Consider the following 288,358-nt stretch of genomic DNA (forward strand, 5'->3'; position numbering starts at 1 on the left):
CGGACTAAGCGAGGGATCCCACGTCTACCGCCTCAAGGGCAGTGTCCTGGATCTTCAGACTCTGGGTCGGGGATACAACTGGGTAGGATGGCCAGTACCTCTTCCAGGCGGCCTCACCTGCTATGCTGAACAGGGGCCTTGGTGGGGGATGGGAAGATTGGAAGGGTTAGACAAGGAAGAGGGAAGGAAGTGGCCGTGGCCTCACGGAAAACCACTTCCAGGAAAACCTCCCGAGGCTGAGTAGACCCCGTTCCAGTCCTCGTACCACTCTTCAAATTTCGTGGCAGAGCCTGGAATCGAACCCGAGCCTCCGGAGGTGGCAGCTAAGCACACTAACTACTAAATCACAGAGGCGGACCGAATAACTTTTAAATATTAAAAAAAAGTCTAGGAAGTAATTTTTAATATGGTGGTTTAGTACGAACTTTACAATGATGTTTTGGAGAATCTAGGGATAAAAATGTTGAAAAAATAAATACCTTTGAAGTTTGAAGAACAATTTTCAATTATAAGGTGCAATAAATTTCTTTGTGATAAGGATTCGAAGACTGGAAGAAGAATATATATAAAATGGTCTAATTTTTAATGGTGGAAGGTGTACCTGCTGACATAAAAACAATACTCTAAAATGGTCTCATGTGGATTGTATCTTCTTTCAGTGTATTTGGTTTTTGATAGTTCAGTTGCTTTCTGACTGGTATATCTCCTTCCAGAAGGCCATTCGGTCTCCAAAGAGGTTCGTCTTCAAACTGAGCTCCTCGTCAATGTTGAGATAGCAAGGGTTGGAGGCTGTGTGAGGCTTCCAAATGACTGGCACCAGGTCTGTCACTTCAGGAGTAGGATTACTGGAACATGAAAGAGTAACATTCTGACATAAGAATTAGAACATAGTCAACTTCAGTGATACTTGGTCAGAAAATGCTATTGCAACACAATTGTAACATCTTTCATAACAGTGTGATGGGTTACTCGTGTCCCGAATACCATTACTCAGCACCATTCATACCTCAACAGCTTCTGTACTGTTACAGCCATAAATGAGACTACACTTCGGTGGAAGCTCAATTTGTTTACATTTACAAGTTGCTTTACGTCGCACCGTCGCAGATCGGTCTTATGGCGACGATGAAATTGGAAAAAGCTAGGAGTGGGAAGGAAGCAGCCGTTGTGGCCTTAATGAAGTGTGCCTCCACGAACCTGCTACGCTGGCGTAGCAAGGGGAGATGTGATACTCCCACGTGGTGCGTCCCAGGTGGCAGATAGCGGGGAAGGGGGGGGGGGGTCCTAACCAGCTTGCCGGCGGACTTGAGGGAAATAAAATACCTCTCGCGGACCAAACACACAACCCCCTGTGGGTGGGGTACGCAGACGAAGAATACACCCACGGTATCCCCTGTCTGTAGTAAGAGGCGACTAGAAGGGGCGACCAAGCTATGATTGTCTTGGAACCATGAAACTACTTGTGATTAATACCCACTATATGAGGAACACCACAGGATAGTGCAGGTCCCTGCGGTGATGAACATCGTAGGTTTGCGTTGCCTGTAAATGGCGCCGCAATGTGAGAAAAACCATGTGTCTGTATGCTATGTCGAATTTCATAACCTGTGAGTGGTACCATAATGTATGAAATACCGCGAGTCTCTGCTACTTTTGATTAGTACCGCAACATGACAAATACCATGGTTCTACATTCCTAGCGATAAGTACCGTTATGAGGGGCCGATAGCTTAGATTTTGGACCCCCTTTAGACTGCAAGCATCATCGATTCAGTGTTATGCTATAGCAGCTGTCCCTTGGTTAGTGATACTATTGTATGTCAGTTTGTGTGAATGTACAGCATTGCGGGTCGCATCCACTGATTGTTTTAAATTCATATCCATCCATTCATTCTTTGTCCTCATGTTTTGAATTCTGGGCAGTGGAGAATTTCGGACTTTTAATTTGTCATTCCATTTCGTCTCATTAGGGGCCGATGACCTCGATGACCCCTTTAAACAACAAGCATCATCGAAAGCGACTTTTAACCTATTAGGTCGTGTTACGTACATTTAGTACGTGATGAAGAGATGTTAAGTACAGAACAAAAATGGCCAACCAGACACCAGTGGGATCCGAACCCACAACCTCCCGATTTCGCGTCGGTTGCTCTACCAATTGAGCTATGGTGGCCTACGCCATTTTTGTTCTGTTGGAAAGGATCTAAGCTACAGGTCTGGTACTACTGATGTTCTGTACTTATCATCTCTTCATCACGTACTAAATGTACGTAATACGACCTCATCATCATCATCATCTGTTTACCCTCCAGGTTCGGCTTTTCCCTCGGACACAGCGAGGGATCCCACCTCTACCGCCTCAAGGGCAGTGTCCTGGAGCTTCAGACTCTTGGTCGGGGGATACACCTGGGGAGTATGACCAGTACCTCGCCCAGGCGGCCTCACCTGCTATGCTGAACAGGGGCCTTGTGGAGGGATGGGAAGATTGGAACGGATAGACAAGGAAGAGGGAAGGAAGCGGCCGTGGCCTTAAGTTAGGTACCATCCCGGCATTCGCCTGGAGGAGAAGTGGGAAACCACGGAAAACCACTTCGAGGATGGCTGAGGTGGGAATCGAACCCACCTCTACTCAATTGACCTCCCGAGGCTGAGTGGACCCCGTTCCAGCCCTCGTACCACTTTTCAAATTTTCGTGGCAGAGCCGGGAATCGAACCCGGACCTCCGGGGGTGGCAGCTAATCACGCTAACCACTACACCACAGAGGCGGACCGTAATACGACCTAATAGTTGAAAGTCGCTTTCGATTACAATGTGGTCGTGAAAATTCAATATTCATTAACAAGCATCATCATCAATAAGGTGTGCCTGGTGTAAAAATGAGAAACCACGGAAAACCATCTCCAGTGGTGCCGACAGTGGGGTCCGAACCCACTATTTCCAGATTGCAAGTTCACAGCTCCGCACCTCTATCCGCACGGCCAACTTGCTCGGTAAGCTACATTTTTCTCTGGCCTCTGTCAAGAGACGTGCAAATATACTGCGCTCCGGGTAGTGATATTGGATCAAAATTTAACCTGAAGCGTACCTTAGCTGGCTTGCCCCACGGTGTAGGGGGAGCGTGCTTGCATGTTACCCGGAGGCTCTGGGTTCAATTCCCGGCCAGGTTAGGGATTTTTACCTGCATCTGAAGGCTGATTCGAGGTCCACTCAGCCTACGTGATTCCAATTGAGGAGCTATCTGACGGTGAGATAGCGGCCCCGGTCTAGAAAGCCAAGAATAAAAGCCGAGAGGATCCGTCGTGCTGACCACACGACACCTCGCAATCTGTAGGCCTTCGGGCTGAGCAGCGGTCGCTTGGTAGGCCATGGCCGTTCGGGGCTGTTGCGCCATGACGGGGGGGGGGGGGAGGGATACCTTACCTATATACAAAGGTAATTATTACTTATTTACTCCAAATAATGTCCGGCTCCATTGCTAAATGGTTAGCGTGCTGGCCTTTGGACAGAGGATACCGGGTTCGATTCCCGGCCGGGTCGGGGATTTTAGCCTTCATTGGTTAATTTCGATGGCTCGGGGGATGTGTATGCGTCGTCTTCATCATTCCAATTCATCACAGGTAGGGCTCCGTCCTCATAGAAGCTCAGGTCACCAATACGGTGTCAACTCGAAAGACCTGCACCAGGTCTCTTCGGAGGCCACACGCCATTAATTAATTAATTAACTCCAAATAATTTATAGGAGTGAACAAATTAGTCGGTTCTGAAACAAAAGGATATGTCTCATAATATACAGAAGAAACGAAAGTAGGTCGGTTGCGTGGTTAGACACTGTCCTTCTGTACTGTGGACATTTCACTGGCTTCTAACAAGGCAGCTATCTGGGGCCAGACAGCCACTTGGGTGAAGGATCAATTAAATTATCCAGAATTTAATACTAATAATCATGTTGCCGTGAACTTACCGGTAGTGATATACCGTATTTACGCGAATAATCCCCGCCACCGAATAATCCCTGCACCCTAACTTTAGGTAGGCTTATTTTGAAAAACAGAAATATCAACTTTGACGCATAAAACCGCATCCCAATTTCGTGCCTCAAATTTTTAAAAAAATGTGCGGGTGTTATTCGCGTAAATACGGTAATTAATTGTTCAAAAATAGCTGAGTGGCTCGGAGCAGTTAACTAATGACGACGTAGAATGACCTTGTGGTTGTAGTATAGAAATAATTATAACAGTAGCCTACTGATAGTTCTATATCAAAGTTACTTTATACCGAAAATGAGATTATGACAACACGAACAAAGTTTCGCGGTCTAGAAAGCCATTCTACCAACGCGTACACGATATGAATATACCAAAATATTAAGGTTTTCTTAGCTAATATACAAATAGTATGGAGTCTTGGTCATTTTATTAATAAACATGCGTGCTAGCAATCTGCGAACAACCTTCGTAAGATCAGCAGCCGCACAGTGACGTTCTGATGGGTTTATTCGTATACCTAATCTTACCAAGTTTCCTTCAAACGGTGCCTGCGGTACACCATGTCCCATTTGAAACTGTAGCAACATCTTACAGTCTTTTAAAGGAAGTAAACATTATTCCGCTGTAAAATGACTTTTACCATTGATTTCATGATGTCTTAATTGATTATCCTACCAACTTTGATGGCAAACGGTCAGGTCAAACCCAAACAGTTACCTTACGGCTCTCTAGTTTAGGTAGTCAAGGTGAGGCCACTGCACCTTTAAGCATATGGGTTCTTTTCCCACCAGGAACTCTACTCTAGAAATGAATTCCAAGTTAATTCTGTTGTGTGTGTCCTCTGCATCGCAAGCTCTGCGCCTACAAGCTCCGCAACCCGCCGTAGCACCGAAGTTTCTAGCAGCTACGAGATGTCCTCACTGCGCCTGGCACGCTCACCGATGACGTCAGCCAGCGATATATAAGGAGCTTCGTTCCGAGCCTCTCCAGGACTACCCCAATGTTCGACGACCAGACCACACCGCAAGTCAGACACGGAGGCATTCCTCTTAAAAACGTGTTTTGAACAGGTGGACAAATTGCTGGCCGTGAGGTTTCGCCTCTGAACATTGCCTCATTATCCTGATCCCCGTAGCCACGTTGAGCCCCGAGTATAGCATTCTGCTACTCCCTTTAGTCCTCACCAGTGCTCCGACGTCCACCTTAGCATTCTGCTTTTTGAATAAATTAATACAAGTTCCTTGCAAGTATAAACCTAGTACCAGCATTCTGCCTCTCTCTACAAGTTACGCTTGTAATTTCACAGAAGTTTTCGATTATCAGGACAATTTATTAGTGAAACGGACTATCTCCTCAAGATAGAATTAAGTGTATATAGAACTCTCGTATTGTATAATTGTACATATGCAACAGACATTCAATTTAAGATTTAAATTTCAACTTTAACTGCGTGCATTCAAACAAGTTTCAAGAAGAATTGTTTTATTTCTTATATATTGTATCAAATCATTGAAACAAACTTTATGTTGTGTCACTGTATACCAAGTTCCTTGTATACCACAAATTCCTCGGGAACAGAGTATACGTAAAGTTAACCACTGTATCTCACTTTGTGCCGAAGTTACGGATAATGAAATACTTTACCTTCTACTTTTCCGAGAGTCTTCATGGTTTATACCGAGAAGACTTTGATTTGAAATAGGAGAAATGCGGATAACAAGCAAGGAAATCAATATTAGCGGGAGGATTTTTTTTAACAATCTTGCTGGGTAGTGGATAGACTCTTATTTTCCTTTCGGTCTTTTCCTCCTCCTTAATTTACCCCATGCCAGTCGCTGGAAGCCAGCGTATGGTAACATATGAACAACTAGGTAGGTCAAGTCGCTGGACAAACCACTAATCCAGCAGCTGTCCAGTGTTTTGAAATCAAACATGTTCGAATCTGAACCAGTGGCGCCTCTTCACTTTTATGAAATCCTTCAAAACGTCGTTAATGGCATCACACGCAGCGAAAATGGCATTTTATTTTGAGGATTTAGAGACATTCATACAATAACATTCGAAAATTCGTTTCTGTAGCTAGAAAAGATAGTTTAATCTCTAAACATCACTCTTGCTAGCAGCCCATCATGCTTCACAGTATGAGAATATGCAATAACTGGCCTCGATAAAAGCAATAATTCCTCAAACTGGGCTAGAGTAAGCCTCATCCCATCTTCGTAATTCTGAGAATGTTGATAATATAGCAATTTTACAATATACACTGAAGCTCTCAAAGTATCCTTTTTACGCATCCATTCTAGTACCCATATTATTAGATCTTTTCTCTTTCTGTCCTTAGACATTGTGACAAGATTCAGCTACGTGCCAGCCAGCTCGCTCACTTTCGATTGTCTTTGCTGTCGCTGGCACCAAGTGAACGACAATCGACCGTCTAACTGCCTTTCCAGTCACTGGACACCAGTCGTATATCAAACTATACTGTGGAACTGCATAGCAGTTCCTGGAATTAGAGCCTCCGTGGCTGAGGCGGCAGCGCGCCGGCCTCTCACCGCTGGGTTCCGTGGTTCAAATCCCGGTTACTCAATGTGAGATTTGTGTTGGACAAATCGAAGGCGGGACAGGTTTTTCTCCGGGTACTCCGGTTTTCCCTGTCGTATTTCATTCCAGCAACACTCTCCATTATCATTTCATTTCATCTTTCATTCATTAATCATTGCCCCAGAGGAGTGCGACAGGCTTCGGCAGCCGTCACAATTCCTACCCTCGCCGCTATATGGGGGCGTCGCTCATTCCATTCCTGACTCGGTCGAATGACTGGAAACAGGCTGTGGATTTATACATATATATAATGCAAATTACACCTTACTTACAGAGTTATCTTACTGATTCCTTCTACATGCAAACATATACAATGTTGTCCTTACCCTGTCTTGGCGAAGTCACTGTACATCTTCAACATGCGGGCCCGAGTAATTGCGTCTGGAGAATCAGGAGGCACCACGGGATCCATGTAATCACACACAATCATATGAAAGAAGTCGTCTCCATGGGTGGCTCCTAAATGACAAAGAAAGACAAGTTCCAAACCAATCATAATGCAAAACAGCCATTTCCCAACCCGTTACACTTGTATAGGTGTTGGACATTTTGCATTACATCCTCTTGTACCAATGCGTAGGAATCTTGTCTGGTGAATTTTATTTTACTCGAACTTGAGAAACCTTAAGTCTCAAGGTATCCCTGTTATGATACGTTTCTTTATGGCCAGACTGGTTAATTCAATAAAATTGTAAACCATCGTAGCTTATCTTTTAAATGAGTTCTCCCTTTATTGGAAGTATTTTCCTCAGCCCAATGACTAGCTAGTACCTTAGTCTCCCAGTCCGTAATGTCCGACTTTTACCTACTGCAACCGATTGACAGAAATTATTATTATTATTATTATTATTATTATTATTATTATTATTACGGAATTTCCGTGACTCACAGGAAGCACCTGGGTTGAATGGCTGGACAAGGAATTACTTAGAGCAGCATTTAACATAACAAGTTTGGAAATTTTATTTCTTTCCTTTTTTAAAATTGAGAGATAGAAAATCTGAATGAATGAAAACAATAGAACAGGTTATTAATGAGCTGGTCAGCTCTAACAATATCGGAGACTCAGAAGTCCGAACATCAGGTACCAGAACTTGCGATAATTACGTGTTAAATTTACGTAGAGAAGAGCATAATTGCTCTGGACGGGTTCAATATTTTACAAGAGAAAAATTTGCTTCTAGCAGTTACATTACGCAGGAGTCTGAGCTCCAAAATGCCATAGTCTAGCCTCGCATAGGCAATCAGTTTCTTTTGATGCATTGCAATTAAACTAGGCAACCCATCGGGTGACTCGACCTTAAAGTGGTCATCAATTGCTCCACCATAACAATAACATTAAGCACTGTTCCTAAAGAGAACCAAAACGCGGGAACAGTTACAGAATAAACAGTGGTTGCCCATACTACATGGCTTTAATAGTAAAGCGAAGGGCTGCATATAACCGGCCATAAACAAAAGGCAAGGAGGCGAAACACCTGCACTCCTTATAGAAATTGCTAAAATCTAAGTGGGCTTATGGCCCAATGATATAGAGCCTAATCCTATACTACTAGGTGCGACTAAAGGAGGAACATTTAAAGCCGAGACAATTTACACAATTTTGAGGTTGAAAGCTTTAGTCACCCAATGAAAGGTTGAATGGGATACGGCAGAGGGTCATCATTCTTTGTTCCCTTACATTACATATTTCCCAGTGGGAAACAGAAATAGAGTCCTCAGACTTCACCAATAATCCTACATTAAAACCACCAGTTTACAAAATTATATTAAAAGAAAAACGGCTGTAACCTCCCCCCCTCAAACTACCCGCAGGTGCTATCTCTGGATGGTTCTTTAAGCAGGTCTCGCCCCTGCCTCCCGGGTTTTCCGTCAAGTCACATTCCCGAGCACTGAAACAATTCAGACAAGACGGCCCTAAAGAGTCCTGCTTTTATACTTCCGTAAGGGGAAGGTTCCACAACACTTTACTGGAAGACTGGATTCCTGTACACACCTCCGGTTTTAATTGGCTAGGGAACATATTTACAAGCCTCTGATATGTAGATTAAAATCGAAGAGGAACCATTTGAAGTGTTGACAACTTCGGTATATTAAAAAAAAAAAAAAGATATCCCCAGAAAAAGGTTTACCAGCTCCTAAAATAAGATTACTCTATCAAGTACAGTAGTTAGTTTTTAGTCCGGTGGAGGGAGCAAACAAATCGATGGTAGAGCAATCTAACTGTATAGAAGACGAAATTCTTTGGTAGCTTGCAAGTTCAAGTCCGTTGTCATAGATGGCCGTAAAGAAGGCATGCAGTTTAAATAGCCGAGGAAGATGTACCCCTGGTATTATTATTATTATTATTATTATTATTAAACCGTTACAGGTATTGCATTAGTACTCTGAGATACAGTGTGTCTCATATAAACTCAGACCGAACGCACGGTGTTTGTACTCTGCGCTACGGCAGCTGCCTCAGCCCAGCTTACGTCGCGCGCGGTCGCCCTGCTTTAAGCGTGTGTACCATCTTATATGAAATCTTATCTTATGACAGATGTTAGAAGTGTCGTCCTTCCTGGATCATAGAGGCATTGTATTTGGTAACTACATTATGGCTGTCGCGAGTGAGTTCCGCCACTGTAATGTCTCTAGTTTCATTCGTAATGTTTTCTTTCAGATCCTCCAATGTGTGAGGATTTGTTCGATACACTTTTACTTTCAGTTTACTCCACAAGTAAAAGTCACACACATGGGGCCGATGACCTAGATGTTAGGCCCCTTTAAACAACAAGCATCATCGTCAAGCAAAATGGAATCTTCTGCTGTATGAGCAGGGGCTGAAGCTTGTTGAAACCACCCACGCGATTCTTCTCCTTCCGTTAACTGATGTGAGAAGGGCGTCAAAATGTCATCTTGGTACCTGCGTGCGTTCGGTCTATATTTATATGACAGACCCTGTATTTCATGACATCGCGCAACTTTACGGGTTATATGGCACCTGGGGTTTTTGAAATCGCGACAGTAAGGTTCCAGGACAAGAGGCAGTACAAGGGAGAGCATGTGAAGCTAAGGGATGATGTCAGAAGGGAATTTCCCTTAAAGGAGCTAGAATTGGATAGTGGTGGGCGAAACTCTCGTTCGAGATACTCGAGACTGACGTCACCATTCTCGATGCATCTTCGAGATCTACGTAGAGATGGGCATAACTCTCCTTTGAGATACTCGAGCCTGACGTCACTTTCTCGATACATCTCGAGGCACGCTCCAATTGAACCTCAGCCAGGACGAATATAGCAGAAACAGAAATGATTAGTAAACATTAAACTCGAGCTGTTAGCGTGCCTCAGTTGGCTAAATATCATCGTTAGGCATTATCCTCCGCTACGTTTTGTAGTGGTTCGAATCTTATCTTAAAATATTTTTGTTTGTTCTTAATTTGCAATCAGAGTTTCGGCTACCAAACACACACCTGTTCGTGTAGAAACAACCAGATCGCTAATTGAAGAAATTGTAACGTTACTGAATATACAAAATAACTAATAGATAATAAAATCTCTTCCACTTCAACACATGCAATATAAACCAATCATAATGTAAACAAACCTGATTACCTCGTGGCCATGTCATCAGATCAGTTAGCTTTGTATCTGTATTGCACTGAAAATAGTACTCATAATATTGTTATTTGTGTTACGTCCGTCCTAAATGCTAGTTCTTGACAGACGCTTGGGTGTGGGAATTTTGTCCCACAGGAGTTCATTAACGCGCTGGAAGCCAACGACATGAAATTGTTACCTTTAAAACAGTAGGTACACTGACAGAACATATTGAACACACTGGGATAAAAATGTACGTGTTTCGACAGAGGGTTATCGCACTACTCTGTGTTCTGTATTGTACGTTTTGGTTATTACATATTGCAGGCTTTGCTTCTCTCGGTTTTGTGTTGTACGTTTTGGTTATTGAATATTGCAGGCCTTTTCTCTGTTGTCAAGGTATTTTAACAGAAATAAGTTTGTTTGCGGTAATAAAACCGAATAAATCATCATTTAATTACCGGTGTCCGCCTCTGTGGTGTAGTGGTTAGCGTGATTAGCTGCCACCCCCGGAGGCCCGGGTTCGATTCCCGGTTCTGCCACGAAATTTGAAAAGTGGTACGAGGGCTGGAACGGGGTCCACTCAGCCTCGGGAGGTCAACTGAGTAGAGGTAGGTTCGATTCCCACCTCAGCCATCCTGGAAGTGGTTTTCCGTGGTTTCCCACTTCTCCTCCAGGCGAATGCCGGGATGGTACCTAACTTAAGGCCACGGCCGCTTCCTTCCCTCTTCCTTGCCTATCCCTTCCAATCTTCCCATCCCTCCACAAGGCCCCTGTTCAGCATAGCAGGTGAGGCCGCCTGGGCGAGGTACTGGTCATACTCCCCAGTCGTATCCCCCGACCAAGAGTCTGAAGCTCCAGGACACTGCCCTTGAGGCGGTAGAGGTGGGATCCCTCGCTCAGTCCGAGGGAAAAACCGAACCTGGAGGGTAAACAGATGATGATGATGATGAATTACCGGTTCTACTCTATAACGAACCACCGGAGACCACGGCTACCTTATACCAATATACACAGAAGGTTTCCCTGAACAATTTCCGAAAATTTGTCGATGAAGTTCGGCTTCATCCTGTATATGTGCCTTCAGGTCCGATAATATCGTGGCTGGTCTTGAATGATTCTTTTCATGGAAACGATCTATTTGTTACCATACTTACATAACAGTATCGATAGTCCAGAAGGAGACTTAACCCAAGAACGAGTCCCTCATCGGATACATGCACACATATAGCAGTATATGCCATTACCGGTATATTTTACTTTCTGTTCAAATTATTACACAATTCGATGCGTCGTAAAAGACATCGTTTCAATAAAATGTTAAAAATATGTCACACTCTTCATTACTATTTATTTCACATACCCAGTCCCCGAACCATAGGAACTAATCAATGAAGGATAAAATATCTTACCTAGCCAAGAATCGAACCCAGAGTCCCTTGGACGAAACGCCAGTACGCTAACCATTTCGCCACGGAAGCGGACAGTCGTTAAGTAAAATGCAGGAAGTAGAGGTAGGTAAGTTGACTGCGAGTAGATTATATAAAGTAGTTGGCGTATCGTCATTAGTTGTTATAATGATGTTATTTGCTTTACGTCCCACTAACTTATTAAGGTTTTCGGAGACGTCAGTAGTTGATCAACAGGCGAAATAGGCTATAGTCGAGGGATAACATACCGCATGCGCATGATGTCCCGATTTAAACTTTGAGATAGGCTTACGAGTCATGGACTGCATCAGTTGCTCGAAATGCATCGAGAGCTCTCGATACGTTTCCCAGCACTGCCTCGAGACAAAGAGCTCATGCGCCTGACGTCACTATACGACATCGAGATAGCATTATGAGGCACGTACTGCATCGCTTGCTCAGAATGCATCGAGAGCTTTGCATCACGCGACCCATCACTAGAATTGGATATCGGCAGTCTCAGAGAGGGAGTGTAAAATTCTTCTTAGCCACGCCTCCCAGGACACCAATTCAGGAGGCCGACATCGAAATACAGCCGAATATTAATGTTATTTCGGAAAGTCTTACATCTCGTATGAATGTAAAAGTTCGTAATGGCAACACCTGAATTTAGCACAAATTTAATATCATGTTCAGTAATGTTAATTTGGCCACAGTGAAACTACGCGTAGTTGCGAGTGAAGTTTTCAAGAAACCAGACGCTAACCTCGTACCCAGGCACCTCGAGGCGGGGAATCCCTCTGAGGGCAAAGGACGCGATAGCTCTGTTTGATTAATTGACGATCGAATTACATTCCTCCAGGTACTAACAGTCATTGGGGACCGTGGGCTATATCCTTATATCACCTGGGTCGTAATATCCCGGGATCAGTGGCGTGCGGTGCCTTCTGCAACAGGGTAGGTTGTTCATGTATCCGTGCTACTTAGCAACCGTTAAAATGTTACCTAAGCATATTTGCAGTATTTTATAAACTCCCCCACCCCTCTTCCTAGTCCTGTAAGCAAGAGTAAGCCTTTGGACCCATGAACCGTTCGTGCTTACGTAAAATTTATCTAATTTATTTACGTTACATCACAATATTTAAATTCATAGTCCACTCTGAAGTAGAAACGTCTTCTTCTTCTTCTACTACTTCTTCTACTACTGCTTTTCCCACACCTGTGGGGTCGCGGGTTCAAACTGCACATGTGGATTTGGCCATGTTTTACGTCCGGATGTCCTTCCTGACGTCAACCTTATATGGAGGGAAGGAATCACTATTGCTTATTTCTGTGGTGGTTGGTAGTGTAGTATGTTGTCTGAATATGAAGAGGAAAGTTTTGGGACAAACATAAACACCCAGTCCCCGGGCCAGAACAATTAATCAAAGGCGATTAAAATCCCCGACCTGGTCAGGAAGCGAACCCGGGACCCTCTGAACGAAGGCCTCAACGCTGACCATTCAGCCAATAAGTCGGGCCATCTGTTAGAAGTGTTTGGGTAAAATGTGTATGTATGTTGGGTATTCAGCTCGAAGGCTGGTTTGATCCTCTACAGCTCCACCAACAGCTGTCACAGATAGTCTAGGTGTCACTGAAGAGGCATACTAGGAAAGTGAGGAGTGAGGTAGTTTCCCGTTGCTTTCCTACTGAGCCAGAAGTTGCTATTACATATCAGTCTGCCAAGCCCACTGAAATGCATGCACCAACCGACCCTATGAGCGATATTTTCACACCATTCATAACAGGGACTGGCTGCATAAGGAATGGTATTACTAGCATCGCTCATACCTCGGTCACTTTCATATTGTCAAAGTCAAGGATGAGAGTGAGACAGGTCAATGAAAGTAAGAAATTTATTCTTGTCCATACCAGAAGACGTAGTGCACTGTAAACACTACATCTCGCCAGCAAAGGCATAGGTATTAAAATAATAACAGTAAACACAAATGAAAAATAAATGAAGACAACAAAAATTATATCAAAGAGTTGAACAAGTTTGCATTCTTTGTTTAATAATAGGAAATTTTCAGTTTTGTCTGCCTTTAATATGCATTGCTCTGTTCTTTCCTCCCACTTGCCAACAGAATAAGCTAAGTTTGATCCGTAAATATTTACGTAATTCTCCATCGGTCACTTACACTATCCTGAACACATTGGTAGGTAACTTAATATAATTTATGGCTTCTGACATCAAAACCAGGGCCATGCCGATTTTGATAACAAATGAGTAAAATAAAGTTACCTTCTTTACTTGAAGGAGAACTCCATTCTGCGTTCTTGTTTGGAAAACGCCTCAATGACATCGCTGTGGAATGTCGATTTTTGGATTTCTCTCAACTTCTTCCGCTCAATGGACAATAGTGCAAGGTTGCTCAATTTTTGTTGTCCTTGTGTTGACCTTTGGAACGATGTGATCCATTTAAGTGCAGAAAACGATTTTTCATCCGATGCAGATGTGCTCGGTATGGTCAAAGCAAGTAATGTCAATTTATATAATTCAGCAAATATCCTGTAGAGTTGTTTCGATTTCAAATCTGTTGCCAGTGCGCGAGGATATTTGCCGCAAAACTTTCCCCCATGGAATATAAGACTGTCAGTTCATTTATGAGTCGATGAATATCAAACATTGAATTGTGTTTCATTTTCAGCGCTTCTAGAGCGGGATTAGGAAAGTTTAATTTGTACACTTCAAATTTGATTAGCTCTAGTAATGAAAGAAACTCCAGTTGGGGCAAGTTTCCAAATCTGTCCGCAATGTTTATTATTTCAAAATATAATCTCCTGTATTTCACGATATCATTAACCAGACGTTTTCTCTTTCGTAGCACTTCTTCGAATTCGACACCCTCACAAACATCATTCCACCCTACTTCAAATCTTTTTCATTCTGAATAATACACTTTGTTTCGTTCACCTTTTCTGCACAATGGAGTATGTCCAAATGCTGTCTGAAGAATGTCGTATAGAATGTCAGCATATGAATAGATGTTTGATAAAATATAAAGAAGGAATTTGGTTTCAAATTCTGAAAGGAAAGACAAATATGCATGTGCACGGGCTTCAGTTTCATTTTACCAGTTTGATGGGTTGTCTATATACTTTGAAAGAAGTCCACTAGCAATTTACGTTCCTCTTTGAGAACATTTACAGCTCTGGAAGAGAAATTCCATCTTGTTGGTGAATTTCGTGTAATTTTCTTCTTGGTATAATCAGTAAGAGCATGAGTACGTTTTATAGAGAGAAGAAACTACTTAGTCCATTGAGAGTTTGGAAAAAGGTATGGCACTTCTTAATACTCATAGTTGACTGAGATAAGGCTAGATTTAAAACGTGATTGAAACAGTAAACAAAGAGAGCTCTAGGGCACATTTCTTGAACTTTGATTTTTAGTCCATTTATTTCACCAGCCATCACTGCAGCACCGTCGTATGTCTGGGCAACCAATTTTTCTCTGATGTCATAGGAAGTCATTATGTCCATTGCATGATTAAATAAGCCATTAGCGGATCTATCTGCACTCACGTCAACGAAGGAAATGAACGTTTCTTGAACCTGAGCTGTCTGGTAATGAACATATCTGAGGATGGTGGACAGTTGTGGTTTTTGCTAACATCGGAAGTTTCATCTGAAATAATTGCTACATGCTAGGCCATGGAAATCTCATTCCTTGCGGTTTCCATCAACACACTACTGATAGCAGCAATCAAGTCGTCTTGTTCGATGTGCCCTTAAAAGTTGAAGACGACTCTAGATGTTCTCTTAGAGTACAGTAGTGTCATAGCTGCTCAACAGATTTAAAAATACTACATAATTACCTTTGTTGAATGATCCTTCACTGTCGTTGTATCCTCTGAACGTAAATTCTTGCATGGATAAGAAGCATGCTGCGTCGATTCGGCGCTTTAATATTTCTCTGTTCTTGACCATTTCAATATGACGCACCACATCAGCTTTCAGTTGTTGATCCAGTTTGGTATCAATGCGAACACTTCCGAAGCACGTAAGCTGAACAAACGAACGTAACTGACTTTGCGATCGTTCGTGTTCGACAATGGAATTACTGAGATTATTTTAATTGCTATAACCCCCCTTGTTCCAAACAGTTTGTTCATTAAAAAACAATAAGCATGACCAGCAAATAGTACATTATGCAACAAGCTGATAATGGCAATAATTAAGACACGAGCTTATAAAACGAGCGAAGCGAGTTTTATAATTTCCATACGAGTGTCTTAATTACTATTATAGGCGAGTTGCATACGACTGTTACGCTCGACGATAATTATAACTCTATTTTTTAAATATTCATAAATTTCTGTCGAGATGTCGCTTGACAGTTGAGTTTACTGAACAGAGCGCAGAGCGCATGCGTTGGGTTATTGATTTTCCATGAATGGATCTGAGACCTTGACAATGTCATATGTTTTCAAAGCTTTGACAGAAGGTTGTCATAACCTAACTTTATTTAAAATACAAATTGTTTATTGTACAGTTGGTGAAGTGAATTTGCGGGAATGTGCCGTGTGGTTGTGAAATATCGGAAGTAGAAGGTGCATTGATGTTAATATGTGTGTCCGACATGTTTGATTTTGGAAACAAGTGCGAAGCTAGTGCGTTGAGTGCAGGTGCGATGCTATCCTTATTTAATTGGTCAAATAGTTGTAGGCCTATCATCATGAAAATATGAACTCTAATTGGTGTAGTACCTGTATCATAATGCAAATATCAACTCTGATTGGTGGAGAACCTGTATCATAATGAAAATTGAATTGTAATGAACCTCCTGAAGATTCAGTTTTCTGGTATATAATATTTATGTTTCTGCATCGTCGAGCATAAATAATGTATTAAAATGACAACTTCCAGCGAGCCAATTAGTTTTCTCGTATTGATTCACATTAAAATTACGTAAATATTCTCTACCCTTTTTACTTATGAAGAGATGTTAATTTTGGAATCGCCGGCACTGGTCATCACACTGTTATAATGTCACTCTTTTCACTAAATGATCGAGAACCAAAAGGCTTTTTTTAATGTCTTTGATTATGGAACGATTTTCTGCCATGATGCAGCAATATCATCCTATTTTTTTTCCACTCACTTGAAATAAACACCATTAACCATAGTTACTTCACCACCAAAGACGCTTCCAAAGACCTACCAAAGAATGTTCGACGGCAAGCTGCTACATACACAAATCACAGTGTATGCACCAGCCTATGTAATAGACTGGCTGTTACAAGGTCACTGTTTTCACCAAATGAACGGCAGCCGAAATATTTGTGAAAAGAATAGTCTGTGATATGCTACATCGATATTTTGTCATAATCCAGCAATATCGACTTAATTATTCTTCACTCTGTTGAAATAAACGCTGTAACCACAGTCAATTTGCCACCAAAAGCGCTTCTAATAGCGCCTATCAGGGAATGTCTTACGACAAGCTGCTACGTACACAAGTCACAGCGCATGCGCCGACCTATGTATGTACTGGCTATGAAGGGGAACACTATGCTAGTTGTGGGGCCCATATGCGGCGCCTACAGCACCAAAGAAGTAGCACAACTCACAACCTCACAAACGAACGGGAAGGATTGTATGACTCATGGGCGCTCGTATGACAGTTTGTAGGAGGGGGGGGGGGGGGGCACACCTGGGGGTACGTAGTATTTTAACATTTTGGAAGATAAATGGCGACTTGTATTCTGCGGTAGAATAACCCACGGTATCCCCTGTCTGTTGGTGGAGGACGGTACTACCGTTTCTACGTAATACTGACTTTTAAATAATTTTCTTGAAAGGAAAACACTTGACTACACTAGATTTTTGCCTTTCCCTGAGAGCTAGTGGGGGCCGCGGCCCCACCGTGCGCCCCGGGTATGGGCGCCCATGGGATGACTGACTACACCGACTCTTTATTCTGCGCACCACGCAGTTGAAAACAGCCATGCGAAATCGACACATAACACTGGCCAAAACGAAATAAAATTAAGATTTCTACGTCCATTGAAACTGGCAAATATTATTTGAGGATTTTATTAAGTAATGTTACTTTTCATACAAATTTAATTAGATTCAATGTATTCCTTTGCTGGGTAGGCGCCGAATACCTAGCCTACCAGCAATGCTCGCTACTGCCCGAGATGAAGGATTGCACCAATTTGGGCGAGGACGAACGGAGCTGCCACGCACTCCCCCCTCTATTCCAAGAGGAATTCACCAAATTGCGCTCCAACTGTTCGGACGTACGGTCGTGTTGCACGGCGTACGAATTTATTGTCTTTGTGTGGTAGTGAAAGTAACTGTAAAACGCAATTACCGCAGAGTATATCAAGAAATCTGCTTTTTGATTTAATCTGAGGACGCATAAACTTCCCGTACTGAAATTGCGCGTATCGCGAGTGAACTTTGAAGATTCTTCGAGACAGCTGTACAGATTATTATTACTAGGAACTCTGCGATGTGACCGGTAAGTCTGAATAAAATATGAAGCGTGTACCGTGTACCTACCTACGCCTCTACGCGCACGGCCAACTCGCCCGGTACGGAAAATGTTACGCCGTGGCTTAAGAACAAAGGGGAGTAAGACGAGTAGCTCCAATAAAATAGACAGGCTAGATCCGAGAGGTGCGGGAGTTTTCCAAACTACGAACAATGCCATAATTCAATGCCGAAAAACGTATACCACATCTGTGGGTGCCAGTGGATTGACGAAGTGTTAATGTCCAACAGCTATTACCATTGGGAGGCAGCCTAGCAGCATGAATCAGCAGATAATGATCGAACCCAGCAGCTTGGACATCCCAGTGACCAGCCCAGCCGATATGGAGATTTAAATCACCATATGAACCTCTCGATGTTCGAATGAACGGTTGAATCGATTGACATCGTAAAGTACTTTGACAAAAGCTCTTGGCCTGTAGATTTTAATACTGTCTTTAAAAGCATAAACATTTCTTGCCGTATATTTTTAGATTATTAAAGAAAAATGTAGCAATCTGATTCGCTAAGGCGCTCGCCAGTACTTCAAGGCCACCGGAACCGTAAGAGCGCTGAGCAGGAGGCACGATAAGGGAGGTGGAAGGGGGTAAGCCCGCATGCGCAGTCAGACGTCATTCTTTAACAGTGCACATTTCATTCAAAATTCCTTGAAATTTAAATGAAAGTTCGGTGTCTTGGTTAAAATTAAATTACAAAGCAGCTGACGATATTCGATTAGTACAGCTCACTATGAGATAAAGCCCCAATGCCAAATAATTATTCATTAGTGTGTGAATCGTCTTCTAAAATATATCATAGGTAACGGTATTCCATTCCTTCTGTTGGGAAAATTTCATAAAGGTTTTGCCTGTTTTGCCACACGTTTATCGCCAAACGATTATTTATGTTTAAATGAATCAAATACTCCTCTTTGAAAATGCTTCAAAACACGTCGCATACATAAATCTATGCGGGAAAGACCACAAAAACTGGAATTCGCTGATTTTTTTGTTTTTGCAAGAAATCGTTAGTGGCGACTGCCTCTCTCTAGGTGGTGTCAGCTCAAATGCTATTGAACTATCAGCCAGTACTTGAGCACATGATGATATCGTGAATGAAATTTACAGCAAAACGTTCACTTCTGCGAAAGAGATCATCATTTTCTCAAAAGATGCCATTCTTAATATCAATTTGATAGTCATTGGGCTTATACCTGGTAGTTCAAAACCATCCACCAGCATCACAGGTTAATACTGAAGATGAAAGATAACTACCTACTTCAATTTCCTACATAATTCTTGAATTCCTTGGAATTAATGGTTTGCCTCCATATATTCTTATTCTAAAAATTGGAGCCATAGTTATGCTCCTTAGAAATCGGAACGTTTCCCAACGGCTCCTAAACGGAACCAAATTAGGGCCTAATTCTAAGAAGTATGAACGAAATTTGTTTAGATTTGGGAATAATAAGTGGAGATTAACCTGGACAGAGGGCTCTAATCCATCTAATTGACTTAACATTCGATAAAACACTTCCATTTTCTTTCAAGAGGCAGCAATTTCCAATACGTTCGGTATTCTGTATCACGATCAATAAACCTTAAGGGACGTGAAGGTCTGTGTTCGCCTCAGCTAGTTTTCAGCCATGGCCAGATAAATGTTGCAATGTCACGAGAGCGATATTTTAAACTTGTACAAGGAATGCATCGAGCAAGTAGCTGCGTTCCGTAGCTCTCAGCTTGCATTCGGGATATAGTGGGTTTGAACCCCAATGTTGGCAGCCCTGACGATGGTTTTCCGTGGTTTCCCATTTTCACACGAGGCTATACCTTAATTAAGGCCACGGTCGCTTCCTTGAACTTCTAGCCATTTCCTATCCCATCGTCGCCCACCTGTAAAATTGTAAAAAAAAAAAAAAAAGTAAAAGGAATATCGTATATAAGGAAATCCTTCAATAAATATTTATCCCATCGACCGTCATGTCTTGGCGGGTTTCAGTTAGTAAATTATTATGTAGCCAGCGAATGTGGGACCTTGTAAATACTATAATTAAGATTTAGTACTGGCCAGATCAAGGATCATTAGGACAGGAAGCAATTTTCAGTGCGTTTTGTTCATTTGAGGAGTAGTTTCTTGGGATTTTACCATGTTTAATTTTATTAATCCTCAATTTTTTCATCTGGGAGTAGGATCATATATCTCTAAAGTTAGAGACGTATTAAAGTTGAGAGTGCTTCAGATGGGGAGAATGGAATTAGCTTTGTAAATATCGTGTCACTAGAGGGTTACCATTGCATGATGAATAGTGTCTTCACTAAATACACGTGCAGAATTGGGGCAATAGGAAGTCACTCGGTCTTAAAGTTATTTGCATGTTTAGTTACGTGCACTTTGTTGTATGATGACTGGCGTAATGTGTGACATGCCTGTACCTGAATCCCGTCCTCCCAGTTAGCTAGCGTTCCCGTAAGTGAACGATGTTTTTGATCCCCTGTTATAGTAGGGTCTTCAGTAAAAGTAAATAATAATAATAATAATAATAATAATAATAATAATAATAATAATAATAATAATAATGATAATAATAATAATAATAATAATAATAATAATGTGTTCTGGAAATTAAAGGAAAGTTACTCATCTTAAGCGTTCATCAGATGTGAAGTCAGGACTGAAAATAAGGGAACACAGTGGATATAGTCGGGCTTAAAAGATAATGCCTTGACAGAGATGTGTGATCGTGCATGAGGAAATAGTACGAACATTTAATGTGGTCTATCAATGTCCTAAATTATAGTGATATACGAGAAATGACCGTCCTGTGACTGATAATTGAGAGAGTTACATAAAAGAGGCTTTTAAATAAAGAAGGAATGTGACAATCCGCAGTCTGGCCTTGAAGGGCGTATCGGTATTATGCTAGTCTGGTATCAGCTGATTGAGATGAAGACGAAATGTTGTTACTCTCTCTGAGAAGATCGAGCGAATAAATAAGCTAGGTCGTCCACCAATAAGTGTTCTGGTATTTCTTTGGAGACAGAATGTAAACCTTTCAATTATTCCGAGTGTTTATGCATGCTTTATTGCAATGTGATTTAACAAATTAATGAACGCCACTTGATAGGAGCCCTTTTCCTTTTTTTTGTAAATTAAATGATATAGGGATTTCAGCATCCTTATTCGTTATAGCAGAAGGCTGTCTAGTTGAGTTCAAGGCAATCCAGAACACACTCAGTTTTTCCTGCGGAACAGTTATGCTTGTTTTTATTTACAGCCAAGGTTTTGTGTGTTTGTGCTTTGTTTTATATTCCCGTCTTCGTGTTTTTAATGCAGGTTATGCCCTGCTATGTTTGTCTTATATATCATGGGTTCGATTTCCGGCCCAGTATTTTGTTTGTCTTGACTTCTGTTTGGTTGATTTCGCATTTTTTTTTTTTTTGTCAGCCTTGTTGGACTGAATGTTAAGTTAGTTATAACCACTCAAATTTCGCTTTATTTTCGTGTGTAATATCTCCCTGTGTCGGAGGGAGACTTGGTAATTACTCGTTGCATTCACGATTGCTATATTAAATTTAACTTTACTAGCTGTAGTGTCTGGCTCTGCCCGGGTACTTTTCGTGAATGTTTAATTTTAGGATTTGTATTACCTGTTTGAAGCGACTTTTTGTATATTTCTTTACTGTGACGTTGATAGATAGTTTACGAACTACCAAGCGAGTTGGTCGTGCAGTTAGGGTCACGCAGCTTTGAGCTTGCATTCTGGAGATAGCCTAGTGGGTTCGAACCCCACTGTTGGCAGCCCTGAAAATGGTTTTCCGTGGTTTCCCATTTTCACACTAGGCAAATTCTGGGGCTGTATCTTAATTAAGGCCACGACCGCTTCCTTCCCCACTCCATAAGACCTGTTTGTGTCGGTGCGACGTGAAAGAAATTTGTAATAAAAGGTTCCACGAACTCTTTTGTAGATTTTGAAATATTGTTATATGTAGCCTATAGTTTTGAGTTTTAATTTGAGATTATTTAGTTTCATGTTGAACTATTTCCTTGTGGCACCCCAGATTGTTTGGTGAATAGCTGGTCCTTACAAACAATTAATAAAAGTAAGTTCTTTTACCTACCAGTAAATCTACCGACACGAGGCTGACTTATTTGAGCATCTTCAAATACCGTCGGACTGAGCCAGGATCGAACCAGCCAAGTTGGGCTCAGAAGGCCAGTGTCTCAACCGCCTGAGCCACTCAGTGCGGCTGTCATGAAGAATGCTTCTGTATTGTGAGAAGGATTTCTCGGTATCACATGAAGTAATGGGACAAAACTTCAATGAAGCCTGTTCATCTGGACTTAGGTCTACCGCTTCACCTACCTCTCATCGTAGCACTTGGCTACTTTTACTAACACTTTCCACAATGGATTTGTTGCAGGACTCGATCAAACTTTTTCCTGATAGCGGCTACCTTCTTAGATGTTTGCACAAAAATTCCCGTAAATTCTTCCACAATCCTAATGGACTCCACAAGGGCATGGCACTCCTCGTCAGCTCTATGATCGCTCCCAGCAGCTTGCTGAAGTTGCCTTCAGAAACGCCAAATCTGATCGAGCCGATGGGTGGAACAAGGCTTTCTTGGCTTCTCTTATACAGACAGCATCTCCATCGTCCATGACCTGAATTAAATAGCTTTGCAACAAACAACTTGTCACAATACATAAATGAATAGACCTATAAATGCTGCAACAAAATGCGATTATAGTCCTCAATCACTAAAAGAAAAAACGGGACAAATGATCTTGTCTGTTACTGCAAGCTTGGCAGAAGACTACCTTTCCATCGGTAGTGAAGCTGGGATCTCCAGTGTTCCACTGCTTCAGCTGGTAGGACTTGGAAGACTTATTTAGGCAGTGCCGAACACACTTCTTTAAAGTTATTTGCTTTACGTCCCACTGACTACTTTTTTACGCTTTTCGGAGCTCCTTTAAAGTAGATCGCAGCACGTTCTCAAAAGAAAGTGTCCAACAGTTTGCAGCGAGAGAGAGGTAGAGGATATGGACATGTACAACATAGTTTGACGTGGATTGGTTCTCGCATATCATCTTAGGAGGTGGGAGGGGTACAAGCCTTGGAGGTCAAATCGTTCCTTGTTAGTTCCTTGTCTGTTCTGAAGTAAATTTCCCAAATGCTATTTCTGAAGACTTCAGATAACTTTCCTTTTCCCCTGTGAGTGGAATTGGTAGAATACAGTATCCCCTGCCTATCGTAATAGGTGACAAAATGGGGGTCTAGAGGCTGTCAAGTGGGAGCGTGGACCACGGGGTCCTTAGCTCAGTCCTGGCATTGCTTCTACTGACTTGTGTCAGGCTGCTCACTTTCACCTATCTTATCCGACCTCTCTTGGTCAACTCTTGCTCTTTTCCGACCCCGACGGTATTAGATTTGCGAATCCTAGGGAGTCTTCTATTTTCATGCCATTCGTGGCCCGTATCTTTCTTTGACCGATACCTTAGGCCTAATATTTCGAAGTGTCGGGCACCTTCCATTTTTTCCCCTCTGATTAGCAGGGGCGGTGCGTGGTATTGTTGCAGTGTTCCACAACTCACGATAATTTTGCACTTCATTCGCCGTCTTTTCTTCTAATGTTTAACTTTAATAAAGCTGACATATATTCGAAAACATGTTAAAATCAATCATCTTTGGTTTTCGCTGTACTAATGCTTCGTAACGGACCAATGAACGCTGTTGGCTTCAAATCAAACTGACGGGGTTTGCTTTCCTACGGCAACTCCCTAGCGGACAACGCGGCGCAATGTACCTCAGCAGTGACGACTCTATAGCCTGTATAGCATCAGGTAACAAGCTCGCCAGTATCCGTCTCAGAGAGTTGCACGAGACTAGCAAGTCCCCTACCGAGAAGCAGTTCCAAATGTCCTCGTTAGATTGCGCTACTCTGCGGAGATTACTTCATTCCTATTTTCTCCCCTCTGGCAGAGGTAATTTCATTTCTACTTTTTTTAAATTTACAATTTTTGCTTTACGTCGCACCGACGCAGGGACGATGGGATAGGAAAGGGCTAGGAGTTGGAAGGAAGCGACCGTGGCTTTAATTAAGGCACAGCCATAGCATATGCCTGGTATGAAAATGGGAAAGAGTGGAAAATCATCTTCAGGGCTTTCGACAGTGGTGTTCGAACCGACTACCCCCCGAATGCAAGCTCACAGCTATGCGACCGTAACCGCGCGGCTAACTTGTCGGGTAATTTATTTCCCACGCCATACCAGATCACCCACAATATTACCAACATCTAGCTTCAATGAAAAACAGGACGGCAAATTTTCAATTCAAGTGAGGCAAAAGTAACGGTGCCAGGCTGAGTGGCTCACATAGTTGAGGCGCTGGCCTTCTGACCCCAACGTGGCAGGTTCGATCCTGGCTCAGTCCGGTGGTATTTGAAGGTGCTCAAACACGTCAGCCTCGTGTCAGTAGATTTACTGGCATGTAAAAGAACTCCTGTAGGACTAAATTCCGGCACCTCGGCGTCTCCGAAAACCCTCAAAAGTTGATAGTGGGATGTAAAGCCAATAACATAATTATTAATAGTAAGTGTAGTTACAGTGTATAATTAGCCTCTTATTTCCTGGGTTGTAATTGCCAGATATATTACAGTTTTAGTAGGAATGTAGTTCATTACTTAACGATAATACAGTTACTTAATACTTCTGTAAGGTATAAAAATGTGACACTGAAACTTTTGGTCCAACACCCAGCTTCAGATACCACCAGCCGCTACTGCTGATTAGTGTTAAGAGGATGGTTGTCCAGGTGTACTTCCTGATAAAACAATAATTACCACCACCAACACCACCAGAATTCTCTTGGTGGAGTAAGCAGCTGTTGAGTAACGAGAAAATAATTTTGTCGACCATACCAGCTAAAATACAATGCATTGGAAGAATATAGACTTTTTTAAAATACTGTGAAAGGGCATCAAATAGGCAGTTACACACCAAATAGGCACGAACCTCGGAAATAGGCATTTGTAGGCAAAATAAAACCAACAAATCTTGCTGAAAAGAGCCTAAAACGGATTTATATCTCAAAAGCCTACGTTTCCGAGCACAGGAATAAAATAGGCAAATAGGCCAAATCTCATCCCTAATTATGTCAGTTGGAGGATATGATCTAAAACAATGAAAAGAATGGGAGAGTTGAACAGAAGACTGATTTATCGATTAAGAAGAGTATAAAAACTGGAAGAATGGGTCAAATATGTTGAGGAGAGGGACCTGGCAACGATGAAGACTGAAAAGTTATAATTCACAGATAAGAAGTAGCCCTGTAATAATAATAATAATAATAATAATAATAATAATAATAATAATAATAATAATAATAATAATAATAATCCATATAAATAAAATCGTAACGACCGCGTGTCTGCACAATGGATATTTTGGCGAAATTTCCGTACAGTTATCCGTTTCAGGTGTAATAATGACCATCTACATAATTTTTAGCTTTGATGTCTGTCGGTTTGTCTCAGTTCTTATAACTTGAAAACTACTGGATATATTTCTACCAAACTTCATATTTAGAATCCACCTGTCCTTGGGTAGGTTTAAGGGCCAATATTATTCCTGAATACCTAAATTTACTGGGGGTTTATCCGAAACCGAAACAATGATTTTGCATTCCCACAAAATATGCACATCCAAAATTAAGGGAAATCTACCATCCTTAACGGAAATCAATTTCTAAAACATTTCTCTCATGTGCATCATTTCGATAGGAGGATTAATAAGGTGTTTTCAACACAAGTCCCAATGGACTTAACTGAAAAGCGGGTCCGTATAAAGCGCATTTCTTATAACTTTAAAACTACTGAAGATATTTCAGCCAAACTTTCTATTTAGCATCCACCTGTCCAAAGGTAGGTTTTAACGCCCATATCATTTCAAATTGCCGGAATGGACTGAGGGTTAGGGAACCTAAACAGTGATTTTAATCTCCCAACCTGACTGGAAATCGACCAACCTTGATGGAAATCTGGTTCTGAAACTTTTTCTCATGTGCATTTTTCGAGGTGAGGATTAATAAGGGAGATATCAAGAACGGTCGGTTTTGCAGGCTAAGTCCAGCGGACAATGCCCAAAAGGTGTTGTACAGTATGTGTAGCAGATTCCTTATCTATCTACATAAATGAGATCGTAACGACCGTGTGTCTGTACATTGACTATTTTTGCGAAATTTTCGTACATCTATCCGTTCAAGGGGTGATAATGACCACCGGCATATTTTTAGCTTTAGTCTCCTGAAAGTCCTAATGTTTACCCCCCTCCCCCCAAATCAATATTGTAGCACAATCTCCTAAACAAGCTAAAAGATTGAAATTTGACAAAATTTGACGTTTTAGCCTGTAATCGACAGAAAACTTCCAAGATCTTTAAATATTTCATTTTTTTATACCCGAAGAATATCGAAATATGGAGGCAATTTTAATGACGTGCAGACCTTCGTTTCGACGCATTTCGTGGCTAAATAGTAAGTCCTATCATAAAACGGATGGCACAATCTCAGTTCAATTTGGAGTGATCTACAATTTTGGTCCTACGACGTTTCGTTGTATCTCTATGTCCCTTATACGTTAAATTTGTCTCTATTTCTCGACTGTAAGTAAATTTTGCAATTTTTACACACATAATTCATACATTGAATAGCTTATGGGAAAGATAAAACCATCACATTCAACATGAACACTTGCCCATCCAGTAGCCATATGTGAACCAAATGCTATGTTTGTAGCTGTCACATGATTATCCGAAAAGTAATGCACTGTGAGACAATATTACCCAAATTTCACCCTATTCAACGTTTCTAACTCAATCTGACCCATGAATAGATGAGATACAAGAAAATATCATAGGACCAGCCATTTAGACCGCCAAATACGGTGTCTTATGGTGCAATCCGTTTACAATATAGAATACCGTAGCGAAGCAGGATTACATTTGCAAGTAATAATAATAATAATAATAATAATAATAATAATAATAATAATAATAATAATAATAATAATAATAATAATAATAATAAACTCTGAGGATTGGGTAAAGTAGTTCAAAGCTGAAAGTCAGACGCTGTTATGACATGATGGGGGACTAAGAATAATAAGAATAAGATATGTACTTAGGTATCATATAGCAACGTACGCACCAGGGTAGTCTACTTTAAAAATGTTTTTCCCAGTGAGTTTTCCGTCCAGTGCGAAGAGGTACTGATAGACTGGAGCTTTGCCGTGCTGTGCTAGCTTCTTCACAGTGAAATTGACGCCCATGTTGAAGAAGACGTCGGATAACAGCTGAAACAATCGTGTATGCACATAACTCTCACACTCTTATAAACAAAATTAAGTCAATCAAATGTTATATTTATAGTCAACTGAACACAGAACACTTGTTTCTGAGAAAAAAAAAACATCACTTGAAAGATTATAAAATTTATAGACTACGTATAAATAAAAATAATTTTATCCCTAAACTTGAAACTTTTACCTCATAGGTAGTTTTTAGATTAGGTATACGACAGTTGAAGCTGGGTTCAATTCAATTTTTGTTTGTTTCAACATCTTGGGTGAATGATAAAATCGAATTTCTGGAAACTCGGTATTTACAGTAAGTTCAGGGATAGCACTAGGCGGTTAGTATGATTAGCTGCTATCCCCGGAGGCTCGGGTTCGATTCCCGGATCTGCCAAGAAATTTGAAAAGTGGTACGAGGGCTGGAAAGGGGTTCACTCAGCCTCGGGAGATCAGCTGAAGATAGGGGGGGGGGGTTCGATTCCCCCCTCAGCCATCCTTGAAGTAGTTTTCCGTGGTTTGCCACTCCTCCAGGCAAATGGCGGGATGGTACCTAACTTAACACCACGGCCGCTTCCGTCCCTCTTCCTTATCCATCCCCTCCAATCTTCCCATCTCCTACAATGCCCCTGTTCAGCATAACAGGTGAGGCCGCCTAGGTGATGTACTGGTCCTCTGAATCTATATAAAACAGCAATATAATTCTCTCCTCCTACAGAGGACTAACACCAACGTAAACTATTTGGCTTGGTACCAGATAATATCCGAACAATAACACTGGGCTGAAATCTCGTTCACCAATTTCTTCGAATAAATAATACATCTAAAAGTTAATATGAAGTTGAGAACCCATTAAATTACAGTTCCAAGCGAAACACATCGCTTCTCAATCTGAACGCCCAGAACATTCTGGCACTTTACATTTCATTCTCTTGAGCCAATTCTTTAGCTCCTACCGTGACTACAAGGCAAAACATCGATAACTAAGGCTCAAGTGCCCACCAACAACTAATGATAGCCTTAAGACAAGACATCGAATTTAAAAAAAATACACTTAGTTTCAAATTTGATAGCTCAAGACCAAGCTTGCTGTTATCAACACACATACCAAAGATGCCAGATACCTGGCTTTACATTACCATTTCTTAGTTCCTCCCATCATCCTAGCAACTTTTGAAAACCTTAATATCTTACCTCCCATGCCCCCTCACGGTCTTTGGTTCGATGAAAGACAAGTGATCTGCTCAAAGTGCAGCAGCTGAGTGAGTCCACCGCCCAGCGAGGCGAACAGTTTCGGCGGGAGAGGAATGACCCAGGTTTACTCAGCGCGCCCCCTCTCTCGGAGAACCGGGAGAGGGTGAGCGCAGTCGTGCGGGGCATGAAAGAAAGACAGAAAATGGAACGGGCGAGAAGGGCGCCCCAGAATGGAAAGAATTCCTTACTCTGGAGCTATAAGTTAGGAACAGGGAGAGAACACAACACACCGACGGGCGTGATGGAAAAGATGCAAGCATAATTAAAGATACCAACGAGCTAAATAGCACAGCAACATACATCAAGTTCTTTAAAGGGGGGGGGGGGGGTTGGATAAAATTCACGGCTCAGGAAGCAAGACAAGAAATGTCAAATAAAATCAGTCTTGAATGTTTACGGAAGTGAGCACGCAGAGTAGTCCTAATGAATGTTCCTAAATCACGAATTAATGGAATGTCTTCAATCACGTTGATTAACACTGCACTGAAGCGTTCGCCATGTGTTTCCATCATATATTGAGGTAGCATCCGAAAGGTCGTCCAATAAGAGAAGGGTTTTGACATTTTAACGCTGCGATCGCTCCGTCAGCTGTTATTTACACGTGCTTCAGTCGCTTTTCTGGTACTAATGCAGGCGTACATTGAGTTACCTGCGTCCTTTGCTTAAAATTTGCAATGAAATTCGAAACTGCTTCGTCTAAACTTGGTGGCTCAGAAACGGACGTGGGCATTTTTGAAAACGTCTTATAAACTGGGAATTAAGTTAAGTTACATATATTTAGAACAACCAGATCTTACATAAATAAATGCATGCGACTTACGGTGACGAGTCCAGAAAACGTCTCTTTCTTGAGTGGTTTGTCCTTGAAGAAGAAGTTCCTGAGTTTTGAAATAATCTTGTCTGGATTGCAGTTCCCGGGAAGACGAAGTTCTGGGAGTATGGTTTTATCGAAGAGATGATCAATTTTTGACAGAATTTCTGGGTTCGGTAAATCCACAACTGAAACAATGAATCATTACAACGGAGATTAAACACAAAATCAGATTATTCTGTTTCTTATTTAGAAACTAGCATTTGCACCCGTTCTGCGCACGGGAATTTGCAGTGGATTACATGTTACCTTCAGGAATTTATGCGAAGTAACATGGCTCTGTTCACACGTTTAATGCAACGCGTTAAAATTTATTATATTTTTGTACGTAAGCGCGTGGCAGTACGTGGAATATGATGAAGCCGAACAAAGTCAAGAGAGAATGATCCGAAGTTGTGCGAAATTCTCCATGGTTCTCAGGTTGCATATTGTATTCCTGACTACTGGCGTGGCACTTTGACACTGATGTTACCTCCCTTAATATCTGTCCTATCGGAAAGAGTAAAATGTCTCTTTAGTTTTTCCTGTTGCCCACCTTGAAGTGACATGCACATGTCCTACGGGTATTGGACTAAAAATCCAATTTTTGTAATCATCTGCATTATTACCCGTCGTACGATAAATACGTACAGTACATGGCATAAAGGAACGGAAATAACATATTCCTAAACGATTGTTGTATACTGCCTTTCTATTATTATTATTATTATTATTATTATTATTATTAACAAATCCATCGCAAATGGCAAATATCCCGGTGCCAATGGTCACTTACAGTAGTGTAATAATAAATAATAATTTAATATAATTACCCAGGTACGTAGCAAACAACAAGAGTACAACAAGCAATTCCATGGAAGGAAAATATTACAAGAAGTACTACTAGTTTAACATTCTAAATCCAGCATCATATCCTTCCAATAAATGTTGGATTGAAGTCTGTGGAAACATTGGAAGTTTATGGTGGAAATAAAAGTTAATGAAATCGTACGTCCGATTACTACACGTCCAAGTATGCTAGAAACTCAAAATAACTCACTCAACTATATGAACAACAGGCAACGAATTGAAGGTATCGACAAAATGACAAGCTTAGAACCCCGTGGTATCTCGTTAAGTTATGGTGGATAATAGTATGTCGTAGCACGAAATACAGAATTAAGTAAATATCGCAGTTTATTCAAGAAAATATTGATAAATGTAAATAAATGGCTAAATATCAATGATAGAAATGTATCGGAGGCCTGTGGGTGGGGGCGTTAGAATAACACCCGCGGAAGCCCCTGCCTGTCGTAAGAGGCGACTAAAAGGGGCCCCAGGGGCTCTGAACTTTGGAGCGTGGGTTGGCGACCACGGGGCCCTCAGCTGAGTCCTGGCATTGCTTCCACTTACTTGTGTCAGGCTCCTCACTTTCATCTATCCTATCCGACCTCTCTTGGTCAACCATTGTTCTTTTCCGACCCCGACGCTATTAGGTTTGCAAGGGCTAGGGAGTCTTTCATTTTCACGCCCTTCGTGGCCCTTGTCTTCCTTTGGCCGATATCTTCATTTTTCGAAGTGTCGGACCCCTTCCATTTTTCCGTCTGATTAGTGTTATATAGAGGATGGTTGCCTAGTTGTACTTCCTCTTAAAACAATAATCAAGTGCGGCCAGTGCGGCCAGTATCCAGTATTCGGGAGATAGTAGGTTCGAGCCCCACTGTCGGCAGTCCTGAAGATGGTTTTCCGTGGTTTCGCATTTTCACACCAGGCAAATACTGGGACTGTACCTTAATTAAGGCCACGGCCGCTTCCCCCCCCACTCCTAGCCATTTCCTATCCCATCGTCGCCGTAAGACCTATATGTGTCGGTGCGACGTAAAGCCAATTGTAAAAAAAAATCACCACCACCACCACCACCACCACCATGGAATGAGTTGGATTAAATGGGCCAAGTTCAATCTGCATATGAGGGCCATACCTTGCTTATCTAATCCGATACGATTCGATAATCGAGATTGGTGATGAAATTGTCGATTGGTAAATTAAAATATTATGCGATGGATGGTTAAGTGAATTCCTTTGCCGTCGTAAATGATTATGTAGGAGTACTCTGTATCAAGAAGTCAGGTGTTGGTTTTGTTTTCCTTGGCAACCGTGAGAGGTGTTGTTTGAACTTCAGCAAATAGTTTGAAGTTTATTTACTGGTATATTTTGAAGAACTTTGTGCCTCCAGTCGCTACCTAATACTTACACATTACGATACGCTTAGTCGTGTGCTACGTGTTTTCAGTATTTGGTTGTGAGGATTCTTTTTTCTTGTTTAAGTGCTAGTGCCGTGTGTTATTATGGCTGCCTCCAGTGGAGGTGAAAGCCTTTTGTTAGGAGATAAGTTAGTTGTTGCGCAGGAGGAAGAAGTTCGGATGCAAGACGAATCTTCTGGAAACCTGGCAACTCAATCAATTTTGACAGACTCACAATTATCACAAAATTCTAATTCTAATGGTGTCAATGTACTGCCGCCTATGGAACGTGAACAGTATTCCCATTCACACCTTGGACCTTATATTGTGTACGTTGAATCTCTGGAAAACAAAAATTTAGGGCAACTCCATCCTATGGCCCTTGGGAGACATTTTTATGAACGTAATATTCCCGTCCAGTCTATCTCCCGTAAAGGTCGTAATCGCCTACAAATAATTTTTAATAATGCGGGCCAAGCCAACGATTTTCTGTGCCACCCTCTGCTCACATCTCTACATCTTAAGGCATACATCCCGTCATCTAATATTTTTCGTGTGGGGATTATTCGAGATGTGGATAAGAACCTTTCTGAAGACGACATTCGACTTTATCTTACTTCAACCGTACCGGTTAAAGCAGTACAACGTCTCAATCGTCGCATTGTTTCCAATGATGGTGTTGGTTATGTCCCCACTGGGTCAATTAAAATTACTTTTCGAGCCCAAAAGTTGCCTACACAAGTGTCTCTTTTCCAAGTCTACTTGCATGTTGAGCCTTTCATTTTTTCCCCTGTTCTTTGCAGAAAATGCCTCCGATATGGTCATACACAGGCCCAATGTCGTGCACAGGTAGCACGCTGCGGAAAGTGCTCAATGGAGCACGCCACCGATCATTGTACATCTCAAATTGCAAAATGTGTGTATTGCAAAGGCCCACATCCAACGGGAGCAATAACTTGTCCGGAACACAAATACCAACAAGAGATAAAGAAGGTCATGAGCACGGAACATATCTCATTTCAAGATGCTAAGAACAAGACTTCCCTCCCTCATTATCATCCGTCTCAACACCCCCAGGATTTTCCCCCCCTGGTACCAGAACAAGTCTCTTCTTCCCCTGTTCAAGATTTTTCTAGAAAACGTAAATTTACACAAGTAATCCAGAAATCTGCCCCTCCGCCTTTGACTCCGGGTTATGATAGAACTGGTTATCTTGCCTTGGTACGCCCTGACCCTGGTTCTACGGGCCGGGTTCCATTTTCTTCTCCTCCGCCTGCTACAACACCATCTTCTCTTCCCACAGCATCACCTCCCTCTACTTCGGGTCCTAGTTACCCGCCCCGATCCCACGACTCTCAACTGTTAATACAAAGAAACCAAGTACATCAAGAAATCCAACAAATCTTATTCTTGCTTCTTCAGAATGTGGGAGGAGAGTCTCCCATTTCACCGGTAATTTATCAACTACGAGATCGCATCGCTCATATCCTTACCCTATATGATACGCGTTTTGCAGTGGAACGCTAGAAGTCTTTTTCATAAAAAACATGAACTTCAACTGTTAATTCAGGAAACATGTGCTAACATCATTATAATACAAGAAACGTGGTTTTATGCAAACACCCTTTTTCATCTTCCTGATTTTCGAGTCGAACGCCTTGATACTAATGGAAGTGAAGGCCTTGCCATTTTTATTCATAAGTCTATTCCATATGTCCCCTTTCCTCTGACGCATTGCATTCCAAATACTCTTGCTTTAGGTATTATCGTGCGAAATATATATTTCATCAATGTGTATTGTCCTCCTGATGTTTATATCTCTACCTCTCACTGGTCCCACTTCCTTACCCAATTTGATTCCATAGACAATGTTTTTCTCTTTGGTGATTTTAATTGTTCCCATACTGCCTGGGGTAGTTCTAAAGATACATCTAAAGGGACAAATTTTCTTACGGCAACTCAATCCCATCACTTTACCCTTTTAAATGACGGGTCCCCAACTCGACTCACCCCTCCAGGTTCACCCCCTAGTTCTGTTGATCTTTCGCTCTGCCATGACCACATGACTCCTAATACCGTGTGGCATATACTCAGTGACACTCATCTGAGTGATCATTTCCCTATTATGATTTCTTTTGGTGTTTGTAAACCACCCTTTTCCTCATCCCCACCCTCTCAGCTCAGTAATATTCGCTCTTTCCGAAATTTTGATAAACAATCGTATTGTAGTTTCCTTCACACCCATTTCCTTCAATACACGCCCAATACCTTAGACTATCCTACCCTTCTACGCATTCTCTCCTCATATGTTGAGACTTTCCATCCATTCAAATTTATCCCCTCCCTCTGCCCCCGTCCTTATCAGAAAATACATTGGTGGGACGACGAATGTCACAAGTTAATACTGCGGCGAACAGCTTTATTTAAATTGTATCGTAAGAATATGACACTAGCTAATTATTTAACATTGAAGCGTCATAATGCATGTATCAAACGCATATTTAATGCAAAGAGACGCGAGTCTTGGAAGGCCTTCATCTCCTCTCTTAATCATCGCGTATCTGCAACATCCCTTTGGAACGCCATTCGCGCACTTACCCGTGTTACTTCTGTACACCCTGCGCATTCGATTATTCTGCCTAATGTCCTTCTTTCTTTTCTATATACTATAACACCTGACTTCACAATTCCGCCTCCCTTTTCTTCTTTCCGTCCCATATCCCCCCAATTTTCTGTTTTACTTCAACCCATCCAACTGTCCGAATTACAGTCCGTTTTACAAGTAGTTCGTAGTTCATCTCCTGGTCCTGATAGTATCACTTACACTATGCTCCGACTTTTACCCCATACCGGTCTTCTTGTCTTGCTTTCTCTTTTTAATAATATCCTTCTCACCTTACAGGTACCGGCACAGTGGAACAACTTTCATTTAGTCCCAATTCTTAAACCTGGAAAAGATCCCTCTTCTCCTTTAAGTTATCGTGGCATTGTTTTAAGTTCCTGTGTTAGGAAACTCTTTCAAAAAATTCTACTACGGCGTCTTCTCTGGGTTATGGAGAAACATCAGATCCTTCCTAAATATCAGTATGCCTTTTTTAAAGGACGTAGCACACAAGATCCACTCAATATTTTGTTGACTGATCTCCTACTAGCTAGACATCGTAAACATAGCACTATTACTGTTTTTCTTGATATTCAAGGCGCTTATGATTCCGTTCCTTTACATCTATTATGGTCGTGCCTTGATTCGCTTGGCTTTCCCTCTGCTTTTATTTCTCTATTAGAACGCCTATATACTTCTCGCACTCTCATTCTCAAATCCCCCTTCCCCCCGTTTCCAGGAAGACACGTTTCGCATGGAGTCCCACAGGGTGATATACTAAGCGGTATCCTCTTTGCGCTTTATATGCGAGATTTAGAACGTATAATTACAAAGAACGCACGAGTTTTAGCTTACGCAGACGACTATGTTTTATACGTATCACATGATAGTGTTGATGTGTGTAGGAGAAAAATAGAATGTGTCCTTCATGAGGTTGCTCTCTGGTTACATGAACATGGTTTCTCACTCTCGCCTTCCAAATGTGCTGCAATCCTATTTACCCATACTCGCGCACCTAACCGTTCTCCTCTCCTTCTTGATCGTCTTACTATCCCCTTTGTTAATCAGCATCCCTACCTTGGAGTCATATTGGACCACAAATTATCATGGTCTCCTTATGTGGTCTCTCTTCAACGTAAAACTGATCGTTTTATTTCTATTTTACGTACGATCACCCGTCGAAGTTGGGGCGCTGACCCCGTTACAGCTATTCTCCTTTACAGAGCAACTATTCGATCCTTGCTAGATTATTGTGCTCTTTTTATCGACACCGCTTCTGCTACTACCCTTGCACGTTTAAATACAATACAATACCGCGCACTACGTGTCTGTTTAGGAGCACTTAAAACTACACCAACCAATGCCTTATTAATAGAAGCCGGTGAACAGCCTTTAAAGATTCGGCGACAGACTATAGCCGCTAAGTATGTCCTCAAACATTTTACTGTCACCCGGTCTCAGCTTATCCCCAAGCTACGACTTTTACATTCTTATTATTCTTCCAAATCTCCCCGTGGAAACCGTGTCCCTGCTTTATATACCGCATTTCGTTCTCTTATACCAAGAGAAGATGAGCTCCTCCGTTTACCCACATTGCCTTTATACTCTATCCCTTATGACAGTCAGTCCTTTTGTCCTCAAGTAATTATATCTTCTTCTGAATCATTTTCTTGTCTAACACATTCTACTCCTCTTTCCCCTCTTGCAACTAAACGTATTCGACTTTCCCTCTACATAAAGGAAGTAAGCATTTTTACTGACGGATCAAAATCAGCACACGGCGTTGGAGCAGCCTTTTATATCCCCCAACCATATACTCTCACTGAGTTTTCCCTCCCTTCTGCCTTTTCTGTTTTTACCGCCGAATTGTTTGCTATTCGACAAGCCCTCATTACCATCAGGTCACATGCTTATGATAAGGTTACGATTTTCACGGATGCACAAAATGTTCTGCATGCCTTATGCTCGCCTCTCTCTTCCCCTAATTGGTACTTATATAGCGTTAAGTATCTCTTATATATCCTTACTCGTTCTGGTGTTTATATAACTCTAGTTTGGGTTCCCAGTCACTCTGGTATCATGGGGAATGAGACTGCTGATCAGGCAGCTAAACGAGCATCACAACAATCCCCCTCTCTTTTTCTTGCGATCCCCCCTTCTGATCTCATTCATGAAGTGCGGGATATAGCATATCAACATTGGCAGTCCGATTGGAATGAAACGTCACGAGAAAAGGGATGTTTTTATCATCAATTACAACCTGTTATTCCTCTTAAACCGTGGTTTTATTATGGTACGTACTCTCGACGCCATATCACATCTATTATACGTCTACGTTTTAATCATGCCCTTACTCCCCAATATAAAAATCGTTTTCATCTTCCTCCCCCAACTTCCTGTGCTTGTGGCTTGTCTGATACTGACAGTAATCATCTTCTGTTACAATGTCCTGCTTTTGATGTTCCCCGCCAGCGCTTCCTATCCTCTTTGCTTAACATGGGCATCCCCTTCCCCACAAGTATTTCGTGTTTATTATCCTCTCTAACTCCTACTCTTGTGAACAGCATAAATCAGTTTCTTGATGAAGCACATATTATATTATAATCCTCTGACAGTCTCTTTATGCTCTCTCTTCCATTGCAAAATGTTTATCATAATTTTGGTAGGATATAAATCTCTTTACCCTCTGTCTATATGTTATCATCGTTTCTTGTGTGACTCCTATAGAAATTTTTTTTTCCTTTTTTTTTTCTATCAATTACTTTTTAAAGTACAATACGAGTGATACATGTGTCAGTGTTAAGTAATTAATGTTTTCGTGACTGGACGATAACACATGAGTCCAACCACACCTTTCAAGAAGAAGAAGAAGAAGAAGAAGAAGAAGAAGTCAGGTGTTTAATTGTCAAAAACATATGGGAAGGTACAAAATATGGAGAAGTCTTTTAAAAGCAAACCGTCTGTTATTATTGTAATCTAGTATTAGATTTCGTTTTCAATAAGAGAAGATTGCAGTTTTTGTTGAGAGACTCAGAAGGCATTAGAAGTGTTGTACACGTCGCGGAAGGAAATTAGACGAGAAGCTAGACTATATTACGATATTGTCAACTGTAGGCTAATAAGGAATAACCTTTGTAAAGAGGCGAGATACGTATCTGGTTCTCTCAAAATATTAAGGCAAGTGTTGTATAAGAATATTGTGAATGATATTAATGTGTGTAACTTTATTCTAGTATCATGTTACGAGTTTCAGGTATCATGAAGCCAAGTACCATTGGAGATGTTTATGAGATGGTTATGAATCACAGCATGGCTTACTAAACTATATAACGGTCTCAAAAGATCTGATAAGAACTGGGATGGACACCAGTGGTTAGAGTACCAATACCGGAGGATGAGAGGTGTCTTCTGTCTGTAGCCAACGAATGATAAATACTCAAAGTCAATGTCTTATTATCCTGCTATGTAGCTGCTTTTTAAGTAGAGTAGTATATTTTACTATGTCAAAAATGTGACATGTTCAGTTATACAACTTGAAGGCAACCGTTTTATTCGTCAATCATTGCCTTACGATGGATATGAATGTTGTGAATTGTGACGTGAATGATCCTAAATTATGATATACTGTACGCTATGTCGTGTGAATCCAAGTGGACGCTAGTAAGTGTTATGCAGATAAATTTAGGCATGATTAATACATGTGTTAAGATAGTGTCATTAAGAAGAAATCTCAGTTAAATTTATGGTTCAACTATATATTTGAAGGAATCGGGAAGTAAATATGTGCGTGATTTAGAGTCATCTGCGATCTTATTTTACGTTAAGTGTTGTATTTGAGAGTGTAATTGTGATGTTGTCATGATGATATTGTGTTAATAATCGTGTTTAGATGAATATCCTTCGTAATGTGAGTGCCTGAGTATATCTTAAATGAAATGAGAATTCGTTGAGCATGACATGTATATGATATGATGAGAGGTTTGTTGTGATAGAGTCGTCGAAATATGTGAATGATTAATGTTATATGGATCGTCAAAGGATATTTCATTAGGATTAAGCATTTAATAGAATGATGCGGTGTAGAGGTCATAGTGATATTTATTGTAATTGAGATTGATTTAGTCATGCGTATGAATTTGATTTGCAGTAGTAATGGTGATTACTTAGGTATAAAGGCGATATTTACGATGATATTTCGAGGCTTATCGAAGACATTGGTAGGATGATCGTCCAAGATATCTTAATTATATAAAGTTAGGTATTTGCGCACAATATTGGAGAATGATGTAAGATCTTCATGAGTTAATGACACTATGTATTTGAGAACCATGTCACAGATGGGACGTATAACCTTCATTTATATGGTGAGTAGATTGATTTTTCTTGCTAGCTGAATTTCTCCTCATAGACCATTGAGTTGACGCTTAGAGCTGATATATTTTACAGGTTGATTTCACGAAGAACACCTGAGCTGCAGAAGCATCGTAGTTTTGAAATCATTGTAGTTGGTGATGATTATGTTTTAGATGCTCATTATTTAGGTGCAGATGCTGATGGAGCTCAGAAGAGATCAATTTCATTTCTTATTTGTCCAATGTTACTGTTTGAAGGATTTCAATGATGTCGTATGTTCTTTGATCATTTTCTGACCTGAATGATAATGATAAGCTTAGGTTACCGGTGGATTCCCAAGTTTTTAGCTAAATTTTTAATGAATTAAGCGATGATTCAGACATAATAACGGGATGTTGAGACATTTATTTGAGACTAGTGAATAGGTGTGCCAAGCCAACAAGAATTTATGATTTAACCATCAGTTTGACGATCAATGTGATGAATGATGGACTTATTTAAAATTTAAGCCTTCAGCATTGCGAGATTTGTTTTCTTTTGATTTTTCTGATTCATTTTGAAAGTTATCATTGATGATGTGAAACGAAATATTGACAAGAGTCAGAAGTTAAGATTGTTTTCTTTTAATTAACGTAATGTTCAATAACTTCTAACATCCATTTGTGTTTTTTTTAAATTTTCTTAACATCATAGTTGTTATAATGAATATTTTTAGTCATTAAACGGTTCGGTGTTCTCATTTAATAGTGTAAGGTACGTCATGATGATTTTAGGGTTAAGATATTCCCATATGTCAGTCAAACCAACTTAGAGCCAGCGATACGATTCTGTGACCCAACTCAATGAACTTTCACGTCCCTAGAGTGGATTCTTTTGCATCTCCGCATGACACCAGCCGAAGCATAACTTTATCATCAAGAACCCCTGACCCAGCCGGGAATTGAACCCGGAGCCGCCGGGTGACAGGCGGACGCGTCGCCCCCTACACCGCGGGGACTACTAGCTTAACATTACAAGTGATGATAAAGTAAAGTTAAAAACATAATCGCCAAACAACTACTACTATACAAGAGTAAAACAAGCAATTCCATGGAGAGAAAATACTAGAAGAAATGCTACTAGTTTAACATTCCAAATCCAGCAGAAAATCACAAATTCAGTGTCCGTCGTTTACAGCTTTTATTTTCACTTTTAACTAGCACTAATCATATTCTTAAACGATTTGATACCGGAAGGGAATATATAAATGACTGCTGCAGGTAATTTATTCCAATACCTTATGGTCCTGTTTACGAAGGAAAACTTACCCCACATCAGTATACTGGTTTCTGGGCCTAATTTTATGTTTGTGATCATTTCTCGATAAGTACGAGGGAGGTTCAAACCTATGCCTTATACTACCTCAGGCAGCCCTTAGAATGAACACACAGCGTGCTCAAATTCTTCTAGATTCAAGACTTTCCCAATTATTGGTATTTACTATTCCGTTTACGAAACGCATCGCTCTTCTTTGAAGTTTTTTTAGGGAATTTATTAAACCTACCCTGTACGGATCCTAGCACGCAGAAGCATATTCGAGAATCAGTCTTACCAATATTGATAAGATTTACTTTTGGCACCAGAATTAGCTTTCTTGAGATTCCTCATAATAAAATGTAACGATATCCAGGATTTCTTAACTATATTTTCCACTTGCTCTGACCAGTTTAAGTCTTCCCTAATAGTAACACCTAAGTACTTACAGCTATCAACTTCAACAACACTCCCCCCACCCCCAAGTTCGTAAACCCTCTTTTCTGTAATTTTTATTTTACTGAAACACATTTTCTTGCTTTGTCCGCTGTGGATTTTCATTCGATTTTCACGCGCCCATTTTTCAGTCGTATCTAAATCCTGCTAAAGCAATTGTTCATCCTCCTGTCTTTATCTCCCAGTATATGACGCAATCATCAGCAAAGAAGCGCACTTCCGATTTTATCGAATCAGTTGTATCATTCATGAAAATTTTAAAAAGAATTGGTCCAATAACGCTACCCTGAGCTACATCAGACGTAACGTTTACTGGAGAAAATAGCGTTTTCCTCATACGCAACCTCTAAGATCTTCCATTGAGGAGTTCTCGTATCCATTTCACCACTCTGATGCCAATGATAGACCTAATGTTAACGAAAATATTTGAGAATAATCTCCCTTTAAATACCAGCTCCATGTGATTACCATGACATCATATGTACCTGATAGCACTATTCTGAGTGAGTAGAATTCAAATACGTAGCTTGGTAAAGTCCAACAGTTTTCCACTTTTAGGAATATACAGACAAACAGACAGACAGATAGACAGACATACCGAATGATAGACAGACAGACAGACACCAGAGAGAACAATTCTACCTCATGTTACCTCTGCGTTCAGATATGCTGTATTAGGTGGGGTTAATTTTGAAGCCGAGATAAATATGATGCATCCTCTGATTTTCTCCTGTTATGGATCCTTCGAATAAGTCTCTGCGAGGGTGTTCGTCACTGGCTGCAGAGCATGAAACCCATAGAAAATAGTAATTTTCTCCGTCATTTGAAGAATAAGCGAAATTATGTACATAACAAAAATTATTTAAAATGAAGGGGCATTTCATATGTAGTATACAGATTTTATATATAATAAGTAGTGCAAGAGAAAATTAAAAGTAACTCTTCTGGTCTTCCTATAAACTCCCAGTCTATTCAGTTATCAGTAAATAATGTGCTTATAAAAACCTGACCCTGGATGAGTAGACTCGAGATATGAAATTTGGCCGATATATAATCAATAGTGTAAAAGAAAACTGAAAACAACTCTTTTGCTCTTCCCGTAAACTCCCAGTCTATTTAGTGATTTTTAAATGATATTGTAACTTTTTGATGATAATAATAAATAAAATCACGAATAAAAATATATAAATAAAATTACTCAAAAACTTAATAAAATTAATAAGCATAATTAACCGAAATGTCCGTAGTACGGGCGCCAGAGTTCACCAGAGTGGATCCATCAAATTTAGATAAGAGCATGATAAACTGTATATCCCAGGGCGTGTACATAATGCTGCGTACTGGTACATCTGCTGCAGGCCTTACCTAACCTCCTGAAAACGACTAATTAGGTAGCAACTGCAACTAGGTTCATCAATAACACTGATTCTAAAATAGCTAACTATATTCTTAACAAATTCCGTGCATGAGCACCTCATCAACATACAACATTATACATATAATACACACATAAAATATTGCTGGAAGACTCCATATTTACAACAACAACAATAATAATGAAAATCGTGGGAAAACGAAAGCGAGAACTAAGCTACCATTTGTAGATAGTCCGATGAACAATGTACATGTATGAAGATAAATACCCTTCACTGTCTCTATATCAATTCTACTTACCGATTCTCATAATCGGCAGTTATCACATCACACAGATACTGTATCTTGTACTATTGTGTTCACATATTTTAACACTTGTAAAGATATATACACACGTCTGTCGATCCTCAACATAAATTATGGAAAGTCTGAGATAGCTTTCACCAACATATAATGCTAAGCCGCCACAAGTGCTACAATACTTAATGCACAAGCACTCTCCACAATCAGCCACTTTCCACGAACATAGCAAGACTACGCTCCACGAACGTTTGAAGTCCAGTCCATTGCAGCCGTCTCACTCCAGTACCGTGTATCAGCACTACTTCCTTCTCGTACAGTGCGTCAGTTGTAGTTCTCTTATACAGTGTCACTGGTTGTAGTTATCTTCCTTCTCGTTCCTTTACAATCACCCTTACAATGTCCCCGGTTGCCGCCGTATGATCAACCTGTATAGACATCAACATCCCCCTCCTCTCAGATGATACGTCTGGATTGGTGCTTGCCAGCCAATCATGAGTGAACCTCTTGTCAAGACCTTGCTCCCAAGAGATAAACAAACTCTGGGGTTTGCCTCGGATGAGTCAACGAACTTCCCTAATACAACAACAAGCTCATCTCATCAGGCTGGGATATATACATGACTCATTGAATATCCCGACACAAGTACATCACAACAAACACTGGGGTATCCATATGACTCAACCAAATTACCAGAGTTATTAAAGCAATGTTTTCCCACTCGTGCAAAACAAATTACTCATACCTACATATGTGGATATCTTCCAGCTTACCAATATAAATGGCAAAATATACAAATGAAATACTGATAATAATAATGATAATAATAATAAATCGAATACTGACAATAATATCCCTAACTTCTACATATATTTCGGGTGTGTGATATATATACTATCACAATATGCATATTGAAACCTGTTCCTGGATGAGTAGACTCTAAATGTGAAGTTCAATCGAAATATAATCAAGAGAAAATGAAAAAAATATTTTGGTCTTCGTACAAACCCCCAGTCTATTCAATGATATTTAAATGATTTGTATATTGAAACCAGATTCTGGATGAGTAGACTGTAATTATGAAGTTTGGTGGAGATATAATCAATAGTGTAAGAGAAAATAAAAAAACCTCTTCTGGTCTTCGTATAAACCACCAGTATATTCAGCGATTTTTAAGTTATATGCATATCGAAAACTGCTCCTGGATGAGTAGACTCTAAATATGAAGTTTCGTCGAGATCTATTCGGACGTTTACCCGTGATGGTAAATCAAACAAACAAACAAACAAACATATAAGCAGACATGAAAGCTAAATACTACTGATACGATCTTGAACTGACCTGAAACGGATAAATATATCAAAAACTTGACGAAATAAATGACATTACAGACAGCGGATCTCGTAGAATTGTATTTATAAGATTCCCCGGAAACCGTAAAAGTAGTTAGTGGGATGTAAGATCATTATTACTACGTATTATTATTATTATTATTATTATTATTATTATTATTATTATTATTATTATTATTATTATTATCATTATTATTATTATTATTATTATTATTATTATTATCATTATTATTCGCTCCGAGACAGATAGGTATTATGGCGACGATGGGATAGAAATGGCTAGGAGTAGGAAGGAAGCGGCCGTGGCTTTAATTAAGGTACAGTATGGTGTGAAAATGGGAAACCACGACAAAACCACGGCTTCCGACAGTGGGGTTCGAGCCAACTATCTCCCGAATGAAACTTCACAGCTGCGCGACCCTAACAGCACGTCCACTTGCTTGGTATTATTATTATTATTATTATTATTATTATTATTATTATTATTATTATTATTATTATTATTTTCTTTCTTTCTTTCTTTCTTTCTTTCTTTCTTTCTTTCTTTCTTTCTTTCTTTCTTAATCCGTTTACCGTCCATGGTTAGCATTTCTCTCCACCTCTATCGCCTCAAGGGCAATGTTCTGGAGCGCGAGACTTTGGGTCGGGGATACAACTGGGAAGGACGACCAGTACTTCGCGTGCTATGCTGAACAGGGGCCTTGTGCGGTGGGGAGGGGATCGGAAGGCATAGGCAAGGAAGAGGGAAGGAAGCGATCGTGGCCTTAAGTTTGGTACCATCCGGCATTTGTCTGGAGGAGGAGTAGGAAACCACGGAAAACCACTTCGAGGATGGCTGAGGTGAGAATCGAACCCCACCTCTACTCACTTGACCTCCTGAGTCTGAGTGGACCCCGTCCCAGCCCTCGTACCAATTTTAAAATTTCGTGGCAGAGGTGGGAATCGAACTCGGGCCCCCGGGGGTGGCAGCTTATCTTACTAATCACTGCACCACAGAGGCGGTCATTATTATTATTATTATTATTATTATTATTATTATTATTATTATTATTATTATTATTATTATTATTATTTAGAACATATTTTTTGCAAAGTAAGCAATGTGACCAAAATTCGATAGCCGTACATACCGTAGTTCATACTGTAACCCATCTTGATAATTGTACAACGTTTGTATGGTAATCCGTAGTCATACTGAACATGGAATGTAAGACGGTTATAGAGAGTGCTGTATGGAATTTAGCATTCATCGATAGTTGTACAGAACTCGAAATGTAACACTCTACGATAGTCGAACTGAGCTTGGAATATACCACACCTCGACATTCTTACAGAACTTGGAGTGTAACGTTGCATGATAGCCATGTAGAGCTTGCAACTCGGTACTGCTTCATAACTTTAAATGCAACAGTTCTGGATAATCGCACAGAGGTTGCAATGTAACATTCTTCGACAGTCTTACAGGGCTTGTAATGCATACATTCTCGATAGTTCTAAAGAACTTTGAATCGAACATTTCTCGATAATCGTATAGAGCTCGGAATGTAATATCACTCGATAGTCATACATTGGTGTTCTGAGTCACACAGAGCTGTTATTTTTTCCTTTACACATAACTGTCGGCTTAGCTTGGATCTGTGGTTCGGAGATACTGCAATTGCGACTTTTACAATGATGCTCATAATGCTGGTGTGTTTTCCATAGGCCTACCGGATAACCAATTATTGAAGCGTCAAATGTATCTGACAATTTAATTTTTTTTTTTTTTTTTTTTTTTTTGCTAGTTGCTTTACGTCGCACCGACACAGATAGGTCTGATGGCGACGATGGGATGGGAAAGGCCTAGGAGTTGGAAGGAAGCGGCCGTGGCCTTAATTAAGGTACAGCCCCAGCATTTGCCTGGTGTGAAAATGGGAAACCACGGAAAACCATCTTCAGGGCTGCCGACAGTGGGGCTCGAACCCACGATCTCCCGGATGCAAGCTCACAGCCGCGCGCCTCTACGCGCACGGCCAACTCGCCCGGTAATTTAACATATATAATATTATCATGAAATGACGTCAAAAGTCTGAGCTTGGAAAGAACGTGTTGGAATGTTTCCAGTCTGCCGTGAGAATGCTTTTTGTGTGGTACAGATGAATTTGCGTTATCTTGGTCGCTGAAATATCTAATCAGAACGTTTTAGACTTTTGAACTTTTAGATAATGCTGTCGCTCGCCAATAAACAAAGAAACAATCAGCTCTCGCATGTGTTGTATAAGTGATGATTAATATATTTTGTTGTATTTTCACCGTTGCTGTTTGGATCATCATCCCGTAGACTGGTATAACGCAGCCTTTCCATGCCAATGTATCGCGACATTTCCCTCATAGGTTGCTAGTATGGAGCGACTGGTGGTCCGGAGAAAATATAAGATGATTTGGAAATGGAATATTAATACCATTACGACTACATGACTTCAGTATTATTCAAATTGGTTATTATATTAATGATGTTGGTATATTCTGGGGAAACAGAGTAATTAAATGGACAGTATAATTTCATATTTAAATTATTTAAAGGCATGGTCACATAATAATACCATATTCACCTTGAGCAGGAATAAATAAGACCGGAACGACCGACGTAGCATGAAGGGCAAGACAGATGGAACGTTATTAATGGTTGATTTGAATTGTTCATTAAGCCTAAGAAAACGTCAGGTAGGAACAACACCACTTTGGTGAAGCATCGATTATACACTGTACCGCATCATTCGTCGGGAAGAAGAGCAATCTCGCAGATCGGAAAGGACAGGCAGAAGCGCAAACAATAGGGCGCATTGTTAAACCATACAATTTTTAATTCTTAATTATAGGGTATTAGCTCTTTCAGCTTTAGTGAATATACATTCAGAACAGTGTTTTAAAGTAATTACGGTCTAATAGATATCTGAATATCGTGTTTATTCCTGTGAGGGAAGTATAATTTACTTGATGAGTGAAGTAGCGATACTCGTCTTTTGAAAAGTGCACCAGAAGAGAATTTCAAGGGATACCGATGGTGTATACTACGTCCGAAACTATCAAGAGGGAGTAGATTTCCGAGAAGCAGGCCGTTACGATGAGGGGACGTGATTATGCATCCAACCCGGCGGACGAACGGCAGAACGATAAGTCATAAATTCATCATATTTGTAGCTAGTTTTTCTTTTAGGATGTAGTGTAGCAATTTGTGTGTGTGTTTTCCTTTAGTATGATTTACTGCAGAAAATGACACTTTAGGGAATGTGATAATAGACTACTGTAGGTTCATCCAGAATCATAGCCGACTACAGTTACAAGCCGGAGTCATGTAAGTTTGGCAACGTCCAGTGGAGGCCAAGGTGAAAGCGCGGGATCTCTCCGTGTATGTTGATGCAAATACAGTAGAGACAATACGCGACACTTACGGATTTAGCCTTGTTGAAATGGGAGACAATTCGACAGTGGCGCTCCTAGTGACTTGACCTGAAAAGTTGCGCTAAATTCAAATATCAATGGAAATGCATATACGAAAATGGATAAATCAATTACGTCTAGAAAGAAAGTGTTATTGAGATATTAACTTCGAAGTTTTTAAAGCAATTCTGGATAAATAAATGAAGAATTACTTAAAAGGTTATTATTCAAAGACTGAAATTAGACATATAAACAAGATGTGAAATGGACTGCTGTGAAATGGATTGATCTTTCATTTATGCATTACTTTTTTGCTTTAGCATTCCTTCCTGAACTTTTACGGTTAGATTTGTCTTTTTTCTCATTTAAAAAACATTTTATCATCACATTAAGACACTTGTCAATAAAAATATCGGCACATTCCTTACACACATGATGCAATGAATTAACATTTAAAAGCTGGACAATTTTCCTCTTAACATGAAGCCTACTAACAGAAGGAAAATCTACAAAATCCCGGCTTTAATCTGAGAAGAGGGATAAAAGAAAGAAAAATATGAAAATGTTGTCGATAGTGATGCTTTGGGGAATATTTACGTACAGTTAGAGTAAAAATGTAATATACCCTTGGTAGTATAGTCGAGGATTTCTAAAGTCGCTGGCCTCGAAATGATCTGAACAGATCTTATAATTCTTATATAAGCGTAACGTCCCTTCTTTCTTGTACACCTTATCAAAATCACTTCTGTGACATTTCAAAACCCACAGATCACACCTACAACAACACATCGGTATTGAAGGTTAACTGCTGCACTATACAATAAAATATGCGTATTATATTTTAAGCCAGTTAAAATATGGGTCGAGCAGGTCAGAAGATTATGAAGGACTCTAAACATCTCTTTGTCACTGGATGAATATATATTCAAAAACAATATTACTTACATTTTCTTGTCACGAGGAAACCGGAAGAAAGACAGCGCATTCTTCTCTACTTCATAGTTACTGCAGCCAAACACAGCACATACCTTTCCCCTTATGTTGAGAGGAGATATCAAGGAATGACACACGCTACTATTTAATTATGTCAACTCACTGAAAACGCATAAATAACACCAAAAACTTCACACACAAATAACGTGCTCTTATGACAGAATCAGTAGTTCTCAGGTCAATCCGCTAGAGAGAGCTCTAATAGCTGTCCCTCGATATCTCGCTGAGTGTCGCGTATTGTCTCTACTGTATTTGGTTGATGTCTAGTGAACTTCGTCTCGTGTTTCGTTTATTTTTTTTACGAATATGTTCGAGTACCTATGAGCCTATTATCGAAATAATGTGAAGGCTAACCAGGACTGAGTAGCTTGGACTGTAGAGCTGGCTTTCTAAGCCCAGTTCAGTCCGGTGGTGTTTGAAGGTGCTCAAATACGTCAGCCTCGTGCCGGTAAATTTACTGGCACGTTAAAGAACTCCTCCGGGACAAAATCCGGCATCTCGGGGTCTCCAAAAATCCGTAAAAGTAGTTAGTGGGACGTTAAATCGATAACGTTATTATTTGTGATGATGCGGACTGAATTTAGCTTATTAATAAAATGTTTCGTGTATTTGCAGATGCCCAGAAAATGTTGTGTTCCCATGTATCGTAACAACTGTAGCATTAAAAAGTGTTTTGTTACCTAGTTTAGTTTTTCTTCAGACTAGGAATTAAAACAAGAATGGATTTGACATTTTAAACGGGATAATTGGGAACCTGGAAAGGATTCAGTCGTATGCATAAAACATGTCACACACGAAAGTGTTTCAACAGGAGATAAAATTTGTGATAGTAAAGTCAACGTAACTATACTACCACCTAAAACTATGAACTTCTCCCTGATGCATGTCCAATTATTTACCCAAATTTGCCAAAATATTTATCATCGAAAAGCGTTAAAAGAAAAGATCCTGAAAGTAGACGCCTGGAAATGTAGAGTAGGGTAATGGATGATATGCCAAATGTAACCCATTTACTCAAAATTCACCAAGTTATGAATGTCACTGTATATGTTAGCAGGTGTTGGTAAAAGAAATGGCATGTAGCAAATGGTTAAAATATCAAAGTGGTCTCAGCTAAATGCATATTTATTAAATTATATAGGGGCCACTTCTTGTAGTGTTAATGTTAAACGTGTACAAATAAATCTATTAAAATCCTTCACAATCTCATAGAGTATCGTGAGGTAAACAGTGAAAGCACACTCTTTGTCTTGCCTCATATGTTTAAGGGAACAGTTCGAACTTTGCATTAAAAGGGCCGAGCTGAGTGGCTCAGACGGTTGAGGCGCTGGGCTTCTGACCCCAACTTGGCAGGTTCCATCCTGGCTCAGTCCGGTAGTATTTGAAGGTGCTCAAATACGTCAGCCTCGTGTCGGTAGATTTACTGGCACGTAAAAGAACTCCTGATGGGCTAAATTCCGGCACCTTGGCGTCTCCAGAAACCGTAAAAGTAGTTAGTGGGACGTAAAGCTAATAACATTATTATTATTATTATTATTATTAATATTATTATTATTATTGTTATTATTATTTGCACTAAAATGAAAAAGACTTAGACAAATGACTGTTGAGGAAAGAAGGAAAATCTTGAGTAACAAACACTGTTTTAATCCTTTAAAGACCGAGCTCGATAGCTGCAGTCGCTTAAGTGCGGCCAGTATCCAGTATTCGGGAGATAGTGGGTTCGAACCCCACTGTCGGCAGCCCTGAAGATGGTTTTCCGTGTTTTCCCATTTTCACACCAGGCAAATGCTGGGGGTGTACCTTAATTAAGGCCACGGCCGCTTCCTTCCTATTAGAAGGCCGTTCCTATCCCATCGTCGCCATAAGACCTATCTGTGTCGGTGCGACGTAAAACAAATAGCACAAAACAATTGTTTAAAGAGAAGTCATCAAAGTAAAGCTTGTAAATCCTTTATCAGATGTATTGTTTGTGGTGGGAAACATGTGGTATTAATGTGTTATAAACTTGGTAAAAAAGACAAAGGAAGTGTTTCAAAAAATAATTTTGAGAGAGATAGAAACTCTTTATTAATTGTAAATAAATCAGCCATATAAATTTCGTTTATTTACTAATTGATATCATTTATAGCTATTATCCTTTCTGATCCTCTCATATAAATTAGAATATATTATATCTTGACTTTGCACGAGACACCTGTCTGTCTCAGGCATTAGGTTAGGGAATTTTAGTCGTCGTAGAACCTACAGTACCTAGAGATAGGAGTCATCTGACTAGCTGGAGCCGTCGGGGGAAACTCAATGCCGATATGCTATTTATTATGCGCATAATTTATAATTGATCTGTATTAAGGTGATGTGATAACGATATACCCATGTTACTGTAGCCTATATACAGTAGTTCTTATGAGGCAAATATTCGATATTTTATATACAGTATCCTGTACTTACCTCTTCATTAGTACCTAATTATCGACCCTAGATTGCTTTGAGGTTATTTCTGTAATAATGACGTATCATCCTAACTTACAATCTCGGATAACAATGGAAAGTTTTACGTTTATCTTTCTGCAGGATCAGTAATCCCAAGAATATCTAAGTCCCAAAGATCAGAAATTTTTGTTTGTTTAGTAAACAACGATGACACCAACAGTAAAGCTCCATCCCTTCTACGTTTATAATTTTTCCCATTAGTGTCCACCCTAGAATAGTCTCAAGTAGAACTAGACCACATTATAGTTGATGTGTTGTGTAAGTAATTCATCTGCGACATCTGCATCCAGTAGAATGTGTATGGTTCCTCGGTGTTGTACATCTGTTAAACAAATCTGTAGATCCTTTATCTCATCACTCCAAGTACCATTCCTAACATATTATTTCTTGGATCAAAACTTGCAGTTCCTTGGAATAATTTCCCTCTAATTGTGTGCTAAGAATCTGCGTCTTCTCTCGATCAAATCCTCCTACTCTTGTGGACTTCATTCACCTTGTGAATTGTGACCCGATCTATCCATCTTACCTTCAACAATGTTCTGTAACACCAAATTTCAAAACCTTCTAATCCAAATCTGTCTCCTTCAGTTATTGTCCATTTTTCAGGTTCTAATTTTTTGGTCAGGATGGTTCATAGAACAGAATGATATTTGAGGTTATGTATTGTTAAACGTTTCGAATATTTGTTAAAAGAAAGTCTATTCCCTGATAGGTGTCTCTCTGTGCTTTTGCAGGCTATTCTCGAGAGCCACCGAACATATTTTGCTGGTGTCTTCATCACGAGCAAGGTTTAGGCGTATGGAACATTGACTTTTTATAAAAGGGATTTTTATCAGTGCCAATTTTAGTCAAGGAATCAAACAAAAAGCGACCATCGGAGCGTTTCTTGACTTACGCTGCCTAAGCATAAATAATGATCAATGACTAGTGATAGACCTGCAATAGGCATGAGAGAACTGATGAGCAAAGAAAGCTCTACCAAAAAGTTCGTGATGGAATATACTATCTGTAAAAGGCAGGGATAAATATGAGTTTCTATTTTATGCTTTATAGTAAAATAAAATCAACCTTAATATCAGAAACAATGTGTTGAGATTAATAATGAAACACAGAACATATTAATGTAAATAGTTTAGTCACCTCAATAAATCTTATGAAGGAAAAATACACCTTAGAGCAGGGGCTCCCAGGGTGCATGCGCTGTGCACGGTGCAAAAGACGACCTCGCTTGGTTGACCAGAGTGCAAACCCTCACTCCTCGATTTGGAGCAATAGCGCTGTCTCTCTCTTTCCCCACGCCTGTCTCACTCGCTCCCCCTGTCTCCCTCTTCCTCACTTGCTCCGTAGCGCTCCAAATCCGATCTGAGTTGAGTCGAGCTTAGCCGAGTAGCCCAGAGACCAAGCGTTGGTCCGAGCCGAGTGGAACCGATGCACAGTGCACGGAGCTCTTGCACCTCGATTTTCACGGATGAGATATTGGGCGTTTGAGAGACTAAGGCTTAGAGTATATAATTTGCATGAACGGTCTAGCAGTTATTGTTGTTTTAATAATAATAATAATAATTAATAATAATAATAATAATAATAATCGTATGATTTCAGCAACCGTGGGGCAGACCTTTTGAAGTGGTGCCATCTAGGTGGCCTGCCAAACAGTTTCGACATTTCGATTGTGCTGCTATCTAGCAATGAACGCGGAATTCCATTGTAACGGTTACTTGGCCAACGAGTGAGTTCGTTTTATCAGATGACACCGAGAGATCTTTAATATGCCAACAACAAAGACATGGAGTACCAAGATTGTTGACTGCCCTTCAAAAATTCGAATACCTCAATCGGTATTAAACCTGCAAACTTGGGAGGATGGTTGCCTAGTTGTACTTCCTCTTAAAACAATAATCACCACCACCACCACCACCACCTGCAAACTTGGGATTATGAATCGAACACTCTTATCACTGATCCATTGAGGCAGCTGTCGTTTTAGTGTAAGCACAGGAATAGTGTAAATACACTGACTGACAGAGCAAATGCAACACCAAGAAGGAGTGGTTCGAAAGGGATGAAAGTTGGGGAAAAAACAGAGACGGCACGGACGAATAATTGATGTTTATTTCAAACCGATATGCAGGTTACACAATGCGCACGGCATCGACTCAGTAGGATGTAGGACCACCGCGAGCGGCGATGCACGCAGAAACACGTCGAGGTACAGAGTCAATAAGAGTGCGGATGGTGTCCTGAGGGATGGTTCTCCATTCTCTGTCAACCATTTGCCACAGTTGGTCGTCCGTACGAGGCTGGGGCAGAGTTTGCAAACGGCGTCCAATGAGATCCCACACGTGTTCGATTGGTGAGAGATCCGGAGAGTACGCTGGCCACGGAAGCATCTGTACACCTCGTAGAGCCTGTTGGGAGATGCGAGCAGTGTGTGGGTGGGCATTATCCTGCTGAAACAGAGCATTGGGCAGCCCCTGAAGGTACGGGAGTGCCACCGGCCGCAGCACATGCTGCACGTAGCGGTGGGCATTTAACGTGCCTTGAATACGCACTAGAGGTGACGTGGAATCATACGCAATAGCGCCCCAAACCATGATGCCGCGTTGTCTAGCGGTAGGGCGCTCCACAGTTACTGCCGGATTTGACCTTTCTCCACGCCGACGCCACACTCGTCTGCGGTGACTATCACTGACAGAACAGAAGCGTGACTCATCGGAGAACACGACGTTCCGCCATTCCCTCATCAAAGTCGCTCTAGCCCGGCACCATGCCAGGCGTGCACGTCTATGCTGTGGAGTCAATGGTAGTCTTCTGAGCGGACGCCGGGAGTGCAGGCCTCCTTCAACCAATCGACGGGAAATTGTTCTGGTCGATATTGGAACAGCCAGGGTGTCTTGCACATGCTGAAGAATGGCGGTTGACGTGGCGTGCGGGGCTGCCACAGCTTGGCGGCGGATGCGCCGATCCTCGCGTGCTGACGTCACTCGAGCTGCGCCTGGACCCCTCGCACGTGCCACATGTCCCTGCGCCAACCATCTTCGCCACAGGCGCTGCACCGTGGACACATCCCTATGGGTATCGGCTGCGATTTGACGAAGCGACCAACCTGCCCTTCTCAGCCCGATCACCATACCCCTCGTAAAGTCGTCTGTCTGCTGGAAATGCCTCCGTTGACGGCGGCCTGGCATTCTTAGCTATACACGTGTCCTGTGGCACACGACAACACATTCTACAATGACTGTCGGCTGAGAAATCACGGTACGAAGTGGTCCATTCGCCAACGCCGTGTCCCATTTATCGTTCGCAACGTGCGCAGCACAGCGGCGCATTTCACATCATGAGCATACCTCAGTGACGTCAGTCTACCCTGCAATTGGCATAAAGTTCTGACCACTCCTTCTTGGTGTTGCATTTGCTCTGTCAGTCAGTGTATCTCGTTGGTGGGAAGCAGCGTGCCTATAGGCAGGCCTTGGAAAATACTTTGTTCCAAGCTACACACATAACGGAATAAATCATCTACAAGGATATCGTATAAGGCCTATCACCATAAATTCAAAATTGTTCCAGTGCTATGCTGAGGTGGGTCACTAGTTATAGGTAAATCACGTCATTTCAATGAGGGACAAGGGACATCGTCACATTCACACAGATAAAGGAGACAAGCATCAAAATAACACAACATCGTTATATAATGTTATAGTAATACATACTTGGTAATAAAGAAGAAAACTCTTCTGTAGCGACGCCTGTAATCGTGGGCACGGCGTTGTACCGTCCTTCTTCAAGAAGCTGTAGAGGTGGTGCGGGTAGGAATCTCTCAACACCTTCCACCTCTACCTCCAGCGTTGGTGTGAAAATAAACGGAAGAAGTCGCTCCTTTTCCTGCAACAGAATAATGTGGAGATCTTTCTTGTATTAACCTATAACAATCTAAATATTCCATCTGAGAGGTTTCAAGACTTGCCAATCAGGAACGGCTCAATCCATTACCTATAGGAGCTGAATGGTCAGAGTTTGGGTGGATCATTCGTCTATGTGAGCGAATTATAGCGGTCTAAGAGAAGTGTTGAAACTTCGAGTATCGCGGAACGGCATGTGTATTTGACATAGTCTTCTTTACGTAATAACAAAGTATACAAAAGAAAAGCATGATCATCTACAGTTAGGGGGTGAATCATGCCTAAATAAACCAAGGAAACTAAATATTATGCAATTATTATGGGGTATGAACAAAACTTAATAAAACATAATATTTTTAGTACAATAAAAAAATCATGAGGATAGGAATTTTTATTTTATACAGGGTGGAAAAGTCAAAGTCTCCATTCATTCATCCTTTCCGCACACCATGTAGGAACACTCACGGAGCGTGTATGTACATGTCTCTTCGCGGGGCTGAAACAAACACATGGCCAGTGTTTATATGTTCTATGTTAGAGGCGCATCTGGGAAACTGGGTGATTATGCACGAGATCTTTCAAATGTCCTAAACTTAAAGCGAGTTACGTCTGACGTCGATGTGAGTCATGCAACACGTTCTACCGAAGAAGTTGTCGTTCACGTAGGGCGAACGGTCTCACCACACACGTATACGGAACTCTTCTGCAAAGGTCTGACAATGTGAACATTGGTGTCTTTGGACGTGTTCGTACGAACATATTTGTTCCTTGTGATGACAAGAATCAGTGCCTTAAGTTTTCCCTCTAATTGCAGAATTCTTGTATAAGTCATTACAATAAATGAATTTCACTTCGGGAAATGGTAGGTTCAAACCCCACCGACAGCAGCCTTGAAGATGGTGTTTCGTGGTTTCCCATTTTAACACCGGACAAATGCTGAGACTCCACCTTAATGAAGCCACAGACACTCCCTTGTACCATCGTCGCCATACGACCTGTCTATGCCGATGCGACGTAAAACAAATTGGAAAAATTCACATGAACATTAATTTCTAAATGCTGCATTCACTTCCAGGTCGTACCTTCATTTTAGCTCTGCAATAAATATTTATATGTCGGGTTTCGCAAGTTTTGAATATGATGAGAATTTAGATGGTGATTATTATAAAAAATCAATCTTAGTAGGCCGGCCACGTCACCCGTAATTGTAACACACGCCTTCCGAAGCGAGGATGTACTCTCAATTGAAGAATCGCAGCGGAATCAGGAAGGACAACAACGTCGATATAAGAATAACTTATTTTAAAATCTAAAAATAAAGTGAAGTCTTTTTTCTGGAGTTTCTTGATTTAAAGCAAAGAGAGTCCCTACGACATCTACCAACTAGATGGTTTTCCTTTGGTGAGGTAGCGGACAGATTATTACAGAATCTGGAGGCCATTTCTAGTTATTTTAAAAGCACTACACATTGCCCAACTTTCTTGAAACGCATTTTCCATAATGAAAATGACGCTAGCAAAGATTTACTTAAGTTTTGTCTTTGTCTTTATTTTTCTTTTAATAATATATCTAAGATATTTCATAAAACAATTCTGAAACTCGAACAAACTAAATTAGAAGTTACTGAAACTTATGATTCTATGATTGACTTAAAGTGAAAAAATTGAAAATAGAATTCAATATTTTTTTTTTTGTAGGAAAAGATGTAACATATTAAATAACAACCTGCTGTCAAATTAACAAGGTAAGATTATGAAGAATTTCATGATTTTAAGATGTAACATATTAAATAACAACCTGCTGTCAAATTAACAAGGTAAGATTATGAAGTATTTCATGATTTTAAGATGTAACATATTACATAACAACCTGCTGCCAAATGAACAAGATGATTATGAAGAATTTCATGATTTTAAGATGTAACATATTAAATAACAACCTGCTGTCAAATTAACAAGGTAAGATTATGAAGTATTTCATGATTTTAAGATGTAACATATTAAATAACAACCTGCTGCCAAATGAACAAGATGATTATGAAGAATTTCATGATTTTAAGATGTAACATATTAAATAACAACCTGCTGTCAAATTAACAAGGTAAGATTATGAAGTATTTCATGATTTTAAGATGTAACATATTACATAACAACCTGCTGCCAAATGAACAAGATGATTATGAAGAATTTCATGATTTTTCACAACACTACTGTACACTATTTTTAAAAGGAACTTAATTTCGAAGACAACTCTTTTGAAAATATTTAAGTACTAGCTAAAGAATACCCGCTTTGTTGTTTCTTTTGTACATCCGTGCGATTTTATCTACAGTATATAATACCGAAGACGTGCATCAAAATACAACTACCTTTCCGTTTCTTCTTTTATTTTTATTCTTTTTTCGGGGTACATAAATATCTTACATTCTCAGTCATTTCATAAAATACGTTCTTATACACTGCATTTGATGTCTTGTTGTCTGGTGCATGCACCGACAGATTTTCTGCTTCTCTGACACGGCATAATGCAACGTAGAGCTGACCATGTGTGAAACAGGACTCCTTCAAATTAACTCCGCAATAGTAGAACGTTTGAATCTAAGCCTAATTGATGGTCATACTATAAGCTAATCCCACTGAAAATTGTAATTGTTTGAAACAAAATGTCAAATCATTTGAGATCAATGGAATTCTTGGTATGAAACCCGATTTACTTTTTTTCCGGCTAGGATTACGGCCTCAGTGATATTGTTAAGGAGTTATTTCAGTAATTATCTGACTTTATATTCAAGAATAGCAGAAAATACAGGTGTACTCAAGCAACAAACTGTTATGTTTCTGAGATCGCCATACTCCTGCCAGATGAATCAAAGACGGTATATAAAACCAAAGAGTACACATCACAGCCTTCTAGGGTACATTCTTACTGTACTCCGATCCTTCCAGTACATTCTCACTTATTTTAATATATTATACGACGAAATCAGCCGTTTTCAAACACCACATTTCTCACACCACCACAGCTACAGACACGCAATCACTTTAGTGAACGATGGGAGAATCGCGGCTAATACCACACACAAACACCAGTGGTCTGCAGTGTGTAACTGTGGCTGCAAGACGAAACACATACACACTCACTCACACACGCACACACACGCGCGTCTATCTATAAGCATAGTCGAACACTTTCAACCCTAACATTTCCCACATCACCACAGCTATCGACACCCAACCAATATAGTGTACGATGTGATACTTGAGGCTACAACAACGCAAAATCATCAATAGTCTGCGATGGGTAGTTGTGGCTGCAAGGTGAAATATACGAATATACACGTCTATATATATTCGGCCACTTTCAACCCCCATATCTCCCACACCACCACAGCTACATGCACAAAACCACTGTAGTGCACGATGGGAGACTTGAGGCTACTACCACACACAAACACCAGTGGTTTGCGGTGGATAGTTGTGACTGCAAGGTGAAATACATGAATACACACGTCTACTTTTATATGTAGTTGGTCATTTTCAACTCCCATATACACCACACCACCACAGCTACCAACATGCAACCAGCATAGTGCACGATGGAAAACTCGAGGCTACCACCACACACAAGCACCAGTGGTCTGCGGTGGATAGTTGTGACTGCAAGGTGAAATATACGGACACACTCGTCTATTTATATATAATTATATATTGTTAATCGTACAAATGGGTATGTCCAGTGCTCACCTTTCGAGGAAGCTATAAAATCCCTGAATTTCTCTGAGATTTGTCCAAATTTTAATTTTGAACATTTCTATGAAGAATATCCTAAATTTAAAGAAATTTTTAGACACTTTTGATGTAAGTTGTGATAATGTGAGACGAAATTGACATATTCCTTTTGTAGATTCCTATTAAAGATCTTCCCAGTACGCACTCGTTTATTTCCTTTATATTAAATATACCATGTTCAAACACGTTTTAGAAAGAGTGTTCTCAATAATGGAAAAAGAATGAAAAAGAAGTGGATATGATAGAAAAAGGTGTTCTCTATAGCTTATAAAATCAGAAATTGAAGTTACGAATGATAAAATTCCTGTTTCAAGCTACAGCCATTTAATAAGTGTCTCTTATTGTGATCCTGGAAATGCTGGCAACCCTACAGGGGACAGTCGAGTGTGCATGCTTCTCTGTACTTAAATCGTTTACTTTTACTTCTTTTGGCGTTTTGAATGTCCTCATTCGTCGCTCAACTGCGATAATTCATCAAATGGTGCTAATTCATTGATGATTTTGTCATTTCGCTCTTTGTTCAGGGTGAAGGTCCACCTCTGTGGTGTAGTGGTTAGTGTGATTATCTGCCACCCCCGGAGGCCCGGGTTTGATTCCCGGCTCTGCCACGAAATTTGAAAAGTGGTGCGAGGGCTGGAACGGGGTCCACTCAGCCTCGGGAGGTCAACTGAGTAGAGAGGGGGGTGGGCTCGATTCCCTCCTCAGTCATCCTGGAAGTGGTTTTCCGTGGTTTCCCACTTCTCCTCCAGCCAAATGCCGGGATAGTACCTAACTTAAGGCCACGCCCGCTTCCTTCTCTCTTCCTTATCTACCTCTTCCACACTTCCCATCCTCCCGACAAGGCCTCTGTTCAGCATAGCAGGTGAGGCTGCCTGGGCGAGGTACTGGTCATCCTCCCCAGTTGTATCCCCGACCAAGAGTCTGAAGCTCCAGGACACTGCCCTTGAAGCGGTAGAGATGGTATCCCTCGCTGAGTCCGAGGGAAAAACCGACCTTGGAGGGTAAACAGATGAATAAGAAGTTCAGGGTAAAGTACAATCGACTTATCAATAATTATTTTTTGCAAGTAAACAAACCTCAATTGCGCATACTTAAACGGAATAACCCGTGTACGAAAACATAATGTTATTGGTTTTACGTCACATGAATTGCTTTTTATAGTATTCGTGGATTGTACGAAAAGGAACAGTGCCTCATATAAACACAACCTTAGCCTGGCTATGTGGCTCAGACGATTGAGGCGCTGGCTTTCTGACCCAAACTTGGCAGGTTCGATGCTGGATAAGTCCGGTGATATTTGAAGGTACTCAAATACGCCAGCCTCGTATCGGTAAATTTATGTAAAAGAACTCCTGCGGGACTAAATTCCGGCACCTCGGCGTCTCCGAAAACCGTAAAAGTGGATAGTGGGACATAAAGCAAATAACATTATTATTATTAATACAACCTTGTTTCTACAAAAGAACCTAAGATAAAGAAAAGCATTCAAATGATTCCCGCTTAATTCTTTTTTAAGTAAGCCAAATTTATCAGCGCATGCAAACTGGAAATACACGTGAACAAACAAAATCAATATCTCATTGTCCTTTATATTTTGGCTAAATTGCTTCTTCCATCGTTATCCGAATTCTTGATTAACAGGTGAGCAAACAGAAAAATAGTGCAAGGAGATATGGAAGAGTAGGGAAGTGGTTTGGGTGGATAGTAGAGCCATATAGTGGTATGTGGACAGTTTGCTCACGGCCAGCTCGTGAACAGGCGAGAGTACACCGACTCATTTTTGCTGTGGTTGCATAGGCCTGACCAACATCACCTAGATATAAGACATGTGCATGGTGTCGAGATTAAAAGGAAAATGGCGGATTTTTGAGGCAATGCCTTCTGAAAGTGATCCTTAATTTTGTCTTACAAACTACGACAATGGTCTACAAACGTTGTGTGCCTAATTGTTCGAAAACGTATCGAGAAGGTGCTGAAGAGAAGAGAAGAAGAAGAATTTTACTGACCTGAAAGACAAGTTAAATAATCTTAACGTAGGTGAATCATGGGACATACTTCACAAAGGTGTAAATATAGTTCCTTCGTTCGTTCGTAATCTGTTTACCCTCCAGGGTCGGTTTTTCCCTCGGACTCAGCGAGGGATCCCACCTCTACCGCCTCAAGGGCAGTGCCCTGGAGATTCAGACTTTGGGTCGGGGGATACAACTGGGGAAAATGACCAGTAACTCGCCCAGGCGGCCTCACCTGCTATGCTGAACAGGGGCCTAGTGGAGGGATGGGAAGGGTGGATGGGACAGGCAAGGAAGAGGGAAGGAAGCGGCCGTGGCCTTAAGTTAGGTACCATCCCGGCATTTGCCTGGAGGAGAAGTAGGAAACCACGGAAAACCACTTCCAGGATGGCTGAGGTGGGAATCGAACCCACCTCTACTCAGTTGACCTCCCGAGGCTGAGTGGACCCCGTTCCAGCCCTCGTACCACTTTTCAAATTTCGTGGCAGAGCCGGGAATCGAACCCGGACCTCCACGGGTGGCAGCTAATCACGCTAACCACTACACCACAGAGGAGGACTGTAAATATAGTAATAGTTAAAATTGTGTTGACCCCTGAACCTGAAATAACTAGTTCTATAGTTATCAATGAAACTTTGGAGTTAAGTGTATACTATAAGAACATCAAATTAGACAGTATTGGTAACTTTCATTTCCCACAGTCTGTAAAGGACCTGGATGGAATTTCAGTGGTTCTCGAAAAAGTTGACATGTTAAGTTCCGAGGTTCACGGCGCAAATAGCACTAATGGCATTTTAGGTTTAGCAGCAAACCTTTTGAAACAAGTCAGCATGTTAAAACCGAGACTAAAAGGACCACTTGAATTCATGATTGAACAGATTGCACTTTGGTCATACGAGAGGAGGTGTTATAGTCCTTCCCTTCTGATTTTATCTTCAATATTACAATCCATTTCACCCCATTGCTATGCATACCTCAGACATCTCAATTTATTGTATCTGGCTCATCCATGTACCATCAGGAGGCTTTCTTCTTCTTTAAAAGTAGATCCTAGAATAGAACAGCATGATAACAATTTCCTGAAGTACATAAGGGACAAATGTTCTGGCAATGATAGTGATAAGTTCATTATGCTTATGAGAGATGAAATTCATGTTAAACCAATAATGGACTGTAAAGGTGGTAATGTTGTTGGCAAAGCATTCAATGATGAACAGTTAGCAATCGGTGCTTATTGTTTTATGGTTTCAAGTTTGTTATCCGATTTTAAGGAAGTAGCTCACATATTACCTGTAAAATCGATTACTGGAGAATATTTGCATGGTGTACTAAGAAAAGTAAGTGTAGGATTAGAGGAAGCAGGGTTTAAAGTTGTTTGTATTGTTAGTGATAATAGTTCTGTAAACAGAAAATGCATGCAATTATTTTCACCTGAAAATGAATTGAAATGTGTTTATTCACATCCTGCTGATAAGAGCAGACCACTTATTTGTGTTTGATAGTGTTCACTTGCTCAAATGTATTCGCAATAACTGTTTAAATCAAAAGAATGAGAATGTGTGCATGAACTTCCCTGATTTTGAAGATAACAGTGCAGTGCAGTGTGCTTCTTTTCTTACAATTAAGAAATTATATGATCTTGAGCATGAAAAGTTCATAAGATATGGTTATGGTCTGTCTCTCAAAGCCTTGAGTCCTTCATCATTTGAAAGGCAGAATGTAAAATTAGCTCTACAAGTTTTCAATGACAATGTCATAGAAGAGCTGAAAGTGTTAGGTGAAAAGTGTAAGCTACCATATTATAATGAAACAGCCTCATATATCAAAATAATAATAGATTGGTGGGCTGTTATCAGTGTCAAAACACCAGGTAAAGGGGTAAGGCTCAACAACAGCTTAATGTCTCCAGTCTCTTCAAATTCAGGGGAAGGGCTTCAATATTTGAAGAAATTCCTACAATGGCTAGTAAAGTGGAGAGATCTAGATGGAAAGGGTTCGTTATCATCTGAAACAATGGTTTCTTTGATATTGACAACTGAAGGATTGTTAATGTTGATAGAATACTGTTTGTCAAAACTTACTTTTTCATATTATGTCCTATTAGGAAAATTTAAAACAGACGTATTAAAGGACACGTTTGGGCAATAGAGGCAGCTTGCAGGAGGACAGTACAATATTTCTGTGAGGCAGTTGTTTGAAGTTGAAAAGAAGTTAAGGTTATTGTCATCACTGACTCTAAAGATAAGATCAAATGCATTTGGGGAGATTGAAGTAGATTAGTTCTCTGACCCGCCTCCTGAATCCTCTGCCTTTTTTGATTTTGATAATTCATTGTGTAAGAGCATAGATGTACATGTAAGTTTACAGGATATTGAAAACTGTAACAATGACATGCCAATTTTAGTCTATTTAGCAGGATATTGTTGCTATAGTGTCTCAAAATGTTTGAAATGTGAACACTGCAAAGGAATTCTTGTTACCGAGGACTTCATTGATGCTGATGATGAGGCATATAATCTAATTAGAAATAAGAGTAGGGGTAGGCGTTTGTTCTCTGAAATGTTTGTTATCAATGCAATAATACATAATTATCTAGTGGTAACAAGATTATGTACAGAATTTGAAACAGAGTTTCTTTTAGTAAATGATCATAGGGATGTTGCATGTGAGAGTACAATGAAAGTTATTCATGATAAAGAACTTTTGTGGGAGACAGATATGTGTAATAACAGACATACATCAGAATGTGTTTGTAGAAAACTGGTATGGACTTCAACAAACATGCTTTTGAATAATTATTGTAAGAAATAAAGCTCCATGTCAAATGATGTATTGACGAGGAAGAAACGTGTTATTTGTCAACGGAACTTAATTTCATGCAAATATGCATTTATGTAAGTAAGGGTGTTGTTGCTTTCAATTATTTTTTTGTGGGTGGGGGACGGAATAAAACATTTATTATGAATTTCGGTATTCTGCCATTCTCTTAATTCCTGAACTTCACTTGAGTTTCAGCATTATTTAGAAACCTTATGTATCAACTATCCCTGATTTTTTCAGAAATAGCCTTTTGAAGGTGTAAGTTACTTGTATATGGAAGAATGAGGGTTTGGGGGTCATTATTTTGACAGTTAAGTAGCCAAATCACATATGTTAAGGTGCCATAGTGACATTATGACGATTGCCTCTATTGTCAGCCATCTTGGTTTTGTGCTCAGGCCTTATATCTAGGTGGTGTTGACCTGACCTAGACTATGGACTTACACAATCGGGAAGAATATCCTTGGTAGCAGCTTTTGTGAGTTCGATGTGGTCCACAGTCCTCAGGTACTCCACCAACTCGTCAGGGTCCTCAGTCTTACATCCGAGAACCTCTCCCAAACGGAACGCCATATACCGTGGTTCAAGTGTTAGTGCCCACGGGTTCAGTACTGCTCCACTACTCGCAGCTGCCCGATGGAACAGACCTGGAACGGAGGGAACAGGCTATATCATGTTCAATCAACTTCATATCAAATGACACCGGAGCACGTTTAAGGATCGAGAGAAACAAAATAGAGCAAACAACTGTGCGGTTGAGGGGAAGACTGGAGAAGGTAAGGTGGGAGAAACAACTATCTGTATAGACTGGAATCTGTAAACTACTGAAACAACAATGAATACACCCAAATAATATAGGTTCTTAATTTCGAATACAATTCAAGGGCACGTGTAGGTGAATTATTTTCAAAAAATTGAATTTTTTATTTTCATGTATTATTATTCTTTGGAGTTCTCTCTTTCAGAATATATATAGTTTACATATGTTAGCAAGCATATTTTGTCCTAAATGTTGTTTTTAAGAATGTCTGCGCTAAGTAGCCAAGCCCCTTTAAATGTCAAACATCTCAAAGTGTCATAACTTTTCCACCAGTAAAGACATCGGAAAGCGGTAAGTAGTATTTTATCGAAAGCTGCCCTGCGTAAGAATTGATTGCTCTTAGACCTGCCAGCCGCAACGTGCTAGATTGTAAACAGAAGCCAGTATTGTATTGTATAGTAGCGTACATGAAATTCTCTATTTGTAAACATCCAGCATTTGCCTGGAGTGAAAATGGGAAACCACAGAAAACCTCCTTCAAGGCTTATTAAAACTGTACTATGGCTTAGCTATAAGGAGAAAGCAGGGTAATTTGGAAGCTATGTGAAAATCTGTATGGGCTAGTTTAATTCACAAAGCATCAACTGATGACTACCCACAACACGTGTTATGTCCTCCAGGTCCAGACTTCGGGTGTGGGTACCAGATAGCAAAGACAGAGGGTAAAAGGTTATTGTCATAAACATTCATTACCTTATGTTGTTATTGAAGCCATAAAACCTATTTATATAGATCTTAGTGCCAAAAATCTCTTTGAAAAATGTTTACATGGACGAACACAGAGCCCTAATTAGAGTTTTCATCATTGCATTTGGGAACGTGTGCCAAAAAGCGTATTTGTAGGTCTTACTACCCTAAAAATGGGTGTATTGGATGCAGTTATCTACTTCAATGCAGGTGCTGCATCCAGATGTAAGGTACTGGAGTCTTTAGGAATATCTCAAGGGGAAAATATGGCCTCAGCATTAGCTGCAATTGATCGTCGTAGGGTAAGTAAACTCGTGTCCTCATCCCGAGGTGGTGCAGCTCTTTTCAGGTACACCCCCATTGGAGGTGAGCTGCATGTACCATTTCAACCACATACCAGCTCTCCTGCCATTCTTAAATTTCTGGCAGTACCGGGAATCGAACCCGGGCCCCCGAGGACGGCAGTTAATAACACTAACCGTTACGCTACGGAGGCGGACGTCGTAGGGTAATTGACGCTGAGAGGGCTGTATTTGAAAGCTCTAAAGAAGCCAGAACAAATAGTAGAAATAGGAAAACACAGCAGGATGATGAGAGTGTCCTAAATCATGAGGAATATGGAGCTGGAATGCATCGAAACTGTAAGGGTTGGTCACAAACTTAAATATTTTACTTTGATTGGCTCTCCTGAAAAATTGTATTTTTTAAGAATATTTATTTTACTATCTCAGTAACCGTTAATGATAGAACACTGAAATTCGGCATACAGTTTTAGTGTGCTATTGTCTGAAAAGTAGAATACAATCATGAACGTAGCTCTTTATTTATGAAAAGTAGACCATAAAATATTCAACAAAATTTATGAAAATTTTTATAACAATTTTCGAACTTTTCCCACAAAAGAACCATTTTACTGCATATCATGTTTGTAGTCTACTTTGTAGCTACATGCTGTGGGTAGCATCTGTAAATATATCATTCATATCACACAAGTAGTTTCCGAGTGTACCCTTCCGACAGCTTGGAGTGATTTTGCAATCTTAGAAAACATCACAAGAAATAAACTCTCATAAAAAATTAACAATGAACTTTAACCAACAATTAATGATATAACAACAATCTACAATGTTCATTTATTGCACATACTAATATTTGTCCACCTAGAACAAGTGTACCTGTTCAAATTATGGTGGCAAATATAGTGATTTTGCACTATTTTACTATGGTCTTCACAGACACGAGCCCTCAAGATTCAAACTTTACTTTTGTAATCTAATTTTCTTTTTATGCCAAATCATATTCAATTACACACAACGTTGACTGACCTACAGCTGGAACTAATCCGTTTGCAGTGTGATGCAGTGAAATGTTGGGTAACCAATCCCATTGGGAATTTGGGTCGCTGAACCGATTAGTGCTGGGGGCTTCAAAGCTTACAACATTAATAGTTAACAACTTGTTGCTTTCGGGTGACCAAACATGAAAACTTGTGTGCTATATTGTGTTCAACATGAAAAACGAACTTAAGAAAGATGGAATCCCAGGTGGTAACCAGTCCACCCCCACTCGTAACGGGGTATGCAGAACTCGGATTCTGGTTAACCTACGCCTTCATGTGACCCAGTTGGGACTAAGAGAAACCATAAAAGCAATATCACATACTTAGCCATAATCAATATAAATTCCTTGATCGAAATTGGGAAACTTAAACACACACCTGAAGTCCTGAACAACAAGAGCATGAGTGTAGCAGTCTTACAAGAGACCACGTTCCTGGACGAAGATGCCATGGAGTCTCAATAATGTAGGATAGATATGGGAAAACCTGGTAAGGGAGTCATGGAGAACGTAGACTATCCTTCCCCAGAACTGGTTTCGCAGTACACCACAAGTATACTTGACATCTCCTCGCGCAATGACAGAACTTCTCTTCTATTATTCAGATGCAACAATAGGGAATACTCCCTGGTTAAATTTCATGCTTCTATAACAAGAAAAACCCAGACACTACAGACAAGTACTGGAAAACCCTCGATGAAACTCTAGATAACGTCCCACATCACCATGTGACTATATTGCTAGGAAATGTCAATACCCAGATCGGGAGAGAGAGGAAATATTGGAAGGCTGTAGAAAGATACCCTGATTCTAAGAGAAACAGTAAGAAAGACGTAGACTTAATCAGCTTATGCACACAGTATGAACTACTCTTGATGTCCACAGCCTTCATATACGTACATATCCAGGAAGCAGTGGCGGTTCGTACATGAAGGGCTTTTGGGCGCCGTCCCGCCGCCTTTTCGAAAATATTTAACGTTATTTCACTCTGTAAATGATTACATAAAGAGATGGACAAATGTAGCGAACTCATTCTTGGTTGCCTGCGTTTCGCCCTCGTGTGCGAAGTTGGGCTCGTCAGTTGGGACTTAGCACACCTCCCAAGACGCAAGGCTAGTGCATACCGCGGAGGCCACTGCATAGGCTACTTGAAGCCACCAGCAGTGCCAGTGCACTATGATAGGTATGTCTCATTTCCAAAAGTTGATGCTTGCCTGGCCATCAGATGATATAGTAGTTGATTCCCATAGAGAACTTAAAATATTTGTCCTGAATGAGTACATTTATAATACCAATATAATGGTCCGTTATTGGACATTATAAATTTTCCAGCCAACTCATTCTTGGTTGCCTGCGCTTCGCCCTCGTGTGCTAAGTTGGGCTCGTCAGTTGGGCTTAGCACACCTCCCAAGACGCAAGGCTAGTGCATACCGTGGAGGCCACTGCATAGGCTACTTGAAGCCACTAGCAGTGCCAATGCACTATGAGAGCTATGTCTCATTTCCAAAAATTGATGCCTGCCTGCCAGTGCATTGGCACTGCTGATGGCTTCAAGTAGCCTATGCAGTGGCCTACACGGTATGCATTAGCCTTGCGTCTTGGGAGGTGTGCTAAGCCCAACTGACGAGCCCAACTTAGCACACGAGGGCGAAACGCAGGCAACCAAGAATGAGTTAGCTGGAAAATTTATAATGTCCAATAACGGACCATTATATTGGTATTATAAATGTACTCATTCAGGACAAATATTTTAAGTTCCCTATGGGAATCAACATCTGTATCAAATGTAGCGAAGTCGAACTTATGTGGTGTGATTATACAATGTTATCTTTATTATTTCGGCTGTAAGCATTTTGCTTTTCTATTTTCAAGATAATGGCAAAGGCTTTCAGACCGTGGCTGCTGTCCAGCAAGCACGATGTTTTCTCTTTAGTCGTGAGGCGCTCGGACTGTGGCAGCAGAGCTCTGAGTAGGTCCCCAGACTTTGCTAGTGTGCGGGGTGCGAGAGGAGCCTGGAAGGACGATGTTGGCTTCTCAGGGGAAGGAAGAGTGCAGGCGGGTATGATTTATCCGGCAGAGCCCTCAGTAGGTCCCAAGAATTTGCAAGTGTGCGGGGTGTGTGAGAAGTCTGGAAGAACGATATAGGCTTATCAGAGGTAAGAAGAGTGCAGGCGAGTGTAAGCGCTGAACGGGGGAGCCCTAAGCAATATTGCCAACCACTTTAAAATGTACCTAGGCTTTTTCCCCCCACGTCTTATATTAATTTTTGTTAGAGATTAATTCCAAAACATTTTACAAAACAATGAATTCCATCATACCGACTGTTTAAACACATCCGTTCTATAAAAAAGCTAAAATAAGGATTCAAAATATAACCGTAACGTGACGGCACTATTTGTAGGGTGGTCACTTTGTTAAATACGTTATCATGCTTTGACATTTTAGCAAGGAGATAGAAATTCGGGAGTGCACTGTTTACTTGTTTTCATGAATGTTGTTATTATCAATTGTGATCAGTGAAACTGTGCAGTGCCATAATAGTCTGGATTGCATTAGCTGTTAGCCTGTTAATTGATGTGTGTGAATAAATGCCATTGTAGTGTAGTTAATACATTAACTTTGTAGTGCAAGCAGATTTCTATTCAGCCAGTGTCATCGATTATTATTATTATTATTATTATTATTATTATTATTATTATTATTATTATTATTATTATTATCATTATTAGTCTATTATTATTATTATTATTATTATTATTATTATTATTATTATTATTATTATTATTATTATTATTATTATTATTATTATTATTATTATTATTATTATTATTATTATTATTCATCTAAAAGTATCGTGGTGCTAGTCAGTGAAAACTCGACTGATTGGGGAGAGAAAAGAGATAGCGGCACAGCCCTGTCAGAGTAAAATGTCACGAATCGCCACTGCCAGGAAGGCCATGAAGTGGCGCAGCCCAAAGAGTATGATAGGCGAATTCCAGATCGACCACGTAGCAACAGACATACAGCACCACTGCGACGTTATGTAAGTCAAAGTGCTGATGGGAGCCAACATCGACTCTGACCACTAACTGTCCCTGGTTGAAACGAATCTGAAGCCGCTAAAAGTGATCAATGGTATGCCAGTGAAGAACAAGGTCCCTAGATTTTAAATCACCAAACTTGAAAAGGCTAGAAACTACCATGAGAAACTGAACCGTAATAACAATGGCATTAGCTACCCTGCAAAGTGGGACCTACTTAGGGATCTATAATAGCAGCGGCTCAAGAGACGATACGTAAAGACCTAAGGGGAATCAGCACCCATGGTGGTCCAGCGAATGCGATGAGGCTATAGAGGCCAGACGACTAGTATGAATCAAATGAAAGCAACATAGGAACGAAGCGGACCTACAAACCTTTGTAACACGAAGGAAGACCATAACATCATAAGAGGGGAAAGAGAAAGCATAATGAAGAACGGATCAAGTAAGCAGAGGATGACTTCGTAAGGCACATTTTTAGAGACTTATACAAGCACGAACCTTTTCACACTCCCTACTATATATTTCCAGAAAGCAGGCGGATCACTGTACCTCAACGATCACGAATGCACTTAGACTCTAACTGACTACTTCCAAGTACTTCTAAATACTGACGAATCTGCCCAACCACTCCCAGTCAGAGAAACAACAAATCCTAACACAGATTACATTCCTCCTCTCTCATACGAGGAGATCAAAGAGATCATAAAATTTCTCAGGAACGACAAAGCTTCTAGGAAAGTCGGGATAGTAGCGGAAATGCTGAAATAAGCCAGAGAACACACTTTCAGGCACATAGAGAAAGTGATCCCGGGTATATGGGCTAGTGACGGACTCCCCGATGACTGGACCTCAACCGTTATCCATTCTATCCACAAGAAAGGAAACGGCATATAACGCGGCAGCTTGACAACAAGTGAGGATGAATATCAAGCAGGGTTCAGAGGATCGGAAGCCTTCTCAAGACGTCCCTTGTGTCGCCCGCTTCATGCGCCCAGGCATTATCGTGCATGAGAAGGAAATCAGGGAAAACACCGTATGCGGCAAACACCGCATAGTCTAACAAGATCTGATTGATGTACTCCCTGATGATATGGCGGCCACAAACAACGACAAGATCTGTACGACTGTCGACATTAAAGCTACACCACACAATCACAGAACCTTGTCCGAATCTGCCCACTAGCCGTACACTATTTGGAGAGTGACGCTCACCAGGCCCTCTCCATACACATATACGACCGTCAGATTGAGTCAGGGAAAATCGTGACTCGTCTGCAAACAATACAGATCTCCGAAGGTGAAGTTGCCAACTGACGTGGCTACGGGCGAACAGAAGGCGAGCTACTTGATATTTCCGCGTTAAGCGAGGCACTTGAACGGGTCGTCTGGATCGTTAGTTCCTTACAGTCTGATCGGATACCGTGAATGCTGTTGTCCTTCTAAAGTCTTGTTGCATTTCTCTGGCAATGGAGGTACTACGCAACGCACAAATCACCAGATATCGATCTTCATTTTGGGGTGTGAAGCGTCGACGAACTTCTCAAATCACGTGTGGTGAAATGATCTGTCTCGTTGCGCCGATTCCATAACCGATAAATAACAGACGGGGAGGCATTGAAGTCCAAGGCAGCACGACGAAAAATCCACCTTTCCTGATGGAAGTTTCAGATTGGAAAAAAAAAAGTCTAATTTTTGGCACTGAGATACTGAGAGTTGACGAGGAAGAGGAATTCAGCTGAAGAAATGACAGAAGAAATCATATCAAGAGTTTTGTTTGCAGAAAGATCTCTCCTCGTTATCTTTCATTGCAGGTGGGGATTGAGAAAGAGACTGCCTGGCCGAGGCGGTAAAGGCGTGCTCGGTTCGCCCGGAAGGACGTGGGTTCGAATCCCCGTCAGGAAGTCGAACAATTTAAGAAACGAGATTTCCACTTCCGGAGGTGCATATGGCCCTGAGGTTCACTCAGCTTACACAAAAAAAATGAGTACCAGGTTCAACGAGCTAGAAAGAGGACTATAGAGTGGCTATTGGACCGCCATATTTGAATCTACTTGAAAGCCACGTCCACCATATTGTAAGCGATCAAATCGAGTGGGCGTATGATGAAGCAAGTACAGAAGCTGCGGGAATAAATACAGTTTCACAGTTTTCTTTATTAGAGAAGCACTCAAAGATGCATAATGCCTGTTTAAAGGGACATTAAAAATACAAGGTACAGACTACATACTTACATTTTTTTTTGCTATTGGCTTTACGACGCATCGACACAGATAAGTCTTATGGCGACGATGGGACAGGAAAGGACTAGGAATGGGAAGGAATCGGCCGTGGCCTTAATTAAGGTACAGCCGCAGCATTTGCCTGGTGTGAAAATGGGAAAACACAGAAAACCATCTTCGGGGCTGCCAATAATGGGGTTCGAACCCACTATCACCCGAATACTGGATACTGGCCGCACTTAAGCGACTGCAGCTATCGAGCTCCGTCTTAGATATTGTATAAAGAAAGAAAATTAGTGCATTTCCAGTACGGTAGCCCTAATTACAAAACATATCACAATAGTACATTGCCATTAAACAAATTTAGTCCTACATACAGGGAGTGAAAATATAGAACAGAAAACCTTGAACAAAGTAATATAACAACATCGAGAAATAATACATATAACTTTAATGAAAATGAAAACATACAACCTGGTTTCCAGTCATTGACCGGGTCAGGAATGTAATGAATGAAGCAGATATAGGCTGTTAGTGCGATGGGGTCGCCACTCCCAACGTGATTTATTAATGACTGATGGATGCTATGAAATGAGAATGGAGAGTGTTGCTGGAATGAAAGATGACAGGGAAAACCGGGGTAACCGGAGAAAAACCTGTCCCGCCTCCGCTTTGTCCAGCACAAATCTCACATGGTGTGACCGGGATTTGAACCACGGTATCCAGCGGTGAGAGGCCGATGCGCTGCCATCTGAGCCATGGAGGCTCCGATAACTTTAATAATAATGATAATAATAATAATTATAATAATAATAAATCCTGGTATTTTTCCAGTTACCTGGATTTGGCATTTGTATGGATTTAGCCTGATTCTACGACCGGATGCCCTTCCTGAGGACGACGCCAACCCTGAGTGGAGTGATGTATTTACTATTACGTGTTTCTGTGGTGGTTTGTAGCATGTTCTGTTGTGTGTAGATGAAGATTGTTATCCAGTCGCCGATCCAGAGGAATTAACTGTCAACTACCCGGTAAAAATCCTCAACTCGGTCGAATCCGGGGCCCTCTGAACCAAAGGCCAGCACGCTGATCATTCAGCCAAGGAGCCGGACACAAAGCAACTTGGCAGGTTCGATCCTAGCTCAATACGATGGTATCTGACGGTGCTCAAATCCCTCAGCCTCGTGTCAGTAGATTTACTGGCACGCAAAAGAACTCGTGCGGGTCTACATTCAGGCACCTCGGCTTATCAGAAAAAGTAGTTAGTAGGACGCAAAACTAATAATAATTTACGAAAAATAAGTATTTGTTCACATTACTTCTTTTTCAAAATGCTGGGGAAATGTGCTCTGTAGGGTACAATGTAATAATAAATAGTGTTATTAGTTTTTCGTCCTACCAACTACTTGGTACGGTTTTCGGAGACGCTGAAGTGGCGGACATATGTCCCGCCGGAGTTCCCTTACGTGCTAATAAATCTACTGATAGAAGGGTGACGTATCTCAACAACTTCAAATACCAAATATGCCAACTTAGCTCAGAATACCAGCGCTCTACCGTCTGAGCCACTCAGCCAGGCAGGATACAGTTTATCGTGTCTGGCTGTCTGGTCAGTTCCTACAACAAAATAAAAGTAGGCCTACCCTACACGTGCTGGATTGTGCTACACAGGCAACGTAATTCTGCTAATCGCCCATAACTGTGTACTTTAGTAAAACAAAAATCTTATTTGAAATATGATTACATTCTTCGTGTTTTTTTCTACAATGTATGCATTAGCTTGCCACACACGTAGAGAGCATAATCTATTCGATCTAATCTATTAAAAGTAACGCATCGTAAGCGGAAGAGTGGCGCTTAAAGTATGGAGTCGCTATTTCGCCTTGGCACCACCCAGAGCGCTGTAGCAGCCGTTTTAGCCACTCTATAGTCCTCTTTCTAGCTCGTTGACCAGGTTAATTGCTGGGTGCAAAGACGGCCGGGCGTAGAGCTAACCACTCTACCCCATCAAGTGCCGAGGTTACGGATAGTGGAAGCCTTTACCTTCCACCCCTCCAAGGGCCTTCATGGCCTGTACGGAGATGACTTTGCTTTGCTTTGCTTTGCTTTTGGGGATTGAGAAGCTCCTCGTTATAAATCCCAAAATCATATGATGGTTTTAGTTTTGTTATATATATATTCTTTTGATTTACGTCGGGCCGACACAGGTAGGTCTTATGGCGACGATGGGATAGGAAAGGGCTAGGAGTGGGAAGGAATCCATGCGGAAAACCATATTCAGGGCTGCCGACAATGGGATTCGAACCTACTATCTCCCGACTGTACGTAGATAGTACTTGACCCAAACCGCGCAACCGCTTGCTCGGTGAACGTGGTTTTAGTGTGATCATTAAACTTTATTTCGAAAAAGAATATAGACTCCAGATAACTTAACGTGCGGTTTTAAGACTCCTGTTAAGTGATGTTAAACCAGACATACCAGAACTGATATCACTCGATTAAGGATTTTCTGAATATTTAAGTCAATAACTTTATAATACAATATTAGATTTTGACGTAAAATTGATGTTGAATTGGAATATTTTTGACGTAGAATACGTCTATTATTTCGGAATCTCGAGCCTTACTTAAGGAGACATTCTGGAGATAAAAATCGATATTTTGGTCCATGGGCGCCCGCAGGATCTTTTCCGGGGGGGGGGGGGGACATTAACAATTTTCTTGAATATAAAAACCAATATAACGTCAGCAACATTAAATTGTTTACAGAAACTTCCAGTTATAACATATGCTAGATGACTGTCAGTAATTTCAGTTTATGAAATAATCTGGTATGATATTAAACAATTGAACATCAACATCTTTAGAATTCCAGGGGGGGGGGAAATGCTCCCCCTTGCGGGCGCCCATGTTTGGTCATTTTGGCGAAACAATTTTATGGCTGAAATTGAAAATAGAAAAACAGAAGATCGAAAATAGATCTCAGAGAATTAGAGTACGCGAAGCTTTATCTGACCCTGTAATAATTAAGAGGGGAATTCCTCAAGGCAGTATTATTCGACCTTCATGTTTTCTTATATATATATATATAAATAATATGAGTAAAGAAGTGGAATCAGAGATAAGGCTTTTTGTGGATGATGTTATTCTGTATAGGGTAATAAATAAGTTACAAGATTGTGAGCAACTGCAAAATGACCTCGATAATGTTGTGAGATGGACAGTACGCAATGGCATGATGACAGACGGGGTTAAAAGTCAGGTTGTGTGTGTTCCACAAATATGAGAAGTCCTCTCAGTTTTAATTACTGCGTTGATGGGGTGAAAGTTCCTTATGGCAATCATTGTAAGTACCTAGGTGTTAATATAAGGAAAGATCTTCTTGGGATAATCATATAAATATGATTGTAAATAAAGGGTACAGATCTCTGTACATGGTTATGAGGGTGTTTAGGGATTGTAGAAAGGATGTAAAGGAGAGGGCATATAAGTCTTTTGTAAGACCCTAACTAGAGTATGGTTCTAGAATCTAGAGTATCGTACCCTTACCAGGATTACTTGATTCGAGGACTTGAAAAGAATCCAAAGAAAAGCAGCTCGATTTGTTCTGGGTGATTTCCGACAAAAGAGTAGCGTTACAAAAATGTTGCAAAGTTTGGACTGGGAAGACTTGGGAGAAAGGAGACAAGCTACTCGACTAAGCGGTATGTTCCGAGCTGTCAGTGAAGAGATGGCGTGGAACGACATTAGTAGACGAATACGTTTGAATGGTGTCTTTAAAAGTAGGAAAGATCACAATATGAAGAAAAATTTGGAATTCAAGAGGACAAATTGGGGCAAATATTAGTTTATAGCAAGGGGAGTTAGGGATTGGAATAACTTACCAAGAGAGATGTTCAATAAATTTCCAATTTCTTTGAAATAATTTAAGAAAAGGCTAGGAAAACAACAGATAGAGAATCCGCCACCTGGGCGACTGCCCTAAATGCAGATGAGTAATGTTCGATTGATTGATTGATTGATTGATTGATTGATTGATTGATTGATTGATTGATTGATTGATTGGTTGGTTGGTTGGTTGGTTGGTTGGTTGGTTGGTTGGTTGGTTGGTTGGTTGGTTGGTTGGTTGGTTGGTTGGTTGGTTGGTTGGTTGATAATATAAGGAAATATCTTTTTTGGGGTAATCACATAAATGGGATTGTAAATAATGAGTACAGATCTCTGCACATGGTTATGAGGGTGTTTAGGGATTGTAGTAAGGATGTAAAGGAGAGGGCATATAAGTCTTTTGTAAGACCCTAACTAGAGTATAGTTCTAATGTATCGGACCCTTACCAGAATTACTTGATTCGAGGTCGGGAAAAAATCCAAAGACAAGCAGCTCGATTTGTGCTGGGTGATTTCCGTTACAAAAATGTTGCAAAGTTTGGGCAGGGAAGATTGGGGAGAAAGGAGACGAGCTGCTCGACTAGGCGGTATGTTCCGAGCTGTCAGTGGAGAGATGGCGTGGTACGACATGATGGTAAACGGAGTCAAAAGTCAGGTTGTGAGTTCTACAAATGGACAGTACGCAATGGTATGATGATATTTTCTTTTTTGCTATTTTGCTTTACGTCGCACCGACACAGATAGGTCTTACGGCGACGATGGGACGGGAGAGGCCTAGGAATGGGAAGGAAGCGGCCGTGGTCTTAGTTAAAGTATAGCCCCAGCATTTGCCTTGTGTGAGAATGGGAAACCACGGAAAACAATCTTCAGGGCTGCCGACAGTGGGATTCGAACCCACTATCTCCCAGATGCGAGCTCACAGCTGCGCGCTCCTAACCGCACGGCCAACTCGCCCGGTGGTATGATAAAAAAAATGAAATGTCGTATGGCTTTTAGTGCCGGGATATCCCAGGACGGGTTCGGCTCGCCAGGTGCAGGTCTTTCCATTTGACACCTGTAGGCGACCTGCGCTTCGTGATGAGGATGAAATGATGATGAAGACAACACATACACCTAGCCCCCGGGCCATTGGAATTAACCAATTAAGGTTAAAATCCACGACCCGGCCGGGAATCGAACCCGGGATACTCTGAACCGACGGCCAGTACGCTGACTGTTCAGCCAATGAGTCGGACGGTGGTATGATGATAAACGGGGTTAAAAGTCAGGTTGCGAGTTCCACAAATATGAAAAGTCCTCTCAGTTTTAATTACTGCGTTTATGGGGTGAAAGCTCCTTTTGATTGATTGATTGATTGATTGATTGATTGATTGATTGATTGATTGATTGATTGATTGATTGATTGATTGATTGATTGATTGATTGATTGATTGATTGATTGAAAGTATTGAGTTTCATCTTTCTTGTTATGAAGTTATTCCATTGAATTCAAACAATTTACCACTTTAATAATAGTTTGTTTGCCAGTTTGTACACAGCAGAAATGGGCGTAGAGTCTGCATTGTTTTCATTTTCCCACCAAATATAATTTTACATATTATTCCCATTTTTCTCCCATAATATTCTGACAAATGTAACAAAATGTGCATGGTTATATATGTGTCACAGCTATATTAGGAAACCTGTGTATGAATTTTATAATTGCAGAATTTTTTTAAAGTAGTAGGGGTATTTAAAGTCAAAATTTTAGAGCATAAAAATTACATAAATTTTAGTTCAGTATATCTCCTTATATAAATTATGTACTGAAAAATTAATACACAGTGCTTTTTAAAGAAGTATTATCTTCCTAATTCCAAATTTTCCTTAACATCTCAAATATCATGAAAAAATGGAATTAAACATTTCATAAAATATTTTCAAAAACTCAAGATATCCCTACTTTTATTCAGGTGACACTCCCACACAATTTCGTAAAAATACGTTCATTAGGTAAAATATGTGTTTATCTCCCCTTCATGAATATTTTAAAGTGGAAATAATGTTTAGACAACACATGTGAAAACATTGTTCAGTATCTAACTTTAAACAGGACCAAAGTATCTAGCAACAAAAGTCTGACTTCAAAATGTCATCATCGGGAGATGCAGTCTTTAGGTGTTAAATCGCCGTGCCGCGCGGCTAACAATTAGTATTGCTATGGACTCCAGTCCGGTAGAACAACATGCGAGGTGTCGTTTGATTCGTCTCAGCGGGTTCCATACGTATACTGCAAAACAAAACCATATCGTAACTTCTGAGAAAATTATGGTGCGAAGAATTTATTTCGTAAAAGAACAATAAAAATCTTCAAAAATGATTTGAGAGGATAAAGTGGCTTATCAGAATTCCAAACAATCCAACAAACCAATACTGATCCCCCAAAGGTTTATCAAATTTAAGGCGGATGAGCGTCATTTGAGTCGAATTCCACGCTGCTGGATCTCCAGCTGAGCGCATCGTCTGCCCAGTGTTGGAAAATTCTCTGTCACTCATGGAATTGAAAATGTGTATTTTTGTTTATAGGCTAATTAAGAAATAAAAATGGCAGCTATGAAAATTCAAACCCATACAGGCCAGAGGCGTACGAAGAAATTATTTTCGGGGGAAAGAGGCATTAAATATTAAAATTTGAGGACTTCTATAAAGTAATGTTGGGTGCATATTGTGAAATTAGAGACACTAAATAAAAACTTTCAAAATAACACAATTATTTAATAGAGACACATTTCTATTCATGTTGATTAAAATAGCAGACGTCTAGTGGGTTTTTGGCCAGCTCATGGGTTAAATTTTCTACGGTCGCATGTTTTTCTTTGTCTGTACAGAAGAGTTAACCTATTCTATCTTTCCTGTGCAGTCATACTCAGCAAATAACTTTCCGAATATTTCAGACATGAACAAGAGCGTTCTGTTGTGGCGGTGGTTACTAGTGAGACAGCAAACAGTTTCAGTACTGTGTGTATTGTTGGTAAAATATCACTGTCGCAAAATGTTAAGTGCAGAAATGAAGTCCATAGGTTCAGATGATTGCTTTTAGAAGAACAGCTTATATATTTAATAATGCAATTGAGGAGCTAGATGCAATAACAGCGTAAGTCTACTTACGCTGTTATTGCATGAATACTGTTTTCAGATTTTCTGGTCCCTTCACTACTACCCAGTCCAGGTCTTAGTTCGCTAGGATGCCGCTAGAGGTCAGGAGCTCACTAAAACTGGTACCATGCACTACGCTGTTATTGCATGAGGCATGCTTCACGAGTGGCACATTCAGTTGCCGCCAGTTCTCTGGCTGGAGAAGATGTCAGCAAGTGGAATAGAAAGTTTTGTGGCATCACATTTAATAAAAGACTAGTTATCAACACTTTGACCTATGTTTCTAAGAATGCCTTTTGCTAAAAGCAACAGATTCATGATACAGAAGTTTGTGTGACATTATTACCATAATGGTGTTGTATCAGTCACAGTCCTACATTCCTATGTGCCATTTACCTTCTTAAAGAGGAATGATAGTTTTCTCAGTTTGAATGATTTGAGGCTACATGATGTAAGAAAATGTGGTGTAAAAGCAGACAAAAGGGTTGATGTTATTTCACTAATGACATACTTAAAAACTGAAAATGTTGAGTGGTATGTGAAAGTCATGTCTGTGTGTAATGATTCCTTAGAGTCTGCTAATGCAGCATATAAAGATGAATCATCCCGATTTTGATCAATGATGCATTTGAGTATTTCAAACAAGTAAGACACACAATGTCTAAATCCCAATTAAGTTATATACTTTGCGATCTGTTTTTTTGTTTCTTTTCTTTTAGGTTTAGAGAATCATTTTGTAAATGAAAATAGGAATAAAAGTTGTTCAGAAAGGAATGTTACTAATTTTATAACATTTCAACTATTTGTTGGGGGGGGGGGCAATTACCGTAGCCTAATACCATAGTTGGAGAGAGCACTCTAACAAAATTTTCTCGACCCTTTACGAGAAAAGAACGAAAAAGGTGAATATTAAATAAAGACTAAACTTCATGGTTTTACCTTTCTTAGTTGGCAAATTTTTGTTTTTTTTAGGAATTTGTTCTTAATTTTAGTAAGTTTAGACATTTTGGAGAACTGAGGTGGGATAAACTGCCACTTTTGTTCCTCTATAGTGAGCGATCATGCTTTCCTAACTCCCTGATCAATACTGGTGTATGGCAAAATATAATATTCCTGCTCTTCATGCAATAACAGCGTATAAAATTAAATTTTAAATAACTCTGTCTTTCTTATTAGGTAAAAGATCAATAAAATTCTTTGGGAAATAAATTTCCTGGCTCTTTTAAATGTCCTTAGATGAAATTCAGGTTGATTCCTAATATTACTTTAGTAGTATAATAGACGGGTTCGGCGGCCTCCTCCTCCTCCGGCTCTCGGGAGAGGCCTCCTCCTCAGCCAGTGGCCTCTCACCTCCTCCTCAGCCAGTGGCCTCCCAGTGGCCACCTCCTCCTCCTCCTCAGCCAGTGGCCTCCCAGTGGCCTCCTCCACCTCAGCCAGAGGCCTCTTCCAGTGCTGCCAACTTAACCTAACTAGCGCGAGATAAACAAAGCCACGTGCTTTTTGACAGACAACAACGCACCGCTAACCTCAGTACTGCCATCTTGACGGGCCTAAACCTCAGTAGTGCCAACTTAACCTCACAAGCGCGAGGTAAACAAAGCCACGTGCTTTTTGACAGCCACGTGCTTTTTGACAGATTTGTAAACAAAGCCACGTGCTTTTTGACAGCTGTCATCGACAACAACGCATCGCAAACCTCAGTACTACCATCTTGACGGGCCTAAACCCCAGTAGTGCCAACTTAACCTAACTAGCATGAGGTAAACAAAGCCACGTGTTTTTTGACAGCCACGTGCTTTTTGACCGATTTGTAAACAAAGCCACGTGCTTTTTGACAGACAACAACGCATCGCTAACCTCAGTACTGCCATCTTGACGGGAATAAACCTCGGTGGTACCAACTTAACCTAACTAGCTCGAGATAAACAAAGCCACGTGCTTTTTGACAGCCACGTGCTTTTTGACAGCTGTCATCCGCCATCTTTAAACTACAGAGCGCTGTGCTGCCCTCTTTCGTCACCTGTCATCGGCAGTGCTGCCATCTTGGCGGGCCTAAACCTTAGTGCTACCAACTTAACCTCACTAGCTCGAGATAAACAAATACACGTGCGTTTTGACAGCCACGTGCTTTTTTGACAGCTGTCATCCGCCATCTTTAATCCATAGAGCACAGTGCTGCCCTCTTTAGCTACTTACCTTTGAAATGTGGTGGCGGATAATTTGAAAAATGCTTTTTGACAGCAGCCATCTTGCATCGCAAACCTCAGTGCTGCCCTCTTTAGCTAGATACCTGTGGTAGCAGACAATTCCACGTGACAGCAGCCATCTTTAATCAAGAGAGCACCGTGCTGCCCTCTATGTGGTGGCGGCAAATTCCACGTGCTCTTGTTTGGAAACAAACTCACGTGCTTTTTTGACAGCTACCATCCACCATCTTTAATCAACAGAGCACAGTGCTGTACTCTTTAGCTAGATACCTTTGAAATGTGGTGGCGGCAATTTGAAAAATTCTATGTGCTCTTGTTGGGAAACAAAGCCACGTGCTTTTTTGACAGCTGTCATCCGCCATCTTTAATCAATAGAGCACCGTGCTGCTATCATGCGGGCAATTTCATCACCTATCACCCGCCATCTTTAATCTACAGAACACCGTGCTGCCCTCTTTATGGCTACTACCTTAAGCATGTAGTAGCGGGCAATTTGAAAAGTTCTGTTAGCTATCATCCGCCATCTTTAATCAAGAGAGCACCGTGCTGCCATCTTTAGCTAGATACCTTTGAAATGTGGTGGCGGCAAATTGAAAAATTCCACATGCTCTTGTTTGGAAACAAACTCACGTGCTTTTTGACAGCTACCATCCGCCATCTTTAATCAACAGAGCATAGTGCTGCCCTCTTTAGTTTGAAATGTGGTGGCGGCAAATTCTACATGCTCTTGTTTGGTAAACATAGCCACGTGCAGCTATCATCCGCCATCTTTGAGCACCGTGCTGCCCACTTTATCGCAGTAGATGTAAATTCGTCACCTGTCATACGCAGTGCTGCTATCTTTAGCTAGATACCTTTGAAATGTGGTGGTGGATAATTTAAAAAGAAAAATTCTACAGCAGTCCTCTCTCGACGCTAATTGCATAAGATGGCGGCTATACATGACTCCTTAAGGGTGCTTACGCAAGATGGCTGCTATACACAGGTTCTTATGAGACGCCCTTGGGATGCTTGCGCAAGATGGTGGTTATACAAGGCTCCTTATGAGACACCCTAGTGATGCTTGCGCAAGATTGCGGTTGCTCTTATGAGGCGGCTTAAGGGTCCTTGCACAAGATGGCTAGAGACGCCCTAAGGATGCTTGCGCAAGATGGCGGACACAAGATGGCGGCTATACACGTCTCCTTATGAGACGCCTTAAGGGTGCTTGCGCAAGATGGCTGCTGCTCTTAGCTTAGAGGCTAACGTGTCGTGCTAGTTCGATTCATTAAATTTAGGGCTTAAATGCAAAATGTTAAATATCTCGAAAGCAGTGCACCGTAGAGCAAAACGGACAAAATTTTTCTGCCTAATACCTAGGTTCGCAGTATGAGGAACAAGAAAATCATAGTCTAATGATGGGATCAACGGTTCGGTTCCTACTTAGGCCCTTTGGCATTTGCTCTGTTTTAGCTTGTATTGAAGCGAGTCTTCGTAACATGATCAGGTTTAGCTATGGTAGAGAGTATGACGTGCCGTGCAGGTTCGATTCATTAAATTTGGAGGCTTAAATGCAAAATGTTAAATATCTCGAAAACGGACAAAAATTTTCCGCCTAATACGTAGGTTCGTAGTATCAGGAACAAGAAAAAACATAGTCTATTGATGAGATCAACGGTTCGATTCCTACTTAAGCCCTTTGGCATTGGCAGCTATCTATTTCTACAAGATGGTGGCTGCTCTTATGAGACACAAGATGGCTTGAGACGTCCTAGGGATGCTTACGCAAGATGGCGGACACAAAATGGTGACTATACATAGCTCCTTATGAGACGGCCTAGGGGTGCTCGCACAAGATGGCGGCTACTCTGATGAAGAAAGCTAGCTTAGAGGCTACTGCGCAAGATAACAGCTGCTGTTATGCATGCGGTGGAGGGCAATTTGAAATTCTATGTGCTTAATCAACAGAGCACCCTGCTGCCCTCTTTAGCTGAAATGTGGTGGTGGATAATTTGAAAAATTCTTTTGACAGCTATCATCTTTAAAAACAACGGCGACTATACATAGGCTGTTAAGGCCTTATCATTCTCCTCCTCCTCCTCCTCCTCCTCCACCTCCTTCTCTACCTCCTCCTCCGCCTCTTATGTCAAGGCATAGCTTTATATCGAACAAGTTTAAACCTGCATCGCGAAGGCAAGCGTGTGCAGCGATAACATTATTGTGCATGTGTAGACTTTCGAAGCATAAGAAGAGTAGAATCAAACGCTGTACTCGATACGACATGTGATCAGAACATTGATTGATGCGTTCAGAAAAACAAAATAAGTGATCAAGACTAGAATCGAACAATGTACTCAATACATCATGTGTTTAGAATATGTCAGGGGATACGCTTGTTCTAAGAAGATCAGATTGAAACATAACAAGACTAGAATAGAACACTGTAATCGATGTTGTTAACTTCAACATGTGATCAGAACATTGATTGATGTGTTCAGAACACAAAATAAGTGATCATGACTAGAATCGAACACTGTACTCCATACAACATGTGATCAGAACATTGATCGATGTGTTCAGAACACGAAATAAGTGATCAAGACTAGAATCGAACACTGTACTCAATACAACATGTGTTTAGAACATGTTAGGGGGTACCCTTGTTCTAAGAAGATCAGAATGAAACATAACAAGACTAGAATCGAACACTGTAATCGATGTTGTTAACCTCAACATATGATCAGAACATTGTTTGATGTGTTCAGAGCAAAAGTACAATTTTGATGATTTGCGCAGCTAACTCGCTCGGTAAACGATATAGCCAAAGTATAACTTCAAATTATTTACCTTCCATCATTCGTCTTGTGTGTAAAAATCAGTCGAACAAGTTATCGCATAAACATGGCTGAAAAAAAAATCGTGATAGGGTATGGAACCTAGGGGTTACATCTTGTCAGAAGAGCAAAAAGGATGAAAGGACTCTTCCTCCTCCTTACCGCACATTCCTTGGCTAAAGGGCTAATGGGCTAAAGGGCTAATGGGCTAAAGGGCTAAAGGGCTAATGGGCTAAAGGGCTAAAGGTGCAACAACCTCATCGATCGCTATCAGCAAGAACGCTTGTACTTTGTAGAAAATTAATCTTTATTTGTAAATGGTTTCATGTTCAGAACAAGGAATGGAACCTAGGGGTTACGTCTTACGTAATAAAATCCCCGAGGTGCGATGAATTACGTTTTTCGAACTAGTGTTTGGAACACTGAACTTTTCAAGATGATAGCAGAGAGTTTAGCAATGTTCTGTTGTTGGATTTTAAATTCCGCGCTACAACATGCATAAGGTGGCAGCCTTGAGGTTTACTGTCGTAAAGATGGCAAGAGTGAGGTTAACAATGTTCTGTTGTTGGATTTTAAATTCCGCGCTATAACATGCATAAGGTGGCAGCCTTGAGGTTTACCGCCGTAAAGATGGCAGCAGTGAGGTTAGCGACGCTCTATTGTCCTTCAAAGTGAGGTTAGGGTTCGTCAAGAAGACAGCTGTCAAAAAAGCACGTGGCTATGTTTACCAAGCAAGAGCACGTGGTCGTGACGTCACGGTCACGTAATCAATCCTTAGCTCGACGTCGCTAAGAGCAGCATTAGGATTAGCTATTCTTAAAAGTCTTGGGAACAGAGCAGCAGTATGAATTGCTATGTTTCAAAGCGTGTGCACATCACCTATCGATTTTACATACATCGACCATCGAACTAAACTTCATCCGCTAGATCGTGCTGCTATCTTAGCATGACTTTAAAGTACAATGAATAGCCATGTTTCAAAGCGTGTACACATTACCTATCGATTTTGCATGCATCGACTCTCGTACTAAACTTCTCCCGCTAGATTGTGCTGCTATCTTAGCATGACTAAGATGCATGAACTGAAAGTACGAAGAATAACCATGTTTTAAAGCGTGTACACATTACCTATCGACTTTGCATGTATCGACTCTCGTACTAAACTTCTGCAGGTAGATTGTGCTGCTATCTTAGCATAACTTATACGCATGAACTTAAAGTACAGAGAATAGCTATGTCTCCAAGCGTGTACACATTACTTATTGATTTTGCATGCAACAAATATCGTACTAAACTTCTTCCTCTAGATTGTACTGCTATCTTAGCATAACTTATACACATGAACTTAAAAGTAGAAAGAATAGCCATGTTTCAAAGCGTGTACACATTACTTATTGATTTTGCATGCATCAAATCTCGTACTAAATTTATTCCGCTAGATTGTGCTGCTATCTTAGCATAACCTATACCAATGAACTTAAAGTACAATGATTAGTCATGTTTCAAAGCGTGTACACATCAACTATCGAATTTGCATGTATCGACTCTCGTACTAAACTTCTGCAGGTAGATTGTGCTGCTATCTCAGCATAACTAAGACGCATGAACTTAAAGAACAAAGAATAGCTATGTCTCAAAACGTGTACACATTACCTATCGATTTTGCAAGCATCGACTCTCGTACTAAACTTCTTCCGCTAGATTGTGCTGCTATCTTAGCGTAACCTATACGCATGACCTTAAGGTACAAAGAATAGCCATGTTTCAAAGCATGTACACATTACCTATCGACTTTGCATGCAACAAATATCGTACTAAACTCCTTCCGCTAGGTTGTGCTGCAATCTTAGCATAACTAAGACACATGAACTTAAAGTGAAAAGAATAGCCATGTTTCAAAGCGTGTACACATTACTTATTGATTTTGCATTCATCGAATCTTGTACTAAATTGCTTCTGCTAGATTGTGCTGCTATCTTAGCATAACCTATACCCATGAACTTAAAGTACAATGAATAGTCATGTTTCAAAGCGTGTACGCATCAACTATCGATTTTGCATGTATCGACTCTCGTGCAAAACTTCTTCAGGTAGATTGTGCTGCTATCTTAGCATAACTAAGATGCATGAACTTAAAGTACAAAGAATAGCCTTGTTTCAAAGCGTGTACACATTACCTATCGATAATGTATGCAACAAATATCATACTAAACTTCTTCCGCTAGATTGTGCTGCTATCTTAGCATAACCTATACGCATGACTTTAAGGTACAAAGAATAGCCATGTTTCAAAGCGTGTACACATTACCTATCGACTTTACATGTATTGACTCTCGTACAAAACTTCTTCCGCTAGGTTGTGCTGCTATCTTAGCATAACTCATACACATGAACTTAAAGTACAAAGAATAGCTATGTTTCAAAGTGTGTACACATCACCTATCGATTTTGCATGCATCGAATCTCGTACTAAACTTCTTCCGCTAGATTGTGCTGGTATCTTAGCATAACTTATACCCATGAACTTAAAGTACGAAGAATAGCCATGCTTCAAAGCGTGTACACGTCACCTATCGATTTTTCATGTCTCATACTAAACTTCTTGCGCTAGATTGTGCTGCTATCTTAGCATAACCTGTACGCATGAACTTAAAGTACAAAGAATAGCCTTGTTTCAAAGCGTTTACACATTACCTAATGATTTTGCACGAAACGACTATCATACTAAACTTTTTCCACTAGATTGTGCTAAAATCATGTAAGTGTGCTGCTATCTTAGCATAACCTATCGATTTTACATGCATCGACTATCGTACTAGACTTCTTCCGCTAGAGCATGTAGCAATCGCTTTTGTGTATCCCAAACCCATGTGCACGAACTTAAAGCATAAAGATGAGCTATGTTCTAAAGCGTGTACACATCACCTATCGATAATGTATGCATCGACTGTCGTACTAAACTTCTCCTGCCAGAGCGTACGACTATCGCTTGTGTGTGCACGAAATTAAAGCATAAAGAATAGCAATGTATAAAAATCTTGTAAACAAAGCAGCAGCATTACGTATAGTCAAGTTTAAATGCGTGCACACATCATGTATCCATGATGCACATAGTACTAAACTTATTCCACTAGAATGTACAAAGTTCGCATGTGTTTGTGCTGCTATCTTAGCATAGCCTATGTGAATGAACTTAAAGCATAAAGAATAGTTATGTGTAAAAAATCTTGTGAACATAGCAGAATGTTTACTACGTAGTTGTAGACATTAAACTTTGCATGCTGAGGCGGCATACTACGTGACCGTGACGTCACGACCACGTGCTCTTGCTTGGTAAACATAGCCACGTGCTTTTTTGACAGCTGTCTTCTTGACGAACCCTAACCTCACTTTGAAGGACAATAGAGCGTCGCTAACCTCACTGCTGCCATCTTTACGGCGGTAAACCTCAAGGCTGCCACCTTATGCATGTTATAGCGCGGAATTTAAAATCCAACAACAGAACATTGTTAACCTCACTCTTGCCATCTTTACGACAGTAAACCTCAAGGCTGCCACCTTATGCATGTTGTAGCGCGGAATTTAAAATCCAACAACAGAACATTGCTAAACTCTCTGCTATCATCTTGAAAAGTTCAGTGTTCCAAACACTAGTTCGAAAAACGTAATTCATCGCACCTCGGGGATTTTATTACGTAAGACGTAACCCCTAGGTTCCATTCCTTGTTCTGAACATGAAACCATTTACAAATAAAGATTAATTTTCTACAAAGTACAAGCGTTCTTGCTGATAGCGATCGATGAGGTTGTTGCACCTTTAGCCCTTTAGCCCATTAGCCCTTTAGCCCTTTAGCCCATTAGCCCTTTAGCCCATTAGCCCTTTAGCCAAGGAATGTGCGGTAAGGAGGAGGAAGAGTCCTTTCATCCTTTTTGCTCTTCTGACAAGATGTAACCCCTAGGTTCCATACCCTATCACGATTTTTTTTTTCAGCCATGTTTATGCGATAACTTGTTCGACTGATTTTTACACACAAGACGAATGATGGAAGGTAAATAATTTGAAGTTATACTTTGGCTATATCGTTTACCGAGCGAGTTAGCTGCGCAAATCATCAAAATTGTACTTTTGCTCTGAACACATCAAACAATGTTCTGATCATATGTTGAGGTTAACAACATCGATTACAGTGTTCGATTCTAGTCTTGTTATGTTTCATTCTGATCTTCTTAGAACAAGGGTACCCCCTAACATGTTCTAAACACATGTTGTATTGAGTACAGTGTTCGATTCTAGTCTTGATCACTTATTTCGTGTTCTGAACACATCGATCAATGTTCTGATCACATGTTGTATGGAGTACAGTGTTCGATTCTAGTCATGATCACTTATTTTGTGTTCTGAACGCATCAATCAATGTTCTGATCACATGTTGAAGTTAACAACATCGATTACAGTGTTCTATTCTAGTCTTGTTATGTTTCAATCTGATCTTCTTAGAACAAGCGTATCCCCTGACATATTCTAAACACATGATGTATTGAGTACATTGTTCGATTCTAGTCTTGATCACTTATTTTGTTTTTCTGAACGCATCAATCAATGTTCTGATCACATGTCGTATCGAGTACAGCGTTTGATTCTACTCTTCTTATGCTTCGAAAGTCTACACATGCACAATAATGTTATCGCTGCACACGCTTGCCTTCGCGATGCAGGTTTAAACTTGTTCGATATAAAGCTATGCCTTGACATAAGAGGCGGAGGAGGAGGTAGAGAAGGAGGTGGAGGAGGAGGAGGAGGAGGAGGAGAATGATAAGGCCTTAACAGCCTATGTATAGTCGCCGTTGTTTTTAAAGATGATAGCTGTCAAAAGAATTTTTCAAATTATCCACCACCACATTTCAGCTAAAGAGGGCAGCAGGGTGCTCTGTTGATTAAGCACATAGAATTTCAAATTGCCCTCCACCGCATGCATAACAGCAGCTGTTATCTTGCGCAGTAGCCTCTAAGCTAGCTTTCTTCATCAGAGTAGCCGCCATCTTGTGCGAGCACCCCTAGGCCGTCTCATAAGGAGCTATGTATAGTCACCATTTTGTGTCCGCCATCTTGCGTAAGCATCCCTAGGACGTCTCAAGCCATCTTGTGTCTCATAAGAGCAGCCACCATCTTGTAGAAATAGATAGCTGCCAATGCCAAAGGGCTTAAGTAGGAATCGAACCGTTGATCTCATCAATAGACTATGTTTTTTCTTGTTCCTGATACTACGAACCTACGTATTAGGCGGAAAATTTTTGTCCGTTTTCGAGATATTTAACATTTTGCATTTAAGCCTCCAAATTTAATGAATCGAACCTGCACGGCACGTCATACTCTCTACCATAGCTAAACCTGATCATGTTACGAAGACTCGCTTCAATACAAGCTAAAACAGAGCAAATGCCAAAGGGCCTAAGTAGGAACCGAACCGTTGATCCCATCATTAGACTATGATTTTCTTGTTCCTCATACTGCGAACCTAGGTATTAGGCAGAAAAATTTTGTCCGTTTTGCTCTACGGTGCACTGCTTTCGAGATATTTAACATTTTGCATTTAAGCCCTAAATTTAATGAATCGAACTAGCACGACACGTTAGCCTCTAAGCTAAGAGCAGCAGCCATCTTGCGCAAGCACCCTTAAGGCGTCTCATAAGGAGACGTGTATAGCCGCCATCTTGTGTCCGCCATCTTGCGCAAGCATCCTTAGGGCGTCTCTAGCCATCTTGTGCAAGGACCCTTAAGCCGCCTCATAAGAGCAACCGCAATCTTGCGCAAGCATCACTAGGGTGTCTCATAAGGAGCCTTGTATAACCACCATCTTGCGCAAGCATCCCAAGGGCGTCTCATAAGAACCTGTGTATAGCAGCCATCTTGCGTAAGCACCCTTAAGGAGTCATGTATAGCCGCCATCTTATGCAATTAGCGTCGAGAGAGGACTGCTGTAGAATTTTTCTTTTTAAATTATCCACCACCACATTTCAAAGGTATCTAGCTAAAGATAGCAGCACTGCGTATGACAGGTGACGAATTTACATCTACTGCGATAAAGTGGGCAGCACGGTGCTCAAAGATGGCGGATGATAGCTGCACGTGGCTATGTTTACCAAACAAGAGCATGTAGAATTTGCCGCCACCACATTTCAAACTAAAGAGGGCAGCACTATGCTCTGTTGATTAAAGATGGCGGATGGTAGCTGTCAAAAAGCACGTGAGTTTGTTTCCAAACAAGAGCATGTGGAATTTTTCAATTTGCCGCCACCACATTTCAAAGGTATCTAGCTAAAGATGGCAGCACGGTGCTCTCTTGATTAAAGATGGCGGATGATAGCTAACAGAACTTTTCAAATTGCCCGCTACTACATGCTTAAGGTAGTAGCCATAAAGAGGGCAGCACGGTGTTCTGTAGATTAAAGATGGCGGGTGATAGGTGATGAAATTGCCCGCATGATAGCAGCACGGTGCTCTATTGATTAAAGATGGCGGATGACAGCTGTCAAAAAAGCACGTGGCTTTGTTTCCCAACAAGAGCACATAGAATTTTTCAAATTGCCGCCACCACATTTCAAAGGTATCTAGCTAAAGAGTACAGCACTGTGCTCTGTTGATTAAAGATGGTGGATGGTAGCTGTCAAAAAAGCACGTGAGTTTGTTTCCAAACAAGAGCACGTGGAATTTGCCGCCACCACATAGAGGGCAGCACGGTGCTCTCTTGATTAAAGATGGCTGCTGTCACGTGGAATTGTCTGCTACCACAGGTATCTAGCTAAAGAGGGCAGCACTGAGGTTTGCGATGCAAGATGGCTGCTGTCAAAAAGCATTTTTCAAATTATCCGCCACCACATTTCAAAGGTAAGTAGCTAAAGAGGGCAGCACTGTGCTCTATGGATTAAAGATGGCGGATGACAGCTGTCAAAAAAGCACGTGGCTGTCAAAACGCACGTGTATTTGTTTATCTCGAGCTAGTGAGGTTAAGTTGGTAGCACTAAGGTTTAGGCCCGCCAAGATGGCAGCACTGCCGATGACAGGTGACGAAAGAGGGCAGCACAGCGCTCTGTAGTTTAAAGATGGCGGATGACAGCTGTCAAAAAGCACGTGGCTGTCAAAAAGCACGTGGCTTTGTTTATCTCGAGCTAGTTAGGTTAAGTTGGTACCACCGAGGTTTATTCCCGTCAAGATGGCAGTACTGAGGTTAGCGATGCGTTGTTGTCTGTCAAAAAGCACGTGGCTTTGTTTACAAATCGGTCAAAAAGCACGTGGCTGTCAAAAAACACGTGGCTTTGTTTACCTCATGCTAGTTAGGTTAAGTTGGCACTACTGGGGTTTAGGCCCGTCAAGATGGTAGTACTGAGGTTTGCGATGCGTTGTTGTCGATGACAGCTGTCAAAAAGCACGTGGCTTTGTTTACAAATCTGTCAAAAAGCACGTGGCTGTCAAAAAGCACGTGGCTTTGTTTACCTCGCGCTTGTGAGGTTAAGTTGGCACTACTGAGGTTTAGGCCCGTCAAGATGGCAGTACTGAGGTTAGCGGTGCGTTGTTGTCTGTCAAAAAGCACGTGGCTTTGTTTATCTCGCGCTAGTTAGGTTAAGTTGGCAGCACTGGAAGAGGCCTCTGGCTGAGGTGGAGGAGGCCACTGGGAGGCCACTGGCTGAGGAGGAGGAGGAGGTGGCCACTGGGAGGCCACTGGCTGAGGAGGAGGTGAGAGGCCACTGGCTGAGGAGGAGGCCTCTCCCGAGAGCCGGAGGAGGAGGAGGCCGCCGAACCCGTCTATTATACTACTTACTTTTAACTCAGAACATTTATAAACTTCAAGCTTCTGTTTCTCCAAATAACGTAAGTCTACTTACGCTGTTATTGCATCCAACTCCTCAATTATCAACACATTGTTAGAAAATGCGTAGTTTAAATTAAAAGGAAAACAATGACCTACATAAAATCTTCATTTACATGGTTGTCGCAATTAATAAAAAGTTCTAAACTTCAACATTTTGTGGGGGTGGGGGTGGGGAATTTGTCCCCCAATCTCACGCTATACGTACGCCCCTGATACTGACTAGATACGTTAGTTTGACACTACCTGACATAAAACTTCCGGCCGTGAACTCGATAGAGCTCCGTTCGTTTCTTTGGGTTTAAATTAAACGTTAACTGTATTGTTTTCAGTAATCGTTCCCTGTCCTTGTGGGAGGGCCGATCTTGATGTGAAGCCTCTTTATGCAACTATTATGATAACCACTTCTCCTTGTGGATTCGATTAACCTGGATGTTAGGCCCTTCTTGTGGGTTGTCTGAAAGCACGGAAGGGTCAAGGATCTCAGTGGTGATTTTGAGTAGAAAATCTTTGGGAACCACTGCTCTAACCTGTAGGCTGTACACATTGGCTGACCACGTGGCCGCAACCCGCTGTCGTTTCGAGCTGGGTCACGTTGTTAATGTCCTACCGTTTCTTCTTCCACCGTCCGGCTCCTAAATGGTTAGCGTGCTGGCCTTTGGCCACAGGGGTCCCGGGTTCGATTCCCGGCAGGGTCGGGAATTTTAACCATAATTGGTTAATTTCACTGGCACGGGGGCTGGGTGTCGTTTTCATCATCATTTCATCCTCATCACGACGCGCAGGTCGCCTACGGGTGTCAAATGAAAAAGACCTGCATCTGGCTAGCCGAACTTATCCTCGTACACTCCCGGCACTAAAAGCCATACGCCATTTCATTTTTTCTTCTTCCACGCATTTTCCCTTACCGTGATGGATTCAAACATGTGGTCTTGGCCATGTCCTTCCTGACTCCAATCCTATTCCACTACTGCGTTTTTGCATGGTGGTTGTTAGTGTGATGGGGTGTGTTGTGTTGTATTGTTGTGAGTGTGTACTGTGACAAACACAAGCACCCCGACCATTAATAAGGGAAATCCCCTGATTCGGTGGGGAATGGTACCCGTAAGCTTCTCAATACTGTAGATCTTTATGGTAACAATTCGGTCAAATAGTCGGACTATTACCCTGTCCTAGCATTACAGTGACAAATTACTATTTTACCTTTGGACATTGGGGACAGTAGATGATAGTGTACCGATGCTGCTCCAGCACTGCACCCCATGATGGTTACATTGTTGGGATCTCCGCCGAACTTGGCGACGTTCTGTTGAGTCCAGCGTAGCGCTGCCACCTGGTCCTTGAGGCCCATGTTACCAGGACACGCGGGGCCGTCCACACTCAGGAAACCTGTGAAAAGTACATGTTCCTCTTAGAGAAATATATAGCAAAATCACTATGAACAGTAATTAAATACGCTTCGGTAAAACCAAACAAAGTACTTTTCGTGAATATCTACACATTTTCTGTTCAAAATAGACATAAACTACCGTAAACGCATTCAGGAGGATAGAGGGAAATCTAAGGAATCGAGTAAGCTCAAGAAGTCCGCAGCAGGACGTGCCGGAGAGTACATGATGCGCAAGAAGGTAGACAGCCCCGCACTTCTACTGCGCCCCACAACTGTTCGGTCGTATCAAGAAACAATTCAATTTAGATGTCTCCATACGGGCACCAACCACCATGAGAATAACATTCATAAACCTCACCAACGTTCAAAACACCATCGGCCTGTCATCAATTAGACCGTTCTCCAACGGGCCTCTTCATTATTTAGCGCATTGCAGTTTACTCAGTAACAGATAGAATGACAGTCAATGTAACTTTGGAATGATATTCAATAAATATTGTGACATACAAGCTAAGTACTGACATGTACCTATGATAACAAGGATATTTTCAACAAAATACAAATGTTGAAAAAATAGAAAAGCAGCTGGAATCGATAAGATTTCTGAGGATATGCTAAAAGATATGAGTTACCATATTGTACAATATCTGAACTATTTGATTACTTTTCGCATCAGGAACTATACCAATTGGATGGAGAGATGCTATAGTAGCCCCAGTGTACAAAGCAAAGTATGATAAATATAAAGCAGATAATTTACAGGCCAGTTAGCTTGACATGTGTTGCATGTAAGCTGTGGAAAAACATTATTTCTGGGACACGTTTGTGAAATTATTAAATGGTTTGATAGAAGGCATTCCGGATTTCGGACAGGTTATTCCTGTGAGGCTCAACCTGTAGGATTCAGGCATGATATAGCAGATATTTTAGATTCAGATTGCTATTTACCTATCCAAAGCCTTTGAAAGGTTTGGCCTTGGAAGATTATTTTTAAAATGAGGGCTACTCGATTTGACAAAATAGTGACTGAATAGAACTCAGAAAATTATAGTAGATGATCCTGTAATGATTCAGAGGGTATCCTGCAAAGCAGTATTATTGGACATCTGTATTTTATAAAAATTATGTAAGTAAAGAATCACAGATAAGGTTTTTTGCGGATGATGCACTGTATGGAGTAATAAAGAAGTTACAGGATTGTGAGCAACTGCAAAGAGACCTTAACAAAGTTGTGAGATGGACAGCGGGCAAAGATATGATGATAAACGTGGATAAAAGTCAGGTTGTAAGGTTCATCAAGAGGAAAAGTCCTCACAGTTTTAATTATGTGGATGGAGTGAGAGTAACTCATGGGGATCACTGTAAGTACAGTACGTAGGTGTTAATATAAGGAAAGGTATTCATTGTACTGGATTGTAAATAAACGCTAGAGATCTCTTCATTATGTTTATTAGGGTATTTATGATTTGTGTACGGATGTAAAGGAGAGAGCGTTTAAGTCACTGGTAAGACCCCCAATTACAGCATGGTTCTAGTGATTACTTGATTCGAGAACTGGAAAATATCCAAAGGAAAGCAGTAAGATTTGTTCTGGGTGATTTCCGACAAACGTGTATTGTTAAGAAAATGTTACATTCGGGTTGGGAAGACTTAGGTGTAAGGAGACGAACAGTTCGACTATGTAGAATGTTCCGTGCTGTCAGTGGAGAGATGGCTTGGAATGGCAGTAACAGAGGAATAAGCTTGTATGGATTTTTTAAAATTAGGAAAGTTCACAATATGAATTGTGGAAAAACATTATTGGGGAATTCAAACAAGACAAAGTGGGCCAATATTCGTTTATATGGACAGGAGTTACGGATTGGAATAATTTACCAAGTGTGAGGTTTGAAACATTTCCAACTTCTTTGATATCACTTAAGAAATGTCTACATAAAGAATCTATAGAGACAGCCCCAAATGCAGATCATACGTGATTTATTTATTTATTTATTTATTTATTTATTTATTTATTTATTTATTTATTTATTTATTTATTTATTTATTACATCGACTTCGATCTACTCATTTCCGCCAGGAAGACCTGTTCTACGACATGAATCTTGTGGCCTTACCTCCGATAGAGCTCGTTTGTATTTTATTCTAATACAACAATTATTTGCCAAAACAATACTTAAAATACATAAATATATAAACGAAAAATGTAATACATATATATTTACTTTTCACTCTCTGAAGTTATAATTAACAGTGATTTATGGTTACTGTGGCCAAGGACGAGTGCACCCATGCACCGTATGGCTGAGGAAACCACTGTCCGTGTCTAGCTTTTGATAAATAAGTCTTGTGGACTCCGCCTCTGTGGTGTAGTGGTTAGTGTGATTAGCTGCCACCCCCGGAGGCCCGGGTTCAATTCCCGGCTCTGCCACGAAAATTTGAAAAGTGGTACGAGGGCTGGAACGGCGTCCACTCAGCCTCAGGAGGTCAACTGAGTAGAGATGAGTTCGATTCCCACTTCAGCCATCCTGGAAGTGGTTTTCCGTGGTTTCCCACTTCTCCTCCAGGCAAATGCCGGGATGATACGTAACTTAAGACCACGGCCACTTCCTTCTCTTTTCCTTGTCTATTCCTTCTTCCCATCCCCCCACAAGGCCCCTGTTCAGCATTGCAGGTGAGGCCGCCTGGGCGAGGTACTGGTCATCCTCCCCAGTTGTATCCCCCGACACAAAGCGTGAAACTCCAGGACACTGCTCTTGAGGCGGTAGAGGTGGGATCCCTCGCTGAGTCCGAGGGAAAAGCCAACCCTGGAAAGTAAACAGATTAAGAATGAAAGAAAGAAAGTCCTGTGGAAAGACATATTCTGCGTTAAAAGATATTTTGGGCTGAGCTCATGATATCTCTAAACGTTCTCGCTCGTCCATTTTAGACGTGATTTCCATACTTCAAAAACGTACCTCGAAAGGGATTTTCTTGACGATCAAAACTGAGAGAAATTAGTCTAAGTGAAACATTTATACGCTACAACAATTTAAAGTCCAGGCATATTTATTATAATTATTTATAATTATTATGTTATTATTATTTATACATTTAAAACACTAGGCATATTTTTGTAACTGCGAGTTTGAGAGAACGGCTCCACCGATTGACATCGTAGAGCATTCTGACGAAAGCCCTTTTCAGTGTGTCTTTAAGAGCATAAACATTTCTTGCCGTGTATTTTTAAATTATTAAAGGAAAATGTAGTATTCTGATTGGGCAAAGCGCTCGCCAGTACCTCACGGCCGCCTGAACCGTGAGTTTGCTGAAGCACATAGCACGACAGAGGAGGTGGAAGTGGATAAGCCCGCAAGCGCAGTCAGACGCCTTCCTTGTCAGCTGTACTTCGGCTTCTTCAGCCTGTGTTGTAGCGAGTCGCTTGGCCGAGAAGAAGGTGTTCAGCTTAATTTTACTGTCTCTTCCGTAGTTCTCCCTATATTTGCTAGCCTGAAGTGATTTCGGATAAATTTAAATATTTCCTTCGCCATGTCGTCTCTCCCTATATTTGTTAGCTTGAGTCGTATTTTAACACTGAACTTCTTCCATTTCGGTAGTTAGCGAAGTGAGTCGATCCTCCGTGTCATACTAATGTGCTAATTATCAATTTTCATTTGGCCGACATGGTAGTCATAACACACCAGAAACAACTTTCAATTATTAATGACATCATTGACGTGCTCAAAAAAAAAAAAAAAAAAAAAAAAAAAAAAGACAAATGCCAAAAATGCATTTTTATCTATGGTCCCGGGAGCACTCTGAAAACATTCAGAGTTGTACCGGGGGTACCCCTTCTCCGTTCTGTTAAACTGCGCTAGTTCTATAAGGCTATCTGTGCCATGAAACTGAAACTAGTGTAATACAAGATACTTGGACTTTCAACCATTAGATGTCTCTACCATCGGCCTAAGTGCCCCCTCTGACGGGATTAAAGACAATTAATTCTTAAGGGAATTTCAATTGTTTGAAGGTGGCAAATCTTAAGTTTGTCAAGATTATTTTCTTCATGTGTAAAGTTGTCAACACTCCTACGGCTTCCTTCTTCCTTAGTTATTAACCAATCAGGAATTTTTGTATATCTTCTCTAGCCAATTAAAATTGGAGGTGTGCACAGGCATCCAGCCTATATGTACAGAGTTCTGGAAACATCCTCTCGGAGATCCTATAAAAGCTGGGCTCTTTAGGGCCGTATTGTCATCTTCATCGCTCCGGTCTAATGATTACGGCGAGCAATTCGGAGGCACCGGATGCAGGTCGGCGTTCAGAAGGCCTAACAACTCAACGTAATGGCGTAAATTTTTAACATGTGATAGCTCCAGGCAGATAGCTTGAGGGGAAGGTTTCTAACGTATTTGCTTAATGTAATGTTCTAAAGTCATTGTTTGAATGTAGATTTTCGGCAAGTCTGAGGACTCTGTTCAAATCCCCGCTGGGAAACATGTAAACTAAGGGAACAACGTGTGATTACCTCTATTGATTTCCATTCAACTTGGTATACGGTGACTACAATTTTCTAAACCTCTAAATTCTTAACTCATTTTTGACATTTAATATTTCTGTCACCCCTCTGTAGTATAGACTTAGTCTCTGCAACTTCGGGCCATAAGCCCATTTAAGGTGTTAAGAGTTTTCTAAAAGGAGTGCAAGTGCAAGTTGGTGATGGCCGATCATGTTAAACCTTTTATTCTTTACATTGAGACCATTTAGTGTGGGCACTCATTGCCCCCCGTTTAAATTGTAATTATTGATAGACGAGTGTGTAAAAGACTGTTGAGCAGAAGTGACTGTAAACACAGTATTTGAAGTCTATCAGGCATAATTTTGTAAGAAGCTTGTTCCTCTGAGAGGCTGGACTGTAGTAACGTTTAGGGGTCAGTCTCCTAGGATGTAAAATTGGTGGAGCGAAAATGCTCTTATAATAGTTAACCTGTTCAGAGCCATAACGCTCTTACGTTATATATTATCTTGTTAACAATTCTCTCTAGTTATTGTGCCTGATTTTTGGACTTATAGTCCACTGTTGTTATCAGAGCTTACGGGCTCATTTGTTACTCGTTCCAAATCGTCTATCAATCACATTTTAAAATTTGATAAAGAAGAAAGAAATAAAATTTCAAAATTTTGTGCTTTAACTTATGCTCCGCTCGTTTCCTTATCCGCCCATTCACCTCGGCACCTTCTTACACCTCTCTGTTTCACGATATTTCCGTAACAAGGATATATAATACAAAAGAGCTTCAGTATAAGGCTTCATGTTATATCAGTATCGTGGACAGAAATAGCCTCAACAGAACCAGTTTAGGGCCTAATTTTAAGAAGTATGTACGAAAATTGTTTAGTTGGAGATAAAGGTGGAAAGAGAGCTCTAATCCCTCGAATTGACTTAACATTCGATAAAATACTTTTATTTTCTTTCAAAAGCCATCGATTTACAATTCGCTTGACATTTTGTATCGCGATCAGTAAACCTCAAGGGACATGAACGTCTCTGTTTACGTCAGCCGGTTTCCGGTCATGACCAGTTAAATGTTGCAATGTAAAGACAGCGATATTTTCAATTTGCAATACTTCCAAGAGGTAGCCTAATTGCACAAGGAATGCACCGAGCAAGTGGCTGCGAGGTTTGGGTCACGTAGCTATCAGCTTGCATTCGGGAGGTAGTGGGTTCAAACCCCACTGTCGGCAGCCCTGAAGATGGCATTGCGGGGTTTCCTATTTAAAAATTTTATACGCCAGGCCTGTACCTTAATTGAGGCTACGGTCGCTTCCTTCCCACTTCTACAAATTCCCTACCTCATCGCCGCCGTAAGACCTATCTGTGTCGGTGTGACATAGAGAAATTTGTAAAAAGCTTAAAGTACAAGGAATGTCATATTTAAGAAAATCCTCAATAAATATTTGACCGTCATGTCTTGCCGGGTTTTAGCTAGTTATTATTATTATTATTATTATTATTATTATTATTATTATTATTATTATTATTATTATTATTATTATTATTATTATTATTTTCAATAATAGTGATAATAATTAATAAAATAATGTTTCCCTGAAAAGCGGTTTCCTAATGAGCGGTAACAACATTTAGTGCCATTACTGGCGAGACCTAGCGTTTACAGTGACAAATTTGGTAACAAATTTGTTATTAATTTCATTGATCTGTATCAGTCTCATCCTTGGCTCTGATGATATGAAAGTGACTGAGATATGTGCGATGCTAGTAAGGCTATTCATTATGCAGTCAGTCCCTGTTATAAATGATGTGGAAATGTTCCTCATAGGACCGGTTGGCGTGTGAATTTCAATGGGCTTAACAGAATGATTTATGTAATAGAATTTCTGGGTCGGTGAGGAAACAAAAATAAAACTACCTTAACCTCATTTCCTTAGCATGCATCTTCAGTGACGCATATGGGACACGGTGCGACGTAAAGCCCCTAGCAAAAAAAAAAAAAAAAAAAAAAAAAAAAGCATATGGGACAGCTGATGTCCTAATGTTGAAGATCAAACCAGCCTTCGGGCTAAATGCCTAACACACGTAACATTTACATTCAAGCACCCTCAATGCCAATTTACTACGCCAGATTCGATTCTACTACCTTGAAGACTGAAAGCGATTGCCCAACTAACTTAGCTACGTAGGTTTTCTTTTCAACTTGCTTTACGTCGCACCGACACAGATAGATCTTATGGCGACGGTGGGATAGGAAAGGGCTAGGAGTTGGAAGAAAGCAGCCGTGGCCTTAATTAAGGCACAGCCCCAGCATTTTCTTGGTGTGAAAATGGGAAACCACGGAAAACTATCTTCAAGGCTGCCGACAGTTGGTTCGAACCCACCATCTCCCGAATACAAGCTGATAGCTACGTGACCCAAACCACGCAGCCACCTGCTTGGTATGTACGTGGCCTATTTTATTATTAAATTATTATTATTATTATTATTATTATTATTATTATTATTATTATTATTATTATTATTATTATTATTCGACATCGTCGTTATGAGCCGTATGGTATCAGGTTATGTATGTGTATGTTCAGTCTTCAGCCCTAAGGCTGGTTGGATCCTCAACAGCTCTGCCATCAGCTGTCATAGGTGGCCTAGGCATCACTGAAGAGGCGTACCAGGAAAATGAGGAGTGAGGTAGTTTCCCGTTGCTTTCCTCACCGAGCCAGAAGTTGCTATTACGTATCAGTCTGCCAAGCCCACTGAAATGCATGCACCAACCGGCCCTATGAGCAACATTTTCACACCATCCATAACAGGGACTGGCTGCACAAGGAATGGCATTACTAGCATCACTCATACCTCAGTCACTTTCATATTGTCAAAGCCAAGGATAAGACTGAGACAGATCAATGAAAGAAACAAAATTGCTCTAGCCTATACCAGAAGACATAATGCACTGTAAACACTAGGTCCTACCAGCAAAGGCATGGTATCAGGTTATAAGTTTTAAAACTATTGTTTGGCTTAAGAGACTTCAGAGTTTTGGAATTTTGGAAGGATTTCTTCGACGAAACAGGACGAGAGGACGTACTGTACGTTCTTCCCTCTGAGTCACTCTCCTTGCCAGGATATTTGTACTTCCCAAGTACTAGTCAGTCAACTGTACATAGTACTTATCAGTACAAACAGGAAGGAGCAACATTTGTCTGAGTTTGTGCACTTTTAAGAGCACACAAGAGCATTACAGGAAGCACTTTTCAGTGCTATTTCTCTCGTTTCAGGTACGAACAGAATGGCAGGCAACAGCGCGGCCAAACAGGAGGAGCTGGAGTACGTAGTGAAATGGGTGAAGGCAGACTCGGAGAGGACGGAACGTGCCGAACTAGCCCTGCCGGCCCTATTGGTTTTCTACGGAAAGGGCGTTAGCTGGAACTGGAGACAAACCTCATCCTCACGGCGCTCCGAGCGACGGGCGGTGTGATCGGGGACGTGGACCTGGCCGTTTACTGGGGGGTCATCATCCACCCGCCGAGTCAGGAGTGGGTCGACTTCTACGAAAGACGACTGTCCGAGACATGGCAGGCTGTCCGTTTGCCTGGTCGGTGAGGGGAGGAGGCTGGAGGACGTCCCCAGACAGAAGACAGCTGCCCCTACGCTGCGGACGGCGACCACGCCGACCGCCAGGAGGCAGAAGCACAAGCAGGTCGGCACGAACCCACGCTTCTTGGCCCTCCCGGAGCCGAGGACCGAGGAGGACGGCGACGCTCCCGGGCGTCGTAACGGCGCGACGCAAGTCGAACAGCTGTACTTCACCGGGCGACTTGGCCGTGCGGTTAGGGGCGCGCGGCTGTGAGCTTTCATACGGGAGATAGCGGGTTCAAATCCCACCGTCGGCAGCCCTGAAGATGGTTTTCCATGGTTTCCCATTTTCACACCAGGCAAACGCTGGGGCTGTACCTTAATGAAGGCCATGGCCGCTTCCAACTCCTCGGCCTTTCCTATCCCATCGTCGCCATAAGACCTGTCTGTGTCGGTGCGACGTAAAGCCAATAACAAAAAAAAAAGGAAGCTGTACTTCATAAAGTACATGCAAACCGACAAGGCCGCCAACCAAGAACGTCCACCAACCGCCCGGGCCACCCAAGGAAGGCCCACCACCCAGGCGCAGACAAAGAAGGCGACCCGAACGGCGGAAGGTGTTGCGGAGACGGACGCGCCCGGGCGTTCAGAGACTACTCAAGCACGGCCTGCTAGCGCCTGGTTCATGATGCATACATCGATGCGCGCCCCACAGGGAATGGAACAAGGTGGCAGCAACGACTGACGCCACCAGGAGGAGGGAGAAGCCGATGCTGCAGCGGAGCCAACAGCTACACCACGGTCACCCCGGGCCGGGGCCTCTTCCCCTGCAGAGAAGGGACCGCCACCACCAGGAAGTAGACGCCGCTCCCGGACCAGGAGGAAGAAGTCGACGTTGGCCCACCAGGAGAGGGCCACCCAGCCGCAACCCAGGACTGCTCCCAGGAAGGCAGTCGAGTGAGGAGCCAGTCAGGAGAGGACCTCAGTGGGTAGCGGCAGTCAGGTGAGATCTGGACGTCCCGCTCAGCAGCTCTTGCAGTATTTCCGCTGTCTGAGGTGGGACCATCGTCAGGTTAGCTGTGAGCTCCAAGTGAAGTGCAACCACTGTGGTGGTGATCACCATTACACGACATGCGCTTCAGTTAGGGGGGCTGCGATGTGCACCAACTGCGCGTCGGGCCACCCGGTCTCTCATCGCAGTTGCCCTGTGTTCCGGGTCATGGCCCGGACAGAGAGGACAGAGGCCCGGTGCCACGACACTCATCCGTCCAGCAGGTCTCCGTCTTGGCCGGCTTGGCCTCATTCTCCGCGATCAGAGACGGGGTACGAGGGACTCCAATGGGTTCGAGCGGTGCGACAGACCCTACAGGCTATTGCTGAATGGCTCGGCAACCGGTAACGCCCGCGCTAGTCACAGCAGTGCCCAGAAGGACTGATACCCTGAATAACTGGACTGGCGAGGAATAGGCTAATGACTTGTGCATGATACCTATTCCCAACTAATGCAATTACCTGGACCTCTCCAGAACCACATCCTTGCATGTACTATTTACAAAATGTCAGATGTTGGCATCTTTCTATTTCCGCCTATGTGCTTTTCCCTGACCCTTATTTCACGATTACACCGTTATTGATACCCATCACCACATCTGGCCTGATAACAGCATGGGGACAGGCAGATATTCCAGTAATATCACACTCCCAATCCTCCCTGCTATCGTTTTCTTCTTAGAACTAATAGCATGTCGGAGGCGATGTGGATTAGAGTCAATCGCCACCCCCCCCCCCCGAAACCCGAAAAAACTTTGCGGGTAATGGACATGACTTGCGCATGATACATACTCCTCACGAGCATAACCTGGAATCTTCCAGTCCACATCCTTCCATGTGCTATCTACAAAATGTGAGGTTTTACATGTAGGCATCTTTCTATTTCCGCCTATGTGGTTTTGTCCTCACCCTTATTACCCGATTACACCGCTATCGATACCCATCACCACATCTGGCCTGGTAATGTGCTGAGCATGGGGACTACTCCTGTAGTATCACACGCTCACTCCTCTCTGCTATCTTTTTCTTCTTAGAACTAATAGCATGTCGGAGTCGATCGTCGCGCGGAGGGAGCGGGTATCGCTCCCCCCCCCCCCCCCCACCAGAAAAAAGTCCAGCATACAAGTTACTTAGGAACCATTTCGTTTTGAACAATTTACAAATACTTATACAACTCTTGTTCTAGTGTACTGATCTAGTACATGTACTCGGTCTTCAATATCTCTTGGCAACTATCGGTCATCTATGGCCTGATTTTAAGGCATAGAACAACAGCGTGTGTTTGTGTAAGCGAAAGCGGCTCCAAAACGAGGTGTTAGTGTTTGTGCTTAAAAAGGTAGAGTATTTAAGCGGTATACCATGTGTTGATGGCGAGAGCCAGCAATTTGTGTTGGTACACAAAACAGTGATGGGAAATATACACTATATGCATTGTAACTATTGGTAATCGGGCTCATTACAAATGGCAATGCAGTCGTTTTTCACTGCTTTTGTTCTGGAACGATTCAGTGTACATTGGGAGTCTTCCAGCAGTTGTTAATGTTTTAAGTGTGAAAATGTATATTTTTGTGTATTGATGAAGTGTCCATGCACTGATACAAGTCAGAGCATATGTAGTTTATTTTAGAATTAGCAGAAAAGTTACTGGAGAACCTTGGAGCATGTCCTACATGTTTAATCGTTTTGAGAGGGTTCAGTAAGCCCCGAAGCAGATGTACCTGTACCAGTGCACATCTTCACCTGCACGCCCTGGTAGAGAGAATTATCATCCTCTTTCAAAATTCGAGGGGTGCGTTTAGGTGAACTCTGGCTCACAAATTCCGGTCATTTCAGTTAATAATTCCATTTATATATAATATTATATTGATATTACGATACATCCTTGGAAACAGAAAGACAACTACCCAACGAGGAAAATAATAATAATGTTATTTGCTTTACGTCCCACTAACTACTTGTTCGGTCTTCGGAGACGCCGAGGTGCCGGAATTTAGTCCCGCCGGAGTTCTTTTACGTGCCAGTAAATCTACCGACACGAGGCTGACGTATTTGAGCACCTTCAAATACAAGCGGACTGAGCCAGATCGAACCTGCCACGTTGGGGTCAGAAGGCCAGCGCCTCAACCGTCTGAGCCACTCAGCCCGGCACGAGGAAAATAATAGTACGAACCAACTGTTTGGTAAAGGTTTCTAACTTCCTAATTAAGTGCTGAATACTCACCCAGTATTCCCACTCGGTAAGAGGGAGACACAATGACAAGTCCCTCTCCAACCAAGAAGTCTGGACCGTGCATCTCGGAGTTTCCCGTACCACAAACAAATCCTCCACCATGGATAAGAAACACAACGGGCAACAGTGGCGCTGCGGGATCATTTTTGGGTAACTGGAATATTTCAAAAAGAACACTACATATTATGAGGTAAACACACGATACCAATTAGTATTCAGTACCGTACTGATAGGTTAATACTGTTAGCGGCCTCAGAGGACTGGCAGAAAGTCTGTCTCATGGTCTCGAATTTACAGGTTTAATCTGCAGGTTCAGTCCCGGGTGAGTTAATCGATTCTTGAAAGGCGAGCAACGGTGTTGGTACATAATGTCGTTTTTGGCATGTTGAATATCTCTGGTGCGTACTAAGTGATACCCGATACAATTAACTGCGCCCAGTAGAATTCCACATTCATTGTTAGCACATTCGGAACGTTAAAGTTGGTATGCAGGTCACCTGTCGCCTGGATAGTACCAATTAAGGAGGTATATACCCTAACTGTGTAACTGATGCCATATTATTGTACATAGGCTACATCTTCATTATACAGTAGACCAGGGCCTCTCAGGGTGCATGCGCGTGGTGCATGCACTGTGCACGGTGCAAAAGACGACTTGGCTTGGTTGACCAGAGTGCAGACCCCCACTCCTCGATTTGGAGCAATAGCGCTGTCTCTCTCTTTCCCCACGCCTGTCTCGCTCGCTCCACCTGTCTCCCTCTCCCCCACTTGCGCCGTAGCGCTCCAAATCCTGGCTGAGTTGAGCCGAGTATAGCCGAGTAGAGCCGAGCATAGCCGAGTAGCCCAGAGACGAAGCGTTGATCCGAGCCATACCGAGCGGCAGCGATGCACCTTGCACGGAGCTCTTGCGCCTCGCTCTGCACGCGTGAGATTTTGGGCGTTTGAGAGGCCCTGCAGTAGACTGTTATGCAAGCCCCTATTAATTTACTAATTACCGCTACAATTCTCTGTTTGTAACTAGTTCCGTGGTCTCGCTTACTTCTATACCCCTTATCTTTAAACCGTTAAAAACTCTGTCCAACCATCGATGTCTTGGTTTACATCTACTCCTCCTACCCTCCATTGCAGAGTCCATTATTCTTCTAGGTAACCTAATCTCTTCAGTTTCAAGAAGATGCATTTAACGTACTTTTGGTTGGCGAGGCGAAGAAAATATCCTCTGATTTAAAAATTTCTGCTTGTGTTTAGCATAAATTATCTCCGCGAGAGTGCATTTTCTTTCACTTGTGCACGTTAAAACAAATACAGGAATAAATCAGGTATTGATTTAGATAAAAGGAACAAACATTGAACTGGATATAAGGAAGCAGTATTTGGTTAGTCAGGCCCAACAAGTCAAGTTATTGTGTTTAACATTAATGAACTCCTGCAATAAAAGAACACTAACATAATGTTTATAATTAATCACATCAAGTTGTAATTTTTAGTCCAAATAATTCTGTTATGTATACATTATTAATGCATAATTATAATGTTATAGTCCGACTCGTTGGCTGAACGGTCAGCGTACTGGCCTTCGGTTCAGAGGGTCCCGGGTTCGATTCCCGGCTGGGTCGGGGATTTTAACCTTAATTGGTTAATTCCAATGACACGGGGGCTGGGTGTATGTGCTGTCTTCATCATCATTTCATCCTCATCACGACGCGCAGGTCACCTACGGGTGTCGAATAGAAAGACCTGCACCTGGCGAGCCGAACTTGTCTTCGGACACTCCCGGCACTAAAAGCCATACGCCATTTCATTTTTTATAATGTTATAATTATTTTATTGCCAATGAAAGAAGATAATCTGAATACCATTTTGGAATATAATTGTATAATCACTAGGTACTAAATATTAGGCGATGAAAAAATGGGATTTTAAATTTTAGCATTGAAAACACCGTAATATTTCTTGGTGGTACGGTGAAAGTATAATGTTGTTTTAGTGGTACGCTAGTCTAAAAGTTTGGGATCTCTGATTTTCATAAATGGATCCTTATTCTTGAGTCAAGGAATAAACTATACTGGTGTTTGGTGCAGTTGGTCGATGAATGAATTCTATCTGGGTCACTGACTAGTCATAGCATGCAATTTGTTTTAAAATGCATCATTTGCGAATCACTGCTCGGACGATTCTCACCTGTGGAGTGTACACGTTGAGGTAGAGGCAATCTTCACTTCCTGAAAATGCCTTTTCCAGAAATGAAAATTGAGTGCATATTTGACTCTCCGTCGTAGCATCTCGAACACCTGTCCATGGCTCAGGTGGTTTGGCGTCCTGAAAGAAGAAAATAGATATCAGTTCTTGCAAGTCTGTGACTTATAAGACTCTTGTTGTCTACATTTGAGCTGCGTTGCATTGGGAAGGTACGTCATCATCATCTGTTTACCCTCCAGGGTCGGCTTTTTCCCTCGGACTTACCGCCTCAAGGGCAGTGTCCCGGAGCTTCAGACTCATGGTCGGGGGATACAACTGGGGAGAATGACCAGTACCTCGCCCAGGCGGCCTCGCCTGCTATGCTGAACAGGGGCCTTTTGGAGGGGGATGGGAAGATTGGAAGGGATAGGCAAGGAAGAGGGAAGGAAGCGGCCGTGGCTTTAAGTTAGGTACCATCCCGGCATTCGCCTGGAGGAGAAGTGGGAAACCACGGAAAACCACTTCCAGGATGGCTGAGGTGGGAATCGAACTCACCTCTACTCAGTTGACCTCTCGAGGCTGAGTGGACCCCGTTCCAGCTCTCGTACCACTTTTCAAATTTCGTGGCAGAGCCAGGAATCGAACCCGGACCTCCGGAGGTGGCAGCTAATCACGCTAACCACTACACCACAGAGGCGGACGGGAAGGTACGTGCGGGTGTGAAATGCCCTTGTTTGTGTGCTCTTTCTGCACTTCCTACTGTCAGGAAAGAGGAAAACAGATATTAACACTGGCACTACTGGAAAATAGTATTTTTATTGTGGAGTAGAGATGGTAACTCGTGTCTGCTGGAACACTACGGCTCTGTTCTGCGAAACTGACATAGTGGCCTCTGTGGAACTAAAGGCCACAGGTGATAATGTGTGGTCGTTTTTACGCTTCAACCATTTTCACCCACTAAAAAAAAAAAAAGGATGAAATCCCTTTTCTGCCATTTTCACAGACTGGACGAGTCGATAACGATCATGTTGGAAAGAGGGTAGAACGTGACCAGTGGAATGATTACAATGATTTATAATGATTTTAATTATGTATTTGTTTGCTGGTGGCTTAACTTCGCACTAACACATCGCCTGTTTTCAGCAATGCAAGGATGGGAAAGGGCTAGGAATGGAAGGGTAGCGGCCGTGGCCTGAATTAAGGCACAGTCCCAGCACTTCCTGGTGTGAACATGGGGAAACCACGGAAAATCATCTTCAGGGCTACCAACGGTGGGATTTGAACTCACCATCCTAATATGATCTAATAACAACGTCATTTGTAATAAACTTTTCAGTTCATATAGTAAGCACGGAAGAGATGTTAAGTGCAGAACAAAAATGGCGCACTGACAAGTGGGAACCGAGCTCACAATCTTTGGCACGTAGCCATATGTACTGAACACGACCTAATACGTCGAAAGTGTATTTCGAGTACAATACGGTCGTGGAAATTCAACATTTAATAAAACAATGTTATAAGTTTTACGTCCCACTAACTGCTTCTACGGTTTTCGGAGATGCTGATATGCTAGAATTATTTTGTCCCGTTGGAGTTCTTTTACGTGTCAGCAAATTTACTGAAACGAGGCTGGAGTAAATGAGCACCTTCAAATATCACCAGACTAAACCGGCATCGAAACCGACTAGTTGGGGTCAGGAAACAGGCCTTCAACCATCTGAGCCACTCATTCCGACCAAATGTAATCTAATTGTATCATTAGTTTCTTGATATTGCTCTCATGTTACAAGTTAGAGGAAACTGTAACTGCGTCATGAGCTAGGGCCCGGATTTTTATATCACATCAAAGTGCGAGAGCCTCCATGGCTCAGACGGCAGCGCGTCGGCCTCTCACCGCTGGATACCGTGGTTAAAATCCCGGTCACTCCACGTGACATTTGTGCTGGACAAAGCAGAGGCGGGACAGGTTTTTCTCCGGGTACTCCGGTTTTCCCTGTCATCTTTCATTCCAGCAACACTCTCCATTCTCATTTCATAGCATCTGTCAGTCATTAATAAAATCACTTTGGGAGTGGCGAGTCCATCGTACTAATAGCCTTTATCTGCTTCATTCATTCCATCCCTGACCCGGTCAATGACTGGGAAACAGGGTGTAGGTTTTCATTTTCATTTTCATCAAAGTGCGAGATAAAAATGTAGTTAATATCAGTGAAATGTGTAATATTTATAAAATATGTAATAGTATTAATGCACTAATTTACAAAAATGGTCGTATAATTGTTTTGTTATGACTTATGATTAATATACACTGAGTAGCCAAAAGTCATGGGAAGACACTGAATGTGATGTTAATAACGAGTTGATCCTCCGCGAGTCCTCAAAACGGCGGCAATAGGGCGAGGCATCGACTCTACAAGGTGTTGGAATCGTTCTGGAGGGATCTGGATCCACGCATCTTGCACTGCTACCCACAATTGGTCTTGTGTATTTGGTGCGGGGTTCATGGAGCGTGCACCAGCATCGACAGCATCCCATAAATGCTCGATTGGATTAAGATCGGGGGATCTGGAGGGCCAATCCATGGTCGTAACTTCACTGTAATGCTCCTCCAACCATCTGCGTGCCATCACATGGCGGTGAGATGACGCATTGTCCTTTTGAAACATAGTATCTCCATGAGGGTACTCTAGGGCCAGAAAGGGATGTAGATGGTGGATAGCCTGAAAGAATGTCCACATAACCTGCACCTGTCGGCGCTCCCCGCAACCGGACAATGGAGCCTAATTGCGACCATGAGAACGTCACCCAGACCAGAACTGAGCCACCTCCCGCTTGCACACAACCTTGTTGACACGCAGGATCCATCGCTTCGTGGAGTATACGCCACACTCCCACGCGCCCATCAGCTCGATACAACTGGATTCATTGGACCATACCACACGCCGCCACTGTTCCATGGTCCATTGCCGATGTTCGCAGGCCCATGCACGTCGTTGAGCTCTGTGTGGAGGTGTCAGCAAAGGGACACGAGTTGGTCGTCGGCTGGTGAAGCCTACGCGGTGCAGTTGTCCCCTTACAGCAGGGCCTCTCAAACGCCCAAAATCTCACGCGTGCAGATAGAGGCGCAAGAGCTCCGTGCACTGTGCATCGCTGCCGCTCGGCATGGCTCGGATCAACGCTTCGTCTCTGGGCTACTCGGCTAAGCTCGGCTCAACTCGCCTATGCTCGGCTCAAGTCAGCCTGGATTTGGAGCGCTACGGCGCAAGTGGGGCAGAGGGAGACAGGCGGAGCGAGCGAGACAGGCGTGAGGAAAGAGAGAGTAAGCGCTATTGCTCCAAATCGAGGAGTGGGGGGTCTGCACTCTGGTCAACCAAGCCAAGTCGTCTCTTGCACCGTGCACAGTGCATGCACCACGCGCATGCACCCTGAGAGGCCCTGCCTTACAGTCTTGGTAGAAATAGATTCCTGACTCCCAACATTCAATAAGTAGCCCGTCGAGCGCCCAGTATGGTTCTGCGGAGGCGACGTGATGTCCTTTCGTTAAACACCTGCGGTCTTCCCGTGCGGGGGTTTACACGGGTGGTAACATTCTCTCTGCGATATTGAAGATCCACCCTCGACACTGTTGAACTCGGAACCCGAATTCGCGTGTAATCTCTACAATGCTATGACCCACGCGCCGTGCGCCGATGATTGTCCCACGTTCAAAGTCGCTTAACTCGCAACGTATCTTCACGATACTAGTGTCTGTGACAGACTGCTCAGCTACGCCGCAGCTAGCCGGGTTATACATGGCACATTTTCTAATGGGACACCCCTTCCCGTGACTTTTGGTCACTCAGTGCATCATACAAAAATTTGTTTTAAATGCCTCCAGATATGAAGATAAAGTTGGAATTCAAGAGGACAAATTGGGGCAAATATTCGTTTATAAGAAGGGGAGTTAGGGATTGGAATAACTTACCAAGGGCGATGTTCAATAAATTTTCAATTTCTTTGCAATCATTAATAAAAGGCTAGATAAAACAGATAGGGAATCTACCACCTGGGCGACTGCCCTAAATGCAGATCAGTAGTAATTGATTGATTTTATCATCATCATCATCATCATCATCTGTTTACCCTCCAGGTTCGGTTTTTCCCTCGGACTTAGCGAGGGATCCCACCTCTACCGCCTCAAGAGCAGTGTCCTGGAACTTCAGACTCTTGGTCGGGGGATACAACTGGGGAGTATGGCCAGTACCTCGCCCAGGCGGCCTCACCTGCTATGCTGAACAGGGGCCTTGTGGAGGGATGGGAAGATTGGAAGGGATAGGCAAGGAAGAGGGAAGGAAGCGGCCGTGGCCTTAAGTTAGGTACCATCCCGGCATTCGCCTGGAGGAGAAGTGGGAAACCACGGAAAACCACTTCCAGGATGGCTGAGGTGGGAATCGAACCCACCTCTACTCAGTTTACCTCCCGAGGCTGAGTGGACCCCGTTCCAGCCCTCGTACCACTTTTCAAATTTCGTGGCAGAGCCGGGAATCGAACCCGGGCCTCCGGGGGTGGCAGCTAATCACGCTAACCACTACACCACAGAGGCGGACGATTGTTTTTATGACAGTCATATTTCTTGTTTTGTATAATTTGTATAGTCTACTGTTTTCTCATTTTGACAGTATTAATAATCAGATTAAAAATATAATGGAAATACTTAAAATTTTAAAAAACAATATTATGCGCTGTAATTCACGGAATATATTTCACAATGTATTGTCGCTAATTGCCTTTTGCCCTCATCCTCTGAAAATTAAATAAATATGTGTTATTAAATGAAGTTAATATAGAATTTGTATTTAAACCTCTATTAGGTAACACAAATAGTACAGTAACCTTTCTTTTTTATCGTGATGCCCAGTTTGTCACCAAGTATTTCTCTACGATTTCCATTCTGATGTTTTGGCGCTGATCTGATAAAATTCTCGTGTAGGCTGAGAAGGACCGTTCAACATCGCAGGAAGTCACCGGTGCATATTTTAAAAGACAAAACGAGTTGGGTGAAATATCTTCCGGGGGCTCTTCTTGTTCACCACTAATAATCTTGTAAACAGATACAGAGCTTGTATAAATTTCGTTTAAAGGCTGCATGTACTTTGTTAAAAACTCTGATTAATGAATGATTAATGAAAGACACCTAGCCATCCCAGATTCTTAGAAAAGATTGGTGCTGTTGTACGCTGTTAAGGCACTTGGACCCCCTGTGTTTTACAGAGGAAGGGTTAGAAATCCCAATTTTGAAGTAATTTTAAAGCATACTTTAGCAACTGAAATACATTCTTTATGAGATTAAATTCGCCAGTTATTGTACTAGTCTGAAAATTAAACGAGCTGATACAATGTTTAATGTCTTTTTGAATAGTTACTTAAATATGTACGAAAGTGTTACATAATTAAAATAATATGTCAAAATATGTAACCGAGCTCGATAGCTGCAGTCGCTTAAGTGCGGCCAGTATCCAGTATTCGGGAGATAGTAGGTTCGAACCCCACTGTCGGCAGCCCTGAAAATGGTTTTCCGTGGTTTCCCATTTTCACACCAGGCAAATGCTGGGGCTGCACCTTAATTAAGGCCACGGCCGCTTCCTTCCCACTCCTAGCCCTTCCCTGTCCCATCGTCGCCATAAGGCCTATCTGTGTCGGTGCGACGTAAAGCAACTAGCAAAAAAAAAAAAAAAAAAAAAAAAAGGTATTATTATTAATATGGAAAAATATGTAAAATGGAGCACAGCTATAACCATATCAGAACCACAATTCGTTGGCATTTTAAGTTGTCTACAAGTAAAGGAATAGAATATGTAATTAAATAAGAATGCGGGCCGTAGCCATGGCCCACTTGGAGGTTCAAGATAACATGACCGGAAGCATTGTTTTGAAGACTATCGAATTAGACAACAATACTCTCTGATAAATTGTCTGGCTACTTGTTGTTGGTTAGCGTACTGGTCTTCGGTTCAGAGGCCCCGGGCAGAGCATTTTAACTGTGTATGGCTTGGGGCCTGGGTATTTGTGTTCTTTTTAATGCACCTCTCTCTCTCTCTCTCTCTCTCTCTCTCTCTCTCTCTCTCTCTCTCTCTCTCTCTCTCTCTGCATACAGCACACTTCACTACTAACCTCCACAGAAACTCGCAACAGTGAATAACAACCATCCACACAGGATGGCGTCATGAAGGTCATTCAGATGTAAAACTAGGCCAAATCCATATCAAGTGCCGACGCCAATAAATTGGGACAAAGGGCCAGGAAGAAGAAGGAGCAGTATAATTGAATAATGTTTAAAACAAAGCAGGTTAACAAAAAAAAAAAAAAACAACCGAAAAGTCTCATTTCAAGTGAAAGCAGAAAGATTCCTAGACGTACTTTAGCCAGATCTCATACTTACGATTTGCCTAATTCCGTTATGATTTTCTTATTTACATTATTTTGATTTCAGAATGAAATGAGAGAGGATGAAGTACTTACAGGAAATACGAAAACATCCACGTTATTTTCTCGAGATTAGATTTGCCTTTAACAAGACCGTTGAAAATCGTCAACTTTTATCAGAATCTGCGTTTTCTTCTATCAACAATTGATCGTATGAGAGCAGGCCTCGGTAGATAGTCAACGCAAATGAGACAGAACGTCTGATTAGTGACACTCACCAGCCCTCAGTGTAAACTTGTAGACTACTAGTGAGTAGTGATGTGCGCGAGTAACGCTTGGACTCGCGAGAATCGAGTCTGTCGAGTCCAAGCCTCGCCGAGTAACCCGTGCGAAGTACTCGAGTCTCCACGGTGACGTCACGACTCGTAACTGCGACCTGTTGCCGAGCAGTCGGAAGAAATGCCCCAATCATTTAGTACTATTACAACAGCTACGTAAATGATGACCATAACATGAAACCGCGAGTGTAAGACCGTAACATATTTGTTTCGAAATGCCATTCGTTTAGTTTGTCACACAATGACATTATTCCTTTTCTCCTTTGTCTATATTTAGTTGGGCTCGTTCCTTACAGCACCACTGCAGCGTAACGGGCAGTGTTATTAACTCCAATCGTTGGAAACGTGGGTTCGAATCCCGGTGCCACCAGAAATTTTAGAATGTCAGGACGGCTGGCATGTGATTTTAATGGTTCATGCAGCTCACCTGCAATGGGGGTTTTCGCGAAAGGAGTTGCACCACCTCGGGATGAGGATATGAGTTTGCATATTTGCATTATATCGCCCAGTAGGTTAGCCTTTGGTAACTTGAGATACGGAGTGAAGATTATGAACATAATTTAACTATTCATTGTAGGTATTGTCCGCCTCTGTGGTGTAGTGGTTAGCGTGATTAGCTGCCACCCCCGGAGGTCCGGGTTCGATTCCCGGCTCTGCCACGAAATTTGAAAAGTGGTACGAGGGCTGGAACGGGGTCCACTCAGCCTCAGGAGGTCAACTGAGTAGAGGTGGGTTCGATTCCCACCTCAGCCATCCTGGAAGTGGTTTTCCGTGGTTTCCCACTTCCCCTCCAGGCGAATGCCGGGATGGTACCTAACTTAAGGCCACGGCCGCTTCCTTCCCTCATCCTTGCCTCTCCCTTCCAATCTTCCCATCCCCCTACAAGGCCCCCGTTCACCATAGCAGGTGAGGCCGCCTGGGCGAGGTACTGGTCATACTCCCCAGTTGTATCCCCCGACCAGGAGTCTGAAGCTCCAGGACACTGCCCTTGAGGTGGTAGAGGTGGGATCCCTCGCTGAGTCCGAGGGAAAAGCCGAACCTGGAGGGTAAACAGATGATGATGATGATTGTAGGTATTACATACTTTCGCCAGGGAGGTGGTGGTGGTGATGATTGTTTTAAGAGGAAGTACAAGTAGGTAATACAATCGTCCCCTATATAACACGTATCATGGAGGAAAAAGGGAAGGGATCTGGAACGTCGACACATTAAGGTATTGGCCGAAGGAAGTCAAGGGCCACGAAGGACGTGAACATGTAATACTCCGTAGACCTCGCAACCTAATACCGTCGGGATCGGAAAAGAACAAGCGTTGACCAATGGAGATCGAATAGGATAGATGAAAGTGAGGAGCATGGCAAAGTAAGTGGAAGCAATGCCAGGACTTAGCACAGGGCCTCGTGGTCGCCAACCTACGCTCCCAAGTACGACAGGCAGGGGATACCGTGGGTGTTATTCTACCACGCCCACCCACAGCGGGTTACGTCCCCGAGTTGTGACACACTGACTTGAAATATATTATATTACAGAAAAATGACCTGTGCTTTTTATGGAATATTGGGCAGTGTTAATCGTTCTCCCAAGTTGTTATGACTCATGTGATGACGTGTGCAGTGCTCACACCAGTTCGTATGGGTATGCAGTATGCTCCACGCATTCATTCAGTTCCAACAGTCACTGACTGAGGCAGACACCATGTCATCTCGGAAGAGGTCGGTAGTGTGGGACCATTTCGAACGCGTCGAATATGACTCGAATAAACTGGTGTGTAACGTATGCAAGGTTGAGTTAAGTTACAATAAAACTACAAGCACGATGTTAAAGCACCTGAAGATGAAACATTCAGACACAGCACTGATGTCTGATGAACAGGAACAATGCAGGGGTGAAATTGGGCATCATAGTGGTGCCTATCCAGGTACTGTACAGTCTATACGACTATTGTTTTGTATGTCGTGTGAATATATTTACATGCTACCTATGTTATTGTAATGCCAAATAATTATGCATGTTTCAGATGACCACGTACGAAGAAAAACGATTGATGATGCTTTAGTGAAGATGATCACTGACGATTTCCAGCCCTTAGCAATAGTCGAGGATCGAGGGTTTCGAAGATTTGTACATACCCTGGATCCGAGATATACTCTTCCATCTAGGAAGCGATTGCGGCAAATGGTTGCAGACAGATATGAGTCAGAAGTCCGCGCGGTAAAAGCGAAGGTAGCAGAAGCGGAATATGTAAGTCTTACTACCGACATGTGGATATCCTTGTCAACAGAGGCGTATATGGCAGTCACATGTCATTTTGTCAACAAGGATTTTTCCTTGGAAACAGTTACCTTACAGACCGCTAGATTTCCTCAAACACATACAAGTGCACATATTGCTGCGGAACTTGGACGTACTATATGTGATTGGGGCATAAATGGCAAAGTAATGTGTCTTGCAGCAGATAATGCTGCTAATATAAAAGCAGCAGTTGCTCTCTTAAGCCCAAAAGTGACATATATCCCATGTTTTGCCCACACTATGAACCTTATAGTCAAGCGAGGCATGGAGAATGTGTCGGATATACGGGGAAAATGTCGCCAGATAGTTGGGTATTTTAAATCGTCTTGTACTGGAAAAGAAAAGTTGGAATCCATGCAGAAGTCACTAGGGAAGCCTGTTCATAAATTACAGCAAGAAGTGGAGACGAGATGGAACAGCACGTACGCGATGTTGTCCCGTTTGACAGAACAAAAGGACTGCGCCGCTGCTACGCTTGCAACGATACCTTCTGCACCTGAGAATCTTACTGTCTCACAGTGGACCACAGTTGAACACTTACTGCCGATATTGCATCCCTTTGATGTGATGACGACTGAAATGTCATCAGAACGCCAAGTCTCCATCTGAAAGATAATTGGTTTCAACCGACAAATACAGGAAACGGTGGGAAGACGCATACAAGAGGAGGACGATGCCGTAGCGAAACAGATGTTAACGGACTTGTTGACAGCCATACAAAGGAAGTTTCTCAATGTTGAAAGTGTCCTACCGATTGCACTGCCTACAATTCTCGATCCGAAATTTAAGAGTTTGCCTTTTATTAGTGGTGCTCAACGCGATCAGGCACTGAATATACTGATTAACGAAGCGTGTTGATTTTGGCCTACGACCCCATCGACTTCAGTACAGGCCGTTACACCGTCGAACACAACTGGACTCGACACCTCCTTATGGGGATCATTTGATGCTCGTGTCGCAGACGAAAACCTACGTCACAACGTCAGATCAGATGCTACGGTGGAGGTACAAAGATACCTGAAAGAGCCTTACGAACCCCGCTCGATAAATCCCGTCGATTATAGGGACCGTGCGAATGGCGAGTGGTGCGCTCTTGCGGCTACCTCAGAAAACGTTTGATGGGGTAAGCTGCAGGCCAGCGCTCGAGTTAGTTTTAGACGGTGTTAACTGAAAGAATGGAGAGTCGAACGTGTAAAAGTAAACAAAACTTTCACTCATCTCCCAGCAAGGAATTGACATTAACATTTATTGAAGGGGACTTCTCCTTCAAATTAAAATGAACTAGCCTCGTTGTGTTCAACCCTGTTTTATTATGAGACATAAGATGGATTTTACAGCATGGTAAGCCTCTCAACATTGGCCAAAAAAGAGAAAGCAATGTCTCTTCAACCCCTGAAAGCGTTTGGGACCGAATACAATGTATCTTTGTTACTGTTAGTTTTCTGCATTGAAAACTTTGAAGTACGTCAGTGAGCAAAATAAAAAGATAAAAGTGCATACACGTGCCCCTCAATGTGACACTACCGGTACCCGTAACGACATATTCCGAATTAATGGCAGATAATACTGAAAATAAAACCTTTCCAGTAAGGGAATGGCAGTACACAGGAATTGCTCATGCCTTGAAATTTTCACAGCGATACTTCCTTTAGGAGAATATACAAGCAGTTCACATAAGTTGGTTCAAAACATACATGGATATCTGCACTTGGGTGTAGTAGACGTGGCTATCTTCAATATTAATTTCACCTTGTTGTGTCACATACAAATACGGTACATTGCTCCGTTTCTCTTGAATAATAGGCTTACCTTTACACGAAAAAGGACACTTAATTTCCAGGAGAGAAAGCCATTGGGATGAAATACTATCCCGTCTGGACTCGAACACAGCAATGGCTGCTCTACTTTGACGCACACTCCCACCTGTTTTACAAAACAGTCATTGAGTTTGCAGTACTCAGCCACCGCAAGTTGTTCAGTGTTCCTACCGTACCTCATCGCAGGTGTGTTAAAGGGAGGTGGAAATTAGAAATGACCTTGCAAGCTGATCATAATCACAACTTCTCAGTGTCTTAATCTGATCAGCTTGCTGGCTGGCAGATAAGCGTAATTTTCTTTGTTTGAACCATGCAGCACAGCGATATTGAAACCTTGAGTCAAATACAATTTTGTACATCTGTTCTGTTGTAACTAACATTTGCGATATAAAATAGTTGCACATCTTGAGGCAAGAAATCGAGATAATTCACGGGTTTGATTGATAATCTAACTGCGGACATTTTCGTAACAAAATAGCACCTATGGACTGCATGGGTATTCTGATTTGTACTTCGTTCAGACACTTGATCAAATCCTCAATTTCGCTACGTTCTACAGCATCATCTATAACATTTTGTAGAATGGAACTTGCCTCTACGTAATTTTCACTCTCACATTCGGCTTTAAGCATGTCAGTGAAGGCACACTCAATATGTTTTACTCATTGGTACAAACAAGTTTTATTGAAAGTGGTTGATTCTGTTTGTTGAGCAACGTGGACGTATAGTTTCAACAGTTCTGCTATCTTCTCTCCTTTCGAATATAGATCCTTACGAGTACACTTAAGTTTATTTTTCCCATTGCTGCACTATGGTTGTTTTGGAGGAGTCCCTCTCGGAGTTAATAAAGGAACACAAAGCAGCAATGTGCGTACAGCGTTTCGACTGACCTGCTTTGCATTCACAATCACCGTCAACAACGTTCCTGTTAATGTCAATCTGAAAATAATTAATAATACTTATAATGAGCAGTTAATTATCGCATCACCTTTAGGACTTAAATATTTTTGTTATAAACCTTGAACCATCTCATCATCATTCACAGCTTATCCCGCTTGCGCAGGGGAAGTACACTCAAGAAGAAGTTGTCGCCATGAAGTAAGGGGCGGTTGCCCTTCCTCACTCATTATTTATAAACTAAAAATCTGTCGGGATTTGAACCACAGTCGCCGGAACTTGAAGCAAGCCGCTCGCTATCTCCTTTATAATAGTAGAATAACTGAGAAAAACTGGCTTGCTTTTCCTATGTTAGCTTAGCTGCTAGCCTCTGACTTTAGTGACCGTGGTTTGAACCCCACTGTCACTGAATTGCGATTTTCAGTTGAAAGAATTGTGTTTCGGGAAAGGCATCCGACTCTAAATTCATGATTACAATTCTTACAGGACTCAGTGTATGCAATGGCCCCGTGCAATGATTCAATAATTTATAACTAAAGTTATTGTGAATAAATAATTAATTAACAATTTTCCGAAATATGAATAAAATATAGTAAAATGCCTTAATTTCAACGTTGTATGGTGGCTGATTAATACTCGTTTCCCTTAGACACTTGCCGTATATTTCTTATCCTAACCTTTCCTTCACGTCAAAGACATGGTTACTGCTATTTAAATCTTCACCTTTCTTTAGCGTGGATTCCCGGAAATAATCTGAGTGTTGCATTGTCTGAAACCCTACATAAACTATAGCGGTCGCTGCTACAGTCGAAGCCATTATTCTCCGGCTTTACCTCTTTATTTTACAATCACAAGTCAAAGTTTACTGCCCTGGTTGTAATGAACTGCACTGTCAAGGGTCTCGTGAGTGCCCCATCAAACGACTGCAGCTGTTTCCGTTAGGGGCGCTAGCTACTAAAAATCTCGTGCGTGCACGGTCCCTATTGGAGAAACAATGCAGCCAAATTCTCTACACTCACTAAACTTGCGAAGAAATATTTATGTTCACAAGCAACGTCCGTTCCTTGTGAACGACTTTTCTCCAAGGCCGGAACACAAGTGACCCACAAACGAAATCGTTTGAATGGGGATATGGTGAATATGATTGTATTTCTAAATACAAATTGGAAGGGCTCATAGTGCACAACACCGCACAGTGTGAAATGTTAGCGTTCTAGGTGGACAAACATACATTTTCAAGTTTATAAACAAACTTCTACAGTTTCCATTCATAATTGCATAATTACTGTTACCTAAGTTAAATATAGTTCAGTACCTACTAAAATTTTTTTTTTTTCTTTATGGGAAGATTGAATAAAATGAGGAAATTTTGTAGGTAGAGACCGTGAACAAATTGCCCTTGATTTACTTACCTTAGCTTACGAAATAGAATGCAATGAACAGAGATTTCAGTATATTACTGTTAAATGCATGTAATATTAGAGATCAAATAGAAATATGAAGTTAATACCAAAATGTATGAGATATCGTAAAGGGACTATTTACCCGGATTCTAGGTATAAGTTACGGTGTTAACATAAAATCATTGCGACCAAGTCTTTATTTATTTCACTTTAGTGTTGATTCAGAAAACAAATGTAAATATTAGAAAATGTTATGTCGAACTGACACTTTCAAAAATATTTTGTTGTTAATTTTGCAATGGAATAACCATTTTTGTCTTTATTTATTTCACTTCAGTGTTGATTCAGAAAACTAATGTAAATATTAGAAAATGTTATTTCGAATTGACACGTTCAAAAATATTTTATTGTTAATTTTTCAATGGAATATACTTTTTGTCTTTATTTATTTAACTTTAGTCTTGATTCAGAAAACAAATGTAAATATTAGAAAATGTTATATCGAACTGACACTTTCAAAAATATTTTATTGTTAATGCTGCAATGGAATAAACAATTTTGTTACACTCAAAATGAAATAGTCTTGATTCATAAAAAATCAAGGTAAAACAATGACAAATTAGTTACAGATCATAGGTTTGTCACAAAATACACATTGTAAATTTAGTACATTCGTAATATTATAAATTACATTCATGAAATATACGCACATTTTCAGCAGTGTGATTAACTGCCAGCCCCGGAGGCCCGGGTTTGCTTCCCGGCTCTGCCACGAAATTTAAAAAAGTTGTACGAGGGCTGGAACGGGGTCCACTCAGCCTCGGGAGGTCAAATGGGTAGAGGTGGGTTCGATTCCCACCTCAGCCATCCTGGAAGTGGTTTTCCGTGGTTTCCCACTTCTCCTCCAGGCAAATGCTGGGATGGTACCTAACTTAAGGCCACGGCCGCTTCTTTTCCTCTTCCTTGTATATCCCTTCCAATTATCCCATCCCTCACCAAGGCCCCTGTTCAGCATAGCAGGTGAGGCCGCCTGGGCAAGATACTGGTCATTCTCCCCAGTGGTATCCCCCGACTCAATGTCTCACGCTCCAGGACACTGCCCTTGAGGCGGTAGAGGTGGGATCCTTCGCTGAGTCGGAGGGAAAAACCAATCCTGGAGGGTAAGCAGATTAAGAAAGAAAGGTAACAATCTAGCTGTATCCCTATTTCACATTTAAAATATCTTAACACAGTCGCTAGTTACGTAGATTCATCTGAACACACTGCAGACAATTGACAGTGCGAGAAGCAAGGTTCGGTAAGGGGTGCAATGTTCACACAATTGTAGAGATCAGATATACCACACACAGCTTTAAAAGCTTTGCGGTCAGGTATTCTTTGCATAGTCACGAGCGTACAATAATAAATAGATTAGTCGTAAATGTACTTTTGTACTGCCTGATCTCTACAATTTCACACTGGGTCAGGTATTCTTTGCATAGTCACGAGCGTACAATAATGAATAGATTAGTCGTAAATGTACTTTTGTACTGCCTGATCTCTACAATTTCACACTGTGCGCCGGTAAAATGAACTGGCGTGTGGCTTTTAGTGCCGGGAGAGTCCGAGGACATGTTCGGCTCGCCAGATGCAGGTCTTTCGATTTGACGCCCTGCGCGTCATAATGAGGATGAAATGATGATGAAGACAACACACACACCCAGCCCCCGTGTCGGCAAAATTAACCAATTATGATTAAAATTCGCCACGCTGCCGCGTATCGAACCCGCGACCCCTGTAACCAAAGGCCAGCACGCTAACCATTCAGCCATGGTGCCGGGCTGTGGCTCATAAGCACCTGTGTCCACACGTTCCTTAGTTTACGTTACAACATGGTTTTGTTGTGTAGGCCTATACATTCATGTAAATACGGCATAATGGACATGTTCGGCTGTATATATTGTTGTGCAGTAGCACAACGAATGCCCTAGTTAAACGTCCACAACGTTCAATTGATTGAAGGAATGCTCTGGGCATTTGGTGAGGTATCAAAGAATAACAATTATATTCTTCCCACCTCCGGTATTTTGACCTGCCGTATAATATCGTACTTGTTTTTTCGGTAAGGTACTGTGTGTATGCTTCGGGATTAACGACTGTTTCAAAGGGCAACTTTGTACACACTTCTTTAAAGTGATGTTAAGTACCGCATCGCAACATCAGTTTGTAAATTATATCACTGTGCCATATTGGGAAACGGACCCAATACTTGTCCTTGGCCTACCTACAATATTAAGCATCGTGTTTCCACACACGGCTCGCAGATAACGCTGCCAGCGTCCTCGGCCTCGAGTCCGGACTCGAGTACCTCGAGTTTTTCGATCCCAGACTCGAGTCTTCGCGAGTCCATTCGCAGCCCATCACTACTAGTGAGAAAACGGATGTAAGTCTTATCACAGATATTTTCATGTATTTAAGAAATTGTGTTACGAGAAACTTCTATTACGTCCTCTCAAAAGACTCTTACAGACACTTGAAGTGCGCCTGCGCTGTGAGTCGAGTGTATTGTTTCTATAGTACATTGGTTGTTCCCCCTCCTGTCCCTTCCCCTTCCCTTCTCAAACGTAGTCTTGGTGGCTGGTTGTATCCAGCGTTAGATTCTCACTAATTATTTGTCGCTCTCTAGAGCAACTACTGGGAGGTTGCTTTCGAACCCAAGGCTTCTGGGCTGCGAACATCGGAGCGTAAGTCGTTAGTGAATGTTGCATGTGTGTATTGAGTGAGAGGTTAATGCTTGTGGCCGCGAATGGGTGTGTAAGTGGATTAGAGCTGTGCTTCTGTGTGTGCTGTGTTGTGTGGATGGGCCGGGTTCATAGTCCATGGGCCTATGGCCAGTTGAAGGCCGTTTGTTTTTCTTTAATGTTAACGTTTAATATGACTTTCTAGTACTACTTGTTTCCATTATATTTTCTGGGGATAATTGATCTTCTGTTCTCTCTTGTATGTAAGAGGCCAATAGAAGTTTATTGGTTTACTTTTGAAAGAGTGCTTCAGTTATAATGTTGTACATATGTTGTTGTCAGTGAATAAAAGACGGATGGATTTACAGATGGAAAGCTCCCTAACCTCGGTCCACCTAGCTTCCTCTCTGGGCATGTTCCTATTTTCCTAGGCCCTAATGCTAGCACCTTCTCAGTCTTCAAGTTTTTTTGCTGCTTTTCTCGCTTCACGTCTAATAAACTCATAGGATATCCTGTAGCGTAAAAGTTAAATGTCACATTTATTTCATATAAGTATCGAGGTACAAATACATGACCAGTTTAGGCTGAATATGATAACACTATTCTGTAGGCCTACTGAATAAATAATAATACAGTAAAACCTCATTAATCCGGACTAATTGGAGCTCTAGGCTGTCCGAATTAATGACAGTCAGGATTAAACAAAATAAATTATAAAATGAACCATGGTACATATTAAAACACACTAAACAGTTAAAAAAGCGGGTACAGTACAGTATTTTAAATTTAAGAAATACAAATGTTATTTAGTATACAAGATGTAATGCAATACAGTATTAGGCCCTACAAAATACAGAATAACCTGTGCAGTGCGGAATTACAACATGGCATTCAAGGTACATCTTCATTGACCACACTTGGCACGTTTCCCGCTTTGAAGAAACTGCTGATCTTTTGTTGTATTCCTTTGACATTCATTTATTTGATAATTAACTCAAGCAGATGCCTCAAATGTTCGCAATATGCAGATATGTTTTCATCGTAGTTTTCTTCGACGTATTTAATGTTAATGTTTAGACGGTTTTTAATTTCGCTAAGTTTTGGCTTAGAGTTAATAATATCACGTGCTTCATCCTGGTCATATTCATCCGTTTCAGAGCTTTCTGCAGCGAACACATTTTCAACGACCTCCTCTTCTGCATAGGGGCCAAGTGCGCTTGCGTAAGATGGCGGCTATACAAAGACGGCCCAGGGGCGCTTGCGCAAGATAATGGCTATACATACGCTCTTAGGAGACGTCCCAGGGGCGCTTGCGTAAGGTAGCGGCTATACATAGACTCTTATGAGACGGCGTAAGTGCTCTTGCGAGGGATGGCGGCTATAAACAGGCTCTAATGAGAAAGCTGGCCCAGGGGCCTACTGCGCAAGATGGCGGCATTACATAGGCTCTTACGAGACGGCCTAAGGACGCTTGCGCAAGATGGCGGCTGTACACAGACTCATATGTATAAGGTTATCCCAGGGGCCTACTGTGCAAAATGGCGGGTATACATAGGCACTTATGGCCTCCTCCTCCGACGGCGCACAGCCGCGTTCCTCCTCCTCCTCCGACGGGGCATAAGAGGTCAGGTCATGGTTTTATGTCTTTATCCGACAAATCTAAACATGCATAACTATGTCAACGCGATCATATGCTTAAGGCTTTTAGCATTACAGGAGTGTGCAGGTGCTATTCTGTTTTTAACCGACAGCGATGACGTCATCATGGTTATGCATGTTTAGACTTGTTCGTACTGTATTCTCATGGACTGAACTCTAGAGAGCTGCCTCATGGGCTTACAACTTCTAACTTATGACTTATTAGTTTGATCAGCCTGACATTCGAGAACTGAGACAAGTGCTGCTATGCAAGATAGCTGATATACTCTATTCGTATAGGCCTATCTAGAGAGCTGCCTCAGGGGCTCACAACTTGTAACTTACGACCTATTAATTTTACCAGCCAAACTTTCGGGAACTGAAGCGAGGGCTATTATGTATGATGGCTGCTATACTGTATTGTCATGGACTGAACACTAGAGAGCAACCTCAGGGGTTTACATCTAACTTATAGCCCATTAGTTTTATCGCCTAACTTTTAGTGAACTGAGGCAGGGGCTACTAGGTAAGATAGCTGGTGTACATTGGTTATATTAGACTAACTTTAAGGAGTTGGGTTATCGCTTATCCTTCTAACCATCTACCCTTCATAACTTTAGTCTAGCACAGGAGCTAGTAGTGATACATGAGCTTTATGGCGCTAACTTGGGGAGAGTTGTGCTAGGGGCTTTTATCCTCCTAACCGAATGCCCTTTCTAACATCAGTCTAGCGCAGGGGCCCTTGCGTATACATAGACTTTTATGGGACTAGCCCGGCGGGGAGAGCTGCACTAGAGCTCTCGAGGAAGGATAGTCGCTTAAAGCTAAGAATCTAATCAGAATGATGAGATGTAGATAAACATAGAATGTTGCTATAACCTAACTTTGCTATCCTGTTAGAATTGATGAAGTTCATTCAGTATAGGATTGCAAAATGCTGAACTGAAAAAGAAAATCGTGCTACACATAATAGGGAATGGAACCCAGGGGTCACGTCTTATCAGAAGGGCAAAAGGACAAAAGGACTCTTCCTGTTCCTCCTTCTTACATCGCCCTCCTCACCGCCCCCTCCTCCTCCTAAAGCTAAAGGGCTAATAGGCTAAACGGCTAATGGGCTAAAGGGCTAATGGTCAAAAGGTCTAAAGGGCTAATAGACAAAAGGGCTATAAGTCTAAAGGTCTAAGGGTCAAAGAGGCTTACCAATCCGTAGTAATTAGAGTGCCTATCCTATCTTTATCCAGGTTTGAGACCGGCTCTACATCTAGAGGCGGAGTTAGCACCCTAAGGAAGGGAGAATGTTGGAAAAGAGTCTGTACCAGTATAGCTACTCGATCCACTATATGCTGCAGAAGGATGACTTAGGTGAGGGCTGGAAATGTAGGAAGGTGTTTAGGCTGCTGTACCGTCGAAAGTGAACTTACAGGAACGGTCTTTACTTTGAAGAGCTATTACTCAATAATACCCACACGACGCAATTCTTGCTCTATTTAAAAAATTCTGCTTAATACTCTGTGTAACCTGCATCTTGATAGGCTCTTAGCATCTGCAAACGTTTTACGAGAAGATTAGCGTCCTTACAGTATCTTACGTCTACATGGGCTTGTTGTGAACTTTCAGCCTATATGCAGACAGTTGATGTGTAGGGACTTGTTTTGATGTAATACATGCTTCAGCAGTAGCGTTTCCAGGTAAGGTACAAACTTAACTTGTTTCGATAGGAATGAAGCGTTGAAATCTTCTTCTACTTCATCTAGCATCTCTTCTTGAGATGTTTTCACGGCGACAGAACGTGTAGTAGGCTTAGAAAATGAAGTTAAATCATAAAGTTCTAATTCTAAAGAAACATTAAAATCTTCTTCTTCTTCTCCTTTTCCTTTTTTATTACTATTATTATCAGCATCCTGATCCTTATTATCATCATCATCTTGCCTCTCTTTATCTCGAAATGTGTGCTTAGTAGAACTTGTAACAGGCCTAGACAACACGGGAGAATTAAAAACCTCTCGCAGAGGTGTACTTTTTAAAATAAATCAGCGTTTGCTTGACTACGGTTGAGCTCTTTGTATTTCCTTCTCGATGAAGCTACATTACACGCGGCTTCGTGATGATGAGCGTTGTATGCGTTCTTGAACTCTCTTCTACAATGTTTGCATTAAAAAATTGTCCTACATGATATCTCATGAGGTCTCTTGTGATAGCCTCGGGAAAATGTTTTTCCACACTCTTTGCAAATATAGCTAGAAATGGGTTTTTCTATGACGGAATTTATCTTCTGCTAACAGATTCTTCTTTAAAATATACAAGTTAAATTTACTAGACACTTGCTACTCTCTACTTCCACGATGAAATGAAATGTCGTATGGCTTTTGGTGCCGGGATATCCCAGGACGGGTTCGGCTCGCCAGGTGCAGGTCTTTATATTTGACTCCCGTAGGCGACCTGCGCGTCGTGATGAGAATGAAATGATGATGAAGACAACACATACACCCAGCCCCCGTGCCGTTGGAATTAACCAATTAAGGTTAAAATCCCCGACCCGGCCGAGAATCGAACCCGGCACCCTCTGAACCGAAGGCCAGTACGCTGACCGTTCAGCCAACGAGTCGGACTACTTCCACGATGTGAACAGCTTAACGATTAACAGTAAACTAACACAAAAGCGTTTAACCTATCTTATACACCTTATGCAGGGCAGGTGTGGAGATTAGAAGGGATAGTCAAGGAAGAGGGAAGGAAACGGCTGAGGCATGGTTCATATGAGCAATGTGCTGACAAGATAGCCGTTGTCATTTTGACAGCTGTTTAAATTCCGCACCCTCTACGTCGTTAAGCTGGCAGCAGTGAGGTTAGGCCCCGTCAAGAAGCCGGCAGTGAGGTCAGCGATGTTGTGTTGTCCATAAAAGTCAGATTAAGGTCCGTCAGGATGACAGCTGTCAAAAAGCTTGTCAATTTTAAATTCCGCGCTCCTAGATAACAGAGGTGAGTTTATGATCTGTTAAGATCAGCAAATAGCAAAAAAATGATATCAATATTCTAGGTATATGTGAAACAAGATGGCATGGTAATGGAGAATTCTACTCTAAGGAATTCAGGGTTATTCACAGCGGAGGAGAAGTATCTGGAATGAATGGATTAGACATAATCATAAGTGCAAAGTTCTCACGCAATGCGATAAACACATATCACATCAGTGATGATAAGGATGAGTAGTCGACCCACATACTTAGTTATCATCCAGGCATACTTTCCCACATCCGCCCATTATGATGAAGAGGTAGAACTATTGCATGAGCAAATCGACGATCTACTCAAGGTGACCAATGACAAAGACAATTAACGGGTGATTTCAATGCAGTGTTTGACTCAGATAAAGACAACAAAACCACAGGAAAGTGTAGTTTAGGAGAAACGAACCAGAGTGGTGAGAGACTCCTAGAATTCTGTGAACAACACAAAATGGTAATTACAAATACACTCTTTGAAGTGCATAATAGAAGAAAATATACATGGAAGGCACCAGATAACATCAGAAGATTGCAGATCGATTACATTTTGGTTAAACAACGTTACCGGAATCAAGTAAAATTTATCCACAGTTATCCAGGACCAGATTTTGTCAGTGACAATAATCTTGTCCTAGGTAAGAAGAATACAAAAAATATATAAAATGGCACTACATCAGAGAGAATATATAGATAACTGTACAATGATAAATAAATCAGAGATATAAATGAAGTACTGGAAGAGATAACAGATGAAGACAGTGATAAAATGGGTCCTCAAATAACCAGGCAGGAATTTGAGAAAGGTCTGTCAAGCTTAAAAGAGAGTAAGGCACCAGGTACTGATAATATAAGTACAGAAATACGTTGGTTCAGACTTAAAGGGTTATCTTCCTAATATAATCGCACTGTGTTGTGAAATAGCATAGATCAAAGACGACTTTAGTAAAAGCAAAACAATCGCTGTCCACAAAAGAGGAAATGCTATGGTATGTAGTTATAGAACGATCTGAAAAGTATCACATGCCTCAAAAGTACTCCTGAAGATAATAAAGAACTGGATAAAATTTAAGAGCAGTACATAGATGAAGATCAATTAGGTTTTAGACAAGGCACAGGAACGAGAGAAGCAATCTTTGCGTTAAGAATGATACTGAAAAGAAGGTTAGAAATGAGCAGGAAGGTGTTTGTAGCATTGATTGACTTGGAAAAAGTTGTTTACTGCGAAGATAGGAGGCTCATGTGTAAAATTTACAAGAACCAATGAACAAATGTAGTGTACAATAATGCGAAGATTTAAGAAAGGTGTATGTATGTATGTATGTATGTATGTATGTATGTATGTATGTATGTATGTATGTATGTATGTATGTATGTATGTATGTATGTATGTATGTATGTATGTATGTATGTATGTATGTATGTATGTATGTATGTATGTATGTATGTATGTATGTATGTATGTATGTATGTATGTATGTATGTATGTATGTATGTATGTATGTATGTATGTATGTATGTATGTATGTATGTATGTATGTATGTATGTATGTATGTATGTATGTATGTATGTATGTATGTATGTATGTATGTATGTATGTATGTATGTATGTATGTATGTATGTATGTATGTATGTATGTATGTATGTATGTATGTATGTATGTATGTATGTATGTATGTATGTATGTATGTATGTATGTATGTATGTATGTATGTATGTATGTATGTATGTATGTATGTATGTATGTATGTATGTATGTATGTATGTATGTATGTATGTATGTATGTATGTATGTATGTATGTATGTATGTATGTATGTATGTATGTATGTATGTATGTATGTATGTATGTATGTATGTATGTATGTATGTATGTATGTATGTATGTATGTATGTATGTATGTATGTATGTATGTATGTATGTATGTATGTATGTATGTATGTATGTATGTATGTTCAGTCCGTCAGCGATTCCGCTGGTGGGATCCTCAACAGCTCTGCCATCAGCTGTCATAGATGGCCTAGGCATCACTGAAGAGGCGTACTAGGGAAATGAGGTGTGAGGTAGTTTCCCGTTGCTTTCCTCACCGAGCCAGAGTTGCTATTACATATCAGTCTGCCAAGCCACTGAAATGCATACATCAACCGACCCTATGAGCAACATTTTCACACCATTCATAGCAGGGACTGGCTGCATAAGGATTGGCATTATTAGCATCGCTCATACCTCAGTCACTTTCATATTGTCAAAGCCAAGGATAAAACAGAGACAGATCTATGTAAGTAACAAATTGCTCTACCAGAAGACTTAGTGCACTGTAAACACTAGGTCCTGCCAGCAAAGGCACAAGAAAGGTGTGAGGTAGTGATATCCACTCTCACCACATTTTTTCAACTTGTTTATTGAAGTTGAAATATGTGATTTAAAGGAAAGGACTAAGGGAAAAGTGATATACGGGAAAAGAATACACAGTATTAGATTATTTTTGCTAGTTGCTTTACGTCGTACCGACACAGATAGGTCTTATGGCGACGATGGGATAGGAAAGGCCTAGGAGTGGGAAGGAAGCGGCCGTGGTCTTAATTAAGGTACAGCCCCACCATTTGCCTGGTGTGAAAATGGGAAACCACGGAATACCATCTTCAGGGCTGCCGACAGTGGGATTCGAACCCACTATCTTCCGGATGCAAGTACACAACTGGGTAGCCCTAACCACACGGTCAACTCGCCCGGTAGTATTAGATTTACTGATGACATTTCTATAGTAGCAGACTCTGAGAAGGAAGGAATTAAATAGAATGTTGAATGTTCTTTGTTTTACTGTGACGTGTGCTGCGAGAGTTTATACATTTGGCCTTCTTCAAGTAAATTTTGGATGATTTAAAAACTTATTCAATTTTATCGTCGGAATATGTGGGACACTCTGTACTGCACGTATAGATTTTTCTGCGATTTTCACAACATAAAAGCTTTGAGAAGTTACCAAGGACAAGGCAACAAGCGTGAAATTAAACATTTAAATTTGATTGGTTTAAATAAATCGAAAGGTAACTCCTGTGCGGTCATTAGTCATTAATTTTGCTGCCATTTCCCGTTGCACCACTCAGCGCGGGGCTACCTTTCTGGAAGCGCGTCGCACGGGACCTTCATGATTTGTCTTCGGGATCATGTAGAGCAAACGTGTTGTCCGGGAGCTCTGGCTTCTCTTGGGGTAAGCAATCTTAAATTTCCTAATGCAATTTTATTAAATTTTATTTCAAGTTTTAATTTGTCACAGGAATTTACCCGTCGATCTTTCTAAATCCATTGTATATTTACGATGGTGTTAATACATCCTTCTTCACGTCGGCACAAGGCTAGTTTTGTAACAGTTTTTGGTACTTTAAAATTAAATTCCTCTCCAAGCTTGACCTCAGTAATTCTGATGGAATTAAATTATTTTCCTACGATCTGTATTTTATTTTTTGGTGAAGATGCTCGCTTCACATTTTCAACTTGTTTGAATATCAATCCACTCTGTGCAGTGGACCTATTTGCCTTTACATCTAACTTCAAAAATATTTTCTTTCGAGACTAGTACGGGCAAAAATGTTGTAGGACCGCAACTTATTTACTTACATCAGGGTTTGTAGTTTTATTTTGTGTTTATGCTACCGGTAGTTTCCCTTATTTCCTTTTCTTGGGTGTTTTTTAATTATAATAAATAGGTATTAACTATAAGTGGGTATTAAATAAATTATTCTTTGGCCGAAGTTTCGGCCACAAAATTCCTTCGATCCATAACCTCGCAGCGTTCCTTCTGCTGTCCACATCCTGCCGTTGGTTGCCGTGTATTTTACCTTGTTTAATTTTGATTTTATAATATGCTTTTAACTATTCTAAATTTTATTTTATGTTCTAAATTTTAGTTGTAAGCAAAGATGACAGGGAAGCTAATACACTATCAGCCATGCCTTAAAATTCATTCCAAATCATCAATTCATTTTAAAGCTCAGAGAAAAAGAGACGACTCTGCGCTATGAAGAACATTAATATTTCAACAAATGTTACTAATGTTTGCACCATGAGGAACATTTTGTACCCAGGAAAATAATGAAATTCCTTGAAGCGAGAAATTCAGGTGCTTGAATACCATATTTGATGTCGTTCTAAAAGGCTATTAGCGGTATAAAAATGGCTGCGTTAGTGGTATAACCAGTAGGATAAAAGTGGGTAAATATCTTTCAGATTAGTGTAAGGATTTACAATAAGGCTATCATTGCACCAACATTTGAGAAGTGGGTGTAAAAAAAAAATTAGTATTTCAATTAAATAATCAATCAACATTGATCTGCATTTAGGGCAGTCGCCCAGGTGGCAGATTCCCTATTTGTTGTTTTCCTAGAATTTTCTTAAATGATTGCGAAGAATTTGGACATTTATTGAACAACTCCCTTGGTAAATTATTCGAATCCCTAACTCTCCTTCCTATAAACTAATATTTGCCCCAACTTGTTCTGTTGAATTCCAGCTTGATCTTCATATTGTTCTCTTTCCTTTTTTACACCACTCTAACTTATTCGTCTTCCAATGTCGTTCCACGCCATCTCTCCACCGACAAACCACTTAGTCGAGCAGCCTGTCTCCTTTCTCCCAATTCTTCCCAGTCGAAACTTTGCAACATTTCCGTAACGCTACACGTTTGTCGGAAATCACCCGGAACAAATCGAGCTGCTTTTCTTTGGATTGTTTCAGTTCTTGAATCAAGTAATCCTGGTGAGGGTCACATACACTGGAATCATACTCTAGTTGGGGTCGTACCAGAGACTTATAATCCCTCTCCTTTACATCCTTACTATTTCGTCCACAAGCGTTACAGTAAATGAATATTATAGATTGCCGTGAGCTTTCCAGACCAGGAATATGTAATTCCTCAAACGTTGCAGAAAGTTCGATCATGGTTACGTTCCGTGTGCCTTTCATTTTATTTACACTGACTGACAGAGCAAATGCAACACCAAGAAGGAGTGGTCAGAACTTTATGCCAATTGCAGGGTAGACTGACGTCACTGAGGTATGCTCATGATGTGAAATGCGCCGCTGTGCTGGGCACGTAGCGAACGATAAATGGGACACGGCGTTGGCGAATGGCCCACTTCGTACCGTGATTTCTCAGCCGACAGTCATTGTAGAACGTGTTGTCGTGTGCCACAGGACACGTGTATAGCTAAGAATGCCAGGCCGCCGTCAACGGAGGCATTTCCAGCAGACAGACGACTTTACGAGGGGTATAGTGATCGGGCTGAGAAGGGCAGGTTGGTCGCTTCGTCAAATCGCAGCCGATACCCATAGGGATGTGTCCACGGTGCAGCGCCTGTGGCGAAGATGGTTGGCGCAGGGACATGTGGCACGTGCGAGGGGTCCAGGCGCAGCCCGAGTGACGTCAGCACGCGAGGATCGGCGCATCCGCCGCCAAGCGGTGGCAGCCCCGCACGCCACGTCAACCGCCATTCTTCAGCATGTGCAAGACACCCTGGCTGTTCCAATATCGACCAGAACAATTTCCCGTCGATTGGTTGAAGGAGGCCTGCACTCCCGGCGTCCGCTCAGAAGACTACTATTGACTCCACAGCATAGACGTGCACGCCTGGCATGGTGCCGGACTAGAGCGACTTGGATGAGGGAATGGCGGAACGTCGTGTTCTCCGATGAGTCACGCTTCTGTTCTGTCAGTGATAGTCACCGCAGACGAGTGTGGCGTCGGCGTGGAGAAAGGTCAAATCCGGCAGTAACTGTGGAGCGCCCTACCGCTAGACAACGCGGCATCATGGTTTGGGGCGCTATTGCGTATGATTCCACGTCACCTCTAGTGCGTATTCAAGGCACGTTAAATGCCCACCGCTACGTGCAGCATGTGCTGCGGCCGGTGGCACTCCCGTACCTTCAGGGGCTGCCCAATGTTCTGTTTCAGCAGGATAATGCCCGCCCACACACTGCTCGCATCTCCCAACAGGCTCTACGAGGTGTACAGATGCTTCCGTGGCCAGCCTACTCTCCGGATCTCTCACCAATCGAACACGTGTGGGATCTCATTGGACGCCGTTTGCAAACTCTGCCCCAGCCTCGTACGGACGACCAACTGTGGCAAATGGTTGACAGAGGATGGAGAACCATCCCTCAGGACACCATCCGCACTTTTATTGACTCTGTACCTCGACGTGTTTCTGCGTGCATCGCCGCTCGCGGTGGTCCTACATCCTACTGAGTCGATGCCGTGCGCATTGTGTAACCTGCATATCGGTTTGAAATAAACATCAATTATTCATCCGTGCCGTCTCTGTTTTTTCCCCAACTTTCATCCCTTTCGAACCACTCCTTCTTGGTGTTGCATTTGCTCTGTCAGTCAGTGTATTTATTTATTTATTTATTTATTTATTTATTTATTTATTTATTTATTTATTTATTTATTTATTTATTTATTTATTTATTTATTTATTGTCTTGTTTTATATGGCGGGACTCAGGCTATGAAGGCTGCTATTCTGTCCGACCATACATACACCTACATGAAGAGTTAAATATACACTAAATTATCTACAGTTTAATATCTTAAGGTAGCAATTAAATGTTTTAATTAATCTAATACTTAGCTATGATCTAATCCTACTATGTTATAAGAAATCATTATTATTTATTAACCAGGTTTGACAGAGTTTCTTAAAGCGGAGGTGGTTTGACACGCTCCTAATTTCAGCAGGTAGGGAATTCCAAATTCGGCTGGCGGCGACTATAAATGATCTACTGCAGCCAGTTGAGCGGTGAATGGGAATGCTTAGTAGTGCGGTGGACGATGATCTGGTAGGAATACTAGAAGGTGATGCTAGGTAATGGAATTGTGTGGCAAGGTATTCAGGTGTGTTAAGGTTCAGTATACGATGTAACAGGGAAAGAGTATGTAAATTTCGTCGCTCTCTTAAGCGTAGCCATGAAAGCCTAGCAAATGCGGGAGAAATATGGCTAAACCTTGGTATATCTGAAATAAATCGAACGCATGCGTTATGTGCCTTTTGGAGCTTGATGGAAAGTGAGGCATTCAGGTTACTGTATACTACGTCACAGTAGTCGAATATTGGCATTACCATACTTTGGATAAGCAGTTTTCTTACATTTTGGGGGAGTAAATCTCTGAGTTTTTTAAGGGAATGTAAGGAATAAAACACTCACTGACATATACCTGTTACACGATCGTTCCAACTAAGGTTTTTATCCATAATCATCCCTAAGTTTTTAACTGTCTTTGAATTGTAACTGAGTGCCTCTTAATGTTACTGAGTGGGTATGGATGTCTGTAAGTCGTGCGTGGTTTTTTTGGGTAGCTAAAAGAATACGCTTATTGCGTTTTGCCAACCACTTTCTTAAGACGGAAACAGGACTTTTTGTACAGAAACTATTCATTTTTTCCAAATTTACTTAATATCTGCATTATTAAATTTTCAGCGTAATTGCAGGAATCTGAAGAGTTAGATGAATTGTCAGCGTTGAAGACTTCGGCTTAGAAGGTCTTGGATTCGATTGTCGGCCGAGTCGGTGATTTAAATCGCTTCCTCTGATTTCGGGACTGGACGTTTGTGTTTGTCCCAACACACTTTTCTTTATACACACATAACACATCACACTGCTAACCGCTAGAGAAATACGCAATAGTGAATGCATCCCTCCAGGTAAGATGTGCGTCCAGCTGCAAAACAAGGCCAAGTCTACATGTGCTACAAAGTTTGCACCCGCGACCCCATCAGAGTGTCGGAAAAGTGGAGGCTGAAGGAAGAAAGACGATATGGAGGTTCAAATCAATAGTGACAAATCTTTCGTCGATTACCTAATAAAAAATATAGCAGAAGATGAGGATGACATTATGTATGTATGTATGTATGCATGTATGTATGTATGTATGTATGTATGTATGTATGTATGTATGTATGTCGGTCTAAAAAGCCAAGAATAACGGCCGAGAGGATTCGTTGTGCTGACCACACGACACCTCGCAATCTGCAGGCCTTCGGGATGAGCAGCGGTCGCTTGGTAGGCCAAGGCCCTTCAAGGTCTGTAGTGCCATGGGGTTTGGTTTTGGTTTCGGTATGTATGTATGTATGTATGTATGTATGTATGTATGTATGTATGTATGTATGTATGTATGTATGTATGTATGTATGTATGTATGTATGTTAAGTGCTCAGCCCGGAGGCTGAGTTGGACCTCAACAGCCCCGCCATCAGCCGTCATAAGTGGTCCAGGTGTCACTGGAGAGGCGTACTAGGGAAATGAGGAGTGAGATAGTTTCCTGTTGCTTTCCTCAATGAGCCAGAAGTTGCTATTACATATCTGAAATGCATGTACCAACCGACCGTATGATCATCATTTACATACCATTCATAACGGGGACTGGCTGCATAAAGAATGACATTAAAGCATCACTCACACCTCAGTCACTTTCATATTGTCAAAGCGAAGGATGAGACTGAGACAAGTCAAAGAAAGTAACAAATTTGTTCTAGCCCACAGCAGAAGACATAGTGCAGTGTCAACACTAGGTCTTGCCAGCAAAGGCATAGTACATACGTATGTGGCCTATATGCGAAGTGGGCCTTACGAAGGAATACAGACAAGTGTTATTAAGGGAGGCCCACAGCTGGAAGAAGATGGTGTTGCCATCGGTATCAATGGCACGAAATAAGAGAGAAAACTCATTGTAGGCAATTAATTTCTGCTCTCTTGACTACAAAAATAAGAGATAAATTAAAATTAATGAGTTGAAAGTAGTCCGCCTCTGTGGTGTAGTGGTTAGTGTGATTAGCTGCCACCACCAGAGGTCCAGGTTCGATTCCCGGCTGTGCCACGAAATTTGAAAAGTGGTACGAGGGCTGGATCGGGGTCCACTCAGCCTCGGGAGGTCAACTGAGTAGAGGTGGGTTCGATTCCCACCTCAGCCATCCTGGAAGTGGTTTTCCGTAGTTTCCCACTTCTCCTCCAGGGAAATGCCGGGATGGTATCTAACTTAAGGCCACAGCCGCTTCCTCCCCTCTTCCTTGTCTATCCCTTCCAATCTTCCCATCCCTCCGCAAGGCCGCTGTTCAGCATAGCAGACGAGGCCGCCTGGGCGAGGTACTGGTCATCCTCCCCAGTTGTATCCCCAACCCAGAGTCTGAAGCTCCAGGACACTGCCCTTGAGGCGGTAGAGGTGGGATATTTCGCTGAGTCCGAGGGAAAAACCGACCCTGGAGGGTGAACAGATAAAGAAGAAGAAAAAGAGTTGAAAGTATTGCCCGCCTGGTGGCCACGAGCGTTAAGGCGTCAAATATGCATGGTCTGCCGCCGTGGTTAGCCGGTTCGAATCCAATTGAGGGAAAGCTTTTCACCATCAGAATGGTGGCCGGCAGGGTGCCAAAAGCCTGGAATATTAATCCCAAATCTCTCCGTGTGACCACGGCGGAGTAACAAGGCTTGATGGTGATTCATCCGTCGGATGGAAGCATGAAACCTTGCGCAGACTCCTTGGTGCTATTCTACAGGAATAGGCTATGTGCCCTCTCCCTTCCTGCCACATATCACATTATTTATTTCATCTCATTAACTTCTCTGATGAGGCTGACGTCAGGAAGGGCATCCAGTTGTAAAAACTCGCTACGAACATTCAACTCACTTCATACCCGACCCCGTAGAGAAACGGGACAGGAATTGGACATACAGTAGAAAGTATTATCACATCTGGATTAGAAGTTTGGGAGACAATGAAACTTTAAAGAGGCAGGTAAATGAAATGGAAATAGGTATCGGAGGCGTTGCTGTCGACGTATACAGATTGACAGAATAAGCGGGTATTGCTATCGATATAGATGGGATTATAGGAACAAACAGGATAAGATAGTATGGCCAAATACACCTTGGAGGTTCATGATTCCAATCCTAGATTGGCAATCCGCCATCATATCTACTTTAGGACCAATACCGAATAAGAGAGGAAGACTTCAAAAACACATGGATCTGAAGAATAAGACGAAGAAAAATAACTCATGAAGTCGTGTCTGCTATTGATATTACGTTGCACCGACACAGACAGTTCTTATGGGAATGATGGGTTAGGACGTAGCTAGAACAGGGAAGGAAGACGACCATGACATTAATTAAGGAACAGTCTCTGCATTTGCCTGGTGTGAGAATGAGAAGCCATCCTCAACATTGCCAACAGTGTGGTTCGTGTCCACTACCTGTCAAATGTAAGTTCACATCTGTGTGACCAAACCGCGTAGTCAACTCGCTCGCTTCGTGAAGTGAAGCAAAAGCTAAAGGAAGGAGTGTTCATTGAACAGTTCCTCTCAACAAAAGATACCTTAAATCGAAGTGGTCCGACTGGTGGTTTGGCGAATGGCACTCCAGAGAAGCTGTAGAACGTCTTCCCTGATACTGCGGAGGTCGTCTGTTTCCCTCTAAGAGTCCCCTGGACCACATCCACCGTAACCGTCTCCACCATGTTACAACCTGAAATGTAACGTTGATAAGAAATTACATCACGAATAGTCATAGATCTAAATTGTGTGTGTTCACTGGATCTGGCGATTACTAGGACAAGTTGCGTAATACACCGGCGGAAAAACACCATGAAATAAGGAATGTAGAATACGGAAAAGTGTGGCAATGTATTTGTCGAGATATGTAACATATTTAATTCATTAAAGGTACAAGACTACTGTTTAATATCCGCGCGAGAAAAGTCATAGCAAATGTGTCATGCTGGTCCATTAATAACCAGTGCAATCACCTGACTGTTGAACGGAGGCATGCAAACATGCATGCATTGTGTCGTACAGGTGCCGGATATCAGCTTGTGGGATGGAGTTTCAGGCCTGTTGTACTTGGTCTGTCAATAGAGGGGTAGTTAATGCCACTTGTGGATGACGCTGGAATTGTCGTCCAATGATGTTTGATACGCGTTCTAATGGGGACAGATGGTGTGATCGAGCAGGGCAAGGCAACATTTCGACACTCTGTAGAGCACGTTGGGTTACAACAGCGGCATCGGGTCAAGCATTATCCTGTTAGAAAACACCCCCGGGAATGCTGTGTATGAATGGCAGCACAACAGGTCGAATCACCAGACGGAAGTACACATCTGTAGTCAGGGTGTGTGGGATAACCACGAGAGTGCTCCTGCTGTCATAAGAAATTGCTCCCCAGGCCAGAACTCCCGATGTAGGTCCAGTATGTCGACGCCGCAGACAGGTGGAATGCAGGCGCTCACCTGGCCTTCTTCTAACCAACACACGGCCATCACTGGCACCAAGGCAGAACCGGCTTTCATCGGAAAACACAACGGACCTCCATTCCATTCATTGCATAAGATGAATTTCATTATATAGCCCGTATTGTCGTACGTATGGTCAAATGTTCCACCTTTACAATACTAAAAGTTTTTTATTTAATTATTTAAACAACATTTAAAAATAACGGAACATGTTTCATCTATCTTGTAGGCATCATCAGGCGAAAAGTTTTTAAGATTAAGCACAAAGGGCAAGGACAAAAAACACATTAAAATAATTCGGACTTGCCGAATGCGTCAGTTAAAATGTTGAAGAATGTGCTGGAATGATCTGAGCACAACACTTGAATACTGTTGAAAATGAAAATTAAAATACTGTACACATGAGGTGATTCGATAAAAATGGTATTAGAGTCCTTCTTAACTTGATGAAGCTGTGTTGACATACAGTTTGCCGATGCGTCGGTAAAAACTTGGTGATATAGAGCACAATAGTTCCAGTAGAATGAAGACGATTTCTAAACATATGTTAAAATTGAAAGAGGATTCCAGTAAAATGATACTGAGTTCGTCTTACCGGCGTGATGATGTTGACAATTCTTGATAAAAAAAAGTAGGCGGAATATCTGATCGTGAATTTCGTAAGTGGAATGTGCGGTGGAGTGCCGTTCTCGCCTACCCAAGAATGGCTAGCTCAGCGTGTATCGATGTTTATGGTTCTATTCATATTTTCTGGTTTCCTTTGTAGTAATTAACATCTACACATCCTAAGTGATCGACCATAAACATCGATACACGCTGAGCTAGCCATTCTTGGGTAGGCGAGAACGGCACTCCACCGCACATTCCACTTACGAAATTCACGATCAGATATTCCGCCTTCTTTTTTAAATCAAGAATTGTCAACATCATCACGCCGATAAGACGAACTCAACATCATTTTACTGGAATCCTCACTCAATTTTAACATATGTTTAGAAATCGTCTTCATTCTACTGGAACTAAACATTGTGCTCTATATCACCAAGTTTTTACCGATGCATCGGCAAACTGTATGTCAACACAGCTTCATCAAGTTAAGAAGGACTCTAATACCAATTTTATCGAATCATCTCATGTGTACAGTATGTTAATTTTCACTTTCAACAGTATTCAGGTGTTGTGATCAGATCATTCCATCACCTTCTTCAACATTTTAACTGACGCATTCGGCAGTCCGAATTATTTTAATGTGTTTTTGTCCTTGTCCTTTGTGCTTAATCTTAAACACTTTTCGGCTGATGATGTCTGCAAGATAGATGAAACATGTTCCGTTATTTTTAAATGTTGTTTAAATAATTAACTAAAAAATTAGTATTGTAAAGGTGGAACATTTGACCATACCTTTTAAGTCCGCTCAATTCTCCAATGAGCTCTCGCTTGACGCCACTGAAGTCGCAGACAGCGGTGCTTTAGGGTACATGGAATGCACGCCGCAGGGCATCTGGCTCGGACCTGTCCTTCAAGTAACCGATTTCAAACAGTTCGTTGCTTTAGTGTGGTGCCAAATGCCGCTCGAATTGCTGCTGCAGACGCAGTCCGCGTCACAGCCATACGCCGAATACGGCGGTCCTCCCTCTCAGTGGTGCCACGGGGACGTCGAGAGCCCGGTTTTCTTGCGAGCTTACCTTCTCGTGGCCATTGCTGCCAGCACGTATGCACAGTGCAGACATTCCTGCCAAGTCGTTCTGCAGTAGCGTGGAAGGAAAATCCACCTTCACGTAGCCCTATTATACCGCAGTGAGCTGTTGATACTGGCCTCTTCGTCGTCGTAAATGCATTCCTGACCCACTCACAGTCACTCCGTCCAATCTCACAGGTAACTAACACTCTCACACTGCACAGCCCGTATTTAAAGCAATCCTGATGTGCGGCGCCACGCTAATGTGATTTGCGGGAAATTTGAATCAACGTCTTCTAGTGCAAGCCCTTCTTGATGTTTGGATATATTTTACGCCAGTGTACTTAGGGAAAACTTCTAATAACTTGCTTTCTTTTAATTATCATTTTCGATGCAGTATCAAAATATCCAAACCTCAAAATATACGGACACGAAACTGGCAGAAAAACGGTATTAAAATATCCGCAAGAAACAAGTAGCCGACACCATTAAGTTAATGTCTCAAAATTCCGAGAAGTGTAGGCAGTTGCATATATGACAGGAACTTAAGAAACAAACAGTTTTTAAGTTTACTAGCAGGGTGCCCGTATTTCGATACGGTGAGCGTGAAATTTTATTCATTTTATTTGAAGGATTCTTTTCGACTTCCTTAACGACCAGTGGCTGGACGATCCACAAATGCCACTTGAGCTGTGAAGTTGTCATGGAAAACGACACCGAACCAACAATGTCAGTGGCGGATGGAATTCTGAAATCAACCGTCTGACGAAATGACCTCATATCAGAGGTTGCCAAGGGGAGGTTACTGGGAATTAGATCACCACCCCCCCCCCCATCCCCCAAACCAATGGACGTTTAACAAAAGAAAATAAATGGAAACCGACAATAAACAAATGAAAGTCCATTCAATGTGTTGGATCTTTTGAACATGCACAGAGACATAACTGTAAAACCAACAGATCTCTGGAATCTATTTTCTAAGAAGCCTCAAAGTCTGGACTTTAGATTGTAATCTGAACATATCATTTCGCTGTAAAACTGTTCACCTTGATCGACTGTTCTCGTTCTGTATTTTAAAATAAGATTCTGTAGTGTACTGCAATCTGAATATCAACATAATTCACTTGTACCAGTGTTCTTATAAGGACACCAATGCATGCGCACACCACACACTCACAAGCACTTTCAATATGTCCTATCATCATTTTGTAACGACAACCCACCTCCCAATCGGTCGATCCTGGCTACCCTACTGACTTCTGCAGTATCATGCTTGTATATCCATTGTTGAGTAACTAGGATAAAAATGAAATAATTAATAACGCAAAGTCCGAGCGTACAGTAGTGCGCATGCTTGAGCATGTGATCGCTTACAACCGATCAGTAACCAGAATCAAATCTTGGATTTCTGGTCTCTTCATAGATGTAGGGCCGTGGGTAGACTAGTGGTTGGGAACACGTCGAAGGCAGATGTCGGCCGTCTCTAGAGGGGAAACCGGAGCCGTTACAACAGCTGTCTAAAATACAGGAAGGACTCTATGTCGGTTTGTTTAAAAGTAGATCGTTGACGCCTGTTGTGTGGGTTGGCTACCTCACAGGCGCTACCCTCATTTTCAATAAAACCCTTGAACAACTTCCCTTATTCATATCGTATTACTTCTGAATCATTTCCTGGACATTGTCGCTTTTCAGAATTCTTTACTTCATATTTTCTCATCCGCCATATTTCAGATATTTGCTTCTATGTTTCTGAAGCCATCCATGTATGCAAACAAATGGAACACCTCATTGCAGAATATCTCATAGAGGTTCGTGAATTATTGGCCGTCAACATGGTTCTAGAAAAGGTTTCTCCTACAAGAGCCACGTGCTGTCGCTCTTTCAAGATATTAGTGAATCGTTAGACAAAGGTGTCTAAGTTGATGCTATTGTAATTGAATTTTCTAATGCATTTGATGGAGTACCACATTACATTTCGATCCGAAAATTGGTGGAAACAAATTTTGATAAAAGGATGGTTCTGTGGATCCGGGAATTTTTGATAGGACCTACGCAGAAGGTAAAGGTGGTAATTAATCCGACGAAGTTTCTATAACGTCGGGAGTAATACAGGGGAGTGTCACAGGGTCACTCCTATTTTACAGCGTTTATCAACGATCTGCTGAATGAAATTCGACTGCGGATTCGTCTGAGATTCGTCTGCGGACGACTGCACAATATACAGAAAAATACAGAATGCTGGCGATAATAGGTTGTTACTAGCCGATATAAATATACTCTATAAGTGGGCACTCAATAACAAAATAAAAATACATGTTCGAAAATGCAGCCTCATACGAATGAGAAGGAATAATATGCAAGGGGACTTTCAATATTGTCTTGGATTGGATCGAACGCTATTGTAGAGTGTGACTCATGCAAGTATCCAGGAATCAACGTAAAGAGAGATCTAAAATGGTACACTCACGTAGGAAGTGCTAAAGGGCAGCAGTTACCAGGCGAAGGCGCAGGACTATATATCATTCCATAGGCCAGTACCGGAATATAGAGCAGCCGTATGGGATCCATACCAAACAGGACTTATTTAGGAACGGTACAGCGAAAAGCTGCAAGATTCGTACTTAACGATTTCAATCCTAGAAATGCTGTGACAAGTATGATAGAAGAATTGGTTGGGAGACACTGGGGACTAGAAGAAAACAAACACGGTATATTGCCTACACAGTCCCCCTCTGTGGTGTAGTCGTTAGCGTGATTAGCTGCCACAACCTGAGGCCCGGGTTCGATTCTCATCTCTACCACGAAATTTGAAAAGTGGTACGAGGGTTGGAACTGGATCCACTCAGCCTCGGGAGGACAACTGAGTAGAGGGGGTTCGATTCCCACCTCAGCCATCCTGGAAGTGGTTTTCCGTGGTTTCCCACTTCTCCTCCAGGCAAATACCGGGATGGTAACTAACTTAAGGCCACGGACGCTTCCTTCCCTCTTCCTTGCCTATCCCTTTCAATCTTCACATATCCCACCAAGGCCCCTGTTCAGCATAGCATGTGGTCATCCTCCCCAGTTGTATCACCCGACCCAGAGTCTGAAGCTCCTGGACACTGCCCTTGAGACGGTAGAGGTGGGATCCCTAGCTCAGTCTGAGGGAAAAACCAATCCTGGAGGGTAAATAGATTAAGAAAGAAAGAAAGAAAGAAAGAAAGAAAGAAAGAAAAGAATTTGATTTTGTAGGCACAATATAGAAAAAAACTATACCGTAATTGATGTATCGGTCCGCCTCTGTGGTGTAGTGGTTAGTGTGATTTGCTGCCACCCCGAGAGACCCAGGTTCGATTCCGAACTATGCCAGGATTTTTTGAAAAGTGATACGAAGGCTAGAACGAGGTCCAATCAGCCTTGGGAGGTCAATTGAGTAGAGGGGGTTCGATTCCCTACTCAACCATCCCCGAAATGATTTTCCGTGATTTCCCACTTCTCCTAACTTATGGCCACGGCCGCATCCTTCCCTCTTCCTTATCTATACCTCCCAATCTTCTCATCCCACCACAAGGCCCCTGTTGAGCATGGCTGGTGAGGCCGCCTGTGTGATATACTGGTCCTCTTCCCAAGTTTCATCCCTCCGACCCAAAGTCTCACGCTCCAGAACACTGTGGGATCCCTCGCTGAGTCCGAGACATAAACCAACCCTGGAGGGTAAATGGATTAAGAAAGAAAGAAAGAAAGAAAGAAAAGAAAGAAAGAAAGAAAGAAAGAAAGAAAGAAAGAAATTAAACCTACTTCTTCTTCTTAATCTGTTTTTTCCCTCGGACTCAGCGAGGGATGCCACCTCTGCCACCTACATGGCAGTGTCCTGGAGCGTGAGACATTGGGTCTGGGGATACAACTGGGGAGGATGACCAGTACCTCGCTTAGGCGGCCTCACCTGCTATGCTGAACAGGGGCCTTGCGAGGGGATAGGAAGATTGGAAGAGATAGACAAGGAAGAGGGAAGGAGGCGACTGTGGCCTTAAGTTAGGTACCACTCGGCATTTGCCTGGAGAATTGGGAAACCACGGAAAACCACTTCCAGAATGGCTGAGGTTGGAAGGAACCCACCTCTGCTCAGTTGACCTCCCGAGGCTGAGTGGACCCCGTTCCAGCCCTCTAAACACTTTTTATATTTCGTGGTAGAGCCGGGAATCGAACCCGGACTTCCAGGGGTGGCAGCTTATCACATTAAATACTACACCACAGAGGCGGACTCTGTGAATGTTCAAAAGAAGGAATCCATTGCATCGACTTTCACTTGTTTATTGTCAATTTCTGTTTGTTTCCTTTTTCCCTCCAGAACACATTACACGTGGATATACAGTCGAAACCGTTTATAACGGCGTAATCTAACGGTCCCGTCTAAATCCTATATTAACACTATTTAAAAAGTCACTTAGTGCGACTTCGCTTATAACGACATCTATACTAATATTGTACAAAGACACCTCCGTACAGGCCGTGAAGGCGTTTGGAGGAGTGGAAGGTAAAGGCTTCCACCATTGTTAACCGCGGCACGTGATGGGGTAGAGTGGTTAGCTCTACGCCCGACGGCCTTTGCCCCCAAGAATTAACCTGATACAAATTTTTTGTGTAGGCTGAGTGAACCTCAGGGCCATATGCACCTCCGGAAGTGGAAAACTCATTTCTTAAATTTTACGACTTCCTGACGGGGATTCGAACCCACGTCCTTCCGGGCGAACCGAGCACGACTTTACCGCCTCGGCTAGGCAGCCCCTATACTACTATTATAAAGAGGAAAAATTTGTATGTTTGTTTGTAACGGATAGACCCAAAAACTACTGAACCGATTTTAAACATTTCTTCACCTATAGAAAGGTACATTGCCAGTGAATAACATGGGCCGTATTTTATTTTCAAAATAATTCGAGGTGGTAGGCATTGGGGGGGGGGGGAATATACAAATAATAGGCTAATATAGGCAAAATATCGAATTTGTCGCGCATAAGGACGAGACAAAGTTCAATTTAATTCTCTTGACGCAAAGAACAAAACTCGGTAAGACCTACGGGCCCGAAAACCATGTTTTAAGGCCCTAAAACCAACTGTTACGGAGATATTGGCACCACACTACCCCTGGTCTAAGAATCGGATAAAAGAAATGAACTGCCGTAACCATGGCAACGTCAGCTCTAGGATTCTAATAATAATAATGTTTTTTGTTTTACGTCCCACTAACTACTCTTTTACGGTTTTCGGAGACGCCGAGGTGCCGGAATTTAGTCCCGCAGGAGTTCTTTTACATGCCAATAAATCTACCGACACGAGGCTGACGTATTTGAGCACCTTCAAATACCAGCGGACTGAGCCAGGATCGAACCTGCCAAGTTGGGGTCAGAAGGCCAGCGCCTTAACCGTCTGAGCCACTCAGCCCGGCTCCAGGATTCTAGAGCAGCTAGATTATGTACGTACGTTTGGGCATAGCTGCCAACCAAAATTGGTACAAATAAGACTTAACATTCAGAAAAAAATATACTGTTGTGTAAGGCACTCATAGGACTCCTTTGGGCGGGGATGGAAAGGGGGTGAAGTATAAAAATCTTACTATATATAAAAATGGATGTGTGTGTGTGTTTGTGGGTGTGTGTAAATGACACATCTCCTCCTAAACCACTGGAGCAATTTCAACCAAACTTGGTACACGTATTACTTACTATCGGGAGACGAGCACTGTGGGGGTAAGTCATCCCTAACGCCATTAAGGGAGGGGGTCGGGGGGTAGTTATAAACATAATCGAGAATAGTGTCGAATTCATAGTTTTGGGAGTCGCTGAGTTGAAAAATAATACTCCAGAATTTTTTTAAATTCAGGTTTAGCCCCCTTTTACGTGGGGAGCGAAGGGGGGGTGAGATATTGAAATAATTAAAAACAGTTTCGAATCCATAGATTTCAGGGTCTCTGAGATGAATAGTAATACTCCGGATTTTTTGCAAGTCCAAGTGGGGGGCCAAGGGGGTGAGGTATAAAAATAATCGAAAAACTATATAAAAATCTTTTCTTCTTCTTACTATACATAAAAATGGATGTATGTGTGCGCGTGGGTGTGTAAATGACACACCTCCTCCTAAACCACTGGAGCAATTTCACCAAACTTGGTAAACTTATCAATTAGTATCAGGAGACAAACCGCATGGGGGCAAGACACCCCTAGCACACTTATGGGCAGGGGGCGAGAGGGTGGTATAACAATAATCTAGAATATTATCGAATCCATAGTTTTCGTGGTCGCTGAAATGAATAGTGACACTCCGATTTTTTTAAAGTACATGTTCAGCCCCCTTCGGGGTGTGGGTGAGGAGGAGTGAGATATAAAAAAATCGAAAACAGTGTCAAATCTACAGTTTCCTGGGTCACTGAGATGAATGGTGAAAATCCAGATTTTTTATCTCTTAGTGGTGGGGGGGCGAGAGGGGGACAGTCTCATTGACAGTTGAAATCCTGTACATCGTACCTATAGTGCGACGGCTAAATACATATAGTTATCACTTATTATTTTTGACAGGATCAAATACTTCCCAGTTGATTCGAGCTTCCACAAGGAAGAAGTTTTACTCGAAAATTAAATAATCTAAAACTTGAAATCAAACACATCTAAATAATTCTAAAACTTCACAATAGATCGTAGCATATCAATCTGCAAGTCAAAAAGGAATTCTATAAAAAATCACATCACACACAACTAACTGGTAATGCAAATCTTAAAGGTAAATATTCAGAAACTATCCGGGCAACGCCGGGCACTACAGCTAGTATCGTATAAAAGACGTACCGGTATTTTAATCACATTTTCGGAAAAAATATATCGGCTATAACGTCCAGTGATGATTTTTATTTCTTACGTATTTGAGGCTTGCTGACAACAATGTAACGCTTTTTATTGTAGATTTCAAATAAGTCTGTCTGTTAAATAATTAAGGCAAGCATCACTGTGAAGGCGTCGTAGAAGAAAAGGAAAGTGTTTAATATTGAAAAAAATCACACATTATGTGGCGATTAGAAAATGGGGAAACAAACGTGAATATCGCGAAGGAATTGGGTTTTGGATTTTTTAAAATTTGGAAGGACAGAGAGAAAATATAGTCTCCTTCGAAGAAAATTATTTGAATTCAACGGGCCAGATCATCTGAGTACAAAAACATCTTTACTAAGATAGTTTAAGCAGCAAACAACAAATAATGTTCCGACCAATGAAATTTCTCTCAGCCCCACTCCATAAATACGTTACTCTAAATACGTACTTATTTCACTTATGTTCTTTGAAGTTTTAACTTCTTCTTCTACTACTTTTTTTTGCTTACCCTCCAAGGTAATTGGATTTTCCCTCGGACTCAGCGAGGGATCCCACCTCTACCGCCTCAAGGGCAGTGTCCTGGAGCTGCAGACTCTGGGTCGGGGGCCACAACTGGGGAACCCCATGTGGGTGGGGCGGTAGAATAACACCCACGGTATTCCCTGCCTGTCGTAAGAGGCGACTAAAAGGACCTCAGGGGCTCTGAACTTTGGAGCGTGGGTTGGCGACCACGGGGCTCTCAGCTGGGCCCTGGCATTGCTTCCACTTACTTGGTGCCAGGCTCCTCACTTTCATCTATCCTATCCGACCTCCCTAGGTCAACTCTTGTTCTTTTCCGACCCCGACGCTATTAGGTTTGCGAGGGCTAGGGAGTCTTTCATTTTCACGCCCTTCGTGGCCCTTGTCTTCCTTTGGCCGATATCTTCATTCCATACTTTCCCTCTGATTAGTGTTATATAGAGGATGGTTGCCTAGTTCTACTTCCTCTTAAAACAATAATCACCACCACCACCACCACCACAACTGGGGAGGATGACCGGTACGTCGCCCAGGCGGCCTCACCTGCTATGTTGAACAGGGGCCTTGCTGGGGAATGAGAAGATTTGAAGGGATAGACAAGAAAGAGGGAAGGAAGTGGCCGTGGCCTTAAGTACCATCCCGGCATTTGCCTGGAGGAGAAGTGGAAAACCACGGAAAACCACTTCCAGGATGGCTGAGATGGGAATCGAACCCACCTCTATTCAGTTGACTTCCCGAGGCTTAGTGGACTCTGTTCCAGCCCTCGTACCACTTTCCAAATTTCGTGGCAGAGCCGGGAATCGAACCCGGGCCTCCGGGTGTGGTAGCTAATCACACTAGCCACTACACCACAGAGGCGGAAGTTTTAACTTAATTCTGTTAATTAACCATGTACGTGTGCAGCCTGAACCTTACAGAAATGATAATTTTAACAACAACCAAAAACCTATTTGTGCGACTATCGGTTATATCGACCGGTGATTGGCATTCCCCTCGGAGTCGTTATAATCGATTTCGACTGTATTCCTAACCACTATGTTCTAGTCAGGAGCGTAGCCAGGATCGACCGATGGAGGCGGCTATAGTTGCAAAAATGATAGAACATCTGGAAGGTGCTTGTGTTACGTCCCTCGTTCTAGTCAAAATGGTTGTAATCTCTTACCCAAATCTCTTGATACTCGCACTGTTGATATCGGCCACACATAGCGTTAACTGTCCTTTTCTGAGCTAGGTGACTATTGTATCGCCCCTAAGTGACCTTCAGCTTACGTAATTCATACAGTGGGCCAGGCAAGTTCTCGCGTGTTTGTCATTCATCATTTATCTCAATATCACTGTTAGTGATAAAGTATCAAGTGCAAATTGCCTGTAACTGTACACCTGAAGTGGGAACCAATGATGACAATAACTATGACATTACGTCAGGTTCGGAATCATCAACTATATTAGTTTACAGAGGTTTCACCTCTGTCATGTAGTGGTTAGCGTGATTAGCTGCAAATGCCAGGATGGTACCTAACTTAAGGCCACGGCCACTTCCTTCCCCCTTTCTTGTCTATCCCTTCTGAACTACCCATCCCCTCACAAGGCCCCTGTTCAGCATAGCAGGTGAGGACGTCTGGACGGGGTACTGGTCTTCCACCCCAGTTGTATTCCCCCGACCCAAAGTCTCACGCTCCAGGACACTGCCCTTGAGGTAGTAGAGGTGTGTGTGTGTGTGTGTGTGTGTGTGTGTGTGTGATGTGTCCATGCATAAGTGTCATTATAAAGACACTGATACAAATGAATTATGTTGATATTTAGATTGCAGTACCGGTACAGTACAAAATCTTACATTCAAGTTCAGAACAAGAACAATATGATCAAGGTCATCACGCTCATCAGTTTTAAAACGAATGGTGTGTTCAGATTACAATCTTATGAAAAATATTCAAGAGATCTTTTAGTTTTACTATTTCCGAGCAAGTTGGCCGTGCGGTTAGGGTCACTCAGCTGTAAGGTTACATTCGGAAGATAGTGGGTTCGAATCCCACCGTCACCAGACCGTAAGATGGTTCCCGTGCTTTCCTATTTTCACACCAGGCAAATGCTAAGTCTACCTTCCCAGTCCTAGCCCTTTGCCATCCTTCCGTCGGCGAAAAGCTTCGATGTGTTAGTGCGATGTTAAAACAAGTAGTAAGGTTTTGTAATGATGTCTCCGTGAATGTTCTTCTTCTTCTTCTTCTTATTTGTCTGTTTACCCTCCAGAGTCGGTTTTTCGCTCGGACTTAGCGAGGGATCACACCTCTGCCGCCTCAAAGGCACTGTCCTGGAGCTTCAGACTCTGGGTCGGGGGATACAACTGGGGAGGATGACCAGTACCTCGCTTAGGCGGCCTCACCTGCTATGCTGAACAGGGGCCTTGCGAGGGGATGGGAAGATTGGAAGAGATAGACAAGGAAGAGGGAAGGAGGCGACTGTGGCCTTAAGTTAGGTACCATCTCGGCATTTGCCTGGAGAATTGGGAAACCACGGAAAACCACTTCCAGAATGGCTGAGGTTGGAAGGAACCCACCTCTGCTCAGTTGACCTCCCGAGGCTGAGTGGACCCCGTTCCAGCCCTCTTAACACTTTTTATATTTCGTGGCAGAGCCGGGAATCGAACCCGGACCTCCGGGGGTGGCAGCTTATCACATTAAATACTACACCACAGAGGCGGACTCTGTGAATGTTCAAAAGAAGGAATCCATTGCATCGACTTTCACTTGTTTATTGTCAATTTCTGTTTGTTTCCTTTTTCCCTCCAGCTCACATTACACGTGGATATACAGTCGAAACCGTTTATAACGGCGTAATCTAACGGTCCCGTCTAAATCCTATATTAACACTGTATTTAAAAAGTCACTTAGTGCGACTTCGCTTATAACGACATCTATATTAATATTGTACAAAGACACCTCCGTACAGGCCGTGAAGGCGTTTGGAGGAGTGGAAGGTAAAGGCTTCCACCATTGTTAACCGCGGCACGTGATGGGGTAGAGTGGTTAGCTCTACGCCCGACCGCCTTTGCCTCCAGGAATTAACCTGGTACTCATTTTTGGTGTAGGCTGAGTGAACCTCAGGGCCATATGCACCTCCGGAAGTGGAAATCTCATTTCTTAAATTTTACGATTTCCTGACGGGGATTCGAACTCACGTCCTTCCGGGAGAACCGAGCACGCCTTTACCGCCATTTGTATGTTTGTTTGTAACCGATAGACCCAAAAACGACTGAACCGATTTTAAACATATCTTCACCTATAGAAAGCTACATTGCCAGTGAGTAACATGGGCCGTATTTTATTTTCAAAACAATTCGAGGTGGTTGGCATGGGGGGGAATATAAAAATAATAGGCTAATATAGGCAAAATAGCGAATTTGTCGTATAAGGACGAGACAAAGCTCAATTTAATCCTCTTGACGCAAAGAACAAAACTCGGTAAGCGCTACGGGCCCGAAAACCATGTTTTAAGGCCCTAAAACCAACCGTTACGGAGATATTGGCACCACACTACCCCTGCTCTAAGAATCGGATAAAAGAAATGAACTGCCGTAACCATAGCAACGTCAGCTCCAGGATTCTAGAGCAGCGAGATTATGCATGTACGTTTGGGCATAGCTGCCAACCAAAATTGGTACAAATAAGACTTAATATCTAGAAAAAATATACTGTTGTGTAAGGCACTCATAGGACTCCTTTGGGCGGGGATGGAAAGGGGGTGAAGTATAAAAATCTTACTATTTATATAAAAATGGATGTGTGTGTGTGTGTGTGTAAATGACACATCTCCTTCTAAACCACTGGAGCAATTTCAACCAAACTTGGTACACGTATTACTTACTATCGGAAGACGAGCACTGTGGGGGTAAGCCATGCCTAACGCCCTTAAGAGAGGGGGTTAGGGGGGTAGTTATAAAAATAATCGAGAATAATGTCGAATGCATAGTTTTCGGAGTCGCTGAGTTGAAAAATAATACACCAGAATTTTTAAAAGTCCAGATTCAGCCCCCTTTTACGTGGGGAGTGAAGGGGGGTGAGATATTGAAATAATTAAAAACAGTTTCGAATCCATAGATTTCAGGGTCTCTGAGATGAATAGTAATACTCCGGATTTTTTGCAAGTCCAAGTGGTGGGCGAAGGGGGTGAGATATAAAAATAATCGAAAAACCATACAAAAATCTTTTTTTCTTCTTACTATACATAAAAATGGATGTATGTGTGTGCGTGGGTGTGTGTGTGTGTGTGGGTGTGTAAATGACACACCTCCTCCTAAACCACTGGAGCAATTTCACCAAACTTGGTACACTTATCATTTAGTATCAGGAGAAAAACCGCGTGGGGGTAAGGCACCCCTAGCACCCTTATGGGCTGGGGGCGAGGGGGCGGTGTAAAAATAATCTAGAATATTATCGAATCCATAGTTTTCGTGGTCGCTGAAATGAATAGTGACAGTCCGAATTTTTTAAAGAACATGTTCAGCCCCCTTCGGGGTGTGGGTGAGGGGGAGTGAGATATAAAAAATCGAAAACATTGTCGAATCTACAGTTTTCTGGGTCACTGAGACGAATGGTGAAAATCCAGATTTTTTATATCTTAGGGGTGGGGAGCGAGAGGTGGGCAGTCTCATTGACAGTTGAAATCCTGTACATCGTACCTATAGTGCGACGGCTAAATACATATAGTTATCACTTATTATTTTTGACAGGATCAAATACTTCCCAGTCGATTCGAGCTTCCATAAGGACGAAGTTTTACTCTAAAATTAAATAATCTAAAACTTGAAATCAAACACATCTAAATAATTCTAAAACTTGCCAATAGATCGTAACATATGAATCTGCAAGTCAAAAAGGAATTCTATAAAAATTCACATCACACACAACTAACTGGTAATGCAAATCTTAAAGGTAAATATTCAGAAACTATCCGGGCAACGCCGGGCAGTAGCTAGTATCGTATAAAAGACGTTTTTTAATCACATTTTCGGTTAAATATATCGGCTATAACGTCCAGTGTTGATTTTTATTTCTTACGTATTTGAGGGTTGCTGACAACAATGTAACGCTTTTTATTGTAGATTTCAAATAAGTCTGTCTGTTAAATAATTAAGGCAAGCATCACTGTGAAGGCGTCGTAGAAGAAAAGGAAAGTGTTTAATACTGAAAAATAAAAATAAAAAATGTCACACATGATATGCCGGTTAGAAAATGGTGAAACAAACGTCAGTATCGCGAAGGAATTGGGTGTATCACACCAAACGATTTTTAAAATTTGGAAGGACAGAGAGAAAATATAGTATCCTTCGAAGAAAATTATTTGAATCCAACGGGCCAGATCATCTGAGTACAAAGACATCTTTACTTAGATAGTTTAAGCAGCAAACAACAAATAATGTTCCAACCAATGAAATATCTCTCAGCCCCACTCCATAAATATTTTACTCTAAATACGTACTTATTTCACTTGTGTTCTTTGAAGTGTTAACTTCTTCTTCTTCTTCTTCTACTTCTTCTACTACTACTACTTCTTTATCTGCTTACACTCCAGGGTTGTTGGCTTTTCCCTGGGACTCAACGAGGGATTCCACCTCTACCGCCTCAAGGGCAGTGTCCTGGAGCTGCAGACTCTGGGTCGGGGGACACAACTGGGGAGGATGACCAGTACCTCGCCCAGGCGGCCTCACCTGCTATGTTGAACAGGGACCATGCGGGGTGGGGATGAGAAGATTGGAAGGGATAGACAAGGAAGAGGGAAGGAAGCGGCCGTGGCCTTAAGTTAGGTACCATCCCGGCATTTGCCTGGAGGAGAAGTGGGAAACCACGGAAAACCACTTCCAGGATGGCTTAGATGGGAATCGAACCCACCTCTATTCAGTTGACTTCCCGAGGTTGAGTGGACCCTGTTCCAGCCCTCGTACCACTTTTCAAATTTCGTGGCAGAGCCGGGAATCGAACCCGGGCCTCCGGGTGTGGTAGCTAATCACACTAACCACTACACCACATAGGCGGAAGTTTTAACTTAATTCTGGTAATTAACCATGTACGTGTGCAGCCTGAACCTTACAGAAATGATAATTTTAACAACAACAAAAAACCGGTTTGTGCGACTATCGGTTATATCGACCGGTGATTGGCATTCCCCTCGGAGTCGTTATAATCGATTTCGACTGTATTCCTAACCACTATGTTCTAGTCAGGAGCGTAGCCAGGATCGACAGATGGAGGCGGCTATAGTTGCAAAAATGATAGAACATCAGGAAGGTGCTTGTGTTACACCCCTGGTTCTAGTCAAAATGGTTGTAATCTCTTACCCGAATCTCTTGATACTCGCACTGTTGATATCGGCCACACACAGCGTTAACTGTCCTTTTCTGAGCTAGGTGATTATTGTATCGTCCCTAAGTGACCTTCAGCTTACGTAATTCACACAGTGGGCCAGGCAATTTCTCGCGTGTTTGTCCTTCATCATTTATCTCAATACCACTGTTAGTGATAAAGTATCAAGTGCAAATTGCCTGTAACTGTAAACCTGAAGTGGAAACCAATGATGACAATAACTATGACATTACGTCAGGTTCGGAATCATCAACTATATTAGTTTACAGAGGTTTCACCTCAGTCATGTAGTGGTTAGCGTGATTAGCTGCAAATGCCAGGATGGTACCTAACTTAAGACCACGGCCACTTCCTTCCCCCTTTCTTGTCCATTCCTTCCGAACTACCCATCCCCTCACAAGGCCCCTGTTCAGCATAACAGGTGACGACGTCTGGACGGGGTACTGGTCTTCCTCCCCCGTTGTATTCTCCCGACCCAAAGTCTCACGTTCCAGGACACTGCCCTTGAGGTAGTAGAGGTGGGATCTCTAGGCGATACCAAGGGGAAAAACCAACCCTGGATGGCAAAGGGATAAAGAAAGAGACAGAGAAAGATGATGATGATGTCTGTTGTGTAAAGGAGGCTAACATCTAGGTCATCGGTCACTAATGAAACGAAATGAGACGAAATATAATGACAATTTAAAAGTCTAAAATCATTCACTGACCGGAATTCAAAACATGATGATGAACAATGAATGGAGGAATATGATTTTAAGACAATTAGTGGATCCGACCCGCAATGCCCCACCTTCCCAGAAACCATCTGAAAACAATACTATTGATGACCAAGGGACTGCTTCCAAGGCACATTCTTGAAATGACGATGCTTGATGTCTAAATGGGTCCAAAATCCAGGTCAAGGGGCCCTCACAATGCTACTTATCTATAGGAAAGTGGAACCATGGTATTTGTCATATTGCGGTACTAATCAAAAGTAGCGTAGACTCGCGGTGTTCCATTCATTATGGTACTCCTCACAAGTATCGTACGTTGCACAGGGAACACAGACCTGTGGTGATTCTCACATAATGGCGCCACTCATAGGCAACGCAAACCAATGATATCCCTCACATAGGTGTACTAATCACGGGCGCCGGTATTCCCGAGGTGTTCCTCACATAGTGGGTAGTAATCACAGGCAACGCAGACCCACGGTGTCGCTCATATAGCGGTACTAATCACAGGTACTGTAAACCCACAGTGAAGCTACTCTCTGCTCCTACTAATCAGTCTAATCACAAACCTGTTGTGTACCTAACATAGTGGTACTACTAGCAAGTAAAGGCGACCCATGGTGTTTCCCGCGTGATGGTACTAATCACAAGTAGTTTCATGGTTCTAATACAATTATACCTTGGTCGCTCCTTTTAGTCGCCTCTTACGACAGGCAGGGGATATTGTGGGTGTATTTTTCGTCTACGTCCCCCACCCACAGGGGGTAGGGAGAGAGAGAGGAAGGTTCACCAATCGTCCTCCTTTTTCAGAAAACGTCCCTTCTTATGAGACAAAAGAGATATCCGAGTGAATGTAGGCAAAAATGTCCCCGGTACTCTGGAATTTGCAGTCAGGTATAAACTATTGGAGTCTGTACCTTAAATAAGGCCTCGGCCGCTTTCTTCCCACTCCTAGGCCTTTCCTATCCCATCGCTGCCATAAGACCCATCTGTGTCGGTGCGACGTAAAACAAATTGTAAAAAAATAATCCCAGAGTTATTATTAAGTTTATGAGTGTTTTTGACAAGTTTGTCAAATTATAACGCAAAACTAATTAAAACTGCGATGCAAGGAGCATTTTTCATGCAACAAATAAAAAAAAATTGTAAATAACTTCGCAACAAATTAACTAATCAACTTTCAATTTTTTGTAGTGCTCTATCTTACTAATATGTGCTTGTGATAAGTTGTAAATTTTGAAGTTCCAAATTTCAGTCATGACTCCCCTTAAGAGGTCATTTTAATATGAAATCGTGAGCGCCACCAATACATCGACAAGTCAAAAACAGTATTTCTCAATTATAAACCTACTATGCTCAAAATTCACAATGATGTTTGACGTAATTCTTGTCCGGATTCGATTCGCATTCAGATTGGGGATTTTAGCTGAGGATCGTTAATTCCTCTTGTCCTAATACTCATCTCTTCATCTGTATACAACACATCACACTGGTAACCACCACAGAATAATTCCTCGATATTGGGTTGGCATCCGTAAGGGCATCCGCTGTAAAAGTGAGCCAAATCTCCATCAAGTGCCGACACCAACGAAGTTAGAGAAGAAGAAGAACAAGAAGATCCTTGGTGTAATTACTTCAATAATTTCCCAAAATCGATTGCCACTTAGAACTATTGAAAGTAGCAGAGTTCTTTTATTACGTATATCCCACCGGGTGAGTTGGCCGTGCGGTTAGGGGCGCGCAGCTGTGAGCTTGCATCCGGGAGGTAATGGGTTCTAACCCCACGGTAGGCAGCCCTGAATATGGTTTTCCATGGTTTCCCATTTACACAGCAGGCAAATGCTGGGACTGTACTTTAATTAAGTCCACGGCCACTTCCTTTCCACTCCTAGGCCATTTCTATCCCATCGTCCCCATAATACCTATCTGTGTCGGTGCGACGTAAAGCAAATTTCAAACGTTTTTTATATCCCCAGCCACAGCGCAAACTGTGCAACATTCCCTTGCTGTTTCCACTACAGCATCCTTGTATAACACCCATTCTCTTTCTATATCCTGAACATGCTTACTGGCTGTTCTTTGGAAATTTGTACTCATCATATCCATATGCTTCTGTCTAATTTCCTCGTTTTGGAGATTCTCTACCTTTATTTGTCTGCAGACAGATTTCACTTTCTATATCATTGCCTAAAGATACTTAGTTCACTACAGATCAGGCAGTGGTCTGTATAATCGGAAAATCCCTGGAATACCCGCACATTCCTATCAGATTTCCTGAACTCAAAGATGTAGTATTTTATGGATGTGCTGCCCCTACCCTCCCACATGTAGTGGTGAATAGCCTTATTTTGACGAATGTATTCGTAACTGCTAATCATATACTAGCACAGAAGTCCAGTAAACGCTTCCCATTCCTCTTAGCTTCCATATCTTCCCCTCATTTACCCATCACTTTGTCATATTCAACTTTGGCATTGAAATCACCCCTTAGAAATATCATATTCTTGCTTGACCCTGACTCCGATGCCAATTAGTGCTTCATAAAACTTGCCAACTTCATCCCAATCTGCACCCTCACATCGTGAATAGACCGAGGCAATTAACGTCCTAATTCTTCCAACTGCTGAATCTATCCGCATCATTCGCTGATTTACGTGCCTAACGGGAACTATGTAGCGTGCAATAGTATTCCTGATGAACAGTCCTCCCCCACACTCTGTCCTTCCCTTTTTAACACCTGTTAAGAACACTGAGGATTGGGACTGATCCGTGGAAGTTAAGTGCCGCATTGAGAAGGCGAGATCCACATTCTTCAACCGCCAGACAGTCGTCCAAAGCCGCGACCTCAACCTCAGTGTCCTCCTTTACGGAGCAGAATCATAGACACTGACGGAAGCTTCTTTGACAAATCTTTGGGCACTGGAGATATAGTGCTGCATATCGCCGTATGCTCCGGATCAGCTGGGTAGATCGAATTAGAAACGAGGGCGTTTTGACACGGATGGGAAAGGAACAAAGAATTATCAACTTGCCTACTTCGGTCAAGTGATGCGGCACCCTGAGAAGTTTGGTCTATTCCATCTTACCCTGCAGGGAAAGACATGTGCAAGATGCGGCCCGGGCAGATTAAGGATCTCGTGGCAGGGAAACCTATGCCAGTGATTCGGTCTTTCCTCAGCAGCTCTCTTCAGATCAGCCATCAATAGAATGACTTAGGCAACAGGACTGTCAACGTCCACGTACTTGAAGAATAAAACTTTTTAATATCCTGACTCTTCCTCCTTACCCGAATATCTTTAACTCCTCACACATCCAGACTCGTTCTCTTGGCTGAGTCAGCCTGTTCTACTTACTTTCTTCCATAAGCCCCATTAATGTTGTCAGCTCCCCATCGAATTCCATTTCGTTCGTCAAGTTGTTTCCAAGGAGTCCCTCGCCTGTCAAATGAAAGTGGAACTTCGTTACTCCCACAGGTCCAAGCCTTGCTTAAAACATTACCGAGCTCGATAGCTGCAGTCGCTTAAGTGCGGCCAGTATCCAGTAATTGGGAGATAGTGGGTTCGAGCCCCACTGTCGGCAGCCCTGAAGACGGTTTTCCGTGGTTTCCCTTTTTCACATCAGGCAAATGCCGGGGCTGTACCTTAATTAAGACCACGGCCGCTTCCTTCCACTTCCTAGGCATTTCCTATCCCATCGTCGCCATAAGACCTATCTGTGTCGGTGCGACGTAAAGCAAATAGCAATAATAATAATAATAATAATAATAATAATAAAATAAATACAATAAAAAAGAAGCTTAAAACATTGTGAGCTCGGTACATTCTGTGAAACAGGATGCTACCCTACATACACCTAGTCCCAGTAAGAATCTCTCCCCTAAGGAGTTAGGGACCGTCAGCGGATTGTATAGTCTTAGCTAGCGATGGGATAATCGAGCCCTAGTTTTAATAATCGAATAGCCTCCGTCCGATTCTTTAAATAATCGAATGAGTTTCGATTATCATTCAGTTGTATCCCATAGAATAAAGTTTTCGGCTTGAGTGCATCGTATTGATAATCGATTGAAATAAGGAAATAGATGAACTCTTACGAAAAGTAGAATCCCTTTTTTCAAATGAATCTCCAAATGTTGAAACTAAATGATCGAATGAACTGTCTTAATCTAATTTCTGCAAAATAAAGTTCCTTATTTAAGTAAATGCCGTCTTATGACCACATAATGCCAATCAGCCAAAGTACTATAAACTGGCATTTTCATTCAGTTAGTAGCAGGCAATACGTCTCCTTTAATTTTGTGTCAAAGGGGAAAGATAAATTGTATTAACTTTAAGATCACAGGAAAGTATTTTGAAGATGATGATACAATATATTAATACTGGCAAAAAGTCTAGTCCGCCTCTGTGGTGAAGTGGTTAGCGTGATTAGCTGCCATCCCCGAAGGTCCGGGTTCGATTCCCGGCTCTGCCACGGAATTTAAAAAGTGGTTCGAGGGCTGGAACGGGGTCCACTTAGTCTCGGTAGTACAATCCTCTATTAACACTAATCAAAGGGGAAAAATGAAAGGTGTCCGACACTTCGAAAAATGAAGGTATCGGCCAAAGAAAGACGGTAATCACCATCACCAACTTTTCCACCGAATGAGTTGGCCGTGAGCTTAGGGTCGCGCAGCTGTGAGCTTGCATTCGGGAGATAGTGAGCTCGAATCGCACCGCCGGCAGCCCTGAAAGTAGTTTTCCACGAAATTTGAAAAATGGTACGACGAGGGCTGGAACGGGGTCTACTCAGCCCGGGAGATCAACTGAGTAAAGGGGGTTCGACTCCCTCTTCAGTCATCCTCAAAGGGGTTTTCCGTGGTTTCCCACTTCTTCAGGCAAATGCCGGAATGGTACCTTAACTTAAGGCCACGGCCGCTTCCTTCCCTCTTCCTTGTCTATCCCTTCCAATCTCCCCATCCCCTCACAAGGCCACTGTTCAGCATAGCAGGTGAGGCCGCATGGGCGAGTTACTGGCCCTTCTTCCCAGTTGTATCCCCCGACCCAAAGTCTGACGCTCCAGGACACTGCCCTTGAGGCGGTAGAGGTGCGATCCCTCGTTGAGTCTGAGGGGAAAACCGACCCTGGAGGGTAAACGGATTAAGAAGAAAGAACTATTATTATTATTATTATTATTATTATTATTATTATTATTATTATTATTATTATTATTATTATTATTATTATTATTATACAGCTCTGTCTCATTCACCAGCCATTATTTTCCCCTGTGGGTTCGGGTGGTGGAATAACGTCCAAGGTATCCTCTGCCTGTCGCAAGAACCCAGGGGCTCTTAAATTAGTTTAGAAAAGACTGTATAAACACCTGGGTGACTGCCCTAAATGCATATTAGTGGTGATTTATTGTTTAAGTGAGCGAAGGCGGGTTAGCGAACACGGGGTCTTTAGCTGAGTTCAGGCATTGCTTCCACTCACTTGTGCCAGGCTCCTTGCTTTCGTCTATCCTAGCCGGCCTTCCTTAGTCAACTCTTGTTGTTTTCCGACCCCGACGGTATTAGGTTTCCGAGGTCCACGAGGGGTCTTTCATTTTCATGCCCTTCGTGGCCTTTGTCTTTCTTTGATGATGATGATGATGATTGTTGTTTAGAGGGGCCTAACATCGAGGTCATCGGCCCCTAATGGTACGAAATGAAATGACAACAAAAAGTTCAACAAATCCACTGACCAAAATAAATAAAAATGTCATGAAAAATGAATGGATGGACATGAACCCAAAAAAACAAAAACAAGAAACAAACAAAAAAACAGTGGATCCGACTCAAAAATGGTCATAAATAATAGTATTACTGACCAAGGGACCACTTATAAAGCACAGTCCTGAATCGATTATGCTTTATGTCTAAAGGGGTCCAAAAACCAGGTCTAAAGCCCCTCAATACGGTACATGTCGCGAGTAAAGTAGAACCATGATATTTCTCAAGCTGCAGTACTAATCAAAGGTAGCGTAAACTCACGGTGTTCCAAACATTAAGGTACTACTCACAAGTATTGTACGTCGTAAAGGTAACGCAGACCTATGGTGTTTCTTACACAATGGCGCCACTCATAGCCAACGCAAACCGATGAGATTCCTCATCCAGGTGTACTAATCACGGGCGCCGGCATTCCCGTGGTGTTCCTCATATAGTGGGTACTAATCACTAGCAACGCAGACCCACGGTGTCGCTCATATAGTGGTACAACTCACAGGCTACGCCCAGACCCGCGGTGTTGCTCACATGGGTACGACTCACGGATACTGGAAAACCACACTGAACCCCGCTTGAGTGCTACGAATCACAAAACTATTCAGTACCTAACAGAGTGGTACTATTCGCAAGTAAAAGCGACCCATGGTGTTCCGCGCGTGATGGTATGAATCATAGTTTCATAGTTCTAATACAATCAGCCCTTGGTCGCCCCTTTTAGTCGACTCTCACGACAGGCAGGGGATACCGTGGGTGTAGTATTCGTCTCCCTCCCCCACCCACAGGGGGCGTGTGTTTGGTCCACGAGAGGTATTTTATTTCCCGTCACTCCACGCAAAATCACCACTGACAGCTCGAAACATACCATCTCGTCTCCTTGCTCCCAAGTCCTTCTAACCCAAAGTTTGCAAATTGTAGTAACAGTACTCCTTTATCGGAAATCACCCAGAACAAATCGTGCTGCTTGCCTTTGATTTTTCTCTTTCTTTCTTTCTTTCTTTCTTTCTTTCTTTCTTTCTTTCTTTCTTAAACTGTTTACCCTCCAGGGTTTACATTAAATTCGGACTCAGCGAGGGATCCCAACTCTACCACCTCAAGAGCAGTGTCCTGGAGCGTGGTACTTTGGGTCGGGGATACAATTGGGGAGGATGACCAGTGCCTCGCCCAGGCTGCCTCACCTGCTATGCTGAACAGGGCCCTTTTGAGGGGAAGATGGGAAGGGATAGGCAAGGCAGAGGGAAGGAAGCGGCCGTGGCCGTAAGCTAAGTACAATCCCGGCATTTGCCTGGAGGAGAAGTGGGAAACCACGGAAAACCACTTCGAGGATGGCCGAGGTGGAAATAGAACAAAATTCTACTTAGATGACCTCCCGAGAGTCCGTCGGCAAGCCGGTTAGGACCCCCCTATCCGCCACCTGGGACGCGCCACGTGGGAGTATCACCTCTCCCCCTGCTACGCCTGCGTAGCAGGTTCGTGGTGTCTTTCTTTGGCCGATACCTTCATTTTTCGAAGTGTCGGACACCTTTCATTTTTCCCCTTTGATTAGTGTTAATAGAGGATTGTACTTCATCCTAAAACGGTAATCACCATCACCAACTTTTCCACCGAATGAGTTGGCCGTGAGCTTAGGGTCGCGCAGCTGTGAGCTTGCATTCGGGAGATAGTGAGCTCGAATCGCACCGCCGGCAGCCCTGAAAGTAGTTTTCCATGGTTTCCCATTTTCATAACAGACATATGCCGGGGCTCTACCGTAATTAAGGCCACGGCCACTTCCTTCTCATTCCTAGCCATTTTTTTCATCTTGCGTCGCCGAAGATATTCTGTTTGTTAGTGCGACGTTAAACCACTGTATATATGTATGTATGTATGTATGTATGTATGTATGTATGTATGTATTTATGTATGTATGTATGTATGTATGTATGTATGTATGTATGTATGTATGTATGTATGTATGTATGTATGTATGTATGTATGTATGTATGTATGTATGCATGCCTATGTTCAGTCCTCAGCCTGAAGGGTGGTAGGATCGTTAACTGCTCCGCTATCAGCTGTCATAGATGGCCTAGGCATCACTGAAGAGGCGTACTAGGGAAATGAGGAGCGAGGTAGTTTCCCGTTGCTTTCCTCACCGAGCCAGAAGTTGCTATTACATATCAATCTGCCAAGCCCACTGAACTGCATGCACTAACCGACCCTACGAGCAACATTTTCACACCATTCATAACAGGGACTGGCTGCATGAGGAATGGCATTACTAGCATCGCTCATACTTCAGTCCTTTTCATATTATCAAAGCCAAGGAAGGTCCCGCCAGCAAAGGCTTGTTAAACCACTAGCAAGAAAAAGAAAAGCATCCTTTCTTTCATTGTCTTCAAACCCTTATTGATCTATATCGACCGTTTACATATTTTCTTGTTTGGGAAAAGAACCACCTATGACAAAATATCATCATCATCATCATCATCATGAAGAACTGACACCGGAAGGCATCGTGTCAGTAATGCTGCGAAGTCAAGAGTCTTGGGATCAGGTGGCAGTTTACGTAGAAAACATTCTGCGTCAGAAGAAGAAGGATCTGGATGATTACGACAGACAGTAAAGCAGAAGAAGGAAGATAAGCACAAGATTCATTAAATACGACATCCGTCCTGAAGTAAGGCGAGAGCGGTTTCCGCGGCGGGACAAACGTCGTAGGTAAGAATCTCCACACACTTGTTTGAGTGCGGACCCTCACAAGCGTCTTATGAAAAATTTTCCGCACTCCTTTGCAAAAAAAAAAAAAAATCATCATCATTGTTACTAACTCTACCGACGTGGAGTAATTTAGCGACGAAATTTCAAAGATAGCAAGCGTGATTTCGCCATTTAGAGAAAATTCTGGCGAATTTGAATTTGTGGCGATAAATTTGGTGAGCCAAGTAGACAACAATAACATTGCGCATCACGTAATCGCGAGAACGCGTGATGCAATATTTTTATCTATGCTCTTTAAGTAATGGTATCTGAGAGCATGACTCATTCACACTTGTGGATCATGAGTTTGCATTATTTTCTGAAGGCCCGATCGTCCTACTCGCACACTTCCTGTAGGGGAAAGTAATTTTAATTTCCCTGTGATGAGATTGATGAGCTGATGACAATATTTGGGCCACTTTTCATTCCATTATTTCGAAAGCGTTCACTATTCGATTGCCTCATTCATTCGATTGGAGTTTTCTTACATGATTTAATAAAAATTGGAAATTTATTGAACATCTCTCTTGGTAAGTAATTCAAATCCGTAACTCCCCTTCCTGCCCCAATTTGTCCTCTTGAATTCCATTTTTATCTTCATATTGTGATCTTTCCTACTTTTAAAGACACCACTCAAACGTATTCGTCTACTAATGTCATTCCACGCCATCTCTCTACTGACAGCTCGGAGCATACCACTTAGTCGAGCAGCTCGTCTCCTTTCTCTCAAATTTGCTCGTGGATTAACTGTTGACCAGTGCCTTAAGGAAATGACTCCTGTGCTAGGGAAAGACTGTCCACATCGAACAACAATTTTCCGCTGGTATAAAGAGTTCCAGAGGGAAAATTTTGGGGTTGAAGACGATCCTCGTTCTGGGCGACCGTCTGAATCAGTGACTGAGGAAAGCATTGAAGTTGTGAGGAAAATGTTGCCGCAAGAGAGGCGGTTGACATATCGGCAGGTAGAAGAGACACTCCATATCCCTGCACCAGCTATTCATTCAATTCTACACGACAATCTCCATGTCAGAAAGGTTTGTTCCCTTTGGGTGCCCCATTCACTTTCAGAGAAACAAAGGGCACATCAAGTGAAATGGTGCCGAGAAATGCTAAAACAGTTTGAAAATGGGACTTCGCGTAACGTCAATAGCATCGTTACGGGTGACGAAACTTGGCTTTATTATTAAGATGTCCCAACAAAATTCCAGAACAAGGTGTGACTGTTTGAAGATGAGGGTACTCCTGTGACTGTGCGAAAGTCAAGGTTAGTGAAGGAAGGGATGATTGCAGTATTCTTCACTAAACGGGACATCCTCACTCGTGTTGTGCTAGAAACACAAAGGACGGTTACTGCGAAGTGGTACAGTGAGATTTGTCTGCCTCAGGTCATCCAGGCTCTCAAGCAGCTCCGTCCAAGGTCACGGCTCAACACTTGGCTCTTGCATCACGACAATGCTCCAGCACATCGTGCTAATGTAACAATGGATTTTCTTGCCAGATCAGGGTTGACTGTGCTTGATCACCCTCCATACAGTCCTGATCTTGCCCCATGTGACTTCGCACTCTTCCTAGAAGTAAAGATGAAGCTGAAAGGGTGGCGTTTTGCATCCGACAAGGAGCTTCTGGCAGCATGGGATCAAGAGTGTGAAAATGTAACCGAAGAAAAGTGGCAGAGTTGGTTCAGTGACTGGTTTCGACGTATGGAGAAATGTATTGAGTGTGGTGGAAGTTATTTTGAAAAAGTCGTTCACTCGATTTGCAAAACTTTCCTAGTGCCCTTTGTATAAAGCGAAGGCAGCTGGCGAGCTCAGTCTCATCCATTCGTAATATTTTCTTGAGTGCTGTTGTCCGTCCGTGATGGACAGTGAGCCGTGCATAACACTTGCTTTCAACTGTAAGACTGCATACCTTTGTCTAACTGGTAGAACTATGTAAACTTCAAATTCATACAGAAAATAACTAGCTCATACGAATTTGAATGTGATTATAAACAGTATATTCAGATGTAAATAGCTCACCCCAGCTCAGACTGTGTATTTGTGCAATATAAAGATAATCGAGTTCGCGGATATTTTGAGTGCGGGTAGCGCTAATAGTATCCCTTATGAACTTGTCTGTGACTGGGTTCTCAACCTTAATAGGCGCTGATTTTAACGAACTAAATTAAGAGTATTGAGATTTGTCCATTGGTCTTGCCTAAGTCACAGTACCGCGCGTGATTATTACAAGGCAAATAACAAGAAGAGTGTTCTATCTGCAGCAACCAGTTCCAGAAAACATTAGCTCAAGCAAGAAGCAGATGACCACGCAGATGGCAGTGCAGGGCATCGATTGCCGGTGTTCCAGGTTCAACGTCCAAGCCAATATGATGGCTTCAGCGAACCACGCGTTCCAGCCGGGACTGGAGGCGATGACGGATGACAATCAGATGAGTTAATCTACATTTTTAAGCATGATACACAATAGAGACACGTGATGCCCTGTTCTGTTCTTTTAATTAATCTTGTATATGACTTAAGCATAGTGATGTTTTCATTTTATTTAAAGTAATTCAACTTGGGGCTGGCTACGCGCGTGTGTTTTATTGGATTTGATTAGAGTGTTTGTGGGAATTGTAGTTTAATGATTATGTGTTTGATTTATCTTAGGTTATTTGTCTTTATTGTCTTTATTTAATTACGACGTAAAGTCACCTCTAGTGTTTGAGCGGGAATTTGAGATAGGTTATCTGTAGTTAAGGCTAGGTTGCGCACGAAGCATGCTATTTTCAGATTGGAGCCATACCTGCAGTTATATTACATTTTTCCAACGTTGTGAGCAAGTTTCTCTCAAATTAATAAAGCAACGGACCGAACCGTAGTCGTCATGAGATGAGAATTTAGACGGGACAGAGTATGAAGCCGGATTGCGCCTATAAATTCGAGTATGATCGCTGATATAGAGGTGACTCTGGGGCTGAGAATAAGCTGAGATATGAACCTGCGTTAATCTAGATATGAGAAGCCATTAGTGCTGAAATGAAATGTCGTATGGCTTTTAGTGCCGGGATGTCCCAGGACGGGTTCGGTTCGCCAGGTGCAGGTCTTTCTATTTGACTCCTGTAGGCGACCTGCGCGTCGTGATGAGGATGAAATGATCGTGAAGACTACACATACACCCAGCCCCCGTGCCATTGGAATTAACCAATTAAGGTTAAAATCCCCGACCCGGCCGGGAATCGAACCCGGGATCCTCGGAACCGAAGGCCAGTACGCTGACCGTTCAGCCAACGAGTCGGACATTAGTGCTGATGTATGGATTTCTGTGATATACGGCTTGTTATTTAGCTCTTGGATGGCGATATTATTGACGCAGATGTTGAATTGCATGGAATGCTAATTTGCGATTTGTTTCCCTGCCTGTTGTGCAGTTGAAACGTATTTGTGCGAGCCACTGGGGCAGATGTATTGTATCAAGAACAGGTACTCGAAGTGTCGGCGACCCGAAGGATCCCCCGGATGCGTATGGAATTTCCCGTTATTAAAGTAAGCTAGACTCGGTCGGCCCGTCTGCAGTGAAAGTTTATGTCCTTTGCTCATTCATTGCATTCTCCGTTCCGCCTTCGCCATTGACGTCCCAGGACTCGCCAACTTTCGGGGCGGACACGACACAAGTGATGATGTCTCATTAGTGCAGACAGGACATCATGATGTGATATCAAGGGTATTTACATGTTTTTCTTTTTACAGGAGGTATTCTCAGTGTGTTATATATGTTTGAGCATATTTTTTCTTGTTTATTTGGTTGTCTTATTTTGCATATGTGTGCACGACGTTGTTTAAGTGTGTCACAGCACGCGCTGTATTATGGTCGCAGGTTCCGACCTGTCCAGTTTTATCCGGGTAGACCCGCGATAGTAGAACCAGTACATTTTGGGGGATAGTGTGCCAGTTCCAAGACTGTGTGTGTTTTTATGTATGTGCTACCGACCAGTTCGGGATTGACTTGTAAATATTTTGGGCGTGACGCGAGTCTTTTCATTGTGCACCAGTGCATTGTATTGATAACTTATGGCTGTATGTCACTCATAGATAGCTCATCTGATTAATTCCGCGAAACACGTATTCACCTTCGTTACTCAGACTTTGTTTTGACAGGGTTCGTGACCCTCATGACGACTCAATCCTGTGAAGTCGAGATTTGTTTTTGCTTTGTAAATTTGTAAACTTGTTTTGTAATTTCGTTTCGTTATTGTATTTACCCATGCGTTTTATTCAGTAAATTTTGTTCCAGCCCTTATTTCAGTGAATTCTCACTTACTAAAATATGTAGTCTTGCACATGTCCTACTTTGTTTTAAGTTACTTTTAGATAGATTTTGAACACACTTTTATATCAGACAATGCACGTAGCTTCTCCGCTGAGCTAGGCCAAAGGCATAAGGACAGGGTAAGGTAGAATACCGAGTGGTCGGAAACAACATGAACTGGGTACATGAGCGTTAGAGGGTTGATCATGTTGATAAATCATTTGAAAAAATCTTCAATCGAAGAACAAACTTTTGCCCAGGGAGGGATTTGAACACAGACCTCCGAGCTGGCAGAAACGCATCATAGCAAGTGCGCTACGGTGACAATGGCTCACGTCCATGGTGTGTTTGCGTTTGATGCTGATTTCTCCTCGTTGGTAGCTGCTAGGGGATTGGTGATTTATAGAAATGTTCATTAAGCAGCCATGTGACATGTGTACAGTGGACATGGACCCACATTGCAACATAAGCCTTCTCAGATTGGTGCTTTTAAGCCAGTCTTAAGCCATGTGCAGGTTTAGCAACATCTTCTCGCAAAACCCATTTGCATTTGCCCGCAAAGCGATCTTTGCTAACTTCAGTAGCTGATAAAATGACAACGGCATAAGATATTGAATTATTTCTTTCAAATTATTTACCAGTGCTACCAACCCTCTAACGCTCATATACCTGGTTCACGTTGTTTCTGACCAGCCTGTATATTGTGCCAAGAAAAATATGCTCGTACTAGGCTAGCTTGAAGAGCATGGATTTACACAGGGCATGTATAGCACATCAGATTGGAATGTGTACAGAGAGAGGTTTTGCTTTTAAATGAATTTTAAGTTTAAACATTTTGCTTGTTCAAGAAAGCCAAGTTCATGTTATTTTTCAGTAGGAGCTCATGTTGGAAAAAAATGTGTTGTTCCCTGGTCTTGCGGCTGGTGATGTCCCACACTGTCGCTGCTCTTTCCATCCACACAAGAAAACAGCTCTCAGCACTATGGAAGCATGTATTACTCCATCAGAAGCTGCTCTAGATGTTCTGGAATTTCTAGAAGATCTTGACGGTCTGGGAGGTCGAGTTCCAGGGTTCAGTCACTCAGTAATATTACAAACACTCTACTTATGTGAAGTGAAATATGAAGTGAAGTTTAAATGGTTTTACCATTCCCATGAATGGAATTAAGAACTTTGAAAGCACTGTGTCCAGACACAAGCATTTCTTTGAGGTAACTGAGCTCATCACAGATATAAGAGGAAATAAAGAAACTATTCTATGATCAAAGGTTGTTGTAATCGGACATGCACTCTTTTAACACAAATTTCACATGGCACAGTTTCAAAGATTGTTTGTAAAATAAATAATTTACTTGTGTATTTCACTGTTCACTGTTCGACAAAAGAGGACACAAATGCTTATAGAAGTTTACTATGTCCTACTATTGCTTTGGGTTATCTACAAGTTTGCACATCACAATGCTCTATGTCACTGTTCACTGCAATCATTTTACCATCACTGCATCGTCCTACATAAGAGGCTTGCAGTGGTGTCTCAATGGCGCACTAGCCGCCAGCGTTTTGGAAAGGTATAGCAATCCAACTGATGAGCCCACTGCTACACTGGGGTGAAACGCTGGTAATTTCAGGATTGAAAAAGCCTAAAGAGTTTAAATTTCTTTAACATTTGCAATCAATGAAATCGAATTATGGTTTCCTTCTAGGAACCTTATTTTTTATTTTAGTTTTAGTTGAAATTTGAAATTTGTTCCACTCACATGTAATAATGGTACAAAGATACTACTTACTGTAGTAGATTATTTACATGAAGTGAATTAAGTTCCGTTCACTGATACTACTATGTTAAGTTTAAACACAAATGAAGATATTGATATGATTTTCTAAACACTTGCAAGTGAAATTAGTTCCATTCACTGAAGTTACTGTGTTCATTTTACTGTAATATGAGGTTCAACATCAATCAGCATTAGAGATGTACTCAAGAAAACCTAAGTTTCAATATACTCTCTAAAGACTCTGAATTAATGCTTCCACTTGAAAACACAAGTTCTAATAATTGATTTCAATATCTGAATTCCAATCAAACATAAGTTCTAATATTAGAATGCAGTATCTGACTATAATTTCGAATTCACTGTTCAAAATTACGAATGAATGTTTCCTGTCATGTAATGTCATTTGAAAAAGTACAGGTTCAAAACTGCACTGCTTCAGATGCAAAGCGAAAGTTTTTTACTGACTGAAAATAGTTTAGTCACCTTACATGATGAACTTCGTACAGTTTAATTGCAAACTTTCAACACTGACAATATCACGTCGTAGAACTTCCGTCAGCCAACAGGTATGGCTCTAGGCTTGTCATTTGGCTTCTTTTAATCTGCCGTATGCATCATGGAATTCAGCTATCACTTCAACCTGCAATAAGCCCGTTAATCCTTCACAGATATTCATAAAACTTGGTAGTTGTGTAGGTTGTGCTATACGGTGATATAGTTCAAGTGATTGTACCATTTTTAATAAGCTACTCCAGTAGCGTCCATCATCTGTCTTCCTCCAGGAGCTGCTCAATGACAGCACGTGCCATATCCGTCCGCATAGTGACAGGTCATCCCGAGTGTTGCAGATCACCGGTTGCCACACGTCCTTGCTGAAACTTTCCTACCCACCATGTTACAGTACGGTATGGGAGGCCATTATTCTCAAGGGCTTTCACCAATTCACTGTGACATTCTCTCGCATTTCTTCCCCAGAAAACCTCTATTTTGAGGCATGCGCACTGCTCAGTCCGGGTTACATACATCTAGCACGACACTCACCACACAACTGATTTAACAGCACTCTCTGTGCTACTACCAGCAATCACAGAGCCATCTGTTGTTGTGAATACATACTATGCCTGTATAGCTTAACTGTGACAAATAGCAGTTTGTAATCCACTCACATATCTGCAGGAAAAAAAAATAGTTGCAGTGACTTTTTCCCCAACTATCATATAATCAGAAAGAATGCTTTCAAGAGCTTACAGACAACATATGTCAAGCTGATGGCCTGTAACTAACAATCCACTTTGTGTTTATCGCCCTTCCCCTTGTACACTGGACCTAATATTGTAACTTTCCATTCATTGAATATCACTCCTTCATGTGAACAGTAATCAAATAAGTATTTCAGTTATGGCACTATATAACTCATTGCCTTCAATTTATCCCCAGAAATAATATCAGTCCCAGCTGCTTTTCTAGCTTTCAAATTTTGTATCATGTAGTAATTTTCTTTATTATCATAGGTAAATTTCAGTAATTCGCTGCTATTAGTCACCTCCTCTATCAGGATATTACCTTTATTACCTTTACATATTGCTGATTGAATAATTCTGTCTTCTGAAAATCCTCACATCTACACTCCCCTTACTCATTAATGATCTCAGGAATATTCTTCTTGGAACCTGTTTCAGCTTTAAAGTTCCATTGCTCCCTAAAATTAGCTGACTTTTTTGCTAAATTCATTTTCATAGTAGGCTTCTTCAATCTCTCCTTACTTCTGTAAACATTCCTAACTCTATTTCTTTCTAATCTTCACCTCTTTCTTTAGCTTTTTAGTTCCCTGTTATAATGGGTCCTTACTACTTTTATAGGAACATACCTGTTTTCACGTTCCTCAACAATTGCTTTAAATCCATCCTATAGGTTGTATACAATTTTGTTTACCATTTTCAATTGATCATAATTGTTTTTAAAAAGTTTCCCATGCCCCTCTTATCAGCCAAATGGTGTTGCCTAATAGTCCTACTATTACAACATCCCTTTCCATCACATTTATTTTAAACTATGACAAAAACAGCTTCATTATTACTTATACATCTATGACTTCAGTTTCTCTATAGAGATCATCTGGTTTTAACAGCACTGTGTCTAGAATATTTTTTCCTCTTGTTGATTCCGTTACTTTCCGATTCAGCTGGCCTTCCCACTTTAACTTATTCACCATTTGTTGGCCATGCTTTCTGTCATTTGCATTCTCTTCCCAGTTAACATTTGGTAATTGCAGATCACTCACAAGAATGATATTTGTTTCTGTTTCGTTCCCCACATAGCTGATTCTTCTACTACATCTGTTGGGTTGTGGTTGTGTACTATGTCGCAACATGTAAATTTGGCCTTTTTTATGGCCAGATGTCATTCCTCATCCTCACCCTGTGTGGAGGGATTTAATCACTACTGCGTGTATGTGTGGTGGTTGGTAGTGTATACCCCAGTGCAATTATCAGGATATAGGAATTGGCTACCAGTAATTAATTTTTACTTGTTGAATGATCGGAGGTGCAAAGTACAAAGTATGCTGGAAACTTGGAACTAAGGATCACTGATGATTGATTGATGATACAAGTAATAGGAATACAGCAATCAGCTGATTATTATTTTTGTTTTCACGACTACCCTATACTCTTTTAAAGATAGAAATTTCATAATGTTCCGTATTGAACTGTATCACAATTAAATTGAAAACAAGAAATAAAGTGGTTCAACCTATTCAATACAAGGAAAATAAGAAATGTAATGTTACATTCTTATTTGATTGAAAGCGGTTAAAAGCGGTACCGGTTTTGACCACTATTCTGGGTGATCATCAGCCAATTAAATAAAAATATAAAACAATGTATAGGAAAACAATAAGTAAAGGAGAAATCTTTCACTAAAATCAGTTCAAGAAGCACTTAAGTGACTTATCCTCAACTTCTATATAATTTTAGGACTTCAAATTTATTAAATTGTATTATAACTTCATGCCTAGCAGTATTTGCAGGCTTGTTCACTGAACTATTCATCAATTCACATGAACATTTTGAAGCACGGTGCCGGACATTACATATGTTATGCTGCTCTTCAAGAACTTGCACCTTGCTTCATTTAAATGACTGATATTCGACTTCTTCTGGATTTTAGGATCTTAAATCATGCAGTGCTAATCTCTATAGGATTATAGTGCTTTTTGCATTTGTGTAAACAAACTTTCACATATTTTAAACATATTTTATGTATTCTCATGTTTTACTTCTTCATTGTGGAGGGATTAAATTCTAGACAAAATTTCTTATGGAAAATACTTTATTTTATGGTCTAACATAAAATACTCATTTATTACTCTACAAATTCTCGGATTAAGAGTAGATTATTACAATCAATCAAAGTATTTATGTTGGCAATTAGGCTGCAGTGAGAATTGACAGTAGAATGCTATTTGCTTTACGTCGCATCGACACAGATAGGTTTTATGGCGACGATGGGACAGAAAAGGCCTAGGAATGGGAAGGAAGTGGCCGTGGCCTTAATTAAGGTAAAGTCCCAGCATTTGCCTGGTGTGAAAATAGGAAACCACTGAAAACCATCTTCAAGGCTGCCAACAGTGGGGTTTGAACCCACTATCTCCTGGATGTGAGCTCACAGCTCCGTGTTCCTAACTGCATGGCCAACTCGCCCAGTAAACAGAAAAATGAGTTCTTGGTCCAAGGTAATTACAGGAGTTAGATTAGACTGTAAGCTTTCACCTTTATCATTCATAGTATTAAATTGCAGGGAAGGATTCAGTTAGGTGAAAATGTAGTAAGCAGTCTGGCCTATGCTGACGACCTGGTCTTAATGGCAGGTTGTGCCGAAAGTCTGCAGTTTAATATCTGGGAACTTGAAAACAGGTGCAAGGTGTATGGTATGAAAATTAGCCTTTCTAAGACTAAATTGTTGTCAGTAGGTAAGAAATGCAAGAGAATTGAATGTCAGATTGGGAATACAAAGCTGGAACATGTAGATAACTTTAAGTATTTAGGATGTATTTTCTCCCAGGTTGGTAGTATAGTAAGTGAGATTGAATCAAGGTGCACTAAAGCAAATGCAGTGAGCTTGCAGTTGCGATCAACGGTATTCTGTAAGCAGGAAGTCAGCTCCCGGACGAAACTATCTTTACATCGGTCTGTTTTCAGATCAACTTTGCTTTATGGGAGTGAAAGCTGGATGGACTCAGGTTTTCTTATTGATAATCTGGAAGTAACAGACATGAAAGTAGTGAGAATGATTGCTGGTACAAACAGGTGGGAATAATGGTAGGAGGTATTTGGAATGAGGAAATAAAGTCTAAGTTAGGAATGAACTCAATGGATGAAGCTGTACACATAAACCGGCTTTGGTGGTGGAGTCATGTGAGGCGAATGATGGAGGATAGGTTACCTAGGAAAATATTGAATTCTGTTATGGAAGGTAAGAGGGGTAGAGGGAGACCAAGATAATCATGGTTAGACTCAGTTTCCAAAATGACTTAAAGATAAGAAGTATAGAACCAAACGAGGCTACAGAACTAGTTACAAATAGGCGGCAATTAGAAAATTCACAGAGGCTTGCAGACTGAACACTGAAAGGCATATCAGACCATAATGAAGATGTATGATGTGTGTATATATGAATTCTCTTAAGAGAAAGGCAAGGGAGCATAATTAAATGCAATATGGGACTTTGTTTATAAAGGACACTAGGCAGTTATAGCCTTTGATTTTGCTCACCACCATGATGATACAACTTCTGGGTTTCATTTTGACTTTACGGTATTTAAAAAATCTGAGTTAAATGAACAGGACAAATACTTTTTTTTCTTCACCCTATCACCAACCCTTCCAGATGTGATCAAGTGCCAAAGAAATTCTCTGAGATTTAGAAGAGCAGCCGAGTATTGAGCTCCACCAACTTGAAGCAGCCAAAGGAAGAGTTCTAAGAGTACAATTTATGAAATTTTGACCAAAGTACAGACAAAATTCATATTTTATTTTTATAGAAAGGTAATTTACCATTTACACAGCACAGTCAAAAGTGGTTAAAAATAGGGAAAGGCACCTTTAATTTCAGCTAGAATGAGAATATGGGAATATAAATTGAAATATAGATAAACATTTATTTTGAAGAATGATGCTCATTTTGCAGCCTTTAAGAGAACTAAATTTAATAAAATATTTATTTTACTGCCCACAGAAAGGAATTTGGGTCTGGAAGAGATGTTTACTACATAGTGTTTGGTTCAGTAAACTTCCAGGAGATGCTAAGAGTAGCTCTAAAAATTTCACAATTCCAGCCATACAGAGCTTCCAGGATATAAATTTACAGTACTTGATAGGGAATTGAAACCTTCCATAACTTACACCTTCCAAAAAACTAGGGGATCAATTTTTAATTTTTGACCTTCATAACTGTGAAATAAAAATCAAATATCTATAAAATTGATTAATATACACATTATAAAGTACTCCAATGTGATCAGATTTAGTCATCAGTCTGCAGCCAACACGTAGTTTGCTTGTCTTCTCAATACTGTAGTGTACAGAGTATTTTACATTGTAACTTCCAAAGTTTTCAAGATAATTGCATGATATTTTGTGTAGCTTCCTTTTCTATTGTTATCTACAATCTGAATCTCAATTGTTAGCTTCTGTTTAACAGGAAGTTTGTTATAAAAATTTTTCTGTTAAAAGAAAGTCATAATTATACATTTCTAACAAAAATATTTTTCTTCCTTATACAGTGCAAATATATAAGCTATTAACATTCAGGTTGTTAATCTGACTACTGGAATAATGATTTAGTGCAAATTTTGCAATTATAATTCAGTTTCAGTTGCTTTCTGACTTGTATATCTCCTCCCTCGGTCTTCAAAGAGGTTTGTCTTCAAGCTGAGCTCCTCGTCAATGTTGAGATAGCAAGGGTTGGAGGCTGTGTGAGGCTTCCAAATCGAGGAATCACAACTTTTTAAAATTACATTATTCATTTCTCTGCTGTTTTGAAGAACAATTTTCGAATATACGGCACATTGAATTTCATTGTGATAAGGATTAAAAAATTGGAGGATTAAAATGTATAAAATGATCTAATTTTCAATGGCAGAAGGTGTATATGCTGTCTTAAAAACAATACTCAAAAATGATATGTCCTGTGGGTTGTACTTTCTGTGGCCCATTCAGTTTCAGTTGCTTTCTGACTTGTATATCTCCTCCCAGAAGGTCATTCGGTCTTCAAAGAGGTTTGTCTTCAAGCTGAGCTCCTCGTCAATGTTGAGATAGCAAGGGTTGGAGGCTGTGTGAGGCTTCCAAATGACTGGCACCAGGTCTGTCACTTCAGGAGTAGGATTACTGGAACATGAAAGAACAACACTCAGTCTGACATCAGAATTAGAAAATAGTCAACTTCAGTGGTACAGGAACTGTGTCTAACACATGCTAGGCATAACTGTTACATGAATCAAAAGACTGACTGAGCACTGGGTATTCATGTCATTTGTTAGGTCATCAGCCCAAAGGCTGACTGGATCCTCAACAAGGAACACCAAATGTTATGTGGCTATAGGGAAACCACATAAACCAGCAAAAGACCCAACATGTAACATATTAGGCAAATGAGGATTGAGGTTAGTTTTCCATTGCTTTCCTCAATGGTTCAGAAAGTACTATTACAACACAACTGTAACACCTTTCATAACACTCAGATGCATTACTCAGCACCATTCATAATATCTCGGGCTGATGACCTTCGATGTTAGGCCCCTTAAAACAACAAGCATCATCATCAAGCATAATATCTCAATAGCTTCCATACTCTCACAGCCATATGAGACTGGGGCTTCAGTGGAAGCTACATTTTGCCCTGGCTTGTATTAAGGGACAGGTGCAAAAATACTGCAACCATCAAGAAACAGCAACAGATAGCAGTAGTGATACTGAAGCAAAACTGAACCTGAAGCATATATATAAACACATACAGTATTTCTTACTTAATCCAAATAATTCAGAGTGAACAAATTAATCAGTTCTGAAAGAAAACCACCAAAATTCAACCTGAAGCATATATATAAACACATACCAGTACAGTATTTCTTATTAATCCAAATAATTCAGAGTTAACAAATTAATCAGTTCTGAAAGAAAAGCACATGTCTCATAATACACAGAATGTGTGGAAGAAATTAGCATATGTCAGTTGGGTGGTTACAATTACAATAGTATGAAAAAGAATGTCCAGCTAATTAATACATATTTTATTGGTGTGATTATACAATCATCACCTGTGGTACTAGTTTCGACCTTAATCCAGATAATCTTTAGCCATGTATATCTAAAATTTACAAACTATTTATTGTGTCCTTGAAACAATTACAAAACATGATCTTAAAATCTAATGGTACATATATATTAAAATATTATGGTTATTCTATAAGGAACACGAGATAAAATTAAATTCTTAAGTAATAAAACTATGTCCAAATGATGTCACATTTAATTGTAAACATGTTGTGATTCATCTCATCAAGTATTTAAGTATTTAAGCTGAACCTTGATGAGTGCATTATATTGAAGTTGTTAATGTTTATATAGGCCTTATTAAGCAACTGAGACACCTGAAGAAAACTGAAGTAATAATGTGATAAGACCTTGTGAACAAATGGTATTGAAAATATGTATTGATTAAGTGGACATTCTTTTTCATACTATTGTAATTGTAATTGCGTATCAATACGGATCAGCATGAAGAACAGGGTTGTAGTCAAGGGTATACGTGGGTATATCCTGTATGCCCTCTGCTTAACTCCACTAATTAGAGTATACCTTTTGATTTCTTATGTATAACTTTTACTTTGGTTTCACCTCTCTGCCAGCTATGCTCGTAATCATGAACATCAAAGATGAGTAACATTATCAGCCATCACTTAATGCCATCACTATTCGTTGCATACGTCTCCAGCCTTATGTTGATTCTTGGGGTACCATATATTTTAAGGATACTAGGTTTGGGACCCTGACCTGGCTTTAGGCTAAGATTTATTTCAGCTGATGATGCTTGCGACAGTTAGGCGAGGCATGTCCCATCTTGCAACGCCTGTTGTAATGGTTATTTCCCAAATATAAGGAAAGATAAGTATTGGAAAGGTGGTGTTAACTATTATTCTTATTTTAATGTTCATAATAGTAGTTTTACTCGAGCTATAATCTTATCTGGCACTTCTTTGCGTCTCAGACATTCCCATATGTAGTTACGTAGTACATGATCATATGCCTTCTCAATATCCAAGAATATAACTATAACTGTTCTATTCTTATCCCAGTATTTTTCAGAGAGCATTCTTGTCGAAAAAATGAGGTCTGGCATTGATCTGTTCACTCTAAATCCATGCTGTTCTTCCTCAAATTTAGGTTCGACAAATTTTCTGATTTTTCTCTCCAGGATGGTCTCATATTTTTAACCCATGAGATAGAAGGGTTACCCCTCTATAGATGTTACACTTCTTTTGGCTGTATTTCTTAAATAGTGGAATAATCACTCCTTGTCTCCAGTCACTGGGGATTTCATTTTCTTCCCAAATTTTATTTAGTACTCTGTAAAACAATTGTATTCCAGGTTCTCCAAGTGCTTTGATCATGTCCACACTGAACTCATCCAATCCTGCAGACTTGTTGTTTTTCATTTTACATATAGTTGTCTCCACTTCCAGCCAGGTCAAACTTTCTACATTATAATTTATAGGGTTTAGAGGGTCATCTTGTGTGTCATCAGTTGTATTACAGTTCAGTAAGGGATTGAAATATCTACTGAACTCCTGTAATATTTCATTTTCATTTCTAGTTACTCTTCGTTTGGGAGCTCTACTGTGTTGATAGTATTATTATAATTTCTTTTGTTTTTAACAGTGCTATACAAGAGCTTCTTTTGTTTTTCTTGCCCTATTCTACTGGCACGATCTTCTTTGCATTTTCTTTTCTCATTGTCAACTATTCTTTTGACCTGTAATATTTTTTCTCTGTAAAATGATAGTTTATCCTTGATTTCACTTGGATTTCCTCACACAGGCATGGTACAAAGCTCTTCTTGTGCTATTTCTAGCTTTGACAGCAGCTTTTACATCCTCATTCCACCATGCTGCTCCTTTGGATTTTCTTATTTGGCTCTGCCTTCCACATATTCTCTCAGCTGTCTTCACCAATACTCTCCTTAGGTTAGCCCATTCCTCATTTGCAGATCTCAGATCATCTTTTGGTAACATCTTCCGAACACTTTCTGAAAACATTTCCTCGATCCTTGATTCAGAAAGTCTCCAAGTTTTTATCGTTGACTTTAGGAGGTCTCTCTTTGTGATATCTGCAACCAACAGCCTGTGGTCTCCATCCAAATTTTCACTAGGAATGACTGTAACTTCTTTTACAATCTTCCAAACTTCTTGGTCGGTGAGTATATAATCAATCACAATTCCATATTGATTGTCCCAACTATATCTTATGTGTGTCCCTTTTCTTGAACCAATTGTTACTTACAACCATATAAATCCTCGTACAAATATCTAGAAGATGTTCGCCCTCTGTCGTCCTAATCCCCATTTACATGAGGACCCAGGGAGGATTCATAGCCCATTCTGTCTGATCCAACCTCAGTATTAAAATCTCCCATTACTACCATATTTTCAAAATCCATATGTTCATCCAAGTTGAGCAGGAAGGTTTCTTTTCTTCATTTGAACATCCTGATTGTGGAGCATACACCTGGATTATATGATATTTGTCTCCTTTCCAATTTCCTGTCACTTTAGTTATTCTATCACTGAAAAATTCAATCTGGCTACAAACATCAATATCTTTATGAAGTATAAAGCTCACTCCATTTCTTGACTCCGAATTATTTCCAGACCAGCATAGTTTATAGTCTAGATCAGGGCCTCTCAGGGTGCATGCGCGGGGTGCATGCACTGCGCACGGTGCAAAGACGACTTCGCTTGGTTGACCAGAGTGCAGACCCCTCCACTCCTCTCTCCCCACACCTGTCTCACCCGTTCGGCCTGTCTCCGCGTTCCTCACCTTCAATGCTGTTTCTCCCCCACTGTGAAATGTTTACGTGTGGTGAGCGGAGACGCTCAGTTGTATGGGACAATGTTACCAGTGTTATTAAAAAAAATTAAAAAAGTGAATTAGAAATACACATACATGTTTGAGAGGAATGTAAACACAATTTTAAAAAATGCAGAACCCGTAACCACAATGAAAATGCTACAGTACTGGAACAAACCTCATTTGTGGCTATAGAATGCTCTTCTTCAAGATGACGTTTCCTATGATTTCACAATAATTTTCCGAATGTAGTCTGTTGTAGTGTCTTTCAGCAGACGATTTTCTTACGCACGTAATTATCGTCCCTATCGTCCCACAGATTAAGCATTTGGCGTTATCGTCACGACAAAAAAAAAAGTTCCCAGTTCGATTGAAATGGACTTTTGGAAGTCTTTGCTTTCTTCGAAACAGGTTGCTCCATTATTATGTTGTTGTCGTGCGCTTATCTATTTCACTGATAAACACGTCGTCTACCACCAAACGCTTCGTCGCTCTCAGCACACTACACCATCCGAGTCAAGCCGAGTTGAGGCGAAGCGTACCGATGCACAGTGCACAGAGCCTATGCACCTCGCTCTGCACGCGTGAGAGTTTGGGCGTTTGAGAGGCCCTGGTCTAGATGGAGGGGTCTTGTTCCTGTTGCCTTCCATTCGGTTTCACTCATCCTCCTTTCCATCATATCAATTATTTCTTCAGTTTTATTTGTCAGTGTTAGAATATTCAATGTTCCAATCCGGCAACTGGGTCTTGATTTGGATTTCGTAGCTGGTGAAGCTTAAAGCTGTAAGCTGTCATATCCACCTAGCTATTGTTGTCTTGGGTTCTTTGATCTGAGGCTCGTATTTGTCTTGGAAGTGATTGCAGTTACTCTCCAACTGATTTGCTAGGCCTAACGTTAGAGAAGATTTTCTGTCAGGGTTATCTCCCTTAGCCTTTAACAGTCCCCTGCTACATCTGCAAGGCAGTAGCTTTCTATTGAATTTATGTGTTGTTTCCTATACAAGGGCTTCAACAAGCCCCCTAAGGGTAAACTCCTCTACCCATAGCCATTAGTTCCCTTAGTTTGTCAGGTTTCGTAACGGCTGCCCAACCCTCAGCCAGACAGTCGCTGGTAGTACCATCTACTGTCGCATACGGCAGCAGGATGTACCTGACCTGACAAGAATACATCTTTACTATAACCCCTAAATACCCCCATAACCATGTGAACAGATCTGTAACCTTTATTTATTGGTATCCCATTTATGTGATTACATTAACACATAGGTACTTTCACCCCGTCAATGCAGTAATTCAAATTGAGAGGACTCTTTGTGAAACACACAATGTGAATTTTCACCCTGTTTTTCACCATACTATATTACTGTATATGAACACACATATGTGCCAAATTACACTGAAAGAAGGTGCCACAATATAAATTTCTGATTCAGAATGAAGATTACTTAAGTCAGCTGCCTCATATCATGTTTCTCAATATCAGAAGGAGCATGTTTGAATTCTTTTGCTTTTTTTTCTTTCTTCCTTTTTTTAGTGATTCTGACTAGAATAGTTTGTAGATTTAATCATGTTATAAGACCTCTTAAATCCACAGATGAGGTTACAACATGTTCATGGGACTTTAAAAAAACAGGATAGAAATGAAGAAAATGTATTAAATGAGCCCTAAGTTTTGGAATACCTTCAAGCACCAAAATCTCATTTCTGGTGTTTGGGCCATTTATCAGCAAATATTAGAGAGGGCTCTCCCTTTTATAGGAGAAGACGGCTGGACAGCGTAGATGGTAAAGGCAAGCCCACTTCATTTAGAAGGATGTGGGTTCTGTTCCCTGTCAGGAAGTCGAGAAATTTAGAAATGAGACTTTCACTTCTGGGGAAAACATGGTCCTAGAATTTATTTCAAATTTATATGAGGAAAATGTCACAATATAAAATGTTGCCCTTACCCTGTCTTGGCGAAATCACTGTACATCTTCAACAGACGAGCCCGAGTAATCGCTTCTGGAGAATCAGGAGGCACCACGGGATCCGCGAATTTGGACACAACAATGTGAACAAAGTCGTCTGCATGAGTGGCTCCTAATAAAGAAAAGCATAAGTTACAGAACATTCATAATGTACTAATAGCCATTTCCCAACCAGTTATATTTTAGGTTTTTATAGGTGTTAGGGAACATTTTGTATTACATCCTTATGTAGAAATCTTGTGTGATGAAATTTATTAGCAACATGTAATCTCTGTTACTCGATCCTGAGAACCCTTAAATCTCAAGATATCTCCACTATGATATACAGTAGGTATTATCTTGTGTCCAGTGTAAGAACTGGCTAAGTAAAAAACATTTTAATCTATAGTAGTGCAGCTAATAAATTAACTCTCTCTTTGTTGGAAGTTTTTCCTCAGTCCATTGACTAGATACAGTACCTTAGTCCCCTATGCGTAACGTATAACTTATTTACTACTAAACAGATTGAGAAACTCAAATGTGTGTTGAGAAACATAGATTTGAGCAGTAATTTCCTCTCATCTTTATTCCAATTTAGATACTACATCATGGTCAACCCACAGTGGTTTCCTTTCACCACATACTACATTTCTTCCAAATATTCATTGTATGACAATTCATTACTAGTGGATAAAGCCGAAAATTGAGTTCTACAATGTGTATGCCTCATTAGCCACTTGTTCTGTTGATATACACTTTTTTTTTTTGCTATTAGCTTTACGTCGCACCGACACAGATAGGTCTCATTGTGACGATTGGACAGGAAAGGGCTAGGACTGGGAAGGAAGCAGCCGTGGCCTTAATTAAGGTACAGCCCCAGCATTTGACTCGTGTGAAAATGGGAAACCACGGAAAACTGTCTTCAGGGCTGCCGACAGTTGGGTTTGAACCCACTATCTCCTGAATACTGGATACTGGCCGCACTTAAGCGACTGCAGCCATCGAGCTCGGTGATGTACATTTATAGAAAACTAGCAATTACCTGTGGCTTCGCGGCTAACCATGCAACATAGAACTGTACATGTGAGAAACAGTCTTCTCTTGAGTCAAAAAACTAAATACATGTTTCTTTACTTTTAAAGGAGATTCCAAATACCTATTCTCACATTTGTAATATCTTCAGTATTTGAGGTATACGTAAGTATCCCCATGAAAAGTATTCAACCCTTTGATCAGACCTCCCCCACCCCCAACCCAACCCACCCCCACTCCAAGCCCCATTTAAGTGTAATTTCCGAAAAGAAAAGTACATGTTTCTTTATTTTTAAAGGAGATCGCAAGAACCAATTTTCATGTCTGTAACATTTTCAGTTTTTAAGATATAAGTATCCTCATAAAAATAATTCAACTATTTTTCACTTCTTTTCACTCCCTGTTAAGTGCTTTCTCCAAAAACGAAAAGGTACATGTTCCTGTATTTTTAAAGGACTTTCCAAATATCAAGTTTCTTGCCTCTAACATGTTAAGTTTTTGGCATATAATGTAGATATACCAGTACTCATTTTAAAAATTCACCTGCTTTTCCAATTCCTTTCAACCCCTTAACTGGATATACCGGTACTCATTTTGAAAATTCACCCACTTTTCCAATTCCTTTCAGCCCCTTAACTGGATTTTCCAAAAACAATAAAATACATGTTTCATTATTTTTAAAGGACATTCCAAATACCAGTTTTCATATCTGTACGTCTGTAACACCTTCAGTTTTTGAGATAAATGTATACTCATAAAAAAATCAACTTCTTCTTCTTCACTTGTTTCCACCCCTCTCCCGCCTTACGTGGACTTTCCAAAAACAAAAAATACGTGTTTCTTTATTTTGAAAGAAATTCAAAATACAAACTTTCACGTCTGTAACAGCTTCAGTTTTTCAGACAAAGTATCCTCGAAACATATTTCAACTCCTTATTTTCTTATTTTCAACCCCACGCCCCTTGCGTCGTTTTTCCGAAAAAACAAAGACATGTTTCTTTATTTTTAAAGGAGATTCCAAAGACTAATTTTCACGTCTGTAACATTTTCATTTTTCGAGACATATTGTAAATATTCTCATAAACGCCATTCAACTCCTTTTCACCCCCCCCCCCGCCTTTCTACCCGTTAAGCTGATTCCCCCTCCCCAAAGTGCGTGTTTATTTTAAAGGAGATGCAAATACCAATTTTCAGGTCTTTAACATCTTTAGTTTTTGAGATATAAGTATCCTCATACAAAGAATTCAACTAATTTTTCAATTCATTCACCCCCCTTAAGTGGATTTTACGAAGACAAAATAACACGTGTTTCTTTACTTTAAAGAAGATTCAAAACACAAATGTTCATGCCTCTAACATCTTCAGCTTTTGAGATATAAGTATCCTCATACAAAGAATTCAACTAATTTTTCAATTAATTCACCCCCTTAAGTGGTTTTTCAAAGACCATTACGTGTTTCTTTACTTTGAAAGAAAACTCCAAGTACAAATTTTCATGTCTATAACATCTTCAGTTTTTGAGATATAAGTATCCTCATGAAAATAATTCAACTCCTTTTCCACTCCACCCCCGCCCGTTAAGTTGGTTTCACCCACCCAAAAATTGCGCTTTCCTTTATTTTACAAGGAGATTCTAAATACCAATTTCCACGTCTGTATCCTTCAGTTTTGAGATATAAGTTTCTCCAGAAAAATTTTATTGTTTTCACTTCCTTTCACACTCCCCACTTACGTGAATTCTCCAAAAAAAAAAAAAAAAAAAAAAAAAGTACCCTTTTCTTTAAAAGAGCTTCCAAATACGAATTCATCTCCATTTTCATCCCCCCTACCAATCTCCCCGAAATGCGTGTTTCTTTATTTTTAAAGGAGATTCCAAATACCAGTTTTCACGTTTGTAACATCTTCAGATTTTTTGGTATAAATAATCATACAAATAATTCAACTAATTTTTCATTTCTTTCACCCCTACTCCCCGTTAAGGGTTTTTCCGAAAAAAAAAGAATACGTGTTTCCTTATTTTTAAATGAGATTCCAAATACCAATGTTCACGTCTGCAACAAGTTAATTTTTTGAGATATGTTATAGATATGCTAATTTTAATAATTCACCAATATTTCGGTTCCCCTTAAGTGGATTTTCCGAAAGAAATATTTGTTTCTTTACTTTTACAGGAAATTCCAAATACCAGTTTTCGAATCTGTAATATATTACCTGTCTAAGATAATTTGCAGATATAGCCTTTTTTTAAATTCATCCCGTTTGTCACTCCTGTTCACTCCCTATTCATCGGATTATCCAAAAACACAAAAATACGTGTTTATTTTCAAAGGAGATTCCAAATACCAATTTACATGTTTGTAACAGCTTCAGTTTTTGAGATATAAGTCACCTCATAAAAGGTGTTCAACCTCTTTTCCCCCATTTTTCACCCCCTTAGTGGGATTTTCCAAAAACAAAAAAATACGCGTTTCTTTATTTTCACAGTAGATTCCAAATACATATTTTCATGTCTGTAACATCTTCAGTTTTTGTGATATAAATCTCATCATAAAAGGTGTTCAACCCCTTTTTCCCCCATTTTTACTCCCCTTAATGGGATTTTCCGAAAACAAAATAACACATGCTTATTTTAATGGATATTCCAAATACCAATTTTTACGTCTGTACACTTTTAAGTTTTTGAGATACGTATATCCTCATTTAAAAAATTCAACCCCCCTTTTCACCCCCTTAGCGCCGGATATCCAAAAATCCTCCCTTAGTGAGCACCTACATTGTAATACGAATGTATCCCCAAAATTTCATATCTTTATATCCAGTAGTTTTGGTTCGGCGATGATGAATCAGTCAGTCAGGACAAGTTATCTTGTATAATTACTAGCAATTACCCCCGGCTTCGCTCGCGTGGATTTCGTAATTTGACCAAAGTAATCGTTCCTCGGCATTGCAGTAAGACATTATCTGAAAAATCCTGAAGTATAAAAACTCATCCAAAAAGTGAGTTTCATTTACCCTAGAAATTGTAAACCCTGTTTGTGATATTACCTTTTGGGGCTAAGACGACCGTGCGACATAGAACTGTACATGTGAGAAACAGTCTTCTCTCAAGTCGAAAAAGTAAATAGATGTTTATTTATTTTTAAAGGAGATTCCAAATACCTATTCCCACATCTGTAACATCTTCAGTTTTTGAGATATACATAAGTATCCCCATAAAAAGAATTCAAACCCTTGATCAGTTCTCTCCCACCCTCACCCCCATCTAAGTGTATTTTCCGAAAACAAAAATACATATTTATTTTTAAAGGAGATTCCAAATACCAATTTTCACGTCTGTAACATCTTCAGTTTTTATGATATAAGTATCCTCATAAAAATTTAACTATTTTTCACTTCTTTTCACCCCATGTTAAGTGTTTTCTTCGAAAACAAAAAGGTACAGTTTCCTTTTTTAAGGACTTTCCAAATACCAAGTTTCTTGTCTCTAACATGTTAAGTTTTTGACATATAATCTAGATATACCGGTACTCATTTTAAAAATTCAGCCGCTTTTCCAGTGTTCTTTTCAGCCCTTTAACTGGATTTTTCGAAAACAAAAAAATACCAGTTTTCATGCCTGTACATCTGTAACACCTTAAGTTTTTGAGATGAATGTATACTCATAAGAATAATTCAACTTCTTCTTCTTCACTTCTTTCCACATCCCTCCCGCCTTAAGTGGACTTTCCGAAAACAAAAAATACGTGTTTCTTTATTTTGAAAGGAAATTCAAAATACCAACTTTCACGTCTGTAACAGCTTCAATTTTTAAGATAAAGTATACTCACAAACATGTTTCAACTCCTTACTTACTTATTTTCAACCCCACATCCCTTACATCGATTTTCGAAAAACAACAAATGCGTGTTTCTTCATTTTTAAAGGAGATTCCAAATACTAATTTTCACGTCTGTAACATCTTCAGTTTTTGAGTTATAAGTATACTCATAAAAGTAATTCAACTCCTTTTCACCCCACCCCCCAATTTTCTGCCCACTTTGTTGATTCCCCCCTCCCCAAAAGTGCGTGTTTCTGTATTTTTAAAGGAGATTCCAGCTACCAATTTTCACGTCTTTAACATCTTTATCTTTTGAGATATAAGTATACTCATACAAAGAATTCAAATATTTTTTCAGTTCATTCACCCCCCTTAAGTGGATTTTCCGAAGATAAAAGGACACGTGTTTCTTTATTTTCAAAGAAGAATACAAATACAAATGTTCATGCCTTTAACATCTTCAGTTTTTGAGATATAAGTATCCTCATAAAAAGAATTCAACTCTTTTTTCGCCCCATCCCGTTAAGTTGATTCTCCCCTCCAAAAAATGCGTGTTTATTTATTTTTTAAAGAGTTTTAACGTTTAGCCCTTTGGTATATATACATACATTATCATACAACAATTCATCTAATTTTTTAATTCTTTCACCCCCTCCCCCCGTTAAGGGCTTTTTCAGAAAACCAAAGGATACGTGTTTTCTTCTTTTTAATGGAGATTCCAAATACCAATTTTTACGTCTGTAACATGTTAAGTTTTTGAGATATACTGTAGATATGCTAATTTTAAAAATTCACACCCTTTTTCAGTTCCCCTTAATAGGATTTCCGTAAAAATGTTGATGTTTCTTTACTTTTACAGGAAATTCCAAATACCAGTTTTAATATCTGTAATATGTTACGTGTTTGAGATAATTTTCAATTATCGTCTTTTTAAAAATTCACCTCCTATGTCACTCCCTTTCACCCCCTATTCATCGGATTATCCAAAAACACAAAAAAACATGTTTCATTACTTTCAAAGGATATTCCAAATTTCAATTTTCATGTATGTAACATCTTCAGTTTTTGACATATAAGTCTCCTCATAAAAGGTGTTCAACCCCTTTTCCCCCATTTTGCACCCTCTTAATAGGATTTTCCGAAAACAAAAAATGCGTGTTTCTTTATTTTTAAAGGAGATTCCAAATACTAATGTTTATTAGGTCTGTAAACTTTTAAGTTTTTGAAATATAGATATAATAATTTTAAAAATTCACACCCCTTTTCATCCCCTTAACGACGGAATATCCAAAAATCCTCCCTTAGCGCGCACCTACATGTTAATATTAATGTATCCCCAAAATTTCATTTCTTTATGTCCAGTATTTTTGGCTCGGTGATGATGAGTCAGTCAGTCAGTCAGTCAGTCAGTCAGTCAGTCAGTCAGTCAGTCAAAACAAGTTATTTTATATATATAGACTAGCAAGATACCCGTGCTTCGCTACAGTATTATACTGAAATTTATAATTGAATGCTTAACGTTTTATATATAATCCGCCGTAATTCGCGATCTGATTCGCTTTTTGAGAGAATCCGCCAAAATTCGCGATCTGACTCGTTTTCTGAGAGCTTACGGCAAAGTTCCTCCCATTTTTCAATCTTTCTTTCCAGCAATCGATTTCCTCCTCCCCGGGCTAGGTCCAGGTATTCCACCCGGTTAGTTGGGTCCCTAAATCTTTGCCATCTTTTCCTATAAGCATTTTCAATATGGATCAAAACCTTGAGGAGAACCAGCGTGGTGTCGTCTTGGGTGCCTTGACGGTACTGAACCCGCGGCTGGACTGCATCCGTTTCCAGCCCCGTCCACACATTTTGACGACGGTCCAGAACATTATTATTATTATTATTATTATTATTATTATTATTATTATTATTATTATTATTATTATTATTATTATTATTATTATTATTATTATTATTGACCCCCAGCAAGATGCAAGGCGGCTACTTGGCGGTAAATTACATCTGCTGTCATTGTCATTGCTGAAAATGACACCAGCACCATTGTCGCGCGTAGGCAAGTGCGCGGGATTTCTGGCAATACTAATGATATACCTCCGTGCATTATTGACCTTATTATAGGGGTGAACAATTGCACGGTCAATTTCATTCCTATCGTTTATTTCAAATGTATTTAAATGTTTATTTATATGCCAGAAGAATCTACTGTGATCTTAAAGTTCTCCAAAGGAAAAGATGGCTCCTGAAAACGAACCTAGGAAAGATTAAAAATTCGGTTTATGATCAGAATAAGTACATATGAACAGTAAAATCATTTAGTCTCAACTTCTTTTTTCATCCCACCACCGTTAAGTTGATTTAAGCCCCCCCCCCTTAAAAAGAAGGCGTGTTTGTTTATGTTTAAAGAAGATTCCAGATACCAATGTTCACGTCTGTTAGCTTTCAAAGTATTCCCATAAAAGGAATTCACTTTCTTTCACTTCCTTCCACATTCCCCCACCCCCTTAAGTGAACTTTCTGGTAAAAAATACCTGTTTCTTTAATAGTAAAGGATCTACTAAATACCAATTATCACGACTCTAACATCTTCAGTTTTTGAGATATGTGTCCTCATAAAAGGAATTCAATTCCTTTTCACCCCCGCCCCCCAAGATGATTTCCCTCCCAAAACGTGTTTTTCTTTGTATTTAAAGGAGATCCAAATACCAGTTTTCACGTCTGTAAGAACTTTAGTTTCTATTAGATGTAAATGTCCTCAAAAATTAATTCAATTAATTTTTCATTTTTTCACATTCCCCCTCCCTTCATTGGATTTTTCGAGAATACGTGTAATTGTATCTTCATACAAATAATATAACTAATTTTTCAACCCCCCCCCCCATTTAAATGGATTTCCGAAAACAAAAATTTGTATTTCTTTGTTTTAAAAGGAGATTCCAAATACCAAATTTCACGTCTGTAACATCTTCAGTTTTTGACATGTCAGTATCCTAATTAAAAGAATTCAACCCCATTTTCAATAACTTTTACCCCCCACCCCACCCTAGTGGTTTTTCCGAAAACAAAAAATCATGTTTCTTTTTGAATAGAGATAAATATACCATTTTTCACTTCTGTAACATGTTATGTTTTTGAAATATACTGCAGAAATACTCATTTTAAAATTTCACCCACATTTTAGTTCCCCTTAAGTGGAGTATCCAAAAACAAATCACCTATGTTTCTTCACTTTTACAGGAGATTCCAAATACCAATTTTTACGTCTGTAACATTTTACGTTTCTGAGATATACTGTAGATATATTATTTCTAAAAATTCACCCCAATTTGTCACATCTGTGTTAACCCCATTAATTGGATTTTCCAAAAACAAAAAACAAAAAATGTTTCTTCATTTTTAAAAGAGATCCCAAATACCAGTTTTCAGGTCTGTTTATGAGGTATAAGTATCCTGATTAAAGGCATTCAACCCATTTTTCACCCTTTTTCATCCCTTCTATTGGGATTTTCCAAAAACAAAAAATACATGTTTCTTTATTTTTAAAGGAGATTTTAAATACTTTTACATCTGCAAACTTTTAAAGTTTTGAGATGTAGATACACTCATTTTAAAAATTCACCCCCTTTTCACACCCCCATTAATTGGATTTTCCAAAAGCAAAAAAATAAATTATGTGTTTCTTTATTTTTAAAGGAGATCCCCAGTACCAATTTTCAGGTCTGTAATAACTTCAGTTTCTGAGGTATAAGTATCCTCATTAAAGGCATTCAACCCCTTTTTCACCCTTTTTCACCCCTCCTATTCTGATTTTCCGAAAACAAAAAGAAAACCTGTTTATTTTTAAAGGAGATTCTAAATACCAATTTTTGCATCTGTAAACTTTTAAAGTTTTGAAATATAGATACATTCATTTTAAAAATAAACCCTCCCCCTTTTCATCCCCTTAGCGACGGAATATCCCAAAATCCTCCCTTAGCGAGCACATACATTGTAATATAAATGTATCCTCAAAATTTCATTTCTTTATGTCCTGTAGTTTTGGCTCGGCGATGATGAATCAGTCAGTCAGGATATGTTCTGTTATATTATACTAGCAAGATATCCGTGCTTCGCTACGGTATTATACTGAAATTTATAATTGAATGCTTATTGTTTTATATATAATCTGCCAAAATTCGCGATCTGATTGGTTTTTTGAGAGAATCAGCCAAAATTCGCGATCTGACTCGTTTTCTAATAGATTACGGAAAGTTTCCTCCCATTTTTCAATCTTTCTTTCCAGCAATCGATTTCGTACTTTGCGGGCTAGGTCCAAGTATTCCACCCGGTCACTTGGGTTCCTAAATCTTTGCCATTTTTCCTATAAGCATTTTTAATATGGATCAAATCCTTGAGGAGATCCGGCGTGGTGTCGTCTTGGGTGCCTTGGCGGTACTGCACCCGCGGCCGGACTGAATTCTTAGTCATTACCCGCCCAAGAACCGTTTCCAGTGCGGTTCGCACATTTCACGACAGTCCAGAAATTATTATTATTATTATTATTATTATTATTATTATTATTATTATTATTATTATTATTATTATTATTATTATTATCGATGTTCTTGAGCCCATAGCAAGATGCAAGACCGCTACTTGGCGGTAAATTACATCTGCTGCCATTGTCATTGTTGACAATGTGACCAGTACCATTGTCGCGCGTAGGCAAGTGTGCGGGATTTCTGGCGATACGAATAACATACTTCCGTGCATTATTTACCTTATTATAGAGGTGAACAATTGGACGGCCAATCTCATTTCTATCGTTTATTTCAAAGATGTTTAATTTTTTATTATGCGCCAGGAGAATCTACTGTAATCTAAGAACGTTCTCCGAAGAAAAAGATGGCTCTTGAAAACGAACCCAGGAAATATTAAAAATGATTGGTTTATGATCAGAATAAGTACATCGAAAATCTACAGCCTGTTTCCAGTCATTCGACAGGGTCGGGAATGGAATGAATAAAGCCCCATCTAGCGGCGACAATAGGAATTGTGCCGGCTGCCGAAGTCTGTCGCACTCCTCTGGGGCAATGGGTAATGAATGACAAATGAAATGATATTGGACAGTGTTGCTGGAATGAATGATGACAGGGAAAACAGGAGTATCCGGAGAAAAACCTGTCCCGGCTCGTTTTGTCCAGCACGAATGTCACATGGAGTGACCGGGATTTGAACCACGGAACCCAGCTGTGAGAGGCCGGCGAACTGCCGCCTGAGCAACGGAGGCTCCTTATAAGTACATTATGAACAGTAAAATCAATTGGTCTCACCTCCTTTTACACCCCACCGCCGTTAAGTTTATTTACCCCCCACCACCAAAAAATAAAAGAAGGCGTGTTTCTTTATGTTTAAAGGAGATTCCAAACACCAATGTTCACGTCTATTACCTTCAGTTTTGAGATAAAAGTATCCCTATAAAAATAATTAACTTTTTTCACTTCTTTCACACTCATCCCTCCCCCCCCCCCCGCCTAAGTGAATTTTCCGGCAAATACACTTGTTTCTTTAATAGTGAAGGATCTTATAAATACCAATTATTACGACTCTAACTTCTTCAGTTTTTGATTTATGTGTCCTCATGCAAGGAATTCAACTCCTTTTCACTCCCGCCGCCCAAGATGATTCCCCCCCAAAACGCATTTTTCTTTGTTTTTAAAGTTGATCCAAACACCAATTTTCACGTCTGTAACAACTTTAGTTTTTATTAGATGTAAGTATTCTCATACAATTAAGTCAATTTATTTTTCAATTCTTTCACCTCCTCCTCCCCCCCACCCTTCATTGGATTTTCCGTGAATAGGTGTTTCTTTACTTTTAAAGCAGATTACAAATATCAAATTTCACCTCTGTAACATCTTCATTTTTGAGATATCAGCAGCCTAATTAAAAGGATTCAACACCATTTTCAGCACTTTATCCTCCCCTTCCACCCAAGTGGTATTTCCGAAAACTAAAAATACACGTTTCTTGATTTTTAATAGAGATAAAAAAGACCATTTTTCACTTCTGCAAGATGTTCAGTTTTTGAGATATACTGTAGAAATTCTCATTTTAATATTTCACCCCCTTTTTAGTTCCCTTAAGTGGAGTTTCCAAAAACAATTTACCTATGTTTCTTTACATTTACAGCAGATTCCAAATACCACTTTTTACGTCTGTAACATTTTACGTTTCTCAGGCATTCTGTAGATATAGTCTTTTAAAAAATTCACCCCAATTTGTCACTCTTGTTTAACCGCCATTAATTGGATTTTCCAAAAACAAAAATACGTGTTTCTTTATTTTTAAAGGAGATCCCATATACAAATTTTCAGTTCTGTAATATCTCAGTTTCTGAGATATATGGGTATCCTCATTAAAGGCATTCAACCCATTATTCACCCTTTTACATCCCTCCTATTGGTATTTACAGAAAACAAAGAAATACATGTTCCTTTATTTTTAAAGGTGATTCCAAATAGCCTATCAATTTTTACATGTGCAAACTTTTAAAGTTTTGAGATATAGATACACTCATTTTAAAAATCTACCCCTTTTCACCCCCACTATTTGAATTTTTCAAAAGCAAAAAAAAGTTTCTTTATTTTAAAAAGAGATCCCAAATACCAATTTTCAGGTCTGTAATATCTTCAGTTTCTGAGATGTAAGTATCCTCATTAAAGGCATTCAACCCCTTTTTCACCCCTCCTATTAGATTTTCCAAAAACAAAAAATACATGTGTCTTTACTTTTAAAGGAGATTCTAAATACCAATTTTTACATCGTAAACTTTTTGAAAATTCACCCCCTTTTCATCCCCCATTTTTGGATTTTCCAAAAACGAAAAAATACCCGTTTCTTTAAAGTAGATCCCAAACACCAATTTTCAGGTCTGTAATATCTTCAGGTTCTGAAGTATAAGTAGCCTCATTAAAGGCATTAAACTCATTTTTCACCCTTTTCCACCCTTCCTATTGTTATTTTCCGAAAACAAAGAAATACGTGCTTCTTTATTTTTAAAGGAGATTCTAAATACCAATTTTTACATCTATAAACTTTAAATGCTGTATGGATATACTCATTCTAAAATTTCACCCCCTATTCACCCCCCCCCATTAATTGGATTTTTCCGAAAACAAAAAGATACGTGTTTTTTCATTTTAAAAGAGCTCTCAAACACTAATTTTCAGGTATGTAATATCTTCAGTTTCTGAGATATAAGTATCCTCATTAAAGGGATTCAAACAATTTTTCACCCATTTTCACCCTTTCTATTGGGATTTTCTGAAAACAAAAAATGCGTGTTTCTTTATATTAATGAAGATTCTAAATACCAATTTTTATATCTGAAAACTTTCAAAGTTTTGAGATATAGATACACTCATTTTAAAAATTCACCCCCCTTTTCACCCTCCTATTAATTGGATTTTTCAAAAACAAAAAATTACATGTTTCTTTATGTCTAAAGAAGATTCTAAATAGCAATTTTCGCATCTGTAAATTTTAAAGTTTTGAGATATAGATACACTCATTTTAAAATTTCACCCCCTTAGCGACGGAATATCCAAAAATCCTCTCTTAGCGAGCACGTACATCTTAATATAAATGTATCCCCAAAATTTCATTTCTTTATGTTCAGTATTTTTGGCTCGGTGATGATGAGTCAATCAGTCAGTCGGTCAGGACAAGTTATTTTATATATATAGACTAGCAAGATACCCGTGCTTCGCTACAGTATTATACTGAAATTTATAATTGAATGCTTAACGTTGTATATATAATCTGCCGAAATTCGCGATCTGATTCGCTTTTTGAGAGAATCCGCCAAAATTCGCGATCTGACTCGTTTTCTGAGTCCCGTAACGACGGAATATCCAAAAATCCTCTCTTAGCGAGCACCTACATCTTAATATGAATGTATCCCCAAAATTTCATTTCTTTATGTCCAGTATTTTTGGCTCGGCGATGATGAATCAGTCAGTGTGTCAGTCAGGACAAGTTACTTTATATATATAGATGGATATACAGGACATTGATTTGCAAATTAGTTCCATGAGAAATCAACAACGATGTACATTTGTTCTCTTATAGCTGGTTTAACCATTTTTATGGTTCACCCTTTCAAGCAAAAATCATCACCTTCCGACAGACCTCTAACAAGGAAACTGTCCTACCTGGTCAACACCTGTAGCAATAAAAATTAAAAATCTTATTATTGTATGGTAAATATTAGTTATTTATGTCATTGCTTTTGTTATAAAGATACAAAAAAATCATGAAATTACAATATATGTATTCCACTGTTGTAGTGCCAAAAAAAAAAAAAAAACCTGAAATAAAAATTATTTCAAACAGTAATACATTTCAAACTCAAATAAATCCTTGTAAGATTCGGCTGCCACTTGATGTTTACTTTGTACTTATAATTCAGAGAATAGAAGACTACTTCAGACAAAAAGTTATACTTGAAAATAGTACAGAAAAAGTGCTTAATAAACAGTTTATAAACAGTTGTCTGTCATCAATTCTGTTCTCCTGTACTAAAAGACTTGTTTGTATACTAATAGCAGAAATAAGAAGAAGCTCCCAAGGATTTTGCTACGCATCCATTCTCGTATCTTTATTCTTCATCCTTTTCTCCTTTCCTCCTTGGAAATTTTGTATGTATAACATAACATATAGGCCTGCTGCCATTTCTTGATGGATACAGAACTTTTGTATCCATCTCTTGGCACAGGCCAGAGTAAAGTGTAGCTTCCACCGAAGTCCCAGTCACATCCATGGCTGTGACAATATGGAAGCTGCTGGGGTATGGGTGGTGCTGAGTAATGACATTCAGAGCACGACTAGTGCATGAGTGTTATGAAAGGTGTTGCTCATAGGGTCAGTTGTGCTGCAATAGCACTTTCTGACCCAGCGAGGAAAGCAATGGCAAACTACCTCACTCCTCGTCTTGCCTAGTACGCCTCATTTTGGTGCTGCCATTGGTTTTTGCGGTTTCCTTATAACCGCATAACCTTTGGTGGTGCTATTTGAGGATCCAACCAGCCCCTGGGCTGATGACCTAACAGACAGACAGAACATAACATAAGAGACTGAACTCCTGTATGATAGACGGAACAGAATGATAGACTCAGTTCCATGGACAGAACACTCACTGCATTGCACTGCTCAACTGACCTTCAACTTCAACCGAGAACTGACTGACTGAACAGTGGACTCCTTGGCAATACTCTGCCAAGTGCTCTACAGCAGTACACTCGCACACAACACACAGCACACAGCACTCCACCCAGTGTTCCACAGTAGTATGCTTGCAGACAGTACTCCTTAACTGGTTACCCGCCCATCTTAAATAGTCAGGCCTAGTGGTTTCAGAACAGTCTGGAAGCTGGATACACCCAGAACACTCTCAGCCCCCAGTCCTCTAGAGGCTTCCAGGTGATACTAGTAGAGGGGACTGTTGACCCATCTTTCTTGAGGCAAACGTGCATGCTGTGGGTCAATAGCTTGGCTAGCAGGCAGGGCCAAACTGACTCGCTCCAACTCGCTTGGGAACACTAATGGCAGACACCGTCCACAATATTATAACAAATGCCACGGGCCAGCTAATTTATCGTCAGCACAGCGCCTACCCCAGAAGACAACATCATATGGTTTTGAGTTGAGATTGCCTATCATAGTGTTTAATAGGTAATAATAAAGATTGCTATAATAATTGGTGAAGGGGCTGCCTGGCCGAGGCGGTAAAGGCGTGCTCGGTTCGTGGGTTCGAATCCCCGTCAGGAAGTCGTAAAATTTAAGAAACAATATTTCCACTTCCGGAGGTTCATGTGGCCCTGAGGTTCACTCAGCCTACACCAAAAATGAGTACCAGGTTAATTCCTGGGGAGCAAAGGCGGCCTGGCGTAGAGCTAACCACTCTACCCCATCACGTGCCGAGGTTATAAAAGGTGGAAGCCGTTACCTTCCACCCCTCCAATGGCCTGTACAGACATGACTTTGCTATAATATTTGTTGATTAAGATGTGTAAAAAATTAAATAAACATGAATAGATTATAAGGGCTCGTGGGGATTTGGTAAAATGTACTAAACATGGAAGCCGGACACTGTGATGGCATAATGGTAGGACAATAAAGAAAACGAAGGAAAAGAAAAAGACATCCAGTTAAGTAACACACAATAATTTACGCACCAGGGTAGTCTGCTTTTAAAACAGTTTTCACAGACAGTTTTCCATCTTGTGTGAAGAGGTACTGGTAGACTGGAGCTTTGCCATGCTGTGCTAATTTTTTTACAGTGAAATAGGCACCGATGGCAAAAGTGATGTCAGATAGCATCTGAAACAATCACATAGGTACAAAACTTTAACAAAATAACCAAAATGTGGTCAATCAAATGTTATAGACAACTGAACATAGACCAGTTATTCCTGAGCAAAATGTAATTTAAAAGATTATGATGAATGAATGAAGAGAATACAATGAATAGTATTTGTATATAGTAATCATAATTAGTTTTTATAACATACAATATTAAAGATAATCCAGTTAAGAAAAATGTGATACTAGTAGAGAGGACTGATGGCCCATCTTTCCTGAGGCAACCGTGCATTGTTGAATGGCTGTATGAGATTATGGGCTATCTGAACTTTATTGGTTTACCGGTATGTTATATTTCCCTTGCTTTATACTTTATTCTGATAATTATTTTACATTTCTGTAATGACTGGGGTTGTTCTATGGTTTTGTAGCTCCTTTTGGTGGTTTTATATGTAAGTAAGCTATTTGGAATTTGCATTGATTTGTTTACCTACATAACCTATGGTTTCTATGGCAGCATTTGAATTATATTGGCTATCATAATGTTAGTAATGGTGACAGTGGTTCATCTTTTGTACAAAATGATTGCTTTGTGTGATTGAAATATGTATGGCATTTCTCTTAGCAATTCCTATGTTGATGCTCTTCCCTCTGTATGTTCTAGCTGTGATAATCAGTTTAAGAAGAAATGTGGATTACACATTCATATGTCAAAGATTGATCCCTCGCAGTTAATTGCCCTCTGAAACATGACATCAATGACAGTTCTCATGTAGATCTCTACAGGAATCAGAGATCTTAATGCAGTGCCCCACTATGGCATTGAATCAGTTTCTTCTCGTCCTTGATAATAGAGAAACGAGAAATTCTATACAAGATCAATGTGGTCTTATTAAAAGAGATAAATATTTTATTGCTTTACCATCATTGGAAACTGTTTCTGAAGTTACTGAACTGTAAACTGACATTATGGCTTGTAATAGTGGTTTTAACTTGAGCAGTGCCAATGTGGATAATTTAGGTTATGAAATTATTTTGGACCTAATCATATCACAGGAACATAATACTACTCCAGTTGCTGTACCGGTAATTACTGTTCATGGTACAACTCCATGTCATTTGTGTGTTAAATTCTATAAATATTTACTGGTACTAATTCACACAAGTATGGCTCATCCTGAAATTTACTGATATTATCTCCAACAAATGATACTCATCTGGTACAATTGAGAATATAAACCCTCTGAGGGACGATGAATATAACCAAGATGATGATAACTCCTCTTGGAACACCAGGTCACCAGAAATATTAGCCTTTGAAGTTAAATTTCTTTGGGGTTTCCCTTCAAAACGAGATCTTCTCTCCAGGATCTCAAATCTGGGTAAACCTCAAGTGAACTCCACAACTCGTCGCAGAAGACACTCCTGTTATTTTTGATCGGCCGGGTGGCTACACATCTTTACTTTCCACTCGCGCCGAGCCAACAAAGCATATAGGCCGACTCCTCGTTGGATGTCAGCCTCCCTACCACCAACCACCATGACGACCACCACCACGACCATCACCACTACCTTTGCGACCGCTGCTCACACCTTTTCCTCGCTTTCCATCACAACTGTTACGTCGTCCCATTCATCGCCGCTTCTATCCACCCCTCTCCCCGCGCTACCTCCTGTTGATCCACCTCGACTATTACGTATTCCTCCCCGCTACTTCACCCGCCCTTCTACGCTGTCTACATCTGCCTTGCCGACCATGACATCACCACCACCATTGTCCGTCGTAACAGCAGCAGCCGCTCATCAACCTCCAACACCATCAGACACATCAGCCACAAACGAAGTCTTCAGTTGCGTCGTCCGCGGCGTAAGCCCACTCATCCCGGCAACCGACATTCAAGAACAACTTCGCCTTCAAGCCATACCCGTCAAGAGGGCATTCCGTATCTACAACTCCACCGGTCCGACGTATTTAATCAGACTTCAGCTTTCCAGTGCAGCAGCCGTCGCCCACCTGATCTCCAGCGGAGCACTTCTCTACGGCCGTCGTCATCCCGTCGAACCCTCTCGTTCACCTCCCCGCCCTAGATATCACCACTCCACCTCTCATCGCCATACCCGGCCTGATCATCCTCCCTTCCAACGCTCTATCTATGTCCGTCCAACTCCTTCTTCTGCTAATATCTCCCTCCCACCACCACCGACCCTTGAACATCTCCGACACCTCACAACTGTCCTCTATCACATCGCTTCAACACTTTACCACCTTACACTTCCACGAAACTTCCTTCTCGACACTCCTGTATAAATCTCAATCCGTATAGCCAGTCATCCAAATTTTCACACCGTTTTTCCCTCTTCTTCATTTCAAACATCCCACTGTTCTCTCCACATCTCCCGGCCCGAGAGATCGCGACACGATCTAGGGGGCCCGCCCCGTCCTTCGGGCGGGGAATGAAAGCTCTGCAGCAGCAGCAGCAATTTCTTGATGCCATTAACAACAGTGGCTATAATTAATTTGAGATCCTTTAGTTGGAATTTTCTAAATATGTGGTTAACCTAATAAAACTTCTTACTGGGCCTAAACATGCCACTATATGGTATTATAAAGCTTGTAAATATGGCCGTACCAATTATTTCTACATGAATAATCCCCAACAGTCAGCTATATTACGGTATAATGGTATTGAGCGATTTCATATTGGTATCTTTTCCTATTGTTCTTTAATATGGTCTGAAATATGCTTAAAAAGCAAACTGATACTAGATATAAAATTCCTATTGAACAGATTTTAACATTTTTTCAAAATCTTTTCGGTAAAGAAAATAGTCAAATTCCAACTGTATGAACAAAAACTGTTAGTTCAGTGGAGGATGTTCCCATAAGTGAGGAAGAAATAACTTTTGCCACTCATGCATTAAACCTGATATGTCACCTGGACCAGATCATATACTTGTCAGACATCAGCACCCATATGACAGTTTGAAGGGGAGGGGGGGAGGGGAGGCCAAGACCTGGGGGTAGGTAGTATTTTAAATATTTTAGAAGATAAATGGCGACTTGTATTCTGTGGTAGAATAACCCACGGTGTTCCCTGCCTGTTGGTGGGGAACAGTACTACCGCTTCTACATTTGGCTTTTAAATCATTTTCTTGAAAGGAAAACACCTGACTAGACTAGATTTTTCCCTTTCCCTGAGAGCTAAGGTGGGGGGGGGGCCCACCTTGCCCCAGGGTATGGGCGCCCTTGTTGTCAGACCACGTATTGCTCTTAAATCTGCTGAAGCTTTAACCTTGATTACGAATACACTGCTCAAGTTCAGTAGATATCCTTAAAGCCTAAAGACAGCTCACACAATTTTGATCTACAAGGGTGAGAATTCATATGATACATCAAATTAGAAACCAATAACTGTACTTTCAATTATTAGAAGAGTAATTGAAAAAGTTCTGGATAGGTTTGTTGTGATAATTCCTCCGTTTCATCTAACCGGTGAGGTTTTGTTTTGCTTCTTAGTAGTAAACACCCCTTTGTTGATTCCTGTCCAGAAACTTCAAAGCATGACAGAAGAGATTGTTGTAACACTTTTAATGATGTAGTGTATCTAAAGCCATAATTTCTTAATTTCATTTCCGTGTGTTCTCTCCTGAACAAACATAATTCTGTTTTCATGAATATGCCTTATTCAGTACTAGTTTTGGCCCTTTTTTGGGCTATCTTCAGTTTAATAGATAAACAGGAATAAAGACTTAAAATACAAATTAGCATCCATTAAAACTTGTTGGACAAACATATATTAAAACATGGTGATGGAGGAGTTAACATGATATCCATTTTAACACACAGTTCATTCAAATTTAGATGAAGTTTGTATGAATCTATCATTCTTCATTTTTGCTGATAGATATTAATACATCTATGTATGTAAAAATAATTAAAACTAGGATTAAAAGACTTGTTTATGACTGTAATTCAAGGTAATATGCCGTTCATTTTATAGTCTATATTTACACACGCTGAATATTAGTTGACTGTCCAAATTCATTATCAAATCTGATTATATTTGTATGCCCAATTTGGACATAGTTTAGACATAACAATATTAGTTGGCTGTCCAAATTCATTATCAAATCCAATTATATTGGTACGTCCAATTTGGACATAGTTTAGACATACCTGCCGGCCCCGTGGTGTAGGGGTAGCGTGCCTGCCTCTTACCCGGAGGCCCCGGGTTCGATTCCCGGCCAGGTCAGGGATTTTTACCTGGACCTGAGGGCTGGTTCGAGGTCCACTCAGCCTACGTGATAAGAATTGAGGAGCTATCTGACGGTGAGATAGCGGCCCCGGTCTAGAAAGCCAAGAATAACGGCCGAGAGGATTCGTCGTGCTGACCACACGACACCTCGTAATCTGCAGGCCTTCGGGCTGAGCAGCGGTCGCTTGGTAGGCCAAGGCCTTTCAAGGGCTGTAGTGCCATGGGGTTTGGTTTGGTTTGGTTTTAGACATACCTTCGAGGTCCACTCAGCCTACGTGATTAGAATTGAGGAGCTATCTGATGGTGAGATGGTGGCCCCAATCTAGAAAGCCAAGAATAATGGCCGAGAGGATTCATCGTGCTCAACACACAACACGTCATAATCTGCAGGCCTTCAGGCTGAGCAGCGGCCACTTTGTAGCCAAGGCCCTTCAGGGCTGTAGTGCGATGGGGTTAATTAGGTTAGACATACCAATGATTAGAGTTACAATTCTCTGTGGCAGGTACAACAGCCAACAGAGTGCATTAGTTTTGTTCGTGTTGTTCGTGTTTAGTGTTATTACCAGACCTGGTAGTATATATAAAGGGCGTGAACAGCATCAGATGTTGAGTGATAATTGTGAAGGACACGGAGATGCGGCGTACTCATGTGAGACAGCATTATCAGTACCTGACAGAGTTTGAAAGGGAACTCATTGTGGGTCCCCATTTGACCGGGTGGTCGAATCATGTAATATCCAGATTTGTGGGGCATTTGGATGTGACAGTGACCCAATGTTGGACTGCTTGGAAACGGGAGAGCACGCATGTTCGTTGTCAAGGTTTTGGTTGACCACGTGTGACCACCACAAGGAAGGATTGCCGTATTGTGCACCAAGCACACCGTGACCCCTTTACATCTGCGCCTGTTATCCGAGGACTCTCTGCAACATTCTGTGTCATCCCATGCCATTACTTGGAGACTAGCAGCAGCTGGATGAGGGAATTACTGTCCCATTGTTTCAGCCTAGTAAGATCGACTTTCTATTACGTACCACAATCTGTTTTTACATTCAAAGGCGAGGTAAACTCATCAAAGATTCTAACCACCCTGTTCTTCAGGGAACTGAATTCAGAAGGGTCCTTTCTGTAAGATATGAAGATGCATCCTTTTTCAATGCATCATGGTGGCTGGTGCTTTCATGTTTCGCTTAGACTCGCATTAATATTGAAAGACAATTTCAGAAATTCTGGGAAACAGAAGAATTGCATCAAGCTCCTAGAATAGGAGAGGAAAAGGAATGTGAAGAACATTTCATACAACACACTACTTGAGACTCGTTAGGAACATTCATGGTTTGACTCCATTTTGGAGATGATTCCAACAAATCGGGCGATTCCTGTCAGATGACAATGAAATGGTTCTATTTATGGGAGAGAAGAATTAATAGAAACCGAAGCAATTTCAGTATTGGCTTTCGTGTTCCCAGGAAAGACCAGTGTGATAAGTGCTACAAATATGAACACGGAATAGGGGCAGTTACTATGAAAAGTGAAAAATGTAATGTCAACTCTACAACAAAAATAACGAAGAGAAACAAGATTCTGTGATAGAAAAAATCATCAGGCTCATATTCAAAAGAAGGAAGAAGCACACCAATCGAAAGATGAATTTATAAAAATGAGCATCTGATGAAAACTAAATTTTTATGAGTTTGATTTTCATAGCCATGAGGTATTGTCCTAAAATAGGGTTGTACTGAAACACTACCGATAGATGTCTCACATGTAGTACCCGGTATGCGCTTGTCGATCGTCATGTGTTTGTGTGTGTTTTTAATGGAAGTTACCTAGTTAAATGCTGAAGTTAAAGATTTAATATATCGTTACGACAACATAGACGACAAGAAAATTGTGATGCCTGACTATTGCTGTGTCCCGATGTTCCAAAATCAAGGTCGACCGTATTCATACCATCAATTTCCTAAGCAAGGTGCTTTAAGTAAAAAGTAGTTGCATGCGATTCGTAGGCAGGACTTACGAAATAAAAATATGACTCCTAAAAATATGACTCCAGACTTTGGTCTGCTCGAAACATTTTACAGTTGAAGACTGTGTCATTACTGTAACTGACAGCAGGCCTACATTCTTAAAAGTTAATATGACTTATTTCAATAATTTTAGGCGAAAGACGAAGACTTAAAGAGAACGCTGTACCTTCGATATTTTCATGGTGTGGCATCGGTACCTTGGAAATAACTCCGAGAGCAAGAAGATATAGAAGTAGGAAAACAGCCATAACACCGTGTGCGGTACTGTGCCATATCATATATGCCCCAAATATTAATTATATAATATGGTGTAACATTGTGCATCTAATACAAGCAGGAGTCATGATGCGACCTAGAAGTTGCGTAATGCAGTATTCCGTCATCGCGTGACATCAGTAATAGCTTCTTATCTATGCATAGCGACAGTGAATAACTCGGGTATTCCGTATGAGTCAATCGGGAATGCACGAGAGTGTTTGAGAGCGGCCGATTATAAAAGGAGCAATCACAGGCCTGGAAGCGATATGGCAGAATGAAGGGATTTACAAAACAAATTAAGTCAGTCTTACCAACTTCTAAATTTACAGTGCTGCACTACTCTTTATTTTATTAGGCAATTTGTTATAAAGCTAGACTCCACGGTTTTAATATGAAATAGAAGCCAGTTAAACATTAAAAGAACTACCTGTAGACAGTTGCAATACTTAATTTGAATTAATAAAGTAATTGACATATTTTATTGAATCAGCGCTTTTGAAGAGTAGTGGGTGAGCAGTAACGTCATCGCGCCAGTGGAATCCCCTAAGATATGACTAATACCGGGAGCTTGGTGTATATAGTAGCCTCTGGAAATGAAAAGTCACTCTGCTTTTGAAGTGTGAACTGTGCGGGTCGGTGTTTTTGATCTTAAGCCAGTGGTATAGGAAAGTAACTTCTTTTTAGTGACCAGTTTCGAACATATAAGTAGTCAATTTGTGAAGCTGAAACGTTTCCTTTATAGAAATATGCATTACATGAATGCAAGTGATAGATTGCAGTTACGAGTGTGCATAGTATATTAACAGAGCAATTACCTTTGCTATATAAATAATATCACGTATCACGTATGTCAAAGTGCGGTGGTGACACGGGATAATAACAATAAAAACGATAGTTACTGTCGGTATTTCCGTACCCGTGTATGCGTAATTTGCATACGGTTTGTGCAAATACCGTGTTCGGTACGCGTTCGGTTTCGCGAAGAACTTGTACGAACCGTCGTCATCGTATCGGTACAATTTAATGGTGTGTGCGAAGCACTATTACTACATGATGAAGAGAGAAGAAAAGACTTGCAGAGTATTTGATAACGCCATGCAGTTTGGTGCAATAATGGCGTAATTTGCTGGACGCTGTGGCCTGGAATCATGAAGAAACTGAGACGCTACCAGTTAAGGCATGCTTAGATAGAAGGAATTAGGCTAATTCGATCCCAGTGTAATGTAAATGTAAATGTCAGTCTTGTTGTGACTGACCTATGTTGTATTTTTATAGATTAGTGTCATGTTTCAGGGAAATGTATGTTTGGAACCCTGATTTTTATATATTACTTTATTTCCTTTTTATAAGATGAGAAAGAGGGAAATGATTAGGTGTAGATGAGGATATATATGTCTAAAGGTAACTGTGTATTCCATTTTGGTACAAGATGTAGACTCTTTTAGTATGAAGGCTACACAGCCTAAAGTTTGGTCTGGGAATAAAATTTAGCAAGGTATTTTTTTCCTGCATGTAGCACGTTTATAGGAGTACATGGCAGTGATGACCAACGTAAAAGTGCACCGTGGAACTAATATCTTCTAGATCCGCAGATAGACCTAGCTAATTGGTATTGAGTTATGTTTTTACGAGAAAAAGGCAAGATTAGCCTGATACTGAGATTACAATGTGTGTTATTACAGGACGGTCGTGCCTGGAAATAAATATCGGAAAGATATAATGGTGTCAGCTGCATGAAAAGAGAGAGGTTTGATTTGCCTCAAGTGTTCATTATGATTGTGAGAATCGAACTCACGGACCCCAAAGTGTTAGGCCAGATGTGTTGAGTATCATATCTGCAAGCCGTGTTATATTGGAATATGTAGTTAAGGCCATAGGAATGCGTATGGGTGCCATTGTTTGAGTTCGAGGCCTTGTGTTAATTAAATGAACAGAGAAGTGAATGGCAGCGTAATTTATGTTTTCAAATATATTAGAATTTCTCAGGCAAGATTTACCAAACCAATTAGTTAAGAGTCTTTTCTGGCGAAGTAAGATGTTTCATAGCTGGCGCATTAGAAGTGTTCCGTGATTTATATTACAGCGTGCTTAGTGAAAGATCAACAGACGGATAGCTGAGCCTGGAGTTCGGTGTTCTTTTTATATGAAGGAGTCTAATATCTTATTGTTTATATTTCAGATATTGAATACACAGATGATATTATTTTTTATTGCATGTCATTACAGGTTTCTCCGAGAGTGTTTTTTTGTATTAATTTGTGTTACTTGGATTGTTGTTGATTATGTCATGGCCAGCGTTGAAAAGGATTTGTTCTTGAATATGAGTCCGAAACTCATTCTATTGGGAAGTAGGCTTTCAAGCCATCCAATTTATAACAGAACGGTCTGTTAAGTAAATTCAGTGTAGATGTAAGCTAAGGTCCCTGAAATATTGATTTTATGATAAGTGATGTGCATATAGTTTTATTATGGATCGGATTTAGCATAATTTTATTCTGTCGCAGTATGTCCTGTAATTATAATTTAAATGATATCCGTCAGGATGCGTTATAAATGAATTTAACTGCGTAAGTCGAAGCGAAGTGTGAATTTCTTCCCCAGGTCGTTGCGTTTATTTTGTAAATGTTTTCATTTTCAAACGGGACATTGCCCGTCCTTTGTAAATTGGTGTAATTTATGTTAATTATGTGGCCGGTATATATTAATTTTTTTTTGCATTTATTTGAGCCATATTTTAATTATTTTCCATTTTTGTTTATCTCGAATTTCAATAATGTTTATTAGTCAATAAATCCATCTTACCCCTTTATTTTGTATTTTATTTCGGAAATATGATACTGTTTCCCGTTCATGTACCCATGGTATTTATTTTATCCTGAGATTTTTAATTTCTTTTTTCCCGATCAATTTTTTAAGAACCGAACACGCAGCTCTCCGATTGGCGCCGGTAGACTGTATTTCAGACGGGAACGGTACATATTTATCTCTGGCTTCCGTACGTGGGGCGGATTATCATGTTGATTGGGTAAGCTCCATAGCCAGGATAACGCATTGTTGTCGCCCATTATCATTGCTATGTCCGGATATTATTATTCAGGAACGGAGTAGTATATTGTTTAAATTTGTATTGTTAACCCTGAATGTGCGATTTAATTTTAAAGTAGGCAGGCGTTATATATTTGTTAAGGCTATTATATGGAAATTGAAACCACAAATAGTGAAAAACGTCGCACCTATTTGGAGCCAACAGAATGATGCTGTTCGCACACATAGCAAGTTGTTATATAGGCTTTTATAGGATTTTGGAATTCGAAACTTTGGGAATGTCCATAATGGATACCTGAGCTTTTATATTTATAAATTTAGATAGGTAGAGATAATTTCGAATGGGCGAATGATAGATGATGAAGTCTGAGATTCTTATTTGATACCCGGACGGAGTCATATTAACTGGAAACCTAACGTAGTAAACAGTTGAGTCTAAGGTACTGTGCTCAATATTACTAGTTGGTATGAGAATACAAGAAGACAAAATATATTTAGAAAAAGTTAGTAATTACTGAATATATTAAATTACGTTGGGAAAATATCGGCATTTATATTTTTATATGGTAAATGTCGTGCATAGAACATGTTAGCCGATGAGAAAGGCATGTCAAATATTGAATGATTCCATTGGAATTCGTGAACAATAAAATGATTTCACGTGAGGCAGATGCTGTTATATCCTTCAGATATAATTGATCGTAGACATAGCCTGAATAATTTGTTTGTATAGCAAATTTTAAATAGCCAGTGAGTTAGTAGATTTTGTTATTTAGATTTAGTTAGGGACACGAGATAGCCTCAAACTCGGATGGAAAAGGATAACTATAGTGGCATTGTTATTGAAGGTTGAAGGTGTATGGACCATTGTAACGGGAAATATCATCCTTTAGCTGGAGATAATATGCAAATATAGTTAGGTATTGTTGTCTAATGCATAGATTTGAGCCCATATTAGGAAAAGCCTATGATTAATTAAATATCTGGTGCTATGGATTAAATTATTTTTTTCATATTATTTGAATACGCGTGATGAAAACATTATTGACATTCGGTAGGTAGTTTTTGCATGGCGTATTTTAAAGCCATATTGTTTGTTTTCCTTGAGTAACGTAAATAGCAGAAACTGATGAAATTAATTTATAAAACCTGGGGAACACACTTAAAGCTTTCGGAAGTGATTCTAGGCCGCGTAGTCGTATTTGATTTGGTATTATGGCAGTAACCTTAGCTGACCTCTTGGCTAAGATGGACTTGGCGGAGAAAGAGGCGAAGGGGCGTGAACAAGATGCGCAGAAACGCGAACAGGAGCGTATGCAGCAGATTACGGAGAAAATAGACTTGATGTCTGCGGAAGCGGAAAAACGTGAAAGGGAGCGTAATCAGGAAAACATGGCTAATATCATGGAAACAATTGAGTTAGCAGCGGTTGAAGATGAAAAGCGTGAACAGGAGCGTATGCGGCAGATTACGGAGAAAATAGACTTGGTGACTGCGGAAGCGATAAATCGCGAACTTAAAAACATTAATGAACTTTCTGGTAAAATAATACAGGGGAATGTAAAACTGGAGGAAAAGATTGATACAGTTCAAAAGTGCTGTCAGGAAGGGATGATACGTTTAGAGAAGCGTATGGATGACATAGAAAATAGAAATGAGGAACAGGTAGACCGGATTAGAAAAACCGTTGAGGAGTTAACTGGCAAAATAACAGATGGAGCCGTAAAGACTGAAAAGCAATTGGAGGAAATGACAAATAGCTTAGAGGAGGCGCGAACTGAGATAGGCAAGAATCGAAGCGCGATCGACCACTTAAGCGAGGCTACAGAAGAAAGATTTTCCAATATTACGGAGGAAATTAGTGCCCAGATAGCCGAAGTATAACGGAAGAATGCGGATCAGTTGGAAGCGAAGTTAGGTGAAAAACAACGGGAAACTGAGTCGAAGATGAGGACGATGGAAAAGGAATTGAGAAAAGAGGTTGTAGGTCAAATTGCAGGCAAGGGTGAAGAGATCAAGAAGATGATTTTGGTAGATAGAGAGAATGCTAGAGTCAATATACAAGAAATAGGTGCAAATATTGAGGCATGGGCTGAATCTTCGCAGAATAATACGAATAAGTTGATATCTGTGGAAAAGGAAGTACAGTATTTGAAGGATAAAATAGAATTACTTGATCTAAGAACAAATAAGGAGATGGATAAACTGAAGTGTTCCATGCAGAATAATAGTATTGAAAGAGAAGCGAGTCAAGCTAGTGAACCAGCTCTACTTAGCGATCTGTTAAATTTACCAAGACCGGAAGAAAAATCATCTACGCCAAGAGAGACGAATGGAGGCCAAATTTACAACATATTTCGTACATCTTCAGAAGATAAACCCCGTAAATTTAGTGGGTTAGATGATAGAACACCAAGGGCATTTCTTCGAGAGATGGAAGATTATATGATAGATGCGAAGGTACCAGCTGATAGAAGATTACGTACAATTAGCAAATTCTTATCTGATTCGGCTTTAGAATGGATGATGGCATTCAATATACATTCAGTACGTATGAGGAATTTAAGGTAGCATTCTTAAAGAAATTCTGGGATGTTACTATACAGCAGTCATTACGTATGGAGCTTTATTCAAGAAAATATCCTACTACTATTCCAACAAGGTTTGCTAATTATTTTATTTCCCAAATTATCAAATTCAGAGATTTGGACACACCACCTTCCGAGTCCGAGATGATCGTAGCGATATCTAAACAAGTACCGTTGGAAGTGCAGAGAACTCTAATAGCAGCAAATGTTAGAACAGCGACTGAGGCGGAATTGACTTTACGTCAGTTGGATTTAACTTCTACACAAAATCAACCAAGGATCAGACATTCGAGGCTTTACATACGATTGATTTAACGGAAGATAGAAGTCCACCACCTAAGATTAGGATGGGAGGTAGAGTGCAAAGTTCAGGAACGCAGACGATATCACAGCAAGCTAGACCAGTTGAAAATGAGCAATCACGGAGAGGTGAATGGAATTTCAATAATTATCCAGATGATAGGAGAGGACAAGGATATACCCACGATAGGAATGATAATAGAGGAAATAATTATTCATATGGAAAGAATGGACGAACATTTAGATATCGGCATAGAGGTTATGCAGGTCAGCGGCGACCTTATAATAGATGGGAGAATAGAAGGAATATGGATTTTCGGAATGATTTCAGACAAAGATCTGATTATCAACAAAGGAATGCTGAGTCGCAGAGATACGTGACGGAGTTGAGAAGTAAACGACAGGACGGAGATCAATGGCAACAGGCCATACAGGGAAACACGAGTGGCCAAAACCATGGTGCAGAGAGCAATGCTTACCGCGAATTCCGGGAAGCAGAACAAAATAAAGGATTGAATCCACATGCATCAGATTTTAATACGAGGGACAATGGGGCTAAAAAATAGCTCAATACTAGTATGCGGAGATAGTCTGAAGAAAGCAAGTAATACGGATGATGACAGATGGGTAACAGTTTCGGTGGATAGTTGGGTGATTCAGCCTGAGGATTTGTTAGAAGAAAATGAAAAATTAAGTCAAAATTGCTTAAGGAAATTACCAGTGATTTATGTCAGAGTAGGAGGAATGAGAGTTCGAGTTTTGGTGGATACCGGCGCTACTAATAGTGTAGTTTCTCAAACGCTGATAAACGAATTAAAGACCAGAGTAAAAGTTCCTACAATACCCATTTCAAGATTAAAAGTTCGTGGAATTGTACCCGACAAAACTACTATTTGTAAAGAACAAGCCTTATTAGATCTAGAAATTGGGAATTCAACAGTATCACATCCTTGCGTTATCGTACCGCGCATGGAATATAACTTAATTTTGGGTGCTGACTTTTTAGGAACTTACAATGCTGTGATTGACATGGGGTCAAATACGTTAATTTTTCGGATGGAAGATCAAAATGAAAATTTGCAGTTAAATCAAGCAGAGGAAGATTTCGGCGAAGAGCAGATATGGACAACAGTTGTGGATGAAGGAAAGGAAGTGGATGATTTCCCGGTAAATTGGATTTCAAATTGTGAAGAACTTAAGGAAAACTTTGAAATTATGATAGCTAATTTAGAAGAGGATGATGAAGAAGCAAAATTTAATCAATTATTACCGACTAAAGTAGCGGAATCACCAGTAGATGATGAGCAACGGGGAAAGCTACGGGAAATACTAGTTAAACATAAGACTGTTTTTGGTTCAAAACCCGGTAGAATACCAAATTTTGAGTATAAGATTGTAGTAAATAACTGGGAACCTTTTAAACAACGCCCATATCCTGTACCGGAAAAGCTTTTTCCTCAGGTGAAAGAAATTATTGATGCAATGGAAAGGAACGGCATTATAACCAAAGCACCTAGTCCGTTTCTTAATCCAATTTTGGCAGTACCAAAGGCAAATGGGTCTATTAGGGTGTGTCTTGATGCACGAGCCATCAATAAACGCTTAGTCCCAGAGTACGTGCAGGCTCCACCGATTAAAGACTTGTTGAAGAAGTTTGGAGGAATGGAGTATTTCGGAACCGTAGATCTGACGTCATCATTTCATCATATTCTTTTAGATCCAAGTACGAGTATGCTGACTGGTTTTATGTTTGACAATCAGACATATATTTTCCAGAGATTACCTTTTGGTCTGGCTAATTCAAGTTCAGTATTGATCAGAGCTTTAGAGAATAATTTAAGTCCAGCAGTTAAAGAATTTACAGTAAAATACATAGATGATATCATGTTTTGCTCCAAGACATTAGAAGAACATTTGAAGAAAATTGATTTGTTACTTGAAGATTTGAATACAAGTAATTTTAAAGTGAATTTTGAAAAATCTCACTTTTGTCAAAGAAGTACTTTGTTTCTTGGCCATGTCATTGACGGAGTAGGGGTTAGGCCAAATCCTGTCAAAATTTCAGCAGTACAAAATTTTCCTAAGCCAACTCGAATCAAACATATTCGTCCGTTCTTAGGCCTATGCCAATTCTTTGCAGATCATTGTATATCATATACAGATACAGTTGCTCCATTGCAAGAATTATTAAAGACCAATAATCGTTGGAAATGGACAGAGATTCATGATGAAGCTTTTCGTAAAACCAAAGAGATGCTAGCTAATGCTGTCAAATTGGGATATCCACAATACGACACGCGGTTTATTATCCAGACAGATGCGTCAAGTGTAGGTATTGGAGCGATTTTGTACCAGGAGACACCGGAAAAGGAACAGAAGACGACGTATCTTGCATTTATGAGCCGAAAACTCAGATCTCATGAGTTGAAATGGACGACCACGGAGTTAGAGATGTTATCCATTGTTGTAGCTCTAACTCAATGGCGTAAATATATATACGGATTCCCGATTACTATCCGTACTGATCATAAGGCTCTGACGTTCATACAGAAAGCAAATGTGGGTAGCGATCGAAATTGTAGATGGTCATTATTTATTCAACAGTTTGACCTAACATTTGAGCATTGTCCTGGTAAGCTCAATGTTGTGGCGGATGCACTCAGTAGGAACCCAAACCCAGATGAAATCACAATTAATCTTACAGTTTTGGATGATGGAGATCAAGCCGTTATTAATCGTTTACGAGAAATAAGGCAAGAACAGGAGAATTATCCACCTACACGTCTTATGTTGGATTATTTTAGTAAGCAGATTGAACCCGGTACCGCGAGATTCAAGGAAGCTGAGAAGAAAGCAACATCATTTCATTTATTCAATAATCTTCTACATAAATTTATTGATGAAGATCATACAAAATTTAGAATTGTAATTCCACCAACACTTCAGGTTGATTTAATATGGTTGTCACATCATATGACTGGTCACGCAGGGATTGAGAAGGTGACGGCAGTTCTTCAGGAGACATTCATATGGCCAAGAATGAGACGAATGGTAGAACAGGTCATTCGTACTTGTGATAAATGTCAGCGAGTAAAACCAAATACATTTTTACTGAAACAGTCGCCGAAGCCCATTTTGCCTAACGAACCCCGACAGCTGTTCGCAATTGATTATTTCGGTCCCCTTCCAGCTAGTCGTCGTGGAGTTAAACATATATTAGTATGTCTTGATGTTTTTACAAAATTTGTAACTCTGTGTCCTGTACAGAAGGCAAACACGAGATCAGCCTTGTACCAGATTAAAAACAAAATTATAACTAAGATGGGTACTCCTCAGAAGATATTAAGAGACCATGGGCCACAGTTTACTTCGCCTGCATTTAAGCGCGAACATGAGAAATTAGGGATTCAGCATGTACTTAGTTCAGTACGACATCCAGAATCCAATCCTAGTGAAAGAATCATGAGGGAGATTTCAAAATATTGTAGATTGTTTATATCTAAGGAGCATTGGAAATGGTTGGATGTAATACCGATTATTACTGATAGTATTAATTCGACACGTCATGAATCTACAGGCCAAATTCCCATGGTTTTGCATTTAAATAAATACCCAAATAGACTGTGGCATAATGTTATTCCGTGTCCGGTAGATCCAAAGCCATCACTTGAATTATGTGTAAGAGAGACAGCAGAGAAAATGAAAAGTCAGGCAGAGAAGAGGGCGCGCAGAACCAGAGGGAAACGTTTTCATCGTCCTTTGCGCATAGGAGAATTGGTATTGGTAAAGCGACCTGCTAGTTCTGATGCCCCTGCACGCTTTTACCATAAATTTGCAGAGCTCTATGTTGGACCTTTTCGTATTGTTCATGATTATGGCAATAACTCTTATCGTGTACGTAACATGGATGGAACAATGGAGAAGACATTCAACGCTTCTAATTTAACACTTTATTACCCACCTGGTCAGATCCGTATTGATGAAGTACAAGAAGATGATGACTTAGTAGATGACGAAGATGATGATGACATTGACGAAGAAGATGACCCAGTAGAAGAAGAGGTGGATCAAAAAGACGAAGAAGAAGCTACAGAGGATGTAAACATGGCAAATATAGAAGATACAGACCCATTACCAGCAGAAATTTGTCATCAGTGTGACGGAAATGAACGCAAGTTTCATGCTTTTTTGGAAATATTTTTTGAAGCTCGGAAAGAGAAGGAGAGATTGCTAGCTGAACGTGAACTATTATTATCCGGAAGAGTACCTAAAGTGGAGCCACAGAGTGAATCATAAAAATAAAAAAATACGTTTTCACATTTTTTACGGGGTATGGGGAGAATGGGGAGAATATTAATTATAAAATATGGTGTAACATTGTGCATCTAATACAAGCAGGAGTCATGATGCGACCTAGAAGTTGCGTAATGCAGTATTCCGTCATCGCGTGACATCAGTAATAGCTTCTTATCTATGCATAGCGACAGTGAATAACTCGGGTATTCCGTATGAGTCAATCGGGGATGCACGAGAGTGTTTGAGAGCGGCCGATTATAAAAGGAGCAATCACAGGCCTGGAAGCGATATGGCAGAATGAAGGGATTTACAAAACAAATTAAGTCAGTCTTACCAACTTCTAAATTTACAGTGCTGCACTACTCTTTATTTTATTAGGCAATTTGTTATAAAGCTAGACTCCACGGTTTTAATATGAAATAGAAGCCAGTTAAACATTAAAAGAACTACCTGTAGACAGTTGCAATACTTAATTTGAATTAATAAAGTAATTGACATATTTTATTGAATCAGCGCTTTTGAAGAGTAGTGGGTGAGCAGTAACGTCATCGCGCCAGTGGAATCCCCTAAGATATGACTAATACCGGGAGCTTGGTGTATATAGTAGCCTCTGGAAATGAAAAGTCACTCTGCTTTTGAAGTGTGAACTGTGCGGGTCGGTGTTTTTGATCTTAAGCCAGTGGTATAGGAAAGTAACTTCTTTTTAGTGACCAGTTTCGAACATATAAGTAGTCAATTTGTGAAGCTGAAACGTTTCCTTTATAGAAATATGCATTACATGAATGCAAGTGATAGATTGCAGTTACGAGTGTGCATAGTATATTAACAGAGCAATTACCTTTGCTATATAAATAATATCACGTATCACGTATGTCAAAGTGCGGTGGTGACACGGGATAATAACAATAAAAACGATAGTTACTGTCGATATTTCCGTACCCGTGTATGCGTAATTTGCATACGGTTTGTGCAAATACCGTGTTCGGTACGCGTTCGGTTTCGCGAAGAACTTGTACGAACCGTCGTCATCGTATCGGTACAATTTAATGGTGTGTGCGAAGCACTATTACTACATGATGAAGAGAGAAGAAAAGACTTGCAGAGTATTTGATAACGCCATGCAGTTTGGTGCAATAATGGCGTAATTTGCTGGACGCTGTGGCCTGGAATCATGAAGAAACTGAGACGCTACCAGTTAAGGCATGCTTAGATAGAAGGAATTAGGCTAATTCGATCCCAGTGTAATGTAAATGTAAATGTCAGTCTTGTTGTGACTGACCTATGTTGTATTTTTATAGATTAGTGTCATGTTTCAGGGAAATGTATGTTTGGAACCCTGATTTTTATATATTACTTTATTTCCTTTTTATAAGATGAGAAAGAGGGAAATGATTAGGTGTAGATGAGGATATATATGTCTAAAGGTAACTGTGTATTCCATTTTGGTACAAGATGTAGACTCTTTTAGTATGAAGGCTACACAGCCTAAAGTTTGGTCTGGGAATAAAATTTAGCAAGGTATTTTTTTCCTGCATGTAGCACGTTTATAGGAGTACATGGCAGTGATGACCAACGTAAAAGTGCACCGTGGAACTAATATCTTCTAGATCCGCAGATAGACCTAGCTAATTGGTATTGAGTTATGTTTTTACGAGAAAAAGGCAAGATTAGCCTGATACTGAGATTACAATGTGTGTTATTACAGGACGGTCGTGCCTGGAAATAAATATCGGAAAGATATAATGGTGTCAGCTGCATGAAAATAGAGAGGTTTGATTTCCTCAAGTGTTCATTATGATTGTGAGAATCGAACTCACGGACCCCAAAGTGTTAGGCCAGATGTGTTGAGTATCATATCTGCAAGCCGTGTTATATTGGAATATGTAGTTAAGGCCATAGGAATGTGTATGGGTGCCATTGTTTGAGTTCGAGGCCTTGTGTTAATTAAATGAACAGAGAAGTGAATGGCAGCGTAATTTATGTTTTCAAATATATTAGAATTTCTCAGGCAAGATTTACCAAACCAATTAGTTAGAGTCTTTTCTGGCGAAGTAAGATGTTTCATAGCTGGCGCATTAGAAGTGTTCCGTGATTTATATTACAGCGTGCTTAGTGAAAGATCAACAGACGGATAGCTGAGCCTGGAGTTCGGTGTTCTTTTTATATGAAGGAGTCTAATATCTTATTGTTTATATTTCAGATATTGAATACACAGATGATATTATTTTTTATTGCATGTCATTACAGGTTTCTCCGAGAGTGTTTTTTTGTATTAATTTGTGTTACTTGGATTGTTGTTGATTATGTCATGGCCAGCGTTGAAAAGGATTTGTTCTTGAATATGAGTCCGAAACTCATTCTATTGGGAAGTAGGCTTTCAAGCCATCCAATTTATAACAGAACGGTCTGTTAAGTAAATTCAGTGTAGATGTAAGCTAAGGTCCCTGAAATATTGATTTGATGATAAGTGATGTACATATAGTTTTATTATGGATCGGATTTAGCATAATTTTATTCTGTCGCGGTATGTCCTGTAATTATAATTTAAATGATATCCGTCAGGATGCGTTATAAATGAATTTAACTGCGTAAGTCGAAGCGAAGTGTGAATTTCTTCCCCAGGTCGTTGCGTTTATTTTGTAAATGTTTTCATTTTCAAACGGGACATTGCCCGTCCTTTGTAAATTGGTGTAATTTATGTTAATTATGTGCCCGGCAATATTAATTTTTTTGCATTTATTTGAGCCATATTTTAATTATTTTCCATTTTTTTGTTTATCTCGAATTAGAATAATGTTTATTAGTCAATAAATCCATCTTACCCCTTTATTTTGTATTTTATTTCGGAAATATGATACTGTTTCCCGTTCATGTACCCATGGTATTTATTTTATCTTGAGATTTTTAATTTCTTTTAGCCCGATCAATTTTTTAAGAACCGAACACGCAGCTCTCCAATTGGCGCCGGTAGACTGTATTTCAGACGGGAACGGTACAGTACGGTACCCTGAATCACACAGTGACCTATAATTTGACACTGGAGCACCATCAATTTCAGACTTCCTGAACAGGAAATAACTCATTACTTCCAAATTAAAAATTTTTATACCGGTATTTGTCTTTTGGTCCGAAACAAGATCCTGAAACTCGTGCGCTACACGGAAATGAAGTTCAGTCGTACTGGATGTAGCCCCAGGCACTGCTGTCACACCAATGTCGTGCCTTATATACGCCTATAACCGGCAAAGAAAAGAAAAAATACCGTATTAGGAATGTTTTCAAAATGTTATTTGTACTTTAAGAATTCAATCTTAACAAAAACGCTAAAAGAAAAAGGAGTTGCTGCATTTATTCCTTACTGGTACCTTTCAATCAACTCTTGCATTTTTCCGGATACTTTTTTGCTCCTTTTCTTTAATTCTGCTTCCAAATCCGCAATCGTCATTGCACCTATACCATTTCCCGTCTTGTTGAAAACATTAGCAGAATATGGTAACTCCATTTTAATGCATTTAACCCCTTCTTGACCATTGGGACTTACAAGTCCCGCCCTTATAAAAGTGCATTCACATTTTATTCGCAGAGTTTGGATGGCATTTGACTATTGGGACTTGCTAGTCCCACTTCTGAGTAGGACGCAATATACTTGTAGTGTTATTACTGGTCAACAGATGGCAGGAAAACGGTTATATCTTAGCTGTGGTATCTAGGCAACCGTAGAGAAAAGTGTAATCAGTTTTCAAATTATTTATTGTCTTGTGTGACAGTATAAATAAACTTATGAGATTATATTTATGAAGCATGCATATTTGGGAATATATTTCTATACTACGCAAGGCTTCTAATATGTAATATCGTAAATATTCACATATTTCTAAAAGGGACTTGCAAGTCCCGATGGGCAGCTAGTGACACTCGTGTCGTGAGTGTTTTGTTCCATGCCTTACTGTTGTTGGAGGGCGGTAAGAATTATACACGCTGTGTTGGTTAGAATTCGAGTGAAATGTTGAAAATGTTTAGCCCTAAGACAAAAGGATTAAGTGAAGATGAACTTATTTCTGTCTTATGTGAAGATATTCCAGTGGATGAAGGAAACTTGACAGATTTGAAAGACAGTGACAAAGAAGAAACAGCTGATAATTTTACCAGTGTATTTGATGCAGAATTGGAAGCTGCTGACTAAGTATTTATTTATTTTTGCCATCAATGGCCTAAACAATAATACAAATACAAATAATACAAATGCAAATAAATAAAAATATACAATGATATTTGAATGGTATTTTGCTCAAATATAATTTTCATTACTTTTATGGGGTTATGTTAGTCACTGACAATGTTACAGAACAGATACTAGGATTGATTGATTGATTGATTGATTGATTGATTGATTGATTGATTGATTTTCCCTATTAGTTATGTCAACAGACAAATACATAGTGATGTCTGAATAGTTCTATTCCTGAGTAGGACTACTCTTCATTTTTAGTGTTAGGCCTAATAATTATAAGATAGCAACTGGAATGGTTTGGAGGCTGTTATAAATAGCATATTTGTTTCATTTTTTAGGTGTTAATCCTGAAAATGGTGATGACTATGATGAACTGTGAAATGTTTTTGAAACAAATGCTGAAGATGGTCCATCAATTGAAAGTAAGACTGCAAGAAATAAAGCTAAAGTTCCTGAGCCCAACAGAGGATGGAGAAGAAAGCCCCCTTCGACGGTGATACCTGTATATGAACTTCTGTTGTGCAAAGAACAAGAAATGATGGCACTAAAATAGAGGTAAAGTGCCCCGTTGTAGTAAAAGACTACAATGCAGATATGGGAGGTGCTGACAAAGCTGATCATCTGCGTGCCCTGTACTGTGTTGATAGAAAGTCAAGAAAGTGGTGGCAAAGGTGGTTTTGGGGAATATTTGACATAATTCTTGTCAATGCCTTCATCATACATAACCAGATGTACCCAAAGATAACAGTCCTGCAATTCAGAAGAGCTGTTGCCCAAGGACTGGTGACAAAAAGAATGTAGGAAGGAAGAGATCCAGCCAAAGACCCATGCCAACTGATGCACCCCAACCTAAAAGAGGGAAAAGTGCCTATTCAGTGTCCAATGATGTAAGGCTAGAAAATAGGGGGTGTCATTGGCCTGCATTTTCACTGAATATAGGAAGATGTGAAGTGTACAGCCTACAGAAAGTTGAGTCTAGGCCTTACTCAATTTGTAAGATTTGTAAAGTTCATTTGTGCTGCAATGACAGGTAAAACTGCTTTGCCCTGTACCATGAAGTAAAAATAAGTAAGAGTGACAGTGCATACATGTATTTTTCAGTTGTAAATGTGTTCTGTACCTTGATGTCATAAGTTAGAATGCACAAATTTTTACAGGAAGCCTATTTCAAATTTTGTATTTTCAGTTGTAAATATTAGTTAAATAGTTACTTAATACTTATTTAATAATTCATCAAAAATCATGTGCTTCCTATTTAAATAGTAATTGTAAATAATTAATGTATATCTTGTCTCAACATATACATCTATGTTGTGGTCAATACGGGGTTTTGTGACTGTTTACTGCCCAACGGGACTTCTGAGTCCCATTCTTTTTTTGTTATCATGTATTTATTCTTTTTGTAAAATGCTATGTTGTATGTTTCATTTAGAGTGTATTAACCTTAAATTTAACAATATTCAACAAAGAATATTTTTTATATATATAGTGGTCAAGAAAGGGTTAAAGCAAAAGTTTCGTTTCGATGATCGCAAATGTAGGAATACTCCATATAAGTCTCATGTAAAACAATCGAGCAGCGGAAAGCGCATACCTGGTATTATCATTACGCTGCCTATCGGACAAGTTTTGCATGATACATCTCTATTAAGGTAAAAGACATGTTGTATAAATGCAGACTTGTGGTCTACAATCTGACTGTTTATAATGTAACAACAAAAACTGTAGATAAGACTGCCATAAGACCTATCTGTGTCGGTGGGACGAAAAGCAAAAAAAAAAAAAAAAAAACCTGTACAGATTTTCATGTGGCGTTAAGGAATAGCAGGTAGAGGAGCAGCAGAGGTAGCCTCATGTTTGTCTGCACTCTTGAAGAAACAGCAAGATGAGGAAAATGATCGTTAATATCTGACACATGTGGAGGACAAGACCATAACATTATAATGTATGCTTCTGTATGCAGTCCAAGTATTAGATAATTCAAAAATTGATCACATATATTTTGAACCTGGCTCCTCGCAAATGAAATGTGATTCGGTCCATGCTCATATTGAATCAATTGGCAGGAACATAAATATACAGTACACGTTCCATCTGGGTGGTACGTTGTTGTAAGAATGGTGTCTAAGAAAGGTAAATAACACGTCACTGAAATAGATCAAAATGCCATTTTTGATTTTAAGGAATTGCAGAAATCAGTTACCGGTATATAAAATAAGAAAGCTTTTTGACATAATATGTTGATTTCAGTACCGATCAGAAGACCAAGAGCATATCTATTTCAACTATAAGTCTTCTGCAGAAGTGTTTTTAAGGTTCAAAGTGCAAAGAAGATCATTTCACAAATCTTCATACAGTAATATTGAGTCGAAGAAGAAATATAATGGACCTATAGAAATCTAAGAGATTGGAAGGATTGTGTGTGAAGAATTTAATCTCAACAGTAACAATTCTTCCATTGTGGATTAGCAGAGGACACTGAAAAAAGGCAAAAGAAGGAGTAGAAGACTGAATTTAAAAAAAGTTTCTGAATTCCACAACTTTGTGACAGTATTTTCAATACTGGGAATTTTGTTTCATGTTATGAAAATATCATAAGTGAATGAAATCATAGGACCTAATAATAATCTACTACCAAATATCAGTACAGGAACATTCAATAAAGAAAATATGTTTTCTTAATATTTATCATCAAAATTATGACAAATGAGGATTTTGTTTGCCTGTAACAGTGCTTTAACTCATTACAAAGTGAATTATGCTTGGAGTCAAATAACATTAACTACAGATTCTTTCAATTCAGTTTCAATTAATAAGCGTTAAGATGAATGTAATATTAATATTGCTTTGAACTACATTATATTACGATGCCTTCTATGTATTATTTAAATTTTGTGAAAATATCTGTCAAAATAAAGTAGCAATAACAAACTTAATGTAATGATGCATGTTTTATTTCGGATTTTCCTCTCTCCTGTAAAGTTCTATTTTTGGAGATAACGCTGTTTGACTTTAAACCCTTGAATTATGCCTTTGCATATTACATATGCAATTGCATATTTGGAGCAGTTTCATTTTAACAGTGCATATTTTGGGGTTTGCCTCCTGTTAGGGCATATTTAAAAGTATTTCTTGTCGTGAGTGTAGACATCAGATTCTGAAATATTTGACATGTATTTGAGATAAATGAAGTGTTAAGCTGTGCAGGTTATCCTCAGGTAGGCTGTTTGACAGGTTGGCAGCATGTTAAAATTTAGCAACATCAGCTCTACAACTGTTCATGGCTTTCTCTACCTGCAATGCAATTAGGTAGGTACTGATTCGTGGAATTTCCCTTAGAACAGGGCTGTCTTTTCCACACTTTGTAAATAGTTTCCTTTCAAGCACAATTAGTTCTTGTGAGTCTTATTTTGGTTGAGCTGAAACAGTTTGAAGTTCATTCTTGCTACTTAATTTATAATGCATAAGGAGAAGAGAACTGTTAGTGAAGTATTGAAAGCGTATTGTGCCCGTTCGAATCTCGTAGACCATTTGCAAAATGGCGGCGTAGGAAGGTATGGCCCATGTGATCTATGAGATACTATGAATTTCTAGATAGTGCGATGTCATAGAAGGCCACACGTCTCGGAATGAACCAATTTGGAAGGCACTACGGGACAGTAAAGAGTCAAGGTGATTGTTTTTTAAATATAGCAGCGAAGGGATTGTTAAAAAACTTCACTTAAAAATTTGCATCGCAAGAGGGAAGACGCATCTACCAAACGAGCTTCATATCGGAAGAATATATAAGAAATGAGAAGAAAATATCGAAGTATAAGAATTGTCGTTCAAAAACTGACGAAATAATTCACCAGCGGACGATATAAGAAGAGCCGAGAGATAAAAAATAAGTAAAATACGGTGATCTAGATCTAGCAGGATCCCGTGAGCAATCGTCTTACGTTTGGTAAAGAAGGACTAACTGTAACAGAGGAGAAATAATTTCAAACGGGAAGAAGACTATCCTAGCTCAATTCAAGAAGGAGGAGAGTAAATTTCGAGTTCTACAGAAAAAGCTGATATATAAATTCTTATATACGGAGAACTTAATGCCGACCAAAGAAAAATTTACATCCCAAAGAACAAGGAAAAGAATATCAACTGAAGAGATATCATCGTAAAAATGGAAAATATAATGACAGATTCCTTCTCCAAAATGAATATCTTTGCTACCTACAGAACTGAAATGATGTGTGCCTGCTAAAAATGCAAGATGGACCGAACTGGGAAAAGGTACATCCCAACCAGATGACCAGCACATGACGAGGAAGGCGATGTCCAACCTGATGTCCAGACCATGACGAGGGAGGATCTCAACCCACCAGAAGGCGGTTCTGAACGGGAGGACGGAGGATGACCAGACCCGGATTCCAACCGCGGGTCTAACCACATACGAGCACTGGAGCGACAACTGGACCAGATATAACATCAAACGAGGTAAGTCTTTACATGTTTTTTAGTTGCGTAGTTTTTTGATCTGCATGCGCACTCTAAGTTCGGCATGTGCTGATTAGTTGGTAATATTAACCGTTTAATTAAGAATGCAAGTGAATTATACAAGTGAAGTGTGAGATATTTAAGGCTATAATATAATATGGCAATGTAGAATAGATTTTTATTACATTATATACGCGCTACCGCACTTGGTCAGAATAAGTAGAATGTGGCATGAGTAAACGAATGAAGTGTTTGTATTAAGAGCTGATAGCAATGAGTTAACAGATATTGTGGAACTTCGATAGATCTCGTATTAATTTGCACAATGTTTACGTCACGTTTGGCACGCGCGTCAGATATGAATGTATTTGAGTTACGTACACTTTGCTCTGTAACATGAGGGCATTGAACTCTGTTTTAGGTTTGAATATACATGGTTATTGAAATGCATTTAATAGAAAAGCAATTCTGAGTTACTTAGCATAGCATTATAAGAGTAATCGTCGATATGTTTGTGGTAGAGATTATGCAAATGAAGTGATAGTTGTGTATTGAAATGAAGTTGTAATATGGTTATTCTACGGAATGTATTTATGAACATTGAAACGTGGATGTTTATTTATGTGCTTCGGTGTGGATAAGAATGCTATTTGCTGAGGAAACGCTATGTTACATTTATATGAGGCAAGATTTCGTGTCAAATGAAAATAGTACGTGAAAGAGAGCACATCGCGTGGATGACCTAATTGAGGTAAGATTGATATGTACTATAATAGAATTGAGATTCGTGACAGAATCATATGACAGTTGTAGATGCTGTATGTTAAATACGAGAGTACGTTGATATATTATTTAACTATGTTCATGATATTCTTTGATGCGGTAACACATTTCCAAACATGAATGCGTATTACTTTCATTCTGACTGACCATATGAACTCAGTAGCTTGCAAGGATGAGAAATACCATATAATATGAGAAAGGGAAAGCACATTGAGCCTGAAGTAGATGTGTGTGTGGATCAGAAACCGCGTACATAGTTAGATAATTTATTTCTTTTGACAGAGAGATTATTTGAATTGACGTTTCTTGAAAAATGGTACGCTAGGAGCCAGATGTCACAGGCACTAGGGAAGTATTGCCTTAGCCCCTAAGCTGTTATTGAAGCGTATTTAAGAAGAAGGACCAAACAACATGAGTTCAAATTTATGAATGCAGAGTTATGAGATCAGATTTTATGACTTAAAAGTTAAGCTAGGGTTTATTTTCAGAGACATATATCCAAATATATGCTCAAATTTATATTTACATTCTGACTTTAATCTATTTAGTTATTTTTGTGCTTCATTCTGGTAAACTAAACGTTTTATTAAGACGTAATTGATTTGAATGTGATGAGAATAAGTAATATAATTAACATGGCAGTATTTACGTCAACCTAATGAAGTATTTCAATGGAGGATTGTGATTGCTCAGTGATCAACTGTGAATAGTAAGATTCATTTTGATCTCATTTCGGAATGTGAATGTTAACATGAACAGGGATATGAATCTCAACATGAATATGAATATGAACATGAATTTGTGTAAATAGCTTAACGTTGCAATTACTTTTCTTTTACTTGAGCCAGCGCTGACTCTGAACTATTATTCAGGTATAATAACATAAAAATACTACCCAAATTCACACTACTTTTTCGTAGGTCGATATTTTATTTAAATAAATATCATTATATTATTTTTCTAGAACGAATGTGTTATGAATTCTTTCTCTTACGCTTAGTTTATAAGTTAGTTGTTAAGTTGAGTAATTTATTGATTGAATTGATGCATGGTAAGAATTTTTCGAGGTTTTCGGTAGTCGGTACTTTCTTAGATGAATTAATTCTTCGGTAATACGTCTTCGGTGGACCGGTAATCTTCTGAACTCACGTAAAACGCAACTTAATGTAAAATCTCAGATTTTACTTGACTGATGGATACCCTGAGAAGAAATTGAGCCGCTGGGAAAATAATTTGCTGACCGTGCTACCACGGGGCACAGTATGCATGCGAGTTTCAAGACTTTTCAACTGATGGAAGTGTGTTGTTTTGCAAATATGGCAGCACAGTTGTAACCGCAACTAAAAATTATCAAATTAAACATCTTCAAACAATGAAACACAGTAAATTGAAATCGGTAAACTTCAAACAAAAATACCACCCTCTTGTAACCACTGCTTTATTTAAACCTGGACCAATACGAAGTAAATTCAGCGAAGATGTGCATAAAGCATATGTTTCGGCAAACATCCCATTGACTAAGCAGAGCTATAAGAACTTAGTTCAGTTTCTGCAGTTGTATATCGAAACAACCAGTCCCAGATGAATCAACAATTAGGAGGAATTATGTTCCTGAGCTTTAGAAAGTAATGTTAGGTAAACTAAGGGGTAAAGCTGATGGAAAATATATTTGGGTGTCACTACACAGAACAATCGACATGGGTCAAGGATATGTAGTTAACTTCATGTTTGGTATTTTAGGAGAGGAAGTAGAGAGAGAAAAATCATATCTACTAAATATGGCAAGATGAATCACTCAATGGTTGTTGCATTTTTCAATAATACACTTTCTTATTTGTGGCCATCAGCCATTCTTTATGAACATATTCTTGTGGCCTGCACTGATGCTGCACCTTACATGAGTAAAGCCATGGGAGAACTTGGAATATTATATCCTAAGATGATACATGTCATATATGTAGCACATGAACTTCGAGTTGCTGAAGCAGTCTGGGCTTCCTTTTCTGAAGTAAACGCATTGATCTCTACAGTGAAAAGAGTGTTCCTGAAGGCTCCAAGTCACAAAAAATTATTTTTAGGCTTAGTTGATGATCTGTTGCTCCCAACATCACCAGTTCATATAAGATTTATTTTGAGATAGTAAGAAAGGCAGTTGTAGACCTCAACTCTGAAGAAGCTGCTTCAATTGAGGAAGTTCAAGAGGTCTTGAGTAAAGATGGTGTTCGTGAGCAACTTATATTTATTCGTCCAATTTGCATTGCATACCTTCAGGCATCAAGAACTTGTTAGAAAAAGGACTGCCTCTTCACATTAATATTGGAATTGTTGAAGTCGAACAATCCCTAATGAACCCAGCTAATCAAGTTTTCTCAGAAAAACTGCAGAGTGTAGTACTAAAAAACAAACTTAAAAGCATTTCTGGTGCTAACCAATGCAAATGTAAATTTGACAGTGCATCAATACTAGGAGTTTCTGATTTTTGTCAAGCTGGAGTATGCTCCAATTGTGGTTTCTGATTAGGAGAGAGTGTTTTTGGAGTACAAAGCCATTTTAAGTGAACATGGACCATGTTTGTGTTTTGGACAGTGTTTTTGGAGTACAAAGTCATTTTAAGTGAAAATGGTCCACGTTTGTGTTGCAAAGCCTATTAACTTACATCATGCAGTGATTAAGTGTAATCAAAACATTTGAATTTCATTGACAAACTGGAGCATTTTATTGTGGTACAGTAAGTAATTCTTTTCTATTTTGGTGATGTTTAAAGTGTAACATTAATTTCATATATGTTTGTTTTTAATGCATATTTCTAAATTTTAGTGCATATTTGGAGACTTTTTAGTGCATAATTGCATGCACATTTTGGCATTATTAAGTGCATAATTATCCAAAGCTTGGTCATAATCTACAAGATATAGGATGGCAGTATTGGTTCATTTTAAGCAATCCCATTAGATATTTTGTTACGCGGTCTCCACAGAATGATCTGGAGGTTTCTATATAGCCACAATGAAATAATAAAACAATATTTTGGAAGAATTCCTTTGCTAAGCGACGACATGAAAACTTCCAGTTAGTCGAACACACCTTATATAAAAATAACAACTTCAGACAAAGAATTACAACAAAACGTTCAGATTTTATGTCTTAACTTTTCTCATATTATCACTGTTCAGAAGTCAACGCCAATGAGCATGACTTCCAGCCAATCAGATTCAACTTATTGGTCCTTATTGAATATGAAACATGAGATGTTATTGGAAGTTATGTAATATAATTCTGAAGACATTTTGAGAAAGAAAATGCTATTATGAACATGGGTGTTATTCCCAATAAATATAGAGTTACATAGATTTGAACAATGTCTAAATTATACTACAGTACATTTGAAGAGCAAAGGACAGAATATGTAACAAAGTATTCTACTGTAATATTGACTGTTATTATTAAGATGAAGTTGTAGTGAAATCCACAACTGCTTCAAACGGAATTGGTTGATCATATATGAGCCTGGATATTTTTGAAAATGTCTCATATACTGGAAATTTAGTATAAAATTGGATATTATGTAATTTACATTTATTTAGAATAACCACATCATAAACAAATAAATACAATCAACTTACAGTAACGAGTCCAGGAAAAGTCTCTTTGTTGATTGGTTTATCCTTGAAGTAGAAGTGCCTCAGTTTTGAAATAACCTTGCCTGCATTGCACTTCTCAGGAAGCCGAAGATCTGGGAGTATGATTTTATCGAAGAGACGATCAATTTTTGCCATAGTTTCTGGGTTTGTTAAATCCAAAACTGCAACAATGAAACATTACAATGGGTATCAGACACAAAGTCAGATTCTTGCAGTGGCAACGCATGACTTTTGAAAAGTGTTACCACACTCCTTCTTGAGAGTTTATTGTTGCTTGCCCCACAGCATTTTTGTGAGCAGTACGGATGCCATTTCATAAAAGTGATAGACTTGATCATTGATATTCCTTTTGTATAAGAGAACATAATTTGAAAATGATGAAACGGCTCATAATATGAACACTAGTGAGCATCAACATCATATAAACTATCAGTCTTGATCATGCACTAAATAAAAATAGCTCACATCATGCAAAATGTATGGCAGGCTACTTATGCACTCATAAACATAAAGTTTTAAATTAAATTCTAACGGAACTGTAAGGCTTACCTCAGTATTTCCTAATTGTACTTCAGGTCAATACGATGGCATGTTGTGGCATCAAAAATGTCTATAACAGTATCGTAAAAGGTAGGTTCTTCATGAAATCACTCAGAAATTTCTTCTCAATCGCAATCAAAGAAAGTGAAAACAGCCTGTCTTGTACTTGTGAATTTCTTTGGAAGGTGTGTATCTTTTTTAAGGCTGAGATACTTCTTTCAGCAGAAGTGCCTGTTGCCGGGATGGTGAGAATGAGATCAGTCAATTCCGTTGCTTCTGGATATGCCTTTCTTAAGACCACTGGTGTGCAAATATTGGTAGGGGTCAAATGCACTATTTTTCACAAGGTCTGGTTTCATGTAGAGGACTGACAATTCACTTTTTAGTTTTATGCAGTCAAAATTTCATCCATAGGTCTTCACTAACAACTGATAGGCACTATTCGGGAACTTCTTTGCAAAACTGTTAAACTGATCAATATCAATTGAAGTGAAGGAACTCCAGTTTGTTAATATCAGAAAATGTATCTGATAGTTGCATGGACATGATGTCAATTATTTCCAAATACAGTCAGAGGTACAATGTTTTCTTCATTCCTATAAAATCAATTCTCTGGCACTTTTGAGGGTAATCTTGTCTCCCTTCATTGTCTTGCAACTTTGACCACATAATTTCAAAATTATTTCTTGTTGTCTGCAAAAAACACTTTAAACTACTGGATCTCTTTCGAGCAGAAGGTAATATAACATATTTTCTTCTGAAGGATTTAATAATCAGATTGAGGGAGCATTTCAGCAAATACAATATTCGGGAGATAGTAGGTTCGAACCCCACTATCGGCAGCCCTGAAAATGGCTTTCCGTGGTTTCCCATTTTCACACCAGGCAAATGCTGGGGCTGTACCTTAATTAAGGCCACGGCCGCTTCCTTCCCACTCCTAGCCATTTCCTGTCCCATCGTCGCCATAAGACCTATCTGTGTCGGTGCGACGTAAAGCAACTAGCAAAAACATCTCAGCAAATAAATTTAATAGGAAATAGAAATCCAAGTCCTGCAGGATAACATAATAACCTTTAGCTTGAATTCTCATTCCACCATCCCATTCGTGTGCGTTATCTTTCATTTCCCTGGAGAATTCAAGGAGCTCTGTAAAGACAGAGGAGACAACTTCAAACAGCCTACCAGCACATATCCATCGGGTAGGCACTGCTGTTGGTAATCGTCTTTTTATTACTTTATAAAAGGCACCGGCCCTTTTAGGGAATGATGAAAAAACCCTGCTAACCTGGACAAGGTCTGTAAAAATACTTTGCATTCTTTGATGTGGTTAATAGATTGTTGTAATGCCAAGTTGAGCCTATGACCATAGCAGTCAACAAGTATAGTCTGGTCATATTTATCCCTGACTAACTTCTGCAACTGACTGTGCTGTCCTGCCATCATTGCTGCACCATCAAATGTCTCTGCTACTAACTTTTCACTACACTGAAATTCTTGTAACACTTCAAAGAGATGTTTAGAGAGAGGAATAATAGAATGGTCTCCACTTATATCAATGAATCTCAAAAATCACTCTTGAATTTCGCCTTCAGGACTAACATATCTAAATACAGTACAGTTGAGAGATGTGCTCTGTTAAAAACGTCTGTACTTTCATCCAAAAATAATGGAAATAAAGTTTGCTTTTTTAATCTCGTCTTTAACTTTGCTGGTCATAAAAGTAGCTGTGGCTTCAATAATATCTTTTTGTTTGTCAGATGAAAGTCCTGAGAAAACTGTAGATGTTTCTAAATGGTGCCAAAATATGTCATCTTTCTTAGCAGTTAACACTAGCAACTCCCTGAAATTACCACTATTATCAGATTCTTCAGTTCCTTGATGACCCCTGAAAGGTAATCCTTGCTTTGAAAGAAAATACACACAGTATCCATTGAAGTGCTGATAATATATCTGTTATTTTTTACTAGCTCATTATACTCATTAATTTTCTTTCAGTAAGCTGTACTCAAACAGAAGTCTATTCTGGACCTTCCGAACTGAATCATATCAGCAACAGCGTTGGTGTGCTTGATACGGCTCATGGCATGTCTTTAAAACTCTGAAACTATCTATATTGTCCACACCATCTTTATTCCAAGAATTATTTTCTGAGGAAAATAGAATACATGGCCAACAGGACAGTTTATTCATTTTTGCACAACCACATAACCTATTATTTTTCTTTACTCATAGCTGTTGGCTTAAGCTTCAGTCTGTGGTTCAGAGATAATGTAACTACGACTGTTACCTGCATATTAATGATAATGCTGTTGGTCTGTTTTGCAATTGAAACCAACTTTGATGCAATATTTTCCAATGTATAGGACAACTTAAACTATACTGCATAATATTATAATGAAACAATGTCAAATGTTTGAGCTTGGAATCAATCAATCAATCAATCAATCAATCAATCAATCAATGATCTGCATTTAGGGCAGTCGCCCAGGTAGCAGATTCCCTACCAATTGTCTGCCTCATATTTACATTTATTTATAATTGTTTACCTAAATTTTTCTTAAATATTTTCAATGAACTTGGTAATTTATCAAACATTTCCCTTGATAATTTATTCCATTCCCTTACTCCTCTTACTATATGAATATATGCCCCAATCGGTCTGCTTGAATTCTGACTTAATCTTCGTTTCATGATCTTTCCTACTTTTAAAAGCTCCATTCAAGCTTATTCTTCTACGTCATTACTCCCAGATCTTCCCACCCCAGTTTGCAACATTTTAATAATGCTAGTCCTTTGTTAGAAATCTCTCAGAACAAATTGTGCCGCTTTCCTTTGAAATTTTTCTCGTATCAGGTAGCCTGGTGAGGGTCCCATTCAGTGGAGCCATACTCTAACTGTGGTCTGACCAGAGACTTATACGCCCCCTTCTTTACACGCTCACTACAACCCCTAAATCCTCTTATAACCTTGTGAAGAGAGCTGTAACCTTTCTTAACTACCTCGTTAATTTGATTACCGCAATGAAAAATCAATTTGTTCCATGAAATGGGAATAATGAATCAGGATTTTATTGCAATCCTTGTAATAAAAGATTTCCCATGCAAGGAAAGTAAACATGAATTAACAATTATTCATGCAAGGAAAACAAACAAGAAACTGAGTTGCTTTACTTTATATTCTGTCTAATAGAGTTCTGCCTTAGAGTAGCTTTTCCACTGGTTACACTTTCAAATCATGTCTTAATAGTAATAATGTTATTGGTATTTTTACATCCCACTAACTACTTTTCTTTTTTACAGCTTTTGGAGATGGCAAGCACTAGAATTTCATCCCGCAGGAATTCTTCTATGTGCCAGTAAATCTACCGACAAGAGGGTGACATATTTGAGCACCTTCAAATAACATCAGACTGAGCCAGGATTGAATCTACTAAGTTGAGCTCAGAAGGCCAGTACTCTACCATATGAGCTACTCAGCCCAGCCTGTCTTTTTAGTATGATTATTAGTTCCACATAAGGATTTCTAACACAGAGACCAAAAATAAGCCTCAACAATGTTTACCATGAGGAAAACAACAACAAGAACAAATGAAAATGAAAACCTACAACCTGTTTTCCAGTCAGGGATGAAATGAATGAATCATATATAGGCCGTTAGTACGATGGGGTCACCACTCCCAAAGTGATTTATTAATGACTGATAGATGCTATGAAATGAGAATAGAGTGTTGCTGGAATGAAAGATGACAGGGAAACCAGGAGTACCCGGAGAAAAATCTGTCCCACCTCTGCCTTGTCCAGCACAAATCTCACATGTAGTGACCAGGATTTGAACCACGGTATCCAGTGGTGAGAGGCCGACACACTGCCGTCTGAGCCACGGAGGCTAACAAGAACAAAATAATGCAAAATATGGACATAAAATCACTCACAATGATCTGAAATATACTCAACTTTAGAAATATATACACAATGTACTGTAGTAACACTCACTAACTCACCTCACTCACTGTCTGACTCGTTGGCTGAATGGTCAGCGTACTGGTCTTCGGTCCAGAGGGTCCCAGGTTCGATTCCCGGCCAGGTTGGGGATTTTAACCTTCATTGTTTAATTCCAGTGCCTCTGGGGCTGGGTGATTATGCTGTCCCCAAAGTCCCTGCAACTCGCACACCACACATAACACTATCCTCCATTACAATAACACGCAGTTACCTACACATGGCAGATGCCGCCCATCCTCGTCGGAGGGTCTGCCTTATAAGGGCTGCACTCGGTTAGGGATAGCCACACAAAATTAATTAATTAACCTCACTCACTCACTTTATGGTATGGCTTTTAGTGCCAGGAGTGTTTGAGGACATGTTTGGCTCACCTGGTGCGGACCTTGTAAGGCAGATCCTCCAAGAAGGGTGGGCGGCCTTTGCCATGTGCGGGAAGTGTGTATTTTTGTATTGAAGGAGAGTATTATGTATGGTGTTTGAGTTGCAGGAATGTTGGGGACAGTACAAACATGCAGGCTTACACCCTGTGGATCTCCAGTAATAATAATCATGGCACAGGCCTCCCAAAGTGGTACCATCAAGGAGGCCTACCAACCACTTTCTACATTCCGACTGTGCTGCTGTCTAACAATGAAATCACAGTTCCATTGGAATGGGTCCCATGACTGTGTTAATTTAATTTTATAATGTGGCACTACCTTTTACAATGACATGAAATACCAAGATTTTTTACAATACTTGTAAAATTGTATACTTCAGCCGAGATTGAGCCTAAGTATGGGTAATCATGAGTCAGACACTCTCCCACTGGGCTACCAAGGCAGCTGTCCTTTTAGTATAGGTGCAGGATTAGTTTAAATATCTCAAGGGTAGGAAGCAGCATGTCGACAGGCAGGTCTTGTAAAATATGTCACTTCAAGCTACGCACATACAGCACAAATAATCTACATGGGAGTCATACAGGGTTTTCCATATAAAACCAAACCACTCGCACATGGCTGAGCCAAGGCCAGCCAGCTGGCTTCCATCACACCATCGCCCACGTGGTCATAGCTGGTCTGTAATCTGTCTATGCTTCTTAAATCTGTTAATCTGCATGCACAGTATAAGAAATTAAACTATATCTTACCTCACAGCAAATGCTGGAAATGTTGTTACTAAACAGTCATTGTGACAGGTAAACACATTTCAGTTGACACTATTTAGCTCAGCTACTGTAATATTTCTTATTGCAGTTTGTCTGTTTTCCTTGGGTTCCTCCGAAGTGTGTGGATATGTTTGATACACTTTGTTCTTCAGGATATCCACAAATAAGAATCACCAACTGTTAGATCTGAGGAGCAGGAAGGCCATAATTAAGAACTAATCACTCTATCTTCAAACTCTTCCATAATCATATATATGGACTCCTCCGATTTTCCTTCTTTCATTAGCTGATTGAAAAATAAGGTGAGAATGGCATTTTGGTACCACTTTCCATCTACTATATGTCTGTAAAAAGTTGGTCTGATTATGAGTGTTGTGCTAATCACACACTCAACTTTGATTTTTCTATCATAAAGAGCAATTTCCACTCTACAGTGTGGATTATCAGGACACCAACAGCATGTGTTGTTAGTGTTGATATGCTCAGTTAGGTGGAACCATGCCTCATCTGTAAAGAACACAAGATGAGGGTCGATTGAACCTTCAGTCACTCATATGACAGAAACCACTCCTCACATATGCTGCGGAAACGGTTTGTTTTAAATTATGAATACATGAGCATTTGTAAAGTTTGAATTTTAATGATTTTATTGCTGTATGTGCAGAAGTCACAGAAACTCCAACTTGTTGTGTTAATTTCAGTGGCAATTCATTTTTGTGGTGAACTTTGAAGTTTTGCACCAATTTTTTCTTATTTTTCCTTCTGTTAATACTGTACGTCTTCACATGTATTTCCGGTATACCACTGAACCAGTAGTCTCCAACTTATTCACAAGATCAGGAACTGAAGTTGCCTGGGAAAACTCCTGATAAACTCCACAGGAATATGATAACCCAGTTCGTATTTACAATGTTTACATATAATAATACATTGCTCTAAAGATAACTGTCTTCACATCTTTACAAACAAATGATATCTACTGAAGATATTCAGGTAGACTGTGGGTATGGGGAAAGCAAGCCAGTCTTGACTCAGCCATGCGCAAACAGTCAGGTTTTATATAGAAAATTCTGTATAAGGCCTAATACCATAAATTAAAAATTCTTCCATTGCAAAGCTGTGGTCTCTATTTATAGGTGTTTCTTGTCATTCTAATGAGAAGAATTGAAGATAAATACCATGGGACATCATCAAATTCATACAGATAAAGAAACAAACATCAAACTACCACAATAAAATTTATAATGTTTTAACAATACATACATGGTATTAAAGCAGCACACTCTTCCATGGCAATGCCAGTAATTGTAGGCACAGCATTGAAGTGTCCTTCTTCAAGAAGTTGTAAGGGAGGCGCAGGAAGGAATCTCTCAATGCCGTCCACCTCTACCTCCAGCGTTGGTGTGAAAATAAAAGAAAGAAGTCGCTCTTTTTCCTGGAACGGAAGAAAGAAAATAGAGATCTCGACATTTTTCAAGAAAACTCTGATATAAGTTTTGATGATGTAAAGACAAAACGGACACATCTTTTTAGTAGATTTCCCATTAATGAACATTCCAATACCTTACTGCTTATTTTATTTATATCTAGTATACCAGGTCCAAACATGTTTGTAAAGAGAGTGTTCTCCATTATGAAAACAAAATGGAGTGATGATGGAAATAGGTGTTCTTTGAAGCTTATTATATCAGACATTCAAGTAACATTAAATATAACTATATTTGTGCAGAATATTGTGAGAAAGTTATGAATGCCGAGAAACTTCTGTTTCAAGCTAAATCATTTTGTAAATATAAATCTTCTAAACCTTCTCATTGAATTTGTTGCCTTTTGGCAGTAGAGTGAAACTGGCTGTATTGCTGAGATTACTGGTGCAACATTAAGGCGACTAATGTTACAGTCTAAATACCGCTGAAAACATTTCCGCCTTGCCAATACTAACAAATACTATTAAAAAGTTATTTAATCAATTCTAAAAATTGTACAGTCTCTGATAAAGAGAAAGAAGGGGTTCTCGAAACATGTTCAATATTTTTAATATACATTATATTTTAATAGCATTTATTAGTATTGACAAGGCGGAAACAGATCTCTTCCAGTGTTTTTCAGTGGTATTTAGATTTAAGTCAATACAGAGCATAATTAAACCATACTGGTTAAAATAATAAACATTGATGTTATAACCAACAGGATGATGTTTAATTAGTCATTTGAAGCTAAGTGTCCAGTATTGTGATCCTACAAAAGTTGGCAAACCTACAGAGGCTGTGGAGTGTGCACACTTATCTGTGCTGAAATTGCTTGATTTGACACTGTTTCTTGTTGTGGGCTTCTTCATTCTTTGCTCAATTCCATTACTTCATCAAATGGTGTTAATTTATTAATGATTTGGTAGTTTCACCATCTGTACAGGAAAAAGTACAATAGACTTATCAATACTTTTTTGTAAGTGAACAAACCTTAATTGCGCATACTAAAAAGAATTATCACCTGTACGAAGATATATAACACGAAGCATGTTTCTGAAGTAAGTACCATTTTTAAATATGGCAGAACTTCAGTTGTCATTCAAAGCATGCACCCTCGGTATGTACATCTATAGGCTAGCCACAAACGCCATTATGGAAGCATACACCGGTATTTATGTTTGTTTGTGAGTATTGAAAATGCCTCTGACAATTAATGCTCCCATCTAGTGTGAAGTACGTGTTGTGATTCATTTTCCAAATGCAAAAGACTTGAAAGCTGTTGAAATTTATCAGCAGATTAGTGAAATGTATGGAGAACGTACTATGAGCAAAGGAATGGTGAGAAAATGGGTTAGAACATTTAAAGAAGGCCGTGCTAATGTCTACAACAAGAAGCGTAGTGGGCGACCGTCTGTCTTACCGAAGACTTGGAGACTACCACTTGTTACTGCACTTGAAAAAGCATTTAGAGGGTCAGCGCCACTATGATGATGATGACAACCTAAAAACTACCAGGCAGCAGATTTCTATCAGAATGGAATCCACGAATGGTTCCACGATATGGCAGGTGTCTTAATATGCTTGGAATTTAGGCTAAGAAGTAGTTTAAGGTACAGGCTTACATGTAAAAAATAATTGTTTAAGAAATTGCATTGCATTTTATATATCAAAGTGGTACTTACTTAAAAAACATGCCTTGTAATAATGTTATTGGTTTTACGTCCCACTAACTACATTTTTATATTTTTCCGAGACTGTATGAAAAGAAACAATTTCCAAATCAATACAATCTTTTTCCTTTCTATAAAACAACCTCCTTATGAATAGAAAAGCAATTGCACATTATAAATTTCATATTAGAGCCCGTATTGTCGAAGTACTGTATACTGTAATTACAGTATTGTAAAGGTGGAATTATAAAATCTAAATTTTCACAAGTTGATACTTTGACAATACGGGCTCTAATATGAAATTTATAACGTGTAATGTTGATGACAACCAGGCAGGTAGAGCTAACAAATATTTAAATCTTAAGACCAAAATTGCAAAAATAGGTAAGTACATTCTATTCCTGAAAAACTCTCTCAAGGAGGGACTCGTCCCTAATTTATTGAAATCGGTTCAAAACAAGAATGTATTGTCGTACTGGCATAGAAAGACACAAGATAAATCCAACATTCTATGGATCAGGAACGAAATTAAATTTCTTTATAGGAAAAAAGCAAAAATTACAGTATTGTAAAGGTGGAATTATAAAATCTAAATTTTCACAAGTAGAAAAGCAAATCAAATGATTCCTGCTTAGTATTACACTTAAGAAAATGGAAATTGCAACACCATAAAGGCATTGGTCATTTGTGTTGATTTTCAAGATATGGAACGATGTCATGTAGGTATGTAAACAATCAAAGTTTCAGACCCATTGGATTATTGCTACAGGTCTCCCCACGTGATTGGTCGTGGACGAATCAACTCCAGTATACGGACTATGGTGTAGCGTAGTTGACTTGCAGTCTGTGCAGTGAAGTGTACCCCGTCAAACATGCCTCGACGACAGAGAGAAGAGCACGCTATAAACTACTGTCACCATTTGAGAGGGCTCGGATAATTGAGCTGTGTGAGGCTGGATTATCGCTAAGGACTGTCGCTGCACGTGTTAATCGACAGGCATCTACGGTACAACATGTATGGCAGCAGTGATCAAATGAAGGTACACACACTCATAGACCTGGCACAGGCCCAGCGCGACAGAACTGTGAGAGAGGATCGCCTCATCATTCGGATGGCCCGGATGAAACCCCATGTAACAGCAGCGCAAATTCGAGCAGCTCTGGCACCTCACGTTACACAACAAACAGTTGGTAATCACCTGTGTGCAGTTGGCTTACGAGCCTGTGTCCCTGCAGAAGGTGTTCCATTGACCCCACAACAGCGACGTGTAAGGCTCGCCTGGCGTCAAGAAAGATAGACGTGGGTCGACGAATGGCATAGGGTTGTCTTTAGTGATGAATCGTGCTTCTGTCTTGCCTGCAGTGATTGCCGGAATCATGTACGCCGACGTACCGGGGAGAGGGGCCACCCAGATCTTATTGCCGAGAGGCACACAGGGCCAACACCAAGCATTATGGTCTGGGGAGCTATTGGCTTTAATGTGCAATCACAATTAGTGCTTGTTGAGGACACTATGACTGCTCGACAGTACGTTGATAGGGTACTCAATCCAGTGGTTGTCCCTATGATGGCGAACTTTGCTAATGGGATGTTTCAGCAGGACAATGCCCGGGTTCACACTGCACGCATCTCCAGAGAAGCTCTCCACGACATCACAACCTTAGAATGGCCCGCCAGGTCCCCGAACCTCAGTCCTATTGAGCATGTGTGGGACATGATGGGTTGACAACTGTCCAACCGTCCTCAGCCACCCACAATTCTGGAACAATTGTCCCATGCAGTGCAGCAAACATGGGCCACAATTCCTCAGGAAGTGATCCAGAGCCTTATTGACTCCATGCCTCGACAAATTCATCAATGTATTGCGGCTCGTGGTGGGCATATCCTGTATTGATTGTTGTCCATACTTGCAGTCGGAGGGACCTGAAAGTGTAATCATCGAAGCAAAACCGAACACTCATCCTGCATGTTCAATTGCAGCAATGTAGCACCACTCCTTCTGGGTGTTGCAATTTCCATTTTCTTCAGTGTATTTTTGGTACGTAACAAAACTTGCTTGTGCATGCAAGATGGAAATACACTTGTACAAGCAAAAACAATCTCTCAATATCCTTTGTCTAAATTGCATCTTCCACAGTCATCTGCATCTTTGATTAACAAGTGTTAAATCAGATAAGCAAATAGTGCAAAGAATGCGTCAGTGCATTTGGTTGGCTTGAGCAAGGAGAGATGGAAGAGTGGGGGAAGTGGTTTGGGCAGCCGAGCTACTGAGTATATCATAAGCCTCTGGAGGAATAGTTACAAGTGGAGTGGTATGTGGACAGCTTGCTCATCTCTAACTCATGAGCAGGTGAGAGTGTTTCTGCTCATTTTTGCTGCAGTTGTAGCAGTTGCACAGGTTTGACATAGACTATGGACTTACAAAGTCAGGAAGAATATCCTTGGTAGCAGCCTTTATGAGCTCAATGTGGTCCACAGTCCTCAGGTACTCCACTAACTCATCAGGGTCTTTGGTTGTACAGCCGAGAACCTCTCCCAAACGGAACGCCGTATACCGCGGTTCAGGAGTTAGTGCCCATGGGTTCAATACGGCCCCGCTACTCGCTGCTGCCTGATGAAACAGACCTGGAATGGATGGAACAGTCTACAATAGACTTAATCAACTTCCTAACTTGTGATATCAGGTCACCTTTATGTCTTGAAAGAAATAAAACATAGCAAGCAACTGAGCAGTTGAGGGGAAGACTACAAAAAGGCCGGGGAGGGAGGAGAGGAGTAACTATCTGTTTAGACTGGAACCTGCAAATACTGAAAATAAGAATGAGTGCACCCAGATAATATTCTTCATTTAGAATTCAATTCAAGATTTCAAAATTTAGAAGTTTTGGAATCTGATTTTCTAATCTTGGCCAAATCATATTCAGTTACTTCAGCAGACATCATTGACTCTGACCTACAGTTGGAGGTAACTGACTGTTATTGACACAGTGATTAAAAATGCAGGTATAAGAATAAGAGGGATATATGTAATTTTCACAAATATTTGGCTCAGAAAAGATTTCCTCACCTATATAAGTTTGCTGCAAGAATGTTAAACATGATAGACTCCACATACATCAGGGAATTAGCTACTGTATTTCCAAATTTGAAACTATGAACACCAAAGCAGAGAAGTCGGTTGTCAGATTATAATTTTCTCAACATTGACTTCACATATAAAAGAACTGGTACGAAAAGCTGGCAGTAGTCAAGAGTGTCAATTTTCACTTTAATCCTGCTTTCTTCCCCTCGCTTGGCAGCCAGCGGTCACCTTACTCATGCATGGAGGGGAGGCATTAATATCAATTGCTGCAACTAGCTCAAACACTCTTCAAGCAAAACGGTACAAAAAATCATGGTATTCTTGTTCTTAATTACTGGAGTAAACTAGAGGGAAGTTGTATTTAAACCAACACATTCAATCAATATTTTGTGGTTTGCAAGTGTATAGAGAAGACATGAAGATTAAGAAAGTAAAAGAAAAATGTGATTACATGAAATAAATGTCATGGTTAAAGCCCTTTTTGCTGTTAAGTCCTTTATATCATTAAAATATTTTGAGAGAAGTCCACCTTTTTCTCAACACCGAACAATATATTCACCTTGTATAGAAATATCAAGTAAATAACATATCAAACAGAAAATTTTTACAATTTTGCTGCTTTACACTGCACTGACACATTATAGGGAAAATGGCAACATTGGGATAGGAAAGGGCTAGGAGCAGGAAGGAAGTGACAGCCTCAGAATTTGGCTGGTGTGAAAATGGGAAACCACAGAAAACCATCTTTAGGGCTGTTAACAGTGGGGGTTGAACCTACCATCACCCAATTATCAAATGTTCAATTATCAGTCCCTTAATCTGGGACATCTTTGGCTATATTCCAACTTCAAAACAAATTCCAAAGAACTTAATCTCCAAATGGTTGGCATTGAATCCAACCATCACAAATGGAGCAAGACTGGTCAACAATAAGAACTGCTCTGCTTCAGTCAGCTAAGAAATCTATTGGTTTTGAAGAAATGAAGAGATAAGATCAGTGGCGAAGCGTGAACTAAGTAAGGGGGTAGACAGATATTTTTTCAAATTTAAACTATTTTAATCATATTATATAATGTGCCATTTCACTGTTCTCAACAAGATCCAGTCGGAACATCTTCTTTCTTCTTGCTATTGGCTTTACGTCGCACCGACACAGATAGGTCTTGTGGCGACGATGGGACAGGAATGGGCTGGGAGTGGAAAGGAAGCGGCCGTGGCCTTAATTAAGGTACAGCCCCAGCATTTGCCTGGTGTGAAAATGGGAAACCACGGAAAACCATCTTCAGGGCTGCCGATAGTGGGGTTCGAACCTACTATCTCCCGAATACTGGATACTGGCCGCACTTAAGCGACAGCAGCTATCGAGCTCGGTAAGTCGGAACAAAAAATGGAGTCTAAGTTATCAGAACGTTGATATTATAACGTCAGATACTACTATGAGCCAAAGTAGTAATGTTTTCGTCAAGCGCTAGGCGAAAAAGAAACATAGAAGGCGGTGACGTATGAAGATTGTTAAGAGTTATTATTAGAAGAAAAATTTAACATTCATTCAATTTGGCTTAGAAGAAGAACGTCACAGTCGATCGCAAGAGGAATAAAATATCATTACACCGGAATTCTATTTCTAAGACAGAGAGAAGTCTTCGTTCACAGCTATTCTCTGCAGTATTAGCGCTACAAATTATTTCGCACCGCGCAATTAAATCGCTTTTTAAAGATTTTTAAAGCTTTTTAAAGATTCCACAGTGATACGTCACGTTACACACCTAAGACGACGTATTAGCCGATACCATCAATTCAGAGCGGCTAAAGAACTGTAGCATCGGCAAGAAGAGAAAGAAAAAGAAATTTATAAAAACGCACAATCTCCATAATTTGAGTGGAATAATCACCTTTACATATTCCAAACCGTTAGAATAATTTCGAGATCAACTCTTCTGAGAGCAAGCTTTATTTATCACATGCAAATAGTAAGAAAGTATAGCCATAAGATGACGACATTGACTAAATTGACGTCTTATTCTGTTCCAATTGCTCGAGCTACTAAGAAAATGAAGGTGAGGCTGCCCAGATGAAAGCATCAAGATGACGTTGCCGGCCCATGAAGACCAGTAACCAGATGAGACAGTCCCAGATGTTCCCAAACACCTAAGGGAAATGCAAGGAGCTGTGCCCGTATGTCCATCCACCCGGACATGAGACGACTACGGGAAATGCAAAGCAAAGATAAGTTTTCTTTAAGTCAAATATACAAGTAAGAATTTATTTGTTCTTTTTATTAAAGTGCTATTCTAGTTAGTGTCAGTATGATAATTATATACGAGAAGACGGTTACCAAAGTTAAGTTAAAGGATGTTAGGTATTCATCAAACCTAAACGTCAAATCCATATGTAGGGTATAGTCAACCAGTGATAATAAAGCGTCCGTTCGTAATGCTGTCAATGTAATGAGAGGGGTTTAATTTTTAATCTATTGGTGAATTCCATACGACGTTGAGTTAAATGTTAGGCATGTGTGAGAACTTATGACACCGAGTAATAGTAGAAATGAGATCGTATGTAGGAAATGCTTACTATATAGAAGGATGTGGTAATACCTTTTGGAATTATGAAAAGATTGAAACTATGACAGAGGTTAAGTTCACGGTCCATGATGACAGTGGGATATACGTCGAGTTGGAATGAGCTAATGCATATACTGTGAAGTGAAATGTGATATTGATATGAAATTGGAGTGATGGTTCTTTAATGTGAATAATGATATGAGGTTATGATGATTAATGTTGGTGATAGTTATTGTTCTTCGTGAGTATGGTCATAGTTGTGTTGTTAAGGAAAATAATATTCCAAGTTACGTATTTTTGAGGTGGTTAATGAATATAATCTGTCTTCAGTCGACCATTTATCCATGAGTAAGCCATGAGTAGAATAGGATACGATCTCAATGCCGTCCGTATGCTGACATTTTTATTAAAGATCACCAAATGACTCATGATGAGGAGGATGAAATTAAATTAGCCTACATCCGCATATTTCTTCTAATTGTAAGAATTTTCTCACATGTTAGGGAAGCTTTGAAGTTTATTCCAATGCATTACCCGATATCACTGGTGACTTAACTTCACAAATAAGAGTTGTTAGTTGAAAGTGAAGTCTTCTCACAAGGTAGACCATCCAATTACCGTATATTTTGATGGAATTATGGTCAGATACACTTAATAGCACAATGTTATGACATAGATATGCACTTGAATTAATAATCTCGAATTAAGAGAATAATTTGCATAATTTTCTAGATATGATGTTTGATCATAATATTTTAAGAGTATACATTGACTTAAAGGGAGTTGTCGATGCTTACGCAAGAAGATGTGCCAAGAAACATGAACATATTTTGTAAATGCGATATCTGTCAAATGTTTTAAATATTCTGAAGATATTTTCCCAGGTTAATTTGGTTGTGTATTTGGACACAAATAGTTAGAATCAAGAAAAGCTAATGTATTCCCATGAATTAAAGAAAATGAGACGAAAGAAAATAGTATATTCAGATTATTTTTTCAAGAATTTACTTAGGGAAAGACGTGATTCTAATTCTTAATTGATTTATTGCCAAATATGAAACTGCGTCCTACATTTTCAAGAAAAACTCTCAATCTACGACAGTGTACATAGTATCTTACGATGTAATTTTTCATTCATTTTTATTAGATGCATCTAATACCTTTATTTAAATTAGATTCTTTTCTTTTCAATTAGATTTCCAGACTAATATGTTTCAATTAAGATCTTTTAAGGTCATGTTTGTTTCATTTTTAAGCATCCTAACTTGATATTTTAGTTCTACCCAACGTCTTTAACTTAATATTCCAAAAAATGAACTTCAAGACATGTGTATAGATCAACGTTCATTACTTTTTATCTCAAAGAGAGAATATGACAAGCTTTTAATCTTGATTGGATTTAATTTATAATAAATGAAGCATGAGAAAAGTCAACCTTTCTTTTAATGACTTTTAGAGTAGTTGCCTAGTTGTAAGTACTAATATCTTGGTAATTTCATAAGCTACAGGTGGATACTAGCTAGGAATACGAGTAGGAGACATCCTTCTGCGTAAGTTAGGTATTTCCACGAGTATAAATCGGTGTTCTTTTTCTCTCATTCAGAACCCATATTTGAGCTAGCCTGGATCTTGAGCGTCCTTACCTGGAGGCGGGAACGGCGCAATATGGAATTTTATTTTCGACGTATACAGATCTGTATTCCTTGTCATATTAATGAATATGAAACTAAGACAAACCCTATAACAACCTTCAACATCACGTGCACTCGTTTTAAAAAAATATAGACTAAATAGGCAGCGGAAGTTGTCAAATAAACTTTTAGAAGAAAAAATTGCAATATACTTCAGTGTTATGTAGATTTAATAAGAGACATAAGAAACAAATAGATTTTCGTACAAGTCACCTGAAACAATATTCTTGTAAATGAGTTATATCCGCCTGTCCATTACAGCAAATATATCTATTAGTCCCGTCTTTCTAAGCTACCACAGCAGTTCCTTCTCTATAGCTAGAGTTCCCAAGTTAGACAGTCTCTGGTTGGTCATCGAATTCCTTAAATAGGTTTTAATTCGTTTGAAGGCACTCATAGCGCGTTCACTAGTAAATGACGTTAACGGAATATACATCACCAAATTAAACAATTTTTGTTGTTGTTTCCGTATGTACACTCTGAAGTTCACTATTAAGAATGTAAGCCAATAGTTGTTGGGGTTATACTACCGTAACTAATATTGGCGGGCAAGAAAATGCACGTACTTGAAAGGTTTTGATGCTCTCATTCATTTATTCTTAGGTGTAAGTTTGCTATACTTCGTATTTGAATATTATTATTTTATTTTTTGACGTGTCTTATAATAAAGTAAATTCAAATTAATTACATTGAAAGCATGTATGAGATGGTAGCCAATAAGAACACCTTTATAACCGAGATCCAAATGCTAGCCAATGAGAGCAAGAAGAGACGCTGGTAAGTCTGCCTACTGGGCGGAGATATCTCGCTATAGGGCGCGTGCACGGCTGCTCTTAGCGCCTCTAGCGGAAGAAATCGGTAACATTTTGGTGATCTTATCTTGAGCGGTCAGTCCAGGCTGTGTAACTGTGGGTGTGAAATTGTGGTGGTGGTAGTAGTAGTAGTAGTGTATCAAAATGCGTAAAAGAAATAGAAACTGTTGTGCAGTGAACTGCCACAACACACAAAGAAACACGCATGGAAAAAAAAATTACATTTCACACATTTCCTGGTCATCCATAGGAATCGGGCAGGTGCAGGAAGTGGATTTCGGCTGTGGGAAGGATAAAGTAAGTACAGTAGGCTACCTTATTTCATTTTCGACGTAAATCACACATTTCATATCACACATTTCAAACATACCAGGTATGCCAAGTCAAGAATACGTTCATAGAGTACACTTTGAAATAGTACATTTCATTTCTATTGTGCATTGCAGCAGGTTCGTATGTTTACATTCATGTCCTTCCATGTGCACGTGTCTTGACTACGCCGAATAATAATAATAATAATAATAATAATAATAATAATAATAATAATAATAATAATAATAATAATAATAATAATAATAAATGTTTTCCTGCATTTCAGTGCAGATGGAACTCCATCGGAACCCACCAAATGCTCTGTCATTTGCAGTGAACATTTTGTTGGAGGAAAGCCAAGTAATGTTGAAAATCATTCATCATATATACCATCTATGTTTCATGAGAGCTATAAGAAGAAATCGAAAAGAATGTGGTGTATCCCCATTTTAAGAGCGAGTAAACGAATGAAATGCTCAAATATACATCATACGTCTTCTAATCAGGAAACTCATGAATTTATTGCAAAAATGAGTGTGAATAACTACTCAAGTCGGTGCAAGCAGCATTTGAGATTGAAGCAACGACTTTCGAATTCACTTGTGCTTTTAGTGGGAATGATGTAGGCGCACAGTACAACTCGAGCACAGTATCTTCAAGTATTTCGGAAAAGGTGGATAAAAGTTGTGGTCCCAACACCCCCCTGGACATATGCAGAGGATTTCATGGATACCAGAGCATAAAAATGAGGCACAGTGTTTCATTCGTACAAGTGTTTCATTTGAGATATTCAGTTTTTTACTTTCTTTCTTTGTTTCAAAAGTGTCTATAAATATAAGTAATAACGATGCTTGCTTACTCTTTTTAATGAAAATTAAATTGGACCTTTGCTGCTTTCGCAGTCTATTTGGTGTACATCGGACTACTGCTGCGCGAATATTTTTTTACTGCTCTTGGAGTAGTCAAAGAACGCACTTCTAATTTTATTTTCTAGCCTAGCAAACTATCCGTGCAAAATACTTTGCCTCGCACTTTTGAAACATTTTATCCTAACGCGCGAGTTATAATAGATTGCACAGAAATTAAATCAGAAATGCCAGCAAGAATAGACGAGAGATGTTACATGTATTCTTCGCACAAGTCATGTTATACAATTAAATTTTTATTAGCTGTGGCCTCAAACAGAACTATTGTTTTTGTTTCCCCTTGTTATGGTGGAAGAACAAGTGATACTTTTATTGTTAACAATTCAGGCTTTCTAAATCTTTTGAGTGAAGGGGACATTATATTAGCCCACAAGGGATTCCCAGGTTTTAAAACACAGTCACCTCATTCTTTACTTGTTATGCCGCCTTTTCTTCACAATGGGAGATTTACAGAAGATTAAGTGTTACAAACTCACAGTGTAGCAAGTGTGCGAATTCAAGTTGACAGATGCATACAGAGGGTAAAAATTTTCAAAATCTTGAAAAATATTCCTAAAGATCTGTTTTCGTATATCAGCGACATTGTTTACGTAGCTTGTGTGCTAGCAAATTTCTTGCCACCAATAATAAAGAACGTAGAATTGTAACCCCTGCACATAATCCACTCGTATAAATCTACCTTATCAGAACTTCGCTTAGCAACATGATATGGTATCTACTTATTCCAACTGAATTCCTGTTTATTTGTGTACCGGATGCTGCCTGTCAATAGCTTGTCAAAAACACAGTCATTTTCACCGGAACTACTACTACTACTACTATTATTCTCGTTTTCATTTTCCACCCTGAAGGGGTGGGGCGGGCCACCTAGAGGGTTACGCCCTCGCTCTGGCCAAGAGGTGCGGGCGGGTCAAGGAGATGTGTGTAAAAGGGAAGGTGGGTAAACGAAGTGAGAAATGATAGGGTATGTGTTCGAAGAGGAAAAGTTAGATAGATGGGAAGTAGAATTGTGGAATAGGGAGGTGCATGTGGACGGTTTTAATATATGACTTGAGAGAGACATGACGGAACTGAAGGAAGAAATGTTTTAAGCAAGGGGGTGATGAGGGAGTTGAAGAGCAAGGAGATGAAACACCGATGAGAAGGTTACAAGAGAAGTGAGTAAGAGTCGGAAAAGGTCAGCGGGGAACGGTGGTGGCGAAAAGAAGAAATTAGTTGGAGGAGGGGGTGGACTAACGGGTTGATGTGGTGGAACGGGAGGAGGGGACAGCCGGGGTCGACGACGGATGGTGTAGGTTTGAGAGCGAATTTCACCGGAAATCTCACTCGCGAAATTTGAGTTTTTACAGATTCATAGATATGAGGTAGTTACAATAGTGTATATTACAATATTCATTTTGCCCTGTGACAACAATATCAGGTTTAATGTATTTTTATATGTACAGCATTACAACTTCCATAGCATTACTTCATATATATCTTGACGGCAAGATGCAACGATATTTTTTGCCGTAACTATGAAGCAAGTCTTCCAGCGGAACGCACTCTCACCGTATTAATTCTCGGAACTCCATCAGAGCGCTCTGTTACTAGTACCATGCACGCTCCCTATAGGAGAGTCATAGTTCCACAGTCAGCACCTACAGATAGCGTTAGTGTTGCTCTGGGGGGACATACACAGAATGGACAGCGTCTACTTTCGTCTACGTGCTTCGTGTAACTGACGCGATCCCTAGCATTGCCAAAGTGAGACGAAGAAAAGTAAATCTGGGAATACAATAATGTCATGAATGTAGAAATAATTAATGTTCTAAAAAATAATTGAACTAACTAGACAATATTTCGTTCACAAAATGATAAGGGTACACGCTGTCTACCCTGTCTCCCCTGACGCTTCGCCCCTGGATAAGCTTGGTTTGAGGACAACACATAAATTATACGAGCCTCATCTTCCCAATCAAGCTCTTATATCCTTCCAATAGATCAAACCTCCAGCTTAAAGAAAACCTATTTTGAAGATCTTTAATGGAAATGCCAGATTCAGGTCAGGGAAATAGACAACAGCAGGTGGCAACAAAAAGGTCAGAAACGTCAAAGGTTATTCAATGTCTGAAACCTACAAAACTCCTATACATTAGAGAGCTATTCTGACCAATTCATTCTTCAAAAGGAACTCTGAAATCAGTTGACAATACCAGCTTGGAGCACTGGAAATAACACTTCTCCACGGTTTTAAATCACAGCTCTACCACAACTGAAGAATTCCTCCAAGATGTGCCACAACAGCCCTCTCAACCACCAATACCACTAATACCACCAACATACCAGGAATTCTGTGTGGCTCTTAACACACTGAAGCCCAGAAAGACACCTGAACCTGACAACACTCCAATGGATTTGATTGATTGATTGATTTCTTTCAAGAGGCTTATCCTGAAAGACAAGATTCTTCAAACTAGTCCTTTTAATCTGGGAAATTCAGCAAGCATCTGGTGACCTGAAGAATACTGTCATTACCATTTTCAAGAAAGGTAATCACATTATATGTGGCAACTATCACAGTATATCCCTGCTGTCCTACTTCTTGCAAGGATTCTACTCAGACATTTCCAGGTTGTCTCTGAGAAGATTCTCCTTAAGTTTCAGTGTGTTTTCCATATTTCAAGAGGCACAATTTACATGATCTTCTGTGCACTGGGAACTGCAACCTCTCTACTTAGTGTTTTCAGATCTGGAAAAGACCTTTGAATCTGTCCTGATGCCTGCTATATGAGATGCTTTAATTAGCTTGAATGCTCTGCTGACCTGGTTATAACACACTGAGATGGTATGTCTGGTCAGGGTCTCCATCAGAATAAAACATCTTTGATGCTTTTCCTATCACACATAGAATGAAACAAGGACGTATACTTGCCCAAATGCTCTTTGCTCTGTACGTGGCTGCTATACTTTGTGATTCATCATATATCAACACCTCTGACATTGATTTGAGGTATTATCTTCAATTTGATGAGACTTTGTTCAAGTTAAACTCATGTGACCAGGATAACTGAACTGTAGTATGCTGACGATAATGCTTCACCTGCTCTTAGCCCTGAGGAGCTGCAGCAGTCAGTCAACAGTTTCAAGAGCACATGTGATTGTTCTAGCCTCACTATCAATGCACAAAAATCCAAGATTTTTACCCAATCTGCTCCCGCCTTCCAGAGTTCAATGTCTCTGTCACAGATGTCAATTTGGAACACAGAGAATACTTCTCATACCTTGGGAGCATCTTGTCTAAACAAGGCACTTCAGAAGAGTATGTGGAAAACAGACTCTGTGCTGGTCATTTGGCATTTGGTTAGCTATCCAACCAGATCGTTAGAAATAAAGACATAACAGTTCATACCAAACTCATGGTGTATAAAGCAATTGTCATCACATTGTTACTCTTGAAACCTGGATCCTGTACCGCCATGAAATCAAGAAACCTCAACATTTTAATCAGTAGAAACTTTGTGTAATCTTAAATATCAAATAGGAGAACCATGTCTGGAATCTTGCAGTTCTTTAGAAAGCATGCATGAACAGTGTAGAAACCTCTATCATTGGCCATCGGTGTGCCGTATGAGTGATACCAGGCTTCCTCACTAATTTCTATATGGTGAACTTCCCCAGACACAAGACCCCGTGGTGTGCCTTTGAAAATATGAAGGTCACAAACATCAACCCTCAAACCTGGGACATACTTGCCAAAGATGCTGCTGTTGAACAGTTTGAGCAAGAGCATCGTAGGCTTGAATAGGTTAAATGACAGGTACACAAACTCCATCAGATGTAGATTCATCCTCCCCCATTCATCAAATGCAATGTTTGTGGATGCATGTTTCACACTAGAATAAGAGTTGTTCAGTCATTAGTACAAGCAAAAAAAACAGCTTTGAGAGCTAATGGATTATAAGCAGAAGAATCTGTATACTCTCAAACGAGTAGTAGTCAATGACGACATACCTTTTAAGAATATTGAACAATGAAATCTTAATAGTTTTGAAAGAATTCAGACTCCAATTGGACATAAACACATTCCGACGCAAGTGCCCATACATTATGTATCAAACGAAAAACAGAAAAGAAAATGTAAAAAGGAAGCTAGAAATTGCAAGAAAGAACATTTCATCAACTATGAAAGCCATTTCCCCAATAGCACGAACAACCCTGTGCATATGCTTTAATGATGCCTTAATTCCCACAAGTGCATATTCTGCCTTTAACACCAGTTCCGTATTAAGCAGATTATTGAAATATGATCGACAGAGTTCTGATGAAGATGGACACCTCCAATGTTGTACGTGTAAAAGCTAAGAAGTGCTCGGGGTTCCCAAGTTCAGCTTAGAAATAACAAACAGGAATTTACAATTTTGTACTCCAGTTCCTTATTCGAAGTAAAAGTAACCCCAGGATATTATGATGTCTAAAAGAAAACTAAAGCGATAAAAATCAAATTAGCCCAAAATAGGGTACAGAACTATTCTAAACAAAATTCAATTGGCTTTGGAAATGCTTCAAGTTCACAAAAGGTTGCCAGAAGTTACCTGTTTCTTTAGGAGACGGAATCATTACCTCAACTTCCTCCTCTACAGACGGTACATACATTACACTTGAAAGACCTGTGAAATGAATCAACATAATTGGGGACCTGTTGTCAACAAGATAAAAGTCTAAAGGATTTGGGCTGTCTAAACATACCGTTCCTTTATCACAATGCTGGTATCTTGCTCAAGTACTACCATGGCGTTCAGTTTCACACTGGTGTACTGTGACTGATGAGCGCAATCCACCTGATCTTTGGAATGTCCCACCAGCCCTGTTTCTATCTGGTGGAACCTAAGTTGGTGCAGGAAGGACAATTAACACATTGTTTATGCTGATTAACAACATCTATCCCCTTCACTGATTTGCATTTATTTCAACAAGTCTCTCCAAATACTCTTTCAACAGCTCTGGCAAAATATAGTGATCATCACTTACTAGTTGGACTCTTGCTCATGTTGTACTCAAAGCTCCTCTATACTTGAAGACTGATCGCTTGTCTGAGGGTTATATTGGTGTATATGCAAGAAAAAACATTCCTTCAACAGATAAATTTTACAATTAATAGAAATGATCTATTCATAAGACAAGATAAACTCATTACCCCCAAAGACAAGACACAATTCTACAATCTGGATAAATGGTCACTGAACTAATATACCTGTGCTTTGCTTCGGAATTCTACATTGTATATGGATTTCTAGGTAAATTACTGTACACGTAAGTAAGATTTTATTAAATTCCATATATCTTATCGTTATCCAAGAAACACCATGAGGACGTCACCATACAGCATGTTAAATCCGGATTGGGAAGTTTTGATCATAATCACAGGCTGCCTTTCCTAACACAGTAACAGTTGAGGTTGGTAGTTTTGATTATAGTGCCAGGTCACCTTGTCTACTGCCATTCAATATGACTTTGAGTTTTCACTGTAATGGCAGGCCCATTTGCCTACTGACATTCACAATGCAGTTGGGGAGTTCTCATTATAATAGCAGGTCACCTTGCCTACTGCCAGTCACAGTTCAGTTGTGGAATTTTCATTATAACAGCAGGCCCCTCCCCAACTCGCAGACAAAATAATGTTGTGGTGTTTTCATTTAATGGCAGGCCCCTACTTGCTAGTGCCAGTCACAAAGGGGTTGGGGAGTTTTTATTATTAACACATCTTGCCTACTGTCAGTCACAAATAATTTGGTGAGTTTTCATTACAATGGCATGCCCCATTTCCTACTTCCAGTCACATTCCAGTTGGGGAATCATGATTGTAATGGCAGGCCCCCTTGCCTAATGCCAGTCACAAGCAATTTGGGAAGTTTTGATTATAATGGCAGGCCTCCTTGCCCACTGCTAATCATGATCGAGATGAGAAGTTTTGATTATAATGGCAAGGCCCCTTGCCTACTGCCAGTCACAATCAGTTCAGGGAGTTTTCAATACAATGCCAAGCCTCTTTTCCTACTTCCAGACACATTTCAGTTGGGGGATTTCGATTATAATGACAGGCCTCCTTGCCTACTACCAGTCACAATGGAGATAGAGAGTTTTTATTATAATGGCAGACCTTCTTGCTTACTGCCAGTCACAATTGAGTTGGGGTGCTTTCATTATAATAGTAGGCAGTCTTGCCTACTGCCAATCACAATTGAATTTGGATGTCTTCATTAAAACGAGGGTCACCTTTTTCTCTTGCCAGTCATAGTCACGTTGGGGAATTCTCATTAAAATAGCAGGTCATCTTTCCGACTGCCAATCATAGTCGAGTTGGTGGGAAGTTCTGGTTATAATGACAGGCCAGTCACAATCTATTTGAAGAATTTTGATTATAATAGCAGGCAACTTTGCCTACGGCCAGTCACAATCAAGTAGGGGACTTTTCACTTCAATGACAAATCCCTTACCCACTGCTAGTCACAGTCGAATTGAAAAGTTTACATTATAATGGCAGGCTGCCTTTTCTACTGCCAGTCCTAGTTGAGTTGTGGAATTATAATTATAATTGCAGCTCCCCTCTCCTACTGCCATTCACAGCTGACTTAGGGATTTCTTATTACAATGAGAGATCATCTTTTCTACTGCCAGTCACAGTCCAGTTGAGAATTTTTAATTACAATCGAAGGTCCTCTTTTCTACTGCCTGTCACAGACAAGGTGAGGGTTTTTCATTATAATGACAGGCCTCCGTTTCCTACTGCCGGTTACAGCCGAGTTCGCGAGTTTTCGTTTTAATGGCAGGCCCGTTTGCTTTTGCCAATTACAAAGCAGTTGGGGAGTTTTTATTACAATGGCAGGCCTCCTTGCCTACTATCAGTCAAATTGAGTTAGAGTATTTTCATTATCATAGCAAGCCCTCTTGTAACTTCCAATCACAAATTTCCTGAAAGTAAAAATTAATTTTTAAATCTAACCGCGAAAAATTGTTGAGGTTCGAGATATTAAGGGTGCTAATAGATGGAACTCGATGTGAAGCCATCTACATGTAAATGTTTAAAAATGAAAATAGACGTGAATTAATGTGGCACTTCCAGGCATCCTACTGTCCCCGTCAATTTTGTGCTTTTCGAGTGTTTAATTATGTGCCTGTAATAGCCAGTGTCGTTCATCCAATGTGGGGAAAGTTTCATGTTATTTTTGGCGACATTCTGCTATCTCACTCAGTCAGCTGTTCGACCGGTTGGAATTCCAAGAGTATTGATTTTTCACGTCACTCTCATCGATCGATAACATGTGATGATCACGTGATAAGCTGGCCAGTTTGAAGGTTAAACTCACTGCCTCGTGCGCTTGCTCGACCGTCCTCATGTAACTTATAGAACAATCTGAACCAATTATGAGGTAAAATTACCTGTATACAAGCCAATAACAAATTCTCCGAGAGCCACACATCCAAATGAGAGGCTATAAAAACTCAGTGTTTCCTTGATCAAACCCCCCTTTTACTTTGCAAGAAGACTACAAGCCGAGTTAAATTAGTGTACCGGTACATTTGAATAATTCATTCTGGCCTAGCACGAACTTATTCTAAAATTTTGTGTCAGTTTCAGCTCAGAAATAACTTCTGAAGAAAGAAGAGAACTACCACCAGCATAATATCGCCACCAATTCCAGGATGCCTACCTTACATTCAAGAAGACCGATTCATCCGACGTGGGACTTGAAATCTACAGCAACCATGTGGTGCTAAACATGTAGGCATCGCTAACATCGGAGGGAAAACGTGACGGATTTCGTCATCATGACCGCTCCGGGAATCGAGCTTCATCGCAAAATTTAAGTACTTTTTTAATAACATTTCCTGTCCATCTTTGTAGAAAATTTAACGATTTTATCCTCTAAGAAAACATTTCTATTAGATTTGAGTAATTTAGTGATATTTTTCACTTCTCATCTTGCATTGTTAAAGGTAGTTTTGAATATGAGAGTGTGTGAATTGAGATATATTAGAATATCTGTAGAGTAGTTTGTCTTCTGAGAATATTTCTACCGCAATTATTTAAAATCATGCTTAATAATCAAAGACCTCTCGGATAAATATTTAAAATGATTATTATCGAGCTCGATAGCTGCAGTCGCTTAAGTGCGGCCAGTATCCACTGTCGGCAGCCCTGAAGATGGTTTTCCGTGGTTTCCCATTTTCACACCAGGCAAATGCCGGGGCTGTACCTTAATTAAGGCCACGGCCGCTTCCTTCCAGTTCCCCGGTCTTTCCTATCCCATCGTCGGGTTTTTGTGAAACATTGTGGGACGAATTTTAGGTTGTGTTTCATCTAGTGCATTACCCACGATTATGCAGATTGTGTCATCTTATTTACATGTTAATGCAGATATTGATGGTAGATTTAAAAGTCATTATTATTAATAATAATAATAATAACAATAATTTTATATCGGGTTAATTGAAATTATAATGGTCATGAGTGATCAAATGATGTTAGAATTTTTCATGTGGAATATGTAATGTGTGCTCAATTATAGTGTAATTTTGCCTGGAAAATGGTAATCCTGCGGGATATTTATTGAATTTTGGAAGCATGTGTTACGGGTCACAATGCATTCCGAGATAAATGTGGAGCATGTGTTGAGATATATTTCATTGTTTAAGGAATAATAATAATAATAATAATAATAATTTATCGACACTCAATGACCACGTGTTCGATGATAATCAGTGTTAACCCAGGCGATGTCCATGATTATTGTTTTACCAAATCTTCTGAATAAAATTTTGGATTTTGTAATGTCAAGATAATGTTCAATTAAGTGATCATTCTAATCCTATCACGAGTCATGTCAATTGTTGATCATGTTTGAATTTAAGGAAAGGTCATCTGCCTATTCCATTCAACCTTCTTTTTGTGATAATAATCATAAATAAAAATAAAGCCTAGGATCCGAGTGTGAAGTTGTATATAAAATCCGTGTATCCTACGTGTGCATGGTGTGTGTGAAGTAGTTACTGATAATTTTGAAGTGCTATTTCTGGGAATGTGGTTCTTAATCTGACCCTGTGTTCAGCACGGCGGACGGCGGATCAGATTATTCCAGCGTTGTCTGTGTTTTGTTCATTTCTTTGATATTGCTGTTGAATAATTTTTATGCAAAGTTTAGTGACAGATTTAATGAAATAATAACGCGATTTTGTGCAAGATCGTAAAATTTTCTAAAGAGTAAGCATAAGCCAGTTTGTAAATAGAAAAAAAGAATGGTTATGTTAAATGTCATTAACGACTATTAATTTCATGTAACTGCATGATTAACTTCATTTAATTAGTTTAATAACTTTTTAAGTGCCTCGATAACCAAATAATTGATTCAATAATCTCAACGTGCGTTATTTGAGAAATTATCATTAATTAAGGGAGAATGTAAAGTATATTTTTGTAAATTTTGTACAGATAGATTTTCAAGGGATTCCATGGTTATCCACCACTCAATTTAAGTGGACGTCTAGTGCTTTTGTTTTGTTTAAAGAGATACAAGTGAAATCAAGCTTTAAAAGTTTAACATATCATTGAGATTCATCCATCTTGCTTCTATTTTGCATAGCCAATGGAAGGCTAAATTTTCTTTCCTTTTATTCTTTACAGAATATTCAATACGTCAAAGATGTTCAAGATATAAGAATTAATTTTGTAAACTTACTCAATGATATTTATCAATTAATTGTAATTCGTGAGGGGTCAAGAATAACTTCAGCAAGAATCATTTTGTTTGTTAATTTCATTATTACTTGTGCATATTTATAATAAATGTCAAGCCTATTTTAATTGTTCTTTTCTTGTATTGTCGTGAACCTTTGTCCTTTAAATGCCTCAAAAATTAGGACAGCTTGCAAACGAACGGCCCAACTTCTCGTCTGCTAGCTGAGCTTGACCGGGAAATAATTAAACTGTAAACTTGGTACCAAAGAAACTGACGCCCTCAGGTTCCCTAGAAAAGTCGAAACTTCCCAACATTCCCCGAGGGACGAGGCTGCGGGGTTTCAAATTTGGGGCTAAACATAAGTACGCAACTGTAAGCATTTTCCACTCAGTCTGATCTTTGTCTCGTTACAATTCCAACATCATATTTGGTAGAACGTAGTTTTGGTACGGTAATGAAACTTACGTCAACACAAAAAATAGACTCGAGTTAACTTAACGTGGTGATTTAAAACTCCTGATAAGTAATATTAAACCAGGTATACAAAAATTGGTATCACTCCTAAAGGTTCGCTATGGATTTTCTGAATATTTAAGTAAATAACATTGTAATACAATGTTTTATTAGATTTTATGTGAAAGTGGAAGGTATTAAATTTAAATGTATTTCACGTAGAATACGTCCATTTAGTATTTTGGAATCGTGGACGTTACAAAATCATAAAAGTTTTAAAATTGAAATAATGTGTAGAAAACATATGTGACGACAGTGTTCAATATCTCATTTTAAACACGACCAAAGTATCTAACAAGTCTGGCCTCAGTATAACACGACATCATCGGGTGGTGCAATAGTGCTACCATCTATAGGTATGAAAAATTGCCGTGCAGTGCGGCTAACAATGAGTGTACCTGTGGACCCCGGTGGTGTAGAACAATGTGCGAGTTGTCGTTTGATTTCAGTCACTCAGTCAGGCTTTCTTGATCTACGTTTATGGCAGTCGCCCAGGTGGCAAATTTCTTATCTGTCGTTTTCCTAGCCTTTTCTTTAAAGATTGCAAAGAAATTGGAGATGTATTGAACATCTCCCTTGGTAAATTATTCCAATCCCTAACTCCTTTTCCTATATATTGTGAACTTTCCTACTTTTAAAATCACCGCTCATACTTATTTGTCTACTAATGTCATTTCACGCCATCTTTTCACTGACAGCTTGGAACATACCACTTAGTCGAGCAGCCCGTCTCCTTCTCCCAACTCTTCCCAGGCCAAACTTCGCAGCATGTCTGTAACGCTACTCTTCGGTCGGAAATCACTCAGAACAAATCGAGCTGCTTTTCTTTGTATTTTTTCCAGTTCTTGAATCAAGTAATCCTGGTGAGGGTCCCATACACTGGAACCATGCTCTAGTTGGTGTATTACCAGAGACTGCCCTGTCCTTTACATCCTTACTACAACCTCTAAATACCATCATAACTAGGGTTACCAGATGAGTTCAAAAAGTAGGACAAAATCAGGACAGCATTAAAATTGCTTAAATTTTTTGTTAAAACCATTTATTTAGCGTACCTTATTCATATTGCTTGGCCACAAGTAAAGTCTCGAAAGCAGGAATGTCACTGACACCTTATTCATGTTGATTGTACTTATCAGAGCTACTTATTTTAATGAGCAACTCCTTATTGTCTTTTAAATAGTCATATAACTGGTTAAAAGTGAAGTCTTTCATGTTGAATTTCACTGACACCAACCATTTCACAGAGTCAACACTTACCCTATCTCTTTCTTTAGTCCACTGTGCATTTATTAAAGAAAAAATTCTTTCTACTTTGGCATTATGTGCAGGAATTGCAAAATACACTTCTGCCAATTTCAGTAGCTCGGAAGAATATGTAATATTGACACTATTTAGAAAACCAGTCCATTTTTATGGACTGGTTCCTTCAAGAGATTTTCATTCTGCTTTTGCACTTCAACATACTTTTGAAGATTTACAAATCGGTCAAATAATCTAACATCATCAATGTGTACACCTTTAGCACTAAGATATTTAACAGTATTTTCAAGGTCAGTGCGGTTGAAATCTGAAGTTAAGGTCTTCCATTTAAAAGTACTGAATTCTTCAAGTGGTTGTAACCATTTTCCAAGGTACTCCAGGCATGTATTATATACATCATGGACTTCTCTCATGAAGGAATCATTGTATTCCTGCAACCCTTGGTCCTTCAAAGTTTTCATCATTTCTTTCACTTTCATAGGAACAACGTTATTTGAAAAACGAGCTTGTAAAATGCCAACAGTTTCTTCAAGTGCCTGTTTTACTTCAATAATGGAATTATTCTCCTTTTCAGCATGAAGAATGTTCTCTTGAAAGACTGGCAAAATATTAAATATATTTCACTTAACTTATTGGTGAAGAACTTGTTCAAAATTGTTGGCGGGTTATCCACAGATAGAAAATAAGACCGAAGTGCTGGATACAGTTCAAGCATCTTTTCAACAGCTGGAAAAAGTGACAACCAATGAGTCTTTGTATGCTTCAGTAGGGATTTGTAATTCACATCAACAAATTCACAAAAGGTTTTTAGCACTTAATTTCTTATGGTGAATGTAGAAAAGTAGTTGAACACTTTGAACACAATGCCTTTTAACGTCAATCGACAATAAATCAACTCCATGTTAAACACAATTATGCAACAGGTCTGCTGGGCAGCGTACTCCAAGCAAGGTTTCATTAAGCTGAGATTTGAGGTTAGAAAATACATTATTATCTACTCTACTTTTCAGGCCATTGCAGTTATCTCCTCCAAAAGCAATGCACTGTGCAGGTCAATTAACTTTGCTTCCTGCAGTCAAAATACTGCATGAGCACAGGAAACAATTTTATATTCCCATGATTGCTGTCATCTGTACAAACACCAATGTATGATACGTCTTTGACTTGTTTAATGGGACTTTATACACAGTGAGGTTCAAGTACATTATTGGCAATGGCCTCAGACTTTGTACGAGCACAGTGAATATTTTTCCCTATTTCAGAATCAGGAAATAATTTAGATGGAAGCTTAGACATACAATCCATAGTTTTGTAATTCCCATGATGAACAGCATTGTGGTACACAAGAACTCCCTCTGCAGCAATCGCATTTTCGTTTAGTGATGTGTTCTTTTTGAAAAATATCAACACATTATGTGAAGTTGAAGTTGATGCACTTTGAACATTAGCTTTATGTTTGCCCGTTGTAATGTGACTTTCTAAATCCATAGCTCCACGATTAGCCACAGAAACGTATGTTCCTGGTTTACATACTAGACACATGGCTTCTTCGTCGGTGCGGCCCTTTTTGAAGCATTTATACCTTTTCTCCAATTCAGCAGTGAACTTACACTTTCTTTTCACCATAATACATTTAACGTACCAACAGATCACAACAGATATTGTAGAGTAGATCACAAGGATTGTGGCTCAACTAAGCAGCAATATGGACGAAAATTATTTGTCTTTAGCTTCCGTTTCGGTATGTTATCGCCAACTTCTACTATCGACTTCGACCAGCGACAATATACTAGTCAATGACTACAGGAATTTAAAAAAGTTCAAGCTGCAGCCAAAGTCAAAGGTTATGGAATAAGCGAGTAAGTTTACGAAAATGGGTTTCCAGTTGGAAAAAGTTCATTTTAACATTATTAGACAAAAATACGGACAATCAGCAAATACTCTAATTAAAACATAAATACGGACGCCAGGACAGACGCTAAAAATAAGGGCATGTCCTGGTAAATACGGACGTCTGGTAACCCTACTCATAACCATGTGCAGAGATCTGTACCCTTTGTCTCAGCGAGTTCCACAGGTACAGAGCGAAACAAAATCAAGTAGTGATATGTGAGAAAATTATGGTGTAAAGAATTTCTTTCGTGGACAATAAATGTCTTTAAAATGATCGTAAGCATATTCAAGAAAACAGAAGGACTAGTCAAAATCCAAAAAGAACAAAATCACCAATATTACGCCTCAAAAGTTTAGCAGGGGCGCCTCAAATGTAAGGCAGACGAGTGTTATCAAGAGGCGAGAGTGTTGTATTGTGCTGTGTTGTATGTATATGAAGAGGTGTATATTGAGACAAAGACTAAAAGCCAGTCCCTGCATCAGGAGAATTCCCTGACCAGGTGGCGAATCGTACCCGTAACCAACTCAACAGAAGGTCTCCATGGTAACAAATAAGTCAAAAGAGTCGGACTGTTGCCCTGTCCTAGCATTACAGTGACAAATTACTAAGTTTACCTTTGGACATTGGGGACAGTAGATGATAGTGCACCGATGCTGCTCCAGCGCTGGCTCCTATGATAGTGACATTGTTGGGATCTCCACCGAACTTGGCGACGTTCTGTTGAGTCCAGCGCAGCGCTGCCACCTGGTCCTTGAGGCCCATGTTACCAGGACATGCGGGGCCGTCCACACTCAGGAAACCTGTGAAAAGTACATGTTCCTCTTAGATAAATATATAGCAAAATCACTATGAAGAGTAGCTCAATACGCTTCGGAAAAAAATGAATGTAACTTTCTTGGCAGTTCGCGTTAATTTCATTCATTCATTCCAAAGCTCAAGACATAGATTGAGAACTTCGCACTTGCACTGTCAACAGACGAATTAAGGAATGTACACGGTACACTATATGGGTATATGTCGCTGGTGATTTCGGAGTGATTTTTCTACAAGCATCGAGGTATTTCTACAAGTGTGTGGAAGTTTCTAGAACCTTCTGGCTTCTTCGAGACTCTTCTCCAAGCTTCAAGATGAGTCATGAACGTACACCGCCCAGACTTCTGCAAGGTTCTCCCAACATGGACTTCGACCAACAGAAGCAAACCCGTGATATTCAAGAGGTTGAATCTCCAGCCCCGGACAGAGATAACAAGAAAATTTGTGCCGCATCAGCCTCTGGCACCTAAGGCTCGACATATACCTCCCCGAGCTCTCTTCTCTCCGTCCGGGAACTGCAGTCTGGATCGCAAGTGTCAGGCATTGACCAGCTTGCCGAACTTTCGGGAATGGAAGTTGTGGCGCCTTTCCATCTACCGCAACGCTCACCACCAGCTCCTAATCCAGATCTGTATATGCCTGCACACGTTCGCAGCTTCGCAGAAGTTGCGAAAAATCCAGCTTTGGCGCCCCACATCAGGAATCGAAGCGTCATCCATCCGTCGCCTCTACCTGCAGCTCCCTTCTATGTGGTGAAGCTCATGCACATCGATCCGGCCAAAACTAATACCAGGAGTATTTACCAGATTCTCACCCGCTTCACACCCAATTATGGAGAGTTTAATGTGGAAATCCAACGCACCCGGGATGGCTATTTCGATATTAAAACATCCAAGCCGTTCTACAATCATCTCCTTACCACCATTGGGGTCGCTCATTTAGGATGTTACGCCCGTGCTACCAACATGACGCAGCAACAACCTGCACGGCGCCTGGCACCATCGTCTCGACCATCACCTATCCTGTCCGAGGTTGCCTATGGTGTGGACCGTGACTGGACTGACGATGAGGTGGTCGCTCAACTCCAGCTCGAGGGCCACCAAATATTTAAAATCGTCCGCATCCGCAACGCCCAGCGCCCCACTTCGCTGATCAGGATACCTTCCAAGGACGTCAACACCCTGGATGTGCTACTTTGCGACGGTGCTGTCATCTGTGGGCGTCGCCACCGGGTGGAGCCGTCGCGCTCGGCGCCGCCGCAGAGGATCCGCTGCGACCGGTGTCAGCGGTATGACCATCCGCCTAGGGCTCCCTGCGTTCAAGACCAGGTATGCGCCATACGTAGCCAGGATCATATTACTTCTGCTTGTCCTAATAAGGCTACCCCTAAATGCATTAACTGTTCCCTCCCTCATCCCGCCTTTTCATATAAGTGCTAGGCCAAACCTGCTCCTGATCCCTCCCAACCTGAATCCGTCATCCCTGTTATATCTCAGGGACCTTCCCACCCCTGCTTCCTCTTCCTTTCTCCCAGTTCTGAAAATATCATTCGCTTTGTGGCGATGGTACTTCAGAACGTCCTCCCCTTTAACCGCCCCCATGTCGTTACCCAGATTCAATTGGCAGCGCGCTTGGTATTCAATACTCACTTGGACATAGCATACTCGGGAAATAAAATGCACTTTGCATTTTTCCCCCTTAATACTGTGCCTCTGGTTAGTTAATGGTAATTAAGGTTTACTATGCCAATATTCGCTCTATTCACTCCAATCGCGCTCGCTTTGATCTTTCCCTTTCCCTGTACGACCCCAAGTTTTTATTTTAAACGAAACTTTCTTAACATATCGCCAACAGCCCCGTTTCTCTCAACATCGTCTTTTTCGAGAGGATAAACACGGAGAAGCTCGTGGCGGAGTGGCTATTGGCGTTAAAAATTACATTACCACCAAACAACATTACTATTCTTTTCCTGACGGTTTCTCTGAATATCTTATACTAGAGACTTTTCTTCCTAATAACTCTTCTCTTGTCTTTGTAACAATTTATGTCCCCCCCCACCGAACCCCGCCCCCTCTTGATTTTATAAAGTATATTGATACTACTTTCTCTAATTATCTCTTTGTTGCTGATATCAATATTTACACTGTGTCACAACACTTGGAATTTGATAATCTTGTTTCTCACCTTCGGGGCGTTCAGATTCCCTTCCCCTTCCCCACCCGTCCAATTTCTAACACTACCCCTGATGCTCTAATCATGTCACCGTCTTTAATCTACTTCTCCTATCACCCCTCTCTCGCTTTAGGTTCGGACCATGCACCAGCCCTTATTACTATTCCTACTATTTCCTATAAGAATCGTTCTCCTAACTCCCGACCACCGCCTACTCAACGCTACTCCCGAACTAACTGGACTGCCTACAGACAGACGATCACTGATCTCCTTACCGACTGTCCTCCTCCCACTTCTATTCCTAATCTCCTTACCCTCATCTCCCGAGTGGAATTTGCTCTTACTCGGGCGGATCAGCTGCATATCCCACGTCATTCTTACCACCCCTCCAAACCCCCTTTTCCGCCTAAAGCCCTTGCTCTCCTTCAACTTTCTCGTGACCTTTATCACTCCTGTGTACGAACCCGGGACCCTCTTACTCTACGCCAACATCGACAAACTTTGCGCCATGCCCGTCCTTATATTAAGGCTATAAAACGTAAACAGTGGACAACTGCCTGTTCTGATCTCTCTAATATGCATGATTCTCGACAATTCTGGACTACTTTTCGACGCATGACTCACACTCGACCAACCCATCCTACGTACCCCATCCATACCTCCCCTCATCCCCTCTGAATGACAAAGAAAAAGCTGACGCATTCGCTCTTCATTATACTACTGTTTTTTCTCCCTCTACTAACCCCTTACATGACCACCCTGATGGACCCACTATTTATCAATACTACCGTCCTGATCTCCCACACCTCCAACCATCCTTTCTCCATTTTCCTACCGTTGATTATAACCCTCCCCTTAATGCCCCTATTACTCCGCAAGAAATTCTTACCTTCCTCCGTCATCGTCGTAATACAGACCCCGGAAGTGACCGTATCACCTACCGTCATATTCGTGAAGCTCCTCTTCTCCTCATCCACATCCTCTCCAGTATTTACACTACCATGCTCTACACCGGTGTTTATCCCAAGCACTTGGGTAAAGCAAATATCCTGCTCTTTCTTAAACCCACTAAACCTCCCTCTGATATTCATTCCTATCGCCCCATCTCTCTTCTTCTCGTCTTATCAAAAATCTTTAAAGGTATTCTTACTCAGAGAATGTCTAAATATCTGCACTCTTTAAATCTTATCTCCTCCTCCTCCCAAGCCGGTTTCCGCTCTCATTTTTCTGCTCAAGATCACGTCTTTCATATCACCTCCTCTCTTACTACCTTTCTTAAAACTCACCGACCCGCTGCTCTCATAAGCCTGGATGTTGATAAAGCTTCTGCTAGCGTGTGACATCCTGGTCTCTATTATAATCTTATAATCTACCACTGTTCTTCGTTTCCTTTATAATTACCTTAACTCCCGTTGCGCCGATATCCTGATCACGGTACTCATTCCTTGATTACATCCGGACTTGCTCAGGGCTCGCCCCTTTCCCCTCTTCAATACTCCTTGTATATGTATGATATTCCCCACCCTCGTGCTCCCCTCCGTTTATATCAATATGCGGATGACCTTGCAGTTTTAGTCCTCTGTCATACCCATACCTCCCTTCAATCCAAACTTCAGAACTACCTCAATACTCTTGAACATTGACTTAATATCTGGCACCTCTCCGTCAATCCTCAGAAAACTCAGCTCATGCTCTTTCGCTCCAAGTCCCGTATTTGTCGCCCTATTCATAGAGGTCATTTAACCACGTATAATACTCCTCTCATTGAAACTAGCCAACTAACATATCTCGGTATTAAATTTCAAAATAACCTTAAATGGAACCTTCACCTTTCTTCTATACACCGTAAAGCCCTTTCCCGTTTTCGCGCCCTTCGTTCCCTTACTGGACATACCTGGGGCCTTAAACCCCTACAACTCATTAATATTTATCAATCCTTCATCCGTCCTGTTATTACATATGCATCTCTGACTTGGATTAATACTCACCCCTTAGACTATTGGACTCTTCATAAATTTGACCGACATGCATTACGTATTGCGCACCGATTGAAACTTGACACTCCTTCTGCTAATTTTCAACCCTATTACACTTTCCCTACCATTCTTACCCATATCCGTTCCCTGCGTTGTAACTATCTTACACGTGGTCTCCGTCATTATAATCTCCTTACTGAAGAAGCTCTCCCACTTTCCCCTCTTGCTACAGCTATTCTCCGCGACACTTGTTCTCCTCAGCACTTTTACCTCTTCCCCACCCCACCACCTTCACTTCAACCCCCCCACCCCCTCTCCCACGGCGCCGATCGGTCCTGCATTAATTACACATGTATTAATTTTACTATGATCGCGGCTGCGGTGGAGCCATCTGTGTAGTGCTTGTGCAATCAGTGAAGTGCAGTGTTCCCTCAGCTATTTTTCTCTGTTTCTCTTCCTTTTCGTTATATCCAGTGCATTTTTTGTATTGTTTTCATTGTTTTCATTGCTCTCTTTTTTCTCCCTTAGTGCCTTTAGAAGAGGCACGTGCACTTTGGTGTTTATTTATTTATCGTAAGGAGGATGCAAAGAGCAGTGGGACAGACATTTCTGTGAAAAGGCAGAGAGAGAGAGAGAGCCTTCTTATGACCTCTGCTATATATATTTGTATGCACATTTTGATGTCACATATGAGGGGGTTAGAAGCAAACGGGTACAACCGCAAAATTAAAAAGAAATGGATTTAGTGTGTGGCAAGTGTAAGTGAAGAACCACAGATATTATAGTACATAAACTGGCAACTAGCAGCTAGTGGTGAAGCCAATAGCTTATGGCCACTGCCATCTTACGTCACTGCACTGTTTCAATGTATTAATGTAAAATGAAATAGGAATACTGGACGAGAAATAATGAAAAACACATCGAAATAATAATAATAATAATAATAATAATAATAATAATAATAATAATTGTCCGCCTCTGTGGTGTAGTGGTTACCGTGATTAGCTGCCACCCCTGGAGGTCCGGGTTCGATTCCCGGCTCTGCCACGAAATTGGAAAAGTGGTATGAGGGCTGGAACGGGGTCCACTCAGCATCGGGAGGTCAACTGAGTAGAGGTGGGTTCGATTCCCACCTCAGCCATCCTGAAAGTGGTTTTCCGTGGTTTCCCACTTCTCCTCCAGGCAAATGCCGGGATGGTACCTTACTTAAGGCCACGGCCGCTTCCTTCCTTTTTCCTTGCCTATCCCATCCAATCTTCCCATCCCTCCACAAGGCCCCTGTTCAGCATAGCAGGTGAGGCCGCCTGGGCGAGGTACTGGTCATTCTCCCCAGTTGTATCCCCCGACCCGAGGTCTGAAACTCTAGGACACTGCCCTTGAGGCGGTAGAGGTGGGATCCCTCGCTGCGTCCGAGGGAAAAACCGACCCTGGAGGGTAAACAGATTAAGAAGAAGATAATAATAATTTAGGCCTGCTATGACATTTATTTTAAGGTTTAGAACATCAGTGTACAACTACTTAAAAATAGCTACCCTGCTGACCGATCTATGGTGAAATCTGTTTCATTTCTCTTACAGCACGATTTACATGATTTCAAATTCATTGATGAGATTACATTAATAAGACAACAAACATGCGTGTTCATTGGATTTATAACTAAAATATGAGTGCTTACAGTTAAAACTAAAAACCCATATCTATTTCATGTTGTTGAGCTGTGACTTAGTAGATACCAGGGCTGTAAATAAAGAACTGGCAAGGTAGTCCTGACACTCGCAGGAGATCGGGCATGCGCAAATAGGATATGGGAGCGGTCAGGTGGCACTGTTGTCGATGTGTAGTGTGCACTTGGCGAGCATCAAGTTGGGACTGTTGTTCCTGACTGGCGTTGAAGTGAAGAGTGTCGATTTCACAGCTATAAAGCATGTTTTCAAAAGGTGATCAGCGTTCGTGGATTCAAATTGAGGTTGTCCTTGGTAAAAATGCATCATAATATTATCGAGGATTACGTGAAGCCTGTGGTGAGAATGTGTTAGCGTATAGGACGGTTGCACGATGGAGCAAGGCGTTTCGTGTGGGTCGGAATGAGATTGCAGATTTGCACCGTACACGTCGGCCGTCCATCCCTCAAGATCATATTGACATCATAAGCAGGGGCGGCCGTACCTTATGTGCTGAAGTGCTGCAGCACATTGCCTATTGGGAAAATAAATTCCTTTAAAAATATTATCTACAATCAAATACAGTGCATTGAAAAACACGTCAGCCAAAGAATAGGAAATTATTCAACTCCCCTCACAACCAGGTAACTACTGGTGCGCTCCCCGCCGGGTGCTGTGCGATCACAGCTCAGCGAGCTAGACTGTGCTATTAGCCAGAAACCAGGAACTCTGCCTTTTGCGCATGCGTGCCGAACTTTTCCGATACAAAGAGAATGTGTTCCGATAGGCTGTGGAAACAACAGCCAAGACATCACTTCACAGCGATTGTTCGTTCGACCACAGAGAAGCGGCACTTGCGCTAGTCACACTTGCATTACGAACGATATGAGAACGTGGCAGCTGGCACCCGCTTGACTCAGCGGTAGTATTTAAGAGGGGATCGCTCAAAGCAAACGGGAAAACAAAATACTATAGAGCTGTTCCCGCCAGGTCTTTTAATACCAAAGAGGATAGAATACTACCAACTTGCCTACTCCATAGCCACATTTGTAAATCGATGAACTATAAAAATTGTACTTTTTATGTTGTCAAAATAAGAACATGATATTGTGATTTTTTAAATTAAAAATGTCTAGTTTATAAATGACACTATAAAAACATACCATGTAATTCTGCATTAAGATGTTGCTGGTTTCATTTCAGTGATGTTGGTAACAACTTAAAACAAAGCTTGACTTAATACAGTAGCGGTACCTTACATGTTTACAGCAAATCTGTAGTGAAGTAAGATGGCGGCGGGCGCAAGCTTCCAGCTTCACTAGCACGTGACTACGACTACTACTACTACTACTACTACTACTACTACTACTACTACTACTACTACTACTACTACTGCTGCTGCTGCTGCTGCTACTACTACTACCCAAGTTCGCCAGTGAGGAAAAGAATAATACCGAACAACTCTTTGGTAATTATTTTTACCTTTCTTATTGAGTTCAGAATACTCACCCAGTACCCCCACTCGGTAGGAGGGAGACACAACGACTAGCCCCTCTCCAACCAAGAAGTCTGGACCGAGAAAGTCGGAGTTTCCTGAGCCACCGACAAACCCTCCACCGTGGATAATAAACACAACCGGCAGAAGTGGAGATGCAGCATCACTTTTGGGTAACTGGAATATTAAAAACAAACACTACACGTTATGAGGTTATGAAATGGTATTACTCAGGACTCACTTCGGTGCTACTAAGTAAATACGGTCTAGATTGATGCTTTCACGGCCCGTATGATAATAAGCTTTTGAGCGTTTGCCATGTCGGAGAACAAGGTGAAATTCTTTACGTTTCACAGAGAAGTTCGCTCCGCGTCCTCAGAAGAAAATCTCGTCTATTCACGACTCGTAAATGAAGATATGTATTAAGACGAACAGAAGCACCCATCTCCCGAGCTGGAGGAATTAAACAGAGGTGGCCAATATTCCCGGTCAGTAATCGAACCCGGAGCCCTTTGAACAGAAGGACAGTGCACTGACCATTCAGCTAAGGAGAAGAACCTCAATAGACTTTCATTCGGGAAAATGTTCTCGGCATTATAATCCGCCAGTGTAGTGTTCTCGATTTCGCGACCACGATCACCCAGTGGAGTTGACTAGAGTGGTACAGTGGTTCCACTGGGACGTAAAAGTATCAGTATAAAGATATTTCGCAATCTAGTGATGGAGAATGAGTCTTTCTCTTGCGCATTAATAGTTGGTCGTATGCTTTGTACAGAACATTTATATCTTATCGCTCAAAGTGGATTCTCTAAAACATTCTCGCTATTGACGTTTATATTAAATGAAGAAGTAAACCTTCCTGTCTTAGGGGTTGCGGCTTGGAATGTTCTCCTAGCTATCGTAAGGTAGTCTGTTATTTTAAGATAACTTGTTAGGCTGTCATCTGAACGAAGTTGGTATAGCCATATGTCTCGGCATCTCCTCTAAGAATTGATAATTAATAATTATTCTCAACGACTATAATAGGGGCTACCTGGCCGAGACGGTAAAGGCGTGCTCGGTTCACCCGAAAGGACGTGTGTTGGATTCCCCGTCAGAACGCCTTTATTTCCACATCCGGAGGTGCACATGGCCCTGAGGTTCACTCAGCCTGCACCAATAATGAGTATCAGGTTAATTCCTGGGGGCAAAGTCGGCCAGGCATAGAGCTAACCACTCTACCTCACTAAGTGCCCAGGTTACGGATAGTGGGCGCTCTTACCTTCCACCTCTCCCAGGGCCTTCAAGGCCTGTACGGAGATAACTTTGCGTTGATTTGCAACGACTATGAAATGAAATGGCGTATGGCTTTTAGTGCCGGGAGTGTCCGAAGACAAGTTCGGCTCGCCAGATGCAGGTCTTTTGATTTGACTCCCGAAGGTGACCTGCGCGTCGTGATGAAGATGAAATGATGATGAAGTCGGCCAGGCATAGAGCTAACCACTCTACCTCACTAAGTGCTGCGGTTACGGATAGCGGACGCTCTTACCTTCCACCTCTTCCAGGGCCTTCAAGGCCTGTACGGAGATAACTTTGCGTTGCTTTGCAACGAGTATGAAATGAAATGGCGTATGGCTTTTAGTGGCGGGAGTGTCCGAGGACAAGTTCGGCTCGCCGGATGCAGGTCTTTTGATTTGACTCCCGTAGGTGACCTGCGCATCGTGATGAAGATGAAATGATGATGAAGACGACACATACACTCAGTCCCCGTGTCAGCGAAATTAACCAGTTATGGTTAAAAATCCCGACCTCATCGGGAATCGAACCTGGGACTCCTGTGACCAAAGGCCAGCACGCTAACCATTTAGCCATGGAGCCGGACGCAACGACTATAATAAAATGTGACAAACTTTGTCTTCAATTAGGATAATGTATTTTTTAAATTTATATGAATATTCTGGAGACAAAGTATAAAACCATCATTGTTGGAAGTGTAGGCTACTGTATTTGCAGCCATAAGACAAAATAAAAGCAAAATCAATGCATTTCATGTAAGTGAAAGTGACAATCCTACAAAAAAACTGAAAGGATACAAGAAAGATCAGAGAAACATACAGCAGTAGCCTATAGGGATGGGAAAAGGGCAGGTAAAACTGAAAATGAACGTGAACATTTCACTCTAGTTAAATTACTAAACATAAGAGGAATTCTACATTTTGTAATTTTATTAAGTGGGTTCGAACCCCCACTATCTCCCGTATGCAAACTGACAGCTATGTGACCAAAAACACGCAGCCATCGCCCGGTATTATTATTATTATTATTATTATTATTATTATTATTATTATTATTATTATTATTATTATTATTATTATTATTATTATTGTTGTTGTTCCGAGGTATCTGTGGTAGTTAGAGGTGAAATAAGGTGCTGGGTGGAATAGGTCTCAACAACGAAATTAAAATTAATTTAAAATTTAACAAAGGTTATATTTTCTTTTCGAGATCAAGAAATAACAAGAATAACAGGAACTCAGTTGTATATCAACAAGTTAATAACGTACAATTACAGTTTATTAATGGATTTTGGGCTTCGAGCCCCAGATTCATAATCCCTGAGCGATGAGCCCAACTTTACCTATGTACAAGATTCAACAAAGGGGCAGAAAACCCCAATCATGCTAAGGAGCATTTGCTCCCAATTACCCAGTTAAGCCTGCTCGAGGCACACAGAAAATACAATTTTTAGAAAGAGCGAACCCGCTCTCAAAGTTCAAGCCTCTTCAAAGGCCACACCAAACTCTACCTTCAAGCTGCCCTCCAGGCACACTAGAACAGGGGTAATAATACCCAAACCTACTAAGGCCTATTCAATAAAGAAACAGGTCAATTATATGGCCCAAAATTCTGAGTTTATTGGAGGCGTAGCTTGCACTCCGAATACACTTTTAAAACCTACTTGGCACTAGGCCGCTTATGCAAGGGCTAATCCCATACTAAGGAGGTGACACGATAAGAAAACTTATTTACATTATGAAGAGAAGAAATGTGGTAATGGAAACGTAGTCACCTCAAAACAATATGAGTGGGAGCTCGAGAGGTTTAAGCACTCTCTATCCCAATGTATAGTTAAAGGGCCAAAATTTCACCAAATATCTATTACATTTTAAAAATAGGTTACATTAGAAAATATTTCGAACCTGCCCCGAGGGTTAAACTGCTGAGCTAGCAAGAAATAAAGTTATTAAATGGCCATTACCTTGTAGATGAACGGCTGCTCAAAGAAAGAGGCGCTTCCCGCTCCCTGCTACATAATCACACTAGGAGAGATGTTACTGAAGTGGCCAGGAGACAAGAAAATCAGCAGTTTATATACCCTCGCGGAACATTCGAGACGTTTCATGAATGATTACAACCCGCCCACAAAATTTTATTGATCGGCTAAAGATTACAAGTCAAAACTGAAGAAGACACCTAGGATTGGTGGAAAATTAATTACAGAAATTTTTGATTGGCTACATTCAAAACAAGCGGAAAGAAAGGATTATATTGCCAACTCTCAAACCACAGAACAAAATTTAGCAAAAAAAAACTTATGAATGTTAAATTTCTTCCGGACAGTTCATTCCTTTACACCAGAGAGCGTTATCAGTTTTGGTAGAGACATCTGTTAGAGAATGTTCAAATTTCTTACTGCAGAGCAAACAAATACAAATCGAAACAGGCATAGTTCAGAACACTTCAAAATTTACAGTAGAGACATCTTCTGAGAAACCTTAGAATTAATATGGTTGTTAAAGTTCAGGCTTTCTCCTGCAGAGGAGTCTCAACTGGCGCAATGTTTGAATTAGCGGCGTGGAGGTGTACCGCCCGGTACAATTATTATTATTATTATTATTATTATTATTATTATTATTATTATTATTATTATTATTATTATTATTATTATTATTATTCTTGAGACAAGGAATAAATCCTACCAGTGTCTGATTCAACTGACAGATAAAAAAATTCTAATGTTATCTAGGTAGCTGACTAGTTATTAATTAAAATTGCATCGTTTGCGAATCATTGTTTGGGTGATTCTTACCTGGGGAGTGTACACGTTGAGGTAGAGACAATCCTCACTTCCTACAAATACTTTTTCCATAAATGAAAACTGGGTACACATTTGGCCCTCCGTCATAGCGTCTCGAACTCCTGTCCATGGCTCAGGAGGTTTGGCGTCCTGAAAGAAGAAAATAGATATTAGTTCCTGCATATCTGTTGTTTAGAAGACTCTACTGTCCACATTTGGGCGGCGTTACATCGAGAATTTGCAGACATTTCATGTGGGTGTGAAGTGTCCTTGTTTGTATGTTCTGTTTGTAGTCCTACTGACTGCTGTCTGGAAAGAGAAGAACAGATCTTGAACAGTGCCACCGCTGGAAATGAATAACTTTCTTTTCGAGTATGGAAGATACCGGTAACTCATACAGTACGTCTCTCCTGTGGACGACCGACGGAGTGGCTTGTGCGGAAAGTGGAGGATACCATTTTCTTGGATTGGGTATAGCGTGTGGTAATTGTAACACTTCAACCACCTTTACGTCCGACTCGTTGGCTGAATGGTCAGCGTACTGGCCTTCGGTTCAGAGGGTCCCTGGTTCGATTCCCGGTTAATTCCAGTGGCTCGGGGGCTGGGTGTTTGTGCTGTCCCCAACATCCCTGCATTTCGCACACCACTCACATAACATTATCCTCGACCACAATAACACTCAGTTACCTATACATGGCAGATGCCGCCCACCCTCATCGGAGGGTCTGCCGTACAAGGACTGCACTCAGCTAGAAATAGCCCGAGCTCGATAGCTGCAGTCGCTTAAGTGCGGCCAGTATCCAGTATTTGGGAGATAGTGGGTTCGAACCCCACTGTCGGCATCCCTGAAGATGGTTTTCCATGGTTTCCCATTTTCACACCAGGCAAATGCTGGGGCTTTGCCTTAATTAAGGCCATGGCCGCTTCCTTCCCATTCCTAGCCCTTCCCTGTCCCATCGTCGCCATAAGACCTATCTGTGTCGGTGCGACGTAAAGCCATTAGTAAAAAAAAAAAAAAAAAAAAAAGAAGCTAGAAATAGCCACACGAAATTATTAACCACCTTTACCTCATGAAAAAATACGTCGTGGATGACCCTCTGGTACCATTGCCACAGACTGGAAGAGGCGATGAGGATACCATATATATATATATTTTTTTTGCTAGTGGCTTTACGTCGCTCCGACACAGATAGGTCTTATGGCGACGATGGAATAGGAAAGGCCTAGGAGTTGGAAGCAAGCGGCCGTGGCCTTAATTAAGGTACAGTCCCAGCATTTGCCTGGTGAGGAAGTGGGAAACTACGGAAAACCACCTTCAGGGCTGCCGACAGTGAGACTCGAACCCTCTATCTCCCGGATGCAAGCTCACAGCCACGTGCCTCTAACTGTACGGCCAACTCGCCCGGTAAGGATACCATAGCATGCCTAGTAATACGATTGAATGTCCGGTCTCGCGGTGTAGGGGACAATGCGTCCGCCTGTCACCCGGCGGCACCGGGTTCGATTGCCGGTTGGGTCAGGGTTTTTTAATTGTAAATGATTAATATCCTGGCTTGGGGGCTGGGTGATTGTGTCGTGCTTAACGTTCCTTTCCTCACATTCAACACTCTACACTTCCTCCATTCCAATTACACGCAGGTTCATATCACATGGTCAAGTAGGGACAAAAGATCTCTATAGGTCGACGCCCCGAACAAATAGCATTTTAAAAAAATACGATCGAATGATAACGTCATTAGTTTTACGTCCCAGAAACTACTTTTACGGCTTCTGTAGACGCAGAGCTCTCAGAATTTTGTCCCGAAGGAGTTCTTGTACGGGCTTGTTAATCTACTGGCGCGAGACTGGAGTATTTGAGCACCTTCCAGTGGACTGAACCAGCAACGAACTCGTTAAGTGCGATCATGCACAGCATGCGTGTTTAAGCTTCGATGATTCCAAACGTGACTATTAAAAGTACCATCAAGTGTGAACCCTGCTTCATCTGTAAATAACATGCTATTGTCAAATCTTGGATTGTCTACGGCTCAGAAGCGTAGCCAGGATCGGTCGATGGCGGGGAGAGGGTTTAGTTACAGAATGAAAGTGCTTGTGTGAGCGTGTGGTGCGCGCATGCAAGACTTGCGGTTTATAAGGACATGGATACAAGTGAATTATGTTGATATTCAGATTGCAGTACACTACAAAATCGCACCCAGAACAGGAACAGTACCATCATGCTCAACAGTTTTACAGTTCACAATCTAAAATAAAACTTTCGGGGCTTCTTAGAAAATAGATTCAACAGATCTGTTGGTTCTACAGTTATGTTTCTGAATATTTATTTAGTTTACTAGCAAATATACCCCTGCTTCGCTACGGTGTTCCACCTTGTATACGGAGTTCTATGTAAGGTACTGCACACGCAGTGAGTAACATTATATTACATTGCACGTCTCTTAGCGCTATCCGAGAAACAAAACGAGGAGGACCCCAAACGTTGTTTCCGATGTTAGGTGCACGTTGGGGAAATTTAGATGGTAATGACAGGTCACATTTCCTACTGCCATTCACAATCAAGTTTGGGAGTTTCTACAACAAAGGCAGGCTCACTTGCCAAGTGCCATTCACAATAAAGATCCTAATGCCAGTCATAATCGAGTTGGAGAGATTCGATTATAATCGGGAAATATTGCGCTATCTAAAGTATAAAGAATCGAGATACGAATATAAGGCATAGGATCAAAGTTAAAGATCTCTCCATATTGAGCAGCGATTGTGTAACCGGCTTTGTGAAATGACTTACCGTTTAGAAGGTAGTTACCACGAAACAATGGACGGCAAATCATTGAAATTGCCTCCATATATAGACATTTTCCGGGGCCTAAAATTAAAACATTTCAACAGCCTGAAACTTTCCCTCATACAAAACAGTGTCCAGTGACCAAGCGAAATTATGTACTTAACACAAGTTGTTTAATATGAAGCACTTACAGTGCACGGATTTTACAGAAAATCAATAGTATAAGAGAAATTGAAGAAACATGTTGTGGTTTCACTATGAATTCCCACTATATTGAGTGATTTTTAACTCATATCTATATATAAACCTTCCCCTGGATGAGTATACTTTATATATGAAGTTTGGTCGAGAGCTACACAGCCGTTTCGCCGTGCTGGTGGAACAGACGGACAGACACGAAACATAAAAACCATTGGGTTGAGCTAAATTGGATAAATATCTGAAAAATTGGCAAAATAAACGAAATTCCAGACAGCGGACCCCCTACAACTTTATGGGCACATTAATAAGTGCAGACTTCATTTCGAGATTTACTGCTTATAAACAGTACGTCATATCAACAAACGGATTCCGCCATCAGACTGCCCTCTTATTGTTCTACATTTTCTCATATCTCCTATATTTTTTGGTTAGATTCAGTTAGTAACATTAAAAAGCGTGAAATTTGGGTACAGTTTTCACACGTTACTTTATTTTTCGGATACTTATGTGGCAGCTGGAATCATAAAATTTGGCTAACATATGACCACTGGTCGTGTCAATGTGCGTACTAAATTTACGTGTAGAAAGCACAAAATGAAGTTAAAACTGAGAAATGCAGCTCTGTCTAAGGGATCACGATATGACAATATGTCATAGGACTGAAGATGTAGATCCCCCAAATTGAAACGCGATTTGCTTTCTGTTTTGTGATACGATCTACCGTTTAGCCACCAATTATCCCGAAACGAAGGTCGATACAGTCATTAAAATTGCCTCCATATTTCGATACGTTCCGGGGCCAAAAAATTATACATTTGTACAGCCTGGAATTTTTCTCAAAGGAAGGAGTGTCCAGGTTTCTGGATTAGCACTCGCATACATACGGAGTAATTAAGGAAGAAAGTATTACAGTTAAGAAAGTTGAAATTAATAGAAAACAGGATTATAACTGAGGACAGCAGGATAGGGAAAATATGCTTGCTATTTGCTTTACCTTGCACCGACACAGATATGTCTTACGGGGACGACGGGATGGGAAAGGCCTAGGAATGGGAAAGAAGCGGCCGTGGCCTTAATTAAGGACAAATGTGTAGATACCAACTGGATGTATTGTAAAATGAAATGTCACTCAGTAACTTGTAATGATGTGCGTTACGGATATAAGAAGGCAGTAACAGAGGAGAAATCTAGGCGCAGGGATTTTTAGGTAAACAGATAAGAAGATGACATGGTGTTATTACTTAAGCGGCAAGAAATTAAAGAGGAAAACAGAAATAGAAAATAAATGCATTAAACTTTATAGCAAATGCCAGAAAACACCTTACGGTGTGAAATCATGAGTTACACTCCGCGGTACTGTTCAAGTATTAACAGTCCCATTAGAGCTATTCGAAGACGATTGTAACCTCCAAGAGTACAGTATTCCGCAAATTTCCCGCAGAATGGCAGCATGAAGTCTCTCTCGCCTTCTACGCAAAGAACAACCACGAGTTTACAGGAATGTTGACGAAAATGGCATTATGTAACTTCCCCGCTCGCAAGCAGCCAGAGACGTTGCTATGGTAACCGGTAGGTTCGTTGTCTGTCGACCACTCAATGCAGAGCATGTGACCACCGCACGGGTTATGCACAAAACAAAATATTCTGCGATATTGGTTTGTGCTGTGGTTCATGATCAGGTTTTTATATTTATATATTGTCTTTTGAATAAATCAAATGCTAACATGTTTAAATAATTGACGCAAAATGTGACAACCATATTCTTGACAGCGCTCACTTACCTTTTAAATGACACGCGCCCCTTGCGTCCAGAGGAAATAAACCGACTGAAAACATTCATTATCACTAGGGCGGGCCAAGTTTTGGGCTCAAAAGCTGTCGCCTAGGTATAAGTTCGCCGTCCCATCTATACAACTCGTCGTCTTGAAAATGTTCAGTTGCGTAAACATAGGCATTTCACACTGACATGAGTGGGAAGTAGTGGGTTTTGGGGGCGTTCAGCACCGCCTCCAGCTCAGCCCCTGGGGGAGGCCTCCGCCTCACGCAATGTGCTGACTAAGAGTGCATGCTTAAACCCACATGAACTTACTTGGCGGCGACTGGCTACGAGTTCATCCTTAACTTCGCATGATGTTACACTGGCTACGTGTTCAGGCTTAACTTGACAGACCACGGGTTCGACCCTAGGCTTAACGTCGTTAACCTTTCAAACGCAAGTTCGATGCCAAAGAAGTGCAAGCTGAACCCAAGTGCCAACGTGATTATGGTCAAGTGAGCGAGCTTAACCTAACAGGCACGGATTTGACTCCAAACTTAACCTCAGAGGCCCTGGATTCGACCCTAGGCCTTGTAATGTTAAGCTTAGCGTCATATCCGTGCCTGTTTTGTTAAGCTAGCACTCTTGTCCATAATCACGTTAGCAGTTAGATTAAGCTAGCACACTTGGGCATCAGACGAGTCCGTATAGCTAATGCCCTTGTAAGGTTAAACATGGGGTCGCATCCAGGCCCTCTGAGGTTAAGCTTGGTGTCGAATCCTTGCCTGTTAGGTTAAGTTCGCACTTTTGACAATAATCACGTTGGCAGTTTTTTTCAGCTTGCATATTTTGGCAAACTTCGGTCTGTAAGGTTAACGCCCTTAAGGCTAGGGTCGAAACCGTGGTCGGTGAGGTTAAGCCTGAACAAGTAGCCAGTGTAACATCATTTGAGGTTAAGGGTGCACTCTTAGCCAACCACCCTACTTTTCAAATTGCCCGCCAAGTAAGGTCCTGTGAGTTAAGCATGCACTCTTAGTCAGCACATTCCGTGAGGTGAAGGCGTCTCCCAGAGGCCTGAGCTAGAGGCGGCCGCCGAATCCCCCTCCCAAAAAAAATCAGTACTGTGGTATTCGCATGTTTGGAGTCATCTAGGCTTAAATTCACATGTTGTGCATGAGTCATGTTTCTCATTGAATGTGTTATTAGGTGTACTAGGTGAATGTGTTATTGGGTCGTACCTACCAAACAAATTCAGTTCACTTTCTGCGCCATCATCTTCCATGATTGCCTGCATCCGGGTACAAGGACGGCACTTTGACCACTTCCTTTAACTACGAGTAAGTACACTGTACAGTCCTTGTAACCCGTAATTGTAACATACTAAGTAAGACTGTTTTCTTGCTCATTAAAACAACTGCACTTCTACCAAAGCATCTAATAACTTTTCTTAATATTTAATTGATACATTTTCTTAATTAAGATTACTTTTACATACAATCAAGTCAGTGATGGCTGGTAACCACAAATCCTAAATTATCTCGCAAACGGCTCGTTTGCAGATCCAGATTTATAAAGATGTGTTTGCTTCCAGTATCGTGTACTTACGGCTGTTTCAGTTTGCGCTATTAATTATGATATACCCTGTACACAGGGAAATGCAGACTAAGACATTGTTCAGGCGACATAAGCCTAAAAGGGCTATATAATGTCAACAACATATGAAGTTGGTTTTGTTGTTGGCTTTTATCTTGCACCGACTGAAACACATCCTTTGCTGACGATGGGATAGGGCAGGGGAGGAAGTGATTGTGGCCTTAATTAAGGTACCGCCCCAGTGCTTGTCTGGTGTGAAAATGGGAAACCACAGTAAACCATCTTAAAGGCTGCCAACACCACTATCTCCCGAATGCAAGCTCACAGCTATGTGACCCAAACTGCGTAACCTTCTCGCTCGGTACGTGAAGTGGAGCTCAAACTAAAGAAGGGAGTGCTCTCAACAAAATGTACCTTAAATCGAAGTGGTCCAATTGGTGGTTTAGCGAATGGTACTCCACTGAAGCTGTAGAACGTCTTTCCCGTTACTGAGGAGGTGGTTTCTTTCCCTCTAAGTGTCCCCTGGACCACATCCACCGTAACTGTCACCACCATGTTTCAACCTGAAACGAAACATTGATAAGAAATTACATAAAGAATAGTGAAACATCTAAATTTTGTGCGTTCACTAGACCTGCCCCTTACTAGAACAAGTTGTGTTATACTTCCTTTCTTTTAATTCTCATTTGTTATTACTCTCTTCACCTTATGACTTCGAGAATGAATATTTGTCGATCGTATTCAGTACACAGCGTCCTGAAGTCGATTTTTTGGATGCTTTAAAGCCTATTGAGATCCATAATAAAAGTCTGTTACGCAGACGGGCTCAGACAAAGTACTCGTAAGGAACCGAAGGCTACAGGAAAAGTATCATTCCATTATTTTCCCAGAGTTGAAATGGCATGTTGAGGCAACACATTGCAGTGACGATCATTGGTAGGTGAGAACTCAAGTTCTGTTCATTTCCAGGATGGTGCACATAGTTTCCAGCGTCCTAACAAACTGAGATGTTCTATACAAACGATGGTATGATAACTGCTGTTATTTACAGTAATAAACAGCATTAACTGTCCAGATAAATTATGCAGTAGTCAAAAGGTAAGGTAAGGGTTATTCTGCCCGAAGGCAGGTCCGAACCTCCGCAGAGGTGTTCCTGAGCCGGAGTTTACGTGCGGTAGGGTGGCCAGTTCCTTTCCGCTCCTCCATTCCCTTACCCCCACCAACAGCGCGTGGCAACCCATCCAACTCCTGACCACGCCCAATGTTGCTTAACTGCGGAGATCTCACGGGATCCGCTGTTTCAACACGGCTACGGCCGTTGGCAGTAGTCAAAACGAGGAAAATAATTACTATTCCTATGAAAACCGGATAAATTAAATAGGCGTATATATTACTTTTATATAAATATTGTTATATACAGTATATACACCTACCGATATGACACTGATGCACCGTATTCAACATTATCAATATTAATTGACCATTTAGTATTTTTGTACAACTGACCATGTCAAGTTGAATAAAAAATTATCCAATGATATCTGATTAATGGTACAATCGGAAATAAATTAAGAAATTCCCTCACACCTCACTAAATATATTGGGGGCTGTCTGGCCTAACTTAAAGGTATAGAAATAGTTCGTTCATACGAAGGACATGGGTTCAAGAAGTCGAACATTTAGAAACGATGCTTGCACTTCTGCACAAGAATATTACTATGCTGTTAACTCAGCCCATATCAGAAATGAGTACCAGGAGAACGGTCGTTATGGAAATGTATCTTATAATATATAGGCTCAGAAAGTGAACGCGCCAAAAACATCAACGAACTAAATGGATGGACAACATTAACGAGCGCTACTCGCACATGGAATGGGTTGGAAATAGCCCAGTGCGTGACAAAAGGATTTGGTGTGCTCTCTGCCAAACCTCTTCATAGCAAGACAGGTGTGGATCGACCAAGCAAGCATATTCGGCATATAGCAAGTTACGGTACCCTAAAATGATGGTTTAGTTGCAGCTTACTCTAAGAACTTATAAACTGAACACAAAAAACTTTTATGATAAATTGGAGATGTGTTTGCGGTAAAAACTACAGTGGAAAATAAGTGTAGATTCTGGCGGATTATTCCGTTATAATATTTCCGATTACAGATTGGAACTGAAGAATGTGAAATATGGATATAATAATAACATTTCGCTGACACCATTTCGCAACTAACGGAATAGAAAATTAGTTGTGATAAAAACTACATATCATAATGAGTAAATACCACATCTATCTTGTCACAATTACAATTTTTTTCAGCAGCTATTTAACATATTATTTTGATTCTTTCAAATATTACTGTTAAGTGCTTCTTCTGGCAGTTCGTTGAAAAATGTTATACGTCGGTATTTATAGCTATCGCCATTCTTTAATATTGTAGATCAGTAGTATGATTATTTCTTATATTGTGTGAATGAACCTCGTGTTTCAAATTATACTGCCTAAAATCGTCTTTAACGCATTTATAGATGTGTTGTGAATCCGTTGGAGATAAATCAGCCTCTTATCTCGTTTTTTTTTCTGACAATGGAAAATAAGTATTTTTCATATTTCATATTTTAGATGCGAATGGCAGAATGTGAAATATTGATATAATTACTGTTTCGCTTCGAAACTAAAGAAAGAGAAAAGTATTATACAAGTTCAACACAGATATATCTTTGTCAGTCGTTCAACGTTGCACTTACGCATCGAAAGAAGACAAAGCTTTGATCTATTAACTGCTATAGGAGGCTTACATTTTTGTTGTTATTATTTGCTACATTAAAATTGTTGGATTCAGGAGGCAAATGGACTGTATTGCGATTGACCTCTCTAAAGCATTTGATAGGGTGGATCATGGGAGACTACTGGCAAAAATGAGTGCAATTGGACTAGACAAAAGAGTGACTGAATGGGTTGCTATATTTCTAGAAAATAGATCTCAGAGAATTAGAGTAGGCGAAGCTTTATCTGACGCTGTAATAATTAAGAGGGGAATTCCTCAGGGCAGTATTATTAGACCTTTTGTTCTTATATATATATAAATGATATGAGTAAAGAAGTGGAATCAGAGGTACGGCTTTTTGCAAATAATGTTATTCTGTATAGAGTAATAAATAAGTTACAAGATTGTGAGCAACTCAACGTGACCTCGGTAATGTTGTGAGATGGACAGTAGGCAATGGTATGTTGATAAACGGGGTTAATAGTCAGGTTGTAAGTTTTACAAATAGGAAACGTCCTCTCAGTTTTAATTACTGCGTTGATGGGGCTGAAAGTTCCTTTTGGGAATCATTGTAAGTACCTAGGTGTAAATATAAGGAAAGATCTTCATTGGGGTAATCACATAAATGGGATTGTAAATAAAGGGTACAGATCTCTGCACATGCTTATGAGGGTGTTTAGGGGTTGTAGTAAGAATGTAAAGGAGAGGGCATATAAGTCTCTGGTAAGACCCCATCTAGAGTATGGTTCCAGTGTATGGGACCCTCACCAGGATTATCTGATTCAAGAACTGGAAGAAATCCAAAGAAAAGCAGCTTGATTTGTTCTGGGCGATTTTCGACAAAAGAGTAGCGTTACAAAAATGTTACAATGTTAGGGCTGGGAAGAATTGGGAGAAAGAAGACGAGCTGCTCGACTAAGTGGTATGTTTCGAGCTGTCAGCGAAGAGATGGCGTAGAATGACATTAGTAGACGAATAAGTTTGAGTGGCGTAGGAAAGATCACAATATGAAGATAAAGCTGGAATTCAAGAGGATAAATTGGGGCAAATATTCATTTATAGGAAGAGGTGTTAGGGATTGGAATAACCAAGGGAGATGTTCAATAAATTTCCAATTTCTTTGAAAACACTTAAGAAAAGGCTAGGAAAACAACAGATAGGGAATCTGCCACCTGGGCGACTGCCCTAAATGCAGATCAGTATTGATTGATTGATTGATTGATTGATTGATTGATTGATTGATTGATTGAAAATATCTTCTGTTACAGATTTATTGATTTGTGGTTGGTTAGTCAAAGAGCAGATCTGTCGATTTTTTTTACTACGTTGTGTGTTCTGAAGCAGATTGTAGATTTTCGTTCGAGGTTATCTATACAAATAAAACCGTAACGACCGTGTGTCTGTACATTGACTATTTTGGCCAAATTTCCGTATAGTTATCCGTTTCAGGTGTTATAATAACCATCTGCATAATTTTTTAGCTTTGGTGTCTATCTGTTTGTCTGTTTGTCTATAACTTGAAAACTACTGGATATATTTCTATCAAACTTCATATTTAGAATCCACCTGTCATTTGGTAATACTAAGGGCCAATACTGTTTCTAAATCTCTGAACTGACTGGGGGTTTATACGAAACCGAAAGCGTGATTTTGTACTCCCACAAAATATACACAACCAAACTTAATGGAAATCTATCTACCTTAATGGTAATCAACTTCTAAATTTTTTTCTCATATGCATCATTCCGATACGAGAATTAATAAGGGAGATGTTATTAAAGGACCGTTTTTCGTTACAAGTCCCACCGGACATAACTCAAGAGCGGGTGCGTGTAAAGCTTATTTCTTATAACTTGAAAACTACTGAAGATATTTCAGCCAAACTTTATGTTTAGTATCCACCTCGCCAACGGTAGGTTTTTATGCCCATACCATTTCAAATTCCCGGAATGGGATGGGGGTTTATAGGGAACCGAAACGGTGATTTTACTCTCCCACAATGCATACAAAACCAACCTGACTGGAAATCGACCAGCCTTGATGGAAATCCATTCCTAAAACATTTTTATCATGTGCATTTTTGCGATAGGAGAATTAATAAGGGAGATATCATGAACGGTCGATTTTGTAGGCTAAGTCCAGCGGACATAGCCAAAAGCTGTCGTATGTATAGCAGATTCCTTATTTATATAAATAAAATCGTAACGACCGTGTGCCTGTACATTGACTATTTTGGCGAAATTTTCGTACAGTTATCCGTTTCAGGTGTTGCACCCATCGGATGAGTCTGATTGGCAACATTTTAATAATTGTATTTGTTAATAAATAGTAATAGCCAGCGTTCTTAAACAAAGGGACAGCATTGGAAATTGCTGGTAGCTAGCACGTGAGAATGAAGCCTTGATAGGAACCCACGCTTCTTTCTCTGCTAAAAATAAATTATTGGGACACCTGTTATTACATCATCTTTTGGAACTGCGTAGTTAGAATGGAAAAGTACTGGCAGGAGTGACTGAGATGGAGAATCATGGTTCTAAATACCCGAATCCCCTTATTTTGGAATGAACTCGTCCATATAGATGAACAGCGGAGTATGTGCTCCAATCAGATTGCTGCATTTAAATAATTTCAAAATTAGCGCGACCAAATGATATGTGGCTTGTAATTAATCCCTGTCAGTATTTAAGGAAGATTATATTAAGAGGAGATGTCAGTAATCTATATAAATAAAATTGTAGGGGGTCCGCTGTCTGTAATTTCTTTTGTTTTGCCAATTTTTCAGATATTTATCCGTTTTAGGTCAACTCAAGACCGAATCGGTGGTTTTTACGTTTCGTGTCTGTTTGTTTGTCTGTTTGTCTGTTTGTCTGTTTGTCTGTTTGTTTGTTTGTCTGTTCCAACATCACGTCGAAACGGCTGGATAGATTTCAACCAAACTTCATATTTAGAGCATACCCATCCCGGGGAAGGTTTCGATATGCATATCATTTTAAAATCTTTGAATAGACGGGGGGTTTATAGGAAAACCAGAATGGTTTTTCCACCATCACGTCGAAACGGCTGGATAGATCTCGACCAAACTTAATATTTAGAGTATACTCATCCCGTGGAAGGTTTTGATATGCATACCATTTTAAAATCTTTGAATATACGGGGGGTTTATAGGAAAACCAGAGTGGTTTTTCCACCATCACGTCGAAACGGCTAGATAGATCTCAACCAAACTTCATATTTAGAGTATACTCATCCCGGGGAAGGTTCGACATGCATATCATTTTAAAATCTTTGAATAGACGGGAGGTTTATAGGAAAATCAGAATGGTTTTTCCACCATCACGTCGAAACGGCTGGATAGATCTCACCCAAACTGCATATTTAGAGTATACTCATCCCGGGGAAGGTTTCGATATGTATATCATTTTAAAATCTTTGAATATACGGGGGTTTATAGGAAAACCAGAATGGTTTTTCCACCATCACGTCGAAACGGCTAGATAGATCTCAACCAAACTTCATATTTAGAGTATACTCATCCCGGGGAAGGTTTCGATATGCATATCATTTTAAAATCTTTGAAAAGACGGGGGTTTATAGGAAAACCAGAATGGTTTTCCTCCATTGTCTCTTATACTATTGATTTTCTGTAAACTTCGTTCACCGTACGGGAAACGTCTCTTCATTATAAACAACTTTCGTTATGTTCATAATTTACCTTACTCTTCACATGACGGAGAAATTTACAATTGTCCGCTGGTATCATACTCTGCATTGAGTGACCGACAGACCGACAACGAACCTACAGGTTACCATGGCAAAGTTTCTGACTGCATGCCAGCAGGGAAGTAACGTATTGCCATTTTTCTCATCATGCTTTTAAATTCGTGGTTGTTCCTTGGGTAGAAGACAAGATAGGCGTCAATCGGCCTACCTGCGGGATATTGGCGGAATATCGTTGGTTGTTATAACCGCCCTCGAATAGATTAAGTAATAACACCATTAGTCATCTTATTATTATTTGTTTACCTAGGAATCACTGGACCTACATTTCTCCTCTGTCACCGCTTTATTATATCCATAACTCACACTAGCATAATTTAATGAGGGGCATTTGATTTTCCAATACATTCACTTGGCATTTACATATTTGTCGTTATCCGGCTGTCCTCAGTTATAATACATTTTCTATTAGTTTCAACTTTCTTAACTGTATTATTTTCTTCCTTAATTACGCCGTATGTACGCGAGTGCTACAAACTACTGGATGTATTTCCACCAAGACTCATATTTAGAATACGCCTGTCCTTGACAGGTTTTAGGGCAAATATTGTTTCTAAATCCCTGAACTGACTGGGGGTTTATACGAAACAGAAACTGGATTTTGCACTTCCACAAAATATACACAACCAACGTTAATTTAAATCTACCTGCCTTGGTAGAAATTAATTTCTAAACCTTTTTTCTCATGTGCATCATTTCGATACGAGGATTAATAAGGGAGATATCATTAACGGACCGTTTTTCTGTACAAGTCCCATCGGACTTAACTCACGACCGGGTGCGTGTAAAGCGTATTCCTTACAACTGGAAAACTACTGAAGACATTCGAACCAAAATTTATATTTAGCATCCACCTGTCCAAAGGTAGGTATTAAACGTAAATAACATTTCATGTTCCGGAATGGACTGGCGGTTTATAGGGAACCGAAATGGTGATTTTACTCTTCCACAATATATACAGAACAAGACCAACCTGACTCGAAATCGACCAAACGTGATGGAATTCCACCTCTAAACCATTTTTTCATGTGCATTTTTTCGTCAGGAGGATTAATAAGAGAGATACCATGAATGGTCAGTTTTGCAGGTTAAGTCCAGCGGACATAGCCACAAAGGTGTTTTACATGGAGCAGATTCCTTATTTATATAAATCAAATCGTAACGACTGTGTGCCACTACACTGACTATTTTGGCGAAATTTTCGTACAGATTTCCATTAAAGGGGTAATAATGACTATCTGCACAATTTTTTGTTTAGTTTCCTGAAAGTCCTAATTTTTAACCGCCTTGCCCAAAATCCAGATTGGCATAATCTGCCAGAAGAAAAAAAGAAGATAATTGAAATTTGACAAAATTATACGTTTTAGCCTGTAACGAACGGAAAACATCCTAGATTATTACATTTTTCACTTTTTATCCCCGAAGAATATCAAAATATGCAGGCAATTTTAATGATGGTGCAGACCTTCGGAAATTCCTATCACATAACAGATTGCACAATCTCCGTTCAATTTGGAATGATCTACAACCTTGGTCTTATGACTTTTTGCCATATCTGTATCCCTTTTACGCTTGATTTTTCTCTATTAATCGATGTTAAGTCAGTTTGGAATTTTCACAAGCATAATTCATACTTTCGATTACTTACATGAAATACAGAATCTTCAAACTCTTCACGAAAATTGGCCCACCCAGTAGCCATATGTGAGCCAAATGCTATGTATGTAGCTGTCACATAATTATCCGAAAAGTAATGTAATGTGAGATAATCTTACAAAAACGTTACCCTGTTCCACGTTTCTAACTCAGTCTGACCCTAGAATAGATGACATATCATAGGACCAGCCATTTAGGGCACTAAATCCGGCGTGTCTTATAGTATAATTCTTTGTCGATATGACGTACGTTTAGTAGCAGTTAATCTGTAAATCAAGGTCTTCAATATTGTAACCACGTATATACTTTCGTATGTCGATCTATATATATTCACTGATGTCGATTTGTAGCGATCGAGAAAGGGTGGGTCTGCTAATGTAATCAGTACCTCCCACACCGACTTTGACTGGCTGTATAAAAGGGCCCTTCTCCAATTCCTGTGTAACTGTCATTAGTAAGGAAGGTCTACAATTGTAATGAATTGTTCGCTTCTCGATTTGACTTGCAGAAGGCAAGTGAGCATGCAGTTTTGTGTAAAACTTCCCTACCCGATTGTGTTTGGCAGAAGGCAAGGTTGCCCGCCATTATAAACAAATGTCCTCATCTAAAATGTGACTAGCATTAGGCATAGTGGCCTGCTATTTTGATGGAAACTCACCAACTTGGTGTGACTGGCAGTAAGCTGGCTGGCAGTAGGAAAATCGGCCTGACATTATAATGATAACGGCACAACTCAATTTTGAATGGTGGTAGGGAATTTGCCTGCCATTATAATAAAATCTCCTCGACTGTAATCTGTTTGGGAGTAGGAAATGGGGCCTGCCATTGTAACGAACACTCCCAACTTGATTGTGACCGCGCAGTAGGCAATGGGGCCTCCAATTATAATGTAAACTTCCCAACTCGATTGTGAATGGCAGTAGGCAAGTGAGCCTGCCGTTATATCACAAATCCGTAACAAACACTTTACATTGGAAACAACGTATGGGGACATCCCCATGCTCTTTCTCGCATAACGCTAAGAGAGATGCAATTTTAAAACAATCTTATTTACTGCATGTACACTGTTTACTTCGATATTCGAATACAATGTTGAACGCCGTAGCGAAGCACGGGTACATTTGCTAGTTATTATAGTAATTCTGAACTAACTTATTGGTTTGTGGCAAATGGATTGGAATATTGTGTATCCAGATGTTTGTTATCACCGGCAGTGGGAACCCCTTGCCAGCGTGGAGAGTGGTTTATCAGCGCGGCAGAAGATATAGTCCAACTAACGCCTACTGTATTGTAAAAGAAATTACGAACAATTTTAGAGTCACGATGCATCATGGCAGTAACAAGAATTGATGCAATTTGTGTGTACAAAGCATTTCATGTTTTTGGTAACTTTGTTTTGGAGCTACCCAGCATTCCTTTGGTTGGGATTTTTAGTGGCAAGAATTAGTGTTCCTACGCCGATTAGTGCGCCAACATCCCCGAGTAGTGGCTTCTCACGGGTCAGTCATCATCAAGAGTCCTGTGGCGGTCAGACGTGTCTTAACTTTGCTCCGTATTCAAGTACAAAGGTACAGAATTGTGTGTATTTATTACTACAGTGGAGGTGGAAATACGCTTTATAAACAGTAGTTGGGCTGTTAAGGTATTTAAAACCACCCAAGTGAGTGGAATATTAAATTGACAGATTTTACGAGTGTTCAGTCTATGCAGGGCGAAGACGAAACTTTGAATTATGCAGTGGTTGCATCTTAGGTGACGCAGTTAGAGTGTGTAGCCCGCAGAGCAACCCAAACAGTTTAAAATATATGTGTAAGCCGTAAATGGTGGAGAACAATTAGCCTGCTACCGCGGAGCTGTTAGTATGTTTGAAACATTTGAGCGGAGGAAATACTCTCCCTCTCTATAAGTATTTAGGTCGAGTGGGGGTGGACACTTTCTCCCGCGGCTGGGGCTTTACAAAGGAAACCGTTGAACCCATGCAAGACTTCGCTTCGTGAGAAGCAGCAGTGTGTTAAAGCAGAGTACGTAAAATCCGGCCTAAGTTCCAAAATATCTGAGTACTGCGTATGTGTGTATATATGTATTACAGTGTAATGTCTAGTTTTAAAACAAGTTGTCGTGTTTAATATTATGGGTAGGAAATAAACGTGTGCAAAGTGTCAAGCGAGAGTGGAAAGTAGTAATATAAGCCAATGCCGGATACAGCAAGAATGGTCAATGATATTAACATGATGGTCATGAATCTGTAAGACAACATGGCTGCCTTTAGTCCTGGTGATCCCGAAATGGCATCAATGTGAGTACACAATCTCATGTTTGATTTAAAAATCTAAAGCTTTCCTTTGATAATGGTATCTTTATTTAGATAGGTATGCGAGTGACGATGATGTAACTGTAAACCCGAGTACACAGCCAGAAAATTAGGATAATTCTGTTTATGAGTAGTGTAAATATTTATTATTATTATTATTGTTATTACAATATTATTATTATTATCATCTCGATGCATTGTAAATTCACTGATATCACTATATTGGAGGATTTGAGTCACAAGATAATGATTTCCAGTGGTCAGTTAGGCAATTAATTATGTAATTAATAAATTTGAGTACAATCAAATTAGTAAAATTAATTAATTATTATATTATGGTAACTTTTGGTATGTTTGTTTGCAAACTTATTTCACATATCTGAGAGGTTAGTAGTGACATTCCTAGATTTTGATCTGCGCAAAATCGTCGTATTATTATTATTATTATTATTACTATTGTATTACATTTTAGGTTGGTTTTCCAAACTACAGATATGCATTTGGGATACACTGTGGAGACTTTCCTGTATTTTTTTAATTGGTTTACAATGTAATTCAGTGATATCAAAACAATTTTATTAATTAGTTAATCGATACTTTATTTATTTTTTTATATTTATATAAAACAATTTTATCTATTATAATTATTTTGACTGATGGCAAGTAGTTTTTTTTATGAATAACTTGAATTGGCTATACAAAAATTTATTCACATCAATATTATTATTATTATTATTATCATTATTATTATTATTATCATTATTATTATTATTATTATTATCATCACTAAGAGTTCTCATGATTATATTGTTATTCAATTGATCCACCTGGTTTATAAACAACATTATCCTAGTATATATGTACAGTTACACAGACATTATATAATTGGATGAATTAATATGGGAAACATCATTTAAAACATAATTTTATGGAAAATTATAAATATTATTCTTTAGGGATTAATGAGGTAGTCATGTGTGTCATTATTGAGAATTCTAGTTGTACAGTCTCATAAGGTAATAATGTAACATTAACCAATCTTATTTTACACTTATAAAATTTATTTACTTTTCTCTTTTGATTTATAAATATAAGTTTATATACATATTTAAACTCAAGTCAGTCTGAGTCATAAGTCATTGTAGTCAATAGTTTTACCGAATGCACTATCCCTATGCATCCTGATTCGACGACAGGGACTGATCGCGCCTGAGAAGAGGACCTCACCACCTTCGGTATGTATTTTTTTTTTAGGGCAGCCGAGGCAATGTTGACATCTAATCTACACCGAAGGAGCTCTGCAAGGGTGCATAGGTAATCAGGAATAAGTTGTAAAATGGTCACCCAACGCTGGGGCTTGACTGTCGTCTATAAGGGAATGGTAAGTCAACGTTAGGGTTATTTAAATGACCAGACTGAAACTTAGAACATTCATTGAACTTGTAGTAAAATGAACACTGTGTAAAAGGCGGAATTTCATATATGTGATACATATTGAATATATGTTATTAATGTTTATTTATGTAAAACATGGGACATTTGTTGTTGTTGTTGTATATAGCACGTAAGGTCACCTAGGCATAGAGGCAGACTTTTATGCATAATGGTTATAACACAGGAGCAGTGGGAGCAGCTGGTCGCGAGCATTAATATGCTCAACACCAAGGTAGAAACTGTACAGAGTGAGATGAAGGAAGGACAGGACGAAATTACCAAGAACTTAACAGAAAGTTTAGAAAATAGTCAAACAGTACTCAAGGACGAAATTACTAGGAACTTAGCGGAAAACTTAGAAAGTAGTCAAACAGTACTCAAGGACGAAATTACTAGGAACTTAGCGGAAAACTTAGAGAATAGTCAAACAGTACTCAAAGAAGAAATTACTAAAAACTTAGAGAATAGTCAAACAGTACTCAAAGAAGAAATTACTAAAAACTTAGAGAATAGTCAAACAGTACTCAAAGAAGAAATTACTAAAAACTTAGAGAGTAGTCAGGCAGTGCTTAAAGATGAAATCACTAGGAACGTAACTGAAAGTTTTTCCCAGAAACTAGAGGATACGCGGGCTATGTTGGAGACACTCGATGATAAAATTGTTAGTAGTCAGGGCGAACTGAGAAAGGAATTCCTAGATAACCAAGAAAAGTTATTAAAGCTCTGCGAGACTAATAGGGCACACACTAAGCAGGAGTTGCATAGTTTAGCCGTTGCACATAAGCAACTAATTAAGCAGATAGGCGATGTAAGCATATCATTTACAAAAAGTTTGCAAGAAA

The 288,358-nt window shown here is 40.4% G+C and overlaps 2 protein-coding genes across 2 annotated transcripts in view; both read right to left on the reverse strand.

Moving 5' to 3' along the window:
* Nucleotides 1-386: 386 nt before the first annotated feature.
* On the reverse strand, nt 387-147,947 carry LOC136866587 (esterase FE4). Its single transcript, XM_068226591.1, has 11 exons — nt 147,857-147,947; nt 136,747-136,895; nt 105,877-106,014; nt 103,687-103,849; nt 92,164-92,349; nt 63,389-63,591; nt 54,139-54,310; nt 29,520-29,698; nt 27,304-27,448; nt 6,915-7,047; nt 387-845 (listed from the first exon to the last, which is right to left on the reverse strand). The coding sequence occupies exons 2-11, from the start codon at nt 136,885-136,887 to the stop codon at nt 680-682; spliced, it is 1,626 nt and encodes a 541-aa protein (XP_068082692.1). The 5' UTR covers nt 136,888-136,895; nt 147,857-147,947; the 3' UTR covers nt 387-679.
* Nucleotides 147,948-174,298: 26,351 nt separating this feature from the next.
* The window catches only part of LOC137496924 (esterase FE4-like), a 135,193-nt gene continuing 21,133 nt past the window's right edge, over nt 174,299-288,358 (reverse strand). The window contains exons 2-11 of the mRNA XM_068224989.1: nt 275,996-276,144; nt 269,262-269,399; nt 265,207-265,369; nt 257,690-257,875; nt 236,725-236,927; nt 232,426-232,597; nt 225,457-225,635; nt 195,444-195,588; nt 180,378-180,510; nt 174,299-174,693 (exon numbers count right to left, since the gene is read on the reverse strand). Coding sequence (XP_068081090.1) covers nt 174,528-174,693; nt 180,378-180,510; nt 195,444-195,588; nt 225,457-225,635; nt 232,426-232,597; nt 236,725-236,927; nt 257,690-257,875; nt 265,207-265,369; nt 269,262-269,399; nt 275,996-276,136 — 1,626 coding nt within the window. The 5' untranslated portion in view covers nt 276,137-276,144 and the 3' untranslated portion in view covers nt 174,299-174,527. The remainder of the gene's footprint in view (nt 174,694-180,377; nt 180,511-195,443; nt 195,589-225,456; nt 225,636-232,425; nt 232,598-236,724; nt 236,928-257,689; nt 257,876-265,206; nt 265,370-269,261; nt 269,400-275,995; nt 276,145-288,358) is intronic.

Source organism: Anabrus simplex, chromosome 1, assembly GCF_040414725.1.
Source record: "Anabrus simplex isolate iqAnaSimp1 chromosome 1, ASM4041472v1, whole genome shotgun sequence".
Lineage (NCBI taxonomy): Eukaryota > Metazoa > Arthropoda > Insecta > Orthoptera > Tettigoniidae > Anabrus > Anabrus simplex.

Coding starts and splice junctions, on each gene's coding strand:
- LOC136866587 (XM_068226591.1), bottom strand. CDS start 136,887: ATGGTGGAGACGGTTACGGTGGATGTGGTCCAGGGGACTCTTAGAGGG. Junction 63,592..92,163: donor ACTGTCCCCAATGTCCAAAG/GTAAAATAGTAA, acceptor CCTCCGTTCCAG/GTCTGTTCCATCGGGCAGCT. Junction 27,449..29,519: donor CGTTTTCTGGACTCGTCACC/GTAAGTCGCATG, acceptor CGATTGTTTCAG/CTGTTATCCGACGTCTTCTT.